Source organism: Globicephala melas, chromosome 4 (genome assembly GCF_963455315.2).
Source record: "Globicephala melas chromosome 4, mGloMel1.2, whole genome shotgun sequence".
NCBI classification, from domain to species: domain Eukaryota; kingdom Metazoa; phylum Chordata; class Mammalia; order Artiodactyla; family Delphinidae; genus Globicephala; species Globicephala melas.
In genome coordinates this window covers 137,768,287-138,016,404 of record NC_083317.1, presented here as the reverse complement: position 1 = coordinate 138,016,404, position 248,118 = coordinate 137,768,287, and the positions used below count along the sequence as shown (strand labels likewise).

The following is a 248,118-nucleotide window of genomic DNA, read 5'->3' as shown; positions in this document are numbered from 1 at the left end:
AGAGCCGCCCAGCCATGTGAAGTTTTTCAATATATTACAATTATTAAAACACCTGTGCTAAATAACCTGCTCCAGGATGAAGTGTTCTGAATCTCTGAAATTACTCATTTCTTAACTAGGCGGGCTTACTGATTGCACCTCTTGGTCGGCAGGAGAAAAAGGAGGCAAAGCCAGGTACAGAACGTCTTGAAGTTTCTTTTCACCTGCATTGCAAGGCATGACACACCTGCTTTGAAAGTCTTCTTCTCCTGCAATGCTAGTGAAAACCAATCCAGGTTTAAACGGTCCTAAAATGGCAACCATAGGCAGCCTGAAGAAGCCAGCCCAGGGATGAGAAAGTGCTGTTTATTTGGACTGAGATCGGAGTGGAAGAACTTCTTACTGACATCAGATGATTTGGAGAAAGATAATTTAGGGAGGAACCATGCAGCAATGACAGAAATGCAGTTTTAAGTGAATAAATTCCCTCCTGCTTCTCAAGATGTACTAAGTGCCCATGTCATATGCTTAGTTTATTTTAAAGCCGCTGGTCACTTAAATCGAAAATCACACAGGTGGATGAAAAGTTCTCACAGGATTAGGAAATGTCTTTAAAAGATCCATGGCCACATGGGCTCTGTGACCATTGACAAGGCTAGGACTTCAGCCTCTCTGCCCACGAGCCCGCAGCCTCCTGCCATCCAAGTAGATTTCAGGCTCTAACAGTGTTTTTGCTTCCTTCAAATGAAATCTCTTCTTTGGTCAGGGTTTCTTTCCTAAGCAGTAGGGCTCAATTCAGGTATGGGCAAGTGATACAGGAACTGATGGAAGGAAGCCATGCACAGGTTCTAAGGAAATTCAATTCTTGTCTAATCTCTAAAATTTCTTGAAGCATGAAAGGGCTCTGGGTCTGCCTCATCCCAGGGTTCTTTCTGTAGGGACTATGGTATGGTTCTGAGACCAGCTATAGTTACACCCACACTTGAACTTCTTAAGCATCCCTGGACTTAGAATCAAACCAGACCAAGCCAGATGGAACCCATGAATGCACCCCTTGACTCATTGCTATACCAACACAACCTAGAAACATACAAGTGAATGCCATTAATGCTCTGAAAATCTTCTCTCGAGAAATTTCTAATATTTCCTCAGTGTTTGTGTTCCAAGAGCTATGCTAAGGCATTTTATATAAAATCATTTATTCCTCATGGCAAGCTGGTGCAGAAGCCACTCTTGGTTTTCCCATTTTATAAATGAAGAAGCTGAAATACAGAGTATATAGGTAACTTTCCCAAGGCCACAGACCTGGTAAATACTAGAACCAGAAATGGTCCCACACATTCTAACTCCAAAGCCTTTACTCTTTTAACTACTACATGATTCACCCAAAAGAAAAAGTCACCTGTTCAACCTCATGAATAATATTAGCAATGTAAAGGAGAATAACAGTGAGAGAATCTCTTCTTTCTCGGACTAGAAAATAATTGCAATAATACTATCTGAGCAGGGTTGAAGGCTGGGGTTGGGACCTCACTGGTGCCGGGGCTCCATATAGGTATGAATTTCCTGGAAGGCAATTTGGCAATAATACAAAATGTTTGGGGATTTCACCTACTGCTCCAAATCAGCAAATTTATTCCCAAGGATTTATCTTAAGGCCACAATCCAGACAAGTGGGATAGGTGAATACACAATGATTTCATCATAGCATTGTTTGCAATGGAATGAGAAAAAAACACGATATTCAGTAACAGGGAACTGGCTAAACAAACTGTGGTGTAGCCATATATTGGAACACTTGCAGTTACCCAAAATTGTGATTTAAATGTCTATTAAATGATGTGGAAATATGTTGAAGGTATACTTGTTAAATAGATACAAAGCCATAGGCATAATATAATCTCATTTTTTTTGGAAGATTTACACACACACTGGGAGCTTTAATGAAAAGCATTTCTCATTCTCATTATTTTAACTCTGATTATCTTTGTCGTGTGAAATTGTGCACAAGTGTTTTTATTTTTCATTTTCTCTGGATTAATAATGTGATTTGTGTAATCAAAGCTTTTTAAAAAAGCTATTAGTCGTGATAATAAGATTAAATTGATCATATAGATCAGCAAATCTCAACTGCATTGTATAGGCAGATAAAGATATGAGATCAGTTATGAAATGTCAACATTGTCTTATTACAAGTAATACTGAAATAAAATTAGCAAAAGCTTTGTGAATTCAAAGTTATCGCTTCAATAATGACCCTTTTACACCCTTGGGTTCCAACATTGCTCTCGTGAGTAGACGTAGAAGGAAGCAGGTAAAATTCCCACTACCGTGGGCCGGCATGCCATCCACAGCTGATGTGATCCAATGGACAGCCATCTCCACCCCACAAACTGACACGTCTGGCCTTGGCAAGGGTGGTGGGGTCTGGCTGATGTCTGCATGTGAATGACCATTCGTCCTGTGGCCTCTGCAGAAAATAAAAGTTGAGAGTAAAAGCCACACACTACTCAGATTATTTCTGAGTTATAATGTTGGAAATCCAACACTGTCCAAAATATTTCATACTTAAAATCAAAGCACTCCAGTTCTTAACATTTCACACCGTACCCACAAATCAGAGGATTCTGACCCTAACTCCTTCCCTCTTTTTGCCTCTTTCTTCATCCATTGTTACAAGGCTTTCCAGAGATCAGAACACAATGCTCCTGGGCCCAAGGATGCAGGTCCGAACTTTTGGGGTGTCAACCAACCTGGCTCTGTTCCATGTGCTCAGGCTCCAACTCCTGCAACGCTTCTCAAAAAAATGTAGAGTTTGGCCAGAGGAGGCCAAAAGAAATTACTCAGCTGAATTTTTTGCCAGCGTGGCAAAGATCAAAGCACATGCTCGATAAAAGGTAGGTTGCTGACACTTTTCTGGATGCAAAAGCAAGCGTTGCGTGGCTTTAAACCATCCTGCAATCCACACACTTTTGCTGTTTGTTTATTGCTTCATCCAACAAATGCGTTAACTGATAGTCAAAGGCGCACTCTTTGACAAGATCGAATATGCTGACAATATGAGAGTCCAAGTGAGTAATTGTTTCCACCACTTGCAATAGGATTAAGCATTTATCAGATAAGGAAAATACTACCATTCAATTGGGAGCAGGGGTGACAGTTCAAATATAAAATATTTGGAATATGTTTCCCTATCTGATAAACATCTCAATCAATTTCCTTGCTACTATATCAATTTTATCTCTATAGAAAACACAGGATTCTGTTTTTAAACACCATACAGATATATTTACACTTGTTTGGGCAGAAAGAACTATACATGTATATGTGTACTGTGTGTGTATTTGATTGTATGTAAGATTACATAACACAATGTGCTTTAATTCACCAAAGTTAAGCCTGAAGTGATTTTGCATAGCAAACCATAAAGGGGAGCACGAAAGGAAGTAGGTAGAAAAACTCTCCAAAAATAGCATAAGGAAAGCTAAGGAGGAAAAAAGCTTTAGGAGGAAAGAGTGGTCATCAGTTTCATCAGGGGTGTCACAGACATAAGGAAACGCAAAGACAAGGACATTTTCACAGACTGAGGATGTTAGGTGACCACTAGGGACTTTTGTTACCTGCAGGAGTGCGATGGGGACAGAATCAAATTGCAGTTGGTTTAAGAATGAACTGGTGAGAGTTTGGGATTACAAGATGCAAACTATTATATACAGGATGGATAAACAAGGTCCTACTGTATAGCACAGGGAACTATAGTCAATATCCTGTGATAAACCATAATGGAAAAGAATATGAAAAAGAATGTATATATACATATAGCTGAATCACTTTGCTGTACAGCAGAAATTAACACAGCATTGTAAATCAACCATACTTCAATTTTAAAAAGTTAAAGAAAGGGCTTCCCTGGTGGCGCAGTGGTTGAGAGTCCGCCTGTCGATGCAGGGGACACGGGCTCGTGCCCCGGTCCGGGAAGATCCCACATGCCGCGGAGCGGCTGGGCCCGTGAGCCATGGCCGCTGAGCCTGTGCGTCCGGAGCCTGTGCTCCGCAGCGGGAGAGGTCACAACAGTGAGAGGCCTGTGTACCGCAAAAAAAAAAAAAAAAAAAAAAGTTAAAAAAAAAAGAAAGAAAAGACATCATAAACCACCCTCAATTCGATATTGTCTTCAGACAGGTATTTGTTTATCCTGCCCCCAAGAGATGATTATTTATTTTCTCCTTGCAGATCCCTAGGGACAGAGACGTGACATTCTGCCTTGTTTGTTTGCTACCACATTTCATCCAGATGTTGCTTCTCCAGAACAGAGATCTGTACATTTGTGGCAAAAATTTGTGCATTTGTGGCACCAACCTCGACGCTGGAGTCTTTGTTCCAATGTGGACTATATTTGAATAAACACGTCTGGGTCACTAAGTTCCTCACAACAAATGTTTTAACATCTTCCTATTTCTTTCTCCCATTTGTTCAATTCATTTCAAAAATAATAATCATTGTTCTTTGCCCTTTTGTCCAGTTTGTTACACTGTCTTGTATTTTTTTTAAAATTAGAGAAATTTAGTGCAACATGTTATGCCTCTGATTCTAAATGTCGACAGTAAAGCTCTCCAAACTCATGATTCTGTGACAAATGTAGCTCCGTCTCATTGCCGAGTCACAGAGGCACAAGCATTAACATTTTATGCTATATGACAAAATACAGCAACTTTGGAAAGGGCCGGAATTAATGTTACTATGACAACTCCAAATTTCTGACTTTTAGGCATGTAAAATTTCAAAGATACAGTTGCATTACAACAAAAGGTAGTTTCTAAAATTTCGCCTGAGTACTAAGATATTTATTACAAGTCTTCACTGAGACCCATAGGAAGTGTCTCACCCACATCCCCCAACCCCACGCCGGCTTACAACACACATCAGTGAAATAGATGGGAGTGTATATGTGGTTGAAAAATATTATGAAATCAATTAAAATCTTATTTCTTTTCGTAGCGGCTATACTTATAAACACATACATACAGTATGCAGCCCCGGATAAAAATACAAATAAAACATAAAGAGAAAACATATAAAACCTCATAAATATACAGTATCCTGCCTTATCAATATTCATTTATGCATATCTCTGCACTCACGCATTAATAAAAGGACATATATTGGATTTGAATGTGTGAGGGATGGGTAGGGAAGCTGTAATCAAGATATTCAAGCTCTCCTCTTCATGGAGAAGGATTACATTATCTCTCTCAGCCTATTATGTTTTCTGAAATTTCCAAATGTATGTTTTGGCCTCTTCAACTTTAGTCTTTTGCATTTAAGTAATGAGAAAGTTAAGTACAATAAATGGATCACTCAAGGGCATTACAAAGAATGTTTTGATCTATTTAAAGCCTTTAGCTTCAGAGCAAAGGCCTGGTTTACTGTGACCTTAGTGAATTCAAACGGTTTTGTTTCTCTAACAAGTGAAGCATATATTTCAATAGAATTAATGTATGACTAGCTTCTCAAAAAGACTCCATTTCAGGGGGTGGGGAGTGGAGGGAGCTTATTTCTAAACCCCCTCAGACATTTTTAAGAAAGTATCTCACACACTACCATACATAAAATAGATAACCAACAAGGACCTACTGTATAGCACAGGGAACTATACTCAGTATCTTGTAATAACCTATAATGGAAAAGAATCTGAAAAAGAATAGATAGATATGTATATGTATGTGTAACTGAATCACTTTGCTGTACACTTGGAACTAACACAACATTGTACATTAACTATATTTCAATAAAAAAAAGAAAGCATCTCAAGTATAAAGTCAATTGATGAAAACTTGAGAAGTATATGGACCTGCAACTCTATTTTATTTCTGTTAGGAATTAGTGGTGCAAATATAGTTTTCTTCAAAAATTCAAAGCGCTGAGACTCTTTGGGAGAGATCTGTGCTTTTTCTCAACTGAGGCTTTCCTGTTTCCCCATGGGTTACAGGGTAGAGGGCCCTGTTCTCTTCTTATTCAGTAACTATTAATGCCGAGGCCAAACCCAGCTCTGAGAGGAGATTATTTACTGTTTTCTGGGCCTTCACGTCCCTTAGGTGTCTTTCTTTTCTATGGCTTTTTGTATTCCTTTGGCAACGATGAATAATGCCTCAACATTCTTACTAAAGACCAGTTGTTTTATGGAAACAGGATGGATAATTAGCAAATTAATTCATTAGAGTTACCCTCCTATTATTGAACCAATCATCTGTGTAAGCAAGATGTCCTTAGTTTATAAAAGATATTTGTGCCTGTGAGTGAATAATTGTGAACCTGTTTTTCTAGAAAGAGTTTAAAAAGACATTTCACACAGAGTTCCTTTGTGTTCTTACTGAAAACAACTGGAAGAATGTAACAGGGGCCCCCGAGGCAGCTTAGGGTACCGGGATCCAAGAGGTCTAACGCAAGAATTATAATAAGCAAGTCTCCGAAATGGAGCCTTGATTTAATAATAGCTCACATTTATTGAGTTCTTATTGAAAGTGAGGTGCTATTGGAAGTACTTTCCAGTTCCACGCTTTAATCCTCAAAAAGACCCCATAAGGATAAGGCAATGATACAACCGACTAAATGACTTGTTCAAGTTCATACAACCAGAAAGCAGAGGAACCAAGATTTGAATCCAGGCAGTCTGGCTCCAGACCACACTCAGCTGTTTTTCTTGACTTAATTTTATCAGACCGCTTAAAGAGATTCAGTGTTTTGGGCATAGAGTTTTGGGCCCTCTTGAGGCACCTCTATTACCATCTGCATCTGAGGATGTGATAGGTCTTCCTATGAGTGGAAGCTTCAAACCAGTTCCTCTCTGTTCAGACAGTTTTGCCTCTTTCATATCTGAAATCCAAATATGTCATTGCCCTTAAGTCAGGGAGAGAAGGAAAGACCAAACTTATACCTTAATTGTTACGTTTTCTCTTTATTATTATATAGGCTTTTTTCTTATTATTAAAGTAATAATCTCTTATCACAGAAAATGTTTTAAACACCAAAACTATCATTTTTAAGAGTTATGCCCTACTCATGATCACTCCTGGTCACAAAGCCATAGTAATTAGCCCTTTAACATATTTTCCATGCATATTTTCCATATTTTAGATCACAGTATATATAGTAATTACTCATAATATTTAATGCCAGTGCACTAATATGTCAAGTTTCATATGCATCTTGCTTATTTACTTTATATCATAAGCCTCATGCCGCTTATTTATTATCAGGTCAATGGCTTTATGATATTTCATCATGTGTAATATCTAATGTGTTTACAATTAAACATTTGTGTTTTCCATTTTTTTTAACCATTATAGATAATACTGAAATGAACATCTTTGTGTGTTTCAGATTATTTCTAACATGGATAAGGTAGACTTCTAGACATGGGATCAGTATGGCAATGACGTGACCCTTTATAAGGCTCTGTCTGGTAGTTATTGCCAAATTGCTTTCTAGAATCTACTGTGCAATTCTCACTAGAAGCCTGAAACATTTAGTGAAGCAACTGTTGTTTGGGGAGGTTAGGTCAAGAGACATGCCAACCCCGTGACCAAATTAAACCATCAGAAAGCTCCATGTTTGAAACTCATGAATGCCAGCTCCTCAGAATGGCCCTTCCCAAAGTCATATGTCAAGAGGATGGCCTCGGCTTTCATTGAGGACCATCAAGGCCACATCTGTATGGGCAAAACCACTGCTGAAAACTTCGTCCCCAGTGTTGGGATGATTCCTTACATAAGAGGAAGCAAACTTTGTCCTGTCTGATTCACTGGTACACATCTGTCTGTTTCTTTTAGAAAAAAAATATATAGTTCCATTTTTGCCTGGACAGTCAGGATACCTAAAACTTAAGTGAATATCCTATAGTAGCTACAAACTTTTCATGAGCAAAATTTTCTGCCCACCGTCTTGCCCCAATCTCATGTCCCAATCACATATCTTATTACTGCTGTAAGCAAACTCTCTGCCCTGGAAAATTTAAGTCCCACTTTTTGACGACTCTTCCGTTGTCTTCAACATCCGCATTACACGCCCAGTGCCCTTATCCAAACACCTTGTCTGAATCGTATGTGTTACTCTGTTTTCTTTAATTGCCTTTTATGTCCAACTTGGTGCCTGGGTCATAGGCCCCCAAAGAGTTCCTCTCATGTCCTCATCCTGGAGGGATTCTTAGAGAAGAGAGTCTCACATCTTAGGTTTATGTAGTGATCTCTATGGGATCTATTGTGTATTTCCCAGGGAAATACAGTGAGGTGAGAAGAATCCATTTTTACCCCTGATAACTTTTAAGGACTTGAAATCCTTTTAAATCATAATAACTCTAATAAAGGCAGAGTCACTTAAGGTAGGAAGTCATTCTCCTGCACAATAGAAACATAAACTGCTAAACAGATCTCGTTCTTATTGTTAGGACTACAGCTTAGTACAAGAACTCAGCTGGAATCTCCTGAGTGGTTAGGAAAACACAAAAGTTGACTCAGTACTCATTATACATATGGAACCTCTCCCCAAGAAAAGAGGACATTTCTGAAAACCCCCTTTCAGGTTGGTTAGGGTTTAGAAATTTTTTTCTGTACCCCTGCACCAGGGAACCTTTCTCAGTGGCACTCCTTCAAAGAGAATAAGTATGTTTTGTAGAAACCTCTTTAGAGAGTGCTTGTGTTGTCTGGAAAGCCACTCTTTTTCAATATGGGAGCTGAACAAACTAGCTCATGTCCTTTTGTAGCCCCTGATTACTCCCGCTCAAGTTTCCAGAATTACTTGAGAAGTATTCAGTTGGTGAACCTCTCCCTTTGTAAAGTCAGAATTTGACTTGCATGCCTCAGTCACGGGTAGAGTCATAAAATGTGACTGAACAAGGCACTTGAGGAAAGAAATTCAGGGTCAGTGTTCACGTTAGCCTGGCAAAGGAATCAATTCACTGAGGAAAGCCACCAGGTAATGAATGGGTTGGAGGCAATTGAATTTTCTGTCTGGAGAAGTCTTCAACTCTCAGGAGGGTGAGGGAAGGAAAAAACACTTGTTGATCCAAGAGGCTCTTTAAGTCTCCCATGGCTCGAGTGTGGAAATGTCCCAAACTAGCCACTGCCATAAGATGAGGCAGCTTCAAAACAGGCAGTGACAGCTTCCCCTAATTCCATCTGAAACTTGCAGAGAGAAATTGCAGAAACCATCTTCCAGCTCCTGGAGACCGAGAAGTAGTTAATGGAGCCATATATTCATCATATTGATTGGTCCATTGATTTTTTTTCCCCCTGTTTTAAGCACCCTTTTCTTGGTCCTGTGCCAGAGATGCTTTAAAGAACTTAAACAAGACTTACACCAAATCTTGCCAATGGCCCCCAGGGAACCGACAAAGTAACCTTCTCTGTTGTCACCAGTGCAGCTGCACAGGTGAATCCCCTCCAGAAGAAACTGCAGAATTTTGGATCCAAAAAGCTACTCAACCTATCAAGCTAAGAACCCCAACTGGGAAGGGAGGTAAGGAAAACCTAAGTGAGGAGCCTGGGCAGTTGGGCTAAGGGGTTATGAAGAAAGAGATTTGCTCAGGTTGCCCTGCTAATAAAAGATGAAGGATTCTTATCTCAGCATCAGGGGTATGGATGGAGCACATTCACTCTCACAGGACCAATCCCAGAAGTTCCGGCACCACCAATTCCTTAATCCATTTTGAGAATCATCTGGAACATTGTTTAAAATGCAGATCCCTGGATCTACCCTCATTGAGTCTGATTCAGTAGGGAAAGGGCCTCGAACCTACATTGTAACAAGCAGATTCCTAAGTGAAAGGGGTCTTGGGATTCAACTTCTCCAACTCTGCGAACAAGTTAACAGAAAAGCTTTATCTGGCGACTGCTGTAGATTAATTGACGAGGTATAAAATGGATGTTATTAAATATTTGGAAGGTTGATAATTATCCCTTAATTGTTGGCCTTGCATCCTCCTACACAAAGTACTCTAGAGAGCCTCTTGCCAACCCTTGAGTAACAGAAATACACAAAGATTGGTATTAATTGGTATTAATTAGAAACTTTTGATTGCAAGTAGCAGAAACTGACTTACTGATTTAAGTCAACTCAAGCAAACCAATGAGGCTACAATGGTGTCCCATGGAGTTTGATGACCTGAGATGTAGAACCAGAAATTCACAACACTCTGCCTCTCTCACTTATGCTAATCTTCTCTCTCTCTTTCTCTCTGTCTTCAAATATTCCTTCCCTCCTCTGTTTACAAGACAGGACACGGGTGCCCCCAAGCAACCCAGTTAACACATGAGAGCTCTACACACTGAGACTAAATTCCAATTCTAACTTGGGTTGGTTACTACCTATGGTACAATCGATATGGATCCAAGGTCATCTAAAGGTCAGGGGCCCACAGGAAGAGTGGAGAGTAATCTTGAATAGAGAGTGATAATGAATTTAAAGTTTCAATCATACTCTTTCTGGGCTTTCCATTTAACTCAAATCCTCACACCCCTAATAGAGATTATCTTCCAATTAATCATGCAGAATGTAACTGTTATAACAAAAAACCAGTGGTCCATAGATGGTTCTTTCTTAGAAGGAAGATAAAATATATGGACATGATTTAGTCTCAGCACCGGGTCAGCTCAAGGCATAATTGTCAAATGGATGATAAATAACTGATTCCCTTTATCTTCTCTTTCCAAGTCTTTATACTCCACCTGTGTCTACTTGCTCACCCCACCCTCTTCAGTAGACTAATATTATTTAATCATTTGCACCCAGTGTGCATGGATTAAGTCGATCTGTTCCTTACTCCAGGGGAAAAGATAACCACAATAAGCTTAAAAACATCCATTTGAATGACAGAACATTAATTTCATTTACCCTGAAGGGATCTCTTTCCTAGAGCACTGGGTGTGTGAAGTTAGTCCTTGTGCTAGGATTTTGGTGCCTCTCACATTTGAGCAATAAAGCAAATTAAAACCTACAGAGTATGATCGGGAGTCCTGATGTCAAAAGCAGATGTATTCTCAGATATATCTTTTGGCACTTCATGACCTATTTGCCTGTATCAGGAGAATTTTCTGTTTTTAAATATTAAAATGGGGTGAAAGAGTTCATTTCAGCCTCAGCGACAGGCAAACCCCATGGTACCCTTCTGCAGCTTGAACAGAATTTTCTTTCTGAAAAAATTCATTCTCCAAAGGTTGAAGATGGAGGTGTGTGCGTGCGTGGGTTGGGGGTGGGGGGAGTTTGATCACAACTTAGCAAACCTTGACATTCTTTACAAGCTCCATCATCTACTGCTTGAGGGCATTTTCACCCACCCAGGTGTTCTCTACTGGCAGCTAGTTGGTGTGTGTGTGTGTGTGTGTGTGTGTGTGTGTGTGTGTGTGTGTGTGTTGGTTTTAATCAAGCCACAAACTTCTTTGCTTGAAATTTTATAAGTTCTTTCTGGATTTAATTTGTGCATTTGAAGAAAGAATTACCAATGAGCATCTGGTCTCTTGAAGGTGGACACTCACCAAGCCACCCATCAGACATCAGAGCCAGCTTCAAATGTGTCTCCCTTTGAGTCCAACGAGCACAACCTTATGCTTTTGGCCAAGGTGTGACTTTTCTTTAAGACGGGATGAGCTAGCTCGTGCCAGTGAAATCCAATAGGACAGCAAGCAGCAATTTGTTCCCACTGCTCTTTGGGAATTCACATTTTGTGGGGGGTGGAGTGGGGAGTCTGTCTACACTGAGCCACCTGGTGGTTGTGTAGAGAACAACAGCCAGAGGCACAGGTCCTGGGTGACACAACAAACATTTGCAGGGGGGCACTCTTGGGGAGGGTGTGGTAGTGAATCTGTGAGACCCCTGAAGTGAAGGAAGCAATTGGACCGCAGAGCTTGCTTCTGCTACTCAGTACGTCTTCTGTAACAACTCGTCAGGGTGATGGTATTATTGTAGTGATGCAGAGAGGAAATTTGGAGAGCTGGAAAAATGAGTCACTCTTCACCCCACCGACTGCTGGCCACATAACCCAGAACAAGTTACTCAGCCTTTTGAGCCTCTGAAAAATGAGAATGATAACGGTACGTACATCACACAGTTGTGAGAATTAAATAAGATAATTCATGAGGCACAGAACGTCTAGTACAAAGAATGGGCTTGTTAACGTGGTTAACAAGCAAACACAACGCTGTCAGACTTCGTTGGGAAACTCTCACTGTTTCTCCTTTGAAATGAGAGCCGTGCTTCTCTTGCGTGGTCAAAGATCTGCTGACAGAGTTGCCTTTAGAGAAAAGAGGAAGAATCTTTTAAGAAGTGCTGTTAAATGGTCAAATTCAATTAGTCAAGTAGAAGCGACCTTTAGCTTCTCTCCATTTATGAGGAAGAGGTCCACTGTGTATCGTGGTGGACTCTGAAGATTCGCTTTCTTCTTTGTCTTCATTGTGCCATATTTGACCGAACTAGACGTCGCAAAGCCTTAGGAGATATTAGTCAGAGAAAACAGACTTATTGACCAGTTTCAGCAGCTTAATTTGATGTCTATTCAGATGAAAGTTGAGAGTTGTTGGTGATGGTCACATGACCATTGCATTTATCTCATTTAATCCTCACAACAAACATATAAGGTTGGTACCATCATCATACATGCAGAGTGATTCCATCTAAATCCCAGCTCACCCAAACCAGTAAGGGAAAACTTCCTTTCCCATTTCCTGTCTGTCTTCTTCCTCTCTATTTTTATTTGAACATCAAGTGACTCATTCTTAAGTACTGATCTTCTGGATACATCTGAGAGCATTGCCCATACCACAGACCATTTGCTTCTGCCAAAATACAATGAAGAAACTGTTGAGGGGGAAAAAAATTATAGAAAAATGCTATCCAAACCCAATAACTTCAATTTTGAGTGATTTTATTTTTCTGGCCAATATCTCAATAAGAAAAACCTAAATAAAATAGAATTATGTAGAGGATGAAATCTCACATTATTAGTGGAAGACACCAGATACTCGGCCATATTCTTCTCTCTCCATTTCTCAGGCTGACTCACTGGAAGAAGGTCTTAGAAAGGTGGATTCAATGCACAGAAAGGGCCACAATCCCAGGCAATGGGGTACGAGCTACTATTTCTCTTATTCATTTGGAATATAACTGAGATGGCATGGAAATTAGAGTCAAGGAATCCAAAGAATATCCAACTGTAGGAGATATCAATATTTTGAGTTTAATAACAGAAGGTATGAGTTTGACCTTCTTCCATCATATTATGTAGGTTAAATTAATAGGAGTTGGGAGAATGCCAATGGTTTTCCATCTCTACTAAGGCGTTCGATGTATTTTCTTGATTGTATTGTACTTTGAGAGGTGTGACATGAGCAGGAATTATGTTTAATATCATAGGAGCTTTTCACTGTGCAATACTTCACAGTTTGAAAATTTCTTTTAAGTTGGTTTTTCAGTTTGATCTTCACAACAATAAAATGAATTCCACAGATTATTATTAGAATTCAAATTTGACAAATGAAGTTCCAAGAGATTAAGTGACTTGTTCAAGTACATTCTGCTAGTAAATATTCACGCCAAGATAAAAAGATGGTGTTGCTGGGAGCTTAAATGGGATGCCAAGGAAACTTGGGAACTTCCTCCCCTGCAAATCTTTTAGAAACACAGTGTTTTCTGAATAAAGCATTTTGATAAGCGGTACTGAAGGAAGGTTAGGAAAGAGACCAGGAGACCTCGCCTAAGTATCCTGCTAGCCCTGTAATCGGGACAGTTTCTTGCTCTCTAAATGGAAGGGCAGAGATGATAATAATTAAGCTTTAGTCTTCTGTACTTCCTTTCATCTGAGCATTTCAGCCAGACAGGAAGGAACCACCCCCTCTACACGGTATGGTTCTCTTTTCAAGCAGGTCCATGTCCATTAACTCTCTAGACTTTGATTTGGGGTGAAAGACAAACGTCTTAAGGAAACCCCAGGAATCTGCACCCCCAAAACGTGTGGTCAGGGCTGCTTTTTATAGAGCTGGATGTCATCGTTATAGAAAACTTTCTGAACAAACCAAGTTGCTGCTCTTCTGCGTAAAAATGAAGTTATGGCACCATCAAAGTCCCTAGTCAGCAGCATCTGCAAGTTTAGTGGGAGAGTCTGAAGGCAGAGCATGAACAGAAATGTGAACACTCCCTCACTCTGTCCCCGCCTCCTCCCAGCCTCCCACCTGCAATAGACTGTATTCATATCTCCCAGAGGAAATATGCTGTTACTGATAATATGATCACTGAAACACTGGGAGTGGTTAGATACCGAGCTCTGGCAGTGGGTTAATAAAAGGCCTAATGAAGAACAAAAAATCCTGCCAGTCACTGTAAAAAAATATTGCCCTCAGGAAATTATAAATCAGATACAATAGTGTGAAGTTAAAAATATACATATATACATTGCATTGGCTCGCTGATAAATGCAGGAGTGGGCAGACTGGTGACGAAGAAAATATGTCACTGGATGCCCTTGAAGTTCCAGTCCACCTCATATGGCGCAGTTAAACGCCTCTGCAGTGCAAAGCCAAAACCACATTTACTCAGCCTTGTCAGATCACGCTGCACCACACAGCAGAAACAGGATGCCTGGTCCACAAATTAGTTCTAATTCCCAGAGCCTGATTCGCCTCTTCTCCTTTTCTTTTTCTCACTTTTTTTCTTGTCTGTTTGCCTAATTCCGCCACATTCATCTCAATGGACTCTTAAATGCTGCCTCTGGATACAGACCTGTGGTAGGGTTTCCTTAATAGATCCACTCTGAACTTGTCTGGAAAGAACCCAGTGGAAATTAATTTTATGGGCAACCTCAACCCAATGCCATCTGACGGACAGAGGAAGTATGAGGAACAAACCAAGATAGAGGCCCTGACCAACAACTTAACCTACCTTTCTGCCATCACTACAGAACTAGTCACCCCAAACATAACCAGAGTTCTTAAAGTATAAGCCCAAGGCAATAAATTCTCCCCCAAAATGTAGGAGTTGCCTTTCACTCCAACCTGAAAGTACCAATTTCCAATTTTTATTCTGAGACCCTTCCTCTTTACATCTAGCTTGAAGACAAAATTGGTTCCCGAAGGGTGTTGCTAAGGTAACATCTACCACATGTAGACAAAAATGAGACCAGCGACTCTCTCGTGTTTGCACTGCCCCAACCTTAAGCCAAGCCGAAGACGCACTTTCCCTTCCACATACACTTAACAGTGGCATTGTGTGTATTTGGTCATGCGTATTATCAGACAGAGCTTTGTCATGTTGCCAGATGTGTGACCACCAGACTTATTTGTCAAATAAATTCGTTGATGGAATCTAGTTATTTAGTCATTTTAGTTCATGAATTCCAAATTCTAATATGTATTACTCAAAACCAACTGAATAACCCAACCAAGTTGGATTAACTAATACTTAACAGAGTAAGTTATGCTTAAATAGCTCTTGGTGACATGCAAAATAAAGACTATGAAAAGGTATGTTTTTCACCCCTAATTTCTAAGTATTAAAGAAATGACTTGTGTCAAAAGGAGACACTCGATGGGCAACCAGGGGACCACAAACCATCCTATAAGAATCAGCACTTTGGGAACGCTAAACTACAAATGAACAAGCCATGCCTATGGACCAGAATGTTGGCTTGATAAATTATTACTGGGTTTATTTTTTGGTCTTTGTGATTCCTGAGTTTTTAGTCTAGTTATTTTTTTTACATGTTCCTGCTGTGCTGGGAGATCTTAAAGAAGAGTCTTCAGGGCTTCCCTGGTGGCGCAGTGGTTGAGAGTCCGCCTGCCGATGCAGGGGACACGGGTTCGTGCCCCGGTCCGGAAGGATCCCACATGCCGTGGAGCGGCTGGGCGCGTGAGCCATGGCCGCTGAGCCTGCGCGTCCGGAGCCTGTTCTCCGCAACGGGAGAGGCCACAACAGTGAGAGGCCCGCGTACCGTCAAAAAAAAAAAGAGTCTTCAGTCTACACCTGAGTTAGGACTACTGAGAGGTATCATAGGAGACACCTCAAGTCCACATCTGGATTTGCAGTTAGGAAGGAGATGGAGCAGCGGCTATGCCAGGATATGGTTTCCCAAGGAAATAGCCATCTTGAGAACAGAGAGAAAAGATGAAGGACCCCCCACTGGAAGGTTCTTCCTCCTGGTCAGTTTTAGAGAACTGCAGTCCTATTTTACTAAATATACACTAAATACTGTTAGGTAAAGCATTTAGATAAATAAATAAATATAATACTTATATTTATAAATATATATATATAAATAAAGATAGATAAGAAAACAAAGATAAGGACAGAAAATCAGCCTTTGAAATTCATCCACGAAGATTCTTAGTGGTCTTAGCCAAAGCAATTGTAGTGGAGCGGCAGGGGTGGGAGCCATTCTGGAGTTTGTTAAAGAGTGAATTCAATGAAAATGTGGAGTAGCCTTTGCAGACCAATCTTGGGAAGATAAGCTGTGAAAATGTGTAGGGAAATGGGGCAGTAGCGTGAGGTGTGACGGGGAAGAGGAAATGTAGAGATGGGAGATAAGACGGCATATTTGTATTATGGGAAAAGTCATTCAGGAAGAGAAAGATTGATAACGTAAGAGAGAGAGAATGGCCTAATGAGCAAAGATCTTAACAAAGGGAGAGAGGATGATCTCAGGAGTATGTATGGAGGTACCAACATTTGAAAGAAGGGATATGCACTTCATTTTAATATTAAGAAAGAAGAGGACAGGCAGTACTGCAAATGGATTTGGACCACCCATTTTCATGATGGAAAAAAATGACAGAGTTCTCTATCTTATGGTTTTTACTTTCATACTGACACTAGGTTATTAGCTGAAATGAGAGGGAAAGAAGTGAGAGTAGGATAGAGTTTTTAAATGATGCTGATTATTTTTTTATGTAGAATTGTTGAATAGTGAGTATTAAGAAGCCATTTGAGGTCTGATATCTTGACTTTTTGTTTTTTCCCTCAGCTATGTCGTACTCCTTCATGTGCAGATATGGAAAGGGCAAGAAAAGTTGAACCAAGACTGGAAGTTTACAAAATTCATACAACAAAGGGAAAGAGGACAAGAGCATTGGGATATTTGTAACGGAGAACTTTTTATCACAAATCTAACCTGGAAATGAAGGGAAGTGATAGCAGACATGAGCTCAAGGATTTTAAGTAAGCAATGAGATCAACAGATTGAATGTCATGGAGTAGAAAATACCAGAATAATGAGACATTGTGGTCCAAGAAAGAGATATATGTAACTGAGATTCTGGAGTAAATGGAAAGGACAAGTTCACTTCAAAGAGAAGGAAAGGAACTGAAAAGCCAAGTTCCCAAGAATGATGAAATAGGTGTAGAAGGAAATTCAGATCCTGAGGCTAAAATTTAATTTAATGAAAGAAGAGAAATGGCTAGGAGGAAGGCTGTAAACAATGGTCATGAAAAGAAGATGATGGTCTATTTAAAGAACTGAGCCTCAAAGCTACAGGAGTTGCAGAGGACGGAGGGGACCTCTGGTCTAAAAACAGCCTGGTGCAGTGGAGGACAATTATGTCTCTTTCCGGTCCTGGTAAGGGCGAAAAAACCTCTCCGAGAGAGGGCTGCTGAGAAGTGAGGTCTTCAGAGGACTGTCAGATGTCAGTCCAGGTGGCAAAGTGGACATTTATCAGAGAGTTTGGGTCTCTAGGGTGGTTTACCTCCACAGGGAGAGTGTCAGGATTTGATAGTGAGGGGAGACTAGAGGGTGGAGCCAGTTGTCCCGTGATGCCAGTTCAATGAATAGGGAAGGAGAAGAGAAAAAGCAGAATTGTGAGGCGTGATGGAATGTTCCGAGTTTCTGCTTTTTCTATGAACGTAGCCACTATTTTGAGCATTACTGAGTATCTGCAGTGTATGAGGTATGCATTGTCTCATTTAAACTTCATAACAATCTATGAGCAAGTTGCCTCATTGCCCATTTTACAAAGGATGAAAGTAGGACTTGGATGGGCCATGTAACTTGCCCCAAAACACACGGCTTTTAAAAGACAATGTTAGACATTGTTTAACATTTAGTAACAGATGCATTACTGAAGAAGTTGATCATCATTTGAAATTTTGTTAATCAAGCCACAGTTGTAATGCACTAACGGAGTTTGGATTTCTGGGAACGCACTTATGAATCCTTTGTCAATGCAAAAATAACTTCCCCAAATTGATGTCTCCTCTGTAATCTGTTTGGACAATCCCAATTTTCTTGAAGCAAGATAATTTTTATTAAATAGTGTAGTTACATAGTATTCTAGATCAGAAATGATCAAAGCATTTTACAGACAATAAATGGTCTCTCTGATTTAAAAAAAAATAAAATGACCCAATAAGGTCAGTGGCAAAAGCAAGAATTACACCAAGGCATTATGACTCTACTCAATATAAAACACTGCAATTCCTTACTCATTAGCAGAGCTTTATTTTCCATGGGATGTATTTCAAATGAGGATATGCTATAAGTAGAAAACAATACATACGGGTTCATTAGTCTTGCTCTTTTAAAGATAAATGCTGTATGTGGGATAAATGCTGTGAGCAAGAAATTATAAGCAGGTTCCCATATGCTAGATATCTATTTCTACAGCTCCTATCATCATGGTTTCTGGGCACTTTGACAGATAGATGAGGCTAATTCAGGCAACACAGTACATTCAGAAGAGTAGGTGAAAATCCTCTCTCCTTAGCTCCCTGCCTCAAAAAACAATAATTCATCAGAAAGTGAGAAGAAGAAAAGATTTTCTGGAATGGAAACCTAAGAGAAAAGCTGCAGAGAAGGGGCAAGTTTCAATCTTTTGGTTACAAATAATAATGTTGACTGTATTACCCTTTGATCAAGGTGTTTGGGAATCTATCCTAAGAAATAATCCTAAGTGGCGAAAATGTTGTATGCTAATCATCATAGCCTTAGATTAAAAAATTCAAAAGTAAACAAGAAAGAAAAGTGTTTAAAAGTAGGAGATATTTTCAAGTAATTCATAGCGTCTATTTCTCTGAATATTATGTAACTGTTAAAATCATATTTATAAAAACTGTAAAATTATTTGGGAAAGTTCTTATATGACAAAAGTAGTAATCCGTTCAATGTAGTATGTCAAATGTTAAATAAAGAATATGATTACAACTGTGATTGGGTTTAGGTATTGAGACAAGAAGCATAGAAAACACAAGGCATAGAAAAAAGGTTGGGTTTAGGGATTGAGACAAGAAGTCATTTCTTTTTGTTCTTTTAACTTTTCTGTGTTTTTCAAATTTCTATTAAATAAAGTGTCATATTTTAAAATATAAATGATAATTCATTTATATTCTGAAGGTTTAATAGCTGGAAATTCTACCAATGATTATTACACCTTAAAAATTAGCCAGTGTGTGTTTCCACTAAGTGTATTATTATTGGCTAACCCTATGGTATTTTTTAATCATCTTTAATCAAATATTCTTGATTTTACATACCTCGAAGTACACTAAAGTGTGGACAGTTGATGCATTTTGACAAGCACGCCCATATAACCACACCACAGTCAAGACATAAAACATGTCCCTCCCTCCAAAAAGTTTCCTTATGTACATTCCCAGGCAAATCCTCCTTTACTCTTAGAGACAACCACTGATCTGTTTTCTATCACTACAGATTAATTTTTCCTGTTGCAGAATTTCACATGAGTGTATTCTTTTGTATCTGTCTCTTTTGACTCTGCATAATGTTTCAAGGTTAATCCATGTTGTTGCAACTGTATCAACTGTTTATTTTTTATTGTTATGTATATATATATCACATGTATCTATATACCACCTTTTTTATCCATCCACCCATTGGTGGTCATTTGAGTTGTTTCAATTTAGGGATACTATAAACATTTGTGTTCAAATCTTTCTATGAACATGTTTTCATTTTTCTTGGGTAAATACCTACCAGTGGAATTCCTGGGTTGTATGGTAAGTGTATGTTTAACTTCATAAAAGTTAAACCAACTTTCCATGTGCTTTCCCAAAGTGGTTTTAAGCATAAAACGTCTAGGAGAAAATCTTTTCAACCTTAGAATATGCAAAAAAATTCTGAGATAGGACACAAAAAGCACAAACCATAAAATAAAATTTCTTATATGTAAGACTTCATCAAAATTAAAATTTTCTGTTCTTTTAAAGGCAGCACTAAGGAAATGAAAAGGCAAGCAACAGACTGGGAGAAAATATTTACAATACATATATGTGAAAAAGGACTTGCATCAGAATGTATAAATAACTTTTACAACTCAATGATAAGAACTCGAACAGCCAACGAAAACATGGGCAAAAGATTTGAACAGACATTTCTACAAAGAAGATAAACAGATGGCAAAAAAAAAAAAAAAGAACATGAATAAATGTTCAATATCATTAGTCATCAGGGAAATGCAAATTAAAGCTATGATAAGATGCCATTACACTTCTACCAGAATGTCTAAAATTACAAAGATTGACAATACCAAATGTTGGTGAGGATGTGGAGCAACTGGAACTCTCACTGTGTTTTTTACTGGTATGATTCGTCTTATACTGACATCTTAAACAAGTAACAGATCATTTCCTTGAGTCAGGCCTGAGATTTAATTAACGTTCATATTTGTTCTTTATCTCCTTATGCCCTCAGACTTTGCTAATTTCCATGGCGGGATTACTGTACGTAGCATCACTAAATATTGAATACTCTCTACATCAGAAAAGAAACAATTAATATTGGCCTGCTAACTTATTTTAGGATATCACCTCTAAAACGCCACCTCTTACATTTAACATCTCGTTCAAACTTTGTTCTATTTAAATTTTTATAAATGATTTTAGAGATCATACTGCATCTCATTCTTACCCTGTAAATCTTATAATGTCTTTGTCCAAAAGGAATAAAAATTCAGGCCAGAAACAATTAGCAAATTCTCGAGTTATCTTTCAGTTTCTACATTGAAAGCCAAATTCCCCTTTGACTCAAGTCAAGCTTTATGGAGTCAATTAGAACGTTAAGTGTGCTAGGTTGTGGAGTTTGAACTGTGAGATTGGGAAAATTCAAAAATAGTTTCATTTACTCTAGACTTTTAATTTCCTATCATCTTCTCACAATCTATAATAAAACAGCTCCATGGTCTTTCCAAAGTGAACACAGGATCACTCTTGAATTTTACTAATTGCCCTCTCTGCAAGTCTTATTTGTACTTTTTTGTGTGTTATTCTGACTTTCCAAACCCCAAATCAGATATTTCAGAGGCAGCTGGGAGGCAAACAATCTGAGATATGTTGTTTCTCTGCCAGAATAATGAAATTTCCACAATATTTTGATGATCTATGGAAATAATGGAACAGATATTTTAAATCCAATTTTTCCAAGATCCCAGATCATATATTTACTGGAGCTATAGCCATACCAAATGTTCTCATCACACCAGAGCAGAAATACATTTTGATGATCTACTACTGAGACCTCCAAGTTTAGACATCACATATATCTGATGGTTTTATAAATTATCTGTGGATTGTGCCCTCCACAACTTACTGGCCCCTTTTCAGTACCAATATTGATGGGTTTGGCTTCATTATTCATTTCTTCCTAAGTTTCTTTAAAATGTTGACACATACAGATTAAATCAGATGGCAGGATTGTTCATGGTACAGCCTGTACCTTTTTGGAGACACATATTTAATGAATTAAGAAAAAATAATAGCATTCTGCAGGAAAAGCAAAAAATGCAAGATCAAAACTCCAGCTAAACTCTTTAAGCCATTATGAGTGACCTCTAAACCACAAACAATGCTAAAGTTCTTGGGAAAACTTTGTTTCCCTGGCACTCACAATGCATATTAACTCAGAAGCAGAACTCTGCCAAAAATGTAAACCAGTCACTGTTTATCAACGTGAAATAAAATTAGCACATGAGCAAAAGGAAAAGCACATCTTTGGTGTCAACATTTCTGTGAACTTCTCTATAGTGATTACAGTTGCGTTTGCTGGGTTTTACAGAGGTATGATGGGCAAAAGAAAATGTACACCTGGAGTGAATGGTGCAGCTGTTTGTGGTTGCAGGTTGCAACTATGTCAGGTACAACTGTGTTCATTGCTCCTGATTCCAGATTTACAGAGCCTCTTAAAGTCACTGCAAAATGAGTAAGATTTGCAGAGGTCCCCAATTCTGGCTGCACATAGACTCACTAGAGTGTTTGAAAAAACAAACAAACAGACAAACAACACTCCAATGCCTGACTCCTTCTCCAGGCTCACTAAATAAGAATCTCTGGGCATGGGACCTAGATATCAATCAGTATTCCCTAATAATCTCTGGTGATGTACAGTTAGGTCTGAAAAATTCTATATTGAAACAAACTTTAGCAGCTGTGTCCAACTCAGTCTTCTGAGATGATAGGGGTGGTTGGGAAAGGATTGAAGGTCATGGAGCTATTTCCAATTTCTCAAAAAGTCCAAGAGAAAACACACATGCAACCTACAACATGTGGGGTGGGGAGGGGTTGTTTGTTTTCTGTTTGTTTATTTGTGTTTTGTCTATAATTATATTAGCTCAATACTGTGTCATGAAAGAAAAATTAATTTATTTGAGGAATAGAAAATGAAGAAATGAACTATTACATAAGAAAGAATATTTTCAGTAGACAAATATCTTCAAGCATGGGCTCCATTTGGGAAAAACTAAAAAGAGGATCTCTTGTAGATAGCTGTGGCTTTTGCCTGTACAGCATCCATTTTCCTTTGGAAAAAACAGTGCTCTAATTTTGGAGTCAGGGGGAATGATTTCTCCCCTAGAGTCAGTCTGAGACTAGTTGAGCCCACCACTTGGTCCTAGGATAAGCATGTGACCCTGACCTGGATAATTCCAATATCACATCCCCTCAGCCAGAATGATTGGTTCAGGTCCTTGACAATGACCCTAGTCAGGCTATTAGAATAATCAGGTGTCAGCCCTGAGTCTTTTCTAGAGGGATAAGAAGAAGCCTCCAGAACCACTGTGAGAGAAAAGTCTGTGTTAACATGAGAGCATTGCAGAGGAAAGCAGAGAATAGCAAGGAAGACAGAACTGCTCCAGTTGACATAATTGGGTCCCTGCGATACAATGATCAAAGCAGAAAGATCTTGTGCTGGTCAGTTATGTGAGTAAATAAATTTTATTTTATTAAATTCATTCATTCATTCATTTTGTAAAAGTCAATATAAATAAAGTTTCTGTTACCAGCAGCCAAGCAAGTGTGATGAATGCAAGATCCTTGTCAGTGAAATTCTCAGAACCATTAAGAAATCTGGAGATGCTTTCCCATCTCACAGGCAGTTTTTGTTGGTTTGTTTGTTTTACTAGGCAAACTAAAGCTTTAATTTCCTAGAATCAGAACCTCAAGGACATTTCTAGTCAATCAATCAATCCATTAACAAGTATCCAATGAGCCCCCTACCTGGGCCTGTCACTCTACTAGGCATGACAGGAAAGTGGAAGCAAGTAGAAGGCCTGGTCCCTGCATTCAGGAAGCTTACAATCTACTCAGAGAGATAAAGCAAATGCATTAGAAATAACTCGGGGAAGAAAATCACGTAAACTTCAGTAGAAAGAAGTATTAATTAGCATGCCCTAAGTGTTTTCCATGAGCCAAATGTCATATGAAGTATTGTAAATGGTACTACCACTGCCTTCAAGAAGCATATTATCTAGAACATAAAACACAGATTCCAGAGATGATCTTAGTGCATTACAAAGCACATGGCATAATTCAACAACAAAAATGGTACTTCAGAACAAAGGTCATGAACAGCATGGGAATTACTGGACAAATTTACTTCAGAGGCTTCTACTGTGACTCCCAAGTGCCACCAACACTAATCTCACCTAAACGTTGAATCTCTAGGGTCTGAGGTCTTCTCCCAACTCCACCACAGCTCCCACGTTCTCTGTTGGAACAGGTCATCCTCTAAAAAATAAGACCACCTCCACTGTTCCCCAATTCTCCAACTTCTCATTATCCTCCAATGCCTCATCATCCTTCAACTTCCCCTCTTTCTCTAGCTCTCTTCCACCTCTCTAACTCTCCAAGCTGTTTCCAGCTCAGTGTCCAGAGCTATCCAAGTGCACTGTAATGGAGTTCTCATACTAAAGACGGAGAAGGAGGCGATGGAAGGGTGCACTCAAGGGAGCAGAAATTGCATCCATGGTGAAACAAATCTCTATTTTGTTTCTTTTTCCTCTGGTTCTCTTCTTCCCTTCAACATCCAAATCCAGACTCCTTTGGAAACAAACTACTTTTGTGTAAAGAATTGCTTTTGTACTTTAAAAGAGGAGTTTGTTAATGCAAATGACTCTCCAGAGTATGTGTGTCTCTGTGTGTATGTGTTTACATATATATGTGTGTGTGTGTGTATGTTGAGGGTTGATATTTCAAAGCTTTGGAAAAGGGAGGAGGCCAGGAGAGGTTGAGAAAAAAAATCACCAAATAAGGATTCTTATTTACTTTATATACTCCTGGATCATTTCCTCACAGGGCGTGGGTGATCAATTAGATTAGTACTGCAAATATTCACATACCAAGAACACAAAGAATGCCTCAGTAACAGAATCAGAGAAAAATTCAAGAATTAAAGGTTCTCTAGTATCGATTCTGCTACCTTACTACCTTAATTTTCCCTTTGAATTCTCACTAACTTTTCTGTTAAGTCATGGAGAGCATGAAGCATTGAAAGGGGAAATTACACGAACTGACTACACAGAACTCTTGTTTTTAAATAAAAAGTTGACATTTAAATGAATGATGGAATAATAATGTTAAAATATTAGCCAGCCTGATCCCACCCACACACCCCAAGTGGTCTCTCAACACGTCTTTGGCTTACCCACTGTTCAGTCAGCTAGGCTGTTCTCATCTAATTCTTTCAGAGAGAGGATGTGACAGGAGAGAACAAACAAAAAAAAGGAGTGGCTTCTTGGCTTGTGGATTCAAAAGCCTAAATAATGAAGTAGAAGAATAGAAATGAGTCACAATCTAGCAAAATATTGAGGATAAAATATCATGACAATGCACAGAGCTTTCCCTAAGTCCTCACGGCCAATTTAGAAAACAAACTTCCCTAAATGTCACAGAATTAGGAGCAAAGGAAATGCAATGGGGGCAACGGACTTCAGTGCCCTCCCAAGGGAGGGTCACTGTCCACGCTCCTAAGCTAAGCCCAAGGCAGAGGACAAAAATCCCTGAGAAGCTGGTGAAATCTAGGTGAACGAAAGGAGGGAAAAGCTGAGAGAAAGAGTGACCTCAGAGTACATTGAGGCAGGTAGAACTTTAGACAACAGCAGCATTTCCCACTCCGCAGTGCAGCGGAGGAGAAGGAAGATGACTGACTTTGGTCAAGTGTGGCTCAGAGGTAGCAGGAGAACCACCCGACCTGTGATTGTGCACACCAGAAGAAGGCATGTCTCTGTGGTGACGCAAGGAGACTGACAGCTGAGATCCAGATGAAACAAGGAATGTCGTAGCCATTGTGGACAGAGATCACTGAGGATCGATCGGATAAGGCAATGAATGAGCAAATGACATGGAAGACCAGATTTGGCCTGCCCCCTGCCCATGCATAGTCTTCCATAATGCAAGATCTTTAGCACTAAATAATTTATAAAGGCAGACGTAATATCTGTTAAACTCTTAAAAAAATGGACATATTTCAGTAGTCAAAACCTATTATCCAGCTGAATAATAATGTTCAAGTAACTGTTTCTAATGCAAAAACTTCTCTTTCATATGGATGATCACAAAATTCTGTGAGTGATCTCCTTCTAAAATGAAGCTGATCAAAATTTTACAACTGACCAATATGATCAACAGTCACCACATCACCTTAGAGTGATGAAAGCTGAAACAGTCACACCTCACCCCCTCGAAAACAGACATGACTGAAATATCTGCAAGCCAACAGGCACCAAAGGCATTGCTTCAACCAAGGCTCGATAATAGCTCCATTTTCCCTGTTCCCAGAGCCATGAGTGGGTGGCTTAGGGCCAGAGCAGAGTAAACCTCTGAGCTTCTATGCTGGGAGTAAATGAAAAAGTATTTATAATGTCACTCATTTGATGCCTCCACACTCATGTACCATTTCCATCATATTATGGTATGCTGCTTTTAAATGCCTTGTACATTTCCAGGGTCTATGCTTTGTGCCATCAAGTAAAGCTGTTGAGGAGAGGGATTGAGTCAAATCCAGTGGATGCCTCTTTATTTTAGGTCTTTCTCCTGTTTTTGACATTATTGCCCATTGACTGTTTTTTTTTTTTTTTTTTTTTTGCGGTACGCCGGCCTCTTACTCTTGTGGTCTCTCCCGTTGCGGAGCACAGGCTCCGGACGCACAGGCTCAGCGGCCATGGCTCACGGGCCCAGCTGCTCCGCAGCATGTGGGACCTTCCCAGACCGGGGCATGAACCCGTGTCCCCTGCATCAGCAGGCGGACTCCCAACAACTGCGCCACCAGGGAAGCCCCCCATTGACTCTTAAATCTCTCTTTGCACTTTGCTCCTTGACTTGGAGCATTGATCACTCAATAGTTATGGACCACTATGTGGCAGGTACCATCCTAAGTCCTGGGAATACTTCTGTAAACAAGGACAAGGTTCTGGCTCTCATTGAGTCAACATTCCAGCGCAGGGAAAAAAAACAAGAATTAAAAAAAGAAATATATGAATGACATAACTTCAGATTGTGATGTATGCTTTTATTTAGGATTATCAGGAAAGACATCTCTGAAGAGGTGACTTACGAGCTGAAACTTCAGTGATTGGAATGAATCAGACTTGCATATATCTGGGAGGAAAGCGAATAACAAGTGCAAAGGCTCAGAGACAGGATGAACCAAGCCTCATGGCAAGAAGACCAGTGTGTCTTAAGCTGAGCAGTCTAGAGGGGACATGAGGAAAGGGCCTGGAGAAGCAGGCAGGGGCTAGCTCTGTTGTGCCGTGTGGGCTATGTCCCCCGTCTCCCTGATTGACTCCTTCTTTTCCTCATCATTCCATCTTAATCTCCTTCATGTGCTCCTCCGGTTCTTCTGGCCTCTCAAATAGTGGTATTCCCCAGATTTCAATCTTGCCTCTATTCTTTCCCTTCCAGGCTTTTCCTAGGTTGTCACTTACCATTTGATGAAAACTCCAAGATCATTATGTCCAGTGGTAGAATGTGTTCATTATGGCTCTTAGTGGTGGCCACAGACACATAGCAGTATCAACATAGGAGAGCTGTCTGAGTTCAACAGTATCAACATGTAAGTGTTGTATACAGCCCCTCATAAGAGGGCCAGGAATAACATCGCCCACAAGGAAACCAATCGTGAAAAAAGAAATTTCCGAATATGAAGCTGTTATATCTCTATAGCACTTCTCCCAGGGGAGGGTGTACACTGCCTCTTTTCTCCAACTTGCTTGAAGGTCAAGCTTCCAGGGACAGAGACAACATTTTTCCGTACAAGATGTCTGGACTGTTGGAGGCACCCATGCAGTCGTTAAGGTAATAAGTCTTTATAGCTCTACCCTAGGTTTGTCTAGATAGATGGAATAATTTTATATAGGCATATTTCTGGAATGTTGAGTAGTCCTATAATAATTATAAATCATTTGGAAAGGCTGCTACTGGTCATTCCCACTTATTACATGGAAGCCAACAGAGCAAATCTTGCACTGTTTGCTGTAAGTCTTAGACCCCCAGCGCTTTGACACCAGCCCTGAACTCTTTCCTGAGCCTTAGGTTCATCTATCCACTTTCTCCTTGGTCTGTTCATTTCTTTTCATTGTTATGTATTTATTTTTATTGAAGCATAGTTGATTTACAGTGTTTCAGGTGTACAGCAAAGTGATTCAGTTACACACACACACACACCTATGTATATATATACATACACGCATATGTACTCTTTTTCAGATTCTTTTCCACTATAGGTTATTACAAGATTTTTGTTTTGTTTTGTTTTTTATCATTTTTATGGGAGTATAGTTGATTTACAATGTTGTCTTAGTTTCAGGTGTACAACAAGGCAAATCAGTTATACATATACATATAACCACTCTTTTTTTGATTCTTTTCCCATATACTCAATTACAGGGTATTGAGTAGAGTTCCCTGTGCTATACATTGGGTCCTTGTTGTTTATCTATTTTATATATAGTAGTGTGTGTCCATTTTGATATAGCTGGGAAATGTAAACTCAACAGATCCTAAACTGAACTCTTCACTCTCCTCCACAAGCCTAACCCTATACTCTTCTTATATTTCCGATTTATTCTAATGCGATGTTTATACTTTCAGTCACTAATGCCAGAATCTACCAGTCAATTTAGATTCTTCTTATCCCCCACATCCAATAAACTAACAGATACTCCCAGTTTTATTTCTCTCAAATATTTCCCTAAATCCATTCCTTTCTCTACATTTTCATAACCTCTGTTCGTTAGGTCCCATCATCTTTCAGTAGACCATTGTAACAGCCTTCTAAGTAGCTTCTTTACTTCCAGTTTTATTGTCTCTGAATCCCCTCTACACACTAACATCAGAGAGATTCTCTGAAAACCACTCTGCCCAGAACACCATTCCCTTGCTGAAACCCTTTCAGTGAGTCCCCATTTCCAGCAAAACATCCAAGCATCCTACCATGCATACAAGGTTCTCAATGCTATGTCTCTACCCATTTTTCCAGCATAATCCCACCACCACTCTGCCTTACCCTTTATGTTTTACCCACAACAGATTTCCTGCATCTCCTCACTCCCCATGCTGTTTGCTCTCTCCTTGGAATTTTGCCTGAAACTTCTCTTCTTTTCATACCACTATATCCAATCCATCAGGAAATCCTATCAGCTCTATCTTGGAATTTAGCTAGAATCTCACGACTTTGCACCATCTTCACTGCAATCAATCTGCTCTAGAAATTCACTGTCTCTCACCTGGATTATTGTGACAGTCTCCTAATTGTGTCCCCACTTGTACCCTTGTTCTCTGTAGTCTATTCTTCCCCAAGAAGCCAGAGTAATACTTTTTAAATGTCAGTCCTATCATATCTTTTATCCATTGTTTCCCCCATTTTACTTAAGTATAATCCAGATTCTTTACAATGGTTCACAGTGTCTTAACATGATGTGCTACCCTGAACTCATCACTTCTCAGCTCTCACCTCCTCTCACTGTCCCCTTTGCTCACTGACTTCTCTACTCTTCCTTGGCCATGCCAAGCCTGCCCTTGCTCATGGCTTTTTCACATACTCTTCCACCTACCTTGAAATTTCTTCCACTCTGTATGCACGTGGCTACTTTCTGACTTCGACATGAAAGTGACAGCCCTACATAAACTAGAACACCAACCTCCCCATGACTCTCCATGGCTCATACTCTGCTTTATTTTCTCCTTATTACTTCTTTTTCTCCTTTATCAACACCATTCTATATTTAAGGAAGATGGTTTCTTTAATCACCTGTCTCCCTCACTAGAAGAGAAACTCTACGACAACATAGATTACACTTTGCCTTGTTCATCTTCAGCCCTCTGCATCTGTAACAGTACCTAGACCATAGAGCTGCTCAGTGAAGATTCCTTGAACGAATGAGTGACTCTCCATATCTGCTTAGGCTATGTTTTCTGATGGGTATGTTCCACATTTTCCCTTCCGTTTTGTTTATATTCATTTTTCTCAGCATGGACATCATGCCCTCCATAAAGCCATTCCAGAAACCCCAGTTTGGGCTAATTGTTCCTCCTCACTACACCCATAGCACGGAATGTGTCATCACCTAGCAATCGTTTGTTCATTATAATGACATAAATCTATGTCCTTCCTCTTGCACTAGACTTCAATATCCGTTATGAGGGAATATATCTTCATTCGACATAGTAAGCACGTATGAAGCACATAGTGCCAGGCACTAGGCATACAGCATTGAACTTATAGGAAAGCCCTCATATTCATGATGCTTGCAGTCAAATGTCTTACTCTTTGGTGTATGGCTTGGCATATCTTGGCATATTAATCATCTTGGATGATTAATGAGTGTCTCTATTTGGGCCTATTATCTTTTATCTTACATTTAAAAAGGGGTCTCTCCTCATATTACTTCTTTCATCAGAATAAAGGGTACAAAATTTGAAGATAATAGCTTCGGTTTTCCTTTGTAGTTGGCAACTTGGTTCCCATTCCCAAAGTCAAAGGCATTCATGCATTTTTCCCAGGAATGGGAGCGCCTAAAGAACTCAAAGAGAATAAAGAAGTAAATTGAGCCTGTGATTTGCTTACTTTTAAATCAGTTTTACTGATGTACAATAGACAAACACTAAAATGCACTCGTTTTAAGTGTTCATTTTGATGAGTTTGGGCTAATTTATTTAACCATGCAATCACTATCACAATGACAATATAAGAACATTTTCATCAGCCCAGAAAGCTCTGTTGCCTCCTTCCCAGTCACCCCCATCAACACCTCTAGCCCCAGGCAACCATTCATCTGCCGTCTTTCCATTTAAATTAGGTTTGCAGTTTCGTATAAATGGAGTTATTCAGTGTGTAATTGCTTAGATCCAATTACCTTTGCAGAGTCTGATGTTTTTGGAATTCATCCATACTGCTGCTTGTATCAATATTTCATTCCTTTTTATTGCTGAGTAGTATTCCATTTTATGGGTATACCATAATTTGTTTACCCATTCATCATTGGATGGACATTTGGGTTATTTCCAATTTGGGGTAATTGTGAATAAAGCTGCCATGGACATCTGCATACAAGTCTTTGGTAGAAAACTGTTTTCATTTCTCTTGAAGAAATACTTAGAAGTGAAAATGTTGGGTCGTAGGGTAAGTGTATGTTTAATTTAATAAGAAACTGACAGACTGTTTTCCAATATGACTGAACCATTTTACATTCCCACCAGCAAAGTATTAGAATTCCAGTTGTTTTGCATGCTTGTCAACACTTGGTATTGTCATTCTTTCTTATTTATGTCAGCCTATTTCTTATATTTCAGGGCAGACTAATGTCTTGATAACTAGGGCAGAGTTTGGGAATACTCAAGCCTTGTAGAATAAGAAGAACTAATCTGCAGATATCTTCTTATAGGCAATTTGGTGAAACCCTATATAGTGGAGCCTGGTACAAAGACAGCGGCCAAGGTTTTCTAAGCCCTAGGAGCTGAACTTTGGCAACAAAACTGAAAAGACATTAGGGTTCAGAAGATAAGGATGAAAAGGATAAGAATGCAACTGGAAATCATGGTTGGGCTACAAGCTTTAGTAGGGGAAATACAGGGCTAGGTTCCTGTGAGCCTCTGGGCACAGCATTTTCATCAACCAATCAAAACATAACTTTGTTTTAGGTATGTTTCCGTTTAAAGACACCTTATTTAATATATGTTGTTGATTCATTAACGGTGAACTCATAGACAACAGCACTATGACTCATACCAAATGAAGCTTATCTAAAACACATAATTTTCTTCATAAGACACATCACAGCCTTCTTGATCTTGGGGACACTAGACAGCACTTCAGGTCTTCAGCACTGTGTTTGGGGGCCATTTTAAACAGAAAAATCGCCAAAAGATCAACTTGTAAAAAATGTGGCACTAAATAGACCACAAAAAGGGTACATGTTTACAGTAAGAGAACTGAAACAAGAAAGCAGTGTTGCTTTGTTCATCCTTTGCTAGGAATGTGCACATCCGGTGACAAGAAATTGTATGTCCACAAGTGACCGTGAAAGTGCCATGAGTACTGATCTGGGGGTTACAAGTAAATTTTAGCAACTAGGCAAATTTGCATAGTGGAATCTGCAAATAATGAGGATAGGCTGTGTGTGTGTGTGTGTGTGTGTGTGTGTGTGTACACAGAGTGGACAGTACGCTCCGTGAAGACATGAACATTGCTGATATGGCTTTAGAAAGAAAATTCGCTCTCTGTGGATCCTCAACATATACTGAATAATCAGTCATTTTTGATCCAACATTAGTAGATCAAAGGAATGTATTCAAAGCTCCATTTCTCTCCAGAGGTGTTAATAAATTATAATCATTTAACCTCAAGCATTCTCTAGACTAAAGCGCTTTGCATTGGTGATGCTTAACTTTGTAAAAACAACAGTTTTTACCCCAAAATACTGATATTCCAGAGTTTGAAAATCAATCACCTTATTGCTGTACATCTAGTTTGCCAAGTTTAGAGCCCTTATTGCTTGGGGTTGGGTCTTTGTGGCCATTCCTCATGGATCATCAGAATTTAGATCTTTGTGTGCTCACACTTAATTTGCACCCTAATTTTCCCTTTTACTTTCTAATGCCTCCTCAACTCTTTCTGCAAGGAGCCAATACAAGACCTTCCATATTTTAAAGAAACCTATGTCACCTTATACCAAATGTAGATTGCTCTTTCCATAGTTTTAATACTTTTTCTTATTGGCCATCCATTCACTTATTTTTAAAAATCATTTAAGAAATGATGATTGAGTGACTCATGTCCTAGATCACCATCATGTTCTATGTGGGAATCTATCCTCTACTTCAATGCCAGCCAGTCAGCTCTCTGCTGAGCCTCATGATCTTGATTCATATTTCCCAGTCCTTCAGTCATCTTCATGTTTATCTTCTATTATCTTCTTTCTTGTTCTAAAGATCTTCTTTTGGTCCAAAAGCCCAGAACTGAATCCAAAACTATCTGATTAGTGCAGGTAAAACCAATGAACAACAACAGCAAAAAGAATCTTGGGATTTGAAGCAGAAAAAGTTTAAGTTTTTCTAATTATAAAATGACTGGACTTTATTGTCCCAAAGTATTTAAAATAGTTAGTAAACGTCTAATCTCAGCATCCAAAGATAATGCTCTTTATAATTTGTTGTCTTTCTCTCCTTTGCATATTGTTTTAAATAGTATAAATTGACAATGTATGCATTTTCCTGTCTTTTCCACTGTCCCATAGTTTAAATTCTTTATAAATATAATAATATTCTTTTGTATAAAGACATCATAATTTAATTAGTCATTCCCATGCTGTTAGACAAATAGATTCCTTGTAATTGAATAACATTGCAAAGGATTAGCTTTGATAGCAAATCCAAGTGAAGTCTTAGTCATTTTTGACATGGTTAAATATGACCCATTATTTCTGATTGGAATACACAGTGTTAAATTTATTCCTGGAGGATATAATACTCTGTGGTTTTTGACTTCCATTTGTGTTTACCAAGGTCACTTCAGATTTATTCCTACTAACGGTGTGAATTTAGCAATGGAACTTTAAGTGGCTTTATTATAAATAAGTTACACTTGAACAGAAAAATATATAGAATGACATCTCTGCTATAAAGAAATCAAACAAAAATATTCTTTTAAAAATAAAAAATGTTAGAACTTACAGGTTTAAAATAGATAAGTCATACAGATATAATGTACAGCATGATGACTATAGTCAATAATACTTTGAAAGTTTCCAAGAGAGTACATTTTAAAGTTCTCATCACAAGGAAAAAAAAGTTTGTTATAACTTTATATGGTAAAGGATGGCAACTAGAATTATTGTGGTAATCATTTTGCAGTACATACAATCTTTATCTTGTATGCCTGAACCTAATATAATGTTATATGTCAATTATACCACAATTTTTTAAAAGAAAAATAAATAAGTGAATAAACCAACAAATAAATAAAAACAAAAATAATGTTAGAATAATGCCAAAAATGAGCATGGAGCTTGTATCTGCTAGAGTTCAAGTTTTGCTGTAAAGATAACAACATGACCTATTTGGGGCAGTCCATTTCACAATAAATTATATATTTCATGTCATGCACTATAACTAAAAGCAATTAGAGTTCTTATTACTCAGAACTTCTGAAACAAGATCCCCTTTTACAGATGTAAGCATTTACTTTATAGTTTTAATCATTCTATTCTCACCACTTAATAAATTTATTGAGTCCCCCACTCACCCCAGGGAACATGGCAATGTACCAATTTGCTTTGTATTTGCTGAAAATAGCAATTAAAATGTCCAGAGAATTTTTATTCTGAAGAAACTTGTTAACCCCCTGCTAATAGGTAAAAGGTGCTCTCTTTACATTCCCAAGGTGAAGAAATCAATACAATCTGAAGTATGATCACCTATGAGGAGTGGAAATCACTTGTACCATAATTATCTGCTATATTATACGGTCAGAATAGGAATAAGAAAGTAGCTAAGTGTAGCTTAGCTGTGGGTAGCCTCTCTCCTGCTCTCTCTCTCTCTCTCTCTCTCTCTCTCTCTCTCTTTCACTCTTTCAGTTGTGGGTATGGAGTGAAAGGAAACATGTGCTCTGGGAAACAATTTATGGGCAAAGGGTTAAGATACAGGTATAAGAAACAGACCTCAAGAGAAGGGAGTCCAAACTGGGATGTTGAAAATTATGTACATGTGGATAATTTCACATGGAAATAAATCCCATCCATCATTTCTTAGAATTTGCATAGGGTGAGATTGCACGTCCCTGCCTCCTTGTTGGGAGACGTGGTCATGAGACTTACATGGGCCAATGAAACATAGGATGGGCATCGCTTCCAGGCGGCAGCTTGAAGAACCAGGGCACGGTTTGCCATGATGCTACCTTCTTTACACTGTGATGGTGGATTCACATTTTGAGATGCGACCTCCATCTACCTGGGTTCCTGATTGACTATAAAGAACAAAGTCCCATTGCTAATTTGCTTTGGAAATGTCACATGCACAGGAAGTATATTTGTATTGTTCTAAGCCCATGAGATTTTCGAGTTGTGGCTGTAGCATAACCCCAATTTATTCTGACAGCCACCCTTGAGGAGAAAATCTCCAGTAACAAAACAAAATATTTCTTGTTCTCAGAATAACTTCATTTACAAAGGACCAAGTAGAACTGGGGTAGATACTGGGGTCTTGTGACTGAATTAATTCTTCAAAGCCTACGGAAATGGTAATATTTGAAATTCACCCCTTCCAGACACAGAAGACTTGCTGAGTATTCCTTATTCTATGAGGTGAAATCCACTTCTTAATTCACTTTAATTTTTCCTTTGTTCATATTTGTTCACTCCACAAAGTGGAGTTACCTAATTTGAACAAATTAGGTAACAAATATTGTTACCTAATGTGAACAAATCACTTCAAGATCATCTTCAAAGTGACATGAACCTTATATTTGAAGACTTTCTCACCTAAGGATGGGGATAAAAGATTTTCAAATATTAGGATATGAAATAGGAAGTGACCTTCCCTCCCATAAATCAATACTTTGGAAACAATTACTTAATTTGCTGTAGAGCTTTCAGGATTTTGATGCTCATAAAAAGTGTTTCTTTTCCCTAAAGGGACATGTGTTCTACATGGTTTTCTGGAATCTGAATTATTCACATTTCCGTAGCATCTTTCCATATGACTACACAAAGACCAACCTCATTATTTTTTTATGTTAACTTTTTTTAAATTGAAGTATAATTAATTTACAACGTTGTATTAGTTTCAAGTGAACAGCAAGGTGATTCAGTTATACATATATATATACTTTTTCAGATTCTTTTCCACTATAGGTTATTACAAGACATTGGATATAGTTCCCTGTGCTGTATAGCAGGACCTTGTTGTTTACCTATTTTATATAAGTAGTGTGTATATGTTAATCCCAAAGTCCTAATTTATCTCCCCCATCCCTTTGCTAACCATAAGTTTGTTTTCTATGTCTATTCTGTTTTGTAAATAAGTTCATTTGTATCATTTTTTAGATTCTACATATAAGTGGTATCATAAGATATTTGTCTTTCTCTGTCTGACTTACTTCACTTAGTATGATGATCTCTAGGTCCATCCATGCTGCTGCAAATGGTGTTGTTTCCTTCTTTTTCACAGCTGAGTAATATTCCATTGTGTATATATGTGTATATACAAATTGCAGATGCCACAATAGTTTCAGTGTACATTTTTCCAGACTCACATCCAGAAGAAAAGAGTTTATATTCCCGGAAACTCACAACTGCATCCTAAGATTGACTCTGATAGGACCAGCTTGCAGCTCATAACATCCCTGACCAATCACTGTGGCTCAAGGAATTGGATAGGCTGTTTGACCAGGCTTCCATCTTATACTCCATGTCTGGAGTCACAGCAATGAAGCACCCACCCAAAGCATGTGACCTGAGTGAGAGGGAAGGATATAATTTTACACAAAAAAGGAAGAATAAATGTTCTTGGCCAAAAAATAATTAATGCCCAATCTAACCCCTGTCTCCCTCTCTGGACCACTATTAGCCCTGCTCACATATTATCACTCTTAACAATCACTCACGTATCCTTTTACAAATGTTTGATGCATATACAAGACATACACAAATGGGATCACACTATAGTGTTTTTTTTTGCTATTTTACATTTCATTAATAATCTATCCTAGATTCTCCATATGAGCCCACAGAAATCTACTTTATGCTTTTCAATGACTACATAATACTCCATTATAAGTATGTACCGTAATTCACTTAACTAACCCTGTATTTATGGACAATCGGTTTTTGGGGGGTAGTGTTGTCAGAACAAATAATGTTTCATTGAACATACTTGTACATAAATCTGGCACATTTGTTCACGTTTATCTCTAGATCAAAATCCTAGACATAAAATTACTAGGTCAAAGAGGATGTGCATTTAAAATGTTGATAGAAATATTCAAAAAAACAAAGAAAACTAATGGTTGAATCTCTTTGTATTCCTATCCATAGCATATGAGAATGCCTGAGTTTCATTGTACCTTTGTACTTTTGCTCCAAGCGATGACTAAAAAGCAATATTTTTATTTTATTTTGTATGTCATATGTTTACAGGCCACATGAATGCCATTATCTGTGAATTGCTTTTTTCCATGCTCATGTTTCTTCTGGGTGCTGAATTTCTCTTATTTTGTTCTTAGTATATTAAGAAGATTAACATCTATTCTGCTATGTTAACACATTTTTTTAGTCTTTTGACTCTACTTTTCTATGGTATGTTTGTCACATCAAACTTTTTCAACTTTTTATGCATTTAAATTTGTCGGTCTCTTTCCCTTGCAGCTTCTGGGTTTTGCATATTACTTAGAAATCACTTTAAATGTGTATAAACCTCACTCATGGTTTATTCTGTTCCTTTAATGCCACTTTTGGGGTCAGGTCATTGATCCATCTGAAGTTATTGTTAGTCTTGGGATGTGGTAGTCCTTAGCCACTTGTTTCTCTCTTCTTCCAGATACATGGTGGAGGGTATGTACACAGCTCATGGTGGATTTGACTGTGAAAATAATCCTAGGTGATCATTTGTGGGTCGAAGTGGCACAAGTCACTGCAGGTCAAACTATTTAATTGCCAAGGCAAAGCCTCACTTTTCCCTCTGATATGCAATTGGCCGAGTTTGACGTGGTGGCACTCCTACCATCTTGGGTCTTTGAATGAATACAATCCACAGAGGCCCCTGGGCGACCATGAGTGAAAAATAAACTTTTGTGGCATTGAGCCACTACTAATTGGTTGCTTTTTTAACTGCAACATAACCAACACTATTCCAACTGACACAGGAGATCAAGTATTATTTTTGCATTTTTATTTAATAGACACTCATTTGTCCAGAATGTTCCATCTTGTCTCTCGGGTGCAGTTTTAGAGCAGATGGTGTCAGTGCCTCTCCCATATCACCTCCCTGTTAACATTGGTTTGTACTTGCTCTGACTCCTAGCTCCCAGCGCCAGCAGGTTTTGTTAGGATGTCCTCTCACTGATGGAACTCACTTTGCCACCTGTTCAACAAACTGTAAGTTTCTGGAATCCATGCCTGCAGAAGTAATGCTCAAGCAACATCAGAGGAATGTTGGAGGTTAAAAACTGTAGCTCCCTTACCCCTTAGGTGAGATAACTCTAAAGTGGAATAACTTATATGGGCTTCCCGTGCTTCCCCAGTGAGATTATACTTCATAACACTGCTCAGTATCTAACCCATTACAACTTTGGTAACCCCATTCTCATAAAAATCCAGGATGTCCACCCCCGCCGCAAAGGAGACACAGTGGAGGGAACATGACATCGGCCATTAGAGCTTAATGTGAATTAAGACCTGGAAGCTTTCAAGTCTCAAAAGATAAAATTGATTTCCAAAAATGTAATAAGCCAGTCAATTATTCCATGCTTATTCACAGTAAGTGTTTATATTTAACTTTTCTGAGGTTAAATCTACTTGAAATCCTATTTGAAATTCTTTTTTAAAAAGGATCTATCAACTTGAAACTGAATTAGTTGGATTTTAATAAAAGGTATACTTGTATAAGTTAAGAACAACTATGCTACTATGGAGAACAGTATGGAAGTTCCTTAAAAAACAAAATAGAGCTACCACATGATCCAGCAATCACACTCCTGGGCATATATCTGGAAAAGATGAAAACTCTAATTTAAAAGGATACATGCACCCTAGTGTTCATAGCAGCACTGTTTACAATAGCCAAGACATGGAAGCAACCTAAGTGGATAAAGAAGATGTGGTATGGTATATATATATATATATATATATATATATATATATATACACACAATGGAATAATACTCAGCCATAAAAAAGAATGAAATAATGCTATTTGCAGCAACATGGATGGACCTAGAGATTATCATACTAAGTGAAATAAGTCAGACAGAGAAAGGCAAATATCATATGATACCAGTTATATGTGGAATCTAAAAAAATGATACAAATGAACTTATGTACAAAACAGAAACAAGCTCACAGACATAGAAAACAAACTTATGGTTACCAAGGGGAAAGATGGGCGGGAGGAGGGATAAATTAGGAGTTTGAGATGAACAGATACACACTACTGTACATATCAATAGAAACAGATAAACAACAAGGTCCTACTGTATAGCACAGGGAACTATATTCAATACCTAGTAATAACGTATAATGGAAAAGAATTTGTAAAAGAATATATATATTATTTTACCTATATATAAGAATATGTATGTGTATATATATATATATATATATATATATATATGGGGGAGGGGTATAAATGAATCAGTTTGCTGTACATCAGGCAAGAAAAGAACAACTAGTATATGGGTGACCAGAAAAGCACAGATATTGTTCAGAGATAATATAGTAATTCTTGAGGTGATATTAGTTAAATTAAATTTTAATATATTTTTATTGGTGATAAAGTTCAAGTGAGAAGATGTTTTTTGAATGAAAGAAAATATGGTGGTATCCAAAGAATTGAATATTTACTTATCTCAATTAATTCAAAGCTCATCTTATGTCTCCCATGAGAGAGAATTTCAGGAATGTAGAGGTCTGAGTTGTGAAGTTGATACATTTCCACCATGAATTAATCAGCATCCTCAGAGTTGAACAGGTGTCAGAAGAGAAAGTTCAGGCTTTACTGACCTAAGGCAGCAGGAAACCAACAAACTAAAGCCTCTATAATCTATCACTGATAACCAAAAACCAAAACACTATTTCAAATTATAGTTTTTGGGTTTTTTTTAAATATATATATTTTTTAACATCTTTATTGGAGTATAATTGCTTTATGATGGTGTGTTAGTTTCTGATTTATAACAAATTGAATCAACTATACATATACATATATCCCCATATCCCCTCCCTCTTCATCTCCCTCCCACCCTCCGTATCCCAACTCTCTAGGTGGTCGCAAAGCAACGAGCTGATCTCTCTGTGCTGTGCAGCTGCTTCCCACTAGCTATCTATTTTACATTTGGTGCTATGCAGATGCTTCCCACTAGCTACCTATTTTACGATAGGGATTGCATTGAATCTGTAGATTGCTTTGGGTAGTAGAGTCATTTTCACAATGTTGATTCTTCCAATCTGTTTTATTTTTAAAATTAATTTTTATTGGAGTATAGTTGATTTACAATGTTGTGTTAGTTTCTACTGTACAGCAAAGTGAATCACTTATACATATACATATATCCACTGTTTTTTAGATTCTCTTCCCGTATATGTCATTACAGAGTATTGAGTAGAGTTCCTTGTGCTATACAGTAGGTCTTATTAACTATCCATAGTATATATGGTAGTGTGTATATGTCAATCCCAATCTCCCAATTTATCCCTCCCCACCTTCCCCCTTGGAAACCATAAGTTTGTTTTCTACATCTGTGACTCTACTTCTGTTTTGTAAATAGGTTCATTTGTACCATTTTTTTTAGATTCCACATATAAGTGATATCATATGACATTTTCCTCTGACTTACTTCACTCTGTATGACAATCTTTAGGTCCATCCATGTTGCTGCAGATTACAGTATTTCATTCCTTTTTATGGCTGAGTAATATTCCATTGTATATATGTACCACATCTTTATCCACCTCTCTGCCGATGGACATGTAGTTTGCTTCCATGTCTTGGCTATTGTAAATAATGCTTCAGTGAACATTGGGGTGCATGTATCTTTTCTTTTTAATTTTAATTGAAGTATAGCTGATTTACAATGTTGTGTTAGTTTCAGGTGTACAGCAAAGTGGATCAGTTATACATATATACATATCCACTCTTTTATAGAGTCTTTTCCCATATAGGTCATTACAGAGTATTGAGTAGAGTTCCCTGTGCTATACAGTAGGTCCTTATTAGTTATTTATTTTATGTATAGTAGTGTGTATATATCAATCCCAATCTTCCAGTTTATCCCTCCCCCCTTTCCCTCCTGGTAACCATAAGTTGGTTTTCTACATATGTGACTTGATTTCTGTTTTGTAAATAAGTTAATTTGTACCATGTTTTTGTTTTGTTTTGTTTTGTTTTTTTGCGGTACGCGGGCCTCTCACCATTGTGGCCTCTCCCATTGTGGAGCACAGGCTCCAGACGCGCAGGCTCAGAGGCCATGGCACACAGGCCCAGCCGCTCCACAGCATGTGGGATCCTCCCGGACCGGGGCACTAACCCGTGTCCCCTGCGTCGGCAGGTGGACTCTCAACCACTGCACCACCAGGGAAGCCCTGTACCACGTTTTTAGATAAGCAATATCATGTGATATTTGTCTTTGTCTGACTTACTTCACTTAGTATGATAATCTCTAGGTCCATCCATGTTGCTGCAAATGGCATTATTTCCTTCTTTTTTATGGCTGACTAATATTCCATTGTATATATGTATCACGTCTTCTTTATCCATTCCTCTGTCAATGGACATTTAGGTTGCTTTCATGTTTTGGTTCTTGTGAACAGCGCTGCAATATACATTGGGGTGCATGCATCCTTTCAGATTATGGTTTTCTCCAGATATATGCCCAGGACTGGGATTACTGGATCATATGGTAGTTCTAGTTTTAGCTTTTTAAAGAACCTCCATACTGTTCTCCATAGTGGTTTTACCAATTTACATTCCCACCAACAGTGTAGGAGGGTTCTCTTTTGCCCGCACCCTCTCCAGAATTTACTGTTTGTACACATTTTGATGATGGTCATTCTGACTGTTGTGAAATGATATCTCATTGTAGTTTTGATTTGCATTTCTCTGATAATTAGTGATGTTGAGCATCTTTTCATGTGCTTTTTGGCTATGTGTATGTCCTTTTTTTTTAACATCTTTATTGGAGTATAATTGCTTTACAATGGTGTGTTAGTTTGTACTTTATAACAAAGTGAATCAGTTATACATACACGTATGTTCCCATATCTCTTCTCTCTTGCATCTCCCTCCCTCCCACCCTCCTTATCCCACCCCTCTAGATGGTCACAAACAACCAAACTGATCTCCATGTGCTATGCGATTGCTTCCCACTAGCTATCTATTTTACGTTTGGCAATGTATATATGTCCATGCCACTCTCTCACTTTGTCACAGCTTACCCTTCCCCCGCCCCATATCCTCAAGTCCATTCTCTAGTACGTCTGTGTCTTTATTCCCATCTTGCCCCTAGGTTCTTCATGACCTTTTTTTTTTTTCCTTAGATTCCATATATATGTGTTAGCATATGGTATTTGTTTTTCTCTTTCTGACTTACTTCACTCTGTATAACAGACTCTAGGTCCATCCACCTCATTACAAATAACTCAATTTCATTTCTTTTTATGGCTGAGCAATATTCCATTGTATACATGTGCCACATCTTCTTTATCCATTCATCTGTTGATGGACACTTAGGTTGCTTCCATATCCTGGCGATTGTAAATAGAGCTGCAATGAACATTTTGTTACATGACTCTTTTGAATTATGATTTTCTCAGGGTATATGCACAGTAGTGGGATTGCTGGGTCATATGGTAATTCTATTTTTACTTTTTTAAGGAACCTCTATACTGTTCTCCATAATGGCTGTATCAATTTTCATTCCCACCAACAGTGCAAGAGTGTTCCATTTTCTCGACACCCTCTCCAGCATTTATTCTTTCTAGATTTTTTGAGGATGGCCATTCCAACCAGAGGGAGATGATATCTCATTGTAGTTTTGATTTGCATTTCTCTAATGATTAATGATGTTGAGCATTCTTTCATGTGTTTGTTGGCAGTCTGTATATCTTCTTTGGAGAAATGTCTATTTAAATCTTCTGCCCATTTTTGGATTGGGTTGTTTGTTTTTTTGTTATTGAGCTGCATGAGCTGCTTATAAACTTTGGAGATTAACCTTTGTCAATTGCTTCATTTGCAAATATTTTCTCCCATTCTGAGGGTTGTCTTTTGGTCTTCTTTATGGTTTCCTTTGCTGTGCAAAAGCTTTGAAGTTTCATTAGGTCCCATTTGTTTATTTTTGTTTTTATTTCCATTTCTCTAGGAGGTGGGTCAAAAAGGATCTTGCTGTGATTTATGTCATAGAGTGTTCTGCCTATGTTTTTCTCTATGAGTTTGATAGTGTCTGGCCTTACATTTAGGTCTTTAATCAATTTTGAGTTTATTCTTGTGTATGGTGTTAGGGAGTGTTCTAATTTCATACTTTTACATGTACCTGTCCAGTTTTTCTAGCACCACTTATTGAAGAGGCTGTCTTTTCTCCACTGTATATTCTTGCCGCCTTTATCAAACAAAAGGTGACCATATGTGTGTGGGTTTATCTCTGGGCTTTCTATCCTGTTCCATTGATCTATATTTTTGTTTTTGTGCCAGTACCTTACTGTCGTGATTACTGTAGCTTTGTAGTATAGTCTGAAGTCAAGGACCTTGATTCCTCCATCTCATTTTTTTGTTCTCAAGATTGCTTTGTATATTCGGGGTCTTTTGTGTTTCCATACAAATTGTGAAATCTTTTGTTCTAGTTCTGTGAAAAATGCCAGTGGTAGTTTGATAGGGATTGCATTGAATCTGTAGATTGCTTTGGGTAGTAGAGTCTTTTTCACAATGTTGATTCTTCCAATCCAAGAGCATGGTATATCTCTTCATCTGTTTGTATCATCTTTAATTTCTTTCACCAGTGTCTTATAATTTTCTGCATACAGGTTTTTTCTCTCCTTAGGTAGGTTTATTCCTAGATATTTTATTCTTTTTGTTGCAATGGTAAATGGGAGTGTTTTCTTAATTTCACTTTCAGATTATTCATCATTAGTGCATAGGAATGCCCGAGATTTCAGTGCATTAATTTTCTATCTGCTACTTTACCAAATTCATTGATTAGCTCTAGTCGTTTTCTGGTAGCATCTTTAGGATTCTCTATGTATCGTATCATGTCATCTGCAAACAGTGACAGCTTTACTTCTTCTCTTCTGACTTGGATTCCTTTTATTTCTTTTCCTTCTCTGATTGCTGTGGCTAAAACTTCCAAAACTATGTTGAATAATAGTGGTGAGAGTGGACAACCTTGTCTTTTTCCTAATCTTAGCGGAAATGTTTTCAGTTTTTCACCATTGAGGCAGATGTTGGCTGTGGGTTTGTCATATATGGCCTTTATTATGCTGAGGAAAGTTCCCTCTATGCCTACTTTCTGCAGTGTTTTTATCAGAAATGGGTGTTGAATTTTGTTGAAATCTTTCTCTGCATCTACTGAGATGATCATATGGTTTTTCTCCTTCATTTTGTTAATATGGTGTATCACGTTGATTGATTTGCATATACTGAAGAATCCTTGCATTCCTGGAATAAACCCCACTTGATCGTGGTGTATGATCCTTTTAATGTGCTGTTGGATTCTGTTTGCTAGTATTTTGTTGAGGATTTTTGCATCTATGTTCATCAGTGATATTAGCCTGTAGCTATCTTTCTTTATGACATCTTTGTCTGGTTTTGGTATCAGGGTGATGGTGGCCTTGTAGAATGAGTTTGGGAGTGTTCCTCCCTCTGCTATATTTTGGAAGAGTTTGAGAAGGATAGGTGTTAGCTCTTCTGTAAATGTTTGATAGAATTCGCCTGTGAAGCCATCTGGTCCTGGGCTTTTGTTTGTTGGAAGATTTTTAATCACAGTTTCAATTTGAGTGCTTGTGATTCGTCTGTTCATATTTTCTATTTCTTCCTAGTTCAGTCTCAGCAGTTGTGCATTTCTCAGAATTTGTCCATTTCTTCCAGGTTGTCCATTTTATTGGCATAGAGTTGCTTGCAGTAATCTCTCATGATCCTTTTTATTTCTGCAGTGTCAGTTGTTACTTCTCCTTTTTCATTTCTAATTCTATTGATTTAAATCTTCTCCCATCTTTTCTTGATGAGTCTGGCTAATGGTTTATCAGTTTTTTTTATCTTCTCAAAGAACCACCTTTTAGTTTTATTGATCTTTGGTATAATTTCCTTCATTTCTTTTTCATTTATTTCTAATCTGATCTTTATGATTTCTTTCCTTCTGCTAACTTTGGGAGATTTTTGTTCTTTGTTCTCTAATTGCTGTGGGTGCAAGGTTAGGTTGTTTATTTGAGATGTTTCCTGTTTCTTAAGGTAGGATTGTATTGCTATAAAATTCCCTCTTAGGACTGCTTTTGCTGCATCCAATATGTTTTGGGTCATCGTGTTTTCATTGTCATGTTTTTCTAGGAATTTTTAATTTTTTCTTTGATTTCTTCAGTGATCTCTTGGTTATTAAGTAGTGTATTGTTTAGCCTCCATGTGTTTGTATTTTTTACAGATCTTTTCCTGTAATTGATATCTAGTCACATAGCGTTGTGTTCGGAAAAGGTACTTCGTATGATTTCAATTTTCTTAAATTTACCAAGGTAAATTTACCTGTATAATCTATTCAAGTATTTTCTCAGTCCCTTTCTTTTTCTCTTCTTCTCCTGGGACCCCTATAATTCGAATGTTGGTGTGTTTAATGTTGTCCCAGAGGTCTCTGAGACTGTCCTCAGTTCTTTTCATTCTTTTTTCTTTATTCTGCTCTGCAGTAGCTATTTCCACTATTTTTTCTTCCAGGTCATTTATCCATTCTTCTGCCTCAGTTATTCTGCTATTGATCCCTTCTAGAGTATTTTTAATTTCATTTATTGTGTTGTTTATCATTGCTTGTTTCCCCTTTAGTTCTTCTAGGTCCTTGTTCAATCTTTCTTGCATTTTCTCTATTCTATTTCCAAAATTTTGGATCATCTTTACTATCATTATTCTGAATTCTTTTTCAGGTAGACTGCCTATTTCCTCTTCATTTGTTAGGTCAGGTGGGTTTTTGTGCTGCTCCTTCATCTGCTGTGTGTTTTTCTGTCTTCTCATTTTGCTTATCTTACTGTGTTTGGGGTCTCCTTTTCGTAGGCTGCAGGTTTGTAGTTCCCGTTGTTTTTGGTGTCTGTCCCCAGTGGCTAAGGTTGGTTCAGTGGGTTGTGTAGGCTTCCTGGTGGAGGGGACTAGCGCCTGTGTTCTGGTGGATGAGGCTGAATGTTGTCTTTCTGGTGGGCAGGTCCACGTCTGGTGGTGTGTTCTGGGGTGTCTGTGGCCTTATGATTTTAGGCAGGCTCTCTGCTAATGGATGGGGCTGTGTTCCTCTCTTGCTAGTTGTTTGGTATAGGGTGTCCAGCACTGTAGCTTGCTGGTCGTTGAGTGAAGCTAGGTTTTGGTGTTGCGAAGGAGATCTCTGGGAGATTTTCACTGCTTGATATTCCATGGAGCTGGGAGGTCTCTTGTGGACCAGTGTCCTGAAGTTGGCTCTCCCACCTCAGAGGCACAGCACTGACTCCTGGCTGGAGCACCAAGAACTTTCATCCACATAGCTCAGAACAAAAGGGAGAAAAAATAGAAAGAAAGAGGATAAAATAAAATAAAATATAGTAGGATAAAATAACATAAAGTTATTTTTAAAACATGAAAAATAATTATTATGAAAAAATTTAAAAAGTAAAAAATAAAGAACGGATGGACAGAATCCTAGAACAAATTGTGGAAGCAAAGCTATAGAGACAAAATCTCACACACAAGCATACACAAACACACTCACAAAAAGAGGAAAAGGGGGAAAAATAATATATCTTGCTCCCAAAGTCCACCTCCTCAATTTGGGATGATTCATTGTCTATTCAGGTATTCCACAGATGCAGGGTACATCAAGTTGATTGTGGAGCTTTAATCCTCTGCTCCTGAGGCTGCTGGGAGAAATTTCCCTTTCTCTTCTTTGTTCGCACAGCTCCTGGGGTTCAGCTTTGGATTTGGCCCCACCTCTGCGTGTAGGTCACCTGAGGGCGTCTGTTCTTCTCTCAGACAGGACGGGATTAAAGGCGCAGCTGATTCGGGGGCTCTGGCTCACTCAGGCCGGGGGAGGGAGGGGTACAGATGCAGGGCGAGCCTGCAGAGGCTGGCGTGACATTGCACCAGCCTGAGGTGCGCCGTGCGTTCTCACAGGGAAGTTGTCCCTGGATCGCGGGACCCTGGCAGTGGAGGGCTGCACAGGCTCCCGGGAGGCTGGTGTGGATAGTGACCTGTGCTCGCACACAGGTCTCTTGGTGGCTGCAGCAGCAGCCTTAGCGTCTCATGCTCGTCTCTGGGGTCCGCGCTGTTAGCCACCGCTCGCGCCCGTCTCTGGAGCTCCTTTAAGCAGTGCTCTTAATCCCCTCTCCTCGCACACCATGAAAGAAAGAAGGAAGAAAAAGTCTCTTGCCTCTTCTGTAGCTCCAGACCTTTTCCCGGACTCCCTCCCGGCCAGATGTGGCGCATTAGCCCCCTTCAGGCTGCGTTGATGCCACCAACCCCAGTCCTCTCCCTGCGCTCCGACCGAAGCCCGAGCCTCAGCTCCCAGCCCCTCCCGTCCCGGCGGGTGAGCAGACAAGCCTCTCGGGCTGGTGAGTGCTGGTCGGCACCGATCCTCTGTGCAGGAATCTCTCCGCTTTGCCCTGCGTACCCCTGTGGCTGTGCTCTCCTCCGTGGCTCCGAAGCTTCCTTCCTCCGCCACCTGCAGTCTCCGCCCGCGAAGTGGCTTCCTAGTGTGTGGAAACTTTTCCTCCTTCACAGCTCGCTCCCACTGGTGCAGGTCCTGTCCCTATTCTTTTGTCTCTGTTTGTTCTTTTTTCTTTTGCCCTACCCAGGTACGTGGGGGAGTTTCTTGCCTTTTGGGAGGCCTGAGGTCTTCTGCCAGCGTTCAGTAGGTGTTCTATAGGAGCAGTTCCACGTGTAGATGTATTTCTGATGTATCTGTGGGGAGGAAGGTGAACTCCACATCTTACTCTTACGCCATCTTCCCCTGGTCCCTGCAAATTATAGTATGTTTTTTTTTTTCTTTTTTCTTTTCTTTCTTTTTTTTTTTTTTTTTTGGCCCTTATCAGTTTTTTTCTTCCTTTAGTCTATTTGGGTTCATTCAGTTTTCTTTCTCTGATTTTTTTAAGTTAGACAGTTAATTAATTTCTAGCATTTCCCATTTTTCAATTTAATTATTTAGAGCTATAAATTTCCCTTTAAATACCATCCTCCAAGCTTATAGGTGTATTATTTTCTTTTGCCTTTATTTTGTATTTTCTAAAGTCCACAAGCTCTCTTTTTTTTTCTGTAATAACTTTATAACATCTTTTTTTTTAACATCTTTATTGGAGTATAATTGCTTTCCAATGGTGTGTTAGCTTCTGCTTTATAACAAAGTGAATAAGTTATACATATGCATATGTTCCCATATCTCTTCCCTCTTGCGTCTCCCTCCCTCCCACCCTTCCTGTCCCACCCCTCTATGTGGTGACAAACCACCTAGCTGATCTCCCTGTGCTATGCGGCTGCTTCCCACTAGCTATCTATTTTACGTTTGGTAGTGTATATATGTCCATGCCACTCTCTCACTTTGTCACAGCTTACCCCCTTCCCCCTCCCCATATCCTCAAGTCCATGCTCTAGTAGGTCTGTGTCTTTATTCCCATCTTACCCCTAGGTTCTTCATGACCTTTTTTTTTTTTTTTTCTTAGATTCCATATAAATGTGCTAGCATACGGTATTTGTTTTTCTCTTTCTGACTTACTTCACTCTGTATGACAGACTCGAGGTCCATCCACCTCACTACAAATAACTCAATTTCGTTTCTTTTATGGCTGAGTAATATTCCATTGTATATATGTGCCACATCTTCTTTATCCATTCATCTGTTGATAGACACTTAGGTAGCTTCCATGTCCTGGCTATTGTAAATAGAGCTGCAATGAACATTTTGGTACATGACTCTTTTTGAATTATGGTTTTCTCAGGGTATAAGCCCAGTAGTGGGATTGCTGAATCATATGGTAGTTCTAGTTGTAGTTTTTTTAGGAACCTCCACGCTTTTCTCCATAGTGGCTGTATCAATTTACATTCCTACCAACAGTGCAAGAGTGTTCCCTTTTGTCCACACCCTCTTCAGCATTTCCTGCTTCTAGATTTTTTGATAATAGCCATTCTGACCAGTGTGAGATGATATCTCATGGTAGTTTTAATTTGCATTAAGGAAACACTCCCATTTACCATTGCAACAAAAAGAATAAAATATCTAGGAATAAACCTACCTAAGGAGAGAAAAGACCTGTATGCAGAAAATTATAAGACACTGATGAAAGAAATTAAAGATGATACAAATAGATGGAGAGATATACCATGTTCTTGGATTGGAAGAATCAACATTGTGAAAATGACTCTACTACCCAAAGCAATCTACAGATTCAATGCAATCCCTATCAAACTACCACCGCATTTTTCACAGAACTAGAGCAAAAAATTTCACAATTTGTATGGAAGCACAAAAGACCCCGAATATACAAAGCAATCTTGAGAATGAAAAATGGAGCTGGAGCAATCAGACTCCCTGACTTCAGATTATAGTACCAAGCTACAGTAATCAAGACAGTATGGCACTGGCACAAAAACAGAAATATAGATCAATGGAACAGGATAGAAAGCCCAGAGCTAAACCCACGCACATATGGACACCTTATCTTTGATAAAGGAGGCAAAAATATACAGTGGGGAAAAGACAGCCTCTTCAATAAGTGGTTCTGGAAAAACTGGACAGGTACATGTAAAAGTATGAAATTAGAACACTCCTTAACACCATACACAAGAATAAACTCAAAATTGATTAAAGACCTAAATGTAAGGCCAGACACTATCAAACTCGTAGAGAAAAACATAGGCAGAACACTCTATGACATAAATCACAGCAAGATCCTTTTTGACCCACCTCCTAGAGAAATGGAAATAAAAACAAAAATAAACAAATGGGACCTAATGAAACTTCAAAGCTTTTGCACAGCAAAGGAAACCATAAAGAAGACCAAAAGACAACCCTCAGAATGGGAGAAAATATTTGCAAATGAAGCAATTGACAAAGGCTAATCTCCAAAGTTTATAAGCAGCTCATGCAGCTCAATAACAAAATAAACAAACAACCCAATCCAAAAATGGGCAGAAAACCTAAACAGACATTTCTCTAAAAAAGATATACAGATTGCCATCAAGTTATAGTTTTTAATGTTTTGTCTTAAGCCAATTTTACTCTGTATTACAGAAAAGGAGGTTCAAGGAACTCAGAGAGAAAAACTCAGTTGTGCAGTTTACATGAGATTACGGCTCTGGCAGGAATTTTTTCCACTACTGGCAAAGCCAGGAAAAAAAAGCCTTTGTTTTGTTTTTTGTTTTTTTTGCAGAATTTGCAGAAACAATAACTTTAAATCAGCCTTCTTGATCTACCACAGGCTCCGGGTAATTATCCCCAATAGATCCCTTTAGTGAGTCAGTTTCTATTTTTTTCTTCAAAAGTAGTTTCTTTTTGACATTTTTATGCAGTCTTTCTGTTTGCTAAAATAACAGAAGTCTCCTCTTACAAAAGCATCAACAACTGTCAGGGATTTTTTTTTCCAGAGTGCAGCTCTCAAGCCTTCTGACACAGTGGCTAAAAGGGCAATCTGAGTTGTGAATTTCATGCAGATTCCTTTTGCTTTAGCAGATTAATGAAACTGAAGTTGAGACTGGCCCACTGCTCTATTTGATTGTCAAACACCAATGCTGCATACCTGAAATCTCTTTGTGAGTTTCTTGAAATATTCTTTTCTTCTTTACCCTGATCTTAAAGAATCCAGTAGAAGTCAGAAAGAAAAATCAAATAAGGAGAACGCTTGCCTCTGACCATGTTGGAGAATAAGGAACTGATTTTGTCTCCCACCAAAAACAACCAAAAATTAGACAAAAATATACGAAGCAATTGTTTGCTTTCAAGACATTTGATCTTCAAATGATAAATGATACTGGTCCCTCAGGTATGAGAAACAAACCAAGTGAACACTATGTTGCTCCATCTTGCTACCTTACAAGAGTTTCCAGGCCACATCTAGATGGAGAGAGCTCAGGTGGAGTGCAGCCAACTCCTTGAGCTGAGGAGAGAAAGGTAGCTATAGTTCACAGGACAGAGTACCAGAGTGTAATGAGCTACACAGAGAAAGTACTGCAGATACCTACAGAGTGTCCCCCTTGAGTACACAGCTGAGTACAGGTCAGTGTGTGCATGTGAGGGAATTACCTGGGACCAGTGAAAGAATCACCTGAAAGGATTAGAGGTACTAGTGCCCAGTGAACACTCAGGGGTAAGAATCTTATGTGTACCCATCAGGCAGACTGGAAACCTGAAGATTTACAGGGCTTTGAGTACAATACTCAGAAGCATCTTTTGTCAATGGGGAATAATTAGCCCATGAATAAACACGACATTGGTTCTGCCTAACAGTTATTAAAAACAAGACCAGAAAGGACCAAACTGTTTCCAAGTAACCTAACTGTGTCCCAGAACAAAGATCAAGAGTATTTATAGAAACTCAAAAATATTCAACATCGCACAAGGTATAATTTACAATGTCTGGCATTCAATCAAAAAGTTCCAGACACACAAAGAAACAGGAAAAATATGATCCATAATGAGGAGATAAATCAATCAATTGAATCTGATTAAGAATGAACCACAGATGTTAGAGTTAGCAGAGAAGGATGTTAAAATGGTTATTATAACGGTATTCCATATGTTCAAAAAGTTAAGCAAAAACATGGAAGATATAAAAAAGATCCAAATCAAACTTCTAATGGTGAAAAATAGAGTCTGTCAAGTAAAAAATATACTTTCTAGGATTAACAGTAGATGAGACATTGTGAGAGAAAAGATTAGTGAACTTGAAGGCATAGCAATAGAAACAATCCAAAATGAAACACAGAGAACTTTTAGAAATTGGACAGAGGGTCAGTGAGGTGTGGGACAATTTCAAGCAGCCTAATATGTGAAGTCACAATGGGGAGAGAGAGGCAAAAAAAATTTGAAGAAATTATGGATGAAATTTTTCCAAATTTGTTAAAAACTATAAGCACCTGAAGCCGAGAAGCTACAGAAACATAAAGAAAATGATACTCAGGCACAGCATAATCAAACTGATCAAAACCAGTGATAAACAGAAAACCCTAAAAGCAATCAGAGAAAAAGGTATGTACAAAGGAACAAAGAAAAGAATAATAGTAGATTTCTTGTTGCAAACAATGCAAGAGAAAGAAACAACAGTAGAACAACATCTTTAAAGTGTTAAAAGGAAAAAAAGCTGTTGTTCTAGAATTTTACATTTAGTGAAAATGTCTCAAAAATGAAAGCAAGATGAAGACATTTTTAGATGTATGAAAACTGAAAGAATTCATCAACTTCTTGAGAAGATCAATAAAATTGATAAATCTCTACACTAATCAGGGGAAAAGGGGAAATATAAATTGTCAATATCAGAAATGAGAGAGGTGATATCACTAGAGACTTTACAAATATCCAAATGATTCTACATACACAACTTTATACCAATGAACTCTGCAACTTAAAGGTAATGGGCCAACTCCTTGAAAGATACAGACCATCAAACCTCACTCAAGAAAAAACTAGACAGCATAAATATCCCTCCATCTATTAGAGAAGTTAACTTTGTAGTTTAGAAACTTCCTACAAAGAAATACTGAGGCAAAGATGGCTTCACTGGAATATTCTACCAAAGACTTAAGGAAGAAATAATATCAACTCTAAACAAATACTTCCACACAATTGAAAAGGAGAAAATACTCCCCAGAATGCCCTGATTTCAAAACAGATGAAGACATTACAAGTAAAACAATTGCAGACCAATATCCCTCATGATCATAAATGAAATTTTTCTTATCAAAATTTGAGCAAATTAAATCTGACACTATGTAAAAAGATAACACATTCTGACCGAGTGTGCAAAGTTGGTTTAACAGTAGAAATTTGCCAATGAGTTTCATAATAACAAAGAAACAAATAAGAAACAAATAAGCAAAATAAAGAAAAATTATATTAACACCACAATAGATGCAAAAGAAAGCACTTGACAAATTTCAACATACATTCCAGATAAGAACTCTTAGAAAACTAGAAATACAAGGGAAATTTCTCAGTTTTAAAAAGGGCATCTACAAAAATACAGCTAAAAAACTGTAAATATAGCTTTACCTGAAATCAGAAACAGCAGGATGTCCAGTCTCACTACTTCTCTTCAATATTGTATTGGAATTTCTTGTCAGTGCAATAAAGCAAGAAAAAGAAATAAAAGGCATCCAGATTGGAAAGGCAGATATAAAATTGTTTTTATTCAAAAACAACATAATTGTTTATGTATAACTCCATTGCAATCTATAAAAAAACTACTAGAACTGTTAGGTGAGTTTAGGAAATGTTTCAGGATGAAAGATCAATATATAAAAATCAATCAGGCTTCCCTGGTGGCGCAGTGGTTGAGAGTCCACCTGCCGATGAAGGGGACACGGGTTCGTGCCCCGGTCCAGGAAGATCCCACATGCTGCGGAGCGGCTGGGCCCGTGAGCCATGGCCGCTGAGCCTGCGTGTCCGGAGCCTGTGCTCCACAATGGGAGAGGCCACAACGGTGAGAGGCTCACGTACTGCAAAAAAAAAAAAAAAAAATCAATCGTAGTTTTATATACTAGCAATAAACAATCAGAACTTTAAGTTTTAAAAAAAATGCCAGAAGAAGGAATTCTTCCAAACTTATTCTATAAGGTCAGCATTATCCCAATACCAAAACCAAACAAGACACTATTAAAAAAAAAGAGAGAGAGAATTACAGGCCAATATCCCTGATAAACACAGATGCAAAAATCCTCAACAAAATATTAGCAAATCGAATTCAACAATATGTTAAAAGGATCATACACCATGATCAAGTGGGATTTATCCCGTGGATGCAAAGATGGTTCAAAATCTGCAAATCAATCAATATGATACTCCAAACTTAAGAATTAAAATTATATGATTATTTTAGTAGATTCAGTAAAAGCTTTTAACAAAACTTAACTTTCATTTATGATAAAAACTCTCAACAATGTGGGAATACAGGGAAAATAACCTCAACATAAAAAGACCATCTATGGCACACCCACGGCTAACATCATCATTTCCTCTAAGACCTGGAACCAGACAAGAATGCCCACTCTCACCACTTTTATTCAACATAGTATTGGAAATCCTAGCCACAGCAAAAAGACCAAAAAAAAAGAAAGAACAAGAAAGAAAGAAAGAAAGAAAGGGAAAGAACAGAAAGAAATAAAAGCCACCCATATTAGAAAAGGAGTAAAACTATCACTGTTTGCAGATGACATGATACTATATAGAGAAAATCCTAAAGACTCCACCAAAAAAACTCTTAGAATAAATGAATTCACTAAAGTTGCAGAATACAAAATTAACATACAGAAATCTGTTGCATTTCTATACAGTAATAATGATCTATCAGAGAAATTTTACAAATAATCCAGTTACAATTGCATCAAAAAGAATAAAATACCTAGTAATAAATTTAACCAAGGAGGTGAAAGACTTGTACTCTGGAAACTATAAGACTTTGATGAAAGAAATTGAAGACAACACAAATAAATGGAAAGATAAACTGTGTTCATGGATTGGAAGAAGTAATATTGCTTTTTGTTTTTGCTTTTTAACTTTTTCATAGATCTTTATTGGAGTATAATTGCTTCAAATACTGTGTTAGTTTCTGTTGTACACCAAAGTGAATCAGCAATATGCATACATATGTCCCCATATCCCCTCCCTCTTGAGCCTCCCTCCCATCCCCCTTATCCAACCCCTCTAGGTCATTGCAAAGCACTAAGCTGATCTCCCTGTGCCATGCTGCTGCTTCCCAACAGCTAACATTTTACATTCAGTAGTGTATATATGTTGATGCTACTCTCACTTTGCCCCAGCTTCCACCTCCCACTCCGTGTCCTCAAGTCCATTCTCTATGTCTACATCTTTATTCCTGCCCTGCAACTAGGTTCATCAGTACCTTTTTTTTTTTTAGATTCCATATATATGCATTAGAATACAGCATTTGTTTTTCTCTTTCTGACTTACCTCACTCTGTATGACAGACTCTAGGTCCATCCACCTCACTACAAATAACTCAATTTCATTTCTTTTTATGGCTGAGCAGTATTCCATTGTATATATGTGCCACATCTTCTTTATCCTTTCATCTGTTGATGGACACTTAGGTTGGTTCCATGTCCTAGCTATTGTAAATAATGGTGCAGTGAACATTGTGGTACATGTCTCTTTTTGAATTATGGTTTTCTCAAGGTATATGCCCAGTAGTGGGATTGCTGGGTCATATGGTAGTTCTATTTTTAGATTTTTAAGGAACCTCCATACTGTTTTCCATAGTGGTTGTATGAATTTACATCCCCCCTTCAGTGCAGGAGGGTTCCCTTTTCACCACACCCTTTCCAGCATTTATTTTTTTTTGATTTTTTTGATAATAGCCATTCTGACTGGCATGAGGTGATACCTCATAGCAGTTTTGATTTGCATTTCTCTAATAATTAGTGATGTTGAGCATCTTTTCATGTGCCTCTTGGCCATCTGTATTTCTTACTTGGTGAAATGTCTATTTAGGTCTCCTACCAATTTTTTTCTGGGGGGGCAGGGTACGTGGGCCTCTCACTGTTGTGGCCTCTCCTGCTGCGGAGCACAGGCTCCGGACACACAGGCTCAGCAGCCATGGCTCATGGGCCCAGCCGCTCCACGGCATGTGGGACCTTCCTGGACCAGGGCACGAACCCATGTCCCCCGCATCGGCAGGCAGACTCTCAACCTCTGCACCACCAGGGGAGCCCCCCCCCCATTTTTTAATTGGATTGTTTGTTGTTTTGATACTGAGCTCCATGAGCTCTTTGTATAATTTGGAGATTAATCCTTTGTCTGTTGTTTCATTTACAAATATTTTCTCACATTCTGAGGGTTGTCTTTTTGTCTTGTTTATGGTTTCCTTTGCTGTGAAAAAGCTTTTAAGTTTAATTAAGTCCCATTTGTTCATTTTTGTTTTTATTTCTGTTACTCTAGGAGGTGTGTCGAAAAAGATCTTGCTGTGGTTTATGTCAAAGAGTGTTTTTCCTATGTTTTCCTCTAAGAGTTTTATAGTGTCTGGTCTTACATTTAGGTCTTTAATCCATTTGGAGTTTATTTTTGTGTGTGGTGTTATGTAGTGTTCTAATTACATTCTTTTCCATGTAGCTGTCCAGTTTTCCCAGCACCACTTATTGAAAAAGCTGTCCTTTCTCCATTGTATGTTCTTGCCTCCCTTGTCATAAATTAGGTGACCATCTTTTTTGCTTTCTTTAAATTTTTGGCCATGCTGCATGGTATGCAGGGTCTTAGTTCCCTGACCAGGGATTGAACCCATGCTCCCTGCCGTGGAAGCAGGGAGTCTTAACCACTGGACCACCAGGGAAGTCCTGGAAGAAGTAATATTGTTACAATTCCCATACAAACCAAAACAATCTAAAAATTCAATGCAATCCCTATAAAACTTCCAATGGCATTTTTCACAGAACTAGAACAAATAATTGTAAAATTAGTATGTAACCACAAAAGACCCCAAAGAGTCAAAGCAATCTTGAGAAAGAAGAACAAAGTTGGAGGTATTATGCACCCCAATTTCAAACTATATTACAAAGCTACAGAAATCAAAACAGTATGGTGCTTGTACAAAAACAGATATATAGATCAATGGAACAGAAAGAGATCTCAGAAATAAACTCACCCTTATATGTTTAATTAATCTACAATGAGGAAGGCAAGAATATACAATGGGAAAAGACAGCTTCGTCAATAAATGGTGCTGTGAAAACTGGACCGCTACATGTAAAAGAATCAAACTGGACCACTTTCTTATACCAAGTACAAAAATAGACTCAAAATGGTTTAAAGAATTAAATGTAAGACCTGAAACCATAAAAATCTGAGAAGAAAACATAGGCAGTAAGCTCTTTGACGTCAGTATTAACAATATTTTTTGGATATGTCTCCTCAGGCATGGGTGACAAAGCAAAAATAAACAAATGGGACTACATCAAACTAAAAAGCTTTTGCACAGCAAAGCAAACCATCAACTAAATGAAAAGGCAACCTACTGAATGAGTGATGATATTTACAATAATATATTCAGTAAGTGATTAATATCCAAATTATATAAATAAATCATACAGCTCAATATCAAAAAACAAACAATCCAATTAAAATGGGCAGAGGACCTAAATAGACATTTCTCCAAAGAAGACATACAAATGACCAACAGACACATGAAAAGATGTTCAACATCACTAATCATGAGGGAAATGCAAATCAAAACCACAATGAAGTGTCACCTAACATTGTCAAAATGGCTCTCATCAAAAAATCTACAAATAACAAACGTTAGTGAGGATGTGGAGAAAAGGAAACCCTCATGCACCATTTGGGAATGCAAATTGGTGCAGCCAATACCGAAAACAGTATGGAGGTTCATTCAAAAAAATAAGAATAGAACTACCATATGATCCAGCAATTCCACTTCTGGATATTTACCTAAAGAAAACATAAACACTAATTTCAAAGGATATGTGCACCCCTATGTTCATTGCAGCATCATTTACAATAGCCAAAATATGGAAGCAACCTGTATCCACTGATAGATGAATGAATAAAGAAGATGTAGGTATATATACATATATATAATGGAATATTAATCAGCCATAAAAAACAGTGAAATCTTGCCATTTGTGACAACATGGATGGATCTAGAGGGTACTCTGCTAAGTGAAATAAATCAGACAGAGAAAGACAAATACCACATGATCTCACTTATATGTGGAATCTAAAATAACAAAATAAATAATCAAATGAAACAAAACAGACACACAGAAACAGAACAAACTAGTGGTAGTTTGGGGGGTGAGGGGGAAGGTAGTGAAATAGGTGAAGGGGATTAAGAGTTAGAAACTTCCAGCTACAAAATAAATATCAGAGAGAGGTAATATACAGCAGAAGGAACGTAGTCAATAATACTCTAATTATTTCGTATGGTGACAGTTACTAGACTTATTGTGATCATTTCATAATTTATTTAAATGCTGAATCACAATGTGTGCACCTGAAAGTAAAATAATATTATATGTCAACTATCCTTCAATTACAAAAAAGGAGATAGACATCTTACCTTCATAGGAAGGGAAACTAAGCTAACAACTGGCTGCTTAATGGGAATAATAAAAGCAAAGAGATTGTGAAATAATATCTTCAGAGACAGAGAATACTGGGCAACATAGAACTGAATATACAACCAAACTATCTTCACAAATAAAGGTTACATAAAAATATCATCAGATTCATGAGCACAAGCATTTCTATTTTCCCTCAATTGATATTTATTCTAGTTCTAATAACATCCCAATATTTTGTTTTAATATGTTAAAGATAACTTTAAAAATTATGGAAGAACAAAAGTTCAAAAAAAGCTGAATAAACTTGGAGTTAAAGAAATGAAAGGCAAAGAAATGAAACAAAGTGTGGTGACTTAATCCGATGGTAAAATATTTTAAGATTTACAGATTTAAGACTTAATGAGTGAGAAAAATAATACTAGGAAAATAAGCTACCTCTCTGGAAAAAAATGGATCCTTACTGCATATCATATACAAAATAAATTCAAATGAATTAAGGACTGAATTATAGATGGCAATATTTCAAAGGTTTTTGAAGAAAATATACAAGAATATCTTTAACATCAGGGTAGGTATGGATTTTGTCAACAAGACACAAAAATAATAAATTAAAAGAAAAAGCCAAAATTATATTGCATTAAAATTAAGAACATCTATTTTTCTAAGTACAGCATAAAGGAAGAGCCAAAACAAACTTCAACTGGAGAAAAAAATGTCTGCCCCATACATATTACTGACAAGAGATATTTACTATCTATTACTGACAAAAGATGTTGTAATGGACTGAATGTTTGTGTCCTCTCTAAACTCATATGTTGAAATCCTAACCCCCAATGGGACGGTGTTAGGAGGTGGGACCTTTGGGGGGTAATTAGATCATGAGGGTGGAGCCCTCACAAATGGGATTAGTATTCTTATAAGAAGAAACTAGTAAGAGAAGATGTCTCTCTCAGCCGTGTGATGATTTAAGGATAAGATGGCTGTTTGCAAACCAGGGAAAGTGACCGAAGACTAGATCTGTTAGAACCCAAATCATGGACTTCCTGGCATCCAGAACAGCTAGAAATAAATGTTTGCTGTTTAAGGAAAAAAAAAATCGCCCTTAAAAAATGACACTAAGAAATATGAAATAATTAGGGATAAACCTGACAAGAAACATGAAAGACGTGTGCACTGAAAACTACAAAACATGACTGAGAATAATTAAAGGTGTAAATAAGTGGTGAGAGATACTGTGTTCATCAATCAGAAGATTCAATAAGATTAAGAAATCAACTCTCCCCAAACCAATCTATAGATTTTAAACAAACCCAATTAAAATCTTCCCATGCTTTTCTGTAGAAATTAACTGACTGATTCTAAAATTGATATAAAAATCCAAAGGATCTAGAATAGCTAAAACAGTGTGGAAAGGGATGATCAATTTGGAGAACTAACACTTATGAAGCTACAATAGTTAGGACAGTTTGGTGTTGGTGTAAAGATAGACAAATAGATAAATGGAACAGGATAGAGTCTAGATATGGACCCACACATATACAGACAAATGATTCTGACAAAGTTTCAAAGGCAATTCAGTTGAGAAAAATTGGTCTTTTCAACAAATGGTGCTGGAATAATTGAATATATATATAAATTTAATGGTACAAGATATGGATACATATACAATATATATGTATATATGAATGATCCATATCTTGTACCATGAAATTAACTTAGCATGAATCATAGACCTAAATGTAAAATTTAAACCTATAAAAGTTCTAGAAGAAAACTTTTCTGACTTTGTATTAGATAAAGTTTTATTAGATATGACAACAAAAACACAATCTGTAAAAGAAAGTACTAACAAACTGAACATCAAATTTTAATTTTAATCAAAATTTAAAACTTGTGCTTTTTGAAATGCACTGATAGCAGAATGAAAAAAACATGTTACAGACTTGGAAAAAATATTTGCAAATTACATATCTGATTAAGGACTTGTATTAAAATATACATTTTAAAATACTCTTAAAACTCAATAATAAGAAAACAAACAGTGGGCAATAGACTTGAAAAGGCACTTCACCAAAGATATACTGATGGCAAATAAGTACATGAAAAGACCCTCAACTGCATTAAATTAAAACCACATGAGCAAAACAGACCTATTAGGATGGCTAGAACTTTTTTTTAAAGATTTACTGTATCTGATTTACTATATGTGCTCCAAGGATTTTGGAGCAACTGAACTCTCATACATGCTGGTGGGAATGAATGTAAAAAGGTTCAACTCCTTTGGAAAAAAACATTTGACAGTTTTTTTATTTTTTCGTTTCGTTAGGCCACACCATGTGGCGTGCAGGATCTTAGTAACACGTGCCCCCTGCATTGGAAGCCACGGAATCTTAACCACTGGACCACCAGGGAAGTCCCTGATAGTTTTCTTAAAAAGTGAAACATATACCTACGTATAATCTAGGCAATCCACTTCCAGATTATTTACCGAAGAAAATAAAAGTATGTATCAGAACAAAGACTAGTACACAAATGTTCATTGTAACTTTATCTGTATTAGCCCAAAACTGGAAACAGCACAAATGTTCAACACAGAAAAAAGGGTAAAGAAACTGTGATACAGTGATATAATGGAACACTACTCAGCCATAAAAATGCATGAACTGTTGATACAAGCAACGACACGGGTGAATCTCAAAATAATTATGCTGAGTGAAAGAAGCCAGACACTTCCCCCCCCCCCTGCAAAAAATACATACTTTTGGATTCTATTTGTCCAAGATTCCAGAAAACACAAACTAACCTATCGTGACAGAAAACAGGGCACCGGCTGACTGGGGATGGGAGGGGTTCATGAGGAAGGGCAGGAGGAAGAGATTACAAAAAAGTATGAGGAAACTTGGGTGTGATGGGTGTTTGCATTATCCTGATTAGTTTGACAGCTTCATGGGTGTAAACGTTTGTCAAAACTTACCAAACAGTACACCTTAAATATGCACTGCTTGTTTCATGGCAATTATTCCTCAATAAAGCTGATAAAATTTTTAAATATGAAAAAGTAGACGAGATCTTTCCTTTTATACAGAATCCAGACACGCTTCAAGGAAGATTTGAGGTGAAAACTATGGTGACCCCACAAAGACTCATAAGGCTATAGTCTTGGGAGGTAGGAGGATTCACCTAGAGGTTGAAGCAATTTCTTTTCACCTAAAGCTTGAATAGACCAAGGTCAGATCCAAGTGGTTGGGGCCTAAAGAATGTTAATTTGAGGATGTTAGTTTAAGAAAAGAAATACAAAATTAAAAACGTTAAATTAGATTCAGAAGTGATTATCAATACAGAATAAGAAACCAGAAAACCTTTCCAACTTTACAAAGCTGACACACACCTCAAATTGCACAAAATTCAAAAAGTGATGTATATATTCATTAATTCACCACTTACACTTCTTAATACTATTTGTGCAAAATCTTTGTTCATCTCTTTTATGACAATTTTATAACATTGTCTATAAGAAGATAAAAAGATAGTTCATTCATTCCTCTAGAAACACCCATATAGCATGAGCCATTGTACATGCAGCATTATTTATTATATTCCTAACCAGAGCACACTTTCTAGTTTGATTTCATATTGATAGGAACTACATTACATTACTAATAATTGGAAGAATTTCCATAGACTCGCTTCCATTTCTATTCATTTCAACCCAAGTTCCTCCTCACTAGCTACATACTTCTAGTTCTGGACAGCTTAGCACCCACTCATTTCGTGATAAAATCTCCAACCATACGGATTCTTGTCTCAGTGCTGGGTACGTTGGCCCAGTTGATGGAACAAGTATTTCTGGAAGGCCGTCCTACACTGGGATGGCTAGCAATACCTTAACTAAATATGGAAATGTCTGTGGCCCACATAAATACATCCCTCTTGAATTGCGTCCCCTAGAATTTTCGTAGTCACTCCAATGATACCCAACCCAAGTAAATATAACAGGGCAGAGAGCATTCGAGGGGAGAAAAGACAATTGTCAACCAATTTCAGTTAAAATATCTAGCTCTCGAAAATTTTGGAAAATCCTGTAACTAATGAACACTTCAGTAGAGTCCCTCCTGCAGCCTCAGAAGGGCCCTGCAAGTAAGGGACCCTGCAGGTTAACATCCTTAGTTTCCCAGTGGAATGACCTTTAAGCCTCTATTTCTTCTTCCACCTTCCTATTTTCTCTCTACTGTTTGCTCTCTCCCTCACAACCATTTCCCAGCTTCTTTCAGTTTCTCAGTTTAGAGGATAACGATAGGTACTTGGCTTTATATGTGATCTGTATAACACCTTGAGAACTATAGCTCCTTTTCACATACAGAGGAAGTTATCATCACGATACCTTCAGCAAATTGAGCATTTATCAAGATAGAGAGAAATACCCTTTGCTTAAGATATATTAATATATTGCTTCAGATGAGAAACCAATATGTGCACACATTTTTTTTAAATTAAGTGTATGTGGGACTTCCCTGGAGGTCCAGTGGTTAAGACTCTGCCCTTCCACTGCAGGGGGCACGGGTTCCATCCCTGGTCGGGGAACTAAGATCCCACACATCGTGCAGCATGGCCAAAAAAAAAAAAAATTAAGCATATGTAAAGAATTTGAGAATTTTGGTCCTCAAACATAAACACAGACACCAGTTTTTATTATTCCTATGGAATTAAAACTCAGATTAATTAGAATTATCAGAGAGTGGCATCATTTAATTAATTTTTTTCTGCCCAACTTAAAATCCTTAACTGAAACATCCTTTGTTTTCATTCTGCATTATTCAGAATCTTTGTAAATTTTAAGTGGACAACTTTTATCACTTAGTGATAATAGCCTGAATGTAATTTAATGTGATTAATTAGGTTGCTGAATTCTTTCAGGAATGTGATTCATACCAGAGTGCCTGTGTCACTTACAATTCTTTGTAGTGAAAGTAGCACAAAACCTATAGAGTGGCTAAAACTATAAATGATAGCTTGAGCGAATGTTTGTAATTATTCCTGGAGCAGGGCTTACTTCAGGTAAGGCTTGATCCAGGAGTTCAATGGTTGACAGTATGAGCCTGAATTCCCTCTGTCTCTGACCTCTATCTTCTGTCACAGTGGCTTCAAACTCAGGTTCTTCATAGTAGTTACCCCAGCAGAGCCATGCTCTCTCCCCTAGGTAAGAAAATGCTGCCACCATTTCAGAACTCACATCCTTATACAATATAGTTAAAGAAGGGAGCTACTCATTTCCAGAAGGCCAGCAAACATCTCATTCCGTTTCATTGGCTCTGAATAGTACCTATTCATCTTTAAACCAGGCAATATGGCAGGAGAAATGGCGAAGAGGAATATAGTGCTTGGCTTACATCAATCTAAGCTCACTTCTAAGGCAGGCATGGGGTCAATTCTGCACACACCAAACAGCTCTAGTGTGCTGTGGGGGACAGGCAGTGAGGGTAGATGTTCCAGAGGAAAATAATGGCGAGGGAGAATGGATATCAGGGACGCAACCAAGAAATAACTGTCCACCACAACATCTATGAAATGATTAGGCTTTGAAGTCAGGAATCTGGAGCTCTAATTCCATCAGATTCCATCATTTATTATGTATAGAACCTCATGCAAGTTGACTTTTTTAAGGCTGTTACCTCTTCTGTAAAATAGTGAAAATAATACCTACTCCCCAAAGTTATTATGAAATTTACATAATATACATACAGTGAATGACAGAGTGTCTGATCCATCGTAGGTGCTCAATAATAATTTTCACTCTTGTACAAATTCTTCAGTCCTACGAATGGCTGCTATTAAACTGGAAGGCAGGGGAATTCTCTTTTACAGAGAACAAATCACCACTCTGGTTAGAAGAAAAACAGATATGGACTTCAGGGAGCAATTGACTTTTCACCACTGACCTCACCCAATGTGTAGAAAATCCCCTTGCAAGCCTCCACTGAGAGGTCTTTTAGGATGGAACTAGTCCTGAGGTCCCAAATCCAAACTGAAACTCGTTTTCCAGATAAATAATGATCTGAATTGTGATCAGGTTCCTATACTTGCTCAGAAGTATCCATTTAAGTCCACAGGGTAGCTAAAAACTAGGACCTTCAAAGTACATTGGGTGTGATTGCAATGGATTCTTCCTCAAACATGAGTCCATCTACATCAGAGTTTCTATGGGGAAGATATATTCATAAGTGATCTCTAAATGAATTTTCAGTACAGGTCCCATTATAAAATAGTGAGTAGTTTAGTCTGGCAGCAAACACATCATTGAGTGTATATATTTTTTTAATATTTGAAAAATATCATTGAGTATATATATTTTTTAATATTTAAGAAATCTAAATGGAGTCATCTTACATAGAAAATCCCTGGGGGAGGGAGCAGTAGATGGACAGGGAACAGCAAAACAACATATTATTTAAAGATATGTCATACTTCCCAAGGTCCATCCCCTCTGCTAACCAGTCAGCGTCCCCAGACCATGCTGCAGCACACCAACAAAGGCTCTTTCTCTGTATTTCTCTGCAAAATGTTCTTTTACATATATGAAATAGCTTTGGGGATCTTTTCTTTGGGGGAGAAAGGACCAAAGTGAAAAAAAGTCTTCTCATAGAGAAGCAAATCATCAGACCAGACAAGTAGGTATCCCTTCCCCAGCCCAAACAATGGGATAATTTCTGGCGGGCCATCCTCAGCTCCAATGAAGTTCACTGCTTTTTTTTTTTTTAATTCACAGCTCCCACTCTGTGGAATATTGCAGGTGTGAAGCAGCTGTATTCAGAGTAACATCTCATACATTTGCGCAGTGTTTCAGGCTGGGCTTGCATCTTTCTACTTTTCCTTTCTCTTTTTTTTTTTTTTTTTTCTTTTCTTTTCCTTCTCATTTGAGTTTATAGAACTTCACTCTAGTACTCAATAGCCATTATGGCTAGAGAGCACCTCCTTTAATTCAACGTAAAATCCTCCTGCTATAATAGCAAGGAGGTTTTTTTCTTCTTCCACTCTGTTGATATTTGAGCACAGCTGGTCAATCAATTCTGTGTTAAAAACTTTCATGAACTTGAAGATATTATTAGATTTCCTCCCTTCTCCTGGCCATGGAATTATCCCCACTCATTTGCTAAAATATTTCTTGCTTACAAATGATTTTATCATCTGTGTTTTTCTTATTTACCCTATCCCCAATTTCCCCATCCCTTCCTGAACTGAACCCCTCACTTTGGTTATGGAATATAACCAAAAGGAATATTGGAATATAATCAAAGGAGAGAAAAGTAAGTAATATAATAAGAGGAGAGGAATAAGGAACATAATTAGTGACCAGAAAGGAATATAATGGGAGGAAAGAAAAGTAACTGTGGGCTTGGTCTTTAGATAGACCAGGAGTTGAATCTTGGCTCTGTTGCTGACCTTTTTGGAACATTCTTACAAATTACTCAACACTTCCGTTCCTTATGTAAAATAGAGATAATTCATAGGGGTATTGTGAAAACTAAATGATATACTACATGAAGAAAAAGCTTTTCTGGCACCAAAGGCTCAATAAATATTTATGGAGATGTGGAAGGCATTGTGATCACCCCACCCAGATCCCCTTGAATTCCTTTGACACTTTCTGTGCATTTATTCCTACTCCTTGGTTTTTTACTTTCAGTGACCCTGCACATGTCTCTCCTTGGGAGGATGAGCCCAGGGCTGTTGGAGCAGAAGTACCTGGGAATTTACATGGCCCTGGGGTGGGCCTCCACAGTGACTGGTGATGTACATGTGTGGAGGCCCAGCCTCGTCCCAGTTGCCTCGTGGGGGACGATCAACTCCCACTCAGGCTCTCTTGAAGGATGAGGCTAAACATATCACAGTGGAACTTGGTCTGAAGCCCACTTGTGGCTTTGCTTCTTCCCTTTCCCTGTCCTGATACCTACCCCCTCCATCACTGATTTCTCCTGGGAGCACTTCCTTAATAAATCAGTTGTATGCAAATGCTCATCTCAGGACCTGTTTCTGGGGTCCTGACCTAAGACAGTTACCAGTGCAATGATCATTCCTCACGGTGTTCACATACCTCAGTTTAAGAAACATAATACTGATTTTCACTCAGGTGAGCCAATACTCTGAAAAAATTCCCAAAGAGAGCCACTTCCTTAACTCATCACCTTATAACAAACTGTGGCAAATTGTGAATTATTTAGTAAATTGCCAGAAGAAAGGGAGGCTTTAAGCAGGTGGCATGGATATTTCCAGAATAATTCACAATAATTCATTCATTAGAAACTACCTTTCCATCCCTCACCTTGTTTTTGTACTACTGAGCCTACAAGGAATGAAACCCTTCCCAACCTGTGGACACAGTTCTGCTCAGCATTAAGAAAATGTGTGTCTAATCTCATCCCCTCCTTTGCAAGAGAGACTAGAGACAGGGTCTTGAGAAGTTGGAACAAGACCTCTTATTCAAGCCACCCTGGAGAAGGAGACACACAAGCAAACAGCTGAGAGCAAGCACAGACACACACCGAAGTTGGAGTGGAAGGAGAGGAGTCTGAGGTCTTACAGAAACGGGCTCAGGGCAAGAGCAATGAAGAGCACTCAGAAAGCATCCCGTGTGATTGCCAACCAGGCCCTTGGGTCATTGCATCTGAGGTGTGGGAGCGTGTCAGGCTGGCTTAAAAGTCCAGATGCAGAGATTTTAGAGCTGAAGACCACAGAGTGTGGGAGTTTACTGCATCTCACTGTCAAGCCACCACTCCTGAAGGGAGCATTTAAGGGACTTCAAATAAGTTAATTTACTCCTCCCATGGGTCATCTCTGATCCTTGTTTTCACCTTCCCCATTGCACCCAGCTTCTGGATTGGTCAGCAATTAGTCAATAAATCTGCTGCCCCTGATTTAAGTGGAAATCAAATAACCAAAGGAAGCAGCACATTCAGGGTTCCCTCCATCCTCCAGGGCAGGACCACACCTGTCCTATACTACGTGAGCTTTGTGACAGCTTTCTCTTAAGAGGCTGTATTTCAGTTAGCTGAGGCTGCCAAAAACGCAATCTCAAACATGCAAAGCAGTGTGACCATTATTTTTCATGTGCATTTGCCTTTCTTGAGTCTTATGGGGCAAAGGTCTATACTTTTTCAATTTTAAAATTAATCCGGTCACTCCCTTCCATTACCAATTCTCATTCCACTTAGGCTGAGTTTGAGTCCTTCTAAAAATCAAAGGGATATGCTTTTGTTTTAGCCAAGATCACCCTCCAACCTTGTAGCATAATTGGACTTCCTATCAAATCCACCCACACAACTGCAACCCCATTCATTTTTTTAAACTGGATTTTTACGTTTAAATTGGTAACTACTGAGAGGATTTTTAAACAGCTATGTTAGACCACTTTGTTTTTTTTCCTAAAAGATGAGGAATCACTATTTATCTTGCCAAGGCCACAGCATGATAAATACATTGAGAAAGCAAAGCATACACACACACACCAAGTTTCTACAAGGCCTCTTTTCCCGTTGTCATGGTTTCTGTTGAAGCCTGGTACCTATGGTAATCCTATTTGGATAATGTTCTAGTTTTTGTTTGTTTGCTTATGGCACCATTTCCATACTTTAGACTATTGGCTGGTGCTGGGAAGGAATTTAGAACACTCTTCCTCAACACCTTGTTCTCTCACCCCAGCCTGCTTTTGAACAAACTGTTTACATCCAAACCCATTTCCTTATTTAATCCATAGAGGTTGTTGAGGTGTCTTGGATTATTTAGACCTTGAGCACAACAGAAATAAGTTCTTCTCAAAGTTACTGATGATATATTAGGAGTTTGAGATTTACAGATACACACTACTATATAGAAAATAGATAAACATAGATAGATAAAAATAGATAAACTATATTTATTGTAATAACTATAAACTATAACATTGTAATAACTTATAATGGAAAAGACTGAAAAAATATATATATGTATGTATATATACATACATATACATATATATATATGAATCACTTTGCTGTACACCAGAAACTAACACAACATTGTAAGTCAACTATATTTCAATTAAAAAGAATTTGTTTAATTACTGATGAGTTATGTATTGTCAAAAGCAATGACTACATCCCAATCAATGATTCTCATCTTATTAGACCTTTCAGCAACATTTGAAATAACTGATCGCTATTTCTGCCTTAAAACCTGTTCTTGGGCTTCCCTGGTGGCGCAGTGGTTGAGAGTCCACCTGCTGATGCAGGGGACGCGGGTTCGTGCCCCGGTCCGGGAAGATCCCACATGCCGCAGAGCGGCTGGGCCCATGAGCCATGGCCGCTGGGCCTGTGCGTCTGGAGCCTGTGCTCCGCAACAGGAGAGGCCACAACAGTGAGAGGCCCACGTACCTTAAAAAAAAGAAAAAAAAAAAAAAAAACTGTTCTTCACTTGGCTTCCAGGAAATCATACTCTTTTTGACACCTCCTTCTCAGCTTCATAGGTTGGTATCTCCTTATGTCTCTGAGCCCCCAGTTTCAATTCATAGACCCCCTTCCCTAAGAAGTGACCTAAGTGATCTCATCCCATCTCATGGTTTTAAACCATCTATCTGCTGATAAGCCTCAAATTTCTATCTCCAACTTGGAACTCTCGCTCTCATCTCCAGACTCATATATCCAAGAGCTTACTTGGTAACGCCACTTGGATATCCAATAGACACATACCTCTTAACATGTTCCAAATGAGGATGTTTACACACACACACCCCCTCTTCTCCAATCTTCCCCATGTTAACTGAACCTCCGTTCAACCTGTTAATCCAGTACCTGTTTACATCAATATCCTGAGGGAATCAATAACTCTACTCTTACTCTAAAAGCTGTCATCAAATCCTATTGTCTCTACCTTCACAATATACCCGGAACCTGACTGCTTACCATCCCCATTACCACCACCTTGATCCAGTGCCGACTGGATAATTCTAGTAGCATCCTGACTGACCTCCCTTTCTTTGTCTTTGCCCTTCATCCATCTATTCTCAGTCAACATAACATCCAGAGCCATCCTGTTAAAAGGTAAGTATGATCATCTCAGTCTTCTGTACAAAACCCTCCAATGGCTTCCCATGGGACTCAAAGCAAAAGCCAAGTTCCTTTCTATGATTTACAAGATCCTACATGGTCAGGTCTTCATCCCCACTGTAACGTCACCTCCTATAACACTCCCCCTCATTTACTCCATTCTAGTAATCCCAGCCCCTTTGCTTTTCCCCATAAAAATGCCAGGCATGCCCCAGCCCTGTGGCCTTTGCGCTTGCTCTTCTCTCTGCCTAGCTTACTTGTCCTCCAGATACCTATTATGCATGACTAGTTCTCCCACTGATTTCAGGTCTTTGTCTAAAACCACCTTCTCCGTGAGGTTACAGTTACCTCTCTCCCTAAAACTCTTCCTTCCCCTCTTTATTTATTATTAGCCCTTATCACTTTCAAGCATGTTATTTACTTTACTTATATATTTTGTTTATAATCTGTCTCATTCACTGAAATGTAATACCCATGAAGGGAGGAGTTTTTTCTATTTTGTTCGTTACTGAATCCCCAGCTCCCAGTGCCGGAAGTACAGTAGGTGCTTAATGCATATTGGTTGAATGAATGAATAATGCTTAATATATACAGAGATAGTTTTATCTAACCCATCTCAATTATCCAAATCAAAAGAAGATAGAGTAAGAGTTGCTCTGGGAATGGATACAAGAATGGTCATGGGAAATGGGCATCGTCAGAAAATCTACAAACAACAAATGCTAGAGAGGATGTGGAGAAAAGGGAACCCTCCTGCACTGTTTGTGGGAATGTAAATTGATACAGCCACTATGGAGAGCAGTATGGAGGTTCCTTAAAAAACTAAAAATAGAATTACCATAGGACTCAGCAATCCCACTACTGGGCATATACCCTGAGAAAACCATAATTCAAAAAGACACATGCACCTCAATGTTCATTGCAGCTCTATTTACCATAGCCAGGTCATGGAAGCAACCTAAATGCCCATCGACAGACAAATGAATAAAGAAGATGTGGTACATATATACAATGGAATATTACTCAGCCATAAAAAGGAATGAAATTGGGTCATTTGTAGAGACATGGATGGACCTAGAGACTGTCATACAGAGTGAAGTAAGTCAGAAAGAGAAAAACAAACACATATATGTGGAATCTAGAAAAAATGGTACAGATAAACCGGTTTGCAAGGCAGAAATAGAGACACAGATGTAGGGAACAAACATATGGACACCGAGGGGGAAATGCGAGGGGGGGGAAGAATTGAGAGATTGGAAGTGACATATATACACTAATTTGCATAAAATAGATATCTAATAAGAAACTTCTAACTTTACATGTTATCATATGCATTAGTCATTAGATGCACCTAGTTGGGAAGAAATGGATTTCACCCAACTCATCCAGCGTCTTAGGCTGCTACGTACTTACCTTGTACTAGCTTACCTACTGAAGCTTTACCAAGCCCTCAGCTTTTTTCCATGCCATAGGGGTAGCAAATGTACCAGCCAGTAGTGCCAATTTTATAGGACTACATCCCTGTGCCCTTCTTCAAGGTATATGTAAACATGAAGTTTCTTGACCTTGATATATCAGAGAATTATGTGGAGTTTTGCTTAAAAATGGAGTTTCCATAAATTGATGACACGATGGATCCCCCGGCATGGCCATTCAAATCCCTCTGCCTGATTCTCCTGCTCTTTGTTTTCCTGATTTTTCCCATTCTCCTCTTTGCAAAATTTTTTTGCTTCCCTTTTGTTGTTATTATTATTATTTTTAATTTGAAGGTGCGTAGCAGGGATTCTATACAGCTCACTTGAAAGCAACAGAAAATTAGTCAAGTAGTGAAAAAGTACCTGCAATTGTATTACTCAGTGGAGACCCATTTAGACAATTTTTCAGAATTGTGGTAAGTCTTCCAATTTTGTTTGTTTGTTTGTTTTTCTGTGTCTCAGATTCCATCATACCTAAGACTGAGGGTGGCTTCCTTTCCCATATTGCCTCACCTGCAGGCATGAAGTTACCTACAGGCACTCATGTGCATTAGCTGTTAATTTGGGGGTTGGGGATATTACTATTAGGGTGTGGAAGATTTGTTTTATACAGGGAGTTATGTAGCATCTTCAGGGGATCTGAGACCTAGAAAACAGCAGTCCTATTCAAGGAAGACCCTGTTACCAAGGAGCCCAGTTATCCATCAATGTACCACAAAAATTAAACCATCTCTTGTAACAGCAGTGGAAACACTGTGGGCAATGAATTCTTAGGGGGTGGCGAAACAGATGAAATCCAGTCATCACGTTTTACAACAGATCTGCTGCTTGATAAAGTACAACTGGAGAGCAGGCTGTTAGCAATAAGGCCATTTCTAAGAATAAAATGAGAGTTTGTAAAAGATCCATTTGAATTATTAACTCCAAAAAAGTGGCTGGAGAAGAAAATTGTTGCGTGTATCACTGGTTTTTCTCCTCACGTGTATGATTAGAACAAAGGGAGGCACAGAAGAGCGGTGGAAAGACGGGAACGCAAATTTTCTTCCGACATAAGGAGGCACATTTTCACGCAGTGCCTCGTCAATACATGGAGAGGCCACCTACCAGGTAAAGAAAAACACTGCGGCCATTGGGAAAGGAAGCAGATGCCCAAGCAGGGGAAAACCACACTCCTTTTTACCCAACACCGTTTCTTTTTCTGGCTTACAAAAGCATTCCTTTAATACCAAGTGGACACCTCTAGCCTTTATTCTGCACCCTGTGGATTTCCCCTCCCTGCTCCAGACGCCCCAATCCAGACTCCATTTAAAATGCAAGGCATGTTGGGAGTCACAAGGAAACAGCCAAGGTGACCATTACGATCTTCTCTCTTGTATTGGCATTAAAAACGGAGGAAGAATCGATATGGAGAGACGTACTTGTGCTTTCCAATTCAGTATTTTTCACCACGTTAATCACGAGATGTGAAATCTTTCACCCAAAGAGAAGCAGAGAAACATGTTCACAGGTCACAGTGGCCAATGCTCTCCTTTGATTTTATGAGCATGTTTCTTCAATGTCATATGGAGACAAACAGACACATCCTGACTCCAGAAAATAAGGTGCTTCGTTATGGAATCCAGTCAGTGAAGGAAAAAAGACCCATACTGCCATTGATACTGAAGATGCTGGAATGTAATTTGGTCTTTCCCTCTTCTGGAAGTTGCTCTCAGGACCCTTCCACATCTTCCTTTTCAAATCCTTTGAGTAGAAAGTTCCAAAATCTTCTTTAAAGAATGTACAACAGGACCCTTCAGAACGTGTAGGTCTTATAGATGGCAAATACTGTCAGTAAGTAATGTCAGTGTTTCCTGTTTCCTTCCTTGTTAAAGATGTATGCCTTTCTCATATAAAGCAAGAAAATATAAGATAAGCTGAATAATATCTAAGACTGTTAGGACTTACTTGTCTTTCTATTTAAAAGATGGGGGAAATAGAGTTTACACCTCATATATTGCAGATCTGATAAGGGCACTTCAAGAAAGACAGTCTAAGACCCAAAATAAGGGGGAAAAATGCTCCAGATATGCTCAGTCTGAATATCTGGAGGATGAAAGGCATATAATCAAAGGTTACTAAATCTCCACAGATAAATAGACTTGTTCACCATATTATGGAATAACAGAGCTAAAGTACTTGCAGGAGGTAGTTTGGGGTTGAATTATTGCAATTTTTTGTGTTGGGTTGTAGGGTTTTTTATGTGATTTTTTTCATATCACAGGGTGAATATAGATTTAGAAAGCAGTTCTTTCTCTGACGTCGTATATAAGAGCCAGAGAAGATTTGGGTTCAATTTATTTGTATTTATTTATTTTGTTTTAGGCATTCATCTAAGCACTTTTTAAAAATTAATTTATGAATCCCCACTTTGTGTTCAGTAAGGTAGGTACTCTTATTATCATCATTTTTCAGATGGGAACTGAGGCTCAGAGAGCGTAAGTAACCATCTTGACATCACACAGCGGGTAGGTGGTAGAGACTGGCCCCAGGGTCTGTGCTCGCAACTATTCCATCACCTCTCATTCAATCACACATTCACACATTCAATAAATGTTCAGTGAGCACCTTGGGGGGGAAAGCACTGTGCTAAATATTAACTAGTATCCTTCCTTCAAAATGTCAGCAATTAAGAAGAGAGATGAGACATGAACACAAATGCCTACATCCTAAAGAAGTGTGTGACAAGCCACCTAACAGAGACACCTGGAATATAAGAAGCAACTTTGTAATCCCTACAAGTGGTCCAAGGAGAGCGGGATATGGCAGAAGCAATAGGAGGAAGATTTAGGAGGAAGGGACCAAAAGTCACGTCAGGAATCATTAGAAAGGGAGCCTACGGTAAAAACCATTCCAATGTTGAGAAAAGAGAGTTCTCTGTGGGAGAAAAATCAGTTCTTAGAAAATGCTGGGGTTTTGCCAATTTCAATGTGCTGTCGACTCAGTGAGGCCAGATCTCTTGGAGCAAAACTTGGCTCTTGCCTTTTTTCCCACTTGGACAGTAAGGAAACTGACCAAGTATTTGCACTCTTTAAAAATATAATTTAGCTACAACACATCCATGAGAAGGACTAAAATCTTTTTTTAAAAAAGAAGACCTGACAATACTGACAATGCCAAGTGTTGCCAAGAATAAGGGGCAAATGAGACTCTCATAAACTGAAGGTGGAAGTATTAGATGGTACCATATCTTTGGAAAAAGGTTGAACGGTTTCTTATAAAACTCAATATACACCTACTCTATAAGTCAGCAATTCTATCCCTAGGTATTTATCCCAAAGAAATAAAGACAGAGGTCCACAAAAAGGCTTGTACAAGAAACACAACATAGTCGAATCTCGAAAACATTATGCTGAGTAAAATTAGCCAGACACAAAGACTACAAGATCTCTGATACCATTTATATGAAGTTCTAGACTTGGAAAAATTATTATTAGGTGTTCAAATCAGAACAATGGTTGGCCCTGGGAGAGTTAGTGCAGTTATTACTGGGAAGGAGCATGAGGGACCCTCCTGGATGATGATGATGGTCTATATCTTGATAGGTGCTTGGGTGGCACAGATATATGCAGTTGTCAAAACTCATTAGTATCACTTAAGATTTATATATTCCATTGCATATAAAATTTACCCTGAAAGACAAAGAAGTCTAAAAGATATTAAATTCTAGTTAAAGATGTGCATGATGTTACATTTAGAAGTGAAATGTCCTGATGTCTGCTACTTACTTTAAAATGTATCAAAAACTAAGATGGACTGATGGATGAATAAATAGATAATGTGACATATCTACTTATCATCCATCATTTAATATAGCAAGTATATTAAAATTTTAATTATAGAATCTAGCTATAGATCTATGAGTGTTTACTGTAATAGTCTTTCAACTTTTCTATATGTTTGAAACTTTTCATAATCAAATGTTGGGAAAATACAACTCAAGAATTTATTAATACACATATATTTTTAAGAGAATTTAAAAATTTTGAATTCCCTACAAATTAAAGGTAAAGTATTTTGCAGTGAGAAAGCTTAGTTTTTTATTTTACTAAGTGCCCTCATTTCTTGAAGTGTGGTGTAGAAGGAAATAACCAGAGAAGTAACACCACTAACTACAGAGCAAGACTGAAGGACCCCAGTTTCATGACACAAGACCTATGTCTTATGTTTTAGAAATAATTCCACTAGAGACTTCAAATGGGCTTTTAATTTAAAAAAACTGGAGTGGATAAACTAAGATATTGGAATATAAGTACTGTTTCTGGACACCTGAGAATTTGTTAAAGACATTTTTTACTTGTTGTGCAGAAGATTTGGAAAAGTTCATAAGTGCACAATGAAGAAGAACGAAGCCACCCACAAGCCTATCCTCCCACCGAAAGAAAATCACTGTTAATAGTTTGAGAAACTTATTTCCATGGATTTCTCTTTCCACATTGTTAACAGAGTTAAAATGACAAATATAATATTCCAGTAAAGTGTAAATATGTTTCATGAGCAAAAAAATTTTTTTCATAAATAATTTTAAAGACTACATAATGTTATTTTAAATGGGTATGTTCAGTATTTTACTCTGGAAATGTGGGCATATATGTTGTTTTAATTTTATTTTGCTATAATAATGTTGGAAAAACGTCTGAGTGAAAAGCTCTTTACATATTGATTGTTTTTAGGACAGAGAATTTCTGGAAATGTACATTTAACAGAGCCTGTTGGTTGGCCTGTGGGTTAAGAATTGTCCCTGTGGACTTGTGACAAAGTGTCCTTATTGCTGCAGATAGCTCAATGATATTAAATGTAGGATGAACCTCATCCCATGGTTTGTCGGCAACCCAGCAACCCGTGGAAAGATAATCGTGAACTGTCTACACCTGCAGTTCATGCAAACGCAGACTTATGCACTGGACGCGGGTGGGCTGGGAAGGAGGAGATGATGAACTCAGTTTGAAATGCTCCTTTCCAATCCAGCAAGGAGTAAAACATAATCTAAGTGAAGCAGGAGCCCAGCGCTGGAAGACGCACCAGAAAGTGGGGGAACAAGTTCTTCTCATGGCATGAGGTTCTGCTTGACCCCCTCCCAGGATGAGGACACCCTCCCTGCACAGAGCAGCCTCTGTATCATCAAAGGATAAAGAAACGGTATCATGGCAACAAGAGGATGGATAAGCCACGGTGCCCCCGAGGCCCTCTTTAAGGAAGTGGCTGTAAGATGGTCAGGTTTTCCATTTCACAGCCGAGAAAGGTGAGAAGCGTGGACAGACACTCAGAAATGGGGATTCATAGCAAAAGAACTTAAACTCAATGTACCCTGTAAGCAAGAGGACCTGGTGCAAAGTGAGGAAGGATTTGTGTCTCTCTCATTCTCTGCCTCAACCAATGACTCAGAGCTAGGAGTGTAGTGGAGCCAGCAGGCACCAGCTGGAGAGAGCTGAATGGTAAGTATTCAGAAATTTTGCAAACCGGTTTGGTAACTTGAAACTGGCCATGATGGGAGTATTTACAGCATGGAAATCAGCAAACTACATTTCACAGCTTTTTCCCCTAGCCCCCTTGGAAATCTGATTTATCATCTTACCATAACTCAGATCCAAAGCTTCTTTTCTGATTTCTCTCCCAAATTCCAGACCCATTGTTGGTAACTGCATTCAGAACATTGCTACTCAAATTCATTAGGTTCGAAAGAGAACTCATCATATTGTCTCCCATGTATGGTCTTACTGTTGTTAACAATTTATCATCTTAACATCAAAACTCAAAACCTCACAATCATGTTGAACACTGCTCATTGAAAACAAGAAGAATAAAAGGGGAAAAAAGGAGGAGGAGAATTATTTGAGAGACATTAATTCCTTAACGCATTATGCAGCTCTTGTAATAAGCTCACAACATTCTCACAACATCTCTTAAAAGCGGTTATTACTGCAATTCTGCGGAGGGAAAACTGAAGTTCAGGGGAGTTTTGTGACTCAACCAAACTTTCACAGCTAATAAATTTCAGAACTATTATTTGAATCCAGAGCCCTCTGAGTACAAAATGCACTCAAACCCATGTGCCATATTTCTAACCTATCAGTTGCTAACTAAATTCAGCCCCTTAGGACTTTTTTTCATTGTTTTTATGGAAGTATTATTTACATATAATTAAATGCACAAATCTTAAATGTACATTCACTGTGTGGACAAATATATACACTTGAGTCAACTCATACTCCTTTCAAAATACATTTCCATCACCCCCCAAATTTTCTTCCTTCCTTATTCCAGAGAGTAAACATTGCTTTAATTCATTTCATCATAAATGAGTTTTGTCTATTCTAGAACTTCATATAAATAAAATCATAAGGTATGTACTCTTTTGTGGAAGTTTTCTTTAGCTCAGTTGTTTGAGAATTATCTATATTATTCATGTATATCAGTATTTTTGTTTTTTTTTATTATGAGTAATATGCCATGGCATGGATAAATCAATGTTTTTTTATCCACTCTTTTATTGGTGGACATATGAATGATTGGCTATTATGTTTAAGGCTGCTATGAACATTCTTATACAAGTCTTTTTGTTGACAAATGTGTTCATTTCTTTGAGAGTAAAACCTAAAATTATACGAGCTAACCCATAGGTTAGGTGTATTTTTACCTATAAGAGAAACTGATTTCCAAAGTCATTTTATCATTTTATATTTTGACAAGCAGTATATGATGATTCTAGTTGTTCTACTTCTTTGTCAGCACTTAGTATTGTCAGTCTAAGTTTAGTCATCCAGTGAGTGTGTGGTGATAACTCATTGGCTTTAATTTGCATTTCCTTGATGACATTTCCTTAATGATGTAAAATGTGGACCTGGAGATCAAAGAAAACACAGGATTATCAGGAATATATCTTCATGACTTTAAAGTAGGCAAAAATTCATTTGACAGGAACCCAAAAGCACTAACTTTAAAAGAAAAAAAGTGTATATATATACACACATATATATATGACTTCATCAAAATTAAAACCTTAAGAAAATGGATAAACAAGCCATATTCTGGGATAAATATATACATACAAAGGACTTATAACCAGACTATAAAAACAACTCTTTCAACTCAAATTTTTAAAAAATCCAATGGGAAATTATGGGCAAAAGACTGACAGGCACTTCACAAAAGAAGATATGCAATGGCTAAAAAGCACACGAGAATATTTATCATAACACTTCATCTTTACTTTTTGAGGAGCCAGTCATTTTGCATTTTGTACTACAGTTTATGTAAGTATAACTCCCAACCTGAACTGTAAGCCACTTGAAAGCACAATGAATATTTGAGGCATCTTTGTACCCCCAGGGTATATACACATGTGGAGATGGAATAGGCTCACAAATATTCTTAAATGGTTGACCAAATGATTTAACAAAGTCTGTCTTAAGTCATTTTAGCTGGCTGTCAATATTGTAAGCAAGTGACGCAGTAATATTAGAGCAGTGCCAAGAGAGAAGAAATAAAACAGATCAGCTTAGAAGACTAAGCCTAAGAGGTGGAAAAAAGTGTTTCCCACAGGCAGATGAAATGACATTTCAAGGGTTAGTGTAAAATGTAAGAGGAAATAAGTTTAGTAGAATGAAATGACATGGGTAATGTGAAACAAAGCTTTCCAAAAATAAGACACCTACTCTTTTGCATGGGCAACCCATCTCTGTGTGGGTAATTTTGCATCTATGAAAGCCCAGGGGAAGCTATCAGACCAAAACAGGAAGCTGTGCATGTGCTCTCAGGCGGAAGTCTCCAAGACATGCCTCTTGTGTACTCTGATGTGCATCCTGCTTGCCCGAAAACTCAGATTCCTTGTCAAAAAAATAGACCCAGAAAATGCACATGGCATCATTACTGCATTACAATAGTGTTTTCAGATTCTAGTGACATCTTGGAATTCCCAGCATGCCATAATTTTAACTCCTATAGGGTATGTCCTCCTTGAAGTAAAATTTGTTCACTGGGGCACTTGTGACTGAGTTGTGTGAAACTTGCTCATCCCCACGATTCATGAAATATTCATGTTCAATATTTACAGTAATTCTGAAAGGAATTTTCTAGAAGTAGAGGCTTACTCAAATCATATTCATAATTATTTTAAAATAATAATGCACTCTCTGTTCCAGATGATGACCTCAAGAACCAGTTCTTTTCAGGAAAAAAAAATCCCTGAATATATTCCAATGATCTTATTTCTGTCCCAGATTTCAAACTAATTTGCATAAATCATTCAGTTCCCATTTATTGGGGTTTTTTTTTTTTCCTTTCCTGATCAGCACTTTGACATATGTGGAAATTCTGACCAATAAGAGAATTTTCACGATTTTTCCTTTTTGTGATTCTCAGGAGGGAAAAAAAAAGAAACTTATTGAATAAATTAAATTACATTTCATGACTAGAGCAGTAAACAAGAGGATTGATTAGAGGGACACTGAGTGGGGTTCACACAGGTCCTGGGAAAAGAAGAAAAAACAGAAATTTTTTTTTAAAGAGGGAAGAGTTAAAGGATTCAGAAGACCCTAAAAAATGACATCCCAGAATTATAAATAGTGTGTGTGTGTGTGTGGCCGTGCGTGAGTATATGTCTGTGTGTGTTTATGGATGTGGAGAAAGAAGGTGTATGAGAGTCAGAGAAAAGAAAAGCTTAAGTGAAAATTATAGTTTTGCCAGAAAAACCTTGGAGTAAACATATTTATCCCCATTCAAGCAAAACACACCCAGATAATTAGCAGAACCCCTTAAATAATGCGACCTCACCTGAGATGCCACCTCAGAAGCATTATTCTCCAATGGAATAGAGCCATCTAAAACACACACACTTTAACACCAGACCTGACGCCATAGTAATAAACGTAGAGAAGGAAGGAGAAGATGGAAATAGCAAAATGGCAGAATCCTCTTAAACACATTGAGTGGACATACTTACAACCTTCAAACCACTCTCTTGAGTTCAAACCACTTCTTTCTCAAGTTTTCTCAATGAAAAGCTAGAAAGAAAAGTAAGTACTGGTGGTCAGGGTTGGGAGAGGACAAAAAGAAAATGGTTCAAAATTCTAGAATGACATCAAGGTAAAGGCAAATTCATTCCAGTTATTCCATTCTTTGTCCTTCCAAATGTTAAATAGGCTGAGGATGCATGTTCAAGGCTCCTCAGCTCTCTCCCTCTCTCAGGGCAACATTGGCTTTGATTTTTTAACAAATTTGATGCATTCCTATTAAAGATATATTCCTATTAAAGATATATCATTCCTTAGATCTGTCATATTTTTTAAATGCTCAAGGAGAGCCTGTTATGTAAAGGATCCCCCTAGTGTATAGATCTAAGTTCCAATTCTGACATTTCGGACTTCTCTAAAATGCAGCCTATCAGAATAGTATTCCATCTCAGAACTACTGAATTCATCTGCCACACCTGAATGTCATTTTTATATTTTAATTCAGATTCTTCTTGTGACTATCTGTTTCTAAGTTGAATTTTTTGGGTGGTTTAAAGCATTTACATCCTTTCGCATCTCTTCTTTAAGATGCTTAGTTTAGCATCTAACATTTTCCCAGCAGGGTTTTCTTCATGCATAATTCTTTGGCACCCCAGGCGCCAGGCTCTGAAACAGTTGTTGGGCTTTCTCTGGTCCCCAAACTTTCCAAAGGAATATGGGTAACTTGGGAGTCTCCTGAAGGATTTGGTGCCTGGTGTAATGTGTGCTGTTTGTTTAGTGAATTAGCACCTCAGAAAAAGATGTAAAGAAGGTTTTACTGATGGCATGGAGAGCAGAGGCAGGAAGCCTAGTCAATTTACTTTGGTACTATTTGGTACTTTGTCAGCACTAGCCACGTTTTCGACTCTGGCTTGAAATTGATAACCTTGATGTTTTTAGCTGGCGTTGACACTGTTTGAAGTTATGATTTAGGAGATTTCAGTTGGAATCCATGATCCATGCGGTTTATTTGGTCATAGAAGATTCTAATGCCTGTCTGGCTCCTTTGTGCTCCCTTGCAGGGGTGTGGAGCAAATTTTTTAGGGACCTCAGTTCTGATGTAGATTTTTTTTAATTCTGTGCTATGGCAATAAATCTATAATGACTATTTTAAGACCTAAATACATGAAACATAAGTGGTGAAAAAAGACACCTGCATTAAGTTAGTACCAATAATAGCTACCAGCTACGTGATGCTAACTAGGGCACAGCCACAAGACTAAGCTATTTATATACACCTAATCTTTATAATAATGCTATAACTTAGGTAACATTATTTATATTTTACAGGTAAAGAAACGGGGCATTTACATTGCTGAAAGTATATCGCCTTGACTCCAAAGCCTAGGTTTTTGACCAGTACACTATACTGCTGCTTTCTGTAATACATTTAAGTATACTTTGAAAAGGTATCACACTCTATAAGTATTAGGTGATATTATCATGGCATTGGAGAAGAGTCTTAATCTCGTACTATTCTTTCTGCTACTCTCTAAAGGAAGAAATGCCTCAAAGTGGTTTGAATGGTACAGCCATCCTTGTGAGTCATTTAAGTGAGTGTAGTTAGACCTTTTGGAATTAGGTGCAGGAATACTTCAAAACTAGTGTTTTACAATTTCGAGAACTCAAGATATGGACCTATGTCATCAGAAGCTGCTGTTACCCACTCTTGAGTGTGAAAAAGGAAAAGCCTCAGCAAGAAAATAACAAACAGAACAGCTACTTCCAGGCTGATGATGGTCTAAGAGATGCCTACATATTTCTGCTGTGACTGCAAAGAAAACATTTGCATTCTGAGAGCACTTCAAAACGGGTTCAGGTATCTGCCCCTTGGAAGATACCTATATGTTAAAATCTCTAAGATTTTGTTTCTGGAACACCACAAGTGAAAGACATCAGTTTCCATCATCCATTACTGTTATTTTGAAGTGAGATATCGATTGAAGGTCAAACCAAGACTCTGGAAGCAGAAACCTCAAACAATGTGTTTAGTATTTCCATAATACCTCTCCAGCTTGTGCAAATATGACATTTCATAGTTTAAGGGTTATGGTTTCCTGATATATCTCTATGGAAGAAATATTATATGCCAGTGTTCCCTGAAATAGAAATACACATCACTGTTGAGACACAAGAATGCTTTTGCTAACAAGTTGATAATTTGGGCAGCCATAAACAATTGCAAGTTATCAATAATTGCTTTATTAAGCAAACAGATTTCAGCAATATCTCTCCAGTAAAATATTGCTTTCATGATATCAACCCTTTATTTTTTTATTTCTTTATTTTTTATTGAAGTATAGTTGATTTACAATGTTGTGTTAGTTTCTGATGTACAGCAAAGTGATTCAGTTATACATATACATATATATTCTTTTCCATTGTAGGTTATTACAAGATATCGACTATAGTTCCCTGTGCTCTACAGTAGGTTCTCGTTGTTTATCTATTTTATATATGTGTATCTGCTAATCCCAAACTTCTAATTTATCCCTCCCTCCATCCCCTTTCATAACCATAAGTTTGTTTTCTATGCATGACATTGATCCTTTAGCTGAAAAGGGGAATTAATCTATTGTTGAGGCAACTAAAACGATCTTAATTATAGCTGTGAATTTGGTCTCATCCATAGACTGGGGGAACTACTTTGTTCATCTCAATGGATTCTCGAATTTCCTCTTTCTCTCACTCTCTCTTTCTCTCTCAATTAGAGTCCTTTACCTGTCACATCATCATCCCCAAATACAGGCTTGCAAATCAAAATGAACTTGACATGGTGGGACAATATGTTTAATTTGTGAAAAAAAAATGTAGGATGAAAGCAATGTATGATGCAGACCAAATTCTGAGGTCATCCACCCACTTGCTCATCTAAGGGTCATAGAGCTATTGATACTTTGGGTTGTCAGAAACAACAAACAACAAAAATGCTACAATATAAATGATTAAAAGGAGTGGACGGATGGTCTTCAAAAATTTTGTTCAACAAAAAGTTTAAAAACATGAGACAAAATATCAAAGAAAGTAAAATAAGGATGAAAAATGTATAACAAGTACATGTCGTTCAAATTTGACGTTTACTCATATACTTGTTGATATTACAAAAGAAAAGATGCTCATTTTATAAGCCATTATTAAATATGTCATTAAAATCAAAACAATAAAATAAAGAAGAGTCCTCAGGCCTGAGTTGATGTAGTAAATGTCTATTAATGCATTCAAATATCTACCCCGTCTACAACGCTTTGGAGCCAGCATGATGACACACAGCCTCTGTCACTTGAAAGGGATGGCAATACATCCTTCTTGATAAGGTAAGCTACCTGTGATCACACACCTTCAGGAGAGAGCAGATGGGGTGTGTTTGGGTGAGAAAGGTGGCTAAGCCAATTTGGGCACCATCCAAGCCAGGAGTATCTCAAGAATTGGAATTGGAATATGGATCAGAGCTACAGTGTATAACTGAGTTCTATCCTTTTTTGATTTTTAAATTCGTATGAAAAAACTGAGCAGAGAAGCTGTCCACAGTCCTCTCTTTCAGCACTTTTATTTCCTCTACCCTAAGGAAGTCTAATTTATTGTTGTATGCAATTCTAACTTGTTTTGTGTCATTACCAATTTATCCCATTTTGTTTTAAATTGTACTCTGCTTTGTTCTGGAGGGGAAACCTTGAAAATTTCAACCTCCCCAAGGACACTGTGATGGAGAATCCATGGTAGGTTGTGTAACTCCTATCAGCCTCTATCTAGAGATACAGCTTGAAAGATCATAGAGTTTTGTGTAAATTATTATTCCTCAGTTAATGAGACAAGGGCTTTAACCAATTAACACACACTTCTCAGCCTTTAAAACAATGTGGGAATGTCCTTAAAAGTTTTCTGACAGAAATAGCGAAAACATTGTTTGTGTGTGTGTGTGTGTGTGTGTGTGTGTGTGTGTGTGTGTGTATGGGCACACATGTGTGCACATCCCTTGAAGTTTGGGTTAGAAGCTAGAAGGCGAGTTGAAAATTTAAAAAAATAGGCAAAGTCTTAAAAGTCTAAGTACTGTTTTCAGCTTGAATCTTAAAGAAGGGTCTGAGTGGTTCATATTCTATCTAAAATGGTTTGTTCATAAATAATGAATGTTAGAATGGCAGAATGCTAAAAGTCCCTCTACATCTGAAAGGAAATTTATGATCCCTTCAAAATTTTAAATCATTTCAGGCTGTGTAAAACATATACCTTTAGGTATTACTCTTGATCTAAGTTCTCCTCTGCAAGCTTGCTAGCATTATATTCCTTATAAGGCAGAGTTAATCAACCTCAGCACGACTGATATTTTGGACTCGATAGTTTTTTGCTGTCAGGGGCTTTCCTGTGAATTGTAGGACGTTTAGCAACATTCCTGGCCTCTATCCACTAGATTCTAATCGCAACCACACCATCACTTGTGAGAATCAAAAATGTTTCCAGACATTGCCAAATGCCCCTTGGGAAAAATAGGGGCAAAATCATCCCAGCTGAGAACCACTGATATAAGAATAACAATGTAGGGCATGTGTGGCCCAGAGTGGCGGGGTGGCTGGTCTTACTAAAGAAACTAACATAAGATAATTTCACAATTTCATCTGGTATTGTACATTGAAAAACATGGCCACAACTGTTGGCATCTCCTAAGGGGTCAAGTGTATTTCACCTCCTTTCGAATCTGGCCTTGCCTTGTAAAGGGCTTTAACAAAAAAAAGTGCATACATGGCCTTATGTGACATCTGAAGCTAGGTCTTTCAGCTTCCAATTTGCTGTCTTAGAGAGCTGCCCCGGGACCGCCATGTAAGGAAGCCAGGCTAGCCTCCTGGAAGATGAAAGGCCATGTGAAAGAAAAACAAGGTTCTTCAACCGACCGCAAGGACCAACTGCCTGACATGTGAATGGAGCCCTCTTGGGCCTTGCAGGCCAGCTGATCCTCAAGCTAATTCAGCCTCATAAGTGAACCTGGGTGAAACCAGCAGAGAAAATAACCAACCTAATTCTAGAATCAAGGGAAATAGGAATCATTCTTGTTTTAAGTCTCTAAGTTTCAGGGTGGTTTCTGATGCAGGCTAGGCTACCATGCAGCAAGGACTAACATGGTAGCATAGCCTGGACTCAATGTATGCTGCTATCAAGAGACTCCTACGTGAAAGATGATGGATCAGATCCAGAGAAGTGAATGACTTCCGGTTAGAGTCATGAAGACATGGTTCCTGGTGACCTCAGAGACTTAACACAGCTTCTCCAGAGCACACATGTAGAATAGATACTAACTTTTCAGAACTTCATTCAATGCAATTAGGAAAAAGTGCATTTATACAGTATCAACAATGTACAAAGTACATAAGGGGAGGAGAGGGGAAGCTATCATTTTCTACCTGTTTTAAAGTAAGTTAAAACAAAATCTTGACAATTATTGTGAAAAGAAGTGAAACATGATGCTCTGGAACAAATAAAAATACATACCTTAAAAAAAGAATGATTGTGATGGGGGCTGTATTGATCACTTGTCAACTTAGCTAGTTTGGAAGGATTTTCCCAGAATCTCCCGCTTATGGTTCTAGCTGGAAGTTGACCAAAAGAGAAATTCGCACGAGGTTTTTGAAAGGTGTAGGGGAAGCTGTAGCCATCATGCCCTGAAGGTTTTCACAGTTAGATGCAGAGATGCCAATGGATTCTGCCATGTTCTTGCTTCATCCCCCACCATGGGTCCAGCTCTTCTTCCCAACTACTGGTCCTGCTGACCGGCAGCTACCCCAAGCTAGACTTTCTGTTGGCTCTCCTTAGTAATTTAACTGCAGCCTCTGGACGTGCTTAGCTTCCAGATTTTCCTGTAAGTTATCACTGGTCCTCTTGTATGGTGTATCAGAAGGGGGCTGGCTGGTGGTTTCTATCTGATCTTTCAGCTCATCCTTTTGGACTTCTCTCCAACTTCTCCCCATTTGTGTAGTGTCTTCCTATAATAGATTCTTTATATCATGATACTCATAGTGATTTTGACTTCCCTGTGGAAACCTGGAAGATAGGATATCACAAACAGTTCAGAAAGAGGAAATTCTGAGAATAGATTTTGCTCTGGCATTTTCTATGGGATCACACTTAATTTTGAGAAGCCGTTTGTTTGACTTCCTAGCATCAGTGATGGTGGAAAATGTCCCTATGTTTATCAGGTACACACAGTCCCCTCATTCTTCACCTAGTCATGGAGAACCAGAGGATGGAAGAAACCATTAAAATCACTCGTGCTCCTTAGTTGTTCCAGTTATAAATCCAGGAGGACCCAAGAGGTAGCAAAGGGGATTAATACACTGTCTAAAGAGATAAAGATCTCATGGGCAAAACCTGTATTAAGGAGCAGTAATCATAGCATTTTTTTAAAATCAGAAGTAGAGAAAAAGTAATATCAGATATTTAGTGAGACAAGATAATGTTTATGGCATTCGAAGGGAGATGTATCTCAGAAATAATTTAAATAGGTTTCAGTACCTGTCATAAATACCAAAATACCAAAAGAAAAATCTGTTGGCAAATGTAACGTTGAGAGGTATAAATCAGTAAAGAATAAAAAATTTTCTGTAAGACAAATTGAAATGTGTCAGGGAGAAATAAATGCTATGAGGTCCATGCTTAGTAAAATTGAGTGTTGGACTTTGGAAAGCATTGTATGTGCAAAAAGTTTACAGTGTTCATGGTGTCCTTCATAATGGTTAGATGGAATTTTCAAATTATAAAAATGAGCTGTAAGACTAGAGTTCTGAACTATAGATAATTTTTTAAGCTCAATGGATCAAGTCAAACATATGCTACTTGTTTTCACTTATGTTTGGCTCTAAATGGTTAACTCTGTGCCACATTGGAGGGAAGATCGACCCAGACTCTAGGGGACATCAGAAATCACCTGGGGCTTGCTGAATATATGCCCTCTGGGTCCACCTCCAGACATCCAATAGATCCTGAGTGGAATCGGGAAATTTCTGCTGTTTGAAAGATTCCAGGTGATTCTGACCTAGATAGTCTAAGATCATACCTTGAAAAACAGTTATCTGGACCCAGTAGAATGGATTCTCAGGCTCTGTGCTGAGTATACCAAGTGAAAATATCTAAATGTTATTTTTAAAGTATAAAAATACCACATCACGTCCCATATGACACTTTGCTGAAGAAAACATATCATTTGCATTGTTTCCAAGTAAGATGCATGAGGCTCATTATTTGTGCACGGATGTGTGTGTGTGTGAACGTCCTGCATTGATGCTCCTGAGGCTGTTGGCATCTCTGTCTCAGATGTGAAGGCATGAGGGTCTCAAATTTGGAGCCGATGCAAGAAGATGGCCGCAGACCAAAGCAGAGTTTTTCTCCCATTAGAGTACTGCTAATTTCAAAGAAATGTATAAAATTACTCATGTGAATGTATTGACCAAGAAAAATCTATATTTTCTTTCGAAGAAGTATATTTAGGAAAATTAAGGACAACTTTAGTTCACTATGAAGAGTTTACTTTTGGCAAAAGGGGAAAATGTTGAAACATCTAGCTTTCAAAAATGGCAAAGGAGTTCACATTTTGTATTTAAGGGTTTGGCAATAATTCGGATGTGGAACAGGATATCAATCATCCACACGTGGCATCTCAACTTTTCCTATTTTTTCATGAGTGGAAAGGTCATTGTATTTAACGAGGATAGGTGTTTCAAACGTTCCCTCTTACATCTTTGCTTTGTAACTTCCTTCCCTCTGTCTGAAATGCCTTCCCTGTATCTTCTTCACTTAACTAAATCCTGCTTTTGCCAGAGATTTAGCTCAACTCCACCTCCCCAGGGGGCTTTCCTTGAAATGCACCCCCTTCCCTATCCCCTCACCCTCCTACACAGTCTCAATACGGTCTCTTCCCTCCATCACTGCCCTGTGACTCTGATGTCTCCAACACCTTTGGCTCCACCAATAACCTGTGAGTTCAATGAGATCGAAAACCTCGTCCTCTTCGTATCTATTTCTGAGCAAATAGTAAGGGTTTAAAAATCTGCATAATAAGTGGATTTTAAAAATTGAAATTATTAACATTTGGTAAATCCTAATGAAACATAACATTAGTGCCTGAGTGTTAGTTGCACGTATACAAAAAAGCAGGAGGTCATTAGTTGCAAGATGTGTAACTACACCAAGAGAAGCAAACATAATAACATACTGCACACCCACAGCAGCAAACACCTACAGGGACACTTAACTAAGAGTAGTAGGACCTATGACCTGCTATTTTGAACAGCTACAAAGTGTGATCAGAATTTGTTTTCCCCATTACACTGCAACACACACACACACACAGACACACACTCAAAAGGCAATGAAGTTTCCTGATCCTTCTGTTTGTTCTGTCTAGCACCTAGCACAGAGATGAGCAAACATCAATGTTCCTATTTCCTTTGCTCTTATTAATAGGAACAGTTTAGTATTTATTCTTTGATATAAGTGTACAGATTCTCCTAACCAAAATTTAGAAAACAAATAAGTACTTGATTTTCAAAGAAAAGGCATAAAATGTTTCCTTCCATTTATTTATTTATTTATTTACAATAGAACTTTATCACTTAAGTTGTATTGTTTATTTGGGAACAATTTTACATTTGTTTTTACTGTTCAAAACTTTTTAATAGTGCAGATTGCTTATTTGTTTTGTGTACTTTTTTCCCACTGCAAGTTGAGCTGTGCAACACTTAATCTGTGATTAAGAAAATGAGTTTTGCTTTTAATCAATTAAATTTAAAAGTTGGCATATGAAGCTCATAGCTCCTTAAAAGAATGACTTAATAAAGAAGCAGTAGTTTAATATTTAGACAGTGAGACAATAACCAGAAAATAATAAAAACAGACATCTTTAAATAGATAAAAGTGACAATCTTATATAATGCATAGGTTTTATTCCAATAACTTCCAAAATTAATATCTCATGAATGAGTGCGTGCAAATCACCTTATCCAGTGCAATCAGACTGAACCTGCCGTCTTGACTATAAAGCTATCACTGCAGAGGCATTTATATCCTAACAAACAAATATTGTTCAGGTAGGAAGATGAACACACGTGGGAAGGGAAACATGTACATATTTCAAATGAAAAACTGTTCCTTGAATGAAAAAAATAAAGAAGACTTCAAATACTTTGAATCCTACATTCACCCCAAAATCCCTATGTCACTTTATTCTTAATCTTAGTTCTTAATTCTTAATCTTCTATGTTAATTCTTAATCTTAATTCTTAATCTGAGAATTCTGTACATTATATTATAGAAACAGTTTTTGTCTCACAGCTAATAGACTTAGCGATATGCATATGGGAAAACTCATTTTTACAAGAATATCTTAATTACATTAGGAAATTTTGTCCTTTTTTCCCCGTTTTATTCAGATATAATTGATACACAACATTGTATAAGTTTAAGGTATATAGTATAATGATTTGACTGACATATATTGTGAAATGATGACCACAATAAATTTAGTTATCCATCATCTCATATAGACACACAAAAAAAAAAGAAAGAAAAAAGTTTTTTCTTACAATGAGAACTTTTAGAATTTCCCCTCTTAACAACTTTCAAATATACCATACAGCAGCGTTAACTATAGTCATTGTGTTGTACATTACATTGCCAGCTCCCACTTTTGCTAACCGCAAATCTGATCTCTTTTCTATGACTTGTTTGTTTAGATTCCACCTACAAGTGAAGTCATATGGTGTTTGTCTTTCTCTGACTTATTTCACTTAACATGATGCACTCAATTTCCATTCGTACTATTGCAAATGGCAGAATTTCCTTCTTTTTTATGCCTGAATATTATTTCTTTGTCTATATATTCCACAACTTCTTTAATCATTCATCTGTTGATGAACACAGGCTGTTTCCATATCTTGGCTCTTGTAAATAATGTTGCGAGAAACACGTGACTGCAGATATCTTTTTGAGTCTTCATACATTAGGGAAATTCTGAAAGAAACAATTGAAAGACATTTTCATAATACATTGTCATGCCCCCATTTCCTTGATGAGCCCATCCACCCGCATCACTGATCTACTGTATCTATACTACTAACTCATCCATTTAAATTTCAACACCTGCTCCACATCTGTTTTGCCAGGATGACTTCAGTGCTTCACCATACATAGGACTATGAGTACAGCAAGTATTTTTATTACTTTTATTACTACACTTTTTATTACATTTTCCCAGTGCTGACCTTTCTAGTCAGAGAAATGTGACTTTGTCTCTAAATTCTACTACTATAGTAATGGGGTCATCCTTGACCCTTAGGTCAAGTTCTTCCAGGGAACATGGTGTTCTTAAACTACCCAGCACATATTTGGGAAAGAACTTTAAAATTTACCTTGAAGTTTAGGGATGAAATGACTCACCCTTTCAGTATCCCATCTGGCTGCTTGGGTTCACAATTTGAAATTGATCGTGATCCAACACCACGAATACTCAAGTACCCGCACAATCCTAATACAGCTTCAACTTCTAGCTGCCCCATGATCCATCCATTACACATGAAACATGTGATCTGAATCCATACAACATATTAAAGTAAAGTTATAGAAATTTACTGGCACACAGTGTGGTTAAGAAAAAAGCAACAAAGCAATACAAAATACAAAAAGGTGGCCATTGTGGTTGTTGGCTAATGGTGTAGATCTTTACATGGGCGCTCACGCCATTTTCGAATATGCATATAGGGAAAGTATTGGGTCAGTTGTATCATGCCCCTCTTCCTGTCTCTGATGTCAGTGCAAAAGTTCAAGTGATAATAATTTTTCTGGATGACAGCAATCAACTTCTAACTGGCCTTCCCTTTCCAATCCTGCCTTTTTCCTTTCATCCTCCATAATATTGACAAAAACACCTCCCTAAAAATTTTAATCCCTTGCTAGCTCCCTACTGCATATAAAATATAGTCATAACCCCTTCAGAAAGTATACAGAAAAAAGCCTTAATAATGTGGCCCCAACTTGATCAGACCACCCCTCTCTCTTCTGTCTCCCGCCTTTTCCTGTGTGCCCCAGAGGGAGATGCTTCGTGTAGGAGGTGGTCATGCATCTGCTTCATCCATCTAGTGACTAACATGGAACCTGACACGTATCAGACACCAAAAGACAGAGTCCAGATTCAAGATGGTTGATGAAGACACTTAACTTCCTTCCTATTCCAAATCGCAGGGGGGAAAATGAGGGTAGAAATCTGTCCATGGCAGCACTGGAACCACAGGAAGAGTGCAAACAGCAAATGAGCTCAGGCAGGAAGTTGAGCATGATTTCAACATTGACCAATAAAATCCAATAGGGCTGAGGAATCTGTGCCCTGATACATGTTTTTTAAAAGGCTCTTATAAATTTTCATGATTTCCAATTATTTAGGATAATCTATTTTTTAGCATGGACACAACTGATGAACAAATTAGTGACCCAGAAGATCAAGCAGAGCAATTCTCTCATAACACACTGAAAAGATAAAGCTATGGAAGGTGTGAGAAAACTACCAGGAGAAATAAAGGATAGATTCAGAAGTTCCAGTTTCCATTTAATAGGGATTCCAATTCCAGGGAATGAAGAAGACGCAGGGTTGGAGTAATTAAAACAGAAAATTTCCCTCCACTGGAAAAAAAAAAAAAAAGATGTAAATATTTCGTTTGAAAGGGTTGATACTGCCAAGCTGGAACGTTCTCAACTTAGTGAAAATTCAGCTTCAAAGATAAAGAGAAAATCACAACACAGAAATATGAAAAGAGTTTCCTTCAGTTTCAAAGGAGTAGAGTTAGAATGAGAATGCAGATGTGTCACCCGCAAATCTGGATGCTATAATGGAAAAAGTTCCTCTCGGGTTCTGAGATTAAATTATTTTGAACCTAGAATTCTACATCCAGCAAAATTGCAAATCAAGTGTAAGAGCAAAAAAAAAAACATTCAGAGGCACAGGAAGACTCGGACAGCTTAAGATCCATAAACTCTTTCTGTAAGAATTACTCAGTGCAATACTCAAGCAAAGCAAAACAATGGTGTATATCATAAAGAGAAAAGCATAGGAAAAAACCCAGCTGTTAAACTCTTGATTTAGTTTAAATAATCGTCATTAAATGACTAAGACATCTAAGAAAATTATACGATTCTTATGCTCTAGAAATTCCTAAGTAAAATAACAAAGTAAAATTTTAGAAAGAGCAAATGGAAAAACATAAAATAAGAGGATATTATATATCCCTTTATAACAATATTTGGGTAAATCTAGAAATCCAGATTCTAACACCCTAGATTCTAGATTCCAGTGGGTCCATAATCTTGGATCGTAAAAGAAGTTGTATCTTTATCTCCACTCACCTCTAACTGAAAGTTAGCTTGACCTTCAGTTATGAACCTAGGCAATAAACGTAGTGATATTAGCATCACCTGTGACAGTTGTCTGTACAAATCACACAAATGTCTATATCACTTTTCAGTTGGTGCAGGTATGTGAAAATATCATTATAGTCATTAGATCAGCTGTAGATTGCACATAGTCTCCAAGTTCCTGTCTACAGATGCCCCTGCAAATGGACTGACCACCCCGCCCACTGGCAGGGCAAATGTGCCTAATTATCCATTTGGTGCCTCTGTCACCCATTTTACTCTCTCTAACATCCTTATCTACCTCTGTTCACCAATAGTTGAAAGGGGGTGAGCTTTTCCCCTCACTTCGTAAAGTTTTGTAAAACTGGACAGTTGATATGAGAATGTTTAACTCTCCATAAGGCAGGATGGTGTTTTGTAAAACTGATAACTGGTGAGCTACCAGTACAAGCCTTGCAAGTTCAAACACATCGCAAGATTGAGATAACTGCTGAAGCATTATTTAAAGTAACTTATTAGGAGTCACAGATTGTGCAGTGATACAGGCCATGCACGTTACAAGTTCTGAGGAGCAGCAAAAGTTCTTTTCTTTATTTGGATTCCTTTTCAATTCCTGTTTTGTACACTGTTATGAAGTAAAGACAAGCCTCACAGTATATTATAGGAGCAGGTTCTGTGCATTTTCATTCCATGAAAATACTGCGCGTATTGAGAATAACATTGTGAGAACAGCATAATCAGGAAAAAAAAAACCCACACACCTTATTTGTAGGAAGACACAGAAAGTCATGTGATTCCACTCACAATAAAAGTCAAATTCCAGGAAGAACAATTTTTTTAATTATTCTAAGAAGAGGTCCATAGATTTCATCAACTGCCAAAGGGGTTCAAGGCATTTAAAAAAAAATAAATAAAAAGCAAAGGATCCCTGATCTAGATCGAGTAGATGTTTTCTAAGAAGATAAAAATTACCAAAACTAACTCAAGAAGTGGGGGGGGATGGGCTAGACCAATAATTATAGGAAAACCTGAAGGGTAAGCAAAGATTTACATACATACCTCTCATCACCCCTACCACCCTACCACTATCACAGACTTGTGCCAAAATGCTGCTACCAAACTTGCAAGGAACGGATCATTTCCCTCTCTCTCTCTCTGTCTCTCTCTCTCTCTGTCTCTCTCTCTCTGTCTCTCTCTCTCTCTCTCTCTCTCTCTCTCTGTCTCTCTCTCTCTCTCTCTCTCTATATATATATTTATTTATTTATATTTCTATATAGTAGTGTGTATGTTCATCTCAAACTACTGATTTCTCTCTCTCCCTGCCCCTCTACCCCACTATCCCCTTTGGTAACCATGTTTGTTTTCTATGTCTGTGAGTCTATTTCTGTTTTGTAAATAAGTTTATTTGTATCATTTTTATTAGGTTCCACATATAAGTGATATCATATGGTATTTGTCTTTCTCTGTCTGACTTATTTCACTTAGTATGATAATCTCCAGATCCATCCATGTTGCTTCAAATAGCATTAGTTCATTCTTTTCTTATAGCTGAATAATATTCCATTGTGTATATACCACATCTTCTTTATCCATTCATCTGTCAATGGACATTTAGTTTGCTTCCATATCTTGGCTACTGTAGATAGAGCTGCTGTGAACATTATGGTGCATGTATCTTTTTGAATTATGTTTTTCTCTGGATATATGCCCAGGAGTGCAGGATCATATGGTAAGAACTCTTAGAAAAAGGAAAAAACAAACAAAAGAAAGTACCATTCTACATATCAAGTAAAATAACCCTGATATTGACTATGAAAAGGATGTATACAAATGAAAACCATTAAAGCAATACTACTTATAAATATGTACACAATTCCTAGGGCATTGAGGCTTGTGGTTTTGCAGATAGGAGAAAAAAAGAGAGTTTAATAAAATAACTATTTAAGCTGGAAAAGAGAAGTGAAGAGGAGAGGAAAGAGGTCAATGATCTAATCTATTCCTGCTGTTGGAATAGAAAAGTCCAGTTGAGAGGAGTTGATGAGGAAGATTATTACATATTTCTATTATGGGATACTATGCAGCAATTTAAAGAATGAAGTAGATATATGTACAATAAAAAGTAAAACTCCCCCAAGATATACGGTTGAATATATTGAATAAAATCAAGATGTGTGTGTGTGTGTGTGTGTGTGTGTGTGTGTATGTGTGTTTCTACCAAATGATGCCATTGCAAGGAAAAGCTCTCACAAATTTTTATTTATTTATTTTTTACTTTCCAATGGTTTGATATTTCTACGCCTAGTATGCATTTCAATTTTTAAAATATTTTTTAAAAGCTATTTCCACGTTGGAAAAAAATGATGTGCATAAGTCCATCATATAGAAACACTGCTGTTCATATTTCTATTTGTTTTTATCCAATATTTTTTAAAGTATCATTTTAACTTTATTTATTTTTAAATTTATTTATTTTTGGCTGTTTTTGGTCTTCGTTGCTGTGCGCAGGCTTTCTCTAGTTGCAGCGAGCGGGGGCTACTCTTCATTGCAGTGCACGGGCTTCTCACTGCAGTGGCTTCTCTTGTTGCAGAGCACGGGCTCTATGCATGCAGGCTTCACTAGTTGTGGCACGTGGGCTCAGTAGTTAGTTGTGGCTCACGGGCTTAGTTGCTCTGTGGCATGTGGGATCTTCCCGCACCAAGGATCGAACCCATGTCCCCTGCACTGGCAGGCAGATTCTTAACCACTGCGCCACCAGGGAAGTCCTTTCCAATATTTTTTGATGCTAATGTCCTTTTTTATGGAATGGAATCGTATTGTGCGCACTGTTTTTAATCAGCTTTTCCCACCTTTTCATAGCATTAAATATTTCTCTAGTATCATTTTTAATGGCTAACTAAAGCCTTGTTTTTAAATATTTATGCTTATTCAGTTCTTGTTTCTATCAAAAATACTTCCATAAAAATCTTGTAGCTATAATTTTGCAAATATCCATGACTATTTTCTCAGCATGAATCCCCCAAAGTAAAAATGCCGCTTTAAAGGTTTTAATGCAAAATTCTGAGGCATTCAATAGCTATGGCCAAACTGCCTTCCAGAAAAATTTAAAAAATTTACATGCTCACCAACAGCATATGACAGTGTCTCTTTCCATGCCGTTTTGCCAGCACTGAGAATATAATGTTTTTCATCTAGTTTTTAATACTAGGTCCCTAAAACTAGATTTATCATGAAATTAAGGATTTTTCCATTCTAACTCTATGTTAAATTGTGTTTTCAAATTCAAATACCATAGCGATAATTACCTTAAAGCAGCTTTGATTGCATGAGACACAGGAATCAATACAACATTTATGTACCTCTTACAGACTTTTTTCCTAAGCTTCCCTTCTTTGGCTATCTGTTACACTACAAGATTGAGGATTAGGTTTTGAGGGTCTGCTTTTAACTGCCTCTAATGAGTAAAATTATTAAAATTTAAATATAACTTTAAAAACTATGCATTGGATTTTGTGCCATTGAAGAAGGTCAAGTTCAAGCCCCTTGTTTAAAAAGACCTCTCCCTGAGAGATCACAGAAGGAAGTCTATTAACATTACATCTTTCTCCTTTCTTTTCCTCTTTGCTCATTTTAAAACAAGGCTAATGCTGACTGAAAGCTAAAATTGCATAAAACTGTCATGACTTACGCTATACGGCATCAAAATTGAGTGTGCTCCCACTGAAATCACTGTACACAATCATTAATGAAAATCCTTGATGAATTATCCATCTAAACAAAGCCTAGCTATTTTGTTTCCTAAACAATCCTGGAAAGGACCCATTAAAGATTGCCAGCTTGGGCATTTTATATTTTTATTTTCAAACAAGAAATTTAGAGTTTGGTATATTTGGAGTTTAGTAACTAAACATTCTCTTGTTCCTATAAGAGACCGTGATGAGTTTTCAAACAAAAATGCTGTTTGAAATACTTTGACACTAAACTTTGAGACTGTGAAATGGTCTAAAATTTTTAAATTATTTCTTTTGGGAAGGAAAATAAGATATTTGCTTGCTCTGGTTGTAGTTGTGCTGTAGAAATGCAAATAAAACGATAATCTACGGAGAAAAAGTTGAAGATGATGGTTGCAAATGATTTTACTGTGTAGATGCAGCCACGTTTTTCAATTAATTATAACGACAGTGTTAACTTTTATTGTTTATTCTCCTATAAAAATTGCAAAAATGCTACAATACTGAGAAAAGAGTAGTTGAGGGAGATCAAAGCAGATCAAAAACAATTGAAACCTCTGTTGTCTTAGCAGTTATCAAAGGAAATCACACAGCTCTCAAGACATCCAATACTTATTTCATTAAAAACCATACAGTTGAAGTAAAAAAAAAAGAAAAAACAACAAGATAGCACAATAAACACAATTTTTCTCTGTAGCTTCACCCAGGATCTTTTCAAACATGTGAAGGCCTGCATATCTTATTTACAAAATAATTATAAACCCTAAAACTTAAATTTTTGCTTTATATACTACTTACCTGGCCATGGACCTATTTCTTTCTTTTATTGCCAAGCTCCAGTGATAAAAGGTCCACGTTAACCACATCAATTTCATTTATTCCCAGCTCAACTTTTTGTAATATATCAGCTCAATCAAAATATTAAGTTTGTAGTTTCAGATGAGTCACCACATTAGAGTAATGCCACCTGACAAAGGAGGTGCTAGACCATACAAAATTTACAAAAGAGGTGTGTTGAAACTTTGTTACATGTTTCCTGGAACCCCTCACCTACTTCAAGGTTGTAAAGGGGGTCAGGTGTGGGAGATGAAAGAAGAATTTTGAGGGGAATAACTTTGAAGAGAACTCTGAAGTCCAGCTCACGATGGGGAGGGAGACATCCCACCACTACCCACTACCCCAAACCTAATGAGAGGGGCTTCAGTAAGACCCTTTAGGCTGTTTCTTGACATGCATTCTTTGCAGCTGGGGGATCCAGAGGACCTTTGCTGAACTCCTATAAGGGAAAGTTAAAGGATCTGGGGATGGCCAGTGGGAGGGCCATTGCTGGTCTGGGAGATAACTTCACTACCTACTGATGATAGGTATAATGTACATAAGTCCCAGAGTAGGTGATCAGACTGGAGTAATTCAAACTTCTTCCCAAGAGGACCCCAGAGAGAGTGTGTGTTGCACAGACTGACAGAGAACCATGGGTAGGGATGGGGGGATGGGAGAGTGGGATACTGCCAAAGGAAAACTACCACATCAAGGGGGTTTCAGTCAGAGAGGCCCAGCAGAGGAAACTCTGAAAACCTCCTAAAGTGTCTGACAGAGAAAGTGACAGTGGTAAACATCTGCCAGGCATATACATGGTCCCACATCATCTTGAACGGGGACCAGTTAAGTGAGTTTCCTACGTCTCTTCTCTTTCTGCCTCTCTGCCCCGGCCCCTGGTGTCTCACAAACTGCGATTAGTCATCTGGAGAAAGAGGAGAGGGCAAGAAAGAGTTAACTTTCAATCCAGTTGGATTCACATCAGGACTGGATACTCTCCTTTCTGAGAAGAGATTGTGACTACAGGTAACCAGAGGATTTGTGGTTACATGAGAAGGACCAGAAGTGTCAAGAAGTCTCTCCAGGTTTCCAACCAGGAGCAAGGACAGGCTACCACCTGCCCAAGAAGGTTTAAAGGGCGTATAGATTGTTTATTGTAATTTCGTCCCGTGAGCCCTAAATGCTCCATTGCTCCTAGAAAACACTTTGTCCACAATTGTTAATAATCTTTATTTATTTTTTTTAAGGTACAGCAAAGAGTGGATTATATTTTTGTCAAATAGATGGCAATACAGTGAGTTTATTAGGCAGTGGCACTATAACTGTGCGAAAAGAATACAATAAATGTCAACATTACCAGACTAAGCATTTGTCATAGTATTCCCCATTCGTGAGCTAGCAATGGTCAGAAGAACTAGAAAATTTGGAAATAACAAATCTCCACACAGCACAATCTCCTCACAAAAACGAGAAAGGGAAATGAAGCCACAATCAAAGTAAGTTCCAAGTGGCTCTTATGTTAGCCAAGCAAGGAAAATCACTCACCAATGGTGAGTTAATTTTTTTTTATTACTTAGAAAGCAATTTTATTTATTTTTTTAACATCTTTATTGAAATATAATTGCTTTACAATGTTGTGTTAGTTTCTGCTATATAACAAAGTGAATCAGCTATACGTATACATATATCCCCACATCTCCTCCCTCTTGTGTCTCCCTCCCACCCTCCCTATCCTACCCCTCTAGGGGTGGTCTCCCTGTGCTATGTGGCTGCTTCCCACTAGCTATCTATTTTACATTTGGTAGTGTATATATGTCCATGCCACTCTCTCACTTCGTCCCATCTTACCCTTCCCCCACCCCGTGTCCTCAAGTCTATTTTCCATGTCTGTGTCTTTATTCCTGTCCTGCCCCTAGGTTCTTCAGAACCTTTTTTTTTTTTTTTTAGATTCCATATATATGTGTTAGCATACGGTATTTGTTTTTCTCTTTCTGACTTAATTTCACTGTGTATGACAGCCTCTAGGTCCATCCACCTCACTACAAATAACTTAATTTCGTTTCTTTTTATGGCTGAGTAATATTCCATTGTATACATGTGACACATCTTCTTTATCGTTTCATCTGTCGATGGACACTTAGGTTGCTTCCATGCCCTGGCTATTGTACATAGTGCTGCAATGAACATGACTCTTTTGGAATTATGGTTTTCTCAGGGTATATGCCCAGTAGTGGGATTGCTGGGTCACACGGTAGCTCAATTTTTAGTTTTTTAAGGAACCTCCATACTGTTCTCCATAGTGGCTGTATCAATTTACATTCCCACCAATGGTGCAAGAGTGTTCCCTTTTCTCCACACCCTCTCCAGCATTTATTGTTTATAGATTTTTTGATGATGGCCATTCTGACTGGTGTGAGGTGATACCTCATTGTAGTTTTTTGTGTGTGTGTGTGTGGTACGCAGGCCTCTCACTGTTGTGGCCTCTCCCGTTGCAGAGCACAGGCTCCGGATGCACAGGCTCAGCAGCCATGGCTCACCGGCCCAGCCGCTCCATGGCACGTGGGGTCTTCCCGGACCAGGGCACGAACCTGTGTACCCTGCATCGGCAGGCAGACTCTCAACCACTGCGCCACCAGGGAAGCCCCTCATTATAGTTTTGATTTGCATTTCTCTAATGATTAGTGATATTGAGCATCCTTTCATGTGTTTGTTGGCAATCATATGTTTGTTGGTAGATCTTCCTTGGAGAAATGTCTGTTTAGGTCTTCTGCCCATTTTTGGATTGGGTTGTTTGTTGTTTTGATATTGAGCTGCATGAGCTGCTTGTAAATTTTGGAGATTAATCCTTTGTCAGTTGCTTCATTTGCAAATATTTTCTCCCATTCTGAGGGTTGTCTTTTCATCTTGTATATGGTCTCCTTTGCTGTGCAAAAGCACAGGTCTCCTTTGTGTATTTTTGTTTTTATTTCCATTTCTCTAGGAGGTGGGTCAAAAAGGATCTTGCTATGATTTATGCCATAGAGTGTTCTGCCTATGTTTTCCTCTAAGAGTTTTATAGTGTCTGGCCTTACATTTAGGTCTGTAATCCATTTTGAGTTTATTTTTGTGTATGGTGTTAGGGAGTGTTCTAATTTCCTTCTTTTACATGTAGCTGTCCAGTTTTCCTAGCACCACTTATTGAAGAGGCTGTCTTTTCTCCATTGTATATACTTGCCTCCTTTATCAGAAATAAGACGACCATATGTGTGTGGGTTTATCTATGGGCTTTCTATCCTTTTCCATTGATCTATATTTCTGTTTTTGTGCCAGTACCATACTGTCTTGATTGCTGTAGCTTTGTAGTATAGTCTGAAGTCAGGGAGCCTGATTCCTCCAGCTCCATTTTTCTTTCTCAAGATTGCTTTGCTATTTGGAGTCTTCTGTGTTTCCATACAAATTGTGAAATTTTTTGTTCTAGTTCTGTGAAAAATGCCATTGGTAGTTTGATAGGGATTGCATTGAATCTGTAGATGGCTTTGGGTAGTATAGTCATTTTCACAATGTTGATTCTTCCAATCCAAGAACATGGTATATCTCTTCATCTGTTTGTATCATCTTTAATTTCTTTCATCAGTGTCTTGTCAATAATCTTTAAAAGGCAATGTAATACAGTGAGAAAATAAACGGATCTGTAACTGTGAGATTTGCAATCAAATTCTGAATTCACAGCTAAATATTTGAGTGGCTTTGGCGACATCATTTAACCTCTCTGACCTCATTTTTTTCATCTATAAATGTAAGAGGTTAGAATAGTTAATCTCTAAATTCTTTCCTGTTTTTTTTTTAATTGAAGTATAGTTGATTTACAATGTCATGTTAGTTTCAGGTTTACAGCAAAGTGATTCAGATTGCTTGCTCCATCTATCTGTCTATCTATCTATCTACTTTTTTATATTCTTTTCCCCTACAGGTTACTACAAAATGTTGAGGAGGGATAAATTAGGAGGTCATAATTAACATATACACACTATTATATATAAAATAGATAACCAACAAGGGCCTGTTGTATAGCACAGGGAACTATGTATTCTTTCCTGTTTTTAATGCTGTTTGTCATTGTTTGGATTATGGAGAAATAGGCCCTGAGACAAGGATTCTAGAGCAACCTAGGAGGTAATCCCAGGAAAATTAGCAGGGAAGCAGGGATGCAGGAAAATGAGAAGGAAAGGAAGTCAGTAAAAAGTGTGTTATCAAGCCAGTTACCACGGTGGGCACCAGGAGTTCAATCCCACTGGGGCACCCAGGGAGGCAGTGTATCACCACTAGCCAGTAGATGTGTGAAACATGCCAAACTGGCGGTTTTAAATTTTCCAGTAGCCACATATTAAACAGTAAAAATAAGGACTTCCCTGGTGGCTCAGTGGTTAAGAATCCACCTGCCAGTGCAGGGGACACGGGTTCAAGCCCTGGTCCAGGAAGATCCCACATACCATGGAGCAGCTAAGCCCATGAGCCACAACTACTGAGCTGGCACTCTAGAGCCCACAAGCCACAACTACTGAACCCATGTGCCACAACTACTGTAGCCCACGTGCCTAGAGCCCATGCTCTACAACAACAGAAGCCACTGCAATGAGAAGCCTGCGCACTGCAATGAAGACTAGCCCCCACTCGCCACAAGTAGAGAAAGCCCATGCTCAGCAACAAAGACCCAAAACAACCAAAAATAAATAAATGAATAAATTTATTTTAAAAATAAATAAATAAAAAGTAAAAATAAAAAGATGAAATTAATTTTAATAATTTATTCTACCTATTAAATCCAAAATATTACATTTCAACATTTGAAAATGATTGAGATATTAAATTTTTTATGACATCTTTGAAATCAATTTTATACTTATAGGACTACTGGATTTAGACACTAAAGTTTCATCCTGATGTGTATTTAGAGTTTGTAAAATTTACAGTTGGAAAGTAGATTTTTGTAGCCAAGTTTTTCCAAATATAAAGGTCTTCCAATAACTGGAGAGTTATCATTTTTTACTTTAACTTAATGAAAATCAAATAAAATTGAAAATTCAGTTCCTCTGTCACACTGGCCACATTCTGAATGCTCAGTAGCCACACGTGGCTAGTGGCTGCTGTATTGGACAGCATGCCCCAGAGTTATTCTACACAAGGGGCAAAGAGGCTGGGGCATTTATCCTCTTCATGGGGCATCATTGGCTAACGGCTGTTTCTGGGGCTGTTGGCAGCTGTGCGCACGACCGAGCTTGCTTACAACCAAGACAAAGCTTTTTGCTTTTTGCAGGGAGTGCAGGCACTCACAGTAAGAAGCCTTCTGCATGTGGAGATGAATGTCAAGGGGATGTGAGCAGAGCACTGATGGCATCTGCTGATGGTGTATGACTGCCATCTTGCCGTGTATTGTCATCTATATCAAGTCTCTTCCTGATCTCTTGGAAGGATGTGACAAATCAATTTTTTGTTTCGAATATCTCCCAGAGTCAGCTCTTTCCTTCCATTGCCACTGGTGGTGGACTCTGTGTCCGAGGCCTTGCCTTCCCTAGCGTGACTTGCCACATTTACATGGCAACTCCCCTGTAGCTTATTTGCAATCATGCAGGTGTGAAGGCGGGTGCTGCCATATTTCGGGGTCGGTGGTATTCTTACGTTGCCTTAGGCACCTTAGTCTCTAAAAACAAATCTGATTTTAGGTAGAAAGAATTTAACATCCAACTTAATATTCTAGGACTTGGCATTTAAATCTCTCTATACCTAGTTCAGTCAAGAGCTTAACCATGAGACCCTTGTACCCATGAGACCCATTCAAACCATAGTTTGAATGTCTGATTCTCTGGTCTCTTTCTCCCAGCCCCAGCTGGGCTAACGTCTCTATTTCCTAATCTCAGGCTGGGCCTTTCCTGCTCACCCCATAGGCCTCTGGATGCCTCATGGCTCTGTCCTCTTCCCCCTTTATTCCTCAGTGGTTTTTGGTCTCCGTTATCCAGTGATTTCTTGGTTGTGTGAGGCTAAGCCCTGTGTACACCATGTTCCGCCTGCCAGACTAAATCTCCTCCTGTCTCCTCCTTCCTGGCCTGTGCCACCCACCTGGCAGCATCTCATTCCAGGTCCCTGTCTCCACCACCCTATCCCACACCACTGCATTTACCCAAGTCACAAGTGTCACAAAATAGAATAGCATCTGCCTCAAACTTAAATTAATACATGTAAATTATTATTACTCCTCTTTCTTTCTATCTATTCTGCATTCTGAAGTCTGACTCATTTCTTGAAATCCTGTACTTGATATACCAAAATTTGCTACAGAAAATCCATATCTGTTCTACATGGACCAGGTGTCAGGGAGACAAAAGAAGTATATGACAATATTCCTGACTTCAAGGAGTTTTCAAGCAAATTTGAGAGGAAAGATTCATAAGTATGACAGAGTTAGCAAGTAGTGTAGAACAGGAATTGGCAAACTTCATCTCTAAAGGGCCAGAAAGTAAATATTTCAGTCATTGCGGGATGTGTGTTTTTTGTTTCAACTACTAAAACTCTTGTAGCATAAAAGCAGCTACAGACAACAAATGGGCATGGCTGTGTTCTAATAAAACTTTATTGGACACTGAAAGGAGCATTAAATTTTGAATTTTCATGTAATTTTTCCACATCATGAAATATTGGTTTTTTGTTTTTTCCAACCATTTAAAAATATAAACGCCATTCCTAGCTTGCAGACCATACAAAAACAGGCAGTGGGCAGGATGTGTTTAGCAGCCATAGCTTCCCAGCTCAAGGTGTAGAACACAATTAAGTATTTAATTGGGTGGCTCAGATCCAATGATATACAAGTTTAAGTAAGAGAGGGAATCATTCTTCTCAATACTTCTTTGATCTTTATTCTGGATAATTTTCTCAGATCTATTTTCTAGTATCCAGTTCTTATTCTCAGTAGTGTCTAATCTACTGTGGAACACTTCCACTGAGATTGTAATATATTGATATTTGAGCTCTTTATTATTTTAAAAATTCCATTTTTTAACTTCTTTTCTTAGTTTCATAATGACCTCTTCTTGAGTGCAGTATTATACCTTCATTTTTCTCTTTAAACAAATTAAATATACTTACTTTATAGAATAGTTTAGATTGTTTTATTTTCTCTGGGTTTTAGGGTGTGGATTTTCTTGTTTGCTGCTTATGATGCTTTGTTTCTCTGAGAAGGGTATAATTTCTGATAGTAAATGCATATTCAGTGGGGTTTTTGCCTGAGAGACCTTTATGAATGTGTCCCTACAAAGCGGTTTTGCATTTACCCCTGCAAAGCCCAGAAGGGTTTTACCCATTCCATAAGAGTTCCTATGTTCATTTCTTAGTTTCTATACCATGTAATATAAATTTAAACCCCACAACCTCGAAGAGTACAGGTTTGAGTTTGATATCTTATGAGCAATTATTTTCCCATTCATGGCCCTGAGCATAATACATGTTTCCTTGACACCTCCCTAAGGCTGGTGGTTAGAGTTTTCTAGTCCCTTCAGCTCCTTACCTGGCATAAGCCTAAACCTTCATTTCTTGTCCCAGGAATGACACTACGACTTCAGCCCCTGATGGAAGTCCATGGGTCTCATACGTCCATGGATTGTTGCTTTCTGCTCCATCACTGTGGATTGCTCTTCCATTTGAGTTTATTTATGTATTTCACACATTTAAAAAATTCTATTTTGTCTAACATTTCTGTACTTGAGGGCAAAGGGAACCTTACCATGCACCTTCATCAGACAAATTCTCCAGAAGACCCAGTGGTTTTTGTGTTTAAGGTGAGGACATAAAAACATGTGAGGACCAAAAGGATGAAGATTTTAAATGTGGACAGGAAGAGTGTAAAGGTTCTAAAAATGGAAACTAAGATCCTTCTGGAGACACAGAGGACTGAGAATTCTCTTGGGTATATACATGTTCTATTTGTTTGTTTTTTAATTGTTTATTTTGAAATAATGTTATATTTACAGAAGACCTGCAAAGATAGTACAGAGTTGCCATATACCCTTCACCCAGCTTCCCCTAACGTTAACATCTTATGTAATGATGGTACAATGGTCAAAAGTAAGAAATTAACACTGGTACAGTACCATTAACTAAGTTACAGACTTTATTCAGATTTCAACAGTTTTCCACCAATTTTCTTTTTCTGTTCCAAGGTCCAATCTAGGATCCACATTGTACTAGATGTTGTCTCCCCTTCGTCACCTCCAATCTGGGACATTCCCTCAGTTTATCATTGTGTTTCACGACCTTGATACTATTGATGAGTGCTAGTCAGGTATTTTGTAAAATGTCCCTCCATGTGCGCTTGTTTGGGAGTTCTTATGATCAGATTAAAGTTGTGTACCAATAGGAATGATATCACAGAGCTGGGTGCCCTTCCCAGTGCATCATATCAGGGTTCCATAGCCTATTACTGGTGATATTAACCTTGATCACTTGGTTAAGGTGGTATCTACTGTGTTTGTAGTTTCTATAAAGTTATTCTTTTTCCCTTTGTAAATAATAAATATTTGAGGAGCAATATTTTGAGGCTACGCAAATATACATTTTCTCCTTAAACTTTTGCCCACTCATTTTAGCATACATAGGTGGAGCCTGCCTACAACAATTTTTACTAATGTTCTAGAGGTCTAGTGATGATTTGCTATTTCCTTCTTTCCTTTTACACTTATCGTTTGGAATTCTTCTGTAAGGATGAGTTATCTTTTCTCTACCATTTACTTAATCAATCATTTATTTATGTCGGTATGGACTTCTGAATATTTATTTCATTGTTTCATAATCCAATATTTTATTCTGTTACTGAAATGGTTCTGGCTTTGGCCATTGAGAGCAATTTCAGGTTGGCGCCTGTGTCCTTTCAACATGCCACCGTCCTTAGAACTTCCTTAGCCTTGGGTACTGCAAGATTCTCCAGGCTCATCTTTTATCATCCCTGCCCCAGCCCTAGAATCAATCATTTCTCCAAGGAGCTGGATAGAAGTTTTAAATCGTAGGAGTGGATAGTTTAGAACCCTTCACTTTCATCCAGGGGAAGAGAAGAGAGTCAGAAAAGAAGCTGGAAGGAACTTGGGGAAGCCCAGCATTCAGGGCTTGCGTAGAGAAGGTTTTATCAGAGAAGTGAGAGTACACTTAGAGTCGGATGTCAGAGAAGCCATGAAAAGACACCCTCATAGAGCATCCTACCTGATCCTGTCACCTTATCTCACTATTTCCTCTTCCAGCCAGATAGCTTTATTGCCCTGGGTGGACCAAATCCCCAACTCTGAGGAATCAGCAGTAAATATAACCAAAACTAACAAATTCAGCCAGCCAATGGACTTTAGTCCTTCATCCCTCTTACTGAAATGTTTTTCCCTCCTCTCTCAACCCGAATTCCACTCTTTCCAAAGCAGGGCAAGTTGCACCTTTTCAGCCTACATTTACCATTTGCTTTATACAAATACCATGGCTCTTGTCTCTCCAGTCAATTGGTGTTTGGATTATATTCTTTAAAAAAATTTTTTTTCTATTTGTTTCATATTACTTGTTCCCCCAAAATACTGTAGCTCCTTTAGGTCAGACGCCAGACCTCACACTCTCTGGTATGTTCAGTAGTTAACAATCTCTAAATACCTAATAAGCATTTAATAAATATATGCCATTTTAACACTCATATTAATAAATCAACCACTATGTTGAGTCATCAAAGAAATAGTTGAGCGCTGGGAAGTTTCCAGGAGCCATCTTATCTATGCAGGAATGTTAAAAACTACTCCTTGAGATGCAAAGTTAGAATAGCTACCTGAATTGCCTATGGCTTTGATGATATTCCAAGAAGATGTAACCCTGAGCCGGGGCAATTCTTATTTTTCACCAGGAAATAATTCATCAGTATTTGTATGGCTTACCTATCAATAAAGCACATATTTTATATGAACCTTTCTTGTTCTGTTTTATAAAAACTGTATGATCTATTTCTATTTTTAAAATCAAGTATCTGTTACAGAATTACTAATATACAAAGCTATCAAATTTTCAAAGGACAAATGGGAGCATATTAATAAAATTCATTGATTTTTTAAAAGATAAATATCATTGTTTTTCATATTAAAAATAGTACTTATTGCTGAAAAAATTAAAATATAGATAAGCAAAATTAAATAATCTCATAATCCCAACACCCAGAAACAGATACCATTAACATTTTTTCTAGCTTTATTGTTATAATTGACCCATTAACATTTTATAACATGCCATATGTGTATATATATATGGTGTGTGTGATCATTTTACAAAAATTACTTTGTAACTTACTTTTTTCACTTAATGTTTCCATTTCTCACATCATTAAATACTTTCTACACCATTTCCCTTGTGATAGTGAATGGAATTTTATAGACTGGATGTATTATAATTTATTAAACTAGTCTCTATACTTCGACATAAGGCGCTTCCAATTTTCCCCCAATATATGCTGCAACGAACATTCTTATACTTAACTGTGAACACATCCATATTTCCTTAGCACAAATTTCTAAAAGTGAGTTTCTCTGTGTGAACGGATATACACAGTTTAAGGTTTGGGGTTTTTTTTGTTGTTTTGAAGACCATTACCCACCTGTTGTGCCAATTTACTATCTCAATCAGCAGTAGTTAAGGCAACTATCAAATAATATATCATCTCATATTTTTAAAGGAAACTTGCTCCCTTCTTGAGCCTCCAAAAAGATGATGAAATAAAGCTACATTTTCTTTTTTCTAGTATGGGAGTGACTTTTTCCCGCAACTTTGATTAATTTTTTAATAGTTTGCTTCCTGCTATTAAAAAATGCATAACAACACGCATTATTGAGTGTGAGTTGCAAAGAAAATACAAGGTCATCTGAAGGAAAGAAGTTCAAGGGAGCATGGCAACAGCAGGAAGAACAAAAATGAAATTTATTAATTAGGCTCCTATTTGTAAATCTCTTGTCAAGGACAATTACGTTTTTAAGTATTACTAGTATATTTACATGAAAGATAATATGTTGCATTTTTATTTCAGATTCACCAGGTTTTCTTATAAAAAAGAAACTGGATCAGCCAGCAGTTGTATGTACACAAACAGTTGAGAAATAGTTGTCACATTTAAAATAAATTTCCCAGTAGAAATGTGATCATTAGTTCTTTATTTGTAGTTATTTATACACTGCACAAAGACCAACAGGGCCAAGAAAAAGGGAAATACAAATTTGTTAATGTCACAGTTCTGCTTGAACTTCAAATTTGGTTTCATGAATTATTCTTTCCTGTTTGGGACATAAGCCTTTGTTGCTAATACACATATCAGATTTATTTCATGTGCAACATTAAGATGACAATTCAATAATTTCCAATTATTAATGTTTACGCTAAGAGAAAAATTCACATAAGTCCTTAAAGAAAAAATAGCTGATATATACACTTCCCCATTTCTATAGCTAAAAACAGAAGAGCAATGTAGCTTAAGTTACTTTAAAAAATTTGAACAGTTTTCAAAAACTTAATTTCCCCTTCAAAGATCTGAAAGGCAGAGTATGAAATCAACCTACATTTTTTTTTCTACTCACCTAACATCAGTCAATCGTGGGTGACTAAATCTCTACAAGTTTGCTTTAAATTGAAAAGTCCTTTAAACTAATACTATATTCTTGAAGTATTCTTAAACTAATACTGAATTTTTAAAGTATAAAGGAGACAAAGTTGGCATCTAGGAAAATAGAAACATTCTATTGATCCCCCAAGAGACATGAAGAAAGCCAAAGATCACATAAGCAGTCTGTTTGGCAGTGGCAATAGTGCAAGAAAGAGCTATTAGTTCTAAATAGCACTGTGCCCACCAGGACGCAGGAATTTGCACCCAGGATATCCTGTTGCTGTTTGCAATATTAATTTATACTTTCTACAAACTGGATAATATATATTGGTAAGACAAGCAACATTGCTTCTCAAACAAAGCCATAGTGGGTAAAAGAACTGATAAGTGATTAGCAAAGTCGGGTTTACTTCTGGCAAGTACATCACAATGTTTGTAAGTCACGTATGAGATTGCCAAAGTGCCTATCGGCCAACTGAGCGAATCTTCTAGAAAAACGCCTCACAGTTGAAATGCTAGGGGAGTGACTCTGTAAATGCATGTCACACCTTGGAAGATTTTAATGATGTGGGGGTATGCACATGAACATATGCATGCAAAACGCTTTACTCTCCTTGTAATGCTCCAAATTCTAAAAATGTACATCTTGTGACTGGCGTGAATTATCTCTATGATACTGGAAAATTACCTGTCTTTCTAGCTTAAAGTTTTTGAAGGGCTTTTTTGTAGACTGAGTGTGCATTGAAAACATGATACCTTATTTTCCAGAAACCATAATCATTAGAAACTTTTGGAGGAGGGAAGAGATTTGTGTAAACTGGCACTTTACAACTCAGTACCTCTGAGTTTTAGTTCCTCCTTAATAGAAAATGTTGAATTTTTTCTTTCTAGTGAAAGGCTGTAGCTAGGTACGATGACTCTTATTTGGGGCTTCAAATTAAACTTCAAAAACAGCTTCACTAATATCCAGTGAATGCCTGGATGGTCCATCTTTCACTCCAACTCAGTGTGTGTAATAATGTCGTATTTTGATTCATGTGTCTCTCCTTTGTTTAACTTGTCTGTTTTATTTCTGGTCTTACAGAGGTACCGTGCATTTCCCATGTGTCTTTAAGCCTCTGGCCAGTAACCATTTTCCTGATGCTTTCTGTGCCAAGGGAAGAAGAGATACCCCAGAAAGGGCCCTGACTCTTGCTACTCAGAGACCAGCAGCAAAGCATCATCTGGGCTTTTACATCAATCTACTTTTTACGTTTTTCATCTGACGAAATCCACTTTCAGGTGATGGGGATTACTTTTGTTACAGCAAGACTGTAAAGAAAAAGGGAAAGAGTTAATGTTCAGCCTACAAAATCCAAAATAAAATGTTTTATTGTGCAAAAGATAAAAGATTTGAAAGCCAAGCTTTGTTAAGAGAAGAATTTCTACTAGTCCTGTCTTTCCCCCTTTTGTCATATCACAAAGCAGGTGAATGCAGATCATAAGTTTTTTCCACAGCATAGAAACGACCTCTATTCCACGTATGACCTAGACTGTGACGTTTTCCCTTCATTGGTTTTATTTGGAAATAACTGTGTATTTACAGAAGAGTTGCAAACATGGTACAGAGAGTTCTCATGTACCCCTCCCCCAGCTTCCCATAATGATCAAAATTAAGAAACTGACATTGGCACCATACTCAGACTTTAGTTGGATTTCCCCGGGTTTTCTACTAATTTTCTTTCTTTTCCAGGGTCCAATCTATGACATCACATTGAATCTAGTGCATGAGTCTCCTCCAAGCTCTGATCATTTCATGGTCTTTCCTTGTCTTCCATGATCTCTACAGTTTTGAAGAGACTGTCCCTCAATCTGAGTTTATCTAATGTTTTCTCACGATAAGACTAAATGTTTATGTTTTGAGGAGGAATACCAGAAAGGTGATGTTAGGCCATGAATGGTATCCTTAATGTATGAGGATAAGACAAGGAGAAAATAAAAAGCCAGAAGTTTGCTCTGGTCCCAGGAGATGGTAGGGAGAGAAAAGAGACAGAAGCAGGGCAAGTAGATAAGATGATAATAGAGGTCTAGTTTTCAGGATCTCTTCCACACACAACTCTTTGGGCAAATCTTCAGGGCAAGGGCAGCTTTGTAACATCTTGATAGGTACAGAGTGACCAGAGGCCATTGGGTTGATGGCTCACTTTCCCAGACTTAGGCTCTAGGCAGTGATGTGCTGGTAAATGTTTAATAACTGGCCTTGGGGGTGGGGGGCTGGGGTAGAGGTGTGGGAGGGTGGAGGCCTGATTTATAAAGTTTGCTCATTTCCGTGGTGTAAATACTCCTGCCTTGACCAATTTGAAACTATCAACATAACATTACTGAACAGAATTCGGAAGAACTATGTTGTAGTTCACTGTTATATAGTATTTCTACCATGCATCTATAACAAACATAGATAATAGTAAAATGCAGTAAAATAAATAGGAAGTGATGATTCTGAGTATCAATTACCTTGGCTGTTAATATAATTTGTTTAAAGGTATGTTTATATTATTTGATTTATAATAATGGCTCTGTTTAACAGCTAGAGTGTAAAATTCCTAAAAAAATTTTTACAGGCTCCCTCCAGCATGTCACTGCTTCTAGCATTTGCATATCGGAATGATATGCAAATGCTAAAGCCAACTACTCTTAGTGGGTGATGATTTTTAATTTTTCTCTACAAGCTTACCCATAGGGCTGTGTTTCCACATTTCCAAGCATCAGTCATTTCCCAGCCCACTGCAGCCTGTTCTTATCAAAAAGGGTCACAGCGATAGGAACAAAAGAGTGTTTTCTTCAGCTTTGCTCTCACCACACAACTGCTGGATTTCTGGCTTTCCTCGCATTCCCTACAATTACCACTATTAATAGCTCAGGAGGCCCCTCCTGGCTGCTTTGGGTTCTCCATCCTTTTCCCTCTCTGCTCTCTATTCCAGGTACCCCTAGCATCTCATCCTCTCCAATGCTTCTGTCCCTTCCCAGATATGGTTTTGGCTTAGAATCTGGCTGACCTGGACATAAGCCGTATCACAGCCAAGAAATTCCCTCTGCTTTCCATCAGGGCTACGTTTTCTTTCTGGGGGACGCCACATGGGGCTCACAGGATCTTCTAAGGCCATCTTTCTCAAACTGATGTGCAAGCAAATCACCTGGGGCTCTTGTTCTGGGACAGGTCTGATCCTGCAGGTCTAGGGTGGGCCCGAGGAGCTGCATCTCTAACAAGCTCCCAGGTGATGCTGCTGTTACCAGTCTGCAAACAATTATTTTGAGAAACAGGTTTAGAGCAGTGGTTTTCCTACTTTCACCATGTCTTCTCCCCAGGTCTTGAACACAGGTGAGGAAGTGTCGTCACAGGGTGACCAGCTGTCCTGGTCTGACAGGGATTGTCCTGAACACCATGTGTCCTGGGATATCCCACAGTCCTGGGCAAATCTAACAACTGGTCATCCCAGCAGCCCCGAACCACTCTGAAGAGCCCTCATTCTGCTTCTCCCCGACTCCCTCCCCATCCGACCCTTGGATTTTTGCTTCTTGACTCTTAAGATAAATGTTTTCCCTTGAGGCTCTTCATTTCTCCTCCGTGAGATGCCCTCTCCTTGGCGAACCTGTCTCTACTGGCCCTGAAGACAGAACTGCATCTGCACCCTATGTAATTAGTTAGCCCAGTCTTTGGAAGAGCTGCCCATTAAACTTGGTTTGGAAGGTTCCATGTAATGTTTCCCCACAGATGGTCAGAACTAAGAGGCCTCTCTGAGATTGGCTGGGCCCCTATTTGACAGTTCACTCCTGTGCTTTCACATAAACATTCTCATCCCTCCTGGTCTCTGCAGACCAAGCAGGATTGCCCAGTGCCTGGGAGCAATGCATATTCTGCTTTGTTTCTTAGGTGATGATGTGGATGTTAACTGGAATTAGCAAAAACAAAAATCTTCAACTCTGAGGTTTGGCAAATACATGTTTTCCAGTATTTTCAATTGTCCTTTCTACGTTGAAGCCATGAATTCTTTTACGCACAACTTCGTGCTTCATCATCGTAGAAATACAGCTCTGATTATGTCCATCCACAGCTAACACCTTCATTAACACTGAATTTCCAGCAGAATCATTTCCAGACTCCCCATGTTAGAACAAAGCAGTGGTTCTCAAAACTTTAGGATGCATCAGAATGACCTAGAGGGATTGCTAAGACTCACCCCTGAGTTTCAGATTCAGTTGGCCTGGGTGGGGACCCAGAAACTTGCATTTCTAACAAGTTTCCAGGAGATTCGGATGCTGCTGGCTCACAGAACACACTCTGAGAACCACCAGGCTAGTGGATCCCTTCCATCCGGCCACAGATTGCTTTCCTAACACCCAGCTACAGTACATGTTTTCTAAGATGGCCCTGTGCATACTGTATGCTTTCCTACTCTGTGCCTTTGTTTTGTTTCATTCATGTATTCACTCATTCATCGTCTTAGTCTCCTCAGGATGCTATAACAGAATACCAGAGACTGGGTGCCTTAAACAACAGACATTTATTTCTCATGGTTCTGGAGGCTGGAAGTCCAAGATCAAGGTGCCTGTAGGTTTGTTTCTTGGTGAGGGCACTCTTCTTGGCTTGCCGACAGCCACTTTTTCACTGTATCCTTGTGTCTCTTCCTCTTCTTCTAAGACGCTCCACCTTCATGACCTCATCGAAACCTAATTACCCCCCAAAGGTCCCACTTCCTAATACCACTGCGTTGGGGGTTGGCATTTCAACACAGGAACTTGGGGAGGGACACACATTCAGTCCAGAACACTCATGGATTCATTAATTCAATCAGTGGTTCATTATTTCATCAAACTTTTTTTCCCAGTTTTATTGAGGTATAATTGAACGAAGTTGTAAATACTTAACGTTTACAATATGATTTTTTGATAAACTTCTTCAAACATCTTTTTTAGCATTTGACAATTTATTTCTTTATTTTTAAAACTTTTTCATCAAACATTTTTTAAAGACCAACACGACTGACCCTGTCCAGTGCCCTCATGAAGTTTATGGTATAAGAGAAGAGAAATTTTACCCTTTTACGGAGTGCTTCATGGTTTCCAAAGAGTTTCCACACTCAATCTCCCATTACATCTTCTCCAGAGCCCTGAAAGACCAACGGGCACAGATCGTTTTACACATTTCACAAATGAAGAAATTGAAGGGGAAGCGGCTCATCCAAGGTAATGTCAACGCAGGTCTTCCCAGTCCCAGGCCAGCGTTTTTTCCACTCAGTTCCACAGCTTCAGTCTTGGCTCACTGTACCCTCTCACTCCCTACTGTCCAAACTGTACCCCTTCTTTAAAGCCCAATCTGACACTACCTCCTCCACGAAGCCTTCCCTGATAACCCTAGTTAAAATAATTTCTCCTTCTAGAAAATTCGAATTCAAAAACATACATTCACCCCTGTGTTCAGAGCAGCACTATTTATAATAGCCAAGAGATGGAAGCAACGTAAGTTTCCATCGACAGATGAATGGATAAAGAAGATGTTGTGTGTATACACAGTGGAATATTACTCAGCCATAAAAGGAATGAAAGAATGCCATTTGCAACAACATGGATGGACCTAGAGATTATCATACTAAGTGAAGTAAGTCAGACAGAGAAAGACAAATATCATATGATACCGCTTATATGAGGAATCTAAAAAGAAATGATACAAGTGAACTTATTTACAAAACAAAAACAGACTCACGGACATAGAAAACAAACTTATGGTTACCAAAGGGGAAATGGGAGGAGAGGAATAAATTAGGAGGTTGGGATTAACAGAAACACAGTACTATAAAATAGATAACCAACAAGGACCTACTGTATAGCACAGGGAACTATATTCAATACCCTGTAATAACCTACAATAGAAAAGAACATGAAAAAGAATATATACGTATATATGTAACTGAATCACTTTGCTGTACACCAGAAACTAACACAACATTGTGAATCAAGTATACTTCGATTAAAAAAATAATAATTTCTCCTTCTCATAAAGTAAGATAGTACTTTATTTTGTGTCTCTACTGGCATTTAAAATATATATATATAAAACCTCCCTTTCTAGATAGACCCCAATCTCCTTGGGAATAGGATTAATACTTCACTCTCCTTTTGGTCTCCCAATGCAGTCAGTTCTTATCTTATAGTAGATGCTCATTAAAGCACTGAGAAATGAATAAAGGAATGAAGTTTGGGGAGATGAAAATTTCACCTATTTTCTGAGTCAGTAGTTATATTATATATATTCATAAGATAATTCATAATATATATTCATAAGATAATCAATGAAGAATATATTTGAAGATGAAAGCAGGGTTGTCTATTATCTCCATAATTAATTAAGTGACTGCTGGATGCCAGGTGATTTATGTTATGACATTTTGCTCTCATAACCTAACAGATAAAAAACATCGTTCCTATTTTCAAGTGGACATACTGAAGCCTCGAATTGTTTAGAAATTTTCCCCAAGTTCAGACATTGATGACTTGTTAGAGAGGTGACCAAACTCAATTCCTTTTCACCTCATGTGGTAACATGAACACATGAAATCACCTCCAATTTTACTATAACAATAAGAAATTGTCCAGCATTTATCTACATAAGAAATTAGTTCAAATTGTAGTAATAATCTTGAGATCACCTTTTAGTAACATAGTCTCTCACAGTATTATTGACTCATCCTTGATTCACCATTTGTTGGGTGAATCCTTTGATCCATTTTTCCAAAAGAGGAAAGGAATTTCACTACTACCATTGCTATTACTATTTTCTTATTCTTCATGTGGTCAGTCATCACTAATTGTGAAAATGCTGCCTTCTGACTTAGTAAATCTGTCTTAACCAGAGGTACTGTGTTCTAATGGAACATGACTCCTAGACAAGAGAGTGTAAAAATTTGGGGCGAATCCTGGAACAAAGTTGGGGTGGGGGTGGATAAACCTAGAGATGCTTTCATGAATCACCCCCAAAGGAATAATAACTTTAGCAAAAATGAAAAATTCAGACATTAAAACAATTTCTTAGACATTTACCATTTTATAGAAATGAGAATTATTAGGGAGTTTAACCAAAGGACATTATTAATGAATGTCATAGGGCCTGGAGAGAGGCAGGTAAGAGACAGATGGCATAAAGGAGACAGCTAACTCACCTAGGAGGGTTCACAAGTGGGCTCTGCAGCTGAAGTCTTAGAAGAGCAGAGGCCAGCAACATCCTGAAAACCAAATAGGCACATCAAAGGTGACTGTTCTTCCAAATGTATAAATACCAATTTGCATCCTTTCCTCTTACAGGTACTGCAATATTTTACCTGGTAAACACCTGTCGGTATAATTGGCAGGGGTTATTAGAAGGTCTTGACATTTCATTAGCCATTAAGACAGCTAACAATAAATCCCAGTATCTTAACAGTTGTTTGGGTTTTTTGCTTTGTTTTTTGTTCTGTTTTTGTTTTTATTTCACTGAAACTGTTTCAGGTCATGAAAAAATTCTACCAAAATCTTCCAAATCTTCAGGCCTCCTGGGGTGTTCAGTTCAGAAAAATCAAGTCACAACAAATGTCTTCTTTCTTATACAGCTTTCTATTGTCAGATCAGGGAGCTGGAAAAGGTCATGCATCGAGAAGAAGGTGAAAATTGGGGAAGTAGATAAATATTCTCTCTAATTCAGGGCTGGTGAAATTAATGTAATAGTGGCTTCAATGGGCAGTTTCAATCGCTCTTGTACCTGTCCTCAGAGATATGACACAAGCGGAAACTGAGCTTCTTGAAAATAAAGAACATAGACGTTTTATTTTTGTCAGTGCTTCTTGGAAAGAATTCAGAAGTGCCTCTTCAACCAATAGTAGGTAGGTTTCTAGAAATCTCTGCATTGGGGAATTCATAGTAAGGACAAAGTACAACCTATATATAGAAATGAAACTTGTTGCTAACGGGTGTGCTATCTAAGGACCAGTTACAGGGAAATGTCATTTTGTTTGGTCACTAAGGAGCTGTAAAACAATGAGGTTTGTTTGTAAAATAACAGTAACAATACTAGATGATACTTACATATTTAAGTTCCACACAGTGTTCTAAATACATTTAATTTAATCTAAATACATTTAATTTAATCTTCCTAATCACCCAGTGAGGTAAGTACTATAATTATCATCATTTTACAGGATAAACTTAGAAACAAAAGTTCAACAACTTGCCCACGGTCTCACATCTAATAAGTGGTGACACAGGCAGCCTGGCTCCAGAGCCCAGGCTCTTACACAATAAACTCTATCAGATTTTTATATATAAACAATGGTATATATTTTTGAATATAAGGAACACATATTATTAATAATGGAACATAAGGAACACATATTATTAAAAATTTGAGAACGTGAGAAATGGAAGAAAAGAAATGGAAGAATAGTGCTACTAACCTCACATAATTGGACTTTATACTTTCTTTTTTTCAATAATTCCTCGTTGTTTCCTTTCCATCTTGTCTTCTGTATGGACTATGTCTTGTTTACTTTTATCTTCCACGATTATTTATAAAACAGATATTCTGTTTCCCATTCAACTCGTACCTATATTAAATTGTTCACAATTAACCTTAAGTGCATTCTTACCTAATGATTTAAAAAGAAAAGCAAAACTTCTAATGCTTTTTTAGTTTTCTCCATGTCCTCTTTTCACATTGTGATCGTAAGTTAGACTCTTTATTAAAAATTTTAAAACCTCCTTTTCAGGATTATTTTATTGAAAACATTGTTTCTTTAGTAAAAAAAAAAAAATTCTAGCCATCAGCATCAATTCTTAATTCACTTCAATGTTCACTATACTTTATTCGTTTATTACTTTGTCTTTACCTTCTATGCTAAATTAGCACTAATCTTTTTCCCTGAAATTTCCTATTCTTGAATTTTTGTACTGTCTCACCTCTTAGTGATCTGGAAGCTATCTCTTTGCAATTTTTACAGAAAATAATCTGACACCTTGCAGATTTTAAAATGTTCTTCTGTTGTTTATACATATAAGCCAATAATTGGGTAGGCATAAAACTTGCAGAATCAAACTTGTTTCTCTTAAAATTGTGTAGAGATTGAACTATGGTCTTAAAAAAGTTCTTGTTCTATATTAGAAATATGAAGGCAATCTACAAGAGCACATACATGTTTTCCTAGATACTTGCAGGAATTTTGTTTGTCTTAGAAATTTAAAAATTTACCAGCCTATGACCAGACATTTATCTCTATTCCTTAGTTTTGCCCAAAAGAAACCTTACAGTGTCACTGTGGCTTTTACATGTAGAAAGTCTTCTTCTGGTACGACTTTGATTTTTACTTCTGATCCACCTGCTCTATTTTCAGGTGGATCATTTGACTCATAAATTTTATTTTATTCATAAATAAATGAATTGTTTTCATTATTTTGTTCATAAATTCAAGAAATAGTTATCTAACACTAACAGTATATACTGTGTTAAGCACTCTGTTGGGGTAGGATTACAATAAGATGCTTACTGTTCTCAAGGAGCTTACACTCTAAGCTAGAACTCCATAACGTGCCCATTTTCCTCTTACCCTTTTAACTTTTATTCATTTTCTTTGGATAGTTAGACTAGTTATGAGGCTTATCTTCTGTATCCCTCATTTCTACTTCTGCAAAACAGAAATTTCACTTACTGAATTTTTTATTCAGTCACAATCTATTCTTATTTTTCCCTGTTCTTGTTAATTAAAAACAAAAGAGTCTGTCCTGCTATATTGTTATAATTGCATTCCTAAGACACCTCATATTATCAAAAGGTTATTACAAAAAACAATTATTTCAAGGAGAAAAGGGGCTAGGGGCTAAACAGTTTGAAATGCACAATAATAAAATAATGTTTACTACAGTAATTTTAATAAGTGTGCTTTTAAATCTGTTTTTAACTCAAATTACAACTAATAAATTTTTATTTCAAAATCAATAAATATAGTTCTCAACATTACTGACCAAGTAATGTTAGACTTACAATGTAAAGTAAGACCACATTTTAGACAACGAGTTCTTAGGACCATGAAATAAATTATATTACAGTTTGTAACTGTCTAAGGTAAGGAAAGGACTACAACACCAACTGAGCAGCCAGCCATTCAAAGAAATCTATTCCAATTATTTTTATGGAATAATTTTGCTTCCACATGTATAACTCTAGTTCTAGACAGGCCATCATGTTAAAATTAACAATAGCCAGTAAAATGCAAACGATATATCTTAATTTATCAGTGGTGTTACCTCCAATTCCATCTACAGAGGAAAAGCTCCCATGCCTTCAATGTACTTCCATGAAATTCCCCTTTCCTTATAAGCTTACGGAACCAGCTTCTAGCACTTACCAAGAAAGCAAAGGAGAGAACAAAAAAGGAACAAAGGAGAACATTTTGTGATGCTTATATATTTCAAGTCATTGGTGCACAAGGCCCAAGAAGCCATCAAAGGGAAGTCTTATGTCTGACCATTAAAATGCAGTAATGCAATTCTGCCCAGGAGTAACTTTTACTCTGCTATAGCATAGGAAACTCCCAAGGTATGTCAGGGCCAGCAACACTGAAGGCCACAGAAACATGTTACGGTATGAATGTGACAAAGTAGACTCTTCATTCCTTCCAATATCTGGAATATGCTTACTTCGCATATTTTTACTGTTGATGCATAAAATTCTTCTACAGACGGTTTTAAAGCCTTTAAAAAAGTAATTCGGTGGAAGAATGTATTCATATATTGCAGCTCATTCAGTGTCTTTGCAGAAGTCCCCCAAATTGGAATCTTAACATATGCATATTGGGATGAAAGAAAAAACCCAGCTTAAAAACAGTTTTGTTAAATGTCTGTTTTTCTAATTCAATGAATGATTTTAAAAATTAACTTCATTGTTTTTTAATTTACCATCTGTTAACTCAATAAATATGAGTTCTTAAAGTTAACCTAATTGTCTTGAAATTTGCTGTTTTTGAAGCTGATTAAAGTTATTTAAGTTAATTTTATTGTATATTCAGACTAGAACAAGGCATGTCTCCATTTGGATAGATCTTGGCTAATAATTCACAAATAAATTTGCCCATTTAAAAAATGGACTAATTTTGTTTATGGTCCTTAATATATATCAGTCAACTTGCAGAAATGCAGAGATGCTGAGGTTAGATAACCAAAGATATAGTACATCAATACATCAAAATTTGTAGCCATTAAAAACTGACCAAGTACAAAATTTTCATCAACTCTGTCTCTTGTCTAATAAAGAGGAAACGTGGAGTTAATATCAACTAGAATGCAATTTCTTTTCACCCTACATTCTCATAGATGAAAGGAACTGCTGTGTTCTTTAAACATTGTCCTTCCTCTGGTCAGTTTATTGGATTAAGGGTGGTCATGGACCCAAGTGGACCGATCAGACTCTTCCTTGAGAATTGTGAAAGACAGAAAGATGGTCCTGTCTCTGGATGGCTCCATTGGAACACCCATGGCTTGAGAACAACCTGCAACCATGTTCTGCTACGTAACTGAGGAGAGGAGCAGCTGGACAGTCATAAGGAAGAAAGCCAAAGAAGAGAGATGGAGAAAGAAGATGGACTGGGTTCCCTCTAGCACTTCAGGACTTCTGTTCTGGGAGGCCACATTGCACCCCTGACTTTGGATTCCATGAAAAGCCCCAGTCTGCTTTTCCTTTTTTGCTTGAGCTCAGAGTCAGCTTCAATCACTTACAAGTCAAAACGACTTGAACTAATGCACAAGAGAGGAAATCCTCCTGATGGCAATGACTGTTTGATCATGGATTCCCAGGCTTTATTCCTCCCCCTCTTTCCTTTAGATGAGGAGAAACTTTTTATTTTAACATGTAATTTATCTATTTTTTTCTTTTATGATTATTGATTTTTTTTGGCTTCTCTAAGAAACCTTTGTCTATCTCCAACTTATGTTTTAAAACATAAAGCTCTACAAGCTTTAGGGCTTTAGCTTCTACATTTATAGCTATAATCTGTTGCCAATGAATTGTTGTGTATGATGTGAGGGAGGGATCAAGGGCTTTTTGTTTGTTTGCTTTCTCTATGGATGTCTAGTCATTCTAGCACCATGTGTTGAAAATACTTTCTTTGGCACATTGGGTTGCTTTGGAGGAGATGAAAATGGGGAGGGAGGGCATGGAGAGGCCATCTGAAACTAAACTAATGACTTAATAGTAAAATGAAGAGGTAGGCATTTTATTTTGCTAATCTTATTGATGAGTTTAACAAAACGTAGTAGCCTCTTCACTTAACAAAAGAATGGGCTGACAGTCCATTTATTAGAAGTCACTTTTTCCACGAACTTGCACATAATGCACCTAAAACATAACTGATGACCAATAGTTAACTCAGTTTTCTGTTCTACGCTGTTGCCAGCTTAACCCTTTACACTGTCTGTATAATGTGCATCCATTCGTGTTCCAGACATTAACTGAGATTTAGACTACAACTGTATCCATTAGATGGAATAGACTACATTTGCCCAAGAATATTAAATAAAACCAAACTGAAAACCAATTCAAAGTAGGATATAACTGTTGGCCCTGCTTGTTTGTCTGTCCTACTTTTTTGCACCAGAAGGGGAGCTTTTATTGTCCTTTCATTTGCGTAAGCCAACTTCCAAGTTATCTCAGGAAGATCTTAGAATAACAATATTATTGTGTTTGAGATGACCCCAAAGTGTGAATGATTCTCAAAATCCATTGATTCGCAACGTGCAAGTCACAGGTGAGCTGCATATAAATCATCTTCATGGTGCACATAGAAAGTGCTTAATATTGGCCAAGAACGCTGGGGTAAATGGTTGAGGCAACTGGCTCAGGGACTCTGACCATCATAAGCCCTTCCCAGGCGCTGTCGGGTCACCTGAAAGGTTGAAGGCCTCAATATCTTGGTACACTGGTCATCCGTTTGTAGCAGAGCAGTTGGCTTATTCTCATCTAAGTACTTCTAGGAAATGTACACTAGTGGATGGAAATCTACAGTTTTGGCCAATAAGCATCCACTTTCCCTATTTCTGGGAAATTATCCCCAATGTGTCTTGGAGAACTCCCAGACTACCTGATTTGGGTAGTGTGGCTAACACTCTCAAATCCAAGATGGGCATGTGACCCAAGGCTGGTGAGTTAAAGAACTGCAGCCCCTGACCAGGGTGATCAGTGCAGGTCTGGGTACAGGATGCAATTTGATCCAGTCACAACCAGGTGTAATTTCTGGAAACTTTGAGAAAGAGGAACGCTCTTTGTGCTGGGGTTTCTATGTCAGAAGAATGGAAGCCTGGAGGGAGTAGCTTACTCTAGTAAAGGGACAACCAGCCTGAGGATAAAGTGAAAACAGAAGAAAAGAGGACCAAGAGAGAGATGGTGACATTATTTGAGCAGCTAGATTTAATTATGCCTAAAGCAGTCCTTACACTGTATTTTCCAATTTATGTGAGTATGTGTGAGAATATGTATGTAGCAGGGAGAATAAGCAATGAAACAAACTTTCCTTTTTGAGTTGGATTTCTGCCCCTTAACAGCCCAAGTTTCTCAAATCAATGTGGATTGCTGGATCCCAGCATATTTTTTCTACCGAATCTGAATTTATAGATTTGGAGCCAAGGAATCTGCATTTTAAATAAGCATTCTATTTAATTCCGAAACACACTAAAGTTTGAGATCTACTGTTCCAATTTAATGGGTTAGGAAACAGACTAATAAAGACTCGGTGTCTTTCCCAAGATCATTCAACAACATATATTTATTCTAGGTGGGTGGGAAGACATAACAAACTAGCTGATTAGTTACAGAATCAAAACTAGAATTCAGTTACGCTCTTGTCTTCCTGGTGACTTTGATCTTCCCAAGCTTCTGCTCTAATACCTTTCTTCCCTATTCCAACATATTTTTCACCTAAAATAGGAACATTGGGTAGCATTCACAGTATATCAAAATAGGAGGTACTTTAACAATCTTACGTCAGTGTTACTAGTGTGGATGGTCTGGAATTTGGAAACATTTCCACCAAAGCGAAGGAGGAGAAGGGGCAGCAGAACTAAGCAAATGCTGTCTCCAGGTAGTCCTCCCCCCTCCCCTTCCACGTCTCAAAGATTCTTGTTTTTGTTAAAAATGCATGCAAGGGGACTTCCCTGTTGGCGTAGTGGTTAGGAATCCGCCTGCCAATGCAGGGGACACGGGTTCGAGCCCTGGTCCGGGAAGATCCCACATGCCTCAGAACAACTAAGCCCGTGCGCCACAACTACTGAGCCTGCACTCTAGAGCCCGCGAGCCGCAACTACTGAGCCCGCGAGCCACAACTACTGAGCCCGTGCGCCTACAGCCCGTGCTCCACAACAAGAGAAGCCACCGCAATGAGAAGCCAGCACACCTCAGCGAAGAGCATCCCTCCCACTCGCTGCAACTAGAGAAAGCCCACGCACAGCAACGAAGACCCAACGCAGCCAAAAATAAATAAATTTATTAAAAAAAAAACAAAACATTGCATTCAATTCTAGTGTATGTATAACTGTTTTAATAGGAAAAGAATTTCTTCCAACATCTTTAAGTAAAAAAATAAGTACTCCAGAAATAGAGGCCATCATTAGTCTCTGGCTTTGTGTGTTCCTGGCACAGCAGCAAATCACCCAGGAGGGACTTGCTTCTACCCCACTTACATTCCAGTCAATTCATTTTCTATTCTTGTTTAGATCCCAGGATTTCTTTTCTACTAGAATCATAATGACAGCAACAACATTAACAAAAGAAGCCATTGTTAGCCTTTATTGAGTACTAGCTGTTTTGAAACCCTGGGCATTTACTCTCTAGAGGAGGTGGGTACAATTATTATCCCCATCATAAGGATGAGGAAGTTGAGGCAGAAAATTAGGAAATTTGTTCAAGGTCAAACAGGCAGCTGAACCAGGATTAGAATCCAGGCAGTCAGACGCCCAAGGCTGCTTTGCCTATATCTATTAATTTACTCTGAAATTCATGTAAAATATTATGATTTGCTCATGCTGCTCCTTTGTCTTCAAAACTCATGGAACATACAAAACGGGTGAACTTTATTGTATAGAAATTATACCTCAAGAAAGCTGAGTAAAAAAATGACAATTTGTAGAGCGAGCTGTTGAGAATTTAAAGATTTGATTGGCCGGTGAATTGAGTGGCTTTAAGAATCTGGATGTGCCCATGGGAACAGAACCTACAAGAAACCAATCACATACCTTATGAGAGAATACTTAGCGTTTCTAAAGTTATACAGGTGTTTATGGGAGAGTGTGGGGTGTTCTTGCAGACTGCTGACTGTGGAATGGCAGGCAAGTATGGTTTCAAAGCAGGAAAGGAGCTGGGAAAAAGGAGGGTTTGGTGCCCTCAATTTTTTTAATTGAAGAATTAACATCATTGAGACAGTCTTAGGCACATGGATATAGGACAGACTGAGTTATAATATACTCTGAAGGACAGTAATAAAGAATTTGGCTTTCACTAGACACATACATAAGCTATACAAATGGGTCTCTGTAGTTCCACAGAGCCTGAGGATAGTTTTAGGGCCCAGTACAAAATCCATCTGTTTAGATGGCATTCCTCAATAAGGTGGAAAGATCAGGAAGTTTAGTCCCAGACAATACATATTCTGATGCCTGCTGATCTTTGTGTCCCGCACTGAATGATTTACGCATTTTAAAAATCCAATAATATGTATCAGAGAATGATACAGAGAAATTACACCTGATCAAGAAAAGATCATTGTGCACCCATGTTGCTGCAAGTGGAATTATTTCGTTCTTTTTTATGGCTGAGTAATATTCTATTGTATATACGTGCCACATCTTCTTTATCCATTCATCTGCCAAAGGAAATTAAGTGAAGTAAGTCAGACAGAGAAAGACATATCTTATGATGTCACTCATATGTGGAATCTAATTTTAAAAAATTGTATAAATGAACTTATTTACAAAACAGAAACAGACTCACAGATTTTGAAAACAAATTTATGGTTACCAAAGGGGGAATGTGGCAGGGAGGGATAAATTAGGAGCTTGGGATTAATGTATACACACTACTATATACAAAATAGATGAACAACAAGGGCCTACTGCATAGCACAGGGAACTCTACTCAGTATTCTGTAATAACCTATATGGGAAACGAATCTGAAAAAGAATGAGTATATGTATAACTGAATCACTATGCTGTACACCTGAAATTAACACAACATTGTAAGTCAACTATACTCCAATAAACTTTTCAAAAAGTCATTTAAAAAAAGACTGTTTTGCTCTTGAAAAATAAACAGTCTAGCAAAGGAAGTGTATAACATAAGGAGTACTCAAGTATGTGCCCCCCTTCTAAAACTTCAGTTTTCTTCTCTTTCATTTATTAGCTCTGCAAATATTTATTGGGTACCCCCTATATACATGGGAAGTTGTGTCCTATAAAATGGGCAGTATTATAAAGGGCTTTGCATCATTGCTCAGATGGTTATGCGGTATCAACTAGACCCTCCCGGCTCCAGCCTTTTCCTATCCACTCTGCCACCAGAGTGACCTTTCTAAAGAGATCTGATGGTGTTACCCCATCCTTACAAGCTTTAATGACTCCCTATCTCATGAAGTAGGAAACAGGCGACTGACTGGGGGTCCTTAAGCTGATTTTGATCTGTAGACGTTTTCCCTCCACAGGGGTTCTTTAAAATGTGGATAAGTCCTCAACATTTAAGATTTCAATTTTTCATAGCAATCTGAATCAGTAGCTTCTCTTTAAAAGCTGGAAGATCTGACACTTGGTATGATTGGCCTTCACCATTCCATTTAGGCAGAGAATCTCTCTCCTGCTTGCCATTGTCGCTACCAATGCTTATGGTCTTCAACTCCGTCTGCTTTGCTCATTTACATTCGTGCTTGGACCAAGGTAATGTAAGAGTTTGCAATCCCTTGATGCCTAAAGTCTATAGAGTATGTCTTCAAGGTCCTTCACAATTTGAAGCTCTTTGGTTTCATCCTTTGCAAAGACCCCATGTTCCAGCCACACTGAATTCCCTGTAGTCCCCTAAATGACAAGCTTTGTCATCCTCAGTGCCCTGACTCCTGCTGGACTCTGCTTGAAATATCTTCCCTCCATCTTCCTTTTCTGCCTAAAGCAATCTCATATATCCTCAAGACTTAGTTCAATTCCTCTATGGAACTTTCCTCAATCCTGCCAGAGAGTTATTTGCTTCTACCCAAGTGTTCCCATAGCACTTTGTGCCTCTACTAGCGTTGCAATTCTAATAGAATTCAAAATTCAAAATTCTTTCTGCATCTATCCAATTGGAAAATGTATTTCTTGAAAAGGAGGACTCTACCCACCTCTATATCCCCAACCCTTAATAGGGTGCCTGGCATCTAGTAGGTACACGATGAATGGTTACTGAATGAACAAAAATATGGATGAATGAATGAATGAATGAATGCATGAATGAATACTTCCAAGAGAATTTTTTTGTGTGTGTCACAAGATTGTGACATTTAAAATAAGGGAAGTAATGACTCGAGACCAAATTTCAAAGTTTGATAATGATCATGACATCTTCTGATAACAGTTCTTAAAAGTTCCTGTTCATTGTACCCTTTCCAGGAAAACAAGTCTTGAGAAAATACAGTGTATATAATATTAATAAATGGATAAAGAGTGACTTAAAACTGATAGGGTGCCACATTTTGGTGGGGGAGGGGTGGGTTATAGGGCTGCATTCAGAGAGTGGATGGTGAAAGAAACCACAGCATGTCTCCCTTTAAGCTGGTGGACTCTCTGGCAGCGTTTACCCTGAGGAGGGGAACATTTGGGCCACAAAGTGGCAGGAAGAAATCAGTTAGCTGGAGGCGATCATGTGGACACAAGTCACCATGAATATATCAGTTTTTAGAGCTGTGTACCATAGTTCTCCACTTTGGGGCACAAGGTAGGCTGCTCCGTTGGGCCTTGTTGTGATGATTCCATGGAGCCATATCATCACTCTTGGACAATGAGTTGTGTGTCCAAATGATGTGTGTCACTTCTGGCCGCAGCACTTAAATACCAGTACGAGACTCTCCAGAGTGATCTTTATTTTTACCATAGCAACATGAAACATTCAAGGTGGCAACTGTTCCATCTGCCTGCGACCCTAAATGAGGAGACATGGAACAGACCAGTAGACCTGCCATGGGCTCATCGCATAACCAAGAAGACAACCCTTGCCATTATAGGTCACTAAAAATTGGAATTGTTTGTTACTCTGGCATAACATAGCCTATCCTGACGAATACAATACATTTGCTCTGTTTTGCAGCAGGTGGCAGAACTAAGACTAATGGCTGGAAGTATTAGGAAGACCGATTCTGTGCAATTTAAGACAAAGATGTCATAAAGTGTACAAAGACAGAATTAACTACTTAGGATGTTATTCATTCACACAGTGTACACTGAACTCTACTCTGTGATAAGTATTCTGTAGATAAAATCCTTGCCTCTATGGAGGTAAGTGGTGAGTTTCCCTTCACTCAAGATGTTTGTATTGATGGTCCCTAAAGTTTTCACTCAACAAATCAACTTTAAAAATGCCTTCCAACCTGGAACTTCAGGATGTCTATTTCCTCCGGTCTAAAAAGGAAAAAAAAAACTATTTTAAAAAAATATTCCTTTGACTCAAACCATTTACTGATCTGCTGAGTTGTCTTTTCACATTATAATGTCATTTTCCCAGCAAGTAAGTGCCTTGCAGGCCAAGACTGTTTTATTCTTCCTTTGCATCTTTCTCATACTATTTAGTAGGTAATATTTTACTGTCTGTTCTCCTAGGAAGATAATGAGCTTTTGACACTAGCTATTATTATTGACCAATTGATATGTTTCAGATTTAGTTGTCTTTCAACCATTTAAATTAGGTTTGGACTTGTTAAAAAAAAAACTAGCAGCACAAACGTATTACCCTAATAACTTTCAGGCAAGATGACTTCTCCTTCTGAAAAAAAGCCTTAGCCCTATACTATTGAATTTGTGGCCAATTACAATATTTCATTAACTTATTAATCCAGTAAGTATTTAATGTATTCCTACTATGTGCCAGGGGACAGGGTTTACATTGCGTTTACCAAGATACGTTATTTCATGCACTGTACCCATCATTACATCATTCTACATTATAACAGTGACTATGAGTTCTCTGTATAAGACTATTTCCCCAGGGGAAAGCAAATTCAAAAGGTTGGGGCAAAATGTTCCCTTGGTTTAATGCAGAGGACCATATCACACCTTAAATTCTGGGGGCTTGGTTGATAATTTGGAGGAGTAGATGAGTACGTAAGAGTGTGTAAGGGAGGAGAAACAATCCTTTTTTTATATTTCGATTTCTGCTAAGCTTCAGTTCAGGCTTTCAGAATTGGAGAATCAGCTTCCTGCTTCAAGAAATTGCTAATAAGCGTAATTAAAGACTGAGAATTTATTCTTTCCATTCCAAACCTGATGTCATTCCCAGATGGAGATATTGGTACTAGTTAGGCAATTCAGCATTTTGGTAAATGAAGGCAGGAGGATTTGGTGTCTCTTGGACCCTGTGGAGACAGAAAGTGGTCCAGGAAGGAAAACTTGTGTTTTATTTTGTTTTGCCCATTGCAATCATTTATACCTTTTTGCTTTAGAACCAGAAGCTGAGGTGGGCACCTGTGTCTTAAAAAAAAAACGAGGGGCTAGTTCTCTTAAAGAACGCTAATTCTTAAACTTTCTACATTCTTATGTCTTTAGAATTGTCAACTCTGCATAAAACGACAATCAACTGAAAAAGATGGATAAATTCCAGTGAATTCAATACCCATTGATAGAAAAGAACAGGCATATCAGAAACCAGTGTGAATACAGGCAGTATTATCCTTTATTTAGAAAAACCACACAAAAATACAGCACAGTTGATGTACCATCACCAGGACTTGAAAGCAGAATCAACCACTGTGTAAAAGGTAAAATAAGAGGTCACAGATATCAGGATTTTCCCAGCGTGCTTTATTCATAGACATTTGACAGAAGAGGACCTAACAGAGCTTTGAGGAAAAACTGAATTCTCAGCCCACTGCCACTTTCCAGGAACTTCACTGCAAAACAGTGCTCTGCGCTGGCGGGATGGAGATCTTAGCAATCTTCGTCCTGCTCCCATAGTTTCCTGCTCTCTAAATACAATTATTTATGGGGTCTTAATAAGAGAGCGAGCCTTGTGTGAAAGGAACTCAAAGTGCAGCTTCTAAAAATACACCGAGGCGCCTCTACCGTCCTTATTGTTACAAACTGACGTTTTGCAGTTCGAGCTTAACGACTACACACACACACACACACACACACACACACACACACACACACACGAAGAGAGAAAGTAAACACTGTGTTTTTTCTTTCTGCGATTCTCTTAACTTTGAGTAAACAGTAGTCATTTTCTATTGTCATACTCTGCGCATTTCCCAAAGACAACACAACACAAAAGACCTGTTAGCTCCCTTAGAGCTGGGGGTAAGAACGGCAGGAAAAGAAAGCAAAGTTGACCGAGTTCCAGTTTCTCCTTAGCCTGGGGTCCTGAATCTCCAGTCACCTAGATCTTGCAGAGGTGTTTGGAGTTTCACTCCCCTTTTGGAAAGGTTTCCTCGCCCCTTCTCCTCTCCAAGTCCGCTGTCATTTAATCCTCACTTGCCCTTTTTGCTTCCCGCTTTTTGGAGAAATTGGACCTCAGTTTAGGCGTCTTTTGCCAATGGGTTGAAAAGAAGTACAGCTGCCGACGGGAGGATATTAAATAAATGAGCAGGGGCGCGGCATGGGGGGTCTGCAAGAGGGTCCCCTCCTCCTCTTTCCGCCACGTGCTCCGCAGTTGGGGTGCAGCGCTCCTGGATGGGGTGCTGAGCGGGGCGAGGGTGGGGTGAAGAGAGGTGCACCGAGCAGGTTGGAAGGGAAGGAGGCCCTCTAGGAAAGATCGTCTCGACCGAACACTGACGAGAGAAAAAAGCTGGCCCACATGCCCCTAGTGGGGAGCGATCCACCCCACGGAGGCTGGCTTGGGGCGGGGGGGGGGGGTGCGTCGGGGCCTCTCACCTGACTTCCTCCTCCGCTGGCACACAGCTACAATCATCCCCTTCCCGCTCCCCACCCACCCCCAGCCAAAAAAAAAAGCCCAGCCAAACAACGAACAACAAGAGGAAGCCGCAGGCGGCTGGAGGAGGGGTGCGCGCGCTGGGGGCCCGGGAGAGGTGAGGGGGGGTGGTTGGCGGGCGTCAAGAACCGCGCCGCGCACAGCCAAGTGCTCCCCCAGGCGCCCACACTTACCCTCGCGGCCGAGGGTCCGGTCTCCGGCGCCGATCGCAGCGCGCGCCCCTCGTCCGCCCGCGCCCCTCCGGCCCGCTGCCCCCCACACCCGGGCCGGCGCGCTGGGAGGGAGCCTGGGAGCGGCGGCGGCGGCGGCGACTCGGGCTCGGCTCGGCTCGGGCTCCAGCGCGCCCAGTGTCGCCGGCGGTCGCCGAGGCTCCACCGCCAGGGGGAGAAGCCGGGGTGGGTGCTGGGGAGGCGGGCCGGGCCCTCGCCGCCCCGCCGGCCAGCCCGCGCCGCACACGCTCCTCGGCGGCGGCGGGCGGCGGCGGCGGCTACGCGGGGTCCGCTGAGCCCCCGGGCGCCGCGTGCCCGGCCCGAGAGCTGTGGCTGGATGCGCGCCCGGGTTGCTGCGGGCTCCCGCGGGGGGCGCCCCGGCCGCCCCGGTGCGCCTCCAGACTGCGGGCGCCGAGACCGCCTAGCAGAGAGCGACTCCCGCCGGCCCCTTCCCCCTCCCGCCCCCGCCGCCACCCCCTCCCTCCCCCCGTTAACATCTCCTCCCTCCCCCCCCCTTCCTTCCCTCGGCCCCGCGCGCTCGCTAGCTCGCTCCTCGCCTCTCTCTCCCCTTTAAACGCCCACTTCGGTTGGGAAAAGAAGACAACTTAAAGTCAAGTTGCAATTAACTTCCGCGGCAGCCGCAGCTCCGGCGGCGGCGGCACCAGAGGCAGAAGCCGCCGCCTCGGAAGTCCGACGCCGCCGCGCCCGCCCGGGAAGCTGCGCCTGGTCTCGGGCCGTGCTCGACAGCCACCGCCGCCCCCAACGCCCATGCCTGAGTGAGTTCTGCTTCTTTGCCACTCTCTCTCTCTTTTTTCTTTTTGGCCCCTACTCTTAACCTTTTATCTCTGTCTTTCTTTTTTCGGAATCGATTTAAACTTCACCGTAGCGCCCACCCACCCGCGGTGCCCGTCGTTGGGGCGACTCGGCTCCCCTCTCGTGGGCGCCCGGGGACAGGGGTCTTCCGAGCTCCTTCTCTCGCGCGCGGCCAGATCCGGAGGGGTGGCCAGGAGAGTGAGGGAGAGCACCCGGGACGGGGGACTTGAAGATGCCATTCGTTCTTTCTCGGGGTGTGGACACCCTCACACACACCTGCCCGACAGACCCTGGCTGAACAAACTCCTTAAGGTCATCGGTAGAACCCCTTTGGGAAGAGAAAAGGGGGATCGAAAAGACCGAAGGAAGCACACGGGGAAAGGGAGACCCTCTCTGTGCGCCACGGGGCCGGGCGGAGTAGGCTGGGGAGTGGAAACGTTCCCCCGCCGGATCGCAAGTTAAGCTCAGCATCCTTCCCCGGTCCATCTGCGCCTTCCTCCGCCCCCCGCCGGCGCGGCTGGTTGGGAGCAGTGGCGGAGAGAGGGGCCTGGGAAGTTTGTGGCAACTCCTCCATCCCGGGAGCCACTCGGGCCCCGGGGGGTTCAAGTTGGAGCCGGGAGTTTGAAAGGGGCGGCAGTCCGCGTTTCGAGCCCTCGCCGGTTGTAGTGAGGTCGGTCCTGAAGGCGCTGCTGGAGGGAATGTGGGTTTGGAGTTGGGCTGGAGGCCGGAAGAGGTGCTGCCCTCTTTGCAGGGACAGAGACATCACAGGTGCGGCCTCGGGGTCCGCGCCGTGTCTCCCTCCTGCGGCCCCGACCCGAGCGTGGCGGCCTTCTCTGAGCGCTCCACTACCGAGGCTCCCGAGGCGGCGGAGCGTGGGTTTGGACCACCACGATGAGAAGGACAAAGCAGGCGGGTGGCAGGTCCGGGGAGTGACAGGCGCGTACTGGGGAAATCCACCGAGCTGGACTCTTGGGGGCGACCCCAGAAGACGGAGAGGGGCTTAGGGCTCTTGCTGGAGATTTTGGCCCTGACCTTAATTAGAGCGTAGCAAATTTCACTTACAAGCGTCAACCACCGGATCGCCTCTCAAAAGTGCCCTGGTTGGCAGCTTGGACCTCTGCGCCTTTCCTGGGCGAACTTTCTCAGCAGCATTCCGGATTTCCAGGCAAATGCTGTTAAGACTTGGACTCCACAAGGTTGTAAAGAGACAGAAAAGCTAAAGACGTCCTGTTCTCAGGAGAGAACTTTTCTGCCCCGACTGGCTGGGGGTCCGTCCTGGGAGGCCAGGGGACCTGAGTTTCCCAAGAGGACAGAAGAGGGGGTAAGAATGAGTAAAATGCGACTTGCTGGGTGTCAGGATTTGTCCTAAGCAGTCCCTGAAATCTACAGTGTTTGTACTGCTGACAGAGTAACTCATCCCGCTGAAACTTTCTTGAAATTTACACCCAATCTAAAGTGGATTTTTCTGAGATGTCAGGAATTAAGATTTATTCTGTCGTCAAAAGTAGCTGGGGGGGGGGGGGGAAAAACTAAGACTGGAGAAAGCCAAGGTTGAGGTGTTTGCTCTAAAGACCTTTAATCTGCTGTGTGGTACTCGTGCTATGATTTAGCAGCGGTCCTTTATTTCTATTCCATATTATTTTAGTAGAACAGTAGTACATTCGTATACTGGCTGCTCCAGTCTGCTGGCAAACATTAGCATTCAGGCTTACATTTTTGACAAATGTGCAGACAGGAATAGCATGAATAGGCATCTTAAATATTAACAACCTAAGCATCTGTTGTGAAACAATTTTAATATATTTACTCTGTTTTTCTCACATTGTTAGAAAAGGTTATAATAAGCGCATAATCTCAACTTTAGTTAGCAGGAGTAACTGGCTGTATCTTTCACTACCTCTCCAAGTGTTTAACACAATCACCAGACATAAATACTTTAACTAACTCGGTTAGGCACATTATTAAATACACTTTAGACAATGTGTATTCTATATAAAATGTAACAGTAGCAAAATATGTATCCTATTTGTGCACATTTTAAATGACTATACATTTTATAAATATACCAGGCATGTTTATTCTTCATCTCCATTTGACACTTATTACTTCATATTCTTCCTAATGGAAACAATATTTTAAATGTAGAGTCGTTCAGTCATATGTAATACATAATATGTAAACAGTAGCTATAAAATACAAAGCATTGTTAAATTTGAGTATGGCTGCATGTAACAAGATTATACAAGAGAAATAAGAATCACTGCACAATTTTGTATTCCTTTCTAAATAATGAATACAAATGATGGATGAAAAAAGAACAAATAGGGATTTCCTTCCTAAAGTACTACTGCCCTAAAATGTGGGGGGTGTGGGTATGGGGGGACAAGGCGGGGGGGAATGAAGGGAGGAAGCAGAAAAAAAAATATCAGCAGAGAAAGAAGACTTAAAGAACTTCCAAAAGTCTGAATAGTTATTTCCAGAATCAATGCATTCTTCATTTTCCCACAAGCTGAAATATGTAATAAATAATAGTTCTTTGTATGTAAAAGTATTCCAAAGGAATGCCTTTTGTTCAGTTGTTGTAATAAATTAATATATTCTTTGGTTGATAATCTACAAAAGGAGTTCTTTTGTCTCTCAGCATCTTAAACAAGAACAACAACAAAATGAATAATGGTTTATTTCTGCAAAGAAGTCTGTTGCCAAGCTATATGAACCTGCGATTGAATAAGATGATGTGCTAAATGATGGTTAGGCAAGTTTGCATTAAATTAGCAAAGACTGAAATATCTGGGAGAGATTTTCAATGATTTTTTTCATGTGACAGGTTGCGGATTGTAAATTAGGCCTAAAAGGTCAGGTGACAGGCACCTGTTCCTCATTATTGTTAAAACCTTTTGGTTACAAACACTGTTAAGCTAAATACAACATGGATATACAGCAGGGACTCTATAAAGCACTCTGGTGGTTTTTCATCTGCTCTGTAAATTTCCAAAAGGGCCATACACAGATATGCCCTTTACACAAACACATCTTTTCTTCTAAGACGTGTTGTCTCGGATGACTCTTGTGTCATATTCGTACCTGGGACTGATGAAGTGTATAAAATAAATGCATATGACGGAATCGATCTTCAGACTCTGTCTGGACCTGTTGTAGTCAGATGCAAAAATATTGGGTTTTTTTGCATTTGACTTTTACAGTCCACTGATTAATGATCAGAATTTGTTCAGGTTTTAAATAGAAACCTCCCCAAATTACCTTTTATACTTTTTAGATAAGGTAAGTTCTCATCTTAAATGATGCCAGGAGATATTTTGCTTTGTGCTTATGTATAAGGAGAACCTGAGTTGCTCTATACTGTCAGAGCTTTGTGGTATGTAGAAAATGGGAAGAAAACCACATTTTACATGAATGCTGTTAGGAAGGGTATCATCATTTGCTCTTCATACTTGCCACTTCTCTCAGGGGAGTTCAGTAATCTTTTGATTAGAATTAAAGAATGTGATCGGATTTTTATGAATGGTTTACCTTTAGATATTTCAGAGAGCAGAAGAAGCATACATATTGAACAGGCCTAAGTAGCACAAGGTTGCAAAATATGAAAGGTGCCAGTTGCTTTTAATTAGCAAAGGAGGAGGATTTTGAGTAAATTCGGTAACTGAGATGATTGAATTCTCTATTTAAATATGTTCTTTGTCTCTTTTGGTTTGGTATAGTTTCTGCTTATTATACTAAGTAGTCATTTTTAGCATTTGTGATCAGATTACAGAACAGTCATCCTTCTTGCGTTTCCAGTTGGTTTTCAAACTCCCAAACTCTGGGATGCTTTTAACAAATTGGTTTACATTTTGACAGAACAGAGTTAAGTTAATTAATAGATCAGGCACGAAAATCCTCCACGGTAGGGTGTATTTTCTGGTAAAATGAAAGTTGTGTTTCAGCACGATGAGCATCAGGCTTCAGTAATCTGTTCCTCGTGTGGAATGAACACTTCCTACTTCAAGCTAGCAGGCACCTACTGTTTATTTACGCTGCATTAAACTGACAGCTCAGCAATCAGAGGAAAAATATTACTTACCTTCCTGAAGTAAATACCAGCTTATAGGTTAGTGCACGTATTTATATTCCTGTCACCACTAAATAACGGCTCTGTCTCCACTTTAACATCTACCTGTACAATAATCCAGGGCTTTAGACTCTTCCTGGTTGGGGGTAGGGGTCGAGAGGAGTTTTCTTACCATTTCCCAGTGGCTAAAGTTTTAAAAAGAGTCATTTTATCTTCTCATGTTTTGTCCTGCGAGAATCAGTTGAAAGAAATATTATACATTTTTCCTTTGCATACTTCAACTATAATATCCAAATCCCCAAAGACTCCACATGCCACTTAAAATAGTCATCGTAGAGCAACCTCAAGACAAATATGTTCAGACACATTCAAGTGTACGTTTGCTAAATTAAACTCTCTACAGAATTCCAAAGAGATAACTTCAACTATTTGATTTCTTAGATAATAACTTTGATAAAGTGTCTTCTATTCCAAGCCATAGATGGAACGCTTCAGGTTTTAATGGAGGTCTGCAAATATGAGTATAAAGTGGGACACATTGATTGATTGATTAATACTGTTAACTTTCCTCTGAAAATATTCTTGCCTCCTTTGTCTTTTTGTTTAATCTGCCAACCGTGAATTTCAAATTTTTGACAATACTAAATGCATTTGTTGTTTTTCTTCTTAAGTTGAAAGCCCATTCTCTTTGGAGACCCCTAGAAACTTCAAAATACTGTTAACGTTGAATTCCAAAACTTATTATTAACTTGAGAAAGTGCTCGTTTTCGAGTATGCTCTGTAAGTAGCTCTTACGCTCATCCTGTACACACGGTTGTTAATCTCTAATCACATGTTCCATTGACATCAGAGCAGAATGTGGTCTTAATACAGCATGTAAATCAAATCTGTTACACAAGGTTCTTCTCTTTCTCTCCCAAAGAAAAAGTGTCTACTGTGGTAATTTATATATCATTCCTAAGTGTTATTCTCAATGGTAAGTCTATTTCAACTTGATGTCTTCATAGAGTGTGATCAACACATTAACACACATTATTTAGTACTTTTGAACTTATGCCAACGGTACCTTTTGCTGTTTACTTTTTTTTAAGTCTTTTTTAAGATCAGATATTTCATTTCAGAGTAAATAGATACAGATTGTGTGTATATATATTCAGGGTGAGATTTAGTAGCGTAGCATTTCTCCAGCATATTGGCCTATTTTTATTCTTTCAAGTTATTCTGTATCACTTCCACAGTTGTTGCTGTCTGAAGGTTCGTAAATAGAAATTCTCATCACCTCTTTCAATGGACTCTCAAGGATGTAATTTAGCTTATGTGGTGATCCAGTTTAGTTGTGAGAGATGAAAATTAGTTAACCGGTACCCCAGCATTTATGTCCCTAGATTCAGCTGCAATTTATTCAGTCCAGTTATTTGATGTTTGGTAGTGAAGTGTCTTGTAATCAAACATTAAGAGTTGGTTCAGTTTCCAGTGGAGAAACGATCTTGCTGGATACAATGTTTAACTGTGCAATATTTTATTACACTCATCACTCCTTGGAGAGCCTGCGTATTGTGGCACGAGTTGTGGCTGCACCTTAGGGGTGCAGGTCCCCCACATGAAGCGGAGATGCTTGCAGAAGAAGCAGATGTCAGGCTGCACTTGGTCCTGCCTTTGCTCGGATGTCTGTGGACCTGCATTTCCCTCCACCCCTTCCTTGGCACCCCTTCCCCCCAGGTGTGCAGGAAATGGAGGGCGTTGTACCCGGTGAAGTGGGTGGACTCTACCCAGAGCTATGACCTGATTTGTGACGTACCCTCAGAACTGCAGTAATGGTCCAGCTGCTTCACAGGCAACTGGTAACCACCTCATTTGGGGATGCTTCTGCCTTGCTAGCAGTGCCAGAGAGAACTTCGTCATTGTCACCTCGTCAAAGACTACTTCTTGAGAGCTCTCTCGTAGGGCTAGATTCGGAGAGCAGCCTCTGATATTTGGAGGGTAAGTGGCAGAAAAGTTCCATATGGGGAATCAGGGCTGTAGCCACAGGGAGAGACCAGCATTTAATGTCCAGGGGAGGTTTCTGTGTTGGGATGTTGCTTTTTCTCAGCGAGAGATGATTTGGGACCAGATACCAGCAGAAATTCTGCAGTGTGAATTCTACTCTGGGTGGTGAAATGTGGTAGAAAGCTCCCAGGAGAAATTACTAGATCTTCTTTCCCTGAGATATTTAAAGAAAAGGTAGTCAGTAATCTGTGAGAGGGGGAACTCTTTAGATGCAGTTTTCCAGGAAGCTGGGCATATAGTGGAGTTGATTGCTAGAGGTTCTTTTCTAGTCTTACTCCGTGGTTTCTGATATGCTGTTAAGAGCATGCAAAAGACAGTTTGGCCTTTTAATGTTTATAATGTTAAGGACTTTAAGGTAAAAGAGGTTTTCTGTTGTAAATATTTTATTGTAATAAATACTATAAATAAAAATAGAACCTAGTATATGCAGATATCTTTTAAACTTGAGATAGTCTTGAATATAGTGTGTCCATAATTAGCTGTTTGATGTTGAATGCAATTGAGTTTTCCTGTTCCAGTGAACCAGACAATGGAAATCACTGGGGATTAACAACAGGGCTATGTGATCATTCTTGATATAGCAGACCTTTTTTTCCTGTTCACTGATAAAAATATTTTATCAGTAAAGAAAACACTCAGTTCAAATGCTTACAGTTTTAAATTTTAAAAGAATATCTAGAATTAATAAAATAATCCAAGTGTTTCTCACTATATTTTCACCAACTGAAATAAATGATACCTAGATGTTCTAATAGTAGACAGATTTCTCCAGGCTCTGAGAGGTTGGCACAATATTTTAATAACTGTGCTTTAAAATTTTTTTCTTAGAGGTGGGCTCTCTTTGGGGTGGTTTAAGAGGACTCAAAAACAATTTAGAACATTATCTTAAAAGTTTAAAAATGACAGTCTTACTTTGTAAGGAGTCATTGTATTTTAATAATACTGTACACATATTAGTGTTATTGGCGCAGTAGACAGTTAATTACAGCCTTTTCTGAGACATGTTAACTGTGTATTAACAGTCATGTTAAAAAAGAATGATGTATACTCTTACATACAAGCTGCTGCTTGCTAGACTCTTTTCAAAATAGTCTTTTAGAATGTATGGAGTCAGATTTGGGGTCCAGAATTATCAGAATGTTTTCTGCTAAAGCAACTTTATTTTAAAACTTTTCACTGGGATGTAAGCTTTTCAATTTTCTTCTTTTTTTTTTTCTCTTCCTTTCTTTCTTTGTAATTAGCATTGGCTTGATCACTTTTGCCAGTGGCTTTAGAAATCAGAGTCCCTCAGTAGTTTTAGCCTTCCCACATTGTATTTTGAGATGCCTACATTTTTGTTTTGTGATGACTTTGGCCAACATAAGCCATTAAAAGCTTATTGAGTTGATTTAGCACCTCTTAGTACTACTCTTTGTGGAATCGTTTTAGTCACTGTTTCTTGAGCCAAGCTATGTTTTCTTACAATTCTCTGTAACCTGATCTTTAAGATACGTTTGAGCAATTGATCATAGCAGTAGTTCTAAGAATATTTTATTTTCCAAATCTAAAGCCTAGGTTTTTGCTTTGGCTTCTCGTATGGCAGAACAACGCGTGACTGAAACTAGTGAGGTTTAAAGCTGGACTGAGCCTGCCTTAGACAGTTCTATCAAATTGGTTAACTATTTGAACTCCCTTGGTGAATCTGGATATGTTGACCTTGTAATACAGCACTTAAAAATGCACTAGGATTCCCACTTTACAAATTTTTAGGTGCTGCCCTTATTTATTTCTACAAGGTATTCAACTACAAGAAAAAAAATTCAACGTAAGGTACATGTCTGTGTTATAGAAAACAGTAGAAGCTTCGCAGTTAGTGTTCTGTCTTGCGTGGAGAGCACTCGTTAAAGATTTGCTAAATTAATAATAAAATAGTGAATTTAGCTTGTGCTGATATGGTTTAATGGGAAAAGACTTTCCTCTCTAATTTTCTGTTTTTACTCGGGTTATCTGCACACTTAATCTACACATGCCCGTGTTCTGGATAATTGAGTGTTTTTTTCTCTCTGTGCTCTGTCATTTTGGACAGTAGCACTGGGGTTTGTTTTATCCTCACTGACCTTGAGGATGAGGCAAAGTCTGTCTGATTAGGTTCATGGTCCTTTGGTGTTCAGTTGTGGTAACAACCTATTCTGGTATAAGCACAGAGCACTCCCTGGAGGTCCTTGCAGTTAGGCTACCATGTAATGGTTTTTCTGATATTCTGGGGCCAAAAATACCACGTGGCCCAAGTCTGATTGACCTCTATCTGTTCTCTTCTACAATAATGATTTTTTTCAGGACCCCACTGGATAAATATCAGCCATGATTAATTGCATAAATAGATATTTTTTTAATTGTAGCTGTAGCCATTATTTTAAAATGTTTTGAGAGTTAGGGTATTTATATTAATGAAGATTTCACTCCATTCCTTAAGGGTTGTGTTAGGTGCATCTAAAACATTCTGAAAAGTTCTGGCCATTCTATGAAAGTTATCTTTAAAAAAGACACTTCCTCTTTAAATTGATTTTCATGTGTGTGGCGCTTTACAAGACAGTGTTAGTTACACAAAGAAAAGTATTCCTGAAGCAGTACACTGCTGTGTGACCTATTCCATTATCATGCACATTCTGTCTCTTTAAAAACAGTCTCCTCTATTTGCCCTATTAATTGTTGATATGTTGCCATCCACGAGACAAAAATTAGAGCTGTAATTAAATAATCATGTGATGCTCCTTTAGTGCCAGTGAGAGCAAACTCATTTTTCCAGGCCCTGATGGTCACTGATTATTGTATTACTCCCTGCTTGTTTTATTTTTTTTAATGATTCTCTATCTGTGGATTACCTAACTACTGTCCTTCTTTGCAAAATTAAAGAACATAGAGAACATTCAGCCAGTTAATTGGCTGGACGTCCTCAGGGATGTAAGGTAGACATACCTTTTTCTGCTTTTGGTCACCTGGTAGGTTCTTTGGGGAGGCTACATCAGTGGTGTGGTTGCCTGCCATTTCATTTACACTGGTGTTTTGGCTGGGATGGAGGCATATGGGGAATGCCAGGAGAATTACAAAAGGAGCCGGGTATTAAAATTCAGAAATGATTAAAATTGAAATAAAAGGATGCTGCTTCTTTGCCAGTACTCTGGCAGTCATAATGACACATAGAGATTAGTTTCCACCTTCATCTTTTCCTTCTTTTTCATTTCCTCTTGTTTATTGTTGACACATTTTCCTTATGTCTGTCTCCCGTCTCTGTATCTTTTTGCACTATTGTGCATTCCTAGTTGTCCCTCTTTCCTTAAGCATGGAGAAGCCTACTTAACCTTATTATAACAATAACAGAATAGGTTATTAATATTTAATATGCACATGATTAAAATTTCTCTCCCTTAAACATAGGTCAGCTGTATTATTATTAACTGGCATGTAATTTTTCATTTAAAATATTCTTATTCTGTCCTTGCTGTTTCTGAAATGTAGTCTACTTTACTGGTGATTTAATACATAATGTTTAGAAAACTGTGGTCGGCTAGTGAGAAAAGAACTTACCAGTCATGGATAATCAATTATGCATGAATTCAGATGTAACAGATGGAATCTGGTGAGTTAAAGTTTCCCTTTGCCTTAGTGGTTTTTTTTTTTTTTAATTTGTTTGTTTGACACCTGTCTCCTATATAGATAAACATCTAATGTAGCATGTGAGAAATTTCCTTATATATCTGTATATTCTCTTTAAAGTGAACTTGATTTTTAAAATTGAATTTAAGGGCAGAGAATTTCTTTTTTTTTTTTGTGGTCTTAAAGATGATCAGATTCTTTTCCAACACTTTGTAGGTACAGAACTGGGTTCTGCTTGGCTTATGAAGGGTAACTCTTCTACTTGGTAGAGGAAGAAGCAAGACCTGAATCTAGTGTTCCTACCTTTTCTCCACTTCTTTTCCCACTATGTCATTTATCCTTTTTTGTAGGAGTTGCCTAATGATAGAACACTATTACACTAACTCTGGGTTTTAAAGAATTTCTGATGAAAATTGTGGTTGTCTAGTTTTAAGTTGTGTGACATTCTCTTGTATGACATGCAGATAGTATCTGTGAACATGTATATCATGTTATGCTATATGTATATCATACGTACATGTATTCATACTAGGTTGTTGGCCAAACAGTTGGATTTTTCAAATCTATTGAGAATGCCCCAAGACTTGGCTTATATCTGAAACTACAGCATATGCCAGCCACAAAGATGCCTTTACCCTAGCTTGCGGTGTTGTAAATTCTTAGTGACAAAACCCCTTTGTGCAAAGTGAACCTAAAAGTTAGTTTTGAGAGTCTTGTTACCTCCACAGAGAGATAAGTTTAATTTTCATTAAATATGATATGAATGTGTAGTAGTTTTTTCAGTTGCAGAAGTAATGAAACAGTGGGTATTGTCCATCTTTAGAGCAATTACAGTCTCAAAACAGTTACAAGCTGGTCCCCATCAAAAATTTTTATAAATATGCTGTTTGTTTCTCTTCCAAGTGTATTTATATATAGATAAAAAAATAAAAATGAAAATAGTCTTTACAGAATAAACAAAAATAAATGATTAAAAAATAGCCTGAAGGCTCACTAGTTCTGTTTTTAAAATTATACTGCAGCATTATTTATCAACTTTTTGCTTCATATCAGCTGGAAAGTTGCACGTGTATTTATAGTCCACGTTAGTTATCTAATGAATTAAATTCCACAATAAACACACTAATAAAGAAGGCCACACCTGCAAAATAGGTAACTGGATATGCTCTAGCTACAGGTATGCTGTGAAACTATTTTTTAGTATTTTATTTAGGCTTTTATACCCAATAAGGATGTAATTTTACTTTGGCTTTACTATGTAATCATATTCCTTAGTCATGCATCAGAAAAATACATATCTATAGGAATGAACTTCAATGAGATACAATTTATATATGAATTTCCACTACATTAAAAATAAAACTCCATCATTAATATAAAAGTCCCTAATATAAAATCAGTAAGAATAGATGATAGGAAACAGAATATCAGACAATATACTGGAAAAAAAGAAAGATGATATTACAAATTATTGCATGCAGAAATAAATACTTCAATCGTAATTACTATCACAAAAAAGTGACTGATAAAAATAAATCTGAAAGCCTTTTGGACTTTTCATAACAAAAAATGTACTCTTTTATTAATAAATAGGATCTAGAATCTTTATGTAGAGATAGTTTATAAATTATTACATTGACTACATTTATACAGTTGTTTTACCTCTGTGGCTGGACTGCATAAAAGCGTCCTGCAAATGTTCCCCTGGGACAGTCTACTGTTTCATGAGTATAGTTAATTTTTACCCATTTGAAAAATATCCAGAAAGAATGTTTGTATATTTGAATGTTGGATATTTGGAGTGTTTGGTTTTTGTCTGTCCTTCCTCTTTTGCTAAGATACAAGAATATAGAAGAACATCTGAAAAGAGAACCATTTTCTTGCCTCAGAGGACCATCAGATTACCTACTTTGGGTGAGATCTTGGTCTCTCATTATCAATCTATGTTACTTATCCTTGGGTCAGGTAATCATCATGTGAATTAATTATCCAGCATAGACTGGACTGTGCTGTCGGCGGGTAAGGACAAAGCAGTGGCGGGTTGGCATCAAGGAGGCAGTTGTCAGTGTGTTGTAGCTTATTGTTTTTCTGTGTGGCATGATTAATATACGTCTGCCAATCTTAGGAATAGATGAAAGATTGTTTTGCTTAGTTTTGTTGTTTTTACATTTTTTTAATTGAGGTAAAAGATATATACCATAACATATGCCACTTGGGCAGTTTGTAAGTGGACAATTCAGTGGCCTTAATTACATTCACACTGTTGTGCACCCAGTGCCACAGTCTCTTCCAAATCTTTGCCATCATCCCAAAGAGAATGTGCTTTAGTTTTGAATTACACTTCTCCTTCGCCTCAACAAATTTCAAGCATTATAGGGGTATTTAATCACTGTCCAGGTGTGTTGCACTTGTTTCTGGTGGTGGCTTTTCTTCCCAATGAACAACCCCTGTCCACTGCTTTGTGGCGATGGGCACAGCGGTACAAAATCAGATGTTGCTCGTGGCTGGTACTCTCCCCCAAAACAATCTGAACCCGGATTCAGGTCTATTTTAACCTCAAACTCTTTTTCCCTTTAAGTAAGCCGAGAAAGATTAAAATAGCATTCACATCACTAAGATTTGGTTGATATGTCTTGGCTAAATGTTGATTGGGAACAGTTCCTGTTTGACTTCATTGGAATTCAAATCCCCTGAGCTTCCTGAGAGTACCACACAGCAGCTAGGTGCCCTGCCACTAGCTCTTGGGCACGGACAACGTGAACACTTCACTTCTGCTTAAGTGCAATGACTAAGTCTAGAAATGAGTTAACAGTTTTCAACTGTTGCAAAGGGAGTCCCACTCCAGGTTGAAATTTTCTGGGAGAAAAAGCCTGCTGGACTATGTTGAAGAAAAAAAAAAAAAAGAATTAGAGAAAACTGGGATGGTTCTGGCTGCAGTAAATAATAGACTGATTTTGGAACTTTACTTCCACGTGTAATTTTGTGTTTAGTCGCTTATGTCTGTGATGATAAATCATATACTTGCATAGAATTTCTGGCATCCCCGTTAAGCCTCACGCAAGTGCGCAAATGCTAATTTGTCATGGTTCCTCAAACAGCAGACTTTTATTCACCAAATCAATGATCTAATAGCTTGCCCCCTACCTTTTTTTTTGTTTGAAGCAAGTAGCTTGCCTGCACATATATTTCTTAAGTTTGGGGGTGAGTGCTGGTTCCTAGAAAAGCCTTAACTTTTCCAAGTGACCCCAGGATCTTCATCTCACTTGAGGATGTCCTAGCAGGTATATTGGATTTCCTGTCTTCAAAACATTACCTAATCCAATAGATGCCAAACTTGGCTGTACACTGGAATCGCCTTGGTAACTACCGCATACCTGGCTCCTACCCGTGGCAGTGGGGTGCAGCCTGGACATCTGGGTTGTTGAAGTAGCTCGCAGGTGATAACATGCAGCAGATTTGAGGAGCCACCGGACTAACTTCTGATCTTGCACCTGGCTTTACCACCCAAGATTGCAAGAATCTTTCTAAGATTCTCACCAGCATTCACTTGTAAGAGCAGTTCCTGGATTCCTTTCCCTGAGAGGGCAGGCACCGTGAGACACTCCTGGAATACAGACAGGAGTCCACCCTCAAGATGTTGACAGACTTACACTTGGGAGGGGCAGACATGTAAATCTGAAATGCCACACTGGAGGACAGGGGCTGGGATGGGGCATCGAGAAGGAAGTAGCTAATAGCTGGAGGAGACTTTGGACAGAAGAGGTACAATCCAGCTGCATGTTAAAGGATGTGGCAGAGGGAGAAGCGGGAGGGCGGGCACTCAGAAGTAATGGGGAGAAGACAAGGCAACCTGAAACTCTTAAGTGATTTGGTAATTTGGCGATAGCTACATAACTATGGGAAGGTCTCAAGAGCATTGCTTTTGGAACCTGGCCCCCTCCCTACTCAATTTTGGAGCTAGTTCTAGATAGAGATGCCAGTTTTCATGGAATGATTACCACTGTACCTTGTCAAGGTTATGCTCCACACTGACATCTATGGAAGGAAAGGTAGCTTTTTAAAAAATTTGTCCAATCAATTCTTGCTTTAAAAAAGGTAATATTTCTGGGTGAAAGGACCCGATAGCCCATCAGGTTCTAGAATCCAACTATAATGGCTGCTCACTTCCCTTAGCCCACTCTCTCCAAACTAGCTTAAACATTGGCCTTTCTTTGCTTAGCTTTAATGCTGACCTTTGTCTATTAAAACCATAATCCAAATGACGAGTGGGTGTTTACATCCACCTTAAAGTAATTAGGAAAACAACTTTTGATCACTCTCAGTCTGACTATAACTGAAACCCCATGTATTAGGGAAAAAACAAAAACAAAAAACCTTAGGCCCCCTATTTAGAGTTCTTTATTATTTCTCCTTTATCTCTCCAGAAATATATTCAAGCCTTTTGCTATGATTTTCTGCAGTACACCATTATTTGTTTGGTGTTTGGATGCCCACCCGGTTTGCGTAGGTATCTACATTAAAGCTTCCAAAAAAGCCATTTCTAATGGCAACTATGCTTATTTAACGTGGGGGTGGGAGAGAGGATGGCAAGTGATTCTGTGGTTTTTAGCTTCAGCTATGAGCTATTTAAATGTTCATGGAAAGCAGCATTTGGGGTAACTGCATATTATTCCAAATGTACTCTAGGACCCTTTCACATACATACAGGTCTAGAAAGTTGTCTTAAATCTGTGTGTAGCGGTACCCTATTCTTATTCCATGCAACCTTACAGATCTATGGGCTCATTCTAAAGTGGAAAATGGGGCTTCCCTGGTGGCGCAGTGGTTGAGAGTCCGCCTGCCGATGCAGGGGACACGGGTTCGTGCCCCGGTCCGGGAAGATCCCACATGCCGCGGAGCGGCTGGGCCCGTGAGCCATGGCCGCTGAGCCTGTGCGTCCGGAGCCTGTGCTCCACAACGGGAGAGGCCACAACAGTGAGAGGCCCGCGTACCGCAAAATAAAAACAAAAACAAAAACAAAATGGAAAATGGCTTCAATTTGGACATGATTAGAATGTCTGAAAGCCATTCAGCACCTCTAAGACTCCTCCTGGCTAGGTCCTGGATTTACTTAGTCATCTTTGATAGAAGTTCTCCAGATAAATGCTGTCCGATAGAACTTTGTGCGATGGTGGAAGTGTTCTATAATCTACACTGTCCCATAGGATAGCCACTAGTCACATGGGGCTATTGGACACTTGATATGTGACTGAGGAACTAAATTGTAAATGTTACGTAATTTCAGTTAATTCACATTTCAATGATATAGCCACTTTTCCCTCTGCTAACTCCATCTCACTTCCGCAATCTCTAAAAGGAATTGTCCTTGAAATTAGCAGTGGAATTTGGTTGCAAGTGACACTGTGAGCGTTTGGCTCTCATTTATTTATTCAGAATGTAAATATTGCAAGGACGCTGTACAAATCCCTGGTGATAGGGCAGTGAGCAAGACGCAGCCACTGCTCTCATAGGGTTTACAGTCTAGTGTGGGAGATATTTATTAAGCCAGTAATTATCCACATTGTTCATTGATGATAACTGTGACAAAGGAGAATTGCCAGAGGCTATGAGAGTGTAAAATGGGGACCAGACCTTCTTGTAAAATTAGTCAGAAAGTTTAATCAAGGGTTCTGTTTATTCACTAAACGCGTGAGCCGGCTTCCCTTCCCCAAGTTCAAGGCTAGGTCAGGCTGACTGCAGGACCCAGAGCTCTCAGAGTAGGGCAGCTACCATGTGCCATGCCATGACCTCCAGAGATGCGGGGTCTATCTGATTCAGCTGCACACACACACACACACACACACACACACACACACACACTGCAAACTTCTGAACTTGATCAAATAGATCCTCTCCCGAAGCTATGCAGTTGTGATGATGTCAGTCACAGATAAGATGTGAGAAGAAGGGTGCAGATGTTTACAGGATATTGCATTTCCTCTCCTATATATGTTTTGACAAAGTTGTTTGGGCTCCAGCCCCAGTTCTTTTTTCCTCTCTGCTCTTACAAATTTATATTTGGTCCATTCAAGAAACGATGTGGAAATCAGTCCTGACATCCCAGACAGACAAAATGAGACACATGACAGCAGAACATATGGCTCAAAGAGACATCCTTATATGGCCAACACAGACCGTATTCCCAGAAATTCATATATGGAAAACACCACCTGCAGCTAAAGCCAAAAAACAAAGAGTTGACACGACAAAAAGAGCAATATGCCACGTAAAATGTGCTGTTTTAAGAGTGTGGAGAGATAGCCAACAGTATTTGAATTTAAAAATTTGGAAAAAAAAAAAACCCACCATGTCCTTAGAAAGTGCTAATGGTGGTAAGCACTGCTTTGCTAACACAGTCACTGGCGGAGCTGTCATATCTTAAAAACGTTCAAATTCTAAATACTTTCTCTGTTTATTACAAATGTATGTGCTATTCAGAACTCCGAATGTGTTTTAATGCTTTCGGATATCTGCCTGTATATTTATCTTAATATGTTGCCATCTGAAACATGCTGTAGTCCTTTTATTATTCAACTTAAAAAAAAAAATCTTGTCATCTGTTAAAATATTTTATCTCTGCTACCTTTGTGTAGCCAGTCTGAGTGCCGCCTTCTGTGATAAAAAACTGATGCACTGTTTTAACTGTACACCCACATGTTAAATAGTTCATGTATTTGACTTGCAATATTTCATGTTCCTGAGGTTTTCTATTTTCATAGCTAGATTTATTAACTTTATTCAATACTCTCTTGCATCTTTGTTGCCAAATTTAAGATGCCTGTGTAGAATAAAATTGATGCCCCCCTATTATGATAGTTTATTTTCACATATGCCTGGAAAGGTGGTATTTTCCTAATTACCTTTCTTTCCTTCTTCTTTATTTTAGAATGAGTATTCCAAAGGGGTAGATAATATATAGGAAGTTCATCAGTGTACTGTATCACTTGGAGGACATAAACCTCGGTGCCATTTTACTTGTGTCATTTCTTATATAGTTCCTAAATAAAGAAATTATTGCTTGGGGGAAATTAGTTATGTATATGTGATTAACAGATTTGTAATTGTACTATATTGTTTTTCTAAAAATAGTCAAGTCATTATTAGATGTCTTTATCCTCATTTACTCTGTTTATCATTTTCCAAGGCCACGTCCATCCTTACTACACATTTTTATGTTTTGTGTTTGAGAATTAGCTTATAATTCCTGGATAGAAGGTGCTATTCAAATTTAAAGATTAATATTTGAATCCCCACATCATTAGGAGGCTAAGGCAATCAGGAAACTTTTTGTCTTGTTTATTTGTGTAAATAATGGGATAACCATCATTTACAATATTTTATGCCAATGTGTCTTAATATTGATATTTTCAGTCACCCTTTTTTAGTCTCCTTTTCTCTTTGCTCAAATTTTGTTTTGCCCAACAGCTGTCTTCCTTTTCTTTCTTTTTTTAAACGTTCAACTTGAGTTGCATTTGCATGGATAAATGATTTTTTGCAGTCCACTATACTTTTTCTCTATTTTTAAATTTTGCTATTGTTTGTAAATTTGTACACTTATGATGCTAGAATGCACTGTCCTTACTGAAAGAAAATCAGGCAGGTTTCAGGGAAACATGTCAGGCATCACCAGTTTGAAGCAACTATTAAAATATACATCTTGGAAATTCCTAATTTGACCTACCATATTGCAAAAGTCATTGTCATTCTAAGGATAATTGAGTGTTATCCATGTTTTTCTTTTTGAATATCAAACATTAAAAAAAAATAAGTTTACATCCATCCATCCACAATACCAACTCTGACAGCAGTGCTGTGTTTTGCCATGTTTATATATTTCCTTACTGACTGTATTTCTTATACTTTAATTAAAATACCCGCCTCCATACTTCCCCACATTTCAACTTTTGAAAATATGTTATCATTTGAGCTTTTTAGTAACGATTGCCTTATGTTTATTTTCTTGTTTAGGATGCTGGGTTTTGTGTTTTATTATCACATTCTTTTGCCCTAGGCTTGGGTTTCTATGCGCCAAGATTTCACTGTTGCCTTCCTCAATTTTCACTAACCTTTCTGGTTTTGTGGGTGAAACGTGGGTGCCATTAGAGTGATATATTTTCATTGTGTTTCTCCTTAACTTATCCTCCCTGGGAGGCCATTATTTCCTATACTTTATCTTCTGCTTTACCTTCTGCTTTTCTTAGATTTCTCATGTACACACTAAGAGTGTATTGGTAGTTTTAAAGAGCTTCATTTGCATATTTTCCTCTTATCTCGGTACTTGTGCTAACTTGTTGCTTTTTTTATGTGTAACAAAATGTTTCTCTTATTTTTCTCTTTTCCCTCCTATTCTGAAAAATGATTCTTATAACATTTTTGTTTTTGTTTAATGATTAACTGCCTTCAGGGTTCTAAGATGTTAGTACTAAAACCTCTCTATTTTGGGCATGACTGTAATGTTCTTCATTTTTTTAGGAACTAGATTTAATAGATTATCTAAATAAGAGGATCATACTTATGTGCTAATGACCATTTATCTACCTGGGTAATTCACCGTAGATTACAGAAGTATTTATTGCTACAACAGAGGTTCCTACCCACCCCAACTTTCTTGTCTTTCACCCGAGGTAAATTAAGAATGGTGGCATGTTTTCTTTTGTAATAACTAACTGGTCAGGTCTCGTTCAAGTGACCCAAATTTTGTTTCACTCGGCCACCGTGGGCCACGTACTTCTTCCAACGACGTGTTCCCTGGCTCAGAAGGGACGGAGTTTTGAATCTACCTCTGACTAGTATAGAAAGGCTCTTACTCATCTTTTTTGATCACTGTCTCTTAATAGTTTAGGGTTCCCCCGCCTTTGAGGATAAATAGTCGCCAGAGCGTTTCAGGGACCCTGGCCTTTATTTCTCTGCAAACGCCTTATGCACCCTCCGCGCTTCTCCGGAGAGCTGCACCTCCCGACGGTCCCCTTCGGCCACTTCCTTGAAGCCCCCTGCCTCGGCGCTCGGCGCCCGTCACCTGCCCGCCCGGGCCGCTCTCCCGCGGGCCGGTGCGCCCTCCCCGCCTCGCCAGTCCCCCGGGTGCCCGCCCGCTACGCTCCCGACGTATTCCTTTCGGTGGCTTTTGTGGCGCGCGGGTGGGGTGGTTAGTTTCCCCCGGCCCTAGCCCTCTTCTCCCCATCACTTTCCTCCCCCGACACCCCCCGCCGGCCCTGTCCCTCCTCCCGCCCCGCACCCGCGCACACCTGCCCCCGCCGCCTGCGCGCTCGGCGGCCGCAGCACGGGCAGCGCTCCCCGCCCCCCGCTCCTCCTCCCCGCGCGCCCTCCCTGCGCGCCCGGCGGCCGGCGCCGGCCCGCGCGCGGCGCCCTGTTATTCTGGGTATTGTGTGTAATAAACGTCGGGCCGCCTCACTCTAATCAAGCTCATTACAAATTCTTGCGCGCCCGGGGCCGGAAATCGTGCGCTCCCCCCTCCCCGCACTCATTCACTAGTTACTTGTCTCGCTGCTTTTTTAACTCGCCGCCCCCGCCCCCTCCCCCAATCCCGGCCCTCCAGCCCGGGTTTTAATCCCCATCCCTTTTCCGCCTGCTCCGTGCACCCTGCCCCCCCCCGCGCCGCCTTCCTCCTCCTCTCCCGCCCCCTCCCCCGCCGCCGCCGCCGCCGCCGCCGCCGCCGCCGCCGCCACTCGCTCGCTCGCTCGCTCCCGCTCCCCGGACGCGGCGGCGGCGGCGGCGGCGGAGCCGGCCCCGCTGGGGAAGGGCTCTGGGCGGCGGCGGCGGGCGGCCCGGAGGAGGCTGCGTGCTCGGGGCTGGGGCTGCGAGCAGGGTGACTGTGTATTAAAATGAGGAGGAGGAAGAAGAGGCAGCCACAGCGGCGGCGGCGGCGGCAGCAGCAGCAGCGGCGGCGGCAGCAGCGGCGCGGAGGGCTGCAGCGCGGCCGGACGCGCGGAGCCGAGCGGGGCGCGGCGGCGGCCACCGCGCCCGGGAGGAGTCCGTTCCGAATTTGATGGGGGCAGCGCCGGCGGCGAGGGGGAGAGCGGAGCGGCCCCGTCCGGGGACCCGCGCCCGCCCGCACGCACACACACCGCCGCGCGCGCGCCGCTCCCGGGGCCACCAGGCGACCGCCGGCCTCGTCGCCACCGCATTAGCCGTGGCCGCCCTCTAGCCCGCCCGGGCGCCCAGGCGACTCCGGGGGGGGCGCCTCCCACCCACCCCCAACCACCCCTCCGCTTTCGGGAAACTCCTGCTCAGTTGTGTCGGGGTTTCTGGCTTCCTTTTCCCCCAAGTCCTAGAGCCATTGTGGAGCTCGTTGTTTATTTACCTCGGACTCCGGCTGAGTGAGAGCTCGGCGACTTTTTGGGGGAAGGGGGTGGGGAGTCGGTGGCGGCGGAGGCGGCTGGGGTGCCTTCCGATCCCCCCTCCCCTCCCCCCAGCCCTCTTCCTCGGCCTCACTCTTTCGGCTCCCCAGACGCTCGCAGCCCCGCGTCCATGGGCAGGGAGGGGGTCCTCGAGGCTGTCGTCAGCGAGGGCCGAATCAAAAGTGGCATTTTAATGCCTTGCCGGGGCTTTTTCCGCGACCTCCTGCCCCCCACCCTCGCGGCCCCCCGGTAGATGCCCTGGTCGGGGGCGCGAGGCTGTGGGAAGAAAGTTGAAGGTTTGTTACTATCAGGCGCAATTGTTGGGGAGGGGGAGGGGCGGGGGGCGATCGGAGGGGAGGCGAGCCGGCCTTCCCCTCCCTGCGTTCTCCGGGGTGCCTGGAGAATAAGATTACAAGTGACAGCCAGAAGTAGACTTTCTGTCCTCACACCGAAGAACCCCAGCGAGCGGGAGGGAGGGAAGCGAGGGGAACCTTTCTTGCCTTTCTGGAGACCTTGTCCGCAGTGATTTTTTTTTTTTTTAATAAGAGAATCCCCAGTCACCACCTTGTCTCCCCAGCACCGCCACAGTGTACTGCTCTTAAGGGGTTTTGCTTTGTTTTTACGATTCCCCCCCCCCCACCGAACGAATCACTTGTCAGATCAATTTTATCTTCTCTCTCCTCCCACTCTCCCCTCCTCCCCCATCGAAAACCCTGTTCTCTGAGGTTAGACATTTTACAAACCATATATGTTGTTTTTCGAATTGTGATTTTTTTTTTTTAACCCCTCTCTCCCATGACTACTCTTCCAGACGTTTATCGGCCCTTCCCCCGCTTAGGGGGGCGGGGGTAAGGGAAGAGAAAATAATACAATTTCAGGGGAAGTCGCCTTCAGGTCTGCTGCTTTTTTTTTTTTTTTAATTAAAAAAAAAAAGGACGTAGAAAACATCATTCTTGAACTTCTCTTCAAGAACCCAGGCTGCAAAGGAAACCTCCTTTGTTTTTGTTATTTATATGCTGTCAAGTTTTGAAGTGGTGAGTTTCAGGTCGGTTTTGCTAATTTCACTCAGTAAAACTGCAGTGTTTCTGTTTCTAGATAGTACTTTGCTTCTTTGTCTCTTTAAAAGGTCACAGTGAAAGCTTGGCCTGGATCGTGCCGGCCATATGGAATGGATAAGGGCACAATCTCTTAAAATGTGATTATGAGGTTCTGTGGGCCGAGGGAGGCGATCCAGCACGGAACTCATTGAAAAGGCTCCCACGCTGCAAAAAATAGGTTCTTGAAACCGGAATTTCGGGCTTGGCTTTCTCTTTTCAAAGGAAATAATTGCTGTGTCTGAGTTCACTGTTTATTTCGTTGATTATCGTATATGGACTTCGTTTATGGACAGGGAAATGGGGTTTTGAGAAAGTAGCCTGCTTTCAATGCGCCAGCCAGACGTTGCAGTAAAATGGGTTGTTTAAATGTGTAACTTAAAAGAAACTCTTCAGCCTGGCATCTGTTGAGACTGTAGTTAGTTCCGGTGCTGTCAGTCCAGCGGGCCCCGTGGAGGTTGCTCTTTGCAATTCCAAACTCAGGTTTGGTGAACTTTAGCCTTGGGCGTAGAGTTTAAATGAGTAAATTGGGCGTTTTATGTGCATGTAATTTTGCTTTATAATGTAGAGCTTTTTACAAGATGACTGAGTTTGATAGCTGCTTATAGGTGGGTATTCATTCGAAGGACAATTTTGCATGACCTATATGACGTTTTGATTGTCAATACATTAAATTATCATCTAACACTTTACTGTACAGTTTATAACGCTGTTAAGCCTCATGACTACTTAATATGTTTTGTAGCATTAACTTTGATGCTTTTATCTACTCCCCCCTCTTTTTTTTTTTTTTTGCTCTTAAATTGCCCCATGGGTTAAGTATTTTCTTTTCAAGTCATATGTTTTAAAATTCATCTTCCGCTCTAGGGTAAGGCAGCCAATTTCAGGAGAAGCAGCTCTGTACTGTAACCCATATGAAGCATTATAAAGCGTGTTTTGAATCAGTTAATAATCACCACTAATTTTGGCTTTAGACTACAGTTTAATATTAGTGGAAAAGAGTAATCTTGATAAAAAGTGGTTAAAAGAGGCACATTTATTGTTAATGAACCTCATAACCAAAAACAGATGGGACCTCGATCAACGGTAGACCTTTGGTCTCAGTGTGCCACCCTGGAGTACAAGGATAAATAGCCATTATTTCTCTAACTTTATAGTTCTTCAATTGACATTCTTAAGGTTGCTTTTAAACCTACAGATTATCATTGCTCTCCCCTCCCCATCACCTCTTTCCTTGATTATAATGGACAAAGTAATCTACAGTTAAACAGAGGGGGAAAAATAAATGCTTACAGAAAGACCATGCTAATAACACAAGCTCGCTTTCAAATCTGGATCTGAGTAGCTTCTTCGGTATAGTGTGTGTGTGTGTGTATATATATATATATGTATATGTATTTTTTTTTAAGGGAAAGATATGTCGAATTACCAGACAGCTGGAGAAAAGTGATAATTCTCATATTGTCTCTGGTTTTTCTATATGTGCTCCCCTCTCCCTTATTGTCGGTGAACTCAGTACTTCAAGTACCATGAAAGTTCATAAAAGAATTCTACTCATCTGTTCGTATTAATGCTAGTTAAAACTGTATTTTAGAAGGGAGTTTGATAATGTACTACTTACTTTATTATAAACAGTATGAGAATTGATGTCCCATGTATAATACAACTGAAAATAATTATCTGTTAATTTTTTCTGAAGTTAATTGAGATGTTGACTTCTTTGCATGCTGAGATTATTTTTGAACACTGGCAATTGTGTTTTACTGAAATTATCAAGATTTTTTTCAAAGCGAGTTTAGCGCTTCAATCTAATGTGTGTATTATGAAATATTTTCAAAATTTTTGCTATTTAAATTGTTAACAGCATTCTATTACTAAAGGACCCCGAAATATTAACCCTAAGACATGTGAGTTGTAACACTTCAGTACCGGGGCTATTTGAAGAAATCCTCCACTTCTATCCATTTGCTTAGGGGTGGAATGATTCAGTCACATGTTTGAGACAAGACTTGACTAAATCTTTAAAACAGGTCATGTAACTCTTGATACTTTGATAGTAGAAAAGTTTTTCTACAAATTAACTGTAAAGCCAATAGAGAGTTTCAAAAGCAGAAGTTTGCTACCTTTTGAGGTGGTGTATACGTATGTAGATATATTTTCTTAATGAGAATTAAACTGCATATAAAAATATAAGCAAAGACATCAGATCTAACTAATATTTTGGACTGTGATAATCTTTCCATCTTTGATTAAAGTGTTGTTATTGTGTTCTGTATTAAGTTTCTAATTTTTAAAAATTGGGACTACATAAATACAATTTATTTTCTCTTTAGCTATACTTGTAAATTCTTGTTCTGAAAGTAAGCCCATTCCCCCCGCACCCAGTTAGTTTTGCTGGTAGGTGACAAATTACCTTTTCGTTCATGTGTGTTGGTACAATTTCCGCAAATTATTCTGTTACCTTGAATGGAAATATAATGCTGTGATCTAGAAATAGAGTAACGTCTGCATTATATTATATGTCCAGTTAAGCAATTTTACAAATAAGAGAGAAGCATCCAGGATAAAACATATACATGGTGTTACATATACAGAGAGAGAGAGAGATGTGGAGACCCCCACCCAGTTATAACATGTCTTCTTTTTAAATTCTGGCAGGTGATCTTTAGAGAGTAACTGAGTATGGATCATTTGAACGAAGCAACTCAGGGGAAAGAACATTCAGAAATGTCTAACAATGTGAGCGATCCGAAGGGTCCACCAGCCAAGATTGCCCGCCTGGAGCAGAACGGGAGCCCACTAGGAAGAGGAAGGCTTGGGAGCACAGGTGCAAAAATGCAGGGAGTACCTTTAAAACACTCGGGCCATCTGATGAAAAGCAACCTTAGGAAAGGTAAATACTTTCGATACAAATCCTGGAAGGCTGCAAGCCCTGTGTTCACCCAAGGCCACTTGGTGTCCGTGTGGAGAGGCAGAAGGCTTCTTTGTTACGTTCTTTTCCTTGATTCTCTTTCTGATCTGAAGTTAGTTACATTTCTGGCTGTAGGTTCAGCCACGTTTGAAAGTGTAGGCTCCGTGCCTGAGCAGAGCATCTTACTCCCCTGTAGACTGGAGTCTTTGGATGTTGTGGACAATAAGAACTGAATTAAATGTCATTGTCTCAGTTACACGAGGCTTCCATCGAGAAGATGTTATTGTAGTAGAGCATACAGAGGTGGCTATTGCTGAAACTAACCCTGAGTAAGAAGAAGACATGTGGGACGTCCCTAGTGGTCCAGTGGCTAAGACTCATGCTCCCAGTGCAGGGGGCCCAGGTTCGATCCCTGGTCAGGGAGCTAGATCCCACATGCTGCAACTAACACCCGACACAGCTAAATAAATAAATAAATACTAAAAAAAAAAAAAAGAATAAGACATTTCCATTGTTTGAGAACCAACCTAGCTTTTTCATAGGATTACTGGTTGTAAGGCAGTTTCACAGATAATGGAAGTCTTCTGCAATATGATATAAAAGTTTTGTGATGTTGGTTTTTTTTGGTGGTTTGTTTTCTTCAGAGCAAACTCATTATTTAGTAGCGAAAAACCTGAAGATTCTAGTGTCTCCTTTTTGCTGTAATTGGGTATTTTTGATAAAAGAAGGGCAGATCTAGGCAAGTTTATAAGGAGAGGGTATGTAACTGTGTGATTCCTTTCTACCAGTTTTATATTCCATTGATGCAGTTGAAAAACTTTGCGTTCAGCACTGTTGTTTCTATAAATCATTGCCTATCCTGGGCATAATGTGTGGGCCTTAGAAGGTCTTTATATGTCTCCGAATAACTGTGTATAGGATTCAGATTTTCCTTACATTTGCTAAAGCAGAGGATAAAAATGCCATCTTGTAGCAACCAAGAATATTAAGTAGATAAAGTTAGCAAGCAGAGGAATTTCATTGTGTTTGATGCATAACATTTATCATACAATCATTTATTTTTTCCTTGGTTTGGCGAAAACAAAGAATATATTGATCCTGAAATGAACAGACACAGCAGTCCGTATTGTTAGATCTTTATCTATTAAAAATGGAAAAACAGCACTTCAGCAAATTCTTTGGCCTCTCCTCATGATTACCCTATTTATTGATTGTTTGCCAAGAATGTATGCATCTTAAGAAAGCCAGGGTAAGAGCATTAAAAATATAATTTATTACGGCTTTTTCAAACAGAGTGCATTAATATTGTACTGCGAAGCACTGGGGCTCTATAAAAAAGACTTTCTGACGCCTGCAAACATGTAAGTTCCATAAATTCCTAAATAGGAGATTTCAGCTGTCTCTGGTATTATGTGATATTTGCACAGCAAACTTTAATGCCAGGACAGTTTTAGACAAGGATTCTACAGACTTCACTGCTCCTTATGGCAGACGTGCTGTTTACACAGGCTCATAAACCTTCAGCAAAAGCTCCTAAGACTGCCTTCAGGTTTAAATCATGGGGTATTTTTAGCAGTCAGCAGTGACCAGCGCACTCCCCTTTCCATGCTGGAAGGTTATGAAGTTGGTGGAGTTGGAAGCCTTGTCCAGCGCTTACACAAATAATCAGACAGTTCAGAGAAGTCCCCTGTTCAGCTTGACTCCCAGCATCCGGAGGACAATGTGACAGTTTGCTGGAAGGTTTAGTAGCTAGATTGGGAATTAAAGGCTACTGTTGTCGCTTTATCAGTAGCCACCTTAATGATCTTACAGGGTCCCTCTAAATAAAGTCCAAAACAACTCTCATATATTTCAACAGTTTGAAAAACCTACAGTTATTTCATAGGTCTCAGGAGAAGCAAAGAGCAGAACAGGTCTGTATCATTCTATAAGAGGAGAAATCAATGTGTATGTTTTTGTTGTATTAGTAACCCAATTCTTTGAAGACCTCAGGACAGGGGGAGGAGAAACCAAAGTACAGTAATTTCACTTCCTGCTCAAGTGCTTTTTTTTTTAAGCATTGCATTCATAGTGACATTTTAAAAATGCAGTTTAATTGTAGAAGTTTCTGCTTACTTCAAGCAACAAAATTCCTACAGCCTTTTGGTGGTGGTGGTAGTATTTTTTTTAATCTTCTTTTTCCAGTGCAGGGTTTCTGTTTGACAGGCGCTAGATAAAAAGTGGGGCTGGGATGAGAAAGCACACCTTAAGAAAAGGGGTTGGAGGTTTTTGTTTATTTGTTTAGAAGGTTTTGCCAAAGTACCTTCCAGCCAAGGAAGAAATCACCCGTTTGCATACTGCTGTTTTTGCTGTGGTCTCCCCCAGTCTCTTTCTGATCCCTGATGGGTTCTCTCTCTGGTATAAAACAGCCGAATGAGTGACATGAATATTGGCAAGCTCCGCAGCTTGTTTTTCATCGCTAGCCTGTTGGGTCCCTCCAAATGAGTTTGCGAGCCTTTCTAAGTAAACCTAAAGGGGTTTATTTGTCAGAGCTAGAATCTCTTGTGAACAGTTCACTGAAGCTGTGGGGTAGATGCACACGTAGAAACATGTAGCTGCTTTTACTGCCGGCTTTGTTCAGCAGCAACAAGCAAAGAGGGCGTTTTTAAAGGGCATCCCTAGTGTCAGGAGGAAATCCTGATTTTTATCTGTGCTTGGCAGGCACTCGACACCTTCAGAAGTTGGTTGGATTCTGTGAGTCCAGAGGGCAGAGCTTATAGAGGCATTAATGTGATAGGACTAATTGGGATCCTGGGTGCCCTGTTAAAGTAACCCTAGTCATCATTTATGCTAAAGATGATACCCTCCTGGCAGCTTGCCACAGTATAGTTCAGATGCATCTGCTTTTAACCCTTTTCCGTTTATCTCTGGAAGTCTGACAGTGCGCTGCGTAAACACCTCGAGTACTACCACGTTCCGTGATTTCTGTTTCTAGAAACCTCTTTGCTAACAGTGGTGTGGCCTGTGTTTGTTAATCATCTGGCTACTGCGTTATTACGTGGGATTACAGTAAATAAAGAGAGAACACCTCAAGTCTATGCAGATTCCTGTATCCTAAGATGCCCTGATGAGGCCAGTTTCCTTTCCTCTCATTTTTATCCCATTTGCTATGGCAAAGATTGTTCATTTTAAAGACATGTGGTTACTGTGATATCTTTTTAGGCAGATAGATTAAATGAGTAGCCATCAGAGTAAAACCTTATTCATCTACAATTTGCACATATTGAAATCGTGTATTTTGAACATCAGTTTGGTTAAGTTTTGTGTTTCTTCTATGGACTCGTTAAAGTCAAGGTCTTAAAAAAGGAGGAAAATGCTAATGATTTTATCATCAAATATAATTTGTTTGGATACAGACAATGAACGTTTAATGTTAACAGAAGTGTGTAGGAAGCCCAAAGGTGGGTTCTTTTGAGGACAAGTGTAGCGAATTGCGTTTGCACACTGGGTACCACTCACAGCAGATCAGACGAGACCCTGGCTCCTCTCTCATCAGCCTTATGATTTGATGAAAAAGGTAGTTCTGCATTAATTGATGTGGGGAAACGCACTGTTAAAATTAAAGCAGAGCCCAAGTTACCTCAGGGCCAAGTTCACATTCTGTTTCAGTATTTCTCTTACAACTTAAAAAAATAAAAATAAAGGCAGGTGTATGTGTGTGTGTGTGTGTGTGCGCGCCTGGATCTCTGTGCCCTGTCTGCCTTGGAAACACAGCCGCCCCTTCTCTCACTGTGTTGAAGATTTATTTTCACGGCTTCGTTTTTCCTTCCCCCAGACTGTATTTCTGAAGATCGTTGGTTTGCGTCTCTTTTTCCTCTGTGTCCTTGATAGGAACCATGCTACCGGTTTTCTGCGTGGTGGAACATTATGAAAATGCCATTGAGTATGATTGCAAGGAGGAACATGCAGAATTTGTGTTGGTGAGGAAGGATATGCTTTTCAACCAGCTGATTGAAATGGCCTTGCTGTCTCTGGGTTATTCGCATAGCTCTGCTGCCCAGGCCAAAGGTAAATAATGCAGACGTGGGGTTGGAAAAATTGCTTGGCATCCTTTGTTTACCTTGCAGAGAAAGCAACTGAATATTTCCATTCAAAAAACTGTAGCCTGTGTGTTACATGGGTTCCTTCTAGACTGTGGCTTTAAAAAATTGGCTTAATTCAGTTTGGTTTAGTTAACACACATTTTGCTCATGTGGAATGTCGAGGTAGATTTTTTTTTTTAAATTACTTCAGCTGAATCATTAGTATGCTTATTGACCTTAATAATCTGCTCCACTGAGGACCCACAAGGAAGTGAGGAACGTATTTGAGCAGATGGACTGTTGAGAGTCAATTTGCATTTATGACTGAATATCTAGTTCTGTTTCTTTTATTCTGTTTCTGATGGTTTTATGGGCTGTAAAGTATTTTTCAATGCTGATTCCCATTGCAGTAGAGAATCTTATCTAAATCGTAAAGCCATTTAGAACTGGTTCAGCTATGTCTTATTAGAACTTCCTGCAAGTTAGGAAAATGTGGCCTCTGCCTAGGTTTTATTGATGGGGTTTTATTTCCAAAATAATAAACATCCCCACCGTCATTTACATAATTTCACAATTTAGAAAGCTAAGCTGTGAATATTTTCATTGACCTGCCTTTTAGAGGGAAGGGAATCATTCAAAAAAATAACAATATTGCTTGTGGTGGGGGGCAATTAAAAAAGAAAAAGAACAAACCTTCTACTAGATACGTTATCTGAAGGGTAAAATAGTTAGTGACATATTCTCTTTATCTGGAATAGGACTAATCCAGGTTGGAAAGTGGAATCCAGTCCCACTGTCTTATGTGACTGATGCCCCTGATGCTACGGTAGCAGATATGCTTCAAGACGTGTATCATGTGGTCACATTGAAAATTCAGTTACACAGGTGAGTCAGGACAGCAACTCTAGGGCAGAACATTCTACTTACCTGATCATCTGAAATAAAGCATCTCTGGTCACCCTTCAGTTGTGATTTACTCTGTGTTTCAGAAAGGTTAACCCAAATTGATTTTGTTACTTTACCCCTTCTGCTTTATTTTCCTAACTTCAATCTGTCATTAAAAAGCAACCTTCCCCCCAAATGCATCGATCTGTGCAGGTTATCAGACGACGAGACTTTGTTTGTGCAGTGGATTAAATGATGCATTACAAGAAGGCATTTTACATAAAGTTTACTTAAGAGAAAAATATTTTTGCATATCATGAACAGTGCCATCTGTGTACATTTTGTGAAAGAATGCCTTATTCGCTATTGCCGAGCTCTTCTTCATTTATGTATATATATATTTTTTACCATTTTAACTCGAGTCCTGAAAGGAAAGTGTTCCCACGTTCCCGTTTTTCACCATGGCTCGTGAGAAAGCAGCACACCTTAAATTGTCTTCCCAAGCACATCAGAGCAGGAAGGTAGAAGTAACGTGAAAAAATAGCCACCACAGGCAGCTGATGTATAATTCATGCATCGATACAGCAGATGTGTTGTATAAAGTAATTAACTAATCGGAACAATCAGGAGACCGAGAGCAATCTCCAGATGCATCTGTTTGATGCGCAAAATGAAATCTGTCTGTCTTAAAGGAACGTTCTGCAGCAGGATGCGATCTGGTCATAATCCCCTTTCTAATCTGTGTCTCCAATAGTTGCCCCAAACTAGAAGACCTGCCTCCAGAACAGTGGTCCCACACCACCGTCAGGAATGCGCTGAAGGACTTACTGAAGGATATGAATCAGAGTTCCTTGGCCAAGGAGTGCCCCCTCTCACAGGTACTTGGCATTGCCTGTCCTAAATGATAGGACATTGTGGGCAGCCCTAGTTGGAGGTGTAATAGGGTTCCCTAGTCTAAAGCAACTGGCATCGGAAGCAAGAATCTCCCCAAAAGGCAAAGTGACTTGACCGCTGGTGACTTTCAAAAATATGCCCTATTCGTCCTGAACCAGAGCCTTTACACTTTTTCCCCCTTGGGGAAAAGAGCGGAGGAAAAACAGCTCAGCAGAACTCTACACTAGCTCGATTGTAGATTCCTCCTCTTGAGTGCTCTGAGCTTGGAAGCTACATTGTCCTGAGAGCCTTTGTTTAAGGGAATAAAGGTGGTATAACTTCCAGGCACCCCAGGTGAGTGGGAAGGGCATTGGAAGTGTTAATGTTCAAAACTGCACCATGCTACCTCAATAAAACAAGAGTATAGTATAGTTTTTGGATACTTTGTTCATTACCAAAAAAAAAAAAAAAGAAGAAATAGCATTTAGTAAAAAAAAATTTTTTTAAGTAAGAACAGAAAACAGAAATCTCTTCCCTGTAACTAAAGATTAAATAGTTATTATTTATCAGGATTTTGTCACCAGTTTTATGGCATTGGTTTACACACCCCAGCTTTTTTTTTTTTTTTTTAGTGAGATCATATGTTTTCCTCTGAGACGCCTGTCATACCATCAGGGATTTTTGAAACGAGACAAAGATTTATTATTATTGTACTCGAGTTTTTAGAGTGAATTTTGGTAGAGGGGCTATTAAAACTCTACTGAGAGATTGCCTCTGTTTCTAAATGTAAAGCCAAACATCACTTTTGATGATGCAGAGCTGATTTCAAATAAAAAAGAAAGGTTGCTGTGAACCCCCTCTTCATGGGCTGCTCGTGTGGTCACGACGTAACTGTGTCGTAATGTCATCTCTCAGTGCCCACACCAGTGAAGGTCATGCCACCATAGAGTATAGTTGAAGTGCTGGTCTAACTAGATTTTTACTAAATTTTTAAAGTTTTTCTTTCAATGCAAGTTTAAAATGTAAGTGTGAATTTTAGTCTGTCAGTCATTTGGACTTGAACTGAATGAGTGCTGTAAACATTTCTGCAACTGAGATATTCTCAAAATGTGTTTCTAATGTGATGGCCGTGAAGATACATGGGTACCTTTGGAAGGAAGGTTGTGGCCTTTTGTGCTGCCGTTTCATGGAACCTCCATGTATTGCAGGTTTGCTGCGTTACAGTCCATCAGCTTTACTTTGTTATTTGTTAGCAATTCTAGGAATGAAGCAAATGAATTAAGTTTACAGTTAATGATGGCTTTTTATATTCTTTTAAGGTAAGCTGTGGCCACAGGTAAAATATTCTCTGGTGTTAAGTGTCCGTTTCTTGAAAATCAGAGCAAAGTCTTTTTGTCATTTTAGCTGATCTTCTCTTTCTCTCTCTCTCACCCTTGGAGTAGGCAGGATGTGAATTTATAACCGTCGAATAAAAGTAATTTAAATTAATTAAACACAGTTAAATCAATAGGATGATATAATGAAGCAGGTGACTTACCTCTGGGGCTTTGGATTTTGCAGACAACTCCAGATAGTTTGTTACTTAGTTTCAGCATTTGAAAATTTGAAATGTCCTAGAATTAAAGGCTGGTTTATTTGTTTGTTTGTTAACTCAGCGTTAAAATACATATAAATACCCAGTATAGGAATCTCATGTATCTTCACGTTACTAAGTGTCCCATTGATTTGGGAAGGCAGAGATTTAAGGCATTTACTGTGAGCCGGAGAAGAGGATGCTAGCATAAGTATTTATTGAAACAGGCAGTGAGAACTAATTGTTAAATGACATCAACATTCAGCCAATAAACTCTACCTCACTATAGCTTATAAATACAATTGTGAGTTTACTTAATGTTATCATGGGAAATGAATTAAATACAAACTATTATAATGTTAAACAGAATTGACAAAATGAAATTCAGGACTTGGTTTTGGAGTCAGACATGGGTGACTTTCTATAGAGAGGCCTTGAGAGGAACATGTGGGCCTGGGTAGCTGGGGACCCTGCTGTCATCCTTAAGTGGTGAAACTAGGCTGTAACTTCAACATCAGTTGTAATTACAATCTTCCTTTCTTTAAAAAAAAAAAAAAAATTTGTAAAAGTATACATCGTTCAGCAGTGGCAGCAAATATTTGAAATTAATTTAATATCTAATATTATGAAAAAGTGCAACTTGTTCTCTAAATGAGGGGGTTATTTTATATTCTGCTGCATCATCTTCTATTTCTCTAGAATGAATTCGTGAATCTGATACTCAATTCGGAATGTTTTAATTATGGACTATTTTCCATTTGCTTCTTTATTTTCTCTTCTGTCAGAAGTTATTAGTTAGAGGAAATGCAGGGACTCTAAGGCCTCAGCCCCAAATATATGCTGAGCTTGGTAAAACTGCTCTTTTCTTCCTCCCTGGTGAGATTTGGTGATGAAGATGCTGTGGTGCAAAATGCCTAGCAAATAATAAATACGGCCTCAGTCTTGTACAAAATGGGACCTAACAGCAAGAAATGCTACAGCTTAAGACTTTTTCCCCTCCTGTGGAGTTTTGATTCATTCACGTGAGGACTCTTAGCATACAATTCAGCATGCCCATTTTGCTGTACGTTAAGGATTTGGTTTTGTTTAATATGGTAAAATAGCCCAGTCTTGAATATGGCCACTGGGTCCCTAATGATATGCTGAGCAGAATGTCCACCCTGTGGGCAAGGAGATTCCCTTTACTGAGGAGCGGCCAGGAGGGAAGGGGAGGGGCAGCCCCAGGAATTTGCCTGGGGTGTCCGGCAGGCCATGCCTCCAGTGCTCCCAGGAGGATTGTCCCCTACTTGCAAAGAGCAAGTCCAGTTTGCACTTCCAATCTTAGAACTAGAAGATGTTATCTTTCCCAGAGATTAAAGTCAAAATGCTGGTTAGAAGTACTTGATACTAATTGGATTTTATTACTACTTTCAGCAATTAATGGCGAGATCCATAAAGGAAATGGTAAACCAGTCTTAAATGGGCAGTTGTGTGAATTGCTAAACTTACATCAGATTACTTTTTCTGTCTCCTTTTTTGAACCAGTTATTACTTCACTCTAGTACCTCTTTCAGATTAGTGAGATGTCTGTTCTGTGTTAATAATGTAATACGTAGCATCTACAATAGACGTGTCCTCCAAATTGCAAATTTGCTTTTTTGTGTCTCATCTATCAGGCTCATTTTTAGCCGGTTTATATACATAAGGGTTTTACTGTAGCTTGATATTAGTTCCCTGTAACCTTTCAAAAAAGCCAAACTTAATAAAGCATCTGACTTCAAACGGATTGATCTCAGATATTTTAAGGCCACTATCTTTTCACAGAATAAAACATAAAAGAGTTTAAGCCATGCCAATTTAGAGGGTGCTTTGACAGTGTGTAAGCACTTCATGTTCACTTAATAGATTTTTACCTATGCTTTGTTTTAGATCTGAACAGGTTTCCTCTGACCTCAAAATCACTAATGCAAGGAAAATTACCATATCATGAGTGCATTTCCCCTATTTTTTTCTGATTTGCAGAATAATAAATACTGCCAAGGCTTAGGAGTAGACATGGCCTGAGAGAAAGCCTATTAAATGCTAGTTTCTATTTTTTTTAAAAAGTTAACCAAATCATGCTAATCAATCAAATTTTCTTGCTCAAACAGAGCTAGTTTTAAAGTGCTTTTGGAGTGTCTTTTGTTGGAATGACTATATAAATTTCAAGTTGGGCTTTCTCTGGATTTGCTTTTTAAACCTGTTTTATTTCATGTCAGATTTTGGTCCCCAACAAACTCATAAACAAACAAACAGAAAACCCTAAATTCAGAATAATCAAAACAGATACTACACGCACCAGATTTTTTCCTCTTTCTTTGGAAACTGCTTGATTGTAAGGTGCTCTGAGTATTAAAAAACATAACAGAGCCTTTAACGTAACAGGAGAGAGCGTCAGCCAGGCTCCGCAGTTCATTGCCAATTGAAATAAGGAACGCTCTTGCTGTTGGGACTTTTAAATCTAGACTTAAAAGTTATTTGTTCTGCTTAGCATTTTTAAAATGGTTCTATTAGGAATTGTATGTGCTTTAGTTTTAATTTTAACTCATAATGATTGTAAAGCACCCTGGGATCCTTGCATGAAGGGCGCTACAGAAATGTAAGATTGTAGTGGGTTCTAATATGCAGTATTATTATGGGGTGCTGGAGTTCCATTAGGGACAATTCAGGAGGCTGCAGAATTCCGCACTGTAGAGAAGGTGGCTGACTTAAGAAACTTTTTCTTTTCTCTCATTCTTACTCTAAAACTTCATCCTCTTTAGTCATCTTTTTCTTTCTCCTTTTCAAAAGACTATTCTCTTGTATGGCAATATTTCCCCATGAAAATGCTAATCTAATTTAGTTTACTCAAAGAGGTTAAAGAGGCAAATGATGTTGAAAGTTAAGAACGATTAAAGCTTTAATTGTTAGCACCGTTTGAAATCACATTCTTATCTAGATGACAAGACAGGGTATTTCCTCATTGGGTACCACCCGACTGTCCTAGGCTTGTCCCATTTTACTATCAATCCAGCGCTTATTCCTATGCAACTGAAAAACGTGGAGCAAACCAAAACGAGTATTATCTTTATGAAACGTCACAATAAATATTTCGCCAAATGTGTTGAATCTCCTCGATTATGTTAACATAGGGCAGAGCTCGATCTCATTTTCTTTTTATTTCTTAATGGAACTATCTTTGGAAGTGATATATTTCATCAGCCACTGCTCTTTGCCATCACATAATTAGTAAGCTAATAGCATTCGTTCCATGGGAGTCAAGAATGTGAGCTCTATCGTTACCGCTCTGTAAATTCAGGCAAGTGACTCTCCATGCCGCATTTTTTAAATCTATAAAGTAGCAAGATAATAGTACCAATGTTTCAGGATTGTTAGGAGAATTACATGAGTTAATACTTGTACAGCATTTAGAACAGCGCTCAGTTCTAAAGTACAGTATACTTGTTTTTCTACAGCCTGGGGATTGAGAGTTTGAAAGGGCACTTGTGGGTCTAAGAAACTTTGTTGCTAACATAGAAGATTTTGGTACAAGTGTCACTTTTTATGGAAACAACCAAGAACTTTTCGTTTGTGAAAAAATTAAAGGGCCGTTTTATAACTAACTCATTCTCACCTTTAAGGAATGCTTTTAGCGCCCTCCTTAGAATCAGTATAAAGGTCTGATGCATCTTAAAATGCAAGTGGGGGGAAAACTCAAGCATGATGCTTTAAATAAGCACATTTGAAAGTTAAGCAGATGTGGTATCTTAGACTGGACAGTGTCAAAGATGCCTGGTGTGGACTGTCCTCTGGATGTGAGTTTTCCCAGTGTTCCTTCCTTTAACTACCCTCCACCCCCCACTCCCTACATCCAAGTCTCTGTCCCTCCTTTATGCCCCCCCCAATAGCACTTTCCACTTTGTTTTGTAATTATCTGTGGACTAACTCCGTTCTCTGAGTACACTGTAATTGATGGTCACAAAGGGACTAAGTTTTATTCATCATCACATTCAGAGATCTGACACATAGTAGGATCTCAGGAATATTTGTCAAACCTAAACAGACTCATAGAATTTTCATCATGTTTATTTCGTGAGCCTATAAGCTATGTCAGTAGTTTTATTACTAGTATTTTATATGTAGTCTTATCTATAATATCCTACTTTACAAAATATATTTCCTATTACACTTAATTCTGAATTTTTAATTTACCTTACCAAGAGCAAATTACTTCTACATTTTCCTCTAAGAAAACCTACTGATATTCCAAGCTGTCCCATATTTTTGCTTATATTGTCACTGTTCTTGAGTATATGTACAAAACTTCTGTTTGTAAGCAGAACAATAATCTTGGGAGGTACAAGGGACCCAGAGATCTAAAAACTGCTATAAAAGACCTAATTATACGTCACTGTTAAGCACACTCTTTAACAACATATTTCCGTGCACATTTAAAATTTTTCTTTTATAATCAACTATGTATTTCAGCTTGGCTAGTAGGTTTCATTTTGTCTCAATTGCGTTATATTTGAGATCCGTGCTTTTCTACTATTACTCTATTTATTTATGTTTGTCTATGTCTCATATTAAAAAAAATAAATAAAGCGGGGGGGGAATACCAATAGCAGAATCAAATGATTTATAGACCAAGACGCTGACACTGCCAAGCTGCTGACACTGCCAAGCTGGAAATGCCAGCAGTTAAGTACCACCCCGTGTTAGCTCACAATGTCTCTCCCTCAGCTGAGGTTCCAGAGGCCACATTTGGCATTGGAGACTCCGTTTGGGGCTATAAACATCTAGTGTGTAAAAGTCAGCGGTGTGAACGTCCAGAATCACCTGAATTTAGAGAGAGCTGCAAGTGGAGATAAGTGTTGAGCCATTGCAGAACAGGCCTCAGGGGCTTGGTCTGTCCACCCTTCTGCAGGAGGCACCAGCTCAGCCTGGCTCTCACGCACCTGGTGATGGACTGAGCTCCTTACTTCATGACGGACAGCCCGTCCAGCACATTTTTTTTTTTTACCATTTCACCATAACTCCCAAAGAGGTGATTACCAGTATATGGCATTTTCCTAAACTGTAAAGCATTTTCATAATACTGATAGAGGTGAGCTAGGTTAATTTGATTTTTCTCTGTGACCTCATCCAGAGGTGACATTGGTTTCTATTTATTTAGTAGACGTGGGAAGTCTTGGCTAACAACTAACAACTAATAAAACACAGAAAGCAAGGACATGACCTAGCCCTCAGTCTCCTGTGAAATCTTGGATCAGATCTGGGTGTGATCCACTGCCCACTCAGTGGGCTCCCAAGGGTTTGTGCAGACCCAGAAGTTCCAGGCCTCTTTTGGGGAGTATATATGTGGGGAGAGCTTCCGTCGGATTCATGAGACTCCCAAAGAAAGTCTTTGGCCCCATAAAAAGCTAAAAAGCAGTCTTACTTTTCTCCCCAGTTTTTAGGCAGTGTGGCTTAAAAATCTAATAGCGTTCATACAAGGAAGGAAGGGATATAAAATCTGTGAAGAGTTACAGAGTCTGATTCTAGTATTTACTTTTGGAAAAATGGATTGTTCAGACTAGTTTTTTTTTTCACTCTGTGGCTTGAAGTTTCTCAAAATGCTTTATTTAGGACCTCTGGAATTTAATACAAATTTGGTATCTTTTTCTGCTATTTCTAAGTACAGATATGAGAAATTTTAATCTCCATAGAGAATGGGAGATTTAACCACACAAGGGCCATCAGAGAAAGAAGGAGCAAGCATTCCCAGTGCTCAGGATTTAGAATTTTAGGAAATGATTTTTGCTATAAAATCAAATAAAACTCACTAGATTTATCTAATGAAAACTTACGAAAATTCTATTTGGAGTAGCGTAATGTTTAATGATAGTATGTTTTTAATAATCATATTATAAGCAAGATACCGAGGGACTCCAACCTTCCTACAAAATAAAACTGTAGTTGGTAATGTCTGCACAGTGAACGGTTGATGGGTATAACAATCGCATCTTCTTTAGTCATTAAAGAAGACCCTGTAGGACCTGTGTCTGGGAATGCCTATAGATCTCATAGAATCTTCAAGTTGTTAGAAGGGACCTTGCAGATTATCTAGTTCATTTCCCTTCATATTGCAGATGAGCAAACCTAAGCCTGCAGTTAGTTTGAAATATTACATGCCCTTAGTAACAGTACGCTTTTTAGCAAATATTTTCTAATTTAAGCTCTTTACCAACGTATTCAATTCGTTTGAATAAGAAGGTTTCAGTAGCATTAAGAACGATCTAGATGATACTTATACAAAAAGATAGAATAGAGAATCTGGTCAGAAGATATTATCTGGGCCTTATGTAAAATTACTTTAATTATGCGGAAAAGCCGTACGAACTGTGAGCCAGCATTTCCTTTAAACATGATGAATTGGCTATTTAAACCATTACATAAAATTCCTGTGCTTCGAAACGGTCACATTTTCATCTTTAGGAAATGTAGTAAGAGAATTAAAACAGAATCGCCCAGGTTCTCTTTGTGCTTCCCTTTGTACTCCTTTGGAGCTTTGTACCGAGTTTCTATTTTTAGCACGATACAAGGGTGACTCTGTGTGACGATGCCATTTTCAAGGCACCGGGATTGATCAAGATGGCAAGAGCCTTAACGATGGCAACTGGAGTTTAAGTAAAATTTAGAAGTGATTAGTCTCTTCTCAACAAATTGAGATGCCAAGGATGCCCCAGTTGTATCTCCCAAGAGAATAGCTTATAAAGCAATAAAGGATCCAGAGGGAAAGATTTGGGGAACATAAGCTAACATCACAAAGAGAATATGACACTTAGAAATCCTGCCATTTGCTTCCCATAAATCGAAACCCGATTCCCTTCCTCCTCTCCCTCAATACCAGATGGGGACTACCTGTGAATTTTCAACAAATTCGTTCCATGTCACCATCTCCTATGATGCCTTGTTTGTAGTATTTGATATCCTTTGGGATGAAAAGAAAACCCCATTTACTGAGAATCCCTATTAAAACAGTGTTTGAATGTGGAGTTGATTCCATTTGATCTGAAGTTAAAATTTGACCTTTAAGTTTCCCACGCGCATCTAAAAACCTGCTGTGAAAATTCAGGCCATAGGCAGGCCGGACCTAGAGAGAGGGGAGGGCCAGCCGAGTGTGTGAAGTTACACTTGTCAAAAAATAAAAATGTAAAATAATAGAGAGCCAGCAGTTTGACAGATTGTTCAGTAAATGCTCATTTTATTGAAAATTATAAAAAGGTGCTTAATGTCTCTGTGCCATTAATACAATACATAAAAAGGTTACTGTCAAGATGAGTGTTCCAGCCCTGAAAATTAACCGCGGGGCTTTATAAAGCACCACTGTGTGTCGCCTGAGACGTTAAAGGTTTCTGTATATACATTCTGCACGCACGGACATTTATTTCAGAAAACAATTATTTTAGACTTTATGCCAAAGACATGAGCAGTTATGTGCTTTCATTTTAAGACATGGATGTACCAGATATATATTACAGACAAGGTAGAACCATGAAAAATCGCCTTACAGAAGTAAACCTGTGCAAGATGATTTCCCCTTGTGTCTCTGGAGTATTCCAATTCAAAACATACATTCCTTCCTACAGAACAAGATATTCAGATTCCTTAGTTGAAATTAATTAGCATTCAGAAACCAGATAGCATGTTTTTGGGTATTCATGAGATCTCTGTTTGGAAAAAAAAATGTTTTTAACTTGTAGAAATGTGTTGCAACACACAGATGGGAAGAAAAAGGAAAAAAAAAATCTCTTTAGCAAGCACTGTGTGTAAAAGGAATATTACATTTTGCACGCTCCTGATTGCTCTGTGTAAACAGTTTTTGACATCTGTCTTTATAGTTTTCGAGGAGAGGAAGACTTTGTTAAAAGAATCATTTTTATACAGCAGTCCCCATTTCAGTCTTGCTTTACCTGTATTATGAAAGCAGATGGTCTGCATGTCTTTTGAATATTTATAACTATCAAAAACAATCTCTTGCTATTCACCCTTAGGCTTATGAGATGTCAGGACTGTTCTGGTTGAAAAAAAATCATCTTGGGTGTTTACAGAAAGAGGATTACATTAAGCTGAAATGACTATACATTTTCCAGTTTAATATTTGTCCATCAGCTGTTTAATCGTATTTAGATAATTGTGTAAATAAGATGTGGTAGCTTTTGCCCTCTCTGCTGATGGAGCCTGAAAGCTTTAAACTTGGGTGAACCACCATTTTGTAGAGGCTCTGGCACCTCTTCCCACCTCAGTCAGACCATCCACAAGTCTTTAGTAAGTTTTGATCATGATATCACAGTCCTGTTAAAAAAAAAAAAAAAAAATTGTGCACGGAAAGCCTGTATGGAGATCCCATGAATGCTAGGGACCTGCTGGCTTCCGGTACAGGCTGTGTAGTTTATTAGAGTGAACTGTAATATGCAAATAGGGTCCAGCGCTCCAATTACCCTTTAAAGATGGCATGGCTTTCTCTTTCTCCTCCATGAGCACGCAGCGCTTTGAGGGTATTTTGGAAAACTTTTGGTATAGTCGGGGTTAACTGGTTTTTTGACTGGAAGCTGAGCAATCAGAGATAACAGATTTTGCTGTGGTTGGTTGATTTGGCAGAAAAGCATGAACAGTTTTGGTTTAAATGATTGAATAACCTGATTAGCATTGTTTGGGGGTGGGTTTTTTTGTTGATGTTAAAGGCACAGCAAAGCAATTTTAAGGGTAATCAGATCACTGCCTTTCCCCAGTTGATGAACCGTTTTTTCAGAAGGCCTCACCTCTCCCCCCAACCTCTTCCTTGGCTCCTAAGATGACCAAGGAGAAAAATAAAAAACTCTCTTCCTTCGGTTTTCTAAATGTGTTATAAATACATACTTAACAGTGTACGTCCTATTCTAGCAGGGGGTTGACAGGATAGAATATTTTGAAAAAATTATGTAACTTCCACCAATTCCTTATGGGTTTGGGGGTTGTTTTTTGTTTTTCAAATGCAGAGACCTGCAGTATTTGAGAGCAAAGGTTCAGAATGTTCTAACCATATCGAAGTCAGGCTGTAGAAAAATTCCACCCTTACCTTTTCACAATTAGAAAGGTTATAAATAATGTATTTGGCTGAAAAGGAAGCTCAGCCTGTGGCAGATGGTATCATTCTAGAGAACCAGGGTTTCTGTGAAGATGGCATTCTTTCAGATCGGAACTCGAGCAGACTCTCAGAAAGAGCCGGAGCTCCTCATAGGGCGCAGACATGTGCTTTATGGATCTGAGAAAAGCTTACAACTTGGCTCCTAGGATGAGAATATTGTGTCACACTGGGGTTAGGAGACCCACAGCCAATTTCTGCCGACTTCCAAACTGTATTTCCTGACGCTGGAAGCTGGGGCCTCTTCCTTGGTTTGTGTTCCTGGGTAGTGTTTGAACTTGGGATTTAAACCGAAGGAGTTTTATCAGCCTGGTTATTTTAGTCCCTGAACGTGGATGCTTTCCACAGACTGGCCACCAAATAAGAAGACTTGTCAGGCAAGCCGTGCCCTTTTCCCAGTGCTTTGGAGAAGCTCGTATAAATAGACACCCAGAGATCTGGGAGAACACGAGCACCGAGCTCAGTGACTTCCAAGACATCTGTGAGGAAGTAGCTTCAAAAACCTGGAAGGGAGCTCTTGCAAATTCAAGAACAAAGGTTCTTCAAACTCTTTGAGCTCGAGCTTGACAGCTAAAACTGATGGATGGAAAAGATTCCCTGTGACAATTAATCTAACATTACCTTTGACCTTTAAGAAAACAAAGAGAGAAGAGGACTTTCTGGTAGCCTGCAGTAATGACTTATTTCAGTGACCTTTTATCGATCACCAAATAGGTTGCCCAGCCCTGTGATAGGTCCAGGCTATATGGAGATAAGCCCCAAGGCTCACCCTCCTAGTGGGAAATAAACAGCGTGATGGGTGCCATGGTGGAGGTTCTATGTACGGGATGTTTGGGCCATCAGGAAGAGCCCTGCAGGAGTACGCGCTGAAATTGTATCCTAGGTGAGCAGCTGTTAGCTAGAGATGGAAGAGGGCATGGATCAAATAAGTCAGAGGAGTGGTGTGTATCTTCCTGATGTCAGCTACCACCTGGTACCTACTGGCCAGCTTTGGAAGATACCACCAAATTGGAATATTGAAACAAATGGAAATGCTCTTTTTCATTGATGTTTTCCCTTGTTATCCCTTGACCCGACTTGTCATTGAATCATTTAATTTGTATCCTCTTTGTTCTTTCATAAGAAAATTTCTTTGACTTAAAATACATCATTTGAAAATTGTATCTAAGACTCATATGTTATTTAAAGCATAGTCTTTCGACTGATCTGAAATGTGATCACATAATAAAAGCCAATGAAGAGGGAGGCAGAGGGTTGTCATAGTAATTAACTTCTCTTAAGTCCATACTCCGTATGTTCCAGGCTCTGTGCTAATTGTATCACATTCATTGTTTTATTTATTGTCAGTCCAAGTGGAGATAGTATGTCTCTTCAAGTCATTATTTTTCTAGTGACTTGTTCAGTTCTAGGCACATAGCAGGATTTCCATAGATAGTTGCTGGATGAATGAAAAAAAAAAAATGTCCATATGAATAGGTTCTCAGAACAGCCCCAAGAGGTGACTGCTGCTGACATTCCCGTTTAGTACTGGGAATTGTCGTAGTGGTCAGTTAATCTGACCCAGGTCACACTACCAGTGTGTGATACATGTTGGACTTGAATGCAGGTTTAGCTCATTCTGCTTCATCAAATGAACATTTAGTGTGTATTTAATACGTGCCAGGCATTTGGGCTGGAAAGGAATACAGAGCCCCAGACCTGCATGGACTCATAGCTTAGTGAGTAATCTTTTTAGTTAGTGATCTTTTTAAACTACGTTCTTTTGATTGACAGAAGAATCCCAAGCCTCCTTCTCAGAAACATGGATCTTCGTTTACCTACCCCCTATCCATCCTCAGCCCATAGGGAAGTATTATCAATCTTGACTTTCTCTTCTTTGTATTATCAAAACAAGAGGTGTTTATGATTTTCCAAATTTAAGACACAGGACTGAATGTGATCTTTCAAATACCATGTGCCCCCCCACCAAGATTCTGAAATCTCTCTTCCCTGCCTTTAAAACTCATAGACCTAGTTAGATGCCATGCCTAAGCCTTCAGTGGGGATTGTACCACAGGGAAAACAAAATGTCTCATGCAGTGGCTGTCTGAGCAGTTTAGTTGGACATATCACTGCATATTGTTCCAGTAAAAATAGAGGTGACCCCAAGTTACCTGAATTATGGACTATTTCCCGGCCCCCTAAAAGCACAGAAAGATAGAGAATCTAGAAAGTTGCTTTGGCATGCGTCATAACCTGTGGATTAGCCTTTTGACTTATGTCTCACTTAGGCTAATATTTATGTTATTCAGAGTTTCCCTAAGCCCGCACCACTTGACAGAGTAGAAAGCATCCAGAAAGTCACTTAAGGACAGAGCCTACCAATTTAGGGTTAAACGAGGGCAGGGGGAAGCTTTGATGAACACGCACATATGGATATTATTTTCCACATATGGGTAATAATGAACTACATAGCACTGTTACATATGGGCTCTAGTTTTATAAAAATATTTCAGATGTTTTTTTTTCTTTTTCCCACACATTGTATATTTTTCTTCCTCCCCCACCCCCATATATTTTCCACTCTTGCGCTACTGAATCACATTAAATTGAAATGATCTGTTTACATGTCTCTTCCTGATAGACGGTAAACTTCTTGTAGGCTGAGGCTGTATCTTATCTGCCCTTGTATCCCTAGTACCAGCCAGGGACGTAGTAGGTGCACAGCAAAGAGCGAATCTCATAGATGGAACCATTGGCAAAGTCAGGTAGCCTGGACATTTGTCAGAAACCTCAGCAAAATTTTGATATTTCAGACTTTTCTGAAAACTAAGACATAAGCTACATCTAAAATTTACATGTACTATTATGTTAACATTTAAGAATCTGCCAGCATGTCTAAGTTGAAGAGTAATAATTTTTTAAAAATTGGACCAAAGTAGAAGAACATGGGCTCTCACCCATTTGCAGAATCACAGTGATCCATCAGCCATCTCAGTAGTTTTGTTAGTGTCTGACTTTATTGATCCATCGTTAATAGAGTAAATGTGATTGAAGCTGACGGATTGTTAACTGGATCAGGTAATCTTCTGGGTCCGGTTTTGGCAACCTTGCTAAGTATCTTTTTATACCTTGGACTGAGGGACTCTCAGTCTGGATTAATGGCAGAGTATCATGAGCACATTAAGAATGTCTTTTTAGAGAAATGTAAAAATGACTATCCAGTAGAAAGTGTCAAAAAAAAAAAAGATATCATAGTGCCTCTTAGGAAGGATAGCCATGTTTTACATCAATAATGTAACCCCAGCTTATCCTTCACTGGAAGTTCTTCAAAGATCCCCAAGGTTTACATATTACAGGAATGTGTGCATGCTACAGAATTAACACTGATGACGGATGTCAGGAGAATCAATGATAATCAGAAGAGCTCTACGTTAGAAGTAGCTTAAAGAAGGTAACGATGTAAAAATACTTTTGTCCCCAAACTGGCTTTTCTGCTTGTTCCCCACCTTCTGTAAACAGTTTTCACCACAGACCACCTGAAGTCTGAAATGTAAGTTCTCATGTTTCTACACATAGGAGTGGAGGACAGATTGGCTCTGCAAAGTCTAATTATTCCTACGACTCAATGGGAAATTAATTTAGCCACTACTAGAGAATATGAGTGTTGTGGCTGGAAATAACCATGACCAAGCCACTGAAATGACCAGAACCAAAATTTCCTGGGAAGAAAATACTTTTCTTTGTTGAAAATGAGTTTAAAAAAATAAAGACAAAACTAGTAATACATCAAAATCATTGTCTTTCTTCATTTTTCTATGTTAAACTGTTGACTCCATTTTCCAAGCTTTTGTTATTAGAAGCAGGATGAAGACAAGTGACAAAATAGGGCGTTTTCTTTTTTGTGGTATCCTTGAGAGATGAGTCACCATGAAATGCATATTTTTAAAAATGATATGGTTAGTTTGAAATTCAAAACCCAAGCTTTACTATATATGAAGCTAGCAATAAGATTGCAGCATATGTTTTTCTTCTGTTAGAGGATCTTTGTGAATAGTTTTTCTCTTCTTAAATGTGGTCAGTCAGCCTTGCAACAGTGTTAATTTACCTCCAGGTGAAACCCAAATACTATGAGTGGAAAGTGCAAGGGGTGTTTCCCAAACTTCAGTGGGCACGCAAATCCCCGGGGATCTGATGAAAATGCAGGTGCTGCCTGACCAGGTCTGGAGTAGGGCCCAATATTCTGCATTTCTAATAAGCTTCCAGATGATGCTGATATTATGGTCCCTGGGCCATCCTGGGAGTTGCAAGGATGGAGAATTTAGTCACCAAACCACAAAGTGGCATTTATTTATGAATTACAATCAGAAAGCCATCTTCAAATATTTGGATTTATTGGAATCGGTGGAAGTTTGAAGTTTGTCCGCCCAGGAACAGATGACATTGGTGGAGGTCCCATACATACTAGAGCAAAGTCTGTGGGTGTGATCATTTTATACCAGTCTCAGCGGACTGTTGCTTTCTACTTAAATAAAGCATTTGATGCTCTACTTACTGACTTTGAAGAAGTCATGGCTTTAGGCTACAGTGTGAAACAAAAATGTATTGGTACTCAGTTGATGAAAAAAAGTTACAGTTTCCACAATTGAAATCATGTCCGTGTTCCGTCTTGTGCCGCTGTGTATTACAACTGTTTCCATCCCCCTCTTCACGCAGAGTATGATTTCTTCCATTGTGAACAGCACTTACTATGCAAATGTCTCAGCAGCAAAATGTCAAGAATTTGGAAGGTGGTACAAACATTTCAAGAAGACAAAAGATATGATGGGTAAGCAGAAAACCGTTGCAGCGGTGGCTACATACCATTACGTGTCATTTGGGGGTTTATCCAAGTTGCATGTAAAGCCAGGTCTTGTGATTGCCCAATTAGAGATCAATTTAGAATGTTTCTTGGAGGGTGGGGAGTGGGTCTGAGTATAATGAGATAATTAAATTCAATAAATGTTTGTGTTTAAATCAGCCCAACTGACTTGGTTGTCAGACATGCAGGAGATGGAGGCGAGGCGGGGTGGGGGGGGGGAGCTGTCATTTTTTAACATCTCAGTGAAGACCTAACCAGGCCTTGAATAACTAATATTGGCTGTGGGTTCTCTCAGAGATAAATCATGCTTTTATGTTTTTTTGAGTTTTCTTTGAGAGAAAGGGAAAGTGCCAATTTTTACACCCAATTTTTGAGGATATTCAATTGTATTTATAGTCTCCACAGTTGAGATCAAGTGATATTTACAGCTATAGTCTCCAGCCCCCCCAGATAGGCACTTTGGTGAGCATAGTGCTTTACCATCCGTAACCAAAGAACCATTGCATCATTTCTAGACTCTCACTGCCATGGCATCCTATCTTAACATGTAACTTTAGGTCAATATTTGTTACGCAGGAAATACATTAAAATTATCTGCAGTGTGAAGTGACAGATAAAAGTTGTGTGTTGTACCCTACATAGCATTTAGATGATGTCATTTCTCCCTGTTGAGTTTGTTAGTGTTCGTTAAAGCAAACACTGTGATTAAGGTTAATGTTTTAATTTCTATTAAGGTTTTCTTTCTTGTACCTACCAAATAAAATGTTTTAAAATAATATAGGAATGGGATGTTTGATATGCATAGCATTACGTTGTGTTTTAAGTCTATTTCTGTTTACTTCCATTACATTCATTCAGTAACACAATAATAACTTCTCCTGAAGATTTTAAGAGGCAAGAGAACCTGAATTTTGAGCCTGTTTTAGCGTTTAATATTTGAAGCAAAACCATCCATCTACCAAAACAGATTCTTTGCCGTTTATAGCTTAGAGCTGTAATGAAGACAATGCATCATTTTTTGGAATAATTGCTTGAATTACTATTCCCTATGAATGGCCCACTTGGGCTGATATCACTGGTAGAAATGGAAGGTTTCTTCCCCAATGCTTAGTTATATTTTGCATATATCAGTGACTATAGCAGTATGATAAGTTCCTCTAAATATAAAGCCTGAATATTTAATAAAAAGAGAAATGATGATTAAAATCAACCCAGAGTCCACACATGGGAAGCATGGTGTACTATTTATTTATTTATTGGCCGCACTGCACAGCTTGTGGGATCTTAGTTCCCCAACCAGGAATCAAACCCGGACCCCACAGCAGTGAAAGTGCGGAGTCTTAACCACTGGACCGCCAGGGAATTCCCATGGTGTACTATTTAGAAAGACTCACCTACTGACCGTCCTCAGCCTTTCAGGTCAAGAGCATCCAAGCAGTCTCTTCCCTGTAGCAGGAAAGCAGTTGACACACTATTCACTCTCAGCCAGTCCATGTGAGGGATGTAGCCAAGGGAGAAACGTTCGTCCTGTGTGGGTGGTAATAAATTGCAAGATGGTGACGGTATCACCATTGCATCAGAGTGACTCCCTACCCCTTCCTTGAAAGATTGTCATAGCATCTGGTGATGGTCACAGCTTCTTCAAGAAGCATTTGGGTCTTAGCAACACTGGGTATGCTGGCTTGCAATACATTAAGTCCTTTGCTTCATTCTAAGAAATATTTGCAGCTATACCCATCATCTAACATGATAGTTAGAATTCAGCAAAACAGGACGTGTAAGATACCCAGCCCTGTGTCCAGCATGCACTCAGTTATCATTACTGATCATTATGACCACTTTTATTATTTATTATATTGATTAGTTTTCTATATTAACAGCTAGGTTAAAATTGAACATAAGTAACATTTGTGTACTTTTTTTCATGCAAACTTTTTGCCTGGAGTAGTAACAGTTAATGTATACATTATGAGAAAATACTTGCATATTTCTTTTTTCTACAGTTGCATATGATCTTTTCCTAGCTCCACTCACTCTTTCTAGTTGCCGTTAAGGAAAGAGTGTTCTTCTAGAAGCTATTTGGTTTTTTTGGGGCCGCATGCAGCATGTGGCTTGCAGGATCTTAGGTCCCCAACCAGGGATCAAACCCAGATCCTCAGCAGTGAAAGCGCCAAGTCCTAACCACTGGACTGCCGGGGAATTCCCTAGAAGCTATTTTAAAATAAATGTTGCCTTATAAGAAGTAAGAGTGAATAATCGTTTGACCCCCAGACTAGTCACATAGACTTTGAAAATAATTGATTTCTGGCCTTAAATCTAAACCACATTATAAAACTAGAAAGCGTTATCCCCCTTTCAGAGTTTGTGCCATGGTGCAGAGGACAAAAGTAAAAGCATGGCCAGTTGCATTCCATCTTGAGATGTTCCTAGTTTCCTTGGACCTTGGGTGTGCCCTGTGCCTTCTGTCTGTATTAGGGAATGACCAGAGATCCTTATCAATGCAGATCATTGTTGGCTCAACGTGATTTTCCTTCTTGTCCACTTCAGTTGAAATGGATAGTCTCTCTGAACTATCCCAGCAAGGTGCCAACCACGTCAACTTTGGCCAGCAGCCGGTCCCAGGGAACACCGCGGAGCAACCCCCGTCCCCCGCGCAGCTCTCCCACGGCAGCCAGCCCTCTGTCCGGACCCCTCTTCCCAACCTGCACCCTGGGCTCGTGTCAACGCCCATCAGTCCTCAGTTGGTCAACCAGCAGCTGGTGATGGCTCAGCTGCTGAACCAGCAGTATGCAGTGAACAGACTTCTAGCCCAGCAGTCCTTAAACCAACAGTACTTGAACCACCCTCCCCCTGTTAGTAGATCTATGAATAAGCCTTTGGAGCAACAGGTTTCCACCAACACAGAGGTGTCTTCCGAAATCTACCAGTGGGTACGTGATGAACTGAAACGGGCAGGAATCTCCCAGGCAGTATTTGCACGTGTGGCTTTTAACAGAACTCAGGTCAGTTTTGTTTTATGTGTAAATGGTTCCTCTCTCTCTTTTTCTCTTCCTTCTTTAATCCCATCTACACTAATGTTTATGCTTTTACTTTGTACTAACATTTTTTTCCTTCTCTCCCTGTGGTCATATTGTCTGTACCTGGGGGTGCCTACATTTTATCATTTCTCTGCTTATCGTAAACCTCTTCTACCAAGAGAAAGCTGTGTACAAATCGATCCTGATTCAGGGGCCTTGAAAGAATAAATATCGAAAATATTTCAAACTGACATTACCTATGCTTTTATGTAATGGAATTATAGACTGTTGGTAGCAGATTGAGAAAGGTTTGAGGACTTGGTCAAGGCCATTTCATTGGTAGGGCTCCAGGCTTCTAGCCCACTATCCACCTTTCCTAGACCAGGGATCAGCAGACCTTTTCGGTAATAGGCCAGATAGTAAGTATTTTAGTCTTTGAGGGCCACAGCAGCCATAGACAGAAATGCATAAAACTATTTACAAAACAGGCCCTGGGGGTAAGCTTGGCCTTGGAGGCCTTAGCTTGAGACTTCTCATTGAGATTTGCATATACCCCTTGTGTTCTCACCTTTGTCCTCCTGGGCAAATTCCTGTGAAGATATTATCAGGAAGGAAGATGTTTAGCAGGATGTGGAGAAAGGGTGATATACAGGAGAAGACCTAAGATAAAGACATCTGAAAAGCCCTAAAAAAAATTGATTCCATTGGGCTTCCCTGGTGGTGCAGTGGTTGAGGGTCCGCCTTGCCGATGCAGGGGACGTGGGTTTGTTCCCCGGTGCGCGTCCAGAGCCTGTGCTCCGCAACGGGAGAGGCCACAACAGTGAGAGGCCCACGTACCACAAAAAAAAAAAAAAAAAAAAAAAATTGATTCCATTAAACACTGAATGAGAGGATTTTTTTAAAATGTCTTCTTTTTTAAAACTAGTATGATATATACATGGTGTTTATTACACACACACACACCCTCCCCAGAAAAACCCCAGAAGAACATGTAACTTTGATTAGAATGAGGACATTATGTCCTTTTAACTTTTCTTGTTTTGCCACTGTTCTTTCGTCAATTTTTTTTTTTTTGGCCTGACTCATACTTTCCTTTCGTATTTATTTTGTTTATTACATGATTATAAGAATAAAATCCGGGGGCTTCCCTGGTGGCGCAGTGGTTGAGAGTACGCCTGCCAATGCAGAGGACACGGGTTCATGTCCTGGTCCGGGAGGATCCCACATGCCGCGGAGCCATGGCCACTGGGCCTGCGCGTCCGGAGCCTGTGCTCCGCAACGGGAGAGGCCACAACAGTGAGAGGCCCGTGTACCGCAAAAAAAATTAAAATAAAAAATAAAATCCGGGTACAAAAATATCTAGTATTAATTCCTTGCTGGCAGTTTCCATACCTAGGAGAATCCCAGCTGTGACTTATGTTTGGCTTGCCTTCACTGGATTGAAACTTAGGAGGCCTTACAAAGCCTTTAACTCAGTGTTTGTTTTCAGTTTCTTTAACTGTTTTTTGTACATCATCTGTCTGTGTTTAAAAGGGTGGTTGCAAAGTTATTTCTCAGGTTAAAATTGTATGGTTTTAGCTAGTTTTATTAATATATCTTTACAACTTAAAAATGTGTTCATTATTAGGTGGTAAATTTAATATGACACCTCTATTCAGTTGGAGGCTCATTATTTTAAAAAAAATTTAAAAAATGAATAGATGAAAGGATCAAGTCAGCCTTCTAGCTACTCCTGTTTCTGGCAGCATCCTTTATTTTTGTAAATAGCAGTAACTACCAGTAGTTCTTAGTACTGGGCAAAAACCAGGCAGGTCTCTGCCTAAAAGTTGCTTGTTGAACTGAATTGAAAGCCCACAGAGACAGCACTGACATGGACACAGATGACTCACAGATTCAGTGGAAAGCATTTTGGAAATTGAGCAAATTGTTATTTCTTAAAGGACCAAGGAAAGTGTGTTTTATGTAGTAAAGAGAGTCTAGCTGAAGGTGAAAAGGGTAAGGTCACCACCCATCAGTGTGTTTTTTCTTCTGTGGGGCTGTAATGTCCCAGGCATCATCACCCTGGAGAGTAACCATTTGTTCTCCTTGGGTTTTCATGTGGACGGATTCCACAGATATCAATAGGATTTGTTACTGGAAAAGAGACAGAGTTCTCTATTTTATACCCTATCAATCTCTTCGAAAAGATGGTTATCTCTGTGGTTAACATTGAAAACAGTGACTTAATGTTTTCAAGGGAGAGAGGAGAATGAAACCCGGGTGCAGCTTGATATCCATCTCTTTATTAATAATAGCCAGTTGAGAAAGAGTCATTACCGAAAAATTGTCTGGAGCCCCGGATGACAGAGGGGTTTGGTTTTAAACCTGTATAGAGGTAATTGGGACTCCTCCGTCGAAGTGGATGATGGGCCATGTTTGAAGCTGTTAGATTTCAATGAGAGTCATTGTCTATGTATATTTAAGAGTTCACTTTTGGGGAGTTCGCTTTGGAACACGCAAGCATGCATGTCTTTTCGGTGGTCATACCAAAACACCACGCACACTCACGCGTACACACACAGCTGCATTTATTTTAATGATTATATATTCATATGAGTGTATGTAGTATGTTATTTCAAACTGTATGCATTTCAATAAAAGCAGGTGCATCGTGAGAGTGTATGGTGTGAGTGTGGAGGATGAAAATACACATGCTAATGCATATGTATAGAGCAGGAGCTCTGCAGAGTTAAACCGCACAGACACGTTTGTGTGTACTTATTACAGTGTGCAATTCCGGCTCCAGGTTTTAAAAAAATTAATGAAAAATATGTACATACAAATGCAAAGTCCTCTGATGTGATCGGATAAAGACACTGGCATCCTATAAACAGTATGTTAAAACATTCATGTAATAGATGATGCTGTTGTGAGTTGAGAATATCGACAGCTCTGTATAACTTTAAAATCCTGGGTCTCATCTTTCAACTCTTCATTGGAGAATTTTCTCATCAGCTTAATTGGGTCTCCTGAATTAAAACATACCCCTCTCTTTTAAGACATTCCTGTATCGCTATTTTTTAAAGTCGAAAACAAAAGAAAACAAAAAGATGAAAAAAAGTCTACCTTTTCTGAAAGCTTGTGATGAAATTTATATAATTCCTTGTTTTAAGGATGTTTCCCCCTTCTGAATTGATGGGCATATGTTCTTTAATTGCTACGGAAGGTACCAGCTTTTAGCATCTGTCATTCATTCAGTTATGCCTACTTGATGTCTTTTTAATGGAAACCCATGGCTAAAATTAATTGCTGAAGCTTCTAGATTTATACTTTTCCATTCACTTCTCTGTATTACTGCTACTTAAAGGTCGTGATAGAAGAAAATATATTCTTTAGTGCTCCCCCCGCTTTTTAAAATAAATCCCATAGTTTAACTCTGATCCCATTCTGTGGCTTTTCCCCTTTTTTCTCCCCCCTCCTCTTGTCTTTGGCACACTTTATTTTCCAGTAAAATAAAGAATGAAGATGGATTATTCAAAACTGATAACAGTAATGGACCATCATGTAATGTTTTATTGAATTTGAGTTCTGTAAATTATGTGGTGGAGAGAAATTTGCCTGCTTAAGTATAACAGAAATTGCTACTGTGTTCCTATAATTCTTCACAGTGTAATTTAAGAAAAGTCCACTCTCCATATCACTATTGAATAAAAGGTAAAAAGGTGCTATTACCCCGACGTGACAGCTCTTGTTTGGCCTCCCAACCGACAGAGATAAATGTGTCTGCTTATAACTTGCTTGGCCTGAGTCCAAGGTAGGAGGTGGAGTTCGAAAGTAGTCTTTCACCTGGACATGTGATTAAAAATTCACCAAACAAGAGGCAGGTAGCCTTGAAGAATCTTCTACATGTTTTATTTTTAGAGGGAGGTTTCATCAAATCATATTTTCCTTCTGAGGGCTTTGAAGTTCCACGAAGCTGATAAAAATCTATTTGAATCAGTGATTATGTTCAAAGAGGAGACAAACGGGAGGCCAGACAGGCTTTTTGTTCATACTGGCAGTCTCTTTCGCTTATCTGCTGTTTTAAAGAATTCATAATTAGCTTTTGGAAGTACTGATAATATTTATTGAAGGTTTTTCTTTCTTTTCCAATACTAATGAATTTTACTTGTAAACTCTTTCTGGAATGTAAAAAAGGTTTAGGTATTCATCAGCAAGTTCACTCTTTAATTGAAAACATTAGAAATCTCACCACCACTATGGAATGGCGATGCAGAATAATCTTACGTTTTCATGTATAGAGCACATATTGAACAATCTGAAGATGTGAAGTGCATGAAAAGCAGCTTCTCGTTTCCCATAAAATTGATATCCATGAGGTGCTGGTAACATACTACATAATATACAAAATCGCAAATTCTTTTTGGAAACAAAAATGACTAATGATTTTGTTTAATTTCATTCAGCAAATTTATTGAGCACCTGTGGGGCATAATATTGGTAAATATTTTAGTCCTGGTATTTCAGCGATAGCAAGTATGGTACATGATGACCTTGACATGTTATTTTTTAGCATGAAGAAAAGTTTTTGGTAAGAGGTCTCTCTTACTATCCACCATGGGGCATTACTACAAATGACCTTGACCTAACTTGGCAAGTCTTAACTGGATTTTCAGTCATGGGAAATGGGAAACAAGGGCCACATACATCTTGAATCCATAAATGTAGCTACTCAAATAACAACAACCCAAACAGGACCAAAACGTGCATTCCCATACCCGGATTCTAATGCCAGTCATTCCGCATCCAGAATTTTCTCAAGTGACATCATTCTCTTTAAAAAAGTAATTAACACATTCTAATCAAAACATTTTCTAATAATATTTTCAAGCATTTCCACCAGGGGGCACTCCCCTCATTGAAAGCCTGGGCCAAAAAAAAAAAAAAAACCACACAAAAACCCGAAGGTTTGTAAAATACCTGAGACTGTCTACACTGTCTGCTTTCGAGCTCTGTGAATGTCCCAGGATTTGAAATATTAGTCTAGACTTTCAGCACATCCCAGGCAGAAAACCTGCACTCGCTCTAGTTAGAATAATTAAGTGGAAATAAAATGCTTTGCCCGGAAAACATTTCATATGTTCAAATGGGACGTCATGCTAACGTCAAAATATGAGTAGAGAAATTGCTAAATTCTCTCCCAAGTGACCTTCTATCTGTTACTTTAAGCCATACAGGAATGACTCAGTCTCATGTTAGCAAGACTTGATATCATTATGTATTTTTTCATGTGTTGGCTTTCTCACTGTAGTTCTCTGCTGTCTCGGGAAACATTTGTAATGGAAAGAGATGACATTTTGTTATCTGAGATCTCTGAATGTCTAATTTCACATTTCCCAAATATAATAACATCTGTTTATAGGATCTCTTTTGACCTAAAGTGTTTTGTAAATAGTTGATTTACAATGTTATGTTAGCTTCAGGTGTACAGCACAGTAATTCAGTTTATATATTCTTATATATTTTTTTCAGATTCTTTTCCCTTATAGGTTATTACAAAATATTGAGTATAGTTCCCTGTGCTATACAGTAGGTCCTTGTTGATTATTTTATGTATGTTGATAGTAGTGTGTATGTGTTAATCCCACACTCCTGTTTTATCCTTCCTCCCTTCCTCTTTGGTAACCGTAAGTTTGTTTTCTGTGTCTGTGTGTCTGTTTCTGTTTTGTAAATAAGTTCATTTGTATCATTTTTCTTAGATTCCGAATATGAGTGATACATGATACTTGTCTTTCTCTGTCAGACTTACTTCACTTAGTATGATAATCTCTAGGTCCATCCATGTTGCTGCAAAAAAAATTTTTTTAATTACTGAACAATTAGTGCAGATAAACGTCTTACAAAGTGCCACATAACTTTCCACTGAAGGCTCACCTTGAGTACATTATTAATTACCATTAGAATTTTCCCGTGGGGAACATATCTTGTTAAGTTTCTGTCACCCATTTGGAATTTTTTCCTTCTATGGTCTGAATACACATAATCCATTTAGTAAATATTTATCAAACACTTACGTGGCAGGCATTGTGCTGGGATGACAAAAAAAGAATATTAGACTATTGTACTCAAGGATTTATAATGTATTTATGTGTACTGTATGTTTCTCTTTCTGTAGAGTTAAGATATATTGCTTTGTGAAATATATCTTTTAATATCTTTAAAGATTTTTTTATCCCCATTTGGTAGGGAAGAGTTTAGAGCAAGGGCTGTTTTTTTTTACACCTATTTTCAAACATTGTTTCTGAGACCTGTATTTCTTGGTTTCAACGTGACACATCAAAAACACAGTCAATCTAATTAGTTGGCCTTGCGCAAATTAAATAGCTGGATGATTGACTGCCTGTTTGACTGAATTTTAGTTAAATTGACTGGATGTTTTGCTCATGTATAAACACAGTTGCAACATTACTTGTCAGTATTATAAATGAAAGGACAAGTACCCTTCATTCTTCAGTCACATTTCTTAGGGTGAAACTGGCTTCCCTTGCATAGACCAAATGAGAAACTAAAATGTACTCTTAAGCCCCCGAGCCTATTGGAGGATCTTTTTTTAATAGCAGCCTATATAGATCGTTTTTGAAGTGGACACTGCTTTTATATTGTCTGTACCCAACTGTTATCTTGGGGCAATATGCTACATTTTCCTTGAGGAATTGGGAACAAAGCCAGGTTTGCGCTTCTAGGAAACCATGAAAAAACCCCAATGTTATAACGTTGGGGCTTGGTTGTTTTGACATGACACTTTACCTCCCTTTCCCAAATGTACCCTGTTGCCATTTCTGCAGGGTTATTAGAAAGTGAAATTTGCAAATGATATAGAGATCTCCACAACATTTTATTCTGAGCCATATTGTGATAAACTGAAATGTAGAAAGCAAACACGTCTTGGCATTCCAGGCATTTTTTCATGCAGGAGGTTGAAGAGGTAAGGCCTGCTCAGTCCTTATCAAATGGGCAGAAAATGTTTCTAATCCTTGTATTTCATATAAGCCCTTAAACAAAATTGTGGAGAAACACCCATTTTTAAAATGCATTCTTCCAAAAATTAAAGAAGTAGTTAACAATTCTCTGTTATTTGGGGAGGAATACCATAAAGAAGTTTACTAATGGGTTGTGAATTTCTTCTAGCACTATTAAAAATGTTTATTCCTCAAGAAATTTGATTTTTACAGAATTTGATAGTATTCTTTTTCTTGGCATGCTACGATGGAATTTTGCAGTGTGGAAAAGGGGTTATGTATTTCAAATTTAAAGGATGGTTTCTGAAGTTCAAATTTTCAACCTGTTACTCAGAGGTATATTGTATAGCAAGCAGTATAGTTTCCTTAAGCGGTAAATAGAATCACTTGTCATTGACTCCAATAATTTGAAAACCAAGGAATAATGTAAAATATTGCCTGCAAAAACATAGCATAAATCTTAGATGATGCTTTAGTGATATTCTTTTTCCTAGTATGTTACAATTCATTTTCGAGTATTTTCTTTGTAAATCCTACTTCTCTCGAAATGGCTTTGTATCTTTACATATTGGGCTGTTGGCATTCCACTGCCTTTGTCTTGGCAGCTTGAGAACTATACAGTTCAGTGCTGTCGTATTATGAGCATTTCATTTATTCTTAACTTGCCTCAATCCTGTCTCTGTGAAAGATTTCATGGCAAGTTAAGCTACTCAAAAGACGGAGACCAATTAGGCAGTTGCAGTTTATGTTATATGTAAAGCAGACGCTTAATAAAATTAAGAATACAATTGAGGCTCTCTTCTCTACCACTTCAATTGTAACTAATATATTCCTATGTGGAATTAATGCTTCTGACTGTTCATTTTCTGAACAGAGTGGAGAAGAAAAGGAAAGGTTCACCGCGGGCTGGGCAGAGCATGGGGGCAAGCTCACCCTGTGCCTTTCATTCCCTGCAGGGCTTGCTTTCAGAAATCCTACGAAAGGAAGAGGACCCCAAGACTGCATCCCAGTCTTTGCTGGTAAACCTTCGGGCTATGCAGAATTTCTTGCAGTTACCGGAAGCTGAGAGAGATCGAATTTACCAGGATGAAAGGGAAAGGAGCTTGAATGCAGCCTCAGCGATGGGTCCTGCCCCCCTGATAAGCACACCGCCCAGCCGCCCTCCCCAGGTGAACTCTCTTTTTCCTCCTCACCTTTCTGCTTTTTGTTTTTGTCTAAGAAAAAGAAGAAGTCTAAGGAAGAATCTCAACAAGCATGAGAAAGGTAGATGGATAGGGATTTTTTTTAATAGTAATTCATAGACTTGCTTGAGGAGAATTTGGTCCCAGCTCACTAATTCTGATATAAAAACAAGTAGCTACTAATTAGATAGAGGGAAAAAAAATTACTTTGTGTTGCTTCATTTGGGGGGTTCTTTGGGGGTGAAAAGTCATCTTGAAATGGAATATTTGGCCCTACTACTATTAAGTAAAAAGGTATTTTAAACTCAATAGGGGAAAAAAAAAGTAATGAAGTCCATTTTATCCCTGCACGTTTTAGAACCACCATTTGAATAGTAAATAAATAAAAATAAATAATTCCATTTGTATTTATGCTTTCCAATACCAACTGCAGCTGGTACCAATTACGCATCATCTCGTTTGTAATCTTTCATAATTAAGTTTAATACAATCCTTGAAGGCAGCTTTAAATGGGGCTGATAAGGAATTCCATCCATATTCCCAGAAATGGGCACATTTTCTATTTTCCAAATTTTTGCACTTTTTAGAAAGGACAGAAGTCACCTGCCAGGTAATTTTGTGTATGCGCATCTGTATTTTTTTTAATCAAGTTTAAAAGGTAGCCTCAAAACTATTATGAGAATTGAGAAGTTAATTTTCAGTACAACTGTTAGATACAAATTTGAGAGTGGATTAGATGTAAGATCCACAAGCAAATATATTTCTTACACATTTAATTTGTGGCCTGTGCAACTCTTAACAATGAGGTCAGCTAAAACGATGGAAAGTAAATATGGAGTACTAATTAAAAGTGCTTATGTAACATAATGTCATAATGAAATTATCTCTTAATGTTAATTTCATCAATAGTAAAAAATGGTCATCCATTTCCAAGTATAGAGAGAAAACTCACTCAACACTAAAAGTGAAACTGCCGTAGATACTCCATAAATAAGAAATAGACATAATACACAGCCACTTGTGGAGGGTCTTAAACTGCATATTGTAATGTTCTGAAATGATTATTGTTTAGAACCATCCCAAAGGTCCATTTTCTCCATATTATTCAATGAAAATCAATTAAGTTTTAATGTCTATAGGAGCAGACGATAAAGAAGGCATTGCTGTAACTTTAAGAAAGATATGTTTCTCTAAGCAGAAAAGAATGGCACCCAAATACATGCATACATGTCCATCTGCGGACACACACACTTACTGAATCTGATCTGTTAAGCCTTCAATACAATATTTCTTACCAAAAAGAATGAGGAATTCTTTATATACATATATGACTTTTGTAAGAGCGATTAAACAAAAAATACTTGGACTTGACTGAACACTGAGTTTGTGGTGTTTAGAGTTATCATATGTACCATCATTAGGTAATTTTGCTGTTGCAGTCATCATTGGAAGGCCTCTGGGCAGAGTTATTTTACTTATCACTTAATCTTGCAATACTAACAAAAGAAGGGCTTACTTAAGACCAGTGTGAATTTAAGCGTTGAGCTGCTTCTTTTTTTTTGTTTTAATCTATCCAAATATTTGACTTAGTAGTTCCTTAATATAGCTTTTGTTTTCTAATTTTTCTAGGACTTTAATGCTTTTATTTGTTTTCCAGATATGATTCTGCTTTCCTTACTCATCGTTTTTTGTTTTTTTAGCCAAAATCACATTAATTCTTAATTGTGATATTTATTTTTGTATACTATTAAGATACTCTGGGTTGCTTTCCTATATGTATGTCTAAAGACTATACCTGCTGATAAGTTGGGATAGAAACTGTAATTTATTTTGGCCTGAATTACTGATAAACTGGTTGAGCCACCCTCAGCTGTATGTGTTTGTTCTCAAGAGGGGGTTGAGACCAAGCCTTTAGCTGGGATATTTAGCCAGTGATGAATGTACTTAGATACTGTAGATTCTTAGTGAAGGTCTTTCACAGAAAAAAAGTTTCTATTAACACAGTATTATTGGCCATCTAACCACATTCTGAAATGATTATCTGATATGTGTGAATAATTTTATTTCACTGCTTCATAGAGAATCCCTTTGCATTCCTTAATTTTATCATAACAGAGCTCACAACCGGTTTGTTCACCTTTTACCCTTGGACAGTGATTCAATGAATTAAATTTTAGGGAATTTTTAATGTATTAAATGTATTATCAATGTAAAATGAGTACTTAGGATTTGGAAAAACGGGTTATAGAGCAGTTGAGTTAGTACTGTTTTGCAGCAGTTGCAATCCAGTGCTTAACCTGGAACCAATACACCACACATAAGGTTTTCATGTGCTTATTTACAGATGACTAAAATGGAAGGGGTTTAGTAAAGGAGGAGACCACAGGTATAGAAAAGGACTGAAGGATTTTGTCTTTTTATATTTTATATTTTGCCAGAGAGGAATCTGTGTGAAATCACTGTGCCTTTCATTCCCCCCCTCCCTGCCCCCCCACAATGAAGATATTCGAAATCTGTTTTGAGACTAGTCTTTGGCTTGGGTTGGACCGGAACAGGATTTCTTTCTAATGCTTGTTGAAGGCACAGGTCCCTTGTGGCTCACTGAAGACCCAGGACACCTTTAGGCCTGAGAGACTGGATTATCTTACAGCTTCTCTGAAGAGTTTAGGTCATATGGAAGATGATTGGATGTCCCTGGGTCCTGCCAGACCAAGGACCTAAACCATTGAGGAATTCAGGTTATAAATCATCTTCAAGAAGGGGCTTCCTTCAGGCCCTGGGTGTTATTCTTAGGAGAACCTCACCAGGGAAAACCTAGACCAGCCTCAGGAAGCTCTTGGCTGGCTCTGCCTTGGCGAGATGGCTCCTGTGCACTCCTGTCCCTCAGGCTTCGGTAGGGGTAGCCACGCCAGGAGCTTTGTCTTCTGGCTGGGGCAGTAGGCTCCGGGCCAGAGCTGTTGGTTGAAAGCATATTTTCACAATGTCCATGCTCTGATTCAGGAAATATGAATACCTTGCACTTGACAATGATTCACAGTTTTCTCAGCACCTTCACATGCGTGAATTCATGGAATCATTATACCAACCTTTTGGTATGAGAAAAATGAGAAAAGTCAGATACTTAGTTTTCAAATCCCCTATTCAGTCGGATGCTCTTTCCCCTACCTCAAGCCACGTCCTCAGAAGACAGACATTTTAGAAAGGAGAAAATGAAACTCAGGGACTCTTTCTGTTTGTCAGAGAGGATGAGAAGTTTTCTTGTTAGGTTAGAAAGAGGAACACATGTGAAATGTTCTTCTGATAGAATACACTGAATATTTGACAAATGGTCCACTTTGGAGGACTTTAGACAGTTGGGCATTTCTGAGGTTGTAGAGAAAAGAGCCCTTTCCAAACTTTGGTGGTAGGAGGATCTGGGAGAAACCAATCCCTGCAAATCTCCATGGCCTTAAAGATTTCTTTTCTGACTATCGCTTAGCAAATTTTCCAGGTGAGTTTACAAGATGAATCTTATTAATAGTAATTAATTATTATTTTCTGGAAGTTGTCTGTTGCACTAAACATATCCATTTTAAGTTGATGGTTTCTATCTAGGTGTGCACTTACTATGGATTTATCTGTGTGTTTTAAGATGTGTGACTTTTAGAGTTAAATTAGCAATTTCTGTCTTCATAAGGACCATTTGAAAGCCTATAATTATCAAGTTATAACTTTTACATGAATTATGTAATATTTTTTCTTTTCTTAACATCTCGTTATGGCATTCTTTGGTTTCTTCTGAAGATGGGACATTTTATAACAATGTTTTAGAAAATGTACAAAGTTTATGTCAATAGAAGCGATATATAATTAATTTAATCTGGTAGTTGCACACTTCTGTCTCTTTACAACACATTCTTCTATAGTATAATGAAACATAGGTTCAGTTGTGGGCAGGAACTTCACACTTGATAAAAGTTTTATTTGTTATGAATCCCTTGACCAGCTTTATTTTAAGATCACATATGTGCTTGGAAAACACTTCTCATTAATGGTCTTTTAAAAGCTAGAGGACTTTTGAAAGTCTAGATCTGGAAAATAACTAATATGGGTTCTACAAAAGGAAGAAAAGTGTAAAAAGATAGAACCATGATACTCAAAACAGTATTAATATATAAAAGTATGAAAATGTGGACTGTTTTCTATCACCAATAGGAATTCCTCAAAATAGCACGGATTTTTTAAACTAATGATACAACCATCCCCTACTAAAAATTAGACATTCATGAGCTAGATTTAGCAAAGGGCCACCAAAAAACAGGTGCAGCATGTCTTAAAAAATAATAAGGATTTTCCCAAATAAAGAAGTCCTATATAACATCATACCCTGAGTGTATTGCAGTGATTCCTAAGATAAGCATTGGTGTTAGACTCAAGTTCAGTTCTCAGCCTTGCCCCATGGACAAATTACTTAACCTCTTTGTTAGCTTCTCAATTTAAAAATGGGGCAGTAATGTGACATTACCTACTCAGGGCTATTATGCAGGTTAATGTATGTTAACACAAGGCCCAGCTCATAATAAACAACTGATGAATGTGAGTCTCTCTTATTATCATAATTATTATTAAAACTACATCAACCTTTAATTGCATATGGGCATGCCCTCACGCATGTGTGCAGTATGAGCTTGCAGGCAGTTGCACTTGCATCAAGGAAGAGCACAGACGCCAGTCAGGACCACAGTAGAGTCCATTTTGTGTAGCCTGTATGTAGTACATATATAGTACGTATGTAGTGTATATAGTTCATTTTGTAGTATGGGTTGATGAATTCAGCAGCGGTAAAGGAGCAAAAAATTCTCATGGAAAATCTGTGTTCTACTGAACAATTGTAGTGAAATAAAAAGCACACCCTAGTGCTACACCCTCTCCCCATGTGGGAGGGTAAATAGCAGAAGCTCCAATTCTTAACTACTTCCCTGGCGCCACCATAATGATGGAGTGGTACACGCTACCTTGATAAATGCTATTCAGAAAGCGACTGCATTTATTTTACCTCCTGTGCTATTTGCAGAGAAGAGCTGAAGAGTAGTTTGTTTTGCCTGGAATGAACTAGTTTATGAATTTTAATGTGTGATATAATATTAAAAGCTAAACCAGGATTAAAGAAGATTTTTTTTGAGCTAAGCTAAAATAGTACTTAGTAGAGTGAGGTATAAAAGATTTTTGTTTCCATTTTTACCTGGGGAAAAATTTCAGCTTTCATATTTTTGAAAAGCTGTCCAAGTCAGTTCCCCTTAAGCAATACCTTGTGTTTAGAGAAAACTGTGGTTCCAGAATTCTAATAGCTTATCTCTAATAAGATGCATATCTGAGCCAACAAGATGATAAGGAAGAGCTTTTCTAAATATTTTTTAAATGAGTAATACAGTTTCTTAATATTTTTAAAAGTTGTTGCTCTCACCTTTTTTTTTTTTTTTTTTTTTTTTTTTGCGGTACGCGGGCCTCTCACTGTTGTGGCCTCTCCCGTTGCGGAGCACAGGCTCCGGACGCGCAGGCTCAGCGGCCATGGCTCACAGGCCCAGCTGCTCCACGGCCTGTGGGATCTTCCCGGACCGGGGCACGAACCCACGTCCCCTGCATCAGCAGGCGGACTCTCAACCACTGTGCCACCAGGGAAGCCCTCTCACTTTTTTTTTTGAAAGAACTTTTACAAAGAACTTTTAAAAAGTACTTTAAAAAAGAAAAAAGTACTTTTCAACTTTTGATTGTGTTGGCTACTAGGAGATTTTTCTTTTTTATGATTTACAATGTTTGCTTTTTGGTTCAAGTTGTAATTGCTTTATTAAAAAAAGAAAACTTAAACCAAAGAAATTTTTAGAAACAAAATCACAGGGTTGAAACAAATGATTATAACCCACCTCGAAGATAAATTCTTAAACATCATTTTTACAAAAGAATGAAAATGATTTTCAAAACACACTGAAACACCAAGTTTCCAAAGCCTGCCCTCTTAACTGTTGCTAAGCAGATGATACCAAGGAACTGTTTCTTCCAATGCCCTGAACTTCATGCCTCCATTTCCATAACATTCAATGTTCAAAGCGATTGAAATGGCTTTTCTTTTCTCTTTCATTTAAGCAGTGAAAAAAATAGGTATTAAAAGGGACCCCATGTGGTGATCAAATCTATCCTTCTGCCTCAAAGCAAGACCACCCCAGAGCAAAGTTGCAAATCTCAGCAAAGCAACTTTGTAGGCAATTTATGGTAATGCATTAACTCTTCTGGCTCCTAAAGTGGTGTTTAGCAGATTACTGCTTCAAAGCCCTGTGTCTGTGCCTAGTGGCCCCCAGTCCTTAAGATGCCTCCGTGAGTTAGTGCCCTTGCTTACTGGAGTGCAGAGCTGGCAGGGGAAGGCTGAAATCCAGCCTCTGCTCTTGCTGTTTCTGTCTGCGGATTATGTTTTAGGAGAGGCCAGTGAGGCCAGCCAGTGGGTCCCTTGTCCTGCCTCACCTTCTGTGTCCTCACTGGGGGCCTGTGGTCCAACCATTTCCCAACATTATCCTTTCCGTGCTCCCAAGGGTAGTGTCCAGGTGGGAGAGTCTAGCTGCATCCTCCAGAGGTGAGTTATTTTGCTTACCAGGTAGAAGTTACGAGTCAGAAAGCACGTTGTAAAGGAGACTCAGCTTTACTCTCTAAGTGCAGGGAATTAAATGGCTTAGGATAACCTCTGCCCCTCTTTTGATACCAAATATTTGGGGGCAGGGTGAAATAAACATTAGAAGAATTACTGTATGACTAGGAAGGTGTGTCATTTAGTGCCCCCAAATCATTTGTTTATCTTAAAATGAGCTTCATTTTCTGTTGTTCCTAGTGGATGAGAGAAATGGTCCAAGATGGTAAGTTTCTAGAGAAGGAAAACCTGGATTCTGTAAAGGACCCTAAGAAACGTGGTCCTTGATGAATCACTTTGCCAGGAGAAATGTGGTCCTGCATCTGGACAACTTTTCATTTATGTTTTCATCAGTTTCCCAGTAAAAAGCAGCTACATGGTTCATATGTGAATTTCCCAGGCTGGTTGGTTCCTGTAAATGCTCAATAAAGATCAAATTTTTATTTTAAAGATTTAAAGTTTTAAAGATTGTTTTTAAGTTTTGAAGATTAATCATGGTATCAATAAATTCTGAGGTTGATTTTCCCCCTAAATTTTGTGGCATTTTTCTGCAGCTATCTGCTTATCATTATTACCAAAGGCATTTATATTAATTTCTCACTCAAGATTATACATTTTGAATATATCTGTAAGTCACTGTTTATATATTTTGTGTAACTTGCAGTCATGTTCTATTAAATATTGTGAAACTTTTTCTTATTGTCTGGTTCCACCAGTCAAAAGGAAAGAGTTATATACAGCGGTGCCAGGAAATGATGAAATAATTATACAGAACAGCTTGGACATGCATGTGTAAAATGCATCCATCCTTTATGATAATTAAGCAAGGCACTCTACCTGTTTCATGGATGGATAGAAGATTTAAATGTGCAGCTCTGCAAATGGCTTTGTTATAGAAGGTTTTTTAAATGAAACATAAGAGGAAAAGGCATTAAAAAAAAAAGTCTAAAATTAAAAAGGCCGTAGTATGTAATAGCTATTAGTGATGCAATTGTCTCTTAGGCATCGGGTACCCAGCAAAGATAGAAGATACAGCCCTGTGCATTATGATTTTAATTGTGAATTTCCTTTGTTAGAATTGCCCTGGAAGGTAATTGGGAAACAATTAGTTTAGGGTTTTCAAGTCTTTGAAACTATTCCATTTTCCAGAAAACTTACTTTATGGCATTATAATTCCTGGTTGTCAGCCGGCAGTTGCTGTCGTATTACAGCTGCAGTCACCTGTGACACTATGACTTCCTTAACTTAAGCAATCTGATATCCAGCTAAGAACTCATGTTGAATGACCGCATTGTTGATCACCTTGATCGTAAAAGGAGCAACAGTATCCAGTTTGGATGCCGAGCCTGAGAAGCTTCAAAACAGTTTGGCCAGTGGGAAATGACAGGCATGTTCAAAATGTTTTGTAGGTGAAAACAGCTACCATCGCCACTGAGAGGAATGGGAAACCAGAGAACAATACCATGAACATTAATGCTTCCATTTACGACGAGATTCAGCAGGAAATGAAGCGCGCTAAAGTTTCCCAAGCTCTGTTTGCAAAGGTGGCAGCAACCAAAAGCCAGGTAAGAGCCTCTGTTAGGCCTGGAGAACGTTTATCTGCGATGCCTGTGAAAGTTCCTTCGAAGGGGTGTCTATTTGCAAGTTGAACTTGCATCCCTGAGAGGTCACGGTTTCCAGGATTATTGACAGAGCTCATGATGAAACAGAGTGTTCAGATTCAGGGAACAGAGACGCTTGGTTGTGTTTCCTCCAACATCTACTGTCCAGACCACAGATTTCTCAGGAAATCCCTGAGTCAGTTAATAGTTGTTTCCAGAAGAGTACTGTAACGTATAGGAGGTTTCTCCATCTGGTCTATTGTAATGGAACAAGTAACTTGAATTATTATTATTTCATTAGTACTTAGGTGACCTTGATTTCTATCCTAAAATTACTACGAGCATTGTATTTTTTTTTCTGTTCCAACTCAGGCATCTACAACTGTTAGGTGTGCTTATTACAACCAAGTGACACACACACACACACACACAGCTTTGTAAAATAATGATTTTAGTTATATATATATATATATGTATATATGACACACAAATTTAATTACAATTAGGAAAATTGTCTATATCTTTTGAATTATAAATGAATCGAATTGAATGGGAAAAGTGACAGACCCCTACGAGACATAACGAAGGACAGATAATGCAGTCTTTTTGTCATATATTGATAATTTCTGTTCATCAGAAGTAGAGTCATCTACATGAACAAGCTCACAGTTATCTACAAACCCTTGTTCAAGGCCGGGAATACTTTTTAAAGGACCAGAAGAATACCGGTCTTGTCCAGTATAAGTCTTGTCCCCTTTGCAGAAAGATTTGATAACACTATCAAAGTGAGATTGAGAGGCAATCAGGGAAATTTTAGACACATATATTTCATTATCGTTAATGAACCCTCCTTTGTAAAACAGCCTGGCTGCTGTCAGCCTCTGATAAAATTATACAGTCCTGAGACTGTTTACAATGTGAGGTATTTACAATACAGTACTTTCCTTATTAGGTTTTTCTGAAATTTCACTCTAGCAACATTCATAGTGGTCCTTGATGGGAGTTTTGCTTGAGAAAAGGTGGTTCTTGTTTAAGTTATAGGCTGGCTGGAAGTACGTAAGGGATATCTTGGAAATGTTATATAAAAATGATTAAACTGAAGCTGTGGACTGTAAAAATTATAGCTTTATAGGCCACATGCCTGCGTACCCTTCAATCACTGTCAAAGTGATAATTTCTACAATAATATGTTTCTTTTATTGTGAGATTCTAAACATCAAGTGCTGTTTAAACATTAAACTGAATTGTTTATGTTAGTGCCATACTCGGCGTGTCATACATCAGGCCACCGTAATCTCTCATGGAATGTAAAATTCTGTCATGAATCATGGCTTGTATATCGGAAATTACTGTAATTTTGATTGGAAATTACAGGGCTCTTGAAATGTTTCTAATTATGATAGAATGTCAGAGCCGCTTCAAACCTGTGTGCTTCTTCAGATGTCTTCATTTACATGCCAAGACTAGGCATTAAGGAGAAATGTCCTGTTCGCACATCGCCCCTCACCCACCCACCCTGCACCTTCTTCTTTTGGCTATTTAGTCTAATTAGGATGAGGATCTCATATTTCAACATAGTTTATCCTGCTTTTCTTTCTGATTCTGCATCTCTTCTGACCTTTCCAATTAAATTATCAAGAATAACAGACTGTCTTCTTACAAGGCCAAACACTTTCCCCCAATCTCCAGAATAGATAAACAGAGAAACTAAACATGCATTATTGTGATAAGGGGCAGCCTTAAAACCAACAAACAAAAATAGAATATTAAAACTTTGGGGTAAGTTGGCATCTGTCATATAATCACCACCACCCTCCCTCTCCTTTCTGACGAGAGCATAGCTCCTTCTGGCTAGCAGCGTTTTTGCTACCTTCATTCTTTCTTTCTTTTAAATGATATCCACAATTCTCCCCTCCTGGGCTGAGTACTGATTTGGGAGCTATTCAGACAGTGGTAGCAATGGGTTGGTAATGTCATGTGAGTGATGTTCTAAGGGTTTTTTTAACATCTTTGCTCTTTGGACTCCTGTCCTACGAAGCTCCCCATGAGTCACTTTCAAAGATGTCAGTTGCCAACTTCTGTGTATCTGCCATGATGGTGTGTTCCCCAGAACCCCCAAAGCTGCTAGCTCATCTCCTCATTACTGGTTGAAAGAGATTCCAGGGGGCCAATTGTAGACTACTGGGGTCCAGCAGACCATTAACTTTCATTCCCTCACATAGTTATTCCTAACTACTAATTTACTGGAACTTCGTTAAAAAGCGTTTCTGTAGCTTTCTCTTAGCTGTTCAGTTTAGATGTTAGCACTGCCCTCTTTATGAAAATCTAAAAGTTGATGATTACTGAAAAATAAGTCCAAAAACTGTATATATCCCTAAGAGAAGAGATCTAACTTAACGAGGGCAGGTAGTCCATTGACTTAAGTTCTGTTCACCTGCCATGATTTTTTGTGAAGGAAATAGAAAAACTAGAAAACAAACCAAAACCAAAAAAAAAAAAAAAAATCTTCAAATCCAACGTACCTTTCTCATGGTCAGAATTCTTAACTTGCGCAAGAGTTGTTTATGCCTTGGAGATAGGTGCCAAGGCTTGTCAGCATGGGCAGAGGTCCTCCCAAATGAAACACGTGTACAGTGTGCTGTAGCCATTTTATCTCAACTGGTCCAGCCCCATCTGCTTCTGTATCTCGCCCTGATTCTCTATATTGGCCTAACATTCACTACCTTTTTTGTGCTAGACCCCGTCCTGCATTATATATTATCTGCATTTAGTTCTCAGTAACCCTGTGGGCTGTAACATTGATTTCCTCATTTTACACGAGGGTTACTTCACTGAAAAGTAGGAGAGCCAACCCCAAATTCTGCATCTCAGCATCACTATTTTAGTGTCTCCTCAGGGTTCCAGGCAGCATCAGGACCAAAGGAAAGAGGAATTAAGAATGCTGGACTAATTGATAGTGGAATGGGAGGGGCTTTCCTTTCTTCACTGACATATTCATGGAATATGGGTTCTTGCCAACATAGGGCCCTTAGAAGCCAAGCTTTTTCACGTCTGTTTGGGGTTGGGATGTAGGGAAGGGTACATGGTGGAGGACTCAAAGGACACGCTATGGTCCAGGCTGAGTCACTGCTGTTCTGGTATTGGGAAATGATTTAACCTTTTTGAACCCAAGATTTCTTTTAACATGGGAGGAGCTCCCATGCTGTCATGCATGCAGAAGAGCTTTTAGATTTACAGCACTGTAACACAAATAGATAATGTCTTACAATGTGCTAAGCAAAAGACTCGGACCTGCACACAGAGTGACTTATTTATTATCTATTTTTGTATCTCAAATACTTTTTATTTTACAAAGTAAAGCTTTAGGTAAATCCCTGAATGGCAGAGAGCAGGATTATTTTGAAAAGATAGTACAGCCCCAGAATGTGGTGGAACCAGACATGTGTAGCTGTGGTCTGCAATGACTAATGCACAAAGTATTTTCAGGAAAAGAAACCAACTTTTCAGATCCCACCATTTCACATGTATTATACTTTCTCTTCGATGAGTAATAGAAATGAAATTGTTTTTAACGTTAATAGAAATGTCTGGGTAAAGTATGCAACTGCAAACTGAAGGTAGGCTACTTTTTGTGCTTGGGTAGGAAAGCAGGCTAACGCAGACTTTAAAAAGGTGATATGCTTTAAACATAATGTGAATCGCTACAAATGAATACACTGTATACTGTGGGTATTCAAACAAGCAACTTTTTTTTTTTTTTTTCTTTTTTTTTTGGTACGCGGGCCTCTCACTGCTGTGGCCTCTCCCGTTGCGGACGCGCAGGCTCAGTGGCCATGGCTCACGGGCCCAGCCGCTCCGCGGCACGTGGGATCCTCCCGGACCGGGGCACAAACCCGCGTCCCCTGCATCGGCAGGCGGACTCTCAACCACTGCGCCACCAGGGAGGCCCACAAGCAACCTTTTTTCCAAGTGAATCATATTAGAATTTTATCAAACATTTAGTCTGATAACATTCAAATAATTATGAGAGCAGAATTCACTAATTTTACTGTTTAAAAAAAAAATAGTTGATTTGGGTAATAGCCATTACGGTATCAAGGTTCAGTTACTGTTCAGTGGTTATAGTGTTTTCATATGGGAGACGGAAATGGAATTTTTTTCTTAATGGTGGCAGATGTTGGAATCTAATTTTATTCCGCAGCAAACCTCCTGAGAGCTCTGAGACTTAAGGTGTATGTCCAGCAAGGGGACATTAGCAGTGCCGTAGGCCTTGCCTTGTACATCGAATTGTTACATTGATTTTCATGTTTGCAGAGGTGGAGCTCGCAGATACAGTAATGCAGTCAGAATAAAGGGCTTTTCCAGAGCGGCTGCATCCCCACTTGCGTTTAGAAAATGATTTCTCTCTAGTGCGTTATTGAACAGGGTATTTCTTTTAGGTAAAGCAGCTAGATGATGGAAATTCTATTTGACTGAACATGCTTTTCAATAGAATCTTTCGCAGTCTCTACCTACCAGTCCTGTAGTTACTGGACTCTTTGGCTGCAACAACTTCGACTGCTTGATAGGTGTGGTTTTTTGCACTAAAAAAAGAATTTCTGCCTCTGTGAAGATAGCACGACCAGTAGAAGAGACCAAATAATTCGAAGCCTTTTGCTTTCTTCCATCTACTTTTCAGACACTTCTGTCATTGAGATTCAAGACCTCTAGGATGGGAGAGAGAGGGGAGAGTGAAGGAGAAAGAAGAAAGCTTTAGTGCCCTTTGGGGTTGTAGGTAAAAAAAAGAAAAAAGCATCTTCAGATTTGGTAATTCTTAGATGGTGATGGGAATGCCTTAAATACGAGTAAGACATGATATGTGACAAATCATTAGAGGTAGAAATAGGGCTAAGAATGTCATTTTCATTGCTGGTTATAGGAATCTACAGTGATAAAATCCAGGAAAAAAAAATCACGGCACCATGACTGCATTCTGTATTCTAGCATGTCAGTGAAGCCATCTTTTATTTTGTTAGCATCAAATTACACTTCACGGAAACTACACTTTGAAGCCCTGTGCTGATTCATTTTTTTGGAATGTTCACATAACAGACTTCACTGCAACACGATTTCACCTGTGTAGCCTCCTGTTTCAGATCCACAGGAGGCCCCTGCAGATTTGCGAGTCACGGTTCCGGTTATTTCTGGTGTCACATGCTTTTCTAGCAGCCTGTGGGAAGATCTTTACATCGCGTCCTCAGAGCCCCTTCTCTTGGGCTAATAGAGTTGCCTTCAGCCAGCATCTAAGGCGAGAACTGCCTCTTCATACATTTTCCATCTAGTGCCTTATTTTATTTTACTTTATCCATTTATTTATTTACTTTTTACTGGGTGGGAGGAGATCCTGGGGAGATACAGGTTAGGTTTCCCTGGATCAGCTTCCAGGAAGAAGGAAGAGGCCAAAGGAATGCTTGAAGGGAGAAGAGAAGTAAGACAGCCCAGCGTGTAGCATCTCAGGACTGCCTGTATTCAGGTTTACCTACATTTGGGGAGGGCCCGGTGCTGCCTTCTTGATAAAGACGTGGAGACCCGTCCATCTCCTATTTAAGGTGTTCTGTGGGAGCTATCTCTAAAAATCCCTTCTGTCTAAGTATTGGGAATCCATGTTGAATTTAGTTTTCTGCAGTGTAGACCTATCTTTATGTCTCTAGTGGTTGCTCAACAGGACTTTTGAAATTAATGGCTTTAAATACATAAACATTGACATAATCTAGCGGTTTAAAGGTACATGATTGTGTTATACGATGTTTTAAGAACTAAATTTGTGAATCTGAGCCCTTTCCACATTTCTATGTTGTAAAAACAAGCATATGTTTTAATTAATCTAGGGTTTGACCAAGGAGGTTCAAAATTATTAAATAGAACATGTACTTGCCGATCATACCTTTGGCTAAAAAAAATCACGTAATGGGGTGTTTTTCCCCCAGGCACTTGATATTGTCTATTGCAGCAAGTCGAACCGAAACTTCCTGGTTATCTTATTGCCACCTTCAAATTATTTAAAAATTTGTTTTCCTCTAAAATTTGAAATTCGGTAACTAGAGTGATATGAATGCATCTTCCTCATTCTCCCATTTAATAAGTTCACTGTAACAAGTAGAGTCATAACTCATTACGCCCAGTTTCTCCATCTTTCAAAAAATGTCATAGGAAAATATTAGTCAAGATTTGAAAAGAAGCAGTTTGTGAATATTGAGCCAACTCTCTAAAGAGGGTTATCACGTGAGGAAGTTCCGGGAAGGTGACCCCAGGAGTGGTCCACTTAGAAGCAGACCAGTGTAATTAATGCATTCTAAAGCATGAGTATAGCAAGTACATATTCGTAGAATCTGCTTTAATCTGAGGCCACCTTTTGTCCGAAAATGTAGTATAAGTTGAAAAGTGTGGACTCATAATATCCTATGAAAGTTCCTCTTTTTGGAAGCCCTTCTATAATCATCTTTGACAATTGAAGAGTTAAAGTTCTTCAGGACAGGATCCGGTATCTGCAAAATGGGAGTAGGGAAGAGACCAAATCCATGGGGTTTTTTTTTTTTTTTAACATCTTTATTGGAGTATAATTGGTTTACAATGGTGTGTTAGTTTCTGCTTTATAACAAAGTGAATCAGTTATACATATACATATGTTCCCATATCTCTTCCCTCTTGCGTCTCCCTCCCTCCCACCCTCCCTATCCCACATCTCTAGGTGGTCATAAAGCACCGAGCTGATCTCCCTGTGCTATGCGGCTGCTTCCCACTAGCTATCTATTTTACGTTTGGTAGTGTATATATATGTCCATGCCACTCTCTCGCTTTGTCCCAGCTTACCCTTCCCCCTCCCCATATCCTCAAGTCCATTCTCTAGTAGGTCTGTGTCTTTATTCCTGTCTTACTCCTAGGTTCTTTATAACATTTTTTTTTCTTAAATTCCATATATATGTGTTAGCATACGGTATTTGTCTTTCTCTTTCTGGTTTTAACTCTTAAGTAGGAATGATTTTCAAAACGGAATGTCATTCAGTTAAACTTCACACATAATTATAACACTGATTTCGTTCTTTCACAAACTACCAAGTGAAAAGACAGAGTGTTTCTCAGAAGTCTCAACAGTTGTCTTTTATGGTTTGGGTAGTAAAGGTAGGTTTTATTTTAGCTTTATCTTCTTTTTCCCTCATATGAGAAATGAAAATAAAAGCCCCGTGAAATGAATGAGCTCTAAAAATGCATTTATGCAAAATGACAGTAGAAAAATAGCTCTGGAAGAAACTGCACTGTTAAACTTTCACATCAGTGAAAGGTACTAAAAGAGGGATGGAAGAACTTATGTTGGTAATAGGAATCTGATGTAGAATTTTTGGGCCTTGCAAGACCTGCACTTAAAAAGTAACCTTTGAGATTATTCATTTTTATAACTATAGTTGTTATGCTTTTGCACATGCAGTTCTTTTGCGTGACACAATGACACAACTAAATCATAGACCACCCATTTATATATATAAAATATACATATTAAAAATGTTTTATATATAATATATTTATAAATATATATATTTATATATTTATATAAATATACATAAAACAAATAAATATAAATAAATAAATATATTTATATGTCATATAAATATAAGATATATATGTATATTTTATATATATATTATATATATGTATTTTAGAGATTAATAGAAATATAGCCACTTTATAATTTGTCATTAAATACCTTGAAAAAATATAAGCTCCAGTCTGCTGATGGCGTCGCCATACAATTGCTAAATTGATGAAGTTGTCCTTTTTCTAAGACCTAATCTACTTCTGTTGTCTGGTCATAGAGAATCTGTTCTCCTCTGATTTCTTGCTTCAACCATGCCAGTGGCCTTTTGTGTAATTTTTTTATTTTTTTTAAACAATCCCCTTTTCAACCCGTATGCCTCAGGAATTGGGTGGAAACACACTGTTTCATAAACCGCCAGCCTCCTCGGCTGCCTCGGTGCCTCTGATTCTGTAAATCAGATCATAGGCAGCATGCTGTCGTATAATAAGGTGTCTGATCCTTATTACCAGTTTGTTGATGCACAGGCTCCTTCAAATTGACCATTGCAACACATGGTTTCCCCTGAAACTAGCTGTGATAATTAGCGTGGTTCTAATGAGACAGAATGTCACTGATCTTGTGCTGAACTGTCGAGTCTTGATGCTACGGATGGGAACTGTCAGAGCCTGCCATCTGTGACAGCGCTTGGCGTATTCCGGTGGCAAGGTAGAGCATGCTCAATAGACTAGTTTCAAACAAATGGCCCTTTTCTTGACGAGGGCTCTGTGTTCTGTTCAAGTCAAGAATGTTTGCCCCAACTTCAGCCTACGCCAAAACCCATTTTGAGATCCAAAGGGGAAGAAATATTTAAACCTCTGTTATATGTTACAAAAGAGAGGACTCTTTTGTTTAGCAGGTGAATTTTAAGTGGCGTTCCTTCCCTTGGGCTTTTTTTTTTTTGGCCTCTCCCAGTGGCCCCATATAGTCAGTAAGGCAGTCCTGGAAGAGCCTTTCCCCCAATTTTCCAATTGCCTTGTTTAAAAGAGATTTGTTAGGGAGTTGGGCTGGCTCGTCATGATGGAGCAGTCAGATTTAGCAGAGAGAGGGGAAACGAAAGGAATAGTTGAGAGTGTGTCTAGGAATACACAAGTTGAATAGCAGAATAAAGATGGACAGGAAGTTAGATCTGTAGGCTCCAGAGAGAAGTGGAGTTTTTTTTTTTTTTTTTTTTTTTTGCTAGAGTACAAGTCCAGTGCTGCTTATCATTCCAAAATATGCTTTGTTGCTTTTTATTTCCTCTTCTCTGGCAGACCACACAGGGCTTGTTCTGAAGAACATTTTCACTAATCTGATCAGGCAGCCAAATACGCCGGGAAAACTGCTTTAATGATCCCACTAATTACCTCAAGTCAATATGAACTGTATTATTAGACTGAGGGAAAATATTCCATTAGGTCTCCCCCTTGGGAGTTCCTCCGCTTTGTGATGTCACCGAAGCCTTCACCCTCTCGCTTGTAATTAATTTTATTTACACACGCAGGCACGCACAAGGTCACACCTGCACAACCGGCGCTGGCCAGGGAGCTTGTGGCACTCGGGCTTAATCAGATCTGTCATAATTACCATTCTGCATGTTTCTGACACACGCTGTGAAATATTTCAATTTAACTGCCGCTACCAGCACAACCAGATGTAGTGCGAGTGTGGCTGCATTGGAAATATTATTCCTCAGGATAAACTCTCTCCTCCTCCTCTTTTCCTTCCTCCCCCCCCCCGCCCCCAATTTACAGCTAATGTAGCACAGAAGCTGATGGGTCCTGTAAATCTTGAATGCAGCGCTAGATTGATAACAGGCGATTAGACAGTTTAACCACAAACAGCTTGTTCATTTTTCACAAATGAAAACCACATGTGGTGTAACTAAAATTTCAGGCCCTTTTTTTTTTTTTTCAGAGTTGGGGTCTGTATGTGTGTGTGTTGGAGATGTGCTTAAATAAAAATAAAATGCAGTGGAATGAAGTGTCTAGAAAAATGGAGAAGTTGCCTAGTTTTTTTCCAGGTGATTTTATCAAAACCATCGTCAAATTCCATGTTTTCACTTTTGCCAAAACTCGAATGGGAAAAAGATGGTACTCTCCGTTTCCTTTTTTTGGTACAATTTTTCTTTTCTCTCTCTCTCTCGCTCTTTTTTTTTTTTGTATGGGAGGGATAATATCCTTGGAGTCTCTGCCTTTTTTATTTTGTCAGTGTTAAGCCTTTTATTTGAACATAAATTTTGAAAGAATTTCTACAGTGGGCATATGCAGTTTTTTAATGGACGGTTTCCCTTATTTTTGTTAATGAAAAGTTGTTAGTTTAGGTGTGCTGGTCATATCCCAGACAATCCCAAAACAAAAATGGACCCAATCAAAAAATTTATTTCCTAGAGAGTTGTGTTAATTTGCAGAATCAGTTTGAAAGGTAGAGTTGAAAACCAGTGAATTCTGTTGCTGCAGAAATAGTGGAGATAACCTGGCAGAAAGTGCAGGTGCAGTGTAACCATATAAGGCCAAAGTTATCACCAGTCTCAGAAGAATTCAGCCATAAGAAAATTAAAGTATTGGAGCCATAAGAAGGCAAATAAGCTGGTGGAAAACTAAAATTAAGAGAGGAGAAAGGAACAGGATCATTGGTGATTTAGAATCGTACCTCTAAAGAAAGCCTGCAACCATCCACTTTAGAGAACATTTAAAACATAGATCAAGATAATTAAGTGTCTTTTAATGCCAAATAAAATACACTCTCTCTTTTTATCTTTATTTTTGTTTTACTACTAAAGTTATGAGCCTCGTTTGGAAGCTTCCTAAAGTTCTGTGGTGATTCCTGTTACTGATAAGAGGTACCATTCCCCATAGAATAGCAGATTTTTCCCCTTTATTTCCTTTCCTTAACCATTTTTCCCTCTTCCTTATTTCCTCACATTAAAAAAAAAACTTCCCAATTTTTCCGTTTGCTTAGTGTTTGCTCCATAATATCTTCCAACTTTGAAATTTAGCATTTTTCTGCCTATTCATATTTTCTTCTGGCCTAATATCACTTTAACGGAAAAGAAGTTATTTTCTTTTTAGTTAGAATCCCTCTTTCATCTCAGCTGCTAAGCAGTTTACATGATTAATACCAAATTATTAGGTCAGTTTCTTCGAACAGTCTTAATCTACCTTTATAATCATTTTGCAAGATACAGGTATTGTGGAAGATTTGATTCAAGCCTCACATCACCTGTCACATCACTGTTGCGTACAGATATAACCTCAGAATCCTTCTTAGCACAGAAGTGAAAGCACCCATTACTAATCAGTGAGATCCACCCACAATGGCTTGCTGTCACTTTTTATTTAGGATTCCCAAGAAGAGGTTTGATACATATAGTTGTATGGGAATGAGTCCAAGAAATAAGAAAAGTAGAGGTTAAAAAAAAGTACAGCTTATGACTTCATTGCTCCTGCCCTTGCTTTAATGACCCTGAAGATTCTGCATAGCTACTTCAAGATAGGTTAGTCAGCATGCAAATTGAATCACATTTTGCAGTCATTGGTAACACTCGCCACTTAAAGGAAACTTGCCTTGTTTTTTTTGCAAGTGAAAGATTTCATTTATAACCTGAAAAATCATCCCTAGCTTTCCACATTTGCAAACTTTAGTTTTCATGTGTTAGGATTATCTTTGTGTCTAAGCACACCTGTAGATACAAAAGGAAAGATGAAAGAGAACCAAAAAAAAAAGAATTGCTGTTTAGGGATGCTGGGGTATGTGTGAAGTTTGAGAATATTCAATATTTTGAGTATGAGGGAAGAGCATGTCTTTCCATTAAATTTAATGAGACTACAAGAATCTCATTATTCAAGGAAAATATTGTAATTTTCTTTACGGACCCTGCTGGGTCCCCGTCTAACGAAAGGACAGTTTTCATGTAATCTGTTAGCAAGTGCCGGTGAAGATTCGGTTGAAAAGGAATTTATAAACTTGATCCTGCCTTTCAGCTCAGTCCATCTTTTTCAGCCACTCTGCAGTCGCTCTTCTCCACTGCTCTCAGATCCTTAGGAAAATGTACAGGAAGGAGAATTAGTTTCTTTGAATACTTTCTGCTCTTTTCTTTTGGACCCACTGTATTTTTCATCAGCATTGTCGAAGTCATCAATATCGTCTGTTAGTGTAGCTCACATTTTTATTCCAAGCTGAAAGGAAGGGGAGGGCATGGTTCCTGATTATCTACATGAGAAATAGGATTGTCCATAAAGTCACACGTGGTTTATATAACAACTTGTACATAAACTGCATCTTTCAGAGAAAGCATTGAGGATTGGCAAAGAGTAGGGGGTGGGGATCCCAATTTCCTGTCTACCATGTTGTGGATTTCCCTGGGCAAGTTGCTTGACCTTTCAGGCTTCTAACTTTCCCTTCAGGAAGGTGACATAGATTGGGTCGGACTCTGTAATGTCCCAGGCAGTTCCAGGTTCTGTGAGTTTGTTGCTGAAACAGGTGCAGAAGTGTGAAAAAGGATGCTATTTTGACGGAAGGTCCTGCTGACAGGTGTGTTAGTCTGGGAATGAGTCACAAAGGAGGCAAGGTTTTGAATAATGGAAGGGCTTAGTTTGTGGGGACAAAGTGCTATTTTGAGGTCTGTAGCCCAAAAGGGTTATTTATGAGTGGCATATAGTGAGGAGAACTGATTGTTTGCAATCCAGGGTATGAACTCCATGTTACACAGTGTGAGATGAGCTCAAGATTGATAATGATCTCATCTGCAACTCGTTGCTAGAAAACTGGAAGATCCCCCTCTCTCATCAGGGACGTAGCAAAGTCAGGACACTATAGAGAGGAGGTGAGCTTCATTCAGTTGGGCGTGGGCTTGGCTTACTACGTGGTGAGGTAGTGGTTGCCAACACCACATGACTTAGAGATAGCTAAAGAGTTTCCCCCTTTAACATGTCTTTTTTGGGTTTTTAACTGATGCCTGAAAGTCCACCTTTAACTTCTCATTTTGGGGGATTAATGCAAGTTCTTCAGAGGCAGGATAGCACATCAGAGAGGAAAAAATAGACTCAGTCCGTGAGAAATCACAGGTTTGGAAGAGGTTCGTGAAATGGAGAGTAAACCAGGAGGAAGAAGCAGGGAATGGCTGCTGATGTGAAGGAATATCTTGAAGCCCATATTTGCAGTTTGTCATTTGGTACCTGTAGCAAGCGTGTAATAGCTGCTGAGGAGTGCCCGTCCCCAAGTGTGTCCTTTAAATGTTTACCCATTTTACTCCTCGTACCAACACTGGGCTACTTGTCAGGGTGTTACTTGGCTGGTTCATTGATGGAGTATTTGGTGGTTTAAATGCAATGCAGATTAGGTAAAAATAAATTACTTTCAATACGGTCAAGAAAGTGAAGGCTATAAATAAAATATACATTCACAAACAGACAAATGCTATTAGGAAATCCAGCTCAGTCCATGCCAAGCTGTTACTGTCTAAATTGCCTTCTTTCTTCCGGGCTTGCAATTAATTTTTGCTTGTGTGTTTGGAGATTGGGGGAAGGGTAATAGCCTAATGGGTAATGATTTTATTTTAGTATTTTGATTAAAGAGACTAAATAACTTGGACCCTGGGTAACCATGAGGACTAAAGCCTTATCCATCAAGCTTAATTTCTAGGCAGAAAATTGTGTTTATATTTTTGGATAAACTTAGCATCGCGTTATATATAATATAAAGTGATGAGATGGCTATGTGCTCATTTTCTACCTATCCCCACTTCCTTTACCCTCTTTCCTACTCACTTTCTTTTCTTTCTTTAATCCTTTGACTAGCTTCCTTCTGCCCTGTTTTCAAATCTTAAAGGCGTGTCCTTTGTGACCGTTTGCTCTTTGAAGAGGTGATGAGAGGAAAGACCAACCATTGTTTGATTTGTAAGCCTTCCCTCCTCTACCTCCACCCCCCAACAGCAAGGACCTGCCTTAATTCCATTCCTTTCCCCGCCTCCATCCTGTATCTGCCCTGCTACTTTATCCTCTTCTATTTGGGAAACCCAGGTGTCTTTGGAAAATTGATAGTGTTCCTCTCCTGGCACATCCAGACATTTCTCAAAGGATACTCTACTAATCTTGCTTACCTTTATAGTTCTTGGGGTGGTAGGACGTTGGTTAACTAAGTCAGGGTATGGATGCTTTCTTTATTCAGAGGTGGTAAACCCATTTACTGAGTTTGTAACAGGACCAGGGAGAAACAGTGAGGTATATATATGTGCTAGTGCAATTGTCAATCAAGAAATTTCAAGCTGTAAAACTACTGTTTTATGAACAAAAGCTCATCCAGAACTGAAATACGTAAATGGGATAAAAGTCTTCCCCTGTTCTGATTGACTTGAGGATTGGTTGGGGGCGCAGTGTTCTCACCAACACCCGACCCTACGTACAGCACTGCTGAAACACCCCTGGTGGAAAGCTGGGCCTCCTCAGGATGCGGTCTGGGAGGAACCATTAACTAGTGATTAACTCTTTCCCTCCAACCCATCTCTAAGAGGCATGGTCCTTTAGTGGCAAAAAACAAACAAACAAACAAACATGATAAGCAGATCTGTTCCAAGAACTTATAAATACCAAAGTTTTGTAATCTACTAGGAGCTTATATAAGATAGTTCTGGAATAATATTTGAAATATATACGTGTATGTATCTATGTATGTATACAGACATATATATTGGAGGGGGCACCCTCTTCAGGAGTTCTTAACCTCTGTCCCATCTTCCCCCAGGGGGTCCATGCATGAACTGGAATAGAATAAAAAAACTTTATTTTCACTAATGTCTTACTGAAATTTGACATTTTATTTAATTATCAACATAGGCAACAAGTCACAGTAGTATTAGCAATACCTATGAATTTGTCACCAATAAAAATCACAAATATTGGGCTTCCCTGGTGGCGCAGTGGTTGAGAGTCCGCCTGCTGATGCAGGGGACACAGGTTCGTGCCCCGGTCCGGGAAGATCCCACATGCCACGGAGCGGCTGGGTCCGTGAGCCACGGCCGCTGAGCCTGTACGTCCGGGGCCTGTGCTCCGCAACGGGAGAGGCCACAACAGTGAGAGGCCCGCGTACCGCAAAAAAAAAAAAAAAAAAAAAAAATCACAAATATTTTTATATCACATTTTTATTGCAGATATCTCAAAATACTATTTTTGCTCATCCCTCTGAAATTATGGTAGTTATTAGATCTCTTCCTAGATCTTGCTATTTGGTACGTTAATAAAGAAGCACATACATTACTGTATGATACAATTTGGATGACCGTATTTCAGTACAGTTGGTTTTCTTCGTAATTTTATGCATTTTATTTCAGGCACATAAAAACATTGTTCTGAAAACAGTGGGCTTTACCAGACTGCCAGGAGGGTCCATGGCGCAAAAGAGATGAGACCAATGATTAGACAAGTTGTGTGTTGGAAGAAAAAAATTATGTTTTTTTAACATGCTAGCTGAGGAATTCTTGAATTTGCCCGGGAAAGAATTGTTACTTGTTTATTACTTTTTCGATGCTTATTTTTCAAGTGCCCTTCACTCCAGAGCATGTGAGCAGGGTTTATGATCAGATCGTTGCAATGACATTGCAAACAACAACAAGAACCTTACAGGCAACCTTGCTCCAGCATTCTAATGCCCCCGCATATAGTGCTGGAATTCGAGGAGAGAGTACCTTTGCCCTTAGGCTGGAAACTTTTTGCCAGTTAAGCTACACCTTTGCTATCAGCTTACACATGAAGTTCAATCTGTTCTTACCTCACTGGACAGTCAGTGGCTGGGAGAAATAATTCCCTCTTACGTCTGTCCCCGCATCTCTTAGCCTCACAGTAGATGGCACGTAGATGGCGCTTTCTAGTTTTTTGTAGAAGGGTGGAATGATTCAGAAGCAAATTCATCTGATCACAATTTTGCCCTCACAAAAGTGGGCACATTCCTCAGGTAGTCCCAGCGGGGGACCCTGTTCTCAGAAAGACAAGATAGGGCCAGTCTCCACCCCTGTCCTTCTGCCCCGGGCCCCTCTCTGGACTTGCTCTCCCCACTGTAACACAGGACCAGTGGTTGTGAGGTGCAGCTGCTGGCCTGAGTGACCCAGCCTCCCTTGTCTCCTTTCATTGGTAAATGTCTAACCTGGCCATTATCACTGGGACCCTCACGGTGCTTCTAGAAATATTTACGCTTTCTTTTTTTAAAGCCTACTTGTGAATCCCAAAGTTTGAGTCCCTCAATTAAGCCGACTTCTGATGAGTCGGTTTGCATAATGGGTAAAATGATGAGGTTTTTGGCCACAAAATGGGTGTTACTTTATCAGCAAAATCATAAGCAACTTGGGAGCTTGTAATGACCCTGCCCGTTTGATTGTTCTTCTAAGATATGAGTCCCATAACTTTTACAATCCCGAATTGCCTTCCCCTGGTTTTAAAAATTCTTTTGTTATCTCTCCTAGAATATCATAGAGGGAAGATTTAAATTTTTAATTCCCAGCCCCTCAATATGCATAATGGAAAGTATAGCTCATCTGAGGAGATATCTGCAATATTGAAAAGTTTTATATAAATCAATTAAAAATGCAGTGGCAGAAATATTTGTTTAAATTAAACTGACAATAGATTATTTTTGTCAGCAGACAAACCAGTGTATCGAGGCAATCATAACCTAAAAATTATTCATTTTATAGGTTCATATTTTTATAGTTTTTTTTTTGCACATGGCATATACAGATATTCAGCAACAGTTTTTCTTAGTGATCATCATAACTTTGAAGAGAAGAATAAATATTGTAAATTTTTCATAGTGACTTAAGAATGCAACATGATAAGAAATTTGCTTCATAATATTACAGTATAAGCACATATTTATTGGGTCAGGGGATTTGGGAAAAGGTAAGTTTCCCAGGAAGCTTCTGCTTTAAACAGTCTAATGTATTTGCCTTTGATAGAAGCCTTTAATAGTGCTTCTCTGCCTCTTACACCTACTAGGCTCAGCTCGCTTTGAATCTTATTCCTTTGAAATGCAACGTTATTATGAATGTAAGTTGTTGGACTTTGCTACAATACACAATGCCCTCAGGAATTGTAGAGGTGTATACAGTTTTTTGCCACTAACTAAATGTCCCAGACTGTGCCGTTTTTGTATTTTCCTCTGATCCCCCAGCTTACTGCTGCTTCAGTGTTGCAGGAAATCTTTTGCTATATTTTTACACTCACTCATTCAAGTGTGAGCCTTAAAGCGTCTCCAAGCCCCTTGGGTGAAGGAAAGTGTGGAGTATGCTGTTCAGGGGGCTCTTTGCATTGACATTTGTTTATGATAAATGTAACTCAGGTAACAGAGATGGGGGTGGATTGGAATAAAGAAACCCATCAGCCTTAGTTCGTGGAAGAAATGCTGAGGGCCTGAACCAGAGCAGTAGGAATGGAAAAGAAGGAACAAATTCAAGACACCTTCTGAAGGAGTAGAATTGACAGGAATTCATGATTGTTCGCTTATGGAGGAAGCAAAGAAGAAAAGTCATATTTTTAAATTGAAGCCATTTGCTGTTTTTTTTTATTATTAAAAAACAGTACTAGCCAAACTAGAAAAAAAAAATTTAATGCAAGCATAAAGGAGGAAAGAACTAACCATAATCCTAATTAAGTAGCGATAACCTGATTTATGTTCTTTGCATACACACATACGTGTATGTGTGTATGCATGTATGTATACATATCACATATGTATACACATATACGTGCGTGCACATGTGTGTGTATATATATGCCTTTCATTCATTCATATGCTATACCCACCTGTTAATTCCCTATTGAGGTATATTCAAGTTGTATTCAACTTTTGCTGTCACAGATAATGCTAATGTGAACATTATTATGGTTAAATATTTGTATACATCTTTATTATTTCCTTATGATTAATTCTCAGAAGTAGAAATATTGGATCAGAAAAGGCATTTGTGTTTTAAAGGAAATTGCTAGTCATTTCTACATTCAAACATTTCCACCTTGCGCTTCAGAAAGTATATACCAATTTATACTTCAAATCACAGCCTTTCAGCCCAGGTGACTGGGTGAGTGGTGATGCTGTTAATTGAGTATATATAGGCAGAGCCTCGTTTGTGGGAGGAAGATAGTGGGTTCAGGTTGGGATGTGGTAGCTGAATTATTTTCATTATCTCCCTAGATATCTCACATTCCTTTGCATTATCTTTGTGATAATGACAAAATAATAAAAATAATAACAGCTGACATTCATCATACTGTTACTGTGCGCCAAGCCCCTTGCGTGAATTATCTCACTAATTCTTACAACACTGTGAGTGGTGGTAACATTACCCCCATTTTACAGAGGAGAAAATTGAGGTCTAGAGAACTCAAGGAACTTGACCAAGGTTACAGGGCTAGTCAGTAGTAGAATAGGTGTTAAAATGAAAATCCAGGCTTTCTTAACAAATAGATCTTAGAAGCACATTATAAAGACGAGACGAAGTCACAGTGATTAAGTTGCATCCTCAAGAAAGTATGGTAAAAAGCAATGACGAAAGAATGGATTCCAAAGCAACTAGTCTACCTATTTTTCCTAGCATATTGCTAATTCATCTTTTTTTTTTTTCATTATTCTTCCCACTCTAAATATTGCCCATTCTTAAAAGCCAAACCAACATGACTTTACATCAACAAAGACTTCCTTGACCACCCCAGTGGATCTCTTCTTCCTCTCCTCTTGGTTCCCACTGGATGTCTGCCCCTCACTGACCTTCACCGCATACTGCTTTGCTCTGGTAGTTATTTTTGAATGTCGCCTCTTCCCGAATGTACTGTGAGCCATTTAAGGGAAATGCTTTTGGTTAAGTCCATCAGACCCTTTTGTAGTTATCACGGACCAGGCACTGGGCTAAACGTATCCTGTTTCATTTGTACCAGCCACAGTCTTGTGAGATGAGTACCATTATCATCTGCACTTTGTAGAGGAAGATCTGGGGCTCAGAGAGGTAATTTGCTCAAGGTTGCATACGTAAATGCCTATAACAGGATGTAACCCTTAACTGGTATACTGAGGTGGTTGAGAGTAACTGGAAGGACCGTTAGTATTCGGGTGGGCAGAAAAAAAGGGGAGAGCGCTTTCCTGTTCAAGAGAATAGTATAGGGAATGAGAGTAGAATGTGGGGAAATGGGCAACAGTTAATAAATGGTCCGATGAATTAGGACCTAAGTGTGATTGAAGGAACCTTCAGTGATCTCTAGGGAGGATGACCTTTTTCTCTGTCTTGGGAAGCTTTGAAGGTCATTTTGAGCACTGGGATAACCTTGGGTAGTTTGAAAGCAAAGACCAGAGCAGTGGTTTTCATCCCAGCCTCCCTTTCCAAGGGCATCTCAAAGAGGACTAAGGGGATTCAAGAAAGCTTAATTAAACCTGTGTATTTACCTATCAGGAAGTTCCACAGACCAAGTCAAGCATCGTATTTATTTGCTTCTTGTAGGAATCACAACTCTCTATGATAACCCTTGTTTTCTCATTCTTCCCCAAAGCTCTAGTCATCATTGGTATACACTTTCCTCTAAGTTAAGAGAGGAAGAGGAGTGATTACTTAAAGGCTGTTTTGTTCAGAAATTAAGATAATTGTCCATTGGACATAATTAAAAAGAGTGTTTGGTACCTAAGAGCATCATTCAAGGAAAATGTACCCCAGCGCTGACAAGTCAGTGGTGGGCAGAATGGAAAGGAGAAGACGATTCTTTATGGTAGAAACAGAGGTGAAAATTGATGCAAGTATTACAGCATGAACCTTAGGGATATGGTGTTTTCTGTCTTTTAATGACACCTTGCTATGAAGAGTGAGGAGAGAATAAGAACTTAAGATTTTTTTTTTAAACAAACAGATGCGGTATTTTATTTTTTTGGATTTTTTTAAACTGAAGTATAGTTAATTTACAATGTTGTGTTTCAAGTGTACAGCACAGTGTTCAGTTTAATATCAATATATCTATTCTTTTTTCAGATTTTTTTCCATTATAGGTTATTACAAGATATTAAGTATAGTTCCCTGTGCTATACAGTAGGTCCTTGGTGGTTATCTATTTTGTATATAGTAGTGTGTCCATGTTAATCTCAAACTCCTAATTTACCCTTCCCCTCCCTTAAGATTTTTAAGACAGAGAGTATAAATGTTAAACAAGAGCCAAACCATATCACTGAAACTTATGTAATGTCAAAAATACATCCTGGATTGAGAGGGAAAAACAAATTCTTTTTCAAAGTCTGTATTCAAGTATCAGACAGGTAAGCCAGATTTTTATTTGTTTCATTTAAACTTTGAAGAAACCATCCTGAAAGCAGCTTTGAAGCCTATGAAAAAATAATCTTTAAATTAGATATCTTCCAAATATACTTTTTTTAAAGTAAAATGAAGGCTTTCTTTGGAAATTCTCTGCTTCAGTCGAATGAAGAGATTATCTTCATGACAGCTAGTTTAATATGTTGTCTAGAATTTCATAGTTTTATCTTCAGTCCTCCTTTTTCTCCTCAGGTTCTTCTTGAAAATACTCTTTAAAACTTTCCTGACAGTCTTAAGTGAGAACCATCTTTATGTTTTTATCTACCCTGGCCATCTTATAATCTTGTTACGCACCAAACAATCTATAGGAAAAGAAACAAAACACCATATTTACGTGTTCCCTCAAGTCAGTGGCTTTGAGAAGGTAAAAAAGAGGTGAACAATCAAACCACAGAAAACAAATGATGTCTTTTTTTTTTTTTTGGCTTGGTTAAATTTTAAGCAAAATTGAAAAATAAAAATCATTTACCAGTGGTTCTGAATATTCCTTCTAAATTCACTGACTTTTAATGTGAGCTTCCCCTAGATTGTAGAAACACTTCTTTTCGCAAATGCCAAACCTCCAGAAACTCTGCTAGATGCGCTTAACCTCTTAAAGACAAAGTGGCAAAAATTTACTCAAGTGGGAAATTTATGGGTAGCCATTTTATTTCCTATTACTACCGCAGTATGGAAACCTGCGGATTTTTGGCTAAGCTATTGAGTCCCTTAAATAAACTATAGAGTCTGGAGAGAGTTTAAAACAGTAACAGTTTAGACATTTAAAATAGTAATAATTTAAAAAACTAGTATGATTGGGGTTTTTTCCCCCCAGCAAAAATACAAGCATCAGAAACCACACCTTGAAAATAAAATATATTTGGGAATACACACCCGTATACATATGTTCCATTTAAGTAGGTTTCTTTTTAAAGCCCATCTTTGAATAAAGTGAGTATAATGTGCTACTTTTTGAATGGCAGATGCATTTATTGCTGCGCCTCTGTTCAGATTTATTTCCCATGTTTTCTTGAATCCAACCAATGTTAGCAGGAGAAAGTTACTTGTAGTGCCTGCTGAAATTCTCTTTACACAAAGTAGATATTAGTAAACTGGGAAGGAAGATCCATGTATTTCCTGCTAATTCCATAGAGAACATGTATCTTTATTAATGTTAATGGTGGGGACCTCTCATTATGTTGTAGAATAATCTGCTTTAGCAAAGGTTTTTCTCCTCAAGAACTTCATAACATTTAAAGGTTAATATGTTAGGTAAAGAACAATATCTTAAGATAAGCGTTTTTATTACAGGACATGATGGGATGGTTTTTATTAAATTATATGATGATTTGAATGGGGAGAAAAAAGTGCATCGCTTCTTTGCCCTCAACTTTAATGCCTTTAATCAAATAATGACCTTCTGGAAAATAGTTAATTTTCAGCATTTGGAAAGATCAATACCACTTTGCCACCAAAAAATGGCCCAGACGATGAAATCTGATGTATTTAAAGTATCATTTCACCCTTTTAACCTAGTAAATAATTGAAAATGCTTTCAGTAGTGCTTTGCCGCTGTTTTGTTTCTCACTGTTCAAAGTGTTAGGATTGTTCTTGAAAAAAAAGGTTTAAAGTTGGTGTGTGAAGGAAAGATGCAGGCCTCACACCCAGAAGTGGGATTGTACCCGCATCAGGCCTTGTGTGTCTCTGCATTAGGGGCATGGAAGAAGTAGTATGTTTTAATACTATATTTGAGGCAGAGTGTATATAAAGCACAAAAAGGGTGGAAATGGAACCCTTCTGGAACATTCAAGGGGTGGTTTAAAACATCATTAGTCACTTTGCATCTTTTGTGATATCTTTCAACCTTTATGTTGGGGTAAAAGATTCAGTAGTTCTGACAATTAGAACCCATTTCCCCCCCCACCCCAGCTTATAGAACATTGATATGAAATTACCCATGAGCACAGATAACTTTGTAAATTTAAAAAAAAAAAAATTGCCCCCTCTTAGCATGTTTGTGGGCAAATTAAAAACTGTCTTCATTAGCATAAGTAACAGATTCTTTTAAAAGTAGAAAATTATTTGCTGAATGATAAATTGCTAGCTCTCTAGTTAGTCGTTGTTGAAAATGTACTCATTCAAAATGCCTGGTGTAGTAGTTTAGTCTACAATACTGAAATTTTTTTGTGTGAGAAGTACTATTTAATGGATTATGTACTTAATCCTATTCCTACTACTTGCTAAACTGTAATTCATGCTTTCCACTAGAATGTTTGTATCAAATACCTCCCTATTTAGATTGATTTCTTTTAATATCATATATTATTATACTATATGCCCCAGAGATTGGAACAAAATACTTCTGCAAATAACACATGAAAGATGAGGGTAAGGGGTGGGAGAATAAATACAGACTCTGAAATGTTTTGCTTTTTAGAACTCAAATTACCCATTCTGGTTTTTTTTTTTTTTTTAATGTTTTTTCCTTCTTAGTTGCAGGGAGAATTATTTGTCATTTTTCTTTCTCTTTTTATAGCTCTTGGGTTTAAAATGTATATGTACGTAACAATCATATATACATATCTGTATATTGTATTAAGTGACTCTGTTTTTTCTCTCAGAGAACACTGAAGTCTCTTTTCCCCTGGAAAACTAGTTGTGTTACGTGCTCCCAGCTCTGTCACAGACCAGGCCTTGTAAGGGTTCTCCTCTTATGTGTGTGAGGCTTCCTAGGTACAATAAATTCATTCGTGAAACGAGGTTGCTTTCCTGACTCAGTTAAAAATCACTGTGCACCCCTTATCTGTTAAAATGATAGAAGCAGCAAATTGACTTGAATTAACTGTTCTAAAAAGAGTGGAGTGGAAATCAGAGATTGAGTTTGGGTGGAAATTAAGCAGCTGAGAGATGAAGGTGCCAGGATTTTTATTTCAATGTGGTACAACAAGATTCTGTCGGTTAAAGCACATCATTAGAATATTGAGTTTAGAACTGCTAATTTTTCCTTTAAAATGAGCATACAGTCATGTGTTTCATGGACCATGATAAATTGCCATTGTGTTGTCATTGAGTTTGTTTTGCTTTTTTTCAGTACTGGTTTGGCAGTCGTTCTGCATTTTCTCTTTTCCTTTTTCTCCCCCTCTGATCTTCCATGTCTTTCATAGATTCCCTAACCAAAACCAGTCCAAAGAATGTTATTGATTTCATACAGTCTGAGGTTTAACATCTTTACCATTTTCTTGCTTACAGTGGCAAGACATTTACAGATCGTTCTTGGTTCCTATAAAGTACATAACAGTATTTCCTTTGTGGCAGATGGATTCAAGACTTTTAGTTCTCAATAAATGTAGGTTTACAATACATAACTTTACAGGATTTGTGTTGTATATAACAGGTTTGAACATATTATCTCAGAATTCATCTGCATGGCATTTTCAGCTTGTTCAGGGTCCATGCCAGTTTTTTTAAGTAATAGGGGAAGTGCTGTGATTGATAGCAACAGCTCAAGGCGTGATTTTGAATAGAAACAAAGGGTTTAGAACAGAAGGTGTCAAATTAAACTTTGTCAGTTTGAAAAGTAGGAACATCCTGAAAGTTTTACTTATTTATTTACATGTGGCTACTGTTTATATTTTGCCCTCTTTATATTCAGCGTAATGTTGCTTGGCAAATTTACTACATTTAAAGTTTAGGTTGTTCCTTGTGCCATTTTAGTTTTCTGAGAATAGATCATTCTTATTATTTTAAGGCTGTTAGTCTCCTGTCTTTTCTACTGTTCAGAACAGTTGTGATCTAATTTTAATTGTCAGAGCAATTCCCTACCCCCGCCTAGGGTCTTATGATATTTTAAGTCCCAGAGACCTGGCTTAAAAGGTAATTATGTTCACATTTTGCAACAAAGTGCAGCACCTTATTCACCTCCTCCACCCAGTAAATCTATGCATGTATCATTTAAAAAAACCAATCTAGTACATAGGGAAATCATTATTTTTATTTGTTACATATTACCAGTATTCTGACATATCGTCTTTATTTGCCCTAACAATATGGCTTATGGAGAAGCGACCTAGGAAAAGGTATTGGGGAATTGGAAAGCATTTGGTTTTTTTCGTCACTTTCTGCAAAACATAGATCAGATTACTGTCATCATTAATAGAGTCTCGATCGATAGGATTTGAGGGCGTCAGAATATTCCGACGTGTTTAAATGGTATCATAATAAATTGATCTTCTTTTTGCCAGTGTGAATTGGGAATGAGCCAGTTGATTTCTCTGCTGACAAAGAACTAGCCTGTCAGAATATCTGTTTTCCGTTATTTGTTGAGGGCGACGCACAGCATACCGCTCCTCCCCCCATTTTTGTTTTTTGGAATACCCTTGTAGAACTAACAGTTCCCAGCTGCATGCACCGTTAAATATTTTTCTAAGAAGCATCTGATTTCAGTCTCTTAAAATCATCACGTCTCTTGAAAGGCTAGCGGAGACATGCTTCAGATTTATAATTCATCACATTATTTTTAGATAAGGAATTAGAAGTATTATTTAAGGGCAGAGGTTAATAGCAAACTACTGGAAATGTTACTGTTAGTCATGCGCAATTAATAAAAATAAGAATCCGTCTCATAAGTATAGAGACAAAGAAGTGACAATAAGAGCAAAATATTTGTTGAATGAGTCAGGGCTCTTTTTCTGAAATATTTGTGAAACCAGCATGAGTGTGATTGTTTAGGAATTAACTATCATTATTAGCCGTTTTAAAAGAACTAATGATTTTCTTTTCCAAAGAACATCTGTGATCCACATGTTTGTTTTTTGTTCACATATATGCAAGTGCTAACTGATCTCTGTGTTACTTTTAAAAGTTTCTAAAAGGATTCGAGAAATTATTGGAGTTCTTCAGCTTTCTCTGAGAAGATTTTCTTACATGAATCGTTCTTAATTTAACTTTTAGCAATTTTTAGTTACAAGCATTTATTGCTAAAAAAAAAAAAGACATGCTCAATGTTAAGCACTTATTGCAATAGTATAATTCTAGCTAAGTAAAGGAAAAAAAAAACTGTTCTGTTCTTGATGAACCTTCTAACATCTCTTGAATGGTAAATAAAATTGTAGCAATTTGCTGTGTTTAGGCATGGCGGCCTGTCAATTGCCATAGCTGAAGAATGGAGACAGGGGTTGGGGGGGGGTGATCTTAACCATAGTTAATATTCAAGCCTTCAGGAAGACAGATCTAAAACCTGCCCTGCATCAAAACATAGAGGTAAAGTGTAAAGAAATAGCTTAGATGTAGGAAAATATAAAATATTTTCATGGCTTAATCGAGAGAGCAAATATTTGTCAGTAAGAGCTAAATAAATATCTCTGGGGCACCATATGCAAGTGGGTCTCAAATATTTCAAATACTCAAATACAGTTTTGTAGTTAATGTTCTATTCACATAAATAGAGCTAAAATGTGACATGTCACCATATGATTCCAGAAAGAAGCATAGAACTGCCATGGTTAGAAGAGAAGCACGTTCAGTGACACTGTCATCACAATTACTTTTATTTTTTATTGAGCTAATATTCTTTCAGGTAAATCTTCAGTTTACTGTCTGTTCTCTTAGCCTGGAATTATGCATTCAGTAGCATCAAATGATTACATGACCGTCTGTAGGTTAATTATTTGTTTAATTAAACAACGTGTTGAATGGAGAATCAAAGGCCTCTTAGTTAGGGTTAAGGCTAGTAGATGTCATGAGGTTTAGCAGCTGTCACCCTTGACTGGGTGGTAGGTGTGCCTTGGGAAGCTAGTGTTATCAGTCTCCATCTTTCCTTTTAAAATATTTCAAATAGGCCATTTCAGGGAGAATAGGCCTTGCTTCTTCCCACTGTATATTACAGTTAGAAGAGAATTTCTCCAGTGGTTCAGTTTGAGAAGGAAAGGAAAGTCACACCATTTTCTGATGTCACCCAGAAGTAACAACAACAAAAAAGCAACTCCTTTTGGCCAGTTTTAAAAATCAGATACTAAACTGTACTCTTTCCATTCCCATCCAACTAATTTACTTAGAATTTCCAAGAAACCCCTTTGTCTTAGGTCGAGTTCCCTAAAACAGAGGCTAAGGTAGGGAATCAGGGATTCATGATTTGGTGGTGAGGGACCCGGCCGGCATTCAGGAGGAGAAGAAAGTGGAAGGGGTCAGGAAAGAATGTGGTCTCAGGTAAAGTCCATATTGATGAGGAAAGGCAATAAGAAGGTTGGGGAGGGCCATCTCTGGCCATCTCTAAAGGGTAGAGTGAGTCGTCACTGTGGGGCAAGAGGGTGGGTCAGCCAGTCACTGGCCACCCCAGGGTGAAGGGGCTAGTGAGGGGTGGAGTAAGCATCCGGGCATCTCCAGGAGCGATGGCTCCAAGACATTTGTCCAGAAAAGAGTATGGTTATAGGCCGACAACAGGCAGCACGGCAGCTGGGGCTGGTTGCCTTGGCTGGTGAAGGGGGTGTGGGTGGGACCTCTTCCCTCTTCCTGTCCACCCCATTGCAATCCACCCCATTGCTTAGTGTCCATCATGGCGGCCAAGATAAAGAAGGTTTGAGATGATGATTAGAGAATGTGAGACATGAGAATGTGAGACAGCGTACTCTCTTGGACCACTCGGTTCTTGAGAATCTGAGGATCAGAAACTGGGCCTTAGGAGGCATCAGAGAGGTTCAGGTTTTGGCATTCGTTGGACATTTCCTTGTCTCTTAGCCCAGGAATTCTATTAAAATGCTCACTTGATGAACCATGTGTGTACATAGCAGCAGGGAGGACTCCGAGGTGTCTTTCTGGAAAGTTCTATCTTGGAGAATTCTTCTAATGCTCATTCTAAATACAGTGCCTTACCTTGGACGACATTCTTGCTCACATAACTGCACACGTCCTTTCTCTTTCCTACACACTCACACACACACACATGTTCACATAGGGTTGCCTTTCTAATACAAAAATTATAAACTTAGGGAATCCTTTTAGAAAACAAAATTATTCTAAAAGCCTGTCCTAGCCCTTCTTAAATACCTTCAGAACCTCAGATGGCCACTCATCTGACAGGAAGCACACTCAGCCTTGCTTTTCTCCTCTGACACATTCTGCAGACTCCATGGTAAATGGGTCTTGCCCTTGGAGTCTGAAAAATAGGACCCTCCTTTAAGATGCAAATCTGAACGTGTATTAGAAACAGAGCCTGCTTCCACGATAGCCACAGGTTAAAAAACAGGTTAAAAAAAATTTTTTTTACCAGATTGGGGTGTTTGTATTTTATTTTATTTTTATTAATTATTTATTTTTATTTGCGTTGGGTCTTCGTTGCTGCACGTGGGCTTTCTCTAGCTGCGGCGAGCGGGGTACTCTTTGTTGCGGTGCTCGGGCTTCTCATTACGGTGGCTTCGCTTGTGGAGCACGGGCTCTAGGCGCGCGGGCTTCAGTAGTCGTGGCGCACGGGCTTAGTTGCTCCGCAGCATGTGAGATTTTCCGGGGCTCTAACCCGTGTCCCCTGCATTGGCAGGCGGATTCTTAACCACTGTGCCACCAGGGAAAGTCCTGGAGTGTTTTTAGCTTGTGAAAAAAGTTAACTTCACAGGGTCCTTCCTTTTTACCTCCTAATGGAAAATGTCAGCCGACCCCCCTTCACCTCCCCCTGCCATCAGCCTGAACTGACCTGTTATGCCCTTGTCTCTAAGGGGTGGCTGTGTGAGCTATTACGCTGGAAAGAAGATCCTTCTCCAGAAAACAGGACCCTGTGGGAGAACCTCTCCATGATCCGAAGGTTCCTCAGTCTCCCTCAGCCTGAACGTGATGCCATTTATGAACAGGAGAGCAACGCGGTGCATCACCATGGCGACCGGCCGCCCCACATCATCCACGTGCCCGCAGAGCAGATTCAGGTTCGTTTACCTTGGCCAATTCAATGTAACGCTCAGTAAATAGAGGTTTAAACTTAGCAGGGAAACGAGCATTTCTCTTCTTTCCACCAGTCTAAACATAGGCTTCTGAGCAAGAGATAACAATACACTGCCATCTCACTCAGGGGGAGAAAAGGAAAATGAACACAGCGTTTTCCAACATGTGTATTGTGTTCCTCTCCTTTCATCTCCCCTCCCCCAAAGCGGTGGAACCCCCTTCTACACTTATTTGGCAAGTCTGTCTTTGTTAGAATTGGGTTGTTTTGTTGTGTGAGAGCTTGAAGAATTTTGTTGTCGCTTTTGAAAAAATCAGAATTTTTAGAACGCCACCTCTTTTTTAATGAGTACCAATACTGTCCCCGAGGAAAGGCATGACTGCTGTTTCTGTACAGGAAGTTAATTGGATCACAACTGTATACCTTGGATTCTGTGCAAAAGAGAGGAGGGGAGGGAAACTAAATTGGCTTCTGGCTTCTGACTCCCTGGCCCTGCCTTCACTTTGTAGCTCTATCCTCACAGCCTTAGGGAGCACAGGTTAGGGGTGAGTCACGTTTGTCTGTCTTTCCTTTAGAGCCCCTCTCCCAAGACCCCTGGGAAAGGAGAGTCTAGAGGCGTTTTCTTGCCAGGCCTGCCAACCCCTGCGCCGTGGCGCGGTGCTGCTCCGCAGGTGAGCCAGGCACAAGTCAACCTCTATGCCAGCAAGAGAGGGACACACAGAGAGGGTGGTGCCAAGACCTGCTCTCTTGGTCAGGATGCTCAACCTTGCAAAGGCCATGCTAACCGTGGCATTGGCCGAAGATCCCTGTGCCGGCAGAGTCAGCCTCGGGCTCAGCTTGTCACATCCCACGACCTGTCTCCACTCATCCACTGAGTGGATCCACTAAATTCATCCTTAGTGAATTCAGATTGGGAAGCTCTGGGTCCAGGTCGTTGTTGGCCTCCATTGCTTAGGAAGTGTGTTGAAATTGAACTTGAGCTGTACAAATTATTTGTGTTAAATCTAAGGGGACGCTTTTAGCTTTCCCCTTTCAGGGAAAATGCCATTGCCTTCCGGAGTCCTAAAATGCTATGCTCTCTTTGTTGAATCACCTGTATATTATTTCTTGGTATTGCTATTGGGGGGAGGGGCCACGGGAAGGGGAGGAATACACACACATGCACATATGTACACAATAATAGCGTTATGCATCCACTAAGGGAAAAAAACCTTTGACTATAAAAGTTAAATTGAAAAAGAGAATCCCTTAGGATATCAAGCACTAAAATAATCGTGAAAGCCTGAAAAACTTACTGTTTAGCAAAAACAAAAGCAAAAAAGATATGTGTTAAGTTAAAAAAATAGTACTTGTTTGAAAATGTAAATTGTTTTTAATAAAATTGCTTCTTAGGAGGATTAAGGAAATGCCTAGGGCACAGTACAAATGTTCTAGAATTTTGGGCTTCCTCGGGTTGATTTGCCTTGCTAAGAATCTTGGATATGGAGTGTATGTATTATGTGCATGTGTCACACGTTTGTTATGTATGATTGTGTATGGAAATTACAGCACATATACAGATACTAATTATGAAAAAGTGTATACACTAAATTTAAATCCTAATCACATATGAGTTTAGTATAGATAAAACAATTTGCTAGCCGTTGTGGGATGGATGGAACCTTTATTTGTTGGTAAGAAAAAAACTTGCAGTGTCAGCCCAGTGCAATTTTGTAAGAAATCTGTGTGTCTGTTAGATTGAAACTGCCTAGTAGGACATTCACACGTGAGAATCTCAAAAACCCTTTGGATTCACAAGGGCTGTGCTGCAGAAGACCAGAGGCTTACCCATTTTATTTGCAACGAAAATAAGACTTTGTATGCGTATGCTTGCTCAACGTTTTACCCATCCAATGAAATGGGACAAAACACTCATTTCCTTCCCCACGTCTCCACAGCTCACCTTTCGAAAATGCCTTTGAAATCCTTACTTCCCAATCTTCATTTAAAATCTTTGTCAATTATTGATATCATAATTTGCTTTGCTGTCTTCGCCTCTGATGCGTATCCTTCTGGTGAAGTTTATGGCTCACATTTTCAGAGCGCCGAGTTCCGGCCACCGTGAGCTAGCCTAACCTCTGATGAGGAAGCCCAGGAGCCCCCCCAAGCCCTCTTAATTCCACCCTTTCTGGTGATCATTTTGATTTTCTTCCTAGTACTGTGGACCATTTAGCTGGCTTGCCTTTCCGCCCAGGATCCCTGTCCCCGTCCCGGTCCAGGCCAGGTGCATGTGGGATCCCTGACCATGTGCTCGCTCGTTGGGAGGCCGCATGCGCAGTGGCCAAGAACGCCGCTGACCCTGTGCTTGTTTCTTTCCTGCAGCAGCCGCAGGCGCAGCCGCAGCCGGCGCCGCCCCCCGCGCAGGCGCAGGTGCAGCAGCCTCCGGCCGGGCCCCGGCTACCCCCGCGGCAGCCCACCGTGGCCGCGCCCGCCGAGGCGGAGGACGAGAGCCGGCAGAAGGTGCGGCCGCGGACCAAGATCTCGGTGGAGGCGCTGGGCATCCTGCAGAGTTTCATTCAGGACGTGGGCCTGTACCCGGACGAGGAGGCCATCCAGACTCTGTCCGCTCAGCTGGACCTGCCCAAGTACACCATCATCAAATTCTTTCAGAACCAGCGGTACTATCTCAAACATCACGGCAAGCTGAAGGACAACTCGGGCCTGGAGGTGGACGTGGCCGAGTACAAGGAAGAGGAGTTGCTTAAGGATTTGGAGGAGAGTGTCCAAGACAAAAATGCTAACACCCTTTTCTCGGTGAAACTAGAAGACGAGCTGGCGGTGGAAGGGAACACAGACATTAACGCCGACGTCAAAGACTGAGATGAAAGTCGTCTTTTCCTCCATCAGCACCAGTGAAATTGACTAACGACACGGAAGGTCCACCCTGTACTCGCTCAGCAAACCTTGTTGTCCATTGTTTGGCCAATGAATCTTCAGAAACTTGCACAAACAGGAAAGTCGAGAAAGGATGATACAGACTGCACTAAGCGTTTTGCTCTCTTTTACAAACTGCTTGGCAGCCCCAGGTGAAGCATCGGATTGTTTGGTATTAAAAATGAAAATTTGTGTTCACGGAACACACCCAGGTGTGTACCCCGTAAGCATGATACCAGTGATTTTTTTTTTTTAATTATTATTCTGGAGCCTCAAACAAGCATTATAACTTCTGTGATTATTATTTCCTTCCTTTAATTATTTCTGTAACACTTCACACTGATCTTTGGAAACTCGCCCCTCGTTTAAAAAAAAAAAGAAAAAAAGAGTTTGTTACTCTATCGTATGTTACAAAAGAACTATAGACTGTGGAATGCAGTTTAAAGATGACATATGCCAACAAATGCCTTGTATTATATGGCACTGCCGTAATTCAAATTTGTTTTTATTTTGGAAATAAAAGTTCACTGTAATTTTTTTTTCATTCTCATTGTTACATGATTTTTTAAAAAATGAAAAGAAAATGTGAAACACAGTTTAGTCCTCATTATTTATTTGTAGATCCTGCAGCATCATGTTGTAATTAATTTTTTGGAAGTTTCCGTTAAATGTAAAATTGCTTCTCTTGTTACCATACTGATTCTTTTCTATTTATAAATGTATTTTGATGGGCAGTAAAACAAAGTGTCTTAAAAGTTTTAAATAGATAAAATGTGCTTTACACAGTTGCCTATAAAAAGTGCTCTATGTTATCCAAGCAATTCATACTATAAGCTTCACTCTTATTGTTGTATGCAATTTTTACTATCATGCAAATAAGCTTAGGTAAATAAAACTAATAGATCACCTTAGAAAATTATGCAATTAATGTGAAAATAATTGATGTTTGCAATGTGTCTTCCTTTGGTTTACAATCAATTTTAAAGCTACATCTGTATAAAATTTCTGTATAAAGGTGTTATTTCTTTTTTATGAGTTTATGGCTATGAAAACACCAGCTATTTTGTTACAGCTGGCTGTTTTTATAAGTGTATCACAATTTTCTTTATGCAGAAATGTTCTGATTAGGAGTGGTTATTGACTGTAACTACACAATTAAAATTGTTTGTATGGTATGACAATGGTAGGGTTTGTCTGCTTATGTGAAGTAACTTACAGAGTCCAAGACGGCCCTCTAATTTAGATGCATGTTAATACTTTCTTGATATTTTGCAGATCTGAAAAAGAGCAATTGAAAAGTCACTTGAAACACTGTATATTTAAATCACAAACACATGCTCACTTTTTGAGTTTAACAATGAAGACGATAACCTGTTTTTGGTTAATATATTAAACAGAGATAGGAGGATGGTCAAAAGACTCGCCAACAAAGACATCAATTCAGTCTCTAGCAGATAGATGCTTAGAATGGATTCATCTGCATTTACTTCACAATACTTCCATCATGGCGACACTTTTTCTAAGCTGATGTATGAATATTTTTAAAGGCCATTAATAGTAACATAAGTAGGGGAAAAAATGGACCTTCTGTTTAAAAACTCCTTAGTAAGCAATGTATTTTTTTTAAGTTGTAAATGGAATATAACTTAATAACTCTGAGCTTATTTGGGTGTGTATTGTCATAACTATAAGACCTCCGTGAAGAAAATAAGAATAACATGCCTGGAATTGAAACACGCACTTCAAAATTCTTGCAACATGAAACTCAGTAAACTCCAAGATATAAAGTGAGGTGTGCTAATGGTCATGAAAAGGATTGGGGCCAGTGTTGCAGTTTTTTGTTATTTTTTTTTTCACATTCACATTATCTTTTGCTTCTTTTTAAGATTTCCTACTTGTTAGCAGGTGTCTGTTTTCCTTTGCTTCTAAAATCACCCACTCCCTTCCTGCCTATCTTTTTCCCTGAGCCCTGATGAGCCCATCGGTGGGCAACTGGACTGCTTTAATGCTGAATTTAAGAAAATAAAATGGGATGGCTGAAAACTCCCAATTCAGCTTTCAAAGTTACTATTTACTTTTGAAGCACAGCTGAACTACTTCAAAGGCACCTGGTTTGCTGTAAACTTAAAATTATATTGGAAAAGTTTTCAATTCTTTTCATTAAATGAGAGAACAACTTTTAAATATTCTTACTTATTACTAGGGTTCAGAAAATCATTTAAGCAAAAGAAATTTGAGATAAAATAGAGAGTAGATAGTGTGTATTAAAAATAATAATTAAATAGAATAATATGCCAGGAAGCTTAAAGAAAGACAACCTATCTTCTTTCTTTTCTCTGAGTTTAAAGGGAAAACCTAGAGCAGAGGGTAGTTTTTTGTTTTTTTTCTACACCAGCACAACACCTAATATAAGGTGTCACAGATTTAATAACATTTAGAAGGAGAATTTGGGTTGCAAATAAGATTTTCTCATTCCCAGTAACCTCCTAACTTCTTTGGAAATAACATTTTCAATGAGTTGCTGAGTGTGTATAAGAAATCAACATAACAATACTAATAAAATTCTCACTTAGGCCCCTTAACTCAAGCAACATGATCTTGCTAATATGACTTTTTAAACCAAAAAAAGGAAAAACGTGTATAAACAATGACGGTCATGATGGAGTGAGCAAAATTGTTTTCAGGGAAGATGGCACGTTTTGCAAGAGGTTTGTCAGGGTAACCTTCCACATGGCTCCCCCAACGTCATATACTGCTCATACCAGCCCCAGTGTTGCCAGAGACTATGGTAAAATTCCTTGGACAAACTTCACTGTGTCCATGTATTTCAGAGACTTTTAAAAGATGGGCATGACATAGTGCTTCGTGCTGTTAAGACCTTAGCAGAGTCAGGTAGTTTACGGGTAATATTCAACCTTGTGCATCTGAATCTGTCATGGATTCCTTCCCTCAGCACTTTGCCACTAATTTGTATTACACTCTGTGGCCATATAATACTTGCACATTATGCAAAAAATAATGTTGATAGTATCTCCTTGGCACATAATATGCAGAGTTGACACATAACATTTGAAAACCAAGGTAACTGATACGTGTGCCCTAGTTGCGTGGCACTAGGTTACAAAGCCTGTACATATTATATATAAAATGTGTATTGATTAACAATTAGTCCTAAGGAATTCTGAGCTTAAAAGAAGTGGTTTTTTTCTGCATTAGTGATATCTATATCTAACTGTGCTTATCTAAAATATATAGCTTGAATAGAAAACATTTTCCATTTGTTCAAGATTGAATGAAAACGACAATCTCATACATTCCATTATTCAATTCTGCCCTATTCCATATTGTTATCATTGGCTGATATTAAGGTCCTTGACTGTCACGATATTATCAATAAAAGGTATTCTGCACTGCCTGGTGATATTTTCAAAAAAAGCAATTAAAATGTGTATACCTACGCTATTATATAGCCAATGGAAATTGGACTATTGTGCTAAAGCAAGCCAGAATTTGCATGATAGTGTGAAAACCAATAGAGGTCCAAAAATACTAATCCTATCTAAAATATCAGAAGAAACCGATACTGTAGTTAACCTTACAAATTAATACTTCTTACTTTTTAAGGGAGCATATCATGGATTCAGCATTTCTGAGACAATCCATTTAATGTAAATACTAAATACTTGCATGTCTTTCGACAAAGGCTAAATTACATCTGTTAACGTGCACATATTTGATGAAATATGAAGTACCCTCATTTAAGAAATGTGATAGAAAGTATATGTCCAGTATACTATTACCTGCTTAACAATACCACATGTTAAGTAAAAATAGTTTGGAATTCACGTTTAAATGATGAACAACATTTTAAGCCTTCCTTACATTACCCCTCTTATGTGGATCATACGTATTTCCAAGTTTAATTTTATCAAAATCATTCTACAAAAATGCCATTTTGGTTTCTTGCCCTGTATTAAGGTTGTATATTAAGTCACCTTCTTCTGTCAACTATTTCAACTGCTAATATCCCTCTTGTGATCAAAAGCACATGACTAGGGCCCTGTTCTCTCTGATACTAGTTGATGAGGTGGTGGGTGAGGAAAAACAGAGCAGTACATTATTTTTGTTGCCTTGCAAAGAAAATACAGAGAAACTCTAAAGTGACATTTTGCACTGAGTTAAATGGTGCCCATTATTTTTTTACTCCTAGTTGCATTTTTTTTTACTGTTATTGAATATTTGCATTTTATGGTATTCAAATAAGTTTTCATGACAGTGACAGTCTCTTTTCATGCCCTTATGCCCCCCCCCAAAGAAAGGATGTCCCATGGGCTGCTTTGATTTTTCACTCACAGAAGAACCATCAGTACCTGTTAAATGAGAACGCTGAGAAAGTTCAACTATTTAAGTGTGTGCATTAATTCACTGAGCCTGTGGCAATGTGCTACAAAATAAGCATTTGTTCAGCACACAAACCTGTCCAACAGCCTCTTTCACCTACTCCACCTTTGTTTCCAATTTTAATTTCCAAATATTTGTTCTACCAGATCTCATACCAACGCTTTCTACCTTCTGAGGCCCCTCCCTAGCATTTCCCTCAAATATACTTAAAATGATAATAGCAACAACATTGGTAGAATGCTTCGTTTTACAAGGCACTGCCACACCATCTCTGTTCCACTATGAGTACTTAAGGCAGTCACAAGGGAGGGGAAAGTCAAATAGGGTAACTGATTTGTTCAGCTGTTAAATGGCTATATTTGTTTCAAACCCAAGTCTTCTATCTACAAATTTCTATCTCTGTTTACTGCTTAATAAGAGCTTTCTCAAATGCAGAAAATATAGAAAAAATTAAATGCAATTCGATATTGTCAGAAATAGAGTGTAATGTATTTTACTAATAAGAAAAAGTCCATCACTAAGTAATTGAAATCAAGTGTATGAAATATTAACCCCAAAACTCTGCTGTAAAATCCATATACACCGATTTTTTTAAACATACATTTTATTATAGGAATTTCCTAATACACCCAAAAAAGTAGAGAGAATAGTATTTATAATGCACCCGCAAGGATTCATCACCCAGTTCAACCATTGTAACATTTTTCCGTTAATAAATACTTTGTGAAACTTGTTAAAATTTTGATGAAACGTATGAAAATATTGAAACTATTCGATGGGTTTTGCCCATAATGACGTGACATCATCTTGCTTTTGCAAAGTAATGAATTTTCTGGTTTCTAAAGAAAATATTAAAATGAAGTTTTCCTCGGAGCTCTCTGAGAATTTTCAAAAAGCCAGTTTTAGAGAACTTTTGAGAATTCCACAAATATTTGTAACAAAAACAGAGAGGCAAACCAGCCGCTCTTTATTTATAAACAATACGTGCTTTCATATCACTGTTGAAACTAAAGTATATAATTTTCAGTTATGCATAATAAAATATGTAATTAAGCAACATTCCATGGTGGATTAAAGAATTAAAAGCTTCAGGTGCAGAAAAGAATTTGTTGGCATTTTCTTTTTCAAGGTGGTATTTTGAGATGTTACTTTTCATTTTCCTTTGACATCTTATACACAAATAAATAGACAGAAACAGGTGAGAAGCAGAGAAACAAAGAATTGGCTTTACTAAAATGGACCTGAAAAACAGAGTGAGGTAGAGTATTTGCAATGTGCCCATGAAGGCAAAATTAAAAAGGACAGAAAAATCTTCTTAGCCTGGGGAGAAAAAAAAAATCTCTTAATAGGAGCATGTGCTCCAAGAAATAGAAATAACATACGAAGTTGACTGCATTTGGTAATTCCTATATTTCAAACTACATTAAATTAACACACACTCCAATTGATACAGTCCAGTAAGCTTATTTTTCAAATGAAGAACTGAATCTAATTAATAATTCTATGCTAGAAACACTGAAGTTCATAGAGGCGTTTGGCATGTATCCTATTTTTAAAAAAGGGTAATACATCAAATAAAATCAAACCACTCAAATGTCAGAATGTGTCAAGATGATTCTGAAAATAAATTATTCTACTGAACATCTAAGAAAAAAAATAACATAGAGGTGAAACTCTGCATCTAGCACCAGGAGAACTTCCTACCTAATATCGGCAGTTTTTCGTGCAATGCTTTAACTACAGTTACAGTCAGCCATATATGAACAAGTAAATTCAACATTTTTTGTTTATATTACTCAAAGAAATATGCACTTGTGAGCAAATAAATGAATGAATGAAATCAGACCATTTAGAAGAAGTGTTGGGGTATGGTATGGAATGAGACCCATATCCCATGGACAATCCTCTTGGTGGTGGGTTTTTTAAATTAATTAATATATTTTTTAATTGAAGTATAGTTGATTTACAATGTGTTAATTTCTGCTTTACAGCAAAGTGATTCAGTTATACATATATATACACATTATTTTATATATTCTTTTCCCTTATGGTTTATCATAGGATATTGAATATAGCTCCCTGTGCTATACAGTAGGACCTTGTTGTTTATCCTTTCTATATATAAAAGCTTATATCTGCTAAACCCAACCTCCCACTCCATCCCTTCCCCAACCCACTCCCACTCTGAAGCCACCTATGTCCGTGAGTCTGTTTCTTGGTGGTGCATTTTATTTAAATTGATGTTTGTACAGAGGATTTGTTAGCCTTTAACATCTCATGGTCCTGCTGAAATATGGCATTGTTGTATTTGTTTGTGTGTGTTTTTATACCCCACCTTATTACAAAAAGGATTTGCTAAGACTCTCATATATACTACACTGACATAAGATAAAAAAGAAAAAAGAGAACAAAATTAATCCAAAATTTGGATAGAAAATAACACAAAATGAAAGGTATGTTTGACACACTGAAATACGTATCCTGAGAGCCTATACAATTTATTAGAGTGGGCTACTAAAATTGTAACAGCTTTATTGAGGTATAATTGATATACAATAAACTATACATATGTAAAGTGTACAATTTGATAAGTTTTGACATGTATGTCAAATACAAATATGACACAGACACACAACTGGGAACATAACACACCCAACATTCCAGTAGTTTCCTTGTGTGCTTTTGTAATATTCCCTCCCCCTCACCCCTCCCATCCTCATCTGTCACTGTCCTCATGAAACCACCGATTTGCTTTCTGTCACTATAGATCAGCTTGCCTATTCTAGAATTTTATACAAATAAGATAATTCAGAATGGACTCACTTTTTTCTGGCTTCTTTCACTAAGCATGATTATTTTAAGATTCATCCATGTTCATTCCATTTATTATTGTGAAATATAACCTTTTTCAGCTGTAGCACAGTTTGTTCATCCGTTAAGCATTTGATGGATATTTGGGTTGTTGCCAGTTTTTGACTGTTATGGATAAAGATGCTATGAGCATTTATATGCATACCTTTGTATAGACATATTTCATTTCTCTTGGGGAAATTCCTAGGAGTAAAGTAACTTCTCATGTCATAGGTATTAGTTTAACTTTATAAGAAACTGAGAAACTATTTTCCAAAGGACTTTGCTGTTTTACATTCCCAACAGCAGTACATGAGAGTTCCTGTTGCTTCACATTCTTGTCATCACATGATATGGTCAGTGTTTTTAATTTTAAACATTCTCATAGGTGTGTTGTGATATCTCATCATGATTGTAAATTGCATTTCTGTAATGAATTGCATTTCTCTAATTGAATATCTTTTCATATGATTTGATATTCATATATCTTCCTTTAAGAAGTGTCTGTTCTTTTACCCATTCTTATTGGGTTGTTTGTTTTCTTATTATTGAGTTTTGAAGGTCCTTTATATATTATGGTTGCAAGTCATTTGTCAGATATATGATTTGCAAGTATTTCCTGTCAGTCTACGGCTTATATTTTCATTCTCTTAACAGTGTCCTTTAAACAACATAAAGAAGTTCTTGAATTTGGTGAAGTCCAATTTAACAAATTTTTTCTTTTGTAGGTCTTCCTTTCAGTGTTGTATGTAAGTAATATTTGCCTAATACAAGGTCACAAAACTTTTCTCCTATCTTTTCTTTTAGAAGTTTTGTAGTTTTAGGATTTACATTTAAATCCATGATCTATTTTGAGTTAATTTTTGTATATGATACAAAGTATTAATTTTTACAGCAAAACTATTTTTTATTTTTTTTAAAAGATGTATTTCCAATTGCAACAGTACCATTTGTTGAAAAGACTATTCTTTCTCCATTGAATTGCCTTTACATCTTTGTCAAAAATCAGTTGGCCATATATGTGTGTGTCACTTCTGGACTTTCTATTTTGTTTTGTTGCTCTATCAAACTTTCCACCAGACCACACTGTCTCTATTACTATAGCTCTACAATAGTCTACAGGTAATCTACATCTTCTAACTTTATTCTTCTTCAAAGTCAATTTGATGATTCCGGGTCTTTTCATTTTCCTGTGAATTTTATGTTCAGTTTGTCAATTTCTACAAAAAATCATGTGCTGGATTTCGATTGGAATTGCTTTAGCTCTATAGATCATTTGGGGAAGAATTGGCCTTTTAAAAACATTGACTCTTTAGACCCACAAACAGGATACAGCTCTTCATTTATGCAGGTCTTCTTTTATTTCTCTCAGCAATGTTTATAGTTTTCATCGTATAGTTCTAGCACATTTGTCAGATTTATCCCAAATAATTTTATATTTTTTATTTCATTGCGTATGATGTTCTTTAAAATTTTGACTTCCAATTATTTATTCCTGGTATAGAGAAACACAATTGATTTTTTGTATATTGATCTTTTATCCTGCAACCTAGCCTAAACTCAATAGCTTTTTAATAGATTCCGTCAGATTTTCTACATAGACCACACTATTGTCTACAAAGAAAGACAGTAGTAGCTGTAGTTTTTGCCTTGGCAGTCACTGTTTTATCCTTACTTACCACAAGGGTGACAGCTTCAACACTCAACTCCTGAGTAGGTTGTCAGGCTATGCCACAAAATACCTTTTTTTTTTTTTTTTTTTTGCGGTACGTGGGCCTCTCACTGTTGTGGCCTCTCCCGTTGCAGAGCACAGGCTCCGGACGCGCAGGCTCAGCGGCCATGACTCACTGGCCCAGCCGCTCCGCGGCATGTGGGATCTTCCCGGACCGGGGCACGAACCTGTGTCCCCTGCATCGGCAGGCGGACTCTCAACCACTGCGCCATCAGGGAAGCCCCACAAAATCCTATTTGACCAAAGTAAAGTTGAGATGTGGAACAAGAGTAGGAGAAGGACTATGCCAAAAAATAACCCAAAGGGAAGAAAAGGAGATCTAGGAGAAGGAAGAGGGACACAGAAAGAGGAGGGTAAAGATGTTGGGGAGGAAATAGGAAGACTTTGGCTGGTAAGTGAGATTACTCAAAGGGAAAGTATATCTTCTGCATATTTCCATGTAATGAGTAGAAAGAAAATCAGGAACCCCATGGCAAACTGACCTCTTTTAGTCATTCTAGAAACACTGCCTATTTTTAAGTTTGGGGCTTCTAATAAGTGCTCTAGTTTTGGATAAAGAAAGTATTTTTATATATAATATCAGAGGGGATCAAACAACAGAATCAATGCCCTAGATCAGTGTTTGGCAAACTATGATACATGGGTCAAGTTTGTCCTGCTACCTGTATTGTAAATAAAGTTTTATTGGAACATAACAAGGCCCATTCTTTTATGTATTATCTCTGGCTGCTTTTGTGCTCAACAGTAGAATTAGAGTGGTTGGGAAAGAGACCACATGGCTCCCAAGCCTAAAATATTTACTCTCTGGCCCTTTGTAGACAATGTTTCTCACCCTCTGCCCTAGGACATTAAGCTGTGCCTAGGTTTACAAAGGTCAGGAATTAAAGCAACTTTCTGGACAACTTGTGTCAAAACAAAATAATCGTTTTAGTGTTTTTCAGAAGAGTTGGAGGCTATATTAACTAGAAAACTCTTTTTTTCTCAATTCCACATTTCACTTGATGTGTATGAAGAACCTAATTCTTTCCTTCTACTAATTATCTCATTGGGCTACACAAGAGCACAAGACCAGAGAGGCTACACCCTGTTACTCACCAGTAACTGTTCTATAAATTTAGAAAATTATTGACTAGAAATTTCACCCCTTCTTGATAAACTCAAGAAGTGTTAATATTCTTGGCAAAATTGTTTTTGTGCTAATTGCCGTATCCATCTGCTCTGTGAGATGTATTAGACTGTGAGAATATTTGCTCTCTCCTGCAGTCCGTGCTTCCTGGCCCCGCAGAAAGCTAGACCTGTCTTATTTCCACCCTGAGAAAAGCACACCACTGACAACCGTTAACTTTTCCTTTGGGAATCTGAGATTCAGTTGGCACTGCCCTTGGCTTGATGGCCCTTAGGGAAATCATTCTGTCTAGAGAGAGTTTTGTGGAAGGAAACGAATACAACAGGGGTTTAAATGACTTCTGCTCACATAGAGAACCCCCCCCTATTTCAGAAAAGCTCCCATATTTCTATAGATCTGGTGGTTGGGTACCAGGTCTTGGAGAAATGTTCTACTCACCACTGGAGAACACACCCTGACCTCATCCCTCTTAACTCTTGGGCTCATGAAACCTGCAGAGACTGAGTAATGCTGTTGGTGTGTCTAGAGGAAAGAAGCCTCAGGTCCAAATCTGTCTGGACTGGACCCAATATTTTATTTATTTATTTATTTACCTATTTATTTATCTATTTATTTATTGCTAAAAAAAAACCCTGTCACAACAGCCTATGGGTTAGAAAAAATGGGGAGAAATTTAAGAAAGAAAAACTTAAACATTTATCCAAAAACAGCAACAAGCTCCTGCCATTACAGTGCTCCTCATGAACCTTATTGCAACACTATATTAGACATTTATCCCAGAACTTACATATATGCAGTTCAATGTCCTACAATGAAACAAACAACTTGATTTCACAGATCAAGTGTGAAAAGACACCTTTCTCTGCAAACCAACAGAAAAAATCTGAATAGAATTTCATTTAACAAAATTTTATACTCTCCTTACTATGGGCCAGATAGTGTGAGTATAAAATCACCATTGCCAGAGACGAAACCTAGAGCAGGAGTTTCCACATGCTTGTCTCTCCATGGGTACTTATGTAAAATTGAGTTTCCATTGGACCAGAGGGAGTTGAGAAAAATGAAAAAAAAAAAAAGAAAATGGAGGTAAAATTTTTTATAATGCTATATTATACATTTTAAAGAACTGCAACTTCTGAGATGTTTTGTTTCTTGGTGGTAAAACATCTCTTTGGTGAAAAAAATGGTGATAAATTATGAGAGGACCCATCTTTTTTTTACTGTCTTTGATTTTTACCATCTTGGTGTCATGCAATGAATAGAAAGCAATCTTATTGAGACTACGTTTTAAAATCCAATTCATTTTCTTTTGTTTTACATATCCATGAAATCCAAAACCTAAGAACCTTTGAATTTAATCAGAAGTTCTCAAATCTTTTGGTCTCAGGATTTCTTTATACTTGTAAAAGTTATTGAGACTTCCACTTCCATGAAAATAGAGTAGACACACTTTTTCTTATTCCTCCTGCTGTGTACAACTAAAACCCCTGGACATTATATATAAAACAAACACTGAAAGACTTCAAAAGATGGCAGGAAGGCAGATCAGCTAGAGACCTCACGATCCAAGGAACAACATAGTGACAAGTTCCCCAAGTTTCTTTTTTGCCTCGTACATCCCAAACTTGGAGTTGAAGAAGCCAGCAACCCAGAAATGCCAATGGACACAAACCAAAGAAATCCCTAAAAGCCTGCCTTCTCCAGACAAAGAAAAAGAAAAGGGGCAGTCTAGCAAGACAGAAAACTTTTAGGCAATAACTGACTTACTCCAGACATACAACACAGAAAACACTGTGCCCTACCCCTACCCAGGCCAGCAAAGCTGAATGGAGAGTCTAGATTTCCACTCTCAAGAGACTGTAACAATTGCCCCAGCTTCCCCAGGGGGGTGGTGTCAGAGTTGGTCAAGAGGACAGTCAAGAATTTCATCACTGCCCAATGGTGACAAGACCATTCCACACCCCAAAATGGCATCATGGAGGCCACTTAAGGAACAATAACAAGGTACTCCTACTTCTCCCAGCCAGGGAGAAATTCCTGGAGTCCTACTAGGGAGCTGGAACTCCCCATCCTCGATGATGAGAACACATACAGATGTCAATAAAAGCCAAGTAGGGAAGCAGTCTTAGTGCATTCTCTCTATTTAATGTTCTATTTGTCATGTTTTCTTTTTATGAAACTACATTTTAAAATCTATCCAACAAATATGTATTGAATAACTACTGTTTTATTTTGGATTCCCACGAAAGCAGATGCTAGGACTTAGACTTGGTTTCCAGCAGTGTATTTTGGGAGAAGGAGCTGTCAAAGTGAGACACGGAAGGGGGAAAACCCAGTGGAGTGTGTGTTAACCAGTGGATTAACAAGGAGAACAACTAGGAATGAGTCCCATTAGAAACTCAGAGGAACCATGTAGAATGAAGCTCAGGATTGTCCCCTGACTGATGGGAAGGCTGAGGTAGTTATCCACTGATTTCCACCTCTCACTGGTGCTAAGTTGCATTTGGGTCTGTTTAATCTCCATCACTATGGTAGTTATTCTTAACATAATTTTATTGGCAAAGTGTCTTCAAACACAGCAGGAAATTCCAAGACTACTAGTAACGTGTTTGGGGGGGAACAGGCTAACTTGAACATATTCCAGAGAGCTACTTACCTGGGAACATAAATAAACCACATATTGATTACAGCCATGGCTTTCATAACGTGGTCCAGAGAGGAATGCCGCTCTGAGTGCTTTCAGGAGAGTCATTCACAGTGAAATTTAAGAGCAATGGATTGGGATACCCCAGCTCCTGACATGAGATTCTGTTAACAGGGAAAGTATGGCACATTCGAGAAAGATTTTTTTTTTTCGTTCTTGAAAACTCCATATTAGAGGCTACTAATATGCATATCAAAGCCCCAACCCTGCATACCATTATATCTTCCAGGACATCTTATTACCTGTGAAAAAAAAATCATGAATAGAAAAGCCTGAAATGAGGAAAATACTACCATAACATAGAGAAATATTTCTCTCTAGGAAACCCATCTCAAACCTTTATTTCTGAGAATGTTTCATGGTTGCTTAACTGTTTGTAAAATCTTACCCAAATATGACGTTCTCTTTCCTACTGGCTGGAATAGATAAGGTACAGGCAGGGTGGAATGGAAATTCTATTCACAAACCAAAGTACACTATCCGCATGACTCCCCAAACAATAAACTTCTAATGTATGAAATATTTCTTTCAAATTGTTCAACTGATGATAAATATACAAAAGAAGTTCACTTTCATTACAAACATATGCTGGAAAAGTATCTTTACCAATGTTACTGAGGCATCATATTGATCTGATTTTAATCTATTCCAGTGAACATTTCCATATTTAGAACATTTGTTTCACTCAAATAGAAATTGCTGATTAGATGACAATGCAAGAAACTAAGGAGAGCTAAATTTGAGAAAATCAAAATTATACAAAGTATATCTTCAGATGTAATAGAATTAAACTAGAAATAGCTAACAGAAATATAATAGGAAAATCTCCAAACACTAACAAATTAAACAATATACTTCTAAATAATCCATGGGTCAATGAGGAATTAGCAAAGGATATTAGAAAATATTATGAAGTGACCAAAAATTCAAATATAACATGTCAAAACTTGTAGAAGCAGCTAAAGCAATGCTTAGAAGGAAATTTATAGCATGAAATGCTTATATTTTAAAAGAAAGAAAGTCTGAAAGAAATAGCTTGAGTTACCACCTTTAGAAACTAAAAAAAGAAGAGAAAAATGAACCCAACTGAGTAGAAGGAAGAAAACAATAAGAAGCAGAAAGCAAAACAGAAAAGCAATAGATGAAATAAATAAAACCAAAACCTGAATCTTTAAAAATATCAATAAAATATTTTTAAGTCTAGCAAGAATGACAAAGAAAAAAAGACACAAATTACCCATATCAGGAATAAAGGAGATGATATCACTACAGCCACAGCAGGTAAAAGGATAATAAAGAAATACTATGAACAACTCTGTGCACATAAATCCTACAACCAAGGTGAAATGGACCAATTCCTCAAAATTGACAAACTGCTAAAGCTTACCCATGATGAAGTAGATAACATAAACAGTCCTATAATTATTAAAGAAAATGAATTCAGAGTTTAAAAAAAATTATAAAAAGAAATCTGCAGGCCCAGGTGATTTCACTGATAAATTCAACCAAGCATTAAATAATACTAAATTTACACAATCACTTCCACAAAATAGTAGAGGGGGAGATACTTCTCAACTCAATTTATGAAGCTAGCTTTATCTCATACAAAACAAAGACATTAAAAGAAAACTACACACAAATATCTCCCAAGAACATAGACAAAAAAATCCTCAAAAAATAGCAAATTGAGCCCCGCATTATGTAGAAAGAATAATGTATCATGAAGAAGCAGAGTTTATCCAGAGATTGCAAAACTGCTTCAAAATGTGGAAATCAATCAATGCAATCCACTACATTAACAAAGTAAAGAGGGAACCCACATGGTCTTATCAATATGCAGAAAAATTTTGAAAAAATCCTACTCTTAGCAAACTACTAATAGAAAGTAACTTCCACAATTTGATAAGGGGCCTCTACCAAAAAATCTAAAACTAATATCATTCTTAATATTGAAAGGATGAATGCTTTCCCCCTACTATCAGGAAAAGGCAAGGATGTCCTTTCTCATCACCCTTATTTTTTGCAATAAGGCAAGAAAAAGAAATAAAAGCCATAGAATTTAGAAAAAGAGAGATTAAACTGTCCCTGCTTGCAAATAACATAATATTTGAATGTAGAAAATTCCAAGGAATCTACCAAAAACCTCCTAGAAATAATAAATGAGTTTAGCAAGGCCACAGGAACTAAGGTGAACAAATAAAAATCCAATTTCTGTAAACAGGCAATCCAATATTGGAAAAAGAAATTTTAGAAAGCAAGATCATTTACAGCAGTGTTAAATAGATGAGGTGATCTGGGACTTTCTCTTGGCCAGTACAGTCAGACACAATCTGAACAGAAGACATTGATGGGATAAACTTCTGCTTTGCTTCCTTTTTCCTTTTTTTCAGACAGTCTATACCTGTTCTTTGAAGGCAGACACTTTTGGGGGAGCTGAGAAAGCTCAGTGAATAATGTAAAACAGAAGAAACAAAGATTTAGAGAGCCTTCGCTGGCTTTTTACAAGCTGGTACTAGGGCTTCCCTGGTGGTGCAGTGGTTGAGAGTCCGCCTGCCGATACCAGGGACACAGGTTCGTGCCCCGGTCCAGGAAGATCCCACATGCCACGGAGCAGCTGGGCCCGTGAGCCATGGCCGCTGAGCTTGTGTGTCCAGAGCCTGCGCTCTGCAACGGGAGAGGCCACAGCAGTGAGCGGCCCATGTACCGCAAAAAAAAAAAAAAAAAAAATGCTGGTACCAAATGGTCCAGCTATCTCACTCCTAGATATTCACCCAAGAGAAATGAAAGCATTATTCACATAAAGACTTGTGAACAAATGTTCACAGCTGTTTTATTCATAATTGTCCTAAGCTTTAAACAACCTAAATGGCTGTCAATTGGTGAACGGACAAAAAAAATCGTGGCACATCCGTACTATGGAATACTACTCAGAAATAAGAAGGAATGAATTACTGATATATACTACAGGGTGAATGAATTGCAAAAACATACTGAATGAAAGAAGCCAGACACAAAAGAGTATATATCGTTTGATTCCATTTATATGTAATTCTACAACAGGAAAAATCAATATACAGTGACAGAAAACAGATTAGTGGTTACCTGAGGCAGCGGGTTTGGGGGATTGAGTATAATGGGGCATAAGGGGTGAGGGACGTGTTCTATCAACTGTGCTTCCTAGGTAAATAAATTTGTCAAAACTTATTGAAATTGATCTACTTCAAATGGGTGATTTTTAACATAGGTAAATTATATCTTATTACTGTTGACTAAAAAGCAAATGGACAACCACTTTTCTTTACTGTTTTCTACCAGCCTTAGGGTTTTCTTCCTTTCTTTCTTTCTTTCTTTCTTTCTTTCTTTCTTTCTTTCTTTCTTTCTTTCTTTCTTTCTTTCTTTCTTTCTTCCTTCCTTCCTTCCTTCCTTCCTTCCTTCCTTCCTTCCTTCTCTCCTTCCTTCCTTCCTTCCTTTCTTCCTCTTCTCTATCTCTTTTTTCTTTTCTCTTTTTTTCAACTCAAAACCCCCTCAAACTGCAGGTGGTTCCACTCATCTTGCAATAATAAAGAAACCAATACCCTCTGGTCAACAAGCCCCACCTGGAATATGAAAAGGATCTGACAGCTGGCTGCAACTATTTGGAGTCAGGTATGATGAAAACATATGCAGTCAGCTGGTTGAAAGCATGAATCAGATCTGTTCATGTATTTCTAAAACAAGCTCAAGTTCAGTTAAAAAATGGTGGAGAGATTCCCAGCAGTGATACTGCTGGCAGAAGGCAAAGCTCTTAATATCCAAAGACTGCAGGGGAAGAGGAATGTTTTGGAAGCAGAGGTAGTTATTGCCTATGGCAATGATACTGATTGAACCATCCTAATAGAAAAAACTAAGAAAGATAGCACTTCCTCTTAATATCAGATTTGGCCTCACCACCAGGATGAAAGGAAACGAGAGGGAGAATTTCTTTTCTGGGACACTAAGGCCATAAGTATGACTTTTTAGCTTTTGCTTTATATGGTTCCAATGTTTGAAGTCTAATTTCTATCTTAACATGAATTTTATTTAGATCAATGAGGAATTGTTCCTTGAGAGAAGAAAACCTCTGCTTGGTTCATTAGGATAATAGTCCTCCTTTATTTTTTTTTAACCATAGATATCAGGACACTTCCAAAGGACAATACATGGAACAGCTAAAACTGCAATCAAAGAAATTTTTTGGCATCACTGAAAACAGCAATTTAATGTAAACTTTTTCCATTTTTCAACAAGTTTTATTTGAAGGAACATTCTAAACCCCATTTCTCCATCTAAAGTTCAGTAGCAGAGAGGAACCAGTAAGATTGTATCAGCACATCCAGGTGAATGCACAAATCAATTTGGCCTTGACAGACAGGACTGGTTATGAATGTGAGTCATGATGATAAGGTCAGGAGTGTTCTTTTCTAGTTCAGTGGACAAAGCCACATAGTGGTTGAATGGTTTGGTTAAACGTCCCAAGGGAGTAGGCACAAGGGATACATACAAGTGTGTGTGTGATTGTTTCCTGCTCTCACAGGCTAATGACTACTTCTTGAAGCAACAGTCAGTGAAATGTGACTGGAAATGTCCATTTATTTATGGTAGCTACACCCCACTAAGAAGAGCCAAAAGTTTGATAATCAAAGAATGACCTAAAAAGAACAGAATGACACTAGCAGATGACATTAGCAGAATGATACTATTTCCTAGAAAAAGAGAGAACATTTTCATTTCTGTGCAAAAATTATTTTTTAATTACAAAAACATACTGACAAAAAAAGTGATTTGGAAAGATAAAAGCCTAATGTTATCACCTTAATAGGATTGTTATCAATTTTGTGCATTTCCTTACTATTGGTCCATAAGAATGAAGATGTCTTCCTTTTATTAAAGTCTAGCGTACTTATAATTTTGTTTTATGATTCTGTCATTTAGCAATAATTTTCATGAAGTCTAGAAATATTATTTTTAAAGGATTTTCTTAACTGGAAACAGGCATATGGATCATTTAATCTAGGCTTTCCTAATTTGCTTTATCTGGATTTTAATAGGTGGTAACCTGAAAAAGGATTCCATGATTAAGTAAGTTGGCTGACTTCTGATAATGGCCACATAGACTTGAGAAATGGCTGTTGATATGACATATTTTTAAACCTGTTTGGATTATAGGCCCCTTTTGAAAAGCAGCAACTCATAGGATTTGTGTTTCCCATAATTTGTTCTTTACAAAACATTATTTAAATCAATTTCTCAGGAAACTGAGAAATTTATCAATTTATCAGGAAACTGAGGCCCAGAGACATTAATTACATTATGCAGTTAATTTGTGATAGAATCCAGACCAGAACTTATAGATAAGTTTCCAGAAATAAAACTTTAACCAAAATCTCCTTGACTATTTTGACTGAAATATTCCCACACTGCCATCAAAGATTCTCAGTTATTGACAATTCCACGAATATATTTTCTATCATAATGTCCTCCTGTTGGGTCATTGGTATAAACGGAAGCCCTCCTTTTCACCTTAGAACAAAACAAGGTGTTGAAGCCTGGGGGGTAGATATTGAAGGAGTGTCCCAGGGCCCTAGAACCTAGTGATGGATTAAGCAAATCTATGCCTAAATACATACAGAACCAAGCAAATTGTTCATAAGTCCCGCACGTTGGGAAACAAAAGAATGTCGTTGAGAAATTACACCAGGAAATTTTTGAGCAAAAAATTTCTCTTTTTTTGCTGTTATTTCTAAATGTCCTAAAATAAAACTATTAAAAACTTCTGCACTAGACCATAGTTCACAAGGAAAGGAACTGTCTTATTGAAAGAACAGGTTTTTCTTAGCCCTGTAATGCTTTAATTTTGATTCTGAAATTCTACACAATACTCGGTCTGCTTGCCAGAATTGATTGATGAAATCCCACTATATTATGAAAGAATGTATTCTTGGCATCACATAGAGTTCTTTATTAAACATTCTATTCGCTCACATACTAAAGTTATTTGAAGGCTACTCTATTAGTAATAGCTTAGTTCAAAGCACTGCTCCCTAAATCATATGGTTAAGCTTACTTCTGCTTGTTAAAAAAAAAAAAAAAAAAAGCATCCCCGCCCCCATTCTCAGGGTGGCAGCTGACATTCCGAAGGTAAATTTGTATTTCTTTTCACTAAAACTGGATCCCTTTGTAATGCTAATATAACCAAGACCTCCTCGGTTTGTAGAGGCCAATGAAATTTCAGGAACCCAAAGTTCTTGTTCTTGCCCTGTCTGCCCAGACTGGAACATTCTTCCTCTTTCAAAATCTCCTCTGAGTATCTCCGGGAGTCCCCAAAGGGCTGATCTTTACCTGGCAGGTACTGGTACATCAGTGATTTACAGCAAGCTTCTGGTCTAATTGGCTACTATCAAGTTAAGTATTTATACCCATGTATGTGCTGACAAACTAGGCAGTGTGCTCTGGACAACTGTGTCTCAAATACCCACTCCCAAATGTCACTCCTGCCAAGGTGTGACTTTTTCACACCTTGAAAAAGTCTGTCTTTTGTGCTCCCAGAGCTACTGGTCTTTGATGTGTCATAGCAGACTGCAAAGGAAGGGAGAACGGCTCTTGCCATTGCCATGGAGAACTCCATGCCATGCTGTCACCTACACCTGAAGCCGACTTGCTTCTTCCCAGAGCTTCACCAAGTCCCTCATGAAAGTACATGAAGATCTGATTGTAGCTCTCAGACACTTCACCTGACCAACCCACTCCCAGACCCGAGAGCAGGGTAAGTCTTAAATGCGTCATCACCTCTTCCAGAGCACCGTCTCCTCTCTGCATTTTCTGGACTCTATCATCATCTAAATTTTTCCCTTCTCAACTAGTCACAAAGTGAAGATGCCCGTGAATTTCAGTGGCTGCCACCTGAGACTCATGGTGCCTTGGGCGTGAGTGTTGTTCTCACCAGTTGCCACCTGGATCCCAAGTCAAATCAGAAAAATACCCCTTTACACTTATTAAAAAGCATCAGCCCTTGGGGGGATAAACGGGCACATTGGTGTCTATATAAAAAGACTTGCATAAGTAACAAGGGAGAGTGTGGAGGGGTGGGAAGGCTGTGATGAAGCCATCTGGATCATTTACATTGAAATAGCTGTTTCTTGGATATTTAATGAAAGCATTGCCTGTTGACAACATAGACTGTTCTATCTGTACTGAGAAATGACTTCCTTCTTAACTCCACACAGAAAAAAAAATGCATCGGTATCTTTTAATTTTGTTTTAAATGGCAGTAATTTAAGTCACAGAATAATTCCTTCAGACTTAGGGCTGCCACGAAAAATCTGACCTTTGATATTTCCAGTTTTAAAACAATGGATTCTATAAAAGAATGAAAACACTGAGTGCTGACAGCCATGGTCAGGGGAAAACTTGAATGATGTTGGTCAAATTCTATTCCAAAAAGCTCCTTTAAACAATCAGATATGATTCAGCCTATCAAATAAGTTATGAAGTTTCAATCAGTGGAGCTGGAATATCTCCAAGATTAAAAAATTGTAATAATCTAAAACTGATTTCACATATTAAATCAATGTATCCACATAACTATGACATCTAATGTGACTTTTGCTCTGATTTTTTGAAGTTACCATGCTAAAAGAAATACACAAAAAGTTAAAACACAGCCATGTAATACAGTAAATAATTTTAATTTTTATTGGGAATTTTCTTCAGTATAAGCATATGTTGTGATTGCAGCTCTAAAACATACTGTTTTATAAGTAACAATAATGGTCAGTTTCTCTGGTTTGATTTGGACACCAACTCCAGTCACCTTTATGAAGAGGACAAGGGCTTGACAGTGTGGGTTAAGAGCAAGTGAGGGTGCAGGAAATATCTCAGAGGTTCAATCCACAAGACATGGTGGTTGGTTGGACGTGGGTAACCATGAAGAGAGCTAGGTTAACATAATTTCCATGCCTTGGAAGCAAGGTGGGTTTTACTGCCATTTACCAAGGTAGGCAACCTGGGGTGTAGTGAGTGTGAAATGACTTCAAATCCATTTGTTTATAGCAAAAAATGAACTTGTAAAGTTTTTTTTTTCACCACCAAAAACCAAAAGTACATATATTATAAGCCCAGATGTAGCAGAGAGAGTGATGCTAAATCTTCTGTAACGGGGGTGTTCCCTTCAATGGCTCCATTTCGCCTAGATCCCAGATCAATCCAGCGTTCTATTGTGGTCCCCACTCTCATTCCGTGTGGAATAGTTGTTATCTAATGATTTTATGTTTGATCCCATACTGCTCATCTGAATTTCTTTCCGACCAGGTTTCTTATCTGATTTCTGGTTCCGGTCAATGAGAGGGAGAGTGTTATCATCATATCAGTGACTGCTCTGGCTTCCAGAAGCATTGTTTAGATTCACCTGAAAGTCTGATTTCTTCCATCTTTTTCTAGTGGCTTCCACAGTGCCTTTTATCCCCAGATTGTCTGTAACACAGGTGCTGTGGCTCAAACTTCCTTTTCTGAGCGGTTCCCTGATTGTAAAGTTGTTTTGATATAAAACAACTTTCATGGCACCTGTGATTGCCCAGCAACACTCAGGAGCTCAGCTGCTGGGGGCCGCTGCTGGGGGCTTGGGGATAAGAACATATGAAGAAGCAAGTGTGGGAGGGGACCGTTAACCTGTAAACACCCAGAGATTGTGAGAACTCTCTAGGGTGTTCGATCTGGACAAGGTGACTCTTGGCTCATCTAAATAGCTCTCCAAAGACCTTGGGGCATTAGCTCCTGCATGGACAAGTGGTGCGAACCATGCAGTGGCTGGAAGAAAAGCTCATCTTGCCAGCCACCACTGGAGCCTTCTTCCCTAGCAACGTGCTTTAGCAACAGGGACTTTAAATTTCACCCGCAGCTGGACGTCAGCTCCTGATTGGCTAAACTGACTCTCTGGAGAACCAACTCAAGGAAAGTTTCACCTCAGTTAAATTTGGGCTTTATTCCTGTCCTCTCCCCTCTGCCTGGAGCAATCGTGTAATTAATCTATCATTGGTTCATTGGTTTGGAGTGTGTTATTTCTTTATTGGTTTAAGTAAGAGACATTATCCTGTATGCTACTGGCTTGTGGAATTCTTACAATTCTCACAGTCAACCTGTGTTAACTAAAATATTGGCAAAGGCAGTCTTAGTCTCTGAGCATAATTTTCCCCCAAACAAAACACAATCCAAAAGAGGAAGATCATGAGGGAGGAAGCTGAGGAAGTGGTTCTGGACATCATGAAGTTAAGATGTCGTAGGTCCAGTTGGCAGTGATATACGTGCATCTGGACTACAAGAGAAGTCAGACAGTTGACAGAGATTTGT

At 38.7% G+C, this 248,118-nt stretch overlaps 1 protein-coding gene and 1 long non-coding RNA gene across 8 annotated transcripts; one reads left to right on the top strand and one right to left on the bottom strand.

Moving 5' to 3' along the window:
• Positions 1-106,608: 106,608 nt before the first annotated feature.
• On the bottom strand, positions 106,609-129,493 carry LOC115863512 (uncharacterized). 2 transcript variants are annotated; one of them, XR_009563832.1, is made up of 5 exons: positions 129,377-129,493; positions 116,463-116,612; positions 115,197-115,366; positions 113,079-113,150; positions 106,609-109,314 (listed from the first exon to the last, which is right to left on the bottom strand). It is a non-coding gene; the product is annotated as an uncharacterized lncRNA (long non-coding RNA). The 2 variants fall into 2 exon arrangements; XR_009563833.1 differs by having other exon boundaries at positions 115,197-115,259.
• Positions 129,494-130,002: 509 nt separating this feature from the next.
• SATB1 (SATB homeobox 1) lies at positions 130,003-227,609 on the top strand. 6 transcript variants are annotated; one of them, XM_030876352.2, is made up of 11 exons: positions 130,003-130,188; positions 154,120-154,354; positions 158,243-158,419; positions 159,192-159,318; positions 160,073-160,196; positions 175,623-175,734; positions 178,315-178,769; positions 186,739-186,951; positions 195,025-195,180; positions 222,815-223,018; positions 225,394-227,609. In XM_030876352.2, the coding sequence occupies exons 2-11, from the start codon at positions 154,144-154,146 to the stop codon at positions 225,889-225,891; spliced, it is 2,277 nt and encodes a 758-aa protein (XP_030732212.1). In that variant the 5' UTR covers positions 130,003-130,188; positions 154,120-154,143; the 3' UTR covers positions 225,892-227,609. The 6 variants fall into 6 exon arrangements, with proteins under 6 accessions (XP_030732212.1, XP_030732213.1, XP_030732214.1 ...); XM_030876353.2 differs by lacking the exon at positions 130,003-130,188 and adding an exon at positions 136,165-136,274; XM_030876354.2 differs by lacking the exon at positions 130,003-130,188 and adding an exon at positions 149,748-150,663.
• Positions 227,610-248,118: the final 20,509 nt, after the last annotated feature.

Coding starts and splice junctions, on each gene's coding strand:
- SATB1 (XM_030876357.2), top strand. CDS start 154,144: ATGGATCATTTGAACGAAGCAACTCAGGGGAAAGAACATTCAGAAATG. Junction 154,355..158,242: donor GAAAAGCAACCTTAGGAAAG/GTAAATACTTTC, acceptor TGTCCTTGATAG/GAACCATGCTACCGGTTTTC. Junction 178,770..186,738: donor TGGCTTTTAACAGAACTCAG/GTCAGTTTTGTT, acceptor CATTCCCTGCAG/GGCTTGCTTTCAGAAATCCT.